The sequence below is a fragment of the Gavia stellata genome, chromosome 8 (genome assembly GCF_030936135.1).
Source record: "Gavia stellata isolate bGavSte3 chromosome 8, bGavSte3.hap2, whole genome shotgun sequence".
In the NCBI taxonomy this organism is placed as follows: Eukaryota; Metazoa; Chordata; class Aves; order Gaviiformes; family Gaviidae; genus Gavia; species Gavia stellata.
In genome coordinates, this window is record NC_082601.1 from 24,977,536 (window position 1) to 25,265,893 (window position 288,358).

At 40.3% G+C, this 288,358-nt stretch overlaps 4 protein-coding genes across 9 annotated transcripts; all 4 read right to left on the bottom strand.

Moving 5' to 3' along the window:
• Positions 1-12,997: 12,997 nt before the first annotated feature.
• On the bottom strand, positions 12,998-22,240 carry CHRNA1 (cholinergic receptor nicotinic alpha 1 subunit). Its single transcript, XM_059820169.1, has 9 exons — positions 22,003-22,240; positions 19,937-20,082; positions 19,742-19,786; positions 19,203-19,312; positions 18,771-18,966; positions 17,914-18,151; positions 16,563-16,786; positions 15,083-15,322; positions 12,998-13,129 (listed from the first exon to the last, which is right to left on the bottom strand). Exons 1-9 carry the CDS (start codon positions 22,040-22,042, stop codon positions 12,998-13,000), a joined length of 1,371 nt encoding a protein of 456 aa, XP_059676152.1. The 5' UTR covers positions 22,043-22,240.
• A 15,476-nt stretch (positions 22,241-37,716) lies between these two features.
• On the bottom strand, positions 37,717-141,885 carry CHN1 (chimerin 1). 5 transcript variants are annotated; one of them, XM_059820084.1, is made up of 13 exons: positions 141,859-141,885; positions 119,616-119,654; positions 115,422-115,477; positions 107,814-107,845; positions 106,826-106,939; positions 90,504-90,792; positions 69,684-69,761; positions 56,536-56,620; positions 44,393-44,566; positions 43,607-43,684; positions 42,328-42,465; positions 41,211-41,316; positions 37,717-38,375 (listed from the first exon to the last, which is right to left on the bottom strand). In XM_059820084.1, exons 1-13 carry the CDS (start codon positions 141,875-141,877, stop codon positions 38,204-38,206), a joined length of 1,380 nt encoding a protein of 459 aa, XP_059676067.1. In that variant the 5' UTR covers positions 141,878-141,885; the 3' UTR covers positions 37,717-38,203. The 5 variants fall into 5 exon arrangements, with proteins under 5 accessions (XP_059676067.1, XP_009818576.1, XP_059676068.1 ...); XM_009820274.2 differs by lacking the exons at positions 44,393-44,566; positions 90,504-90,792; positions 106,826-106,939; ... (2 more) ...; positions 119,616-119,654; positions 141,859-141,885 and having other exon boundaries at positions 69,684-69,957; XM_059820085.1 differs by lacking the exons at positions 42,328-42,465; positions 90,504-90,792; positions 106,826-106,939; ... (2 more) ...; positions 119,616-119,654; positions 141,859-141,885 and having other exon boundaries at positions 69,684-69,957.
• A 17,175-nt stretch (positions 141,886-159,060) lies between these two features.
• ATF2 (activating transcription factor 2) lies at positions 159,061-202,223 on the bottom strand. 2 transcript variants are annotated; one of them, XM_059820043.1, is made up of 12 exons: positions 202,171-202,223; positions 201,456-201,525; positions 198,912-199,008; positions 197,036-197,154; positions 194,870-194,998; positions 186,997-187,175; positions 186,557-186,671; positions 186,292-186,378; positions 176,595-176,744; positions 174,324-174,530; positions 168,415-168,520; positions 159,061-161,735 (listed from the first exon to the last, which is right to left on the bottom strand). In XM_059820043.1, exons 2-12 carry the CDS (start codon positions 201,501-201,503, stop codon positions 161,509-161,511), a joined length of 1,464 nt encoding a protein of 487 aa, XP_059676026.1. In that variant the 5' UTR covers positions 201,504-201,525; positions 202,171-202,223; the 3' UTR covers positions 159,061-161,508. The 2 variants fall into 2 exon arrangements, with proteins under 2 accessions (XP_059676026.1, XP_059676027.1); XM_059820044.1 differs by lacking the exons at positions 198,912-199,008; positions 202,171-202,223 and having other exon boundaries at positions 201,456-201,513.
• Positions 202,224-217,194: 14,971 nt separating this feature from the next.
• ATP5MC3 (ATP synthase membrane subunit c locus 3) lies at positions 217,195-220,752 on the bottom strand. The gene is made up of 5 exons (XM_059820414.1): positions 220,696-220,752; positions 220,540-220,617; positions 219,478-219,555; positions 218,914-219,107; positions 217,195-217,441 (listed from the first exon to the last, which is right to left on the bottom strand). The coding sequence occupies exons 2-5, from the start codon at positions 220,576-220,578 to the stop codon at positions 217,327-217,329; spliced, it is 426 nt and encodes a 141-aa protein (XP_059676397.1). The 5' UTR covers positions 220,579-220,617; positions 220,696-220,752; the 3' UTR covers positions 217,195-217,326.
• Between the last annotated feature and the right edge of the window lie 67,606 nt (positions 220,753-288,358).

Genomic DNA, 288,358 nt, shown 5'->3' on the forward strand with positions numbered 1-288,358 from the left:
AAACACAGATGCAGTTAACTCGCAGCTTAACTCCTTCCATGGTGCTCCTTAAAATGCTGATCTGTGTTCTCAGATTTTAAAAAGTTTTCTTCAAGTGATTTTAATTTTTTTTTTAAACAAAGAGAGATTCAAACTTGGATTCAGTGTACAGCTTCCTCTGCTCTTTTCCTCTTAAAAATAAGAGATTAATTGTTATGCAGCAAACTGGGAATAACATCACTTTCTAAAAATTTCCTTTGCAGCTCTTGTCTTTATTTCACCAAATTCTTTTCCAGATCTGATGTTCTCAGTGTTTCCTGAAAAAGTCAATGCAATAAACTGCTCTTTAGCACTAAAAACCCTATGAATATGACATATAAAGAAAAAAAAAGAAAATTATCTTTCAGAGGGTAAAAGTAGTCTCTGTTGCTGAGTGATCTGAAAGTAGTCAAGCAGGGAAAGGAGATGGTTTTATGTTTAAAGGCAACGTTTTAGCTACTAAGGCACTAGTCTGCCAGTCAGGAGATTTATGATCCTCTCCCAGCGCTATTACTGACTTGCTGCTAGGAGACTTTGGGCAAAGTCACTTCACCACACTATGCTCCTCTATGCACTCCAATTTTTGAGGTCTTTATTCAGACATCTCAAGGCCATTTTTGGATGTTTTGAGACCACTTTTACTCCCAGATGTTCTGGGGACAGACAACAGCAGCTATGCTTATCCAGTAATGCAGAAACATAGCATACAGCCAGCTGGAAGGAACCACTGGATCTCATCTAGTTCAGAGCAGGGCTAACCTGGTTTAAAGCAGATTGCTTGGGCCTTGTCCAGGTCAGTTTTTAGACTCTCTCCCAAGACAGAGACTCCACAATCTCTCTGGACAACCAGTTTCAGCAGTTAGCTACCCTCACCACTGAGGACCTTACTGGCAATTTTTCTAGGAAGCAGTACAATGAGCTGAGGAATGCAATTTCTTCTTAGGGCTCACTTCTGGCCCTGTTAAGTCAGGGTCCAGGAAAATTCAGAGAGAAGCCTGCTCCACACTGCCTGCTCTTCATGGCAAGAGGATTTCAGCACAGCATTCACCAAAAATATTAAAGAGAGGGAGGAAGAGGGAATCACCCCATGTCCTGAAGTTATCAAGAGAAACATGCACAAACTATTTTGGGCTCACTGAAGCTGCTAAGAGCATTTATTTTAACCTTTGTATTACTTCCCATTAAAGAATATCCTGTCGTTTCTTCAGCAGGAGATATGTACTCAAGTTCAACTCAAACAAGGACAGCCCTCATGAAAACATGCACTGGAGGACAGGAGGGCCCTTCCCATGGACTTAGTCCCAGGAAGCAGAAGGCAGGAGCTACACACATACACACACTGAGGAGATTAAAGATGAGGGGTGCTACATAAACAGCTTAAATCTTAGGAAATTTTGCTTCTGCAACATTAGTAGTTTAAGGAGTTACAAAATTACACATAACTCCAAAGTATACTTATGTGTAATTGGAACCAAATGTAGAAGAACACTAATGAGCTTACAGCAGAGTTAAGCGTTACAAAACAGACTCTCGAACTACTCCTTGCACTTCCCATTTATCTCCTTCCAGGAACAAGGAAAAGCTTTCTATTCCAAACTCCTTTGATCTCTCAGATTTAGAAGAAACTGCTCCTTCACCTCTTGCATCTCCAGCCTTAGAGACACTCTTCACTGATCTTTGTGAACCAAGTTGGACAAGGCCCAAGGACAGCTGCTCCTTCAGACCTGCGTGCCTGCAAGGCTGAAGAGCAGCTGCAGTATCTGTTGGAGCCCTGACGTTCAGGGCTATTTCCACTGAAAAAAATAATCTTTTCACAGTTCAGATTTCACTTACAACTCAGTGGTGATGGCATAGAGCTTGCAGAGAATCACAACAGAGTACTAACGTAGTAAACAGTTCATTGATTTCTTTCCCCTTCCTCCTTTTCAGATATCTAGACACGTATGCATACATGTAGCTGGTGCTACATGAGAGCATTACAGTGCTATCATACTGGTCACCACAAGCATCCAAAATATTTTAAATGAAACTGTCCACTAAAGAATGATTCTAGACAACTTTATTAAATTTAGTTTTTAATAATCCCTCTTCTGAGCTATTTGCCAACTAATAGTTCAGCAGTTACTATTCAGTAACAGGCAGATTTTCACATACGTCTTTGAAGTAAGGAGCTAAACAACAAGTAGGTGTTAACTGCACACAGAACCGACAGCTGCCTTGAAGATTTGTGGCCACTTCCAGTGTTCTCATCTTTGGTACTACCAAGATCTGTTCTACTAACTTAAAACTTAACCATCTCCCCATATAAAGAATGCTCTGCCCACCCCTACTCAAATACAGCTAGCACCATAGATTTCGAACCAAGATACTTGACAGTCCCTTTTTATAACAGATGCAACAGCCCAACTGTTAGAGTGCACCACATGGAGAAAAGGAGAAAGTGTCCGCATTAGAGCCAAGAATAAAAGAAATCAGTAGAAAGAACACAAAAGCATTTAACTACGTTTGAGTTTTGATGACACTTCATTGCTGTGAAGAAGCCACAATTAGATATGTTTACCTTGGCAAAAGCATAAACTTTAAAAAAATCCTCCCCTCTCCATTGCATCACTATTTCTCATGGCTTCTATACATAAGTCCATTATGCAGATGGAGATTCAATGTAGTTAAAAGCATAGAACATTTCTAAAGGCTACTGCATAAAGACATTTTACTAAAGTGTATATATACACCAAGAACAATACATGTGCCTCCAAAGGAAACCTATGAGTTCCTGTCCTCATGTCACATTTGTCGAACACCACCAACATACACCCTCTTCTCCCTCCAAAAAACCTTGGGGTTTATACAAGCAATAGCTGTTAGAACTCTGTGCACCATAGGTAATAGAGAGCAATACTACAGCTAGTTCCCTTCACAAAGGGATTAGCATTGCTCATGCTTCTCAGTGGCCTCTCCACTGAAGAGGGTCTGGAGGTCATCAGATGTAAAGGTCATACCTGTTGTCTCAGGTGGGAGATTTTATAGCTAATACCTTTTTCCAGATGCACGCTTGCAATTCTGACTCTACTGCATGAGTAAAAGCACTGAAAACCTGATGCAATCTTGTGATAGCTCTGGGTTTCTCAAAAAAGTTATAAAGGTCTAATAGTCTTGTAGCAATGCAGTCCCCAAAGACAGCACCTTGCTACCTGATGCCGTTCAGAGACTAATGTAATGCTGTAGAAAGTTAAAAGTTAATTTCAGTAGAAATACTAAAGCAGCAGCAGAAGTTAGGACACAGCTAGAAAGCTTCAACTGTTTTAATTCCCATTTGCTGGGGTGAGTGATCTCGAAGCAGGAGGCAGGGGAGAGGCAGCACAGGGCTGATAGGGGACTTTTGTACAGACAGAGGGAGTAGCTGTTCCTCCTCCCCTCTCTCCATTTCCAGAGATTAACCCAGATTGCTGAACCTTTCAGCAATTCAGTTTACAGCACAACCCCACGGATAACTGGGAGAGGCTGGACGAGCTGCAGCACAGGGGGAGGAACAAGTGTAGAGTAGCCACAGCCTCCAGGGTACGGCCCCTGCCCCGTTTTCGGGCAGGGCACAACCCCGCTCACACTCCAGTCAAGGCCAGCCACAGGAACTGGCGTGCCTCTCGCTTCATGTTCCTCGGAAACTTGCCTTAACCAACTATGGAAATAATCATTTTATGTACAACGTTGAGAACTACACATTTGACAGGCAGATGCTAAGGGCAACGAACATCCTGCTCAGCTTGAGATCAGAGGATGCTGAAGAGCCTAGAAGAGTGAGGCAGAAAGACACACATAATACTTGAGGAACGAAAAGCAGCACTTTCTGGAGGAACAATAACAGGGACGCAAGAGATACGATCTCGTATTTTTAGGATATTTGCTCTTGCCCTAGCAAAACAGATTTTTAAACAACATCTGTGCACAGATAAAAAGTTTTTCCTCTCCATTTGTAGCTTTCCTCTGCTCCCCCCCCACCCGATTCTCTCTCATACTCTCTTCCTGAATCTCCCTTTCTGCGCCTGTCCTCCTCTCGCATGCTCCCACTGCACAGAGGGCAGAAGTACTCTGAAACAGCTGTATTTCCTCCTCACATGCTCCTTCCCCTCGCCCGCTCCGGCAGAGGGGAAAGTACACGCCAGCTCAGCCTGCCTCATGCTTCACAGTGCTCGGAACGGCACGCTGCCAGAGCGGGTCCCTCCATGCCAGCACTGCCATCCCTCCTGCCTTCACTGAAGGCAAGGCTCCCAAGCAGGGCACGCTGGAAGTAACATGCAGAGGCCAAACGGACTCGGAGAGGGCCTCTTCTTTTTCACATGGCCTGTTGGGCTTCTGCACTGTGCTCCCAAATTGGGCTTGGGGAAGCTAATGGACAGAAGAAACAGAGGGAAAAGTAGAAAGAGAGTGAAAAAGGGTGTGAATGAGGAGCAAAACACACTGCCCATCCTCTGGGGGTCAAACCAACTGAGAACAGCTGCTTATTACAGCCCTCTCTTGGAGGAAGCGCTTCAAGAATAAAAGAGCAATTTAAAAGTACCTCATGGTGGATTCCTGAACAAGCACACCTTAGTGCCAGAGACAACTGCTGTATCACTTTTGTTTCAAACAAGAGGCCTGAGCAGGGCACACGGTAGCAACTGAAGAACACCTACTCTCAGAGAAGGGATGTAGTCCTGCACCGCAGGAGTGTTTTTTAAAAGATGAAGCACAGCCATTACAGCAGCAGAGGCAAACAAAGGGGAAGATAAGCTTAAACTTTAAGACTGTTTACTTGAGGTTTCACAACTTGACTCCTTCAAAAAGCCCCCAAGAGCCAGCTCAGAGGGCAGGGACCTGCTTGAGTTGCCTCCACCATAAAGCCTAACTACAAGGTTCACTTCAACATTTGCTGCAGTTAAAAGCACCTGAGGGGGGGAGGCTGCAACACAAACACCTGCGTGAGCGAGCGAGCATCCGTCATGGCACCCTGCTTGGGGGCCACACGGGTGGGCAGCAGTGCGCGCCACAGCCCCGGGGTGGCTGTCCCCACCCTGCCGCGCCAGCTGGGATTTCACAGCCCTGGCTGTACCACAGCAGGGATGGACACGGCTGCCACCAGCCACCTCCTCGGCAGCTCAGACCGTGCCTCCGCCCGCACTTCCAAGAGGGACTGAGGGCTGCCCCCGGAGGCCAATGCCATCCTCCATCCCGGGCACGCACCCAACCCCGGAAAAAGCGGGAAAGCGAAGGGGAAGCAGGAAGGGGTCCCGGCCCCGTGAGCACGGCTTCAGAAGGCAGGAGGAGCGCGTTCCAGCGCGAGACAGAGCAGTCTGGAAGAAAAGAGAGAAAGAGAAAACGGGCACGGAGCGAGACTCGGCTCCCGGGGCAGGGGCTGCCGCTAACGCTGCCCCGCCGCCCGTCCCGACGCTTGTACCCGCAGGGCGCTCGCCCCGCGGGGCCGGGGGTGCCGAGCCGCCCCAGCGCGGCCGCCGCCGCCGGGGCCCTGCCCGCCCCCCACAGACCCCCCCCCCCGCCGGGAGCGGGAAGCCAAGCCCCGTCCGCCTCCCCCCGGGCGCCGCCAGCCCCGCGCCCCCTTACCGCGCTCCGGGCGAGCTACGCGGCGGGAGGGGACGGCAGCTCCCGCCGGCACTCCAGCCGCTGCGGCGGCCGGGACATGTTGGGCCGGGCGGCTATTTATAGCGGCAGGAAGCGGCGCGGCGCGGCTCTGGGGCGCCGCTCCCCCGCCGCCCGCGCCGCCGCACATGCCCCGGGCCCGCAGGGCGGGGGGCGGGCGGGGGCGCTGTCAGCCGGTCCGGCAGCGGTGGGTGCGCGGGTGTCCGCCCGCCCCGTCCCCCCCATCCCGGGGCTGTCCCCCCCGGCTGGCAGGCCCGGCCCGGCCCGGCCCGGCCGGCGGAGCGAGGCTTTCCCGTGGGGTGGTCCTCCCCAGGCGGCGCGGGGGTGCTGGCGAGGGCCGTGCCGCCCGCCCGTACCTGTGGTCCTTCTGTCCCAGGTGTTCAGTGGAAGTTAAAACCAGAGTTAGGGAGATAACCACGTTACAGGGAAAGGCTTTCAGGTCCCCAAGTGCCAACGACTCGGACTATGACTATTGGTAGCTTTTCCAGGGGTCCATCCCGCTCAACCCCTCGTCGGTTCCCTGGCTACACCCGTTACCTGCATCGGCAGCTCTGCTTTCTGTAACCTCTTGGCCTCCGTTGCACCCACTGGCAGGGAGTGCCGGAGGGAAGGGGTGCCCTGCGCCCGCCCGCTCCTGCTCAGCGCTGCCCCGGCCTTCTGGGAAAGCCGCAAGCCCCAAAGGCCGCGAGGCAGGGTCTCCTCTCACCCCAGCTCCCCATGCTCTGTTTGTCCACAGAGCTCTCAACACCCTTCATTTTCCATACCTGCCTCCAACGGCCTTGACAGCAGCCGGCAGGGGAGGGGTAGTGGAGCTTGGGGAATGGCAAGGCAGCAGGCAGAGGCACACACAGTGGCGTAGAAGCGTAATTAAACAGTGGGAAAGAGGTACTTGCTTTTTCCCTTTTAAGGTTTGCAGCATGCAGAGGTGTGGGAAGGTCAATTACCCCTCTCTACATGATGCCCAAAAGGCATTTGTGCTTCTTAGCTCCATTAACTCACGCAGAGATTGCTTTGCCAGACAAGCAATAGATTCTGCTTCCTTTTCCCTCTCAGCTTGACCAAGTTTTCTAGAAACAAAACTTCTGTTAATGTTTTTTGGTCCAGCATGGAGGTCTCGAATGGACAAATGCCCAAATTATATGTAATGGAGTAGCTTAGGCAGATGGGAGCAAAGTTTGAAGGGCGAGAGCTGTGTCCCGAGTGACTCTGTGAGCCAACACATTGATCCCGCATGCTTTTGTCTCTGTAGGATTTCACGTTTTGGAGGTATTTGGACGTTTTTTTGTTTATTCCACGCATGAACATGGTCCAGCCGAGCAGCTGCATAACACTGTTGTCTAAAATATGTGAAAGTTAGGGACAGGTGTCCTGAAGAACTTAAATATGTTCTTGATTCCCTTGTAGCAACATGTCCCAGCAAGGTTAAAGACCGAGTAACCTGCATGCTGAGCTAACCTGCTACAATTTACTTTCGTCCTTTGACCAGGAGATGACCAATTGCCCAAAGACAGCATTATGGTGAGACATGCTGCCCTAAGAGCAATGGCATTACTGATTTGCCTTCAGTGTAAGGTTTCAAACCTTGCCAGGCTTTTATGTAGGTCATTTCTCTGTTTCTGTGTCATTGCATGCTTGGAGCATTACAAGATGGACACAAAAACAGGTTCAATTTTTTCTCTCTACCCTCTTCTGACCCACGCACACAACCTAGATTAGCTTGCAAGCAAAAATTATGGAGCTCACAAATGGAAAAACTGCAGGTACCCTGTGTTTACTGCCTTTACAGACCTAATGCTCCCTAAAGAGGGTCATAAATCCACATGAGGCTCCTAAGCACGGCATACTGCATTTGGGTCAATGGTTAGCTGAAAAGTCACGTAGAGGCAAACAGCTTCCTCTTGTCTGTGTACTGTGGAAATACCATGTGATGTGTTTATTCCAGGCTCCATATGGGATAAATAACAAACACTGATACAGATCTGCTCGGCTGCTAGAAGTTGGGAAGACGTGCTGTGGTGGGAGATCTGTGCTGGGATGACGGGAAACAGTGACAATTCTTGCTAGGAAGGGGAATCCACCGAGTGACCCATCATCACTGCGCTGCAGTGGCCTACAAACCCCTTTGGACTCTTGCATGCTGGTCAGTCTGGCCTGTTGCACGGTAACAACTGAAATTGTCTTGTCCTTGTTGTAGATAACCAACCTACAGCCAACGGAACTCAGCAGGGCTCTCGCAATGAGCATGGAAATGGTTGCTTGCAGGTTGGCTGTTTTCCATAGCTCTGCCAGTCTTTTATACTTTATCGGAGACTGAAGTATGATTTAGAGAACCTTTTGCAAAGCAGTGCCCGATTGCACCGCCTGTAGTTGGGATTTGATTTCCAGAAAGGGAGAAAGTACTCTGGGAGAAGCTTGAATCATGGAATCAAACAATGTAATTTCTGTGATATTGCATTATCTCATCAAGTTTGAGAGAAACATCCCCCAGCTTGGGAAGAGGTGAACACATAGAATCATAGAATGAATCAGAATGGTTTAGGTTGGAAGGGACCTTCAAGATCATCTAGTTCCAACCCCCCCTGCTATGGGCAGGGACACCTTCCACTAGACCAGGTTGCTCAAAGCCCCGTCCAACCTGGCCTTGAACACTTCCAGGGTTGGGGCATCCACAACTTCTCTGGGCAACCTGTTCCAGTGCCTCACCACCCTCACGGTGAAGAATTTCTTCCTAATATCTAATCTAAATCTACCCTCTTCCAGTTTAAAGCCATTCCCCCTTGCCCTATCACTACATGCCCTTGTAAAAAGTCCCTCTCCAGCCTTCCTGTAGGCCCCCTTCAGGTACTGGGAGGCTGCTATAAGGTTTCCCAGAGCCTTCTCTTCTCCAGGCTGAACCATAACTCTCTCAGCCTGTCCTCATAGGAGAGGTGCTCCAGCTCTCTGATGATCTTCGTGGCCCTCCTCTGGATTCGCTCCAACAGGTCCATGTCCTTCTTATGTTGGGGGCCCAGAGCTGAAGGCAGTACTCCAGGGGGGGTCTCACGTGAGTTTAGACTTTGTACCGATTTCACAATTTTTCAGGAAGAGAAAGAGGGAGGGAGGGAATTTACACCCAGGAGCGTGCCTAGGGGCCTGGAGCCTGTGCTAGTTTATCTAGCACTAGTAAACATATGAAAATGTGAGGTCTTGCGACTGGATCCAAGTACAGCAACCTTCTAAAAGTATCCAAAGTTAAAAGCATTTCTGATGTGCTAAACTATCGGTGACTTTAAAGGTGACATCTCGCATGCCAGCATACCAGAAAATAAACTTTTCAGGGAGGTAATGTATAATGTTTATGCACTTTGCAGGTCCTGTGTTACACACACTCTTTCGCCCTGCTGTCCCTACCCACTGTGGTTTGCTTCAGCTGTGGAAACAGGAACTGCTGAGTCAGCACGCTGGTGAAACTCACACTGCTTTCACACATCTCTGGGGAGACAGCTGCAGCAAGGAGGTTGGCAGCAACTTATATCCTGGAGAAAAAACGAGTACTTAAATTGTCTTACAGTTGCCTGAAACAATAATCTGATTTCTTAAAAATTCTCAAACTGAATGAAGCTTCAGGACCTGAGCACTAGTTGCAGGTGAACGAACACGTCTGGCATATGCAAGCTCATGATCAAGCATTTAGAGTTCAGTGAATGTCATTGTTCTGCTCGCTCTGTTGATCAGCTCAACTACACTTTACAAAGCCAAGATCCAGCTGGCTGAATAGACAGAATAAGGCCATCAAGTTTAGCTCATCTGCCTGGTGATGATGGAGAGCAGCAGCCTGTTCTGATTACAGACTTATGTGGAGGTGAAATTGCTCCCTTGGAGCTGGTACAAGATAATGGACTTTAAAAATTCAAATAACCCCCTCAGAAGGGTCACGTCTCCTGAACAGTGCAAGTGCCAAAGGGGAAAGAGATTTGGGAGTGACTGCATCTCTGAGAGCAAAATATCCATGGCACAGTAGAAAGTAGCTGAAGGTCAGCTAAAGAAATGGGAAGGGGGAAGTTAATTGTCAAATTGTTTTAAAATTGGAAAGAGAATCAGACTGCAGAAGGTGCAGACATTCCAGGGAGCTATTCTATTAAGGACATAAATAGGGTGTTACCAACAAACTTAAAGTGAACAAAAGCACCTTTAATACCAAGAAGATGGCAGTTAAAAGAGGGACAAATTAACTGTTCCAGGTACTATCACTATAAAAGTGTCACCTTCTCACCTAGAGGCCCCTCGTCTGCCTTCATTTAAATGAGGTCTGCTTACTTCAGCACTGCGGTGTTTGCATTTCATTATTTTTTACACTTATTAGGGAAATTTAACAATGAGTGTGAGAGGCCTGTTTCTTGTTTTGCTTATCATGAGAATTGTTAGTCGAAGCTCAGAGCTGAAATTTGCCTCTTGAAGGCAACAAAGCAGCAGAGATGCATGTGCAGGTTCCACGAGTATTATCCAGGGCCATCTCCCCGGGGGCTGTTGGTGCTACCCATGTAGGAGAGAGGAGAGCTTAGTGTTAAGATTGCAGGGAGAGACTACAGTGCTGTAAATGAGAAATCGTTAGACAATATATACTTACACATTGACAGCAAATTATCTTTGACAATGACTGAGACAGCACATTTACAACCTCCAAAGCTACTATTTTAGCAGGTGTACAGATGTGCTGACATGTTAAAAGGACAGTAGCAGATGAGAAGAAATAGTCTGTATATAGGTAAGGGTACTCTCTTTCAGTAGATGGATACTGGTAACGGGATATTAGTGGTATGCAAGAAAAATGTATCACAAAGGTGAGCTAGGAACAGAGAATAAGTAAGACTGGGACAATCTGAGTATTCAAAGCAAAGCAAAAAAAAGAAGCAGATGAACTGTCTCCTGAAGAGTCCTTATTGATGTTTGGAGGACCATCTGTTTGGAGAGTCAGAGTACAATGCCTGGATTCTGCAACCTAAGAAGGGAAGTTGTTAGCCTTTATTTTCGCCTGGTGTCACATCTTTTGAGATGCGAGTAGTTCATCAGGACTCAGAGCAACAGGAAGGCAGAAGATTTTCTGTGCCCATAAGACAGATCAAACTATCACAAATAAAATTTTTCAAATAAATAATTTCAAAACTTTTTCTGAGGAAGTGGAAGGAAAACACTGCAACGTAGTAGCTAGCTGTGTACGAAGAGAACTGGAGAAGTGAGCAGGCAGGCACACGTGTGTGCATGCACACACCCTGGCACACAAATCGGTGGAATTTGGAGGCCAAGACCCAGCTCTGCCTTGAGGAAGCTGAACAAAGATACTGTGGATGCTCACCGTGAATCTTGTTACCTGATGTTTATTTTTAATGCTAAGATTCAAGCACATGCTGCTCTAAGAGGATTGTTCTGTCAATTTTAGTGCCAATCACAGTCTCCCAAATTAAGTCCCAGGCACTGTTACGCTGCAGCTTAGCTCATCGGGAGCTGGGGAGCTGCGTCACTCCCTCCAAGGGCTGAGAACTCACGCTGAAGATAAACAGAGCTGCAGCAAGCACTCCATCTGTCAGCAGAGGTTTCACCCAGCATACATCTTCAGCAATCGTTTACAAGGTTAATGATCATCCAGGGAGGCAAAGATTACCATCACCTAAACTGTAAGAGCTGAGCAGTGTGTTACAAGTGATCGATTGCCCCAGACAAACTGTTTGCTTTGCTTAGGACTGCAGCTCACCAAAACACTGTCCAGCAAACACTACGCAATGATGGAAGTATTGCACAAGTGCCTAATTTTCCCTATAGAGCGTTTCAAATGTCTGTCATCTGCAAACATGACACATTCCTGTACAGCATTAACATAATACAAATTATTTTATTAAACTCACAGCAAATTATTTACAGCTGTTAGCAAAGTAGTCCTATTGGCTTGGACAACCAGCTGGGAAAGATGAGTAACTTGTACCACTTGCCCCACCTCTCCTTATTTATTTTTGAGAAAACCAGGCAGCACTGCTAGTATTTCCACGCTGTATTATTGAAACACACGTAGGCTTGTTGCTTATGTTGGGTATTTACTAAAACCCAAAGTTCTTTGGCCAAAAGCAGCACTACTTTGTTTTAGCCACTAGAGTGAGCTGCTGCTCAACATTTGAATAAAGGTTGGGTCATCATTTGTGTTGCTCAGAAAGGAGGTGCCCTGTCATTTTGTCATACATAAGTAAAACGGAGATCCACGCTTTCCCTAGGAATGATCTTTGTGATGCTGTGTCTGTCCTTAATGCTCATGATCTATTTCAGCAGGGCAGGGGACAGTTTTCAGGGAACAGAGAGAACGGCGTTTAAGGTGTCATACTGAGTACCCCCAAATTTGAAGCTGCCCCCACATTACTCATCACTCAAAATGGAGAGTGGAAACCAACCTTCCTGGAGCAGAGTAGGCTGAGTACAGAGATTATCCTGTGGATACCATCCTTTCCCCTCTGGCCTAAACTTTTCCCTTAGGATGCAATTGCAGAAGATAGCTGTTGACAACTGAAAATCCTGAGCATGAATACATAATGAATGTGGGGCTTCTTATGATGAGTATTAGCAGGTAAAAATAAGAGGGCAGCGATTGCAACATAGTCACTGGGATGCCTGATGGTCAGAGAGCAGTGATAAAACAGGGCAAAAAAATCCTTCTCTACAAGTCCTTTACCATGGGACTTGATAGCAAAAAATACCTGTGGGACCCAACTGGCTGAGGCTGGATCCTTCCCACAGCAAGGAACAGTCCCTCCTCTTTGCTGCATCAAGAGTTTCTACAGGTAGAGTCACATATGACAGTTAGTTAGTCATTTCAGATTTGTGCATGAAAATCAAGTGCTTAAGCATGGAGCTTGAGGTATTTCTGCTGGTTACATCTAGTGTTACAAGAAGAGTCATTTGTGACTCTGCCAATAAAAAAACCACAGAGCAGATATTGAAAACAGCTTGAACACTAGAGTTGGATACAGATTTACAGCTCAGCTACAGCTTATTACACTACTATTGATTTCGCTGGAATTGTATCTGTAGGTTACAAAGTCAGACAGTCTTATTAATACATTAGCATTTTTAATAAATGGTAAAATGGATCAAAACCTGGCTGACAGCCATTCAGTCTACCAGTAGCGCCAGTGTTTCTTTTTGGCAATGAAATGCCACTGAGCAGCAGCTCAGAAGTGCTAAGTATGGAGCCTTATGTTTTATTATCCCTGCTCTTTCCCAGCAGGGACCAATTCCTGTCTGTGAAACTTTCAGAGGCTGGCCAGGTTTTGATGGTTAAGATGCTTTCAGACGCTGACCAGGGTAGCAAATAGTTTCCAGTTGATGTTCATCCCTGCTGATTTAATTCAATAAGGCGACCAGCAAATACGGCTAATGTTCCTATAATACAAACTAGCATAAATATGCCAAGGAGAAGATGATCAACCACCATCGCAACAAACTTCCATTCTTCTGCAGCCTGGGAAAGAAACAAAGGAGATGGTAAAATCTCTGCAGAGCCATGTTTGTTACGGGCATTCTTGTAATTTACTGTCTTGAACAACAGAAAGGCTCTTCCTTAAACTCCACTATTATTATGCAAAAAATACTCATTTTCTTCTCAAAAGCAGGTCAGTGGTTCAGAAAGCCTAAGCAACCTAGAAATGCAAGTTTCAGGACTAAACTGTTTAGAAACCCTGGCAATTTGGTGAACAATTTAATTAAAAAGAAATGGTGAAAAGCTTAATTTTTAGGCAAATGCTTGCTTTTGAGAGAGAGTTTAAAACGCTGAAAGCAAAATGCTCAGTTTGATCCAAGTGGCTTTTGTTTTTCTATTGCTTTTTCATTCTCATGGGATATCTAAGCAATTTCCATTAATTAAGCTCTCGTCCCTGCTTTCCATGCCTAGTATACACTCCAAGGTCTGAGAAAACCTTCTTGGTAGCTCCCTTAGTCTTTTTTCCAGTTGTGGGGCACCGTGAACCACTTGCTCTGCGACTGCCTTTTCACTGGATGCTCTTGGTGGGAACCCAGCACCGTAAGAGAGAGCGGAGTGTGAGGTGCTAAGCGCAGCAGGGCTCAGGATTTCCACCCGGTACCTCTGGCCTTACGGAGCAACACGTACTGGCCTAAGGCATCCTCTACTTCTGCCTTAGTTGTCCCACAAGTAGAAGAGGCTGTTCTAATTTATCTAGAGGACACTGATAATCAAATCTGTTCTGAGGTGGTTCGTAAGTGAATGCAATGAAGTGGCAGCCTTCAGAAGCCACAACTTTCAGTTTATTTGGGGAACTTGACTTCTGAAATCCCCTGGAAGTGATATCAACAGCGCCCAGATGACACAAGCAGCTGGGCTCCACTTCCGAAAGGAGCACTTGCCGGTAACCTGAAGACCCTCCTTGTAAGTCTAGGAGGAAGCGAAGCCCAGAGATGCTGAAGCCATGCCAGCCCTGCTGAGGGTAACGCTTTATCTGCAGAGAGGCATAGGAGTCATGGGGAACATGAGACTACAGCCAGAGCCATCCCACATGCTCCAGGAATTTGGTCACAGGAAAAACACCGTGGTGTGAATTCTTCCCGTGAGAAGGAGGCGCCTCCTTTTCAAGGGCACGGGCCAAATTATTGTCCCAGAGAACTCTCTCTCCGTCTTCAGGCTAGCCTGGAGCTCAGCACGGAAGATCTGTGATCATTTAGACAGGTGAAGTACTGGTACTGAATTATCCATGCAAAAGCTGCGTGAGCTGTGATAACTGAAATAAAAGAGGGGGTTAATTGCATTGAATGTGCTAGAAAGAGGCAGAGCTAGGTTTTCGTGGGGAACACTGCCATATGTGACTCTACACGCATTTATCCTTCCTTTGGCTTGCAACGTGGAAAAAGTCAGTAATCAGAGTAGCTCATGACATGCTTCACTTGCAGGGACTACTTGTAGCATTCACAGGAATAAACCAAAACCTTATTGAAATTGGAATAATCATTTGTAAGTTACATTTAACACTTCCCAGATAAAAATACTAGCCTTTTGGAGTCCGGTTTGCTTCCTAGCTTTTCAAAAGCACAGGAGATTGCTTACTGCAGGGGGAAGATGCCCGAGTGGGAGACAGGAGGAATGTGTTTTAGAACTTGCTTACAGCTCTTGAAACTGCTTTGCACAGACACTCCATCTTTATGGCTTCACATACCACATTTGGAAAACCTTAGCACTGCCACTTTTTTTTCCTTTCCCTTTTTTTTTGACCAAGATTCAATTGCCATGTGCGACTATTATCTGTCGCTCCTTGTTGACTGCATCAAGGGGAGAAGACTGTCCCCTGCTAAAGCCAAAACTGAGTTTGGAGTGTTTTTCTGAGGCATGGATATTTTGCCAAAAAAAAAAAAAAAAAAAGTAGCAATTTGAAAGCAAGAAATGAATCATGCACAAAAAATGCCTTACATTACTGGCTTCTTGGTCCGATTTCATCGTTTCTGCAATGTATTTGATTCCCTCTATAGCATTTTTCACATCTGGATTTTTGGTAAGCGGGGAGTAGAAGTTGACAGGCACAGAACCTGGCTTCCCAGAAATTTCAGAAATATCAATGTCTTCTGCAAAAATACTTTTGTCTTGTTTATCCCTGGATGGTCGTTTCATTGTAGAGAAAAACATGACGTTTGGGATTGTGTCAATAAAGATCTGAAAACAAAGAGGGAGAAGACGACAGTTGCTGGTCAGGGGGGCTGTGTTACAGATGCAGCTGTGTACTGAACAAAGGCAAGCTCTCCAGTCCCAAATCACTTCCTGCGCTGGATCGGCTACAGATTCCCTCTTGGAGTATGTCACAGCCTTCGCCTTAGTCACACTGGGGTTTTTGTCAGCCTTATGCCCTGGGGCAGATGGAGTCACCCGAAGGCCTGTCGCACATTTTCTGGAAACCATTTCCCCCCCGCCGTAAGGGGGGTGCTACGTCCCAGAGCAGACCCTCATCTAATTTGGAACATATTGCTTACAAATCTGGCTTGAAGAATGGACTGCGAAGGATCTCTTTTGGCTACTTATGTTTGACTTTGCTATTACAAATGTTTGTTACACGTGCATATAAGGTTTACAATAATTTCCTTTGGAATAATGGAGGCTTGCTGCCAGAGCAATTTTAAGGGCATGCAGTGTTTGCCTGTTGAAATCTCTCTTCTGCTGGGATTGTTCATGCTGCAGAGTGAATCTGATGTAAGCTGTAGCCTTAAATGTATAATTACAATACACAGAACAATCTCCTATTCATGCCATGGTTTAATATGAAACCAGGCAGGCTTAAAAAAGGCAAGAATAACTGAATGGATTCCCTTTGGTACTGTCTCCCTGGCAAAGAACTTGTAATGACAGACATCCTATTTTTTCTACATCTCGTGGTTACCATTTAGACTAGTGTGCAAGGATCCGAAGGACAGCAGAGTAACTGTATTGATTGGAAAAGTACATAGAAGATCATGGCTTTTGTTAAACTCTCTTTTACAAAATGGGATGCTGAACGCAGGTATCCCCAATGGCCTTTCTGCTCTGCACTTACACGGGCTGGTGAACTTGGCCACTGGCAGGCAGCAGTGTTTTGCAGTCAGATGGAGAATTAGATCAGAAAATGCAATTTGAGTCCAGCTGGCCCATTTTCTTTTCCCTGTACCTTCAGCTGCCTGTGTTTTGACTCATCTGTTCCCTGCAAGACTCTACCTCAGTGGACAATTCTGTTACTTAAAGGAGCACCTTAGCAGTCTTGCTGACTTTATGCACAGCTAAGTAGTAAACACTGGCTCTTATGCCTAGAGAGATTTACCGTGATGCATTTACTTCCCCAAGTCTTGTTGACTTTTATTAGAAAACTGCCAATAAAATACGGAGTGCTCAGTGGAAACCAGGAAACATGCAAAGCCATATAGCTCACCTTCCTGACCCAGTGTGGCATGGTGTGAGTGCTTGGGGAGCGGTGGTGGGTGTTGATGACGATGACCGTGATGATGATTGAAGCAATGACAAACACCATTGTAAACAACATGTATTTGCCTATCAGAGGCACTGCACTGGAGGTGGAGGGAATCAGCTCCACAATGACCAGAAGGAATACAGTCAAAGACAGCAGGACAGAGATGCTGAGAGTCATTTTCTCACCTGCCATGCAAAAAAAAAATTAAAAATAATAATACCATTGCTGTTCCTATCATTCAGTACAGAGAGTATTTATTTGAGAAGTTAGGATGTGGATGATGGCTATTCACACATGTACATGCGTGTGCATCTGGAGTGCTATCATCTCTCCCAGCATCCAAAGCAGTAAGTAGGCTGGCCAAACCTGAGAGCCTAACAGCATCAGTGCCAGCATTAAGGTGGGAATCACCAGGTGTGACGGGGCTGAGGTATGGGTGACAGATATGGAAAGCTTACTTGCCAGGAGCACTTCATGGGCTGTGCATTTTGAATGATGAAGTATATTATATGCACCTGACTAATGCTTGCTCCACAGCCTCCGGGGGGTTCACGTGCCTTACTCTCTGGCAGGCTCATGCTGGGCTGAGTAGGCAGAAAAAAAATTACATCTGACACCAGAGGTCAGTTGCTATTTGAGATCTTCCAGTATGTGGGATGTCAAAACTGAACCACAAAACATGATTCACCCATCATTTTTTCTATCCAGTTCAACTTTCTGTAAAGTTTTCCACTGAAAAAAAAATACAATAAGTATTTCATAGAAGGGTCTTAATGAAATTAAGCAGTATGAAAAGCTGACACAAGGTAAAATGAATGAAGCAGAGGAAATGGTTGCAGGGAGGAAGAGCTGCTCAATGGGGACAAAGGAGGCCAGAAGAGTCCAGGATTACTCTTCATGTCACACGAGGTAATTTCTGTGGAACAGACAACAAGATTTCTGTTCTAACACAGTGCCGAAGGGCCTCACTCACCCCTTGTGTGCTCAGTTACTGCGTGACGTACTAACACACTACCTACCTATGGCAAAACATCAAAATCAACTAGCTAAATCTCTGTTTTGCAGAAGTTAACTAGATAGTTAAGCAGTAACTTCTATGGGAAATCAACCCAATTTATTGATATCAATACTTTTAGCTTTCAGCAGTTACCCTTTATTTGCAGAATGTTTAGAGCGGTTGTTTTGAGTGGAAATGTCCAGTGTTAGCAAGCGCTGCCCTTCAAGTTGGCTGGTGATTTAAAATACTCAGAATTTCTCAGAAACTTGTTAGAAGAGCAATTTCTAAGGCAGCAGAATGAATCAATTCACGTACCTGAATCTGTGGGTAGGTAAAAAACTAACCCGGTTAAAAAGGAGAAGAGCAGGCAGGGAATGATGACATTGACGATGAAGTAGAGAGGCAGGCGCTGCATGAGGAAGTGGTAGGTGATATCCAGGTAGGGGGTATCAGGGCAGCAAGCGTAGTAAACCCAGTGCTTCCAGCCACGGTAGTCCTTCATCACCCACTCCCCACTCTCCATGAAGTTACTCAGATCTGGACGATCACTCTCCTGACAGAAAAAAATATACAAATTCTTAATATTAGATGTTCTGAACAAAATCAAAACTTGGCAGTCACTCAGGAACAGGATTCACAATAACTCAGGCACTTCATGCATTTTTGTGAGCAAACCACCCTTATCTATGTTCTTTTGCCTTAGAATATCATCCTCTACACAGCATGCAACTAAATATTTTACAGAAACAGTCAGGGATATTTGACTAAAGAGAAAGACTGATTAAATATTTACAGATAGGAGAAGTACCTGAGAGGAGAGGGAAAGAGTCCTTGGAAATGTGAAGTCATGAGCAGTGAAAAAGCATCCTCCCCCCAAAAATGAGAAAACAAACAAAAGCAGAACAGGCAGCACCATAAGGAATGGTGTGAAACTGCTGGAGGATAGACACGTAGAAGACTGTTAGGGCCCAGCAATTATGCATATGCAGAATTTTAGAAGCCAAACCAGGAAATGTTGTGCTAGACCTACAAATAGGGCTTTTATATTTTTACAGTTAGTGCCTGCTTGTTTTTCAGTCAAAACAAGTTTATATGCCATTCTAAATCTGAGATTTCCTTAAAAACATATCCAGGTCTTTACTGCTTTTCCCAATTAAAAACTCCTTGCTTACCGGGTTAATAACAACCACGGTACCATCGTATGTCCAAGTTCCCAACTTCATACTGCAGTTCTGCTGGTCAAATGGGAAGTGCGTGACTATAATTTCACAGTAACTTTTAAAAATAGCTGGTGGTGTCCAGGTGATCAGGCCTGTGTGCTCCAGAAGGACTTTGGTGTATTTAACGATGGCAAAATCACCGTCTGCGCTGCAAAAGGAACAAGGACATTAACAGCAATATGGGCAGCACAATTAACATAGTCACAAAAGGAGTTCTCTGGCTGCGGATTGACTGGTCCCCCCAGTGTCATTGTCCCTGCTCCTGGAGAAGCTTGCTCTGAGGAATGCTATCCGCTGGCCCAGATGCCGTGGGAAAGCAGCCCCACCATAGAGGTGCCACGGGGCAGAGCTACCCCCCCTCTCCAGGCAGCTGGCACCCCTTACTTGTTGTAAAGAACAAGGTCTGGCCGCCAGATATCATCTGAGGGGATGCGGATTTTTTTCACACCACCGTAGTCATCTGGATTCCACTTGAGGTTGACGTCCGTCCATTGCTAAAGAGGAAGGATTTCAGCCACTGAGAGCCTCTCCCAGCACTTCTGGGGGTAGTCTTGGTAATTCCTAGAAACATGCACCTCCCTTGCTTTGGGACATGCAGGTAAGCATAAACATATGCTAGTGGGACCCCCAGCTAATTTTTTACATTAACTTAAATTTTGGTTTAAGAAGCTTATTAAAAAAAGAAAATAATATAAAAGATAAGGATACCAGAAGTCTACTGTTTGAAATACAATGCAAAACGCTTTTCTTAAGGCTTTCAGTGTCTAGTGCATTTTGTTCTTGAGATCCCAGAAAGAAGAAACACTCTGCTAGCTGACCCACCTGTCCAAGTTGCCCCTGAAAGTATAAGAGTCATTCATTCCTGGCTGTGTCCAGTGCATTTATTTAAATTGGATGAAATGGTTAGCAATATTTAGAGTTACCTGTTTCAGGCGTACGTTGGTTGTTACAATCTGATTTACTTCATCCTGAAAAAAAAAAAAGAAAAAGAAAGAAAAGGAGACAGTAGCAGCAAAAATCAGGATTAAGGGAGAAAAATTGTTTTCTCAGAAAAATGACACCGTTTGGCACTATCACATAACCAGCAGTTTAACATGTACCACACATTCATACCGTACCACGCTAATAAGCTGAATGAGCTGCAGACCGACGGTGACGACGACGGCGTCCCGATGGTCCTCCACTGGGCGCACCACCTTGTTGTAGTCCCTGAACAAGTCCTCAACAAGGCGAGTCTCGTGTTCGTAGCACAGGGCCAGCCCAGCTGCAGAACAGCAGGGGTGGCATCAGTGGGATGGGACAGGGGACAGGCTGCAGCACCATCAGTCTGAGGTGGGCATGAAGGACATGCTGTCAACAGCAAGCTGCTGGCGGCGGGTGGACACCGAGTCCTCTGTGTGACTCCTTTTTTCAGGTGTCCATTACGTGCATTGCAAATACCGTCAGCAGGGGTAACTACCTATCTGATCTGGAGGTCAGCTTGGGAGTAAGGCAACAACAGCCTCCAACCAGCAGATGAACAAAGCCAAATAGCCGTGATTGTGGACATCAGACCGAGCATTAGGAATCTCCTCCAGGCTCTCCCAAACCACAACTGTGCTTACATGCAATATTTGTGGACAGTTAAGCGCAGGGAATACCCATAATCAGAGATTTCTGATGTAGTCTTCTCCACCTTCAATTCCACAGACTTGCCTGTGACAGTAACACTAAAGGACAGGGCCAAGCGCAACAGTCATTGAGGTGAAAGCACCATCCAGACTCCCTGCATCCGAAGTCTAAGCAGAGCAGGAGCTCCTCTCCACGATGGGAGTTGCTCAGGTTGTGTTCATGGTGAGAGAGAAGGAAACCATTCCCCATGCAGTCTCATATTTCCCTCTCCTCAGGGAAGGTCTCAACCTGCCCTTGGAGAGCTCTGCCCGCAGACTGCTCAGCGTGACTCGGCAGCGCTACACAAAGAGCCCTTGTGAGGAGAGCATCACGAGTGAAAATGGCAGGTAGCAGCGTTTTTTCAGTGCAGCTTTAGCAGTGCGTGTGTATGGCATTGTACTCCCAAGGGGTGAGGGCTCAGATTCCCACCTCACAGACAAACCCCGTTTCCGGATCGCCTGTTGCAGAACAAGCGGCCGCGTCATGTACCCGGACTGTAGCTGCTGTAGGGGAGTAAAGCAAATGGAAGAGGGGCGTGGGGATGTTTTTGTATGCACCCCCTTTTAAAGGTAGTGAGAGGGAACAGAACAGCTGAGCCTCGCCTCAAGCATTTTTGGCAGATCCCATCCTTGCCTTTCCCTCTCTCTTTGAATCCCGGGCCATTGAAGTCAACAAGTATTTTGCTGCTGACTCCAACCTAAGCCAGGATTTCCCCTTGTTTCCTAACTGACTTTTCATCAGCTCCTTTTATGTAGTTGTGCTGAGATGCCAAGGATTCTGTCTCGGGCTTGTCCTGCCATGAGACGGTATTAAAATACTGGGATGCCATTGAGACAAGCTGTCTGCAGCAGACAAGCACTGCTCGCTTCCCCTGCCAGGAGGCTGTGCTGGGATGGGCAGGGGTCGTCTTTCAGTTTTTAAGTTATAGTCACACCATCATATCTAAGTCAAGCTCTTTGCTATGCTTTATTAATCCAATTAAAATCCTTCACATTGCTACCTTCCGGTGTGGCTTGGTAGGAAATTAGTATACTGCTTAAATTTGGTGAAAAGTTTTTAGGATCACAAAATACTTATTCTTTTAAGGGACAGTTTAAAAAGAATTATCCTGGTACAACACATGTAGCTGCAAATCAATTCTGTTCCTTGTCAGTAGTCCCAAAACTTAATATTTCTTGTAATGAATTTTTACATTTCAAGCCATGTTTACTAGATCTTTTGGCACATTTTGAAATGCATGTAGCACTAGAGTAAATGGGAGCATGGCAAAAAGATGACAGAGAGAAAAACAACTTAACACAAAAATTTCTCACTTCAAAGTATCTGGTGTCTGAAATTACAAATATCTGAGCTGTTACCAATGCACTCCAAAGCTCTCATTTAAACAATTTGGTGTGTTCATAAAACCTTATCAGCAGGACAGGCTGCTCCCAGAACATGCATTCACTGATACCAATGTATACGCAAAGCCCTGGTCCTGCACGCTCAGGAAGGAGCTGATCCGCGTTCAAGGTAATGGCTGGAACACCTTTACCTGCAGAGACGAGGAGGAGTATGAGATGGATCTTCATCATCCCGGCTCCCTCTTGCTGCAGTCATGCAAACGGAGTCACACAAACGCCTTTAAGGTCTCTTCAGAGGAGGGCTGTGCTGCCTCCTGCCAGGGTGCAGGCGAAATATAACCGCCGAGGTATTGATTTACAGCAGCTGTTTCTGGGAATGACAGCTGAGGGCCACTGTGCCGCTGGGTTGGAAATGGGAGCACGCTGCGTTTCACCAGTCAAGTATCTTCCGCCGTTTACAGAAGGTCATTTTTTCTAAGTGGCAATGCGATCTGTGACTTAATAAACAAATAAATCTATAAATGAAGATAAGAAAGGATTATCTGTACATTATCTGAACATCTCAGTGAGATCTCGGAAACTTCCCGAGCTGGAGACCCAAAGCTGTGCATCATCCTTTTTGACCAGAGCAGCTTGCCAGATTTGGGATTTTGTTTCTCTGAGGGAAAAGAGATCACAGTAATTTATTTCTGAGGTACCCTCACCGGAGTACAGACTGCGTGCTGGGATGAGGCTGCTCCCTTTGCCTCACAGATGGAGAAGTGAAAAATCTTTGAAGAAGTGAACAAATACGTTCAAGAGAGATCCATCTCCTTGAATCTACTGGGATTTGTAGAAGGTACTCAGTAGAGTTCCCCCCCTTGAAAGCTGATAACTAACCTAACTAACCTGAAGTAAGAGGGAAAACCCTCCCACAGATACCTATAGGCTTACTGAACTGTGAAAGGCAAACGGTAGGAATGTATGTTTGGTTTCTATAGCAGGGCAGGTCCAGCGGACTCCTGCAGGGCATGCTAGTGCTTTCTCATTATTGTCATAAATCACCTGGAAAAGGGGTGAGAAGTGCAGTGTTTGGTAATAATACTCAGTTATTCAGGCTAGCAAAGGAAACAACCAACGGTGAAGAATTATATATGTATATGATGAGTTCCTCTCAGCTCACTGATATCACTCAGGAACAAAATCTTGAGACAGATAGTTCTGTGAAGTGCTCAGCAGCATGAGAAAAGCAAGTCCATCAGTTCCTAGGAAAAGAGATGAAGCAAACAGGAAAGATGTCGCTATAAATCCATGGTGTCCTCTTTGCAGTTCTGGTCCAGGCTGGGAAAAGGCTCAGGAGAAAGTGACAATGACATCCATGGTACAGACTGGCTTCCGTACTTGGAACGGATAGGTAGTATGAATCTTCAGTCTGGAAGAGAAGCCAGAGAAAGAAAGGGCTTTGGTAGGGTCTGTAAAATCACAAGTGGTCTGGAGAAGGCATATTTGGATTCACTCACTGTTCCAGTGTAAAAAAAGTAGAGGGCATCGAGGGATACTTGAGTTGGCAAGCTTAAACAAGACGCTTCTCCACACAGCACAGCCATGGTGGAACTCACGCCACAGGAGTTTCTGGTTGCCAGAAGTTTGTGTGTATTCAGAAAAATCAGTTTGATAAATTCATTTCATGCTATTAAATAAAAAAAAAACCAAACCCCAAGAAGTCTGTCACAGAAGTCCCAGAGTCACAAGTGACAGGAGGCTGGGGCAGCGTCCTGGAGAAATACTGCTAAATGCTTGCCCCATTCTTGCACTTTTCCCTAGGCACCTGCTGTTTGGAGACGTTGGACTAGGTGACCTGCCACAACCACTCCTACACACTGCTCCCAACTTCCTTTTCCAGAAAACGTTCCCAACAAAAACCTTTCTTAGCTTTGCCTCTGGGTGACACCAGACGTACTTTCTATTTCTTATGGATATCCTTTGTGCTGTCTGCCAGCTGGTTTGGTGTTTCATGCTGGATGCCTTTATTATTATTTCAACTATTTTTTCTAAATCACTCCCCCTCACTCACCGCCCCCCACTAACTCAGCATTCAGCCTCTGCATTTACATTTATCCTCCAGTGAAAAGTCTCCATCCACGTAAGTCTGGCCTTGTTCCTGCCCTGTGCCTTGGCCAACAGCTCCCATTGTTGCAGCTATCTTATTTCAAACAAGCGGCTGGCTGCTTCCAACCTTTATCCTGGGCCAGGCAGCTGCCGTGCCCAGTGGAGATACAATTGCACGGAGGCATTGCGGGAATGCGGACGATGCCCCTCCGGATGCTCTCAGGATCTCTCAAAGCATTCCTGCCCACCAAAGGCAGGGCTGGCAGGTTCGCTCTGAAACAGATGGAGGAGAGTGTTACGACGCTCTTCGGCAATTATAGCTCTTGGGTAACATAAGTTTCTGTCCCCCCCAAAAAAAAGGTCTAGCTGTTTGGAATCCGCAGCAGACAGAATCCTTATGAGCCCCAGAAAGTCTGCAGCCTTCGTCTGGGTTGTTTCTCTTGCAGCTGGGCTGGGCTGAGAGCAGCCCCCTGACCCGAGAGCCAGCTCAGCCTCACTGGCTGGAAGCCAGAGCTCATGCTGGAAGAGGCAGGAGCAGGTATTGGAGAAGGCCTTTGGGGAGCGACAGCTTGGCTGCAAGGAACGTTCACTGGCAGAGACACAAGATTGTTTCCCTCCCCCCCAAAAAAATCAAGGCAACCCGAGCTGCTGCGGTTAAAAATGGACAGAGACATGAATGCCACTTGTTGTTAATGGGGGAATGTGACCATCATGACCGAGGTGAAAAAGCAAGGGGAAGGGATGAGCTATACCGAGAGCCTGAATTTGACCCATTGCTAAGAAGGGTATTTTTTTTGGCTTCAGAGTATTCAGAGGGGTTTTTTGACAAATGTTTTATTCCCACACAGAAAAATCCTTTTCCTGTCTATCTCAACTCCAAGCTTTCTGGCTTGGTTTGTGAGCCCCCACCCCAACCTCAGACAAACCCACTTCCAACTGTGCTAACCTGGCAGAGCAGATCTCATTCACATCGATTGGAAAGCAGCAGAACTCACCGCTAGCCGAGTTTAGGGCATCGCTCCTTCCATTCACGTACCAGGAACGAGTGCTGCGAGGGCTTCTGCCCGCTCCAGCCCAAAGGAACATAGCCGCGAACAAATACTGCAGCAGAGAAGTCTTTTTGGCAGGGTGATACCATACAGCCACATTACAAGTGAGCAGAATACCTAATACTTTTGACAGAGTGAGGAATACAAGATTTTCACCGAGTTCTTTGTCACAGAATCGTGTGCATAAATGCAACGCTCGACTAGAAAGAGCAGATGCTAGAGGCTCCAATGGCTGCAGGGACTGCATGCGGGAAGCAGAAGTGAAATTAATAAAAAGAAGAGAGAAAAGGTAGATATGACACCAGGGGAATTAAGGGCACAAAATCGGAAAAATAATAGCAGTGTTCCTCTGGGGTTTTTTAGCTTCCGTACGCATTTTTTAATGCCTTTTGGTATCAGAAAACCGGCATTGTTGGTGACCGTAGATTACAGCAGCACTAGATAAGAGAAGGCAGATGGTTAGACGAGTAACCTGTGAGCTTGCCGTGTGTTTGTGAGCAGATTGCCCCGGTGGCAGGCAGCACGGTGCCCGCTGGAAGCCCTCTCGCAGGAGCCGGGCGGCTCCACGCTGCTGCCACCAGATGGCAACAGGCGGCCAGAAAAGGCAGTGGGCACAGGGCGGCAGCGGGGGGGACCACCGCCCGCAGCCCCCAGCAAGAGCAGAACAGAGGGAGTAGATGTTTTCAAGCAGAAATGCATTCAAGGAATTAACGACACTCTTGAGATGCTAATGGACTGTACTTCCCCTGTTCGTTCCAGTGCCCATAAGAACATGCTAAGCATTAATAGACACATCAGTACATATTGACAGATAGGATTTAATTCTGCAAATCAAGAAATGCAAAGTTGCGGCTTTCCATACTGAGACACACCTCGGCCATCCTGCAAATATATTTTCTCCCCATGGATGTTTGTAGCAAATTGGTTTTCGGCATACCTTTTCTCTGTTTTCTATTACACAGGCCAAAGGAATTAAAAATACCAAAAACACACTCAAAAGTGGTGATCTTAACCTCCGCATTTACAGAGCTTACTTATTAGAGCATAGGCATGGTGCACATTTATCTAATCAGAAGGATGCTTCTGAAAAAAGGACTTGAGTCCGGAAAGAAAGAGAAGAGCAAGGAAAAAGTCCACAGTCAAACCACAATCACAAAATAACATAGTTCGATCAGTGGCCCAAGTGCTAACCTATTGCAGGCGAGGAGAAACACGGCTCCCCTTTAAACAGGCATCAACCCCCACGGTCCCGCTGCTCAGACAAAAATGACACTGGCAGCGGAGGCTCATTTACCCAGCCTGAGCAAGGCAGGTGAAGCAGTGAGAATGGAGACCAGCAGTAACCGAAAATAGAATCGGGTGAGATGACAGGCGTAAGCTGACCACCCACAGAGCCTCAGAGGAATTGGTAAGAAGGTTGCAGTTTCACATTGCCTTTCTGTTATGGAAACTCCAGGAAACCAGTCCTGGAGCTGAATAAAGCTGCTGACTGAAGCAGTGGTAAATACAACTCCAGCCATCATCCCTGACAAGGGTACTTCTAGGGCTCCTGCCTGAGTACTAGGGCTTATCTCTGGGACCAAGGTGAGTCACACTGGAGAGCCAAACAAGACAATGAAAGAGAACAAGTCCATTAGATGTGAGGTTTGTTCTTCCCTGCTCCTGCGGGCCACTCTGTCAGCACAACAGCCTGCGTGAGCCATGCTAGGACAGCAAAGGAACTGCTTTGCTGGTCCATCCCCTCATGAAGACTTTCCTGCACAGCAGGCCTCCTCAGATACTCTGCTTCAGTGGTCAGGAAAATCTCATTCATACTTGGATGCAGCTAGGGGACACCTGTATTTATTAAAAACTCTGCCCTTCCCCAGCAGCACAAGTCACCAGCTGGAAAATGCACTCAGTCTGGTGCAGACCACTACTACTACCTGTTCCAAACTTCGTCTACATCCACCAGGCATGAGTTTTCTCTCTGCAGATGCAGAAAAACTCCACAAAGCACAGAAGTCTGGCAGCTGATAGTAAAACTGAGCAGAGAGGGTGGCCCAGGTGTCAAAGCTGGGATCCAGGTGGGCACTGCCAGCTCTGCCACATCCTGACGATGGAGAAATCCAAGACAATGTTTAAACAAGTGTTGGGCACTCAAGTGCTCTCCTGGAAGTGTCTGCCTCTGGAGATGGCATTATATCATCACATTATATTTTGGGTACATTTTCTGATGCTGATTTGCTTTTGTAAGTATATAGCTGAGTTACTACCAGCGCAGAAAGTAGAGCCTGGCATTGCCTGACTTCTGGGAATGTGTGTATATCACACCGTACCCCTACCCCATTTCATACAGTGGCTTTCATGAGTGGGACCACAGACAGCATTTAGCCTGAAGTATACCTCTGGATGCTCACATTTACATGTTTAAATACACGTATCTGTTTTTAAATGCAGATGATTCTCCATTGGAGTAACTGCAGTGCAGTCTGTTCAAGCTTAGGTTTACATAAAAGCAAGCTGCTTGTTCAGCTCATATGAGGTCTGACAGATTTTGGCCAGTATTCCATAGTTCAGAGTTTTCCTGAAGACATGTTGAGGGGAGCTCCACTACACAGCCAATAGAAAGAACTGGCAATGTGGGAAGTACGTTTTAACACGCAAAAGCCGCTGCACTGGTTAACTGCTTCTCTTATCCAGTTCAAAGGGGGGGAAAAAAAATAAAAATCTTAACTGACACAGGCTCTTCTCTGATTGCTGGCTCATAAGGATATAATTGACTACAACCCTTTTGCAACGTCATCACTCCCAAATACAAAAGCAATTAACTCCTGGAACATGGAGACCCCACGGCACGTTCCCCACATAGCCCCGGCTATGGGTTAAGAGCACAAACATCCATATGGACATCATCTGGTTCTCCTGGAGTGCCCGTGTCGTGGCAAGAGGTGGGCATGCTAAACCATCCCACATCACACCTGCGGTAAGCGCAACTAGGATAAAGCTTTGCGATCCTGAGAACACCTCCGTAACCCTGCGAGAGCCCTGGGATATCTAGCTTTGAGGTACAGATTCTCTCATTGCTAGTATTAGCTGGATAAACATGTAGAAACAAGTTTATTTTATTTTTAATTCTGCAAGTAGGCTGAGTGGCAGAGCCCTCTCTCCCTTTGCACACAGTGCTTCCCCTCCCTAAGCCCCACTGATCCCAGAAAACACTTAAAGGGGATCTCTGCAAAGCATCCCTCTCACCTAGAGCTGCAGTGGTTGCCTTTAAAAAGTCAACATTTACCTCACTGTGCTACCTGAGCCATCACAGCGTATTAAAGCAGAAAACGCCATCCTCTACCTGGGCTGCCCATTAGCTCCCGGGGACGGATTTCTGCTCCTGCACATGACACACTTGGATTTGTTGACGTGTGCTTTACCCGGGACTGACCTCATGCCAAAATACGCACTTCTGTTGCTTATGTTGGGATCTTTGTTGGCACACAGAGAGCACTTTGATGGTAATTAGTGGAAAACACTGACTGCTGGGGTTCCTGGGGTGTAGCTCTCACCTGTCACACGAAGTTTATTTTGCCTCCTTGGCAGGCTGCAAGATCTTTGCCACATTCCTGGACAACAGGGAACGTACAAGCTTGTGTTTATAACTGATAAAACAGAAAAACAAAAACATACTCTCAACTCGAGAAACACCTTCAAAGTGATAACTAAAGTATTAAAAACCTCCCCTTTTGGGGTGTATTTTGCAGGGTGTGGTGGCTCTGGGCTCCCGCAGCAGGGGTGGGGGCTTGCAGCGGTGAGGCACGTTGGGATGGGACTGAAGGCCAAGCAGAAGTTGGGAGGTGGTTCCCACTCCTCTGACAGCCCACACTAACTTTGTACTCAGGATTGCACATGAAGCCAAATTCCAGGTTTCCCTGCTCACCAGTATGTGGGATTTGACAGGAGTTCAAAACACCACACTCGAAGACAGTTGGGGGAGTATCTTGGTAAACACACACCACAGCAAGCAGAGCGATGCAAGTGGAACACCAGCAGTGCAGGAGCAAAAGCAGCACAAGTAACAGCCACGTAAAAGCAACTGGCGTTGAAACATAGAGTTCCAGCTTAACGATTCTTAACAAAGTCTAGTTTTCAGATTAGCCTAATTGTGAAATTCACCCTCCTAGCAGACGAAGGCCAAGTCTACACTGACTTGTCACGCAGCCCTTGAGTTTGCATTTTGTTTTCAAGCAAACAGTCCGCGTTCACATGTGAAAGCTTACAGCACACCGAAGCGCTGTGCGGCCAGTGGCTTTGTGGTGCTAGCAGCCTTGCGTGTCCAGATACACATCATTCTGTACAGCGTCCAGCCAATCCACGCTGCCTCCGCTAAGAAACAAGAGAATAATCTACATGACCATTTTCCTTGGTCAGTTTTCCTGGCTACTTTACCTAATCAATTCTGATCACTTTGTATCTTTCCTTCTCTTTCTGTGCCCCCTGCACTTGCAGGTCACTGGTGATGTACGGGGATGGGTATTGGTATTGGGAGGGATGCTACACTGACCGCTGGCTCTCCAGGAAGAAAAAAATCAACATGTCACTTTTTGGTACACAGACCATCGGTGCCATCCAGCAGAGATCAGCTGAGGGACGCTGACATTTGCACTCCTAGGTTCCTCTTAGTATCTCTGAGTACATATAAGCTGACTAAAAAGAACCAAAGACATGAAGAGGGAGGTTTGGGCCATTTAAATCTTTTTATGACGCAGAGGATACAATTTCCATGTATATAGCTAATCTGTCTACTGGTGAACGTTTGCAACCTTCCATCCCAGTACAAAATTAACATACCTACTAGAAGTGGGCAGGTGTAGGGTGGGATGTCCCGCTGACACCGTGCTGGCCTCTTTCAGCCCACTGAGGGAGACAGCAATGAACGGTGCCGGTATGCCCACACCACTTCTAATCCCTGCCCACCAGCAGCAGCAGCAGTCCCTTGGGAAGCTCTCAGCCGGCACTGCTAGGTGAAGCAAAGCGTTCCATTTGTTACCTTCACCATTCAAAGCATATTTGCCTCTTCACTTGTGATACTGAAAAGAGTCTTTGACGGGAGCCCAAGGAAGCTTTAGGAAGGGGGGTTTAGCTAGGTCAAAGCTCACTGTTGAAGTTACTCGGAACAGAAAGAGACTTGGGTGTAGGTGTGCTGGCAGATTAGTTTTCTGTTCTTAGTTAACACTATTAGCAAACTGACATGATGACTTAGAAGCGAGGCTAAACCTGATATCAGACCTGCAGACAGAAAAGGGAACATTAGTGGGGGTTTTCCTCCCACCAGCACAAGAGAAGGAGAACAGCAGATCCCTCCTAATATTGGGAGAGATCTCCAACCCAAGGATGGACACAGACCACGGAACAAGCCAGCCCACGCTTTCCATGGCAGTACCTCCCAACTCCTCCTTTAGCCTCTTCCACCGCCAATATCCTCACCAGGCAACGCCAAGTTGCTTCTTTGCTGTAACGTCAGACCAACCCTTCTCGATTTACATTACGGAGAGAGAACTTCAAAGCAAGCCGTGGGCAGACCACAACTCTTCCTCCAATGAGGGGGCATGAAGGAGCTGTAGAGACTCAGCATTGCACCATATTTGAAATGATGAAGAAGGGTGAGCATCTGGATTGCTGTGCATGGATGATTTTCTTTTTTTTTTTTTTAAAGATTGAAAACCAATGTATCCACTGTATTGTAACGCATTTGGAAATGATGCCTTTTCTCTGAAAGGTAAGATTATGTGTGGGTTGGGGAACTACTTCCAGGAGAAGTTCACAGTTTTCTGCGAGGAAGTGATTTGCAAGTATCATTGCAACTCACCTAGGGAACAGCTTGTGACAGATGCTACAACTCCTCCACATGTATTTGACTCTTGGCCTCTGCTGACTTTTAATAAATGTGCTCAGCTGGGCTTTGAACCTCTTTCTTGTGAGGTATCCTGTGCTGCACCATGTCAGTGGTGTCTAACCCACCTTGTAGCAATCTCAGCATACCTGAATTCCAGTAGTTTACTGGAAGATGTCATGTGAGAGTTATTGCATGATACAAACAACACATGTCCAGCATCATGATACTGGAGAACATAAAAGGGGACAAAAGAACAAAAAGCAATTAAAGGAATCTCTCCCCTTCCCCTTTTTGAGAACAGAGTAGGTGCTGGAGATGAGCAGTGAGTAACAGCATTGTGCTGTGCTAAGTTCTTCTGGGTTTAGTGAGTGATCCTTCAAGTAAGCTTTAGGATACACCACCTTATAAATATTAATTTACAAAATGAGTGATTTTAATAGTTTGGACAATCCTATTTGCATTACTGACACAGTTAGTAATAAAGCATGAAAAAAAGACGCAAAGAGAAAAAGCTTAGCATTCAAACTTAGGCTTGAGAGCAAGAAGCAAAAATTACAGGCAACATAGTGCTTGAAAATGAATCCTGGTTGCCTGCCAAATGTATTTTTCAAAACAATGCCTAATTGCCTCAGGAAATACATTAATCAAAAGCTCCCAGAGGCCTAAGAACAGTTTGCTCCAATCCACCGAGGCAGAGTAGCAATAAAGACCTGAGTAATACAAGGAGCTACATATGTCCTTGAGACAAAATACTTACATGAGAAATAGGAAAGGATACTTAACTAAAAGCTCTTAAACAAATTCCTTGAGCTTATTGACATCACTCTTGGGAGACACCAAATAAGAAAAAATGGTACTCTGACTATGAAACCAGCAACAGACATTAGAGAAGTTCATGAATCATGCTGTCCAAACTGAGATATAGAAGGTGGCATCAAGAAGAGTATCTCTGTGGTGTGGCCCAGATCACGTAAAGAGCACATCAGGCCAGCATAAAGAAATGATCAGTCTATGCAAGAGCACTGGAGAACAGCGTAACCTGAAATGCCCATGACCAGAGGCAGAGCATGCTGAAGAACTGAAGAAGAGTTGGATCACTTGATGCGTACGTAAGGCTTCCTCCTCTCGGCACATCAGCCCAGGGTCCTCGGATTCTGTTGGAGGCAGAGCTCACAGCGCTAACCAGCCCCGCGCTGCAGAGAGGGACCCTGAGGAGGTTTGCTGGAGGTGCAATAACAAGCCCCGCACCCAGCTCCCCATGCCCTGCTCTCAGGCACATCTCCTCTGCCGTTTACTTATGCTCCTGCTCGCACGTGAGCGAAGCAGAAGGCACTCTTGCCTAATATGGTTTACTCAGCAATCGCTTCAATCCACAATGCATTTCCCAGCCCTCCTTCTCTTGCATTACATAAGCTTTCCAGGGCTGATGTGCAGTTGCTAAGCAGTAATTTTGCATGACTAAAAAAGAAATCCGTGATTGCTAGGTTCACGAAACGGTTTTTTTTCCTTATTGCAATATAATTATAGCTGTAATAAAAACATTGCGGAACAATCATCAGCATGCAAAAATTAGGTCAGGAACAGGGTGAGTATATTGTATATGCCTTTTAGAAGCCTTTACTTCTTCCTTTGCCATTGGAGGGGGAAGGGCAGGAAAAGTTTGGTATTGTGTAAAATCATAAATAACAGGTTTTACCATCCTGTCAGCTAATCTGGCATAAACAGAAGTCCGCATTCTTGTTTCAGAAGGCAGTTTGCTTCCCTCATGGCAGACCTCTCCTAAAGCCTTGTCAGAGGCTCCCTGCAGGCGGCCTCAGCACGCAGTGTTTTCCCTCTGCCCCGCAGTCTGAAATGGGAATGGCGACACATCCCTCCAGCAAGGAGCTGGAGGCAGACGTGGCCCCCATCCAGGGAAGGAGCCTTGCACCTAGGCCGTAGGTGTGGGGAGCACACGTGCTGCTCTCCCAAGGGGTGCAAGCGTCCCACACGCCATGCGTAGCAGGTCCAATGCGCCATGCGCATGCCGGGCTGCCGTGCATCGCTGTGGGTCCGCTGGGATGGAGGTCTGGACCAAGGGGCTCTGTGCCCAGCCTGCCTCCAGCTGGGACATCTTTCCCACCCAGTTGCCGAGGCCTGGCCCGGCTGATAAGAGGTCAAGTAACCCTGTGCTAAATCGCTGAGCTAATTCACTGCTGGGACATTTTCCTGAAATGGCCGCAAGATTTTTTCCCTTTTTCCCTTTTGATCCTGAAGCTCCTAATTATGCCCCCAAGCACTGTCCTAAATATCTTTTTTTCCCCGGTAGTTCTGACATATAGCTTTTACTAGACATACATTTTTAACAGCTATTCACTACCTCCATAATTTTTAATAATTTTGCCTTCCTTTATCCATGTCGAAGATTTGCTTTCCCTCATACTCTGTGCAAGTTCCTTGCCCGCTACCAACTCGTACTTCTTGCCAGTGCCCCTCATTTCTTCCTTAGAAGTCCAAGGAAGATGTTTTTCTCAGTTTAGTCCATTCTTTCCCATCTTTTTGACTGTGACCAACTGCCTTTTGATAAGATGTTGCTAGTGAGGTGGCTCCAGCGCCTGCCCAGCCCCACATTGTGCTGTAGACACGTACCCCATGGCCCTGGAGACAATAAGGTTGACTCCTGAACTAGAGATAACATGAATTTGTCATGGAAATCAATTCGCTTAGAGAACAGATCAACTTAGTAACAACCTTTACTTCTTATAGACCTATGTTATTTATTGTATTGTCATTTAACGAACACAAATAGTAAAAATACTAGCTTTCTGCATTTAATTAAAAATTTGAATAAAGGTAAAATGTGAATAAATGTTAAATCATATAATTGCTTATATGCCCGTTCAAATTATCTTCCTGGTTAGCAAAAATAAGTATCAAATTTACTGCAAAGACAACATTTATTTCTGCACTACCTGCTTTAATGGTTATCAGGAAAGATCAGTTTCATTAGCATAGTAACAAAAATGAAAACAAGATGAAAATGGAGGCTTTGCCTCCATACTTAATAGAAAATCACAATTAAATTAAAGAGACTACAAAAAATAGTGACTGGACACAGATTCAAGGGATTCAAAGTCAAGCAAGTATTTCATTGACTGTTGGGGTCCTCCATCCCACATTCCTGTCCCTAACGCAACACACAACCTGTGTATTTGACTCGGAGAGACAAGTGCCCTGCGAGGGACAGTTTTGTCCTACATCGGGTGAGTAGTGTGGCTATCAGACGCTGTCAGCCTTAACTATTTGAATATTGAGATTATTTGGTGTTAAACATATTCTGAAGTTTTATCATCAATTGGCATGCAGTTTCCTTCATATCTCATTGGAATTTGAGATGCGAGGAAAATAAAGCGTGCTTATTACGGCAAGGACTCAGCTGCCTGACCTCTAAGCTTCTGTGCCTACTAGCTGCAGTAACTCCTCACCAGGGAGCTCTCAGGGGAGGGGGTGTACAGGCATTAAGGAAAAGCTATGCTTCTTGAGCTGGGGTCTTGGGAGGTTTGTTTTGCGGGTTTTGGGTTTGGTTTGGGTTTTTTTTTTTTCCAGCTGGTCAGCAAACTGACTGCTCTTCTCTCAGCAGCAGGTCCCCATTTAGGTTTTCTCCTTTCCTGCAGGAACTTCCATGATCATAAGTCACTTGTTAAACTCGGCTGGAAAAAAGGCATCTCCAGCAGGAGACCAGCGCCTGGTAGTGGCTAACAAACCTTGTTTGCCCTGCATGCGTTGGAGAGGTTGACCATCCCCAGAGTGAATCTAGGTTTGCTGTTTTGGATGTTTTTTCTCTGACTGTGATCCAGCTTTGCACCTATCATCATTGCTTCTAAAGGCGGTCAAAAGCATCTGTAAAGCGAGGGGAGCAGCCATTACTGTCAGCAGCACCCATCTGCACCGAGACGGAGGAGCTGGATATTTCACACAAGGAAAAAAAATGTAATTATCCTAATTACTCCCATTTACTACATGCTTCCTGCTATACACTTTAGAAGTGGGACTCCAACTACCTGGTTCAGGTTTGCTTGTGCAGCAGTGAGGAACAGCAGATGCCTTTTGCTCAGGTAAGCCAAGTGCTCCGCTGGCTCACCGGGGCTGCCAAAGGACACAGGGTGCCACCACCACAGCCAGAGCGGCTGAGGCAGAGCCATGCCCTTCTCTGGCCATGCCCCCTATCAGCTACTGCCGGGAGCTTTAAGAAAAGGATGCTTTTGCCACAGCTGGCTGTGGTGGCATTAGGTGCCAGGGACAGGCACGTAACAAGTGATGCAAACACAGCAGATGCAACAGGTGGGTCAAATGTGTGCGTGCAAAACCTTGCCAGCGTTATTTAGAAAGAAACCCAATGTCCTGATGTTAGGAGCAGAACCATGAGAGAGTGCCACGCCAGGGAGCTGACTGCAGAGATAGGGCCAGCCAGAGCCAGAGCGTCCCCACGAGGTACCCTGGAAGGGAAGGCAGGGGTGATGGATGGTCTGAGGACTGGGATACACAGGGATGAGGAAATGCATCACACGCTGTCGAGGCAGCAGGGCGGAACGCAGTGTATTTAGGAGCTGGCTTGGAACAAGGTAGCGGTGAACGTATGTGGCTGCTGGAAAGTGCAAGGCAGATGTGACTGGGGAGCACATGGGCCATTGCTCTTGGGCAGGGGGGGCAGTGGTGGTGGGCAAGGCTGTGGTCAAAGACATACAGTTTTCCAGCTGTGTCAGTTCATTGGGATAGCAGCAAGTCACTTCTAGTGCTACAGGAGATTTAAAAAAACAAACAAAAAACCCAACAAAAACCCTCAAAACAGAAGGAAAAGATGATCTTTAGATTCTCTCAAAACCTCCCCCTGCTCTGCCTTCCCATCAGCCGCCAGCAGCCTCCCAGCCCAGAGCAGCACTCCCCACCTGCTTACCAGCATGCACCCCCAGCTTCACCCTTTCCTCCCTGGGATCCTTCACTCCCCACTGCCAGGAGAGCTGTAGGAGAGAGCTGCCTTCTCACCTCTCTTCTCCCGGCCAGACACATCAGGGAAGGGGTGGGATACAGTGAGGGACCTTATTGCTGCCAGGGAGGGAGCACAGCTGGTTGCAATTGCTAGGGGATTACTCCTCCTCCTCTGGAAGGTGTTGGCTGCCTGAGAGGAGGGAAAGGGTGAAACCTCCAAGCTGCCCAAGCAGTCTCACCTGGCTGCTCTCCTTTGGGGCTAGTGTCAGGGAACGTGCTCGACCAAAGCGTCTTCCTAATCCTAGCATCTCAATTTGTCTTTCTTCCCTGCAGGTCCCATGCTCACTCACTCCTTTCTCCTTTTCCCCTGTTTTTATTGCCAGCCCTTCAAGCTGAGCCTTTTGCCAGTCCTTGCCTCCCTGAGGGCAGCTACACCACTTTTCCGGAACCTGCTGTTTCGTTCTCACACCTCTTTTCTATCCCCGTTTACCCCGGTTCCTCCGCTCTGTCTTGTGCCATGGGGTTCTGCTTTCCTTGATAATTAGACATTTCCACTGTTCGTCAAAACAATTAGGCTCCAAAGCATTCCTTGAAAGTTTTGAATTGAATCAACGTGCCATTTGCCATTGATCTCCGATGTCAGTATTTTCCCATGCATAAGGCAATGAAGAACGAGAGCCAGGTGGGTGACGTGGAGACACCATTCAGTCACAAGCAATGCCGCTGCCTCGTCTGCCGCCGGCGGCTGCAGCAGTGCCACCAGAAACCCTAACAGGAGAGGGAGTGTTTCAAGTTAGGAGGATTACAGCACAGAGAATTCTAATAATGCCAAACCAAACTCACTGGAAATGCCTTTTTTTGGTCAGAAATTGTAGAAACGGAGAAATTAACACTCGGAAGGACTGCAAACCATCCCAGTGTGAAACTCCATGTGCACCTGCCCAGGGATAGCTACTCCACTGGGACGGATGTTTCTACCACGCCAGGAAGTGCTCCTGGGGACAGACCATCAACGGATGGAGTGTCTCCATCAGAGGGGCCGCAGCAAGGCTGATGACAAGTGATTTTTTACACATTGCTTTATCAGAGCGAACAGAGAATCTGTTTCTAAGTTTTGGTCATTTTCCTTTCACATGGTGTCATGGCTGAACCCCAGCAGGCAACTAAGAAACGTTTGCAGGGCAGGCCAAAGCACTTGCACCAGCGCTGAACGCTTTAAGTGCAAAGCAAGTGTTCTGTGATCTATTTGCATTTGAAATCCGGTGGTGTATCTTTCTACTCTGGGCAGCTACAGCTGTGTAATGGTAAACTGCAATTCCAGTTCTTATATAGGTAATTATAACTATATATATAAAAAATATGAAGTAATAGATGGCTTGACAGTACTTTTTTTGGTTTAACAGTTCTGAAGCATTCTTGAGAGGCATCTTGGACAACGAAGAAAGAAATTTTCAAACTAAAGAGGAACCTTTAGTTCCCACTAAAGTGGGAACCTTTGCAAAGTGTCAGGCTCCAAAGTATTTAGATCAGAATGGTCTTGTCAAAACCAGTAAAACTAACTCACTTCTTTTAAGTCAGAGGTTGTTCAGGGTTAAAGTCCCAATGCAAAGAATGAAAAAAACAGTATTTTTGAAACATGTTCATAAAGTAAAAATAAATAGCTTAATGTTAGAGTTCTAAAAGCAAAATTTAATAAATTAATATATGCATGCCAGATAAAAATACAAAATTACAATTGAAATAGCAATAATAATAAAGGAACACTGCTCAGCATTGCAGATTTCACTGCAACCACCATAAACATCATGGAGAATTACTTAAAGTAACATTTAAAGTACACATTTTGTTTCTGTTAAAAACAAATTACTATATGATGAAAAAACTGAAAGAAACCCAAGAAGAAATCAGCCCCAAAAGTGGCAGAGAATGATATGAAATGTCAATAAACTGCCAGAGGCCCCATTTCACATAAGTCGGTCTTCTTTTTAGTATCAGAAACCAATTACATAGAACATAAAAGCAAATTCACAACAGGTTTACACGGAGAAACATGCTGAATTACAATCACAAACTATCCAGAACAAAGATGCTGCACCAGTTCAGTTGTTTTCTTCATGGAATGAGTCTCACCAGAACAGGGAGAACAGGGAGCAAATCATGCAATAGCTTTAGGCTTTTTGTTTTTTGTTTTAACATGATAAACACCCAGGATTACTAGTACTGGAAAGTATGTGTTAACCTTTTTCAACATCAGCTGAATGGCACTACAGAAACGACAAAGAGTTCCTTCATTTTTATCCTGAATACATCGAAAGCTCTAGCAAATATGGAATTCAGCGACAAGAGCCATTAAATGACTTTAAAATATTCCTTCATCCATAGAACACTGTTGCTTCCTTTTTTATTACAAAACCCCCAAAATATTCAAAATAAAATGTCTTCATTTTTTATAAGCATCTCCACCACAAGTCTCTGATAACGAATGTCATTCAATGCAGCCATCGCATCCAGTTCTGGCGCTCTCATAAGTGTTGGTCCAAAAACTATGCCCAGATTCTCTGCACTCATCAGATTTTCCTTTTCATGGAGCGTTACTCTGTAAAAGAAGGACAGCGTTTTTCACATTCCTGCAGTGCCAAACTATGCCTGCATGCGCTTGAAAACCAGGGAAACTGGACAGAAATGTTTGCCTCTCCCCAAAGCCTAGGAGAGGCTGCTGTTTCCAGCAGGATACATTCGGAGGCGTTGGGTGAAACACTCAGAGGTTAGCGAGTACAAATGCTGTGCAGGTCTACAGTGAGTCAGATGTCTCTGTCCTCCTACCATGCACACAGACCGTGTTTACTTGCAGAAGGGGTTGGTACTCCGTGGCGAGGGAGGGTGCTGAGGGGTGAATTCAGACAAATCGTTAACAGTTTTGCTTTCGCTCTTTACAGCAGCACCATTCGGAGGCTGTTCCTATGGGGAGCAGACTGTGTTGGTCATTACGTTAGCAGTTCTATGGTCACTAGAGATGTGCTACTGTGCCCACCCAGGTGGGATTCTGCCCAGGTTTTTCTGGTGGGATGGCTCCACGTGGTCACACTGCTCCTCTCATGTATAGGACAGCAATGGGCGTGAAGCACATCACGTGTGAACTCCCTACAGGCTAACCGTGCTAAGCTGGATGCCTCATTCCTCTTCAAGACAAATCACGTCCTGTCGCGTGTAGTAAAAAAAAGCGAGCCATCACTTTGGGGCGGCTTTGAAACTGCCAGGGTCTCACTGTAACCTCCTTTGCACGGCAGTCTGAGCAGGTCATTAAACCTGTGCTCTGACAGGCCCACTTCCACCCTTCCCTCTTCTGGGGTCCTTAGCAGCTGCCAAAGAGCCGAGCCCCCGGCTCAGGGAAGCCTCCCGCTGCCTGGTTCCCATCCGCAGAGGAGGAGGAGGTGGGGAGGCCACGTTCTGCTGCGCCACAGGAATCCGACCTGTTCAAAGCTGTGTGCTGAGGCCCTGCGGCGGGGCAGGTTTGCGGGCCACCGCCAGAAATGCAGTTTGCCCCAGAACTGTACCTACAGGAGAGGCCACCTCTGCTGGGGCTATTGCAGAAACACGGCTGCTCGGCAAACGCCAGAAGGGTCACTGCTGCCCAACCACGGTGGTCTCCGGGGTCATGGGATGGTATTTCTTAATGTGGGCTCAGAGGCATCTTGTGCTCTCCTGCGCTGCTCTGCCTCAGCACGGAGAACGTAGGGTCCCGCATGGGGGGGCGGGAGGAGGACAGCCTGCCTGGGGTGTCCTGACACTCAGTGTGCCCATCGCTGCTGCCCACTGCGACGGATGCAGTAGACACAACACGTGCCTCGAAGCCTAAGCTTCTGCCTTGGTTTATCCTGGTGAATTGCCTCGCTCAAGGAAACAAATTTAGATTATGCAAATGTTTTGATACATACTATGGTTTAAAGAATCCATAAGGATTCTCAGAAATAATAACTAAAAGTCCAGGGACAGCAACTGAAAGCATCTGGCTAAATTGTTTATCTTTTCAACACTGTGGCATCTTGCGTTGCATGAAGAAATCCTCTGGTATATAAAAAATTTTCAAGATTTTTCTTCTTTTTTTTCCCTTCTGCCTTAATTTTTATTTTGAAACAAGTCAGACTGACGTTTCCAAGCTGCTGTGTCTTCAGTTTGTTATTATTCCAGACAAAGGAGCTGTGTCTGATTACCTGAATTCAGCAGCAAGACAACAGCCTGTCGAGCACCACAGCTCTTTTTAGCAAAGGTATTAAAAGGAAGTTTAAAAATGAGTGAATTTTGTCACCCTTCTACCTTTTTATTCACCTACACCAGAAATACAATGTGCAAAAGCAACTTGCTACCTAGAGCAGCAACAGCTACTCTTGAACAGGGTAAGAAAAAATTAACTTCACACTCCACAAGCAGTAAGGTGTGGTTTTTTTGTTCACAAGTCTCTCATCCCTGTGTCTGTTCTAAAACATCCATTAGAAATGTCATTGAAATAAATGGACAGATCAGGCAGAAACTCTGTAGCTGAATTTTGCCTGAGGCACTCAGCAGAGTCGACATATTTCTACTGGTAGAACTATAAAAGGAAAATAAAAATAAAGGAGCTTAAAATAAAGTCTTTTTCTAAGGAAAGGGAATGATTCTTATATATTGACAGTAAGTTCATGTTACTTGAGAAACTAAAATGGATACCCCGACAAGCCACATTGATTTTTTCCCTACTTTCCTGAAAGAAATAGAACCTGTGCCGTTGTACTGGATATTCATATGTCAGTCCCTAAAAATTTTTCAGCCTACTGACCAACTTCAGTCATATCTGGGGGATAAGGAGAAACCTCAGACAGAGTTTGTGCTCCTACCTTTTTGAGAAGGTGGCAGGTGGAATGAGGGGCTCCATACTGATGAGGAATGACTGGCAGACCTCACCAGACATGTGGCCGGAGGGCCAACTAACACTGTGCCTAATCGGCATCAGCTCAAGCCTAGCATGTGTTGTCTTTTTTAGGGTGGCAGGGATGACCAGGTTAGACAAAACTTAGCAGAAAATGACACCAATCTATAGCCATTAAGCTGTATTAGTTCCTTGCCCAGGGAGTGACTTATGACTCCTAGGGGTAGTAAAGGCTTTTTTTACCATAAATATTCACTGTAACCTTAAATGTAGTGCAAATTTGATCGGCAAGTGACTTTTGTGCTTCAAAACTGTGGTTTTTTGACTTATGTCCTTCAAATACTTTGTGCGTGCTTTAAGTGGGATAAAAACCAGCGTTTGGGTATTCTCTGTTGTACAGACTATCATTCCCTGCTGCAGTCCATCTCCACGATTTGGTGGGCCTCGCCCAGACTTTTCCGAAGGTCCTAACATGGTGTTTGCTAAAAATGAGTTTGGCTTAGAGTTCTCTCCAGCTAGTCCACCTACCTCTTCAGATGTGCCATGAGATACCGTAATGTTTCACAGTGTGCAGGTGGCAGCAGTTTCAGCGCCTCATGGAGAATTTCCAGCTGTTCATCCGGATCGGTGGTTTCTGAAACACAGTTCAGCTGTCACCACATGCACAGCCAGAATTCACGCACAGAAGGACAAGAACGGTGCCCTGCAGAGGGGATAGGGTCTCACAGCTCTGCTGGATTACTGATTTCCAGAAGCTACCCAAGCCTCCTAGTGGAAGATTTGCTTGTTCAAAGAGGTGCTCAGTCAGGGTGTGATTGGTTTTGGACAAAGAAAACTCCCCAAAGCAAAGAGCAATCCACCAAAAGATTCCCTGCAGCCTACTAAAATAAATTCCCCCGGCAATCCTTGCTGACTGCACTAGTTTTGCACAAATAATCTACAGGTGCAACACTGGGACAGCAGAAGGTACTGGGAACTTTGCCATCAGAGCCTTTGGCTGTGTCCATACTACTTGGAAAGAGCCTTCTCCAGAGGAGCGGTAAGCCCAGCATCCGGCCCTTGTTTTCTACCCACGGCTACCTCACACCTTTCCAGGTGTGGCTGGTGTGACTGCTACATTGCAGACATGCTTCAGGATGCTTGGGAGAGATGTTCCAGCTGGGCTTACTACCGCGCTTGCAGACTCACTGTCTGCGAGGCCAGCCTTGAAGGTGGCCTTAGGAAGGGCGCTTATCCGCTTGTAAAAACACTCAAAATGGACAGCTCTAGAAACAAATGACTTATCTTATTTCTGAACATTTTCATAAATCACCTTCCTTCTGGCAACACAAAACCAACAGTCTTTAAATGTCACTGTCAAGTACTAGGGATTCATGCAAGACATAAGAAGCAATGTAATCCATAATGCGTGATGAAAAGGAAGCATTCCTGGTGACAAAGACAAAGAAAAATGTTACCATGATCACGTACTATCACGTGGTCGTGTCGTAATGTGCAGTGCATATTTACTCCTGCAATCCTTACTAAATAGGGCATGCAGGGTAAGAGCTGATGGGGCAGCTATTAAATCACTAGGCCAGTACTGCACCAAAAGGAGAAGAAAAGGATGAGAATGAAAACTAGGAGGAAAATGCGTTATACTTACTTGCAGACTCTATAAACTTTGGGTAGGCATCATACGTGATGAGTGGAATTGGCAAATCCCTGAAGTACAGTTTAAGTGCACCAGTGATAATATTGATATCTTCATACATATTCACAGAAATATCAGCTTTTTCCCCATCTGTGTGGACAAGACACTGACATTAAAGCCTTGGAAATGTAAACAGCATCAAAAAGAAAAACAGTAGCTTGCTTAAGCAAACATTAGTAAAAGGACACAACTACAGATTTTGGCTTTTATAAGCAAAACTGAGCTACTGGGCTGTGAAGTTCATCGTTTCAGGGTGAAAAACTCAAGCATTTTCTAAAGAAACCTATCCTTTCTTTGTTTCAAATGATTACAAAAAATGCAGGGGTTTTTTTTGGAAAAAACCTGCCTGCCTGATCTATCTTGTAGAAATGTGTGGAAGTTTAGCTATTTCTGAACACACTGCATTGCCAAACAACACATCTGTCAGCACTGAATGAGAAACCAGGGGAGTCTGGGAAAAAAAGTAAAAGGAGGTAAACCAACTTAGTCCACAGCCTCCTCATTTTATAGGAGAAACATGTGTTCACCATTTAGCTACAGCACACTACCTACTCCTGACTGCAGTGGACACAGATCCAGAACTTGGCTTCTCCTGCACATCCCCGCCCTGCTAACGCTGCAGAGGAGACAGATGTTGTCTGAATAGGCCCAGTCTTCCGGAAAAACAGGAGAGAGTTTCCAGCATGGATTTTGGCCTTCATTCCTACTGGGATAGTGGGACTGCAGCTGGAAAGCCTTTAATTTTCCCACTGCCTTTTCTCAGAGAGAAGAGTTTGTTCTCACTGACCTTCTTTTAGACTATAATAATTCAAACTTTGTCTGCACTATTGTATTCATCTTATTATTTCGGAGCTTTCATCCAGAAAGATGGATTTAAGTTGCACAGCCCTCTTAAGGCACTTTACCACTTGCCCTCTATCCCTCCCCCACCCCCCTGAGCGTAGTTCTACTTGCAAACTAGGGCAGTAGTTCAGAAAGCTTTGTCCTTTCCTATGCACATCATTACTGAAGCACAGATACTGATGGAAGGAGAAAAGTAGATTTTGGTAATAAAGGCCAAAGTGAAGCTGGTAACGCTTTTCTGATGGGGAGACTCCCTTCTGCTAGCACAGCCACCGGACTCCTTCAGCCCACTGATGCAGTGGAGCATGAGACAGACAGGGGCTGGGCAGAAAAATCATGTATATTTAACGCATCAGCACAAAGTTCCAGCATGCAGGAAAGACTGTACCTCTGTCAAATGCCATTTTGACATCTTCGATAAGATCACTAAATCCTGAGACTCTGTATAGTCCTTCGGAATTAAGACCTGCAATGAACATTTTAACAAGATTAAAATTAGTCTTAATTTTACGGTTTCCTTCCACCCAGTTCTTCCCTTGCCAGGTTCTTCATTTAAGGCAGAAAAAGCAGGCATGTTTTAAAAGCCTTATCAGGCTTTTCTTTCAGAATGAAAGCTTATCCTGGCCTTTTAACCCTGACCCTTGCATTAGCCACCTTGTTATATCAGCACTAAATTATGTTTGTACAAATGATTTCAGAGCTGAAGAAACATATTAAACCAATTACGACCGAATTAAAAATAACCGAGCTTAGCATACTTGATACTCAGTCATTATTTCAGAATGAAAACAAATACCCTAATTCTAGAAAAGGATACTTGGTGTGGGCTAGGGGAACTAGCAAGAGGAAACTCATCAATACTAACTGCCTTTTTTAGCACATTCACTTAATTTTTTAATAAAAATATTACTGGAAAGATAGGTGCCAATATATAACTATAAAGCAGTAATTGTCCATTAAGCAATTTCTAGCAGAATCTATAAAAATTACAAATGGGTATGAACCATGAAATAACGCGAAGTATGATATTAGCTGTGCAGGGTAATTGGCAGTCATAAAATATCTTGTGCAAATCTGTTTTGAGCAACCATACATTCAGCAGAAACCCAGATGACCCAGATCAATCTAAACGGATTATCAGTAAAGCAATGAAAGTCCATTAACTATGCCTTACCTCGAGATTCAATTTCCCTAATGCACATGTCTACTACCATTGGTCTCTTAGTGAAGTGTGCTTTCACTAGCGTTGTAAGGTCACAGCTGTACACTTTTTTGACATGCTTCAGGTCTGGCTTGCAGTCATTTGGGACCATCTTGGAACACTGCTTGTGCACATTTAAACCACAATCTGAGAGAAAAATGAAAAGACGATTAGGCTGGCGTTTGGTGAAAAAGTGTATCCTGAGGTCAGTACTGCAGAGTACGTATGGCTCCTGCAGGATCTGACCTGATCTCGCAACTGCTACTTCTGTTGAGACCTCTTAACCAGCAAATGCACGAGGTAGGGACAGACCTGAAGTAAGACAGATTTTCTACCCAAGACATTTCTTCTATCCTAGAAGATTTAACATAAAGTGACAAACTTCCCATATGTTTTTTCGAATCAGGATCTAAGGGTCATTTATGTTCCCCACCATTATTACGTATGTTGCTAACACGATCTAAACTTTCTTCCCAAGTCGCTGCGGATTTCCCAGCACTTACAGTTTTAATGTGGTGCTGGACTGTGGCACTTAGACACCTCCTGGGGGAGGTGAAGGAAGGGACTGGGGCTCAGAAGGCTACAACCCCTCTGCAGCACACGTTGGTCAGGCAGCCCCAAGGTCTGAACCACTTCAGGGACCCCTACGCTCTTGCCAGGGGTGGCAGCCCATGCATAGTCCCGCTAGTGACAGGGCCCGTTCCCCAGCTTGGAGGGGAGCCGAAACGCAGACGCAAGGGTCACCAAGCTGGTTGGTGGTTTCTTGCTACTGAGCAGTTTGCTAAGTCACAGCGGCTGCAATTCCGATGCCGTTTCACGGAGTGTGTCTGAAACAAAGTGTTGGCAGGCATCAAAACAATTCTGTTTACTTTAAAAATTACTTAGGGAAAATTTGTTGTGTTTTTTTTTTTAAACATAACAAACAACTCCACAGCTTTATTGTAAACATACTGAGAATGAGATTTAGTTTAAGTGAAACTTGATTGAAATCAGGTTACAGAAATGCTTGTTCTGCCCAAAGCCATTCAAAAACATAATACTCAGGGTTTGTGGAAAAAAAAATCTTGGAAACCACCACCAATTATACAGTGAAAATGGGAAGAGCAACACATTCCCCTTTAAGCTAAGCACACACTGCTTAGCTTAAAGTTAGTCAACACTAGCAGGCAGCCTCCTGCACTGCCCAGGGCCCAGGGCAGCCCCCAATAACTCCATTTTCACTGCCATTCCTCATGTTTTGCAACAGAGACTGACAGGTGCTTGCAAAGAAACACCAACGAGCAAGAAAGGCAGCACTTCGCAGTCAGGGCGTTTGCCATGCTCTGACATGCACTCGGTGTACACCAAGACTCCAGTTCTGCATTTCTCTACATTGTTGCGTTGCCATACGGAGTCCCCTGGATTTCTGCAGAATTAAGGGATGTAGGCGCTTGAAGGATCAATGCCATGACGAAAATCTGTACTTTCCTCTCCCACTGCAGTACTGAGTATCTGTCTATGTAGATTCCCTTGGTATTTTATTCCTGCTGATTTTGCCAATACTGGTATTTTCATTAATGCTCCGCAGATTATTTGACTTTGTTCTTTCCAAAACAGTAAACCCCAGAATTCATTGCTAAGTTTAATTTCCACTAAGTCAGCTGCAGCCTGCTGCTAAAAGCACTTTGTTTACTTAACAGGCCTGTAAAGCAACTAGCTTTGTCACTTAAGATCCTCTGTAAAACATCCAATCTCTGGTTGCAATTAAAGTTCGGCATGTCACCTTCAATCAGGCAAAACTCGCACAGATCCCGATCCAGATGAAATGGCTGATTAAAATTCTCTTTAGCTATTTCTGTGCAGGAGCAACTCCTTTCCTTTTGAGGAGCAGTTAACATGCAGAACAGGGAGCTGTGAATGCTGAATTTCCCATCCGGTTGCAATTTTGTGTTGTGAACCCCACCTCGGGCAAAGCCATGCAATGCGACACCCAGCCGCCTGCAAACAAGCGGTATTGCCAGGGGTACTGTGGGTGCCCACCCTGGTCAGCCTCGGTCGCTTGCTTTGACCCACAGCCCTCTCCTGGTGTCGCCCCAGAAGCTGCTCGTCAGAGCCGGCTGTGCCAGAGCCCCAGGCGGTGTCAGCCTCAACCGCTGTCCCTCCAGCGGGGAGAGGTTCAGTTGGGTCACTCGGTCTCCTTCAGCGTTTGCTCAGTTGCCTCATTTGTGACAGAAAGGAAATAGTAACAGCCAAAGCACTTGCCTTCCTCTGACTGTTTATTTAAATCCCACATTTAATCAAGTGTCCTAAGACCCCTAGTTGGAAGGTGCATGACCACACAACCTCTTCACGCACGGCACCTACCCTACACGTGGTCCTGGGGTGCGGAATGAAGAAACTCTGAGCAGAGCAGCCAGGGCAGGCAAGGGGTGCTCCACCTACACTTCAAATATCTATCACCAGCGCTACATTTTGTCTGAACTTTGAGAAATCCGGTCCCTCCCTGCTTTAAATAGGGAACCCAGATTCATTACAAACATGTGACCTGAATCCCTTAGTGTCTCAGCGCTTCAGCTGCAACATGGGAAGGTGAAGCTGTTCTTGCCTCCTCTGGGTCTTGTAGAAACAAATTCATGAAATGTTTGTGGAAATACAGAGGAGAAATTACTCCTCTTCGGTGTAAGGTTTGAATACTGTGCTATTAATAAGACCAATGGCTACACTTTTAACAAGAAGACAAAATACTGAATAGGTGCTATTATGCAAGTACTATCACTTCTGCTTTCAGAATAAGGATGAAGTTGTGGAGTAAAAACAGTAATTAGAGGCAACATCTTAATGCACACACAGAAGGGAAGCAAATTAAGACCACATAGGAAATCTTAATTCTTGATCTCCTTTATTTCGAAACCCTAACTTTGCAATAGTATTTACAAATGCAAATATAATTATTATACATAGAATTCCTACAATTGCCACAAGAAGCACCTACTCCAACATGTGTGAAACAGTCTAGTACGTCTGTCAAAAATGATGTCTACAAGACTGGAATGGCAGCGTCTCGCTCATGAGGACTCACTAGTGATTTTGTGAGTGCAAGTTAGCTCCTTCACACAGATAGCAATACAGCTTGGAGTTATGTTTCTGGGAATCCAAGGATAATTAAGACCAACATATATAAAAAAATAGGAAAAACGTGCTTCCAAGTATTTTATACTTGACTTAAAACCATTATCGCATTCACTGAGATCATCCTAATTACATACAAGAAAGTTTCAATTCATTAAAATATCTAACTTGCAGAGATGTTTTCAATGTGAAAACCTTGCTTCTGAAAATAATTGTGTTATTACTAATGCCATAGATTCAAATGGGCTTTGGATCTGACCCCATTAATACCAGAATAATAATTACAAATGCAAAAGTAAATTTTCCTCCTCTCTCGTTTGTTCTTCCTTTGCATTTAATTAGACTTTATGCACCAGCCCACTGCTTAAGGGCTTACAAACACTCCTGAGAAACCCAGAAATATTTCAGATACTTAATGCTTAGAAAATGCATGAGCACTAAGTTCAATATTATTGGGCTGTGTGGTATCCTCCTAACAATCAAGGCTCTTTACCTCTTAAGTAAGCATAGGAGAGCACCTCACTTTAGCAATTCTGCATCAATACATACTTCTAGAAGATTTCAGTGAATTTGCAACAGAAAAATTGGGGTTTTTTTCCAATAAAGAAGCTGAAACTCACCAGCGCCATGCTTCCTACCAGGTGGGCCCCTCTCCTGACCTAACAATACTTTGTGAAAGGCAGCACAGACATGTCTCAGTCACCAGTCTCTGCTTCAGTTGATAACCAGAGCCACGCATGGATGAAGGATGACTATCTGTCTTGCTAACTCCAACAAGGTAAAAGGCACAGAGGCAGGAGGCCAGCCCTCTTCTCCATTGAGCATTGGGAATGTGCCAACCTTCTACTCTATAGTCAGCTTACGTGTCAGTACTAAAAGACAGGAATCATGCTGCAAATTGCATATGACTAAATAAAAATGCCCTCTGTTCTCATTAAAGATGCTTCATGAAAGCTTCAAACCCCATTATTTTAGAATCAACTAGGAAGGAACAAGAAAGCAGAGTCCTGAATCTCTCTGCATGCTGCCACGTGGTGAAGCTTTAGGACTGCTTGCCTTATTCACACACGAGCTTCATGATTTGGCTTGGTTTGTTACGACCAAGAGGATTCATTTGATTTCAAATTTAGGGTCTATTTACTTTTGGTTATATCAAAATAAATCCAGAATAGCTAAGTTGGCGTTAGCAGCTTTACTCCGGATCTAAAATAACCAGGAGCCTTATCCATTTCTTACAGAAGTTCATCAGAGCTTATTTGCTGGCTGGCTATACAAATTGGAGAGGAGCTAAAGAAAAATCCCCTTAAAGCATTGTATCTGCTGATAAATCCTATAATAATACAGGACAGATTTAGAAGATGCAGTCATGAACCCCTGCAGGTCAACAGGAAAACTTCTGCTGACTTCAGTTAATCAGAATTTCACCTTATACAGAGGTGATTTGTCAGGACTAGAATTCTAAGTCAAACATACTATTCCTTTTTACAGTGCTATCAAACTGTGGGCACCTTTCAAATATACCAAATGTGACCAAAAAAAATGCATTCATAAATTCAAGAGTTTATAGGAAGTTTGGAAATTTAGGGGGAGAAAAAAAAAAAGAGTGATTTTAGATGACAGGTTTAAAAGTCTGTGATAAGCTGCCCTGTCTTTAATAGCATATTGATCTAGGAGTTTAGGTGGGCTGTGACATTACTTCTATGAGACGTATTAAATTTAAAACCAGCTTGACAATACTTTCCTATGATACCTAGAAAAAGGTTTGATAGTATTTCAGAAACAGCTAATACTGATTTTAGTCCACTGGGCTGAAGAACAAATAACGTGTTCGTATTAATGCATGAACAGAGGCAAAAGATATATGTACATTAATACCGCCCCATGAGCGCACATTACAAATATTTGCAGAGACTAAAATATACTTAGCTGTCGCTTTTTGTTATACTGCTGATTTGATTTTAGTCAGTTTTAGATTTCCTTTGGTTTATGATTTACTGGCTAACATGGCTGCTGATCACGCTCCATAGGAATGATACCGTATGCTACATACATCACTCTAATTATATTTTTGAATTATCCCAAAGAAAATTTATGCATTTTGTCACTCTAAGGAGCAGCTTTAAGAGCCAAAAGGTAGATTTACATTATCTGCAAGAAGTTCTGAAAGACTCTTGAGAGGTTTATGGTAAGTGTGGGAGGGTGTGAAGCGCGGAGCTGGGGTGCTGGGCACTGTGCGTTGTCTTGGGCAGGTCCACTGCGGTACCTGCCAGATGGGATAACACCGCCGCCTTCGGTAAGCTGGCATACGAAGATGACAGGTTCTGCACAAGCACAAAGTATTGGCGTCATTACTTTTGCAAGGGTGAAAAGGTTAGAAAGGAATTTGCTCTCATAAATCAATCATGAGCCAGTAGCTTTCCTTTAATAATTTAATGCTCTTTTCTGTAGCAGAGAAAGCAATGTTTTCTATTCCCTCAGATGCAGTGTGTGCCAACAAGCACGTGAACGTAGCAAACCCACCGGGCCCGCGTGCTGCACTTTGTGCTTCCAAGCACAAGGCAGTGGGGTGCTATGAAGGTCTGCCCTCTTCCTCAGCAGAAGCTGTTCCAGCTTGGGTGGCAACACTGGAGCTGCTATGCTGCCTTACGTACATGCCATTTGTTAATGTGCAATGCACATCTGGAACCAACCTTGGTCCCGCCAGAGTCTTACGCCACTTTATTAAGCAGCGCCACGGCAAAAATCACTTCCGAACATGTGCGTATGCTCCCCCAAACATGCTATCATCCATACTACTATATCATGCGCTATGGGGTACATTTTTCTTTAGGAAGGTATTCCTAGAGGGCAGCTAGTTACTTGGTAACAAAATTACCTAATACTACACAAAAATCAGGGCTTATGAAATAAAAAGAAAAAAGCTCATCCAACAAGCCAATCCCCCCTTATCCCAAATCAAAAGAACGCATATGTCTGTGCCTCCAAAAACTGGTTGGAAAACACGTGTGAAACGTTCTTTCAGCAGAACATGTTTGGTGGCGATGTTTTGATTTTATGGAAGTTTTGAAAGATCACAGATCGTTTGTTCAAAAACTTCCCTGGCTTCCTGCCACGACACCTGCCTACCTCCTTGACAGCTCCCCTGATGGGCCGCTGGCTTGCTCAAGGCTTCCAGGTCTGTGTGGGCTTGGAGATAAAGCCGCTTTTAGGACTTACAGTTTCAAGAATATATAGCTCCAGAATAGCTTCCCCATGGGAACGGCTCTGAAGCAAGGCTCCGCTGCCTGATTAGCATTCCAAAATTTTGGAGCTCATTCCTCGCAGGAACACCACCAGATCCTGAGCTGGTGGAACAGCCTGTCAGGCAGCCTGCATCTCCTCCAACAGCATCACCACCTGCCTGAAGTGGGCAGGGACTGTTCTCCAAACGGTCCCCTTCCCGCAGCCCTGACCTCTGTGGCTTTGCTTTGCTCTTGTTCCCTTTTTGGGCACACTGTTAGTGGCCTACATGATCAGGGAAACCAGCAGAATCTGGGTACGCATCTCAGAAGAGCTTGGATGTGTTTTTAAGGTGCAGGTTTGGGCAGAATGAGAGCTTATCATGACCGAGGCATGCAAAATACCTTAAGAGTGGGCACCACAATGAGCACACCTTGCCTTCCCCTTTGCTGAGTTACTGTCACAAGAGCATCAGTCATTCTTCCAGGTACTAAAAGCACGAGCATTGTGCCTACACAACTAATGCCTGAGGATGGGCAGGCTCCTTTGTGGTCTCCTTCATCCTTACACACCAGTGGAACTACACAGGGCTGTCCAACACAAGCGATTTAATAGCAAGGCAAAACAAAACAGCAAAGGAAATAACGCAGTTGTATGTTTTTCACTTGCTGGAGAAGGAAACAGATGAAATGGGGAAATACAATACTTAAGCAGTAATTCAAGATACAATCCTGCTTTGAGACTGTACTTTAACTTTTCTGAAAATGAACTTCTGGCGCTTACTGTGGTCAGGGCTGGCAGCAATATTGCTTGGGCTTAGCCAGTGGCAGCTAGTTGCCCACACACTGATAGTTCAGCTGCAAGTTTATTTCTATCAGTTCTTCAGAGAAAAGTTACCTACGCCGAGGGAAAAGATAAGCAAATGCTACATGGGTGGCAGGCTGAGATAGTTCAGACAAATCTATCACAGCAGCAGAAATGCTGCTCCACGTACAGCCTCAGAGGGTGGTGCTGCCTGGTGTTAAAAGGAGCAGCCCAAAACACTATCAACAGCATCTAGTGAAATACAGTAAAAAAATTATCTTTCCTTTAAGATAAGCTAATTAATGATCTAAAACCAGCCTGTTCCAAAAAATCTTCTGATTAAATCACATAGTCATTAAGAACAACAAGCAAAAAGGTACAGAGGAAGGAGCAGATTATACAGTAACTTGAACAGTGCTGACGGGCTGGGGAAGGGGACAGGACACACGCAGCAGCTTGACAAGTCTACTAGTCTGCTTATCTACAAGTCTACTCAGACAGTGCTCTAACAGCATCATTAATGCCATGCTCCAGTCTCTGATAACACACACTATTCTCCATTAATGCTACTGGGTGTTGCATGTTTGTATCATTCATAAAATGAACTCCCTGGTGCTTACCTGCAAGTTTTATTTGGTTATTGTTATAGTTTCTTTCCTGAACACATTCTGGGCAATGGGATGAGCCCTGTGAGCACAGGGGAGCCTTACATAGGAGGAATGTAATTAAGAATATTTTTTTTTAAGTTCATGCATTGCATTTTGAGCTGGGGTAAACTCCTATGTCTTCATTAGCTTCTGCTGAGTTTCAATGTTTACACAAGCTGGTGGCATTATAATTTCAAACACTTCTTCAGTAATTTCTACTTATGGCAAAAGCCTGCAGGAAAGCATGCTGGAGATGGAGCATGCCATCAGAAAAGGCAAATTCTTTGCATACAGATGAGTCTTCATCTCACAAAAATTTTAAGGGCATGTGGCTAGGATGCAAAAATTGGAAGCACGACCCTCTGAGGCACTAGGGTAGATGTCTATTATAAGGATTCACACTAAGGAAGCAAATCTGTCTTTAAAGAAGTTGATGAAATAAAGATCACATTTCAGAGAATAGAATTTAAGAAAAAATAAATTATTCCTGTCTTGCTCTGGATATACCACCAGCAGAAGTCAGACTAAGTCTACCAATTCATTTTCTACAGGATCCAAATCCTGGACATTGCCCTAGGTCTTAATATTGAACGACATGTTTGGTGGCTTGCATTAATCTTACGTCAACCAATAACCACGGTTCAGGTGGCAAACATGGTGCCTACATTTACCTCCCATCTTTATGGAAGGGAAAAGACGTACTGCTCCTTCTTTGTCTACCATAAAACCTGAACAAGGATAAGCTAGGGAGAACCCATCTTCCAGGGGTTAATCATACATGAGTGTACCTGACAAGAGACTGAACACACTCAAGGCTGTATTTTGGTGGAGGGGGACACATTCAGTCATGCTGGACTGCACCAAAGCATGAGTCAAGGCAGTTCAAGTTGCTAAGGCACCCTCGCTGTTGCTATGGCACGTGTACTGTTACGAATGTTTGGTTCTGGTTTATTATTTTTCAAAGGATTGGCTTGTTTGTGTAACAAAAACTAATCTATCAGCCATTAGAAATAAGCTCCACTTTTTCCTCCCACTCCTCCTCCTCTTTTCTGAAATGGATGACATTTGTCTTTGTTGTCCAGTCTTGGACCGTCCCACACTTCTCTTCTTGCATATTTTTGTGCTTCTGCAGAGTAGAAGATTTAAAATGGTTGAGAGTAGCCCATACAGTAATCCATTTGTATTTGTTAAAGTTGAACACTTCTGTACAGCAAATAGAGTCCTCTTGAGATGTGCAACTGTTGGCTATAAAAAGCAAATGCTTTAAAAAGTATAAAATTACATGTGATCAGTGCAGTTTTGCTCATAGGTATTTTCAATAAAATGATTATACAGACCACAAAACAGATTTTGTGGATTTCCCTGGAGTGGCATTGAACCCCATTTGAATGCAAGTGGGCTGCCTCCTGCTAAAAGCTGTAATTTTTTTGAAGTACAAACCTACTCTGAAAAGCAATGGCCTCATGTGGCTCCTTGTTTACTGTGCCTCATTGTTTTCATATTAAAATGGCTCAGTTCAGAAGCAAAATGATCACTTTAAAGAAAAAACAAACAAAAACCACTAAGACACCCCCCCACACACTGTATCTGTGCACCTCTGACTTGCCTCCAATACGCCTAGGTCTGGCCAGCTTCTGGCTCTGATGGCTTGTACAGCCTCAGCTGACAGGAGCAGGTAGACACTGCTGCAGGTGAGGCACAGAAAGAAACCAAGAAGCTCAACTGTTTGGATGAAACAACACAGGACTAAAACAAATCAAAAAATCCAGCCAAATGAACCCTCACCAAACAAACAACATTCAAAGCCCACAACGCAGGCTAAGCCACGCTGATGAGCCAGCCCTCCTCCACTGATTTGCAAAAAGACAACACAAAACCCAAAGCAAAAAGTCCTACAGTGAATAGCTGTTTCTTACCTAGTTCCCATTTTTATTCTTGCCGATGTCCTAGACATCCCTCCAGCACAGCAGCTCCAGCTCACCTGCTGCCTGAAGACATGAACCCTTAGCTGGTCCGCACAAGGCAGACTGGGGAACGGCTGAGCCATGTCCACCTCCGTGGGGCTCTGCCTGGAGTCCCTCTCCTCTACCCAGCCACTGATTTCTATGAAATTTATGAGAATAAAATCATCCAGGAAGCCACTAGTTCTCTGTCAGCTGGCACTGAGGTTGGCTGGCGGCTAATGCTAGCCTTGCGGTGAGAGGAGGACAAGCAAGGTGGGTCACCTGCAACCCATGCCCTTGGAAAGCTGGACTCTCCTGCTCCTCAGCCCCAAGCAAGCCATGCAGGACACATTGCGGCAGTGAGACCTGCCAGGCTGAGGAAGCACCGCTCGGCAGCCTCGCCACCGCACGGCTCCTCACCGGCTCCTCCTTGCACCCCAGCTGACAACGCTGCACGATGGCAGCTCGCCTGGTTCTGCCCAACAACCCTGAGTGTGGCCCGAGAAGCCTCAGCTTCCCCCTGCCCCAGCCCCTCGCTGATGCTTCGGCAAGTGCAGTCATACAACACGGGATTTTGAACTATAAATAAGATCATCAAAATTACTGGAAGCTACCGACACTGATATGAAACCTTACACAAAATAGAAAGCTCTAATTATAGTTTCTGAACCTATGAAGTCATCTAATACACATATGTTCCTCTACACTGCAAGGAAGAAAAAAAGAAGACACGCAGTACTTATTACCGTCCCCATAAGGAGGAAAGAAAACCAGACTTTGGAAGTTTTTGTAAACTCGTAATTTAGAAAAATCTGCATAAAACCAGAAAATCAGATCTACTTTAGTTACAACAAAAAAAACAAAAAAAAGCCATACAAAATCATAAGCATTTTGGGTTTAATTCTAAAAGCAATATTATCTGTTCATTCCACAGTGCCATGCAGCATTGCGAGCCTTCATACTGTTCATTTTTATTGATTTTCTGGATCAAAGCTACTTAACATAAATCTGAAAATACTTGGTATTTCTCCTAAATGCCAAAACTGAGGAATCTACTTCACTCAAGGAAGGAAGATGGCACACTTACTGGCTTATGTGTCATCAAAAAATGAATAATCAGAAAATAATTCAAGAACAAAATCAGGCTTCCTCTTTCTCTTCTAGCACTGTACACCCTGTGCAAAATCAACAGCAGTAAAAAGTACTAACAATCTTCATTCCTTCGCGAAGGGTATGGCTGCAACTCTAAATACTTAGTAGGGTGAAAATACTGAGAAAGAAAATGCCATTTTTACACAATCATTACTTAAAACAGAGCTACACTCTGCACTCTATCCAGGATGTATTAGAAAGTCTATTGATAATGACAGAATATTGCATTCAAATAATTATGGGGGAAGGACTTTAAAATATTTCAATCACATTTGGCTATATGTTATTTTAAATTTTACATTATTTTGCAGTTCTGTGATAAAAAGCCCCCTGTGATAAAAAGCCCCCTTATTTGCTTGAGACAAGATTTCAGAAAGCTTTAGACAGAGCAGATTTTCTTAAATTAGCTTGAAAATTCAGTTTCCAGGGCAACATATGCAGGTCTTCATGCATCAACATTTCTTTGCACCATTTTTATAAATGTGGTTGCCTGCTAAAATGTCACAAAATACTTTTTCAATCCAGTAAACTATTTTGATCACTTTGATCCTTTTTGCCTTTGAAAAAAGCTGACTGTCCTTTTTTTTCAGAAGGATCATATCAATAAAACTGTCAAATTGTTTTACTTCAGAGAGGCTTTATCCCAGAAATGCCTGCAGTGACACCCATGCGTGTAATACATTTCTACCAGCACCTGAATGTTTATGTAACATTTCCGTATGCATCCCTTATTCATCATCCCTTTTCCTACTTTCTTTCAAGTTTGCAAGTAGGGGACATGACTTAGGGTCTATGGCACACAGGGAGACTGCTGGCTTATGTGTAAAATTAACCTGAATGCCTGTTTCACAGCAGCAGTGTGAAATTTGCTCATCGCCCACCTTGCACATTGAGACCCTTAGTGAGTTTCTCACACCTACCAATACGTACAAGTGTTATAAAAGAAACAAAGCTAATAACACATCTATCGATTTCTCCTCCATTCTGAAAGAGGGAAAAAAATAAATCTCTTAATTATCACCTCCCCTCAGGAAGCGCCTTAGAGGTGCCGTGCGCCACTGCAGTGATGTTAGGGAAACGGGTACCTGAAACCATCGGCAGTAGAGTGGATATGTTTCCTTCTTCGATTTTAACTCGGGTCAGATCAGACCCTCGCCACGTGGCAGTACGGCGGAGCAGGCAGCACATTAAATAGTTACAACATCAGGGCTGTCTTAGGAAAAGAAGACTGAGCGACTGTTACCTGCACATTTTACTCCCTGAGCGATGAGGCCCCACATAAAGTTGGCGCAGTACTCACACCAGTGCGGGCCCCTGAACGTGTGCACCTGGAAGACAGTAGCAGAAAGGAAAATTACAGAAAATGACCCAACTACTTCACAGACATCAATATCAATGTGTCTAAACAAGGCAGAATTCCTCTTCTTCGAAGGCACCACACGCAGTTGTTGCAAGCTTCCCTTTATTACGGCGGGAAAGGAAGAAAGAAATGTAAGAAATATTTAACTGCCAAGACTCTTGCAGACCTATGGCAAATGGGAGCTCTCCATCCTGAGCCATCCGGAGCAGCAGAACTGGGTCCTGGGGGGTCTGTTCCCAGACCACGCAGGGCAGAGGAGCAATGGCAGGTCGCAGCCCGTCTCCCGCCTCTTGGCATCCCTCTATCCGAGGACGATTTTAGCCATGAGGCAAGGCTTTTGCAGTGACCGTGCAAGGGTTCACCTCCCAATTGAAAATGTCTTCTGCTTTGCCCTCCCCTCCGTAAGGTACTGTGTGAAATGGGCTTCAAGATTTCACCTCGGGCGGAGGGAGTCCTGATAGGCAAAAATACCAGTGCTACACAGAAATACTGCAAACGCACTTAGGGGCTTTCCAGTTTAGAGTAACTCTAAAAGGAAATTATTCTCTTCAGACTAATGCTACATACTGAAAATCCAAATGAATCCAGTAAATGGAAACAAGAATCCACTGAACCAGGAAAAAATTCAAAGCTAAGTAAGAAAAAAACCAATGCTGCTTTCAGTCCCGGCTCACACGCTTGTTACAAATCCTGCAGCCACCATTAGCTGCTTCTGATTTTTTTCTGATAAAGTTCCTGCTGTAAGAAACCACAGGATTCTTTGCAGAGAAAATCATTACTTCCTTAGCCAGCATAAAAGGCTTCGAGCCTCTATTTAGAATAGACAGGCTGACAAAAAAAATCAGTAACCGCTGATGATAAAGGAATGGAATTTGCAGTGAAATGTAGTAAAAACGCTTTAGGCTTAAGTCACTCGGTTCTCCAGAGTTACTGAGCGGGTACCAAAGCAGGCAGTAGCCTCACGCACGTGCACTGCCCGGTCGGATCAGCATGGTGCAGAAGAGAGGAGCTGGTTGAAACGCTCGTGCCCGACATCCGCACAGGGCTCTGGTTATAAATAGCAAAACGTGAAGTGGCCTGACCGAGGTGGCGAGCATCCCCTGCGCCGCTGATTGAACTGGCAGCTGGATCCTGGGTGACGCTTACCTCCAACGAGGGACAAGCCAGAGCAGCACCCGGCAATTCAGACCACGTTTCAGTTTTGGCCATGGGAAGGTCTGCAGCCTCCTGGGCGCTTGCTGCCCACGAAGCAGCGGTAAGGTAGACTGCTGTATTAGTCTGGAAAGTTACTCTTGAATTCACCAAATAAATCACATGCGTGTCTGTGCTAAGCTAGGCTTATAATCGTCTCTAGCCCTACGCTGCTGAGCATTTCTGGAGGAAGTGTAATGGTGCAAAGCATCATGTTCTCCCAGCACTGGCGCAGGCTGCCTCCCCCCAGCCACGCTAGCTGCCGTCTGCACCCGCTCCCGCCCACCTTCGGAAGGTGAGATGTGCTCCACCGTCCCCCTTCTCCCTACAGCTCCAGCTGACTTCTACAAAGCAAACGATGACAAGACTGTCAGCAGCTGTAATCTCCGCTTTCTTTTTTCCTCTCGTCACAAAGAGATTTTTTCGCACCTTCCTCTCCGTTACCCACCTGCACTAACCACATCCTCTTGGCTTTCTTCCTCAGCCTTGTGGTTTTTTCCAGGTCTTTGGCAGCTTTCCCTTCCTAGAATAAGCACATTCTAATATTCTCAAGCAAAATGCTGTGCTTTAATGCCTGCAGGACTAACAGAACTTTTTTTTTTTTTTGGGGGGGGGGGGAGGGGGAAGAGCTTCATTTCAGTCACCATCTTTTTTTTTCAGTCAAAGGAACATTCCCCCCAAAATACTTATTTAAAATATTTGTCAAAATTTCTGTTGAGGAAAATTGAGGAAAAAAACCACAAAAAGACAGTTCAAAAGTTTGAGCAAAAAATAATCTTTTTTCAGAATCCTTTTCAGTTTTATAAGAGAATTCTTTTTTTTTTTTTAGTATTTCTGATTGTAAAGGAGGGGGAATTTTGTCCTGTTCCTTGAAATGCTGACATTTTAACTTCTTTCTTTAGGCAGAACAAGAACAAATTCTGACACATTAATATTTCTTGCTAAATAAAAGGAACAATGCTATCCTGTGCTTCTGTGCTTGCTGACTTCAATTAATCAAATTCACTGAACATGCCATTTGCTGAAGCGTTTCTAATGCTTTCCCCAGATTGTGGAGTCCTATCCCGGCCTCTCCAGGGCTGTCTCCAGTGCTGATACTCACCAAACCTCAGGTGCCCAATCTCTAACTGGCTGTTGTTTTAGTGGTAAACATCCCTCTTTCTTGGCATCTTGCTCCCCACCATGGTCTGCATGTTTCCACCTCCTCCTGACTCTCCCTAGGAACTCTTCTGCAGAGTCTACCACACCTCAAATCTGCCACTCCAACCTTTTGCCTCCCTTCATTTTTATTTTTATTTTAGTATTATGATTTTTTTTTTATGAGCTCAGTTTCTCTTATGTTTCTAATAACAATTATCCATCTAGATACAAAAAAAATTACCTTTCTACTACAGCCAGTTCCCTGACATTATCCTGGCTCTCAGCTCACCCCTCAGAGAAGTTTACATGACTCATCAACTTAAAAATGACAAGGACAAAACAGACTTTCCTCTTCCCTACCAACACTGCATGTATTAGTCACCTTTCACAAGATCAAGACTGATTTTGCCCTTCAGGACCATTGTCTCAGCATCAGTAGCACTCTTCTCTTATCTCATGCACCCAGGCTTCATCCAAATACTGAAATGCTTTTCCACATCATCAATTAAGAAATTAACTTCTCTGTTAGAAGATTTATCCAGAGCCCACTCAGCTTTACACTGCCGATCCAAATTACTCTTTCTTGGCCATTATTCTGATTGCAAACTCAAAAAAAATGAAAAGCTGAGGGTAGGTTTTTCTATATTCCATAATGCTCTACCTTGCTTCGTCCTTTATCTGACATGCAATAGGGAGGTTCTCTGGCAATATCAATTAAGAGGTCCAAAGGCCACAATGTCCTTACGTCCCTGATGCACACAACCTCGCAGGATCAGTTCTGAAGACTCTTTTGGGGCTTCTAAGCGGTGCTGTCCTTTCCCAGAGCTCAGTCGTGCCAGAGTGTTAATCTTCCCTCTACCATGAAGCGGAACTGGACGTCTAACCCTGTGCTGGTCTGAATACACACCATCTCTGGAAATTAAATCAGACATAGTAAGTGATGCCAGAAAATAGTGAAAAATTGGTCTTCTGAGGTCAGAACAGCCTCTAATCCTGTTTCATCCTGTAGAGTGGGACCTGGCAGCATGCTAAAAAGAAACACGTTTGCATCCCTTTGCTAGTTCAAGAGCCAGCACCTGCAAACAATACTGCATTTATTATACGACACTGCTTAATATAGCATTCTGATTTTTATGTTTAATTCCCCATTCTAAAAATCTGCCAAGCAACTTGCTTGTTTTCAAAACTAAAACATGCTTTCCAGAAAAATTTCTGAAAACACACCCAGCAGAATCCCAGAGATCCTGACTTAAATTACAAGGGGTTTCTTTCCCCTTATAAAAAGAGCATCTGCCATATGCAGATTTTACTGTCTTATAAAATGTGAAAGAGCAGGATTGCCAACTGTGGCTTTATATCTCCCAACCCTTCCATTCTCACTCCCGCCCCAGAAATCTTTTTCTCTCTCTTTCCATACGGCTTCAACTGCGAGTGGTTTTTTAAGAATGTCGAAAATGGGTGAGCGAGAGAGCAAGATAAACTGGTTTTAATCTTAATCTCTAAAATTCCGGGGGAAATATTCAATTTAAAAGAGAAATCTAGATAGCTTTAAAGGAAAATACCTGCTTCAAAAACTAGATAAAATCCTATTACTAAGCTGTCCTGCAAGTCTGAGGTAAGAGAAGAGCCTCACGTTGGGCTTACACCTAGGCATTTCTATTTTGAACTCTCCTGCAACATCAGCAAGGTATAATAAACATTTGACTACTGTGATCTTACGTAGGAGGACAGTTTTTTGTTTAGGCTTGAAAGACATTTTCTTACACACAGGGAAAAATAGCTTAACTCCTGTGATTAATAAGTGTTATAGAATTTCATTTATTTTTGTTTTGCATTTAATCAAAATATTTATTACAAAAAGAGACAAAGTTTTAAGAGAACCAAATAAAAAAAGATCCGGTGGCTCTGACAACAGATTATACCACAAGCTGTGAACTCCTCAAGCAGACCTCCCACCACTATTTCTCAAGCTCTGTAAAGGTCACTGCTGAAGTTAGTTACCCATGTATCTCGTAACTCCACTTATTTTTTACGCTTTTGGTTTTTGCTAGGCAGTTGTTCAGCTAGCCTTGATTGCTATCTGAAAACCAAGAATGAGCCAGCAGATAATTAGTATTTGTAACTGGGAGACTTACATTATATCACTTGTCAAGGCAGGGAGGAAAAGAATGAGGAAACATCAAAGTGCTGTGCAAACATGATGTGAAAGAACACGATGGATCAGCAGAGCTTTAGCAAAGCCACTTCTGGCAAGGAAGCAAAGCTGGATCTGACGAACTATGGATATGCACAATCAACACCAAACACAGAAAAAAAAAATCTTTGTGACAGTGTACAAAGAAGCCTTCCCTGTTGAGAGGCTGCTGCCATGGTCTTCCTGAACTCCCTGAGCTCCATCAGGACTACTGCTCCATACAGAGCAGCGTAGCTTCTTCCATGGCCCTCCATGCTGAACTGCTGGTGAGAATAATGGGTTTTGGAAAATCCAGGCACTACCATCTGTGTTGGGATGAAATACATCAATTTGAAAAAGGATCAGAAAAACCACTGCTGATCTACCTTCTCGGGCTACCAAAGTGCTATGCTCTGGGTAGAAACCTGGTTGGTGCTCAGGGAGGAGACCAAGCTGACCGGGGACTAAATAAATGGCACACATCCAGCATCTGTATCGCGTGGTGCTGCAAAGGTACAGTTCTGTTGGCTATACTGTCTTTCAAACAAATTCCCAAGGATGACGGCACACTGCTGATGAAAGCTGTCAGCTCAGTGGTCCTAGCTGATTTGCAATTCCATCAACTGAATTCTGCCTGTTGGGACTCTACCAAGCTTTTAATTGGATATGGGAGACATCGTAAGTCTCAATTAAAATGATGAGCTCAGCTTGTGTTATTAATGTCTGTCTTCCCTGTCACAGCTGATTTTATCAGGCACTGAGCGTACCCATGCTGGCACCCATCAGGCATGCCCGTTTCATCCATCCCTGGTCCAGGCAGGTTGCCTGGATGTGAAGGGTACAGAAGAGGTATCAGTGAGAAAGTCAATCAACTCAACTATCAGTTTGGGCAACGCTTGAATTTAATCATTGCATATATTACAATGATTAGATAGTGCCTCTAAAACAAGGGTCTCAAGCACTCCCAATATTCCAGTACATGATACTCCTCCTGTGAGACAAATATTGCTGCTGGTGAGTAATCTGAGAAGCGAAACGACTGCCATGACAACCCACAAGGCAGAGCCACATCTGCAAGGTAATTGCTTTCATGCAAAGGTGTGACAGAAATGACAGTAACTGAGAACATTGGAACATACCTTCTCCAAAACGAGAGCTGACTTTGCCCAGACCAGCCGGGGAGTTAACACGGGGAGCCCGTCTGGGACCACCCCAGTGACTTTGTCCAGCAGCTCTTGAGAGGAGGGATGCTGGCTGAACGCTGCATGGTTCAGAGCGTGGAGTATAAATAGCATCGTTATTGCCAGTGGGTACACTGACACGAATGTTGAGTGGGCAAACCTTCCTCCAGGTCCTCACCCACTCGGAGCCAGAAGCACTGTCATGTCTTGTTTACTTTCTGGTTTGCGCTGATCATGTCAGCAGAGATGGGAACAACTAGAAATTGAGGTTAGGTTGTGCTCTACGAGACCCAAAGCAAAAAACTGGAGAATAGCAGGCTGTTGGCATTTTTTTTTGCTTGTAAATTCAATGAAAATGGCCACCTTTCTTTCAGGATGGAATAGCAGATTTTCTTTAAATTGATATCTAGAAACTGGAACATTTTCCATTTTATTCTAGGCCCATCCTTAGAATGATGTAAATATAATATATGTAATGATGTAAATAGACTATAAAACCCTGAGAAATTCCTAAAGAAACACTTTTGCAATGGTGCTAAGGCTAATTTGGAGGAAGAGCTGTTGATGATGAGAGAGCATGACATGCGCTACGTGCTCCTTGTGGCAAACTCCCAGTCTTCCCCAGCAGAGAGCTTCCTAGCTTCACCACAGACATGAGCTGGTCCATTCTTGGGGCTGTCCCCATGGAAGACATAGAGGATCCACATCTGGAGACTGAAAAAAAAAACCTACTGGTGTGGTGGGAAGGCATTACAGTTTCAATAAATTAAGGATTTAGAAAAAAGGCTTTTTTTTTTTTTTAAACTGTAGCAAAGCTTGAATTCAGGGACTAGCGCTGAGAAACCAGAAAGGGTTAAATAACATTGTGCTATTTGGAATCTGCTTTGGAAATGCCTGGGCTTTTCCAAAAAAAGTAAAAGTAACATTAAATAAATACCTTAGGAGACTAAAATCCATCAATTCCTAAAAGCTTTTCTGGCCTGACCTGTCTTACAATACACTGTAAGTTTCAGAAGCAACAACATAGAGCTGATGAGGTCTTCTCAGATGTTTTGTGGAAGTTTTTCTCCAATTTTGTTCTCCAGATATTCTCCCTGCCTTTGAACATTTTTTCCCCTCAAGTACTAGGAGTCCAAAAGAAACATCAAATTTCCTGAGGTTTTCTTATCTGTGAGAACATGCAGAGACTCTCCCTGGGGACTGTGCTAGAGGCACCCAGCTCACTTTCTGAATATTCATTTGAGTGCAGTGACTCACTTAAAGATGTTTTGAAAATAGGTTCAGTGCCAGGTCTGTACCTAATAAAAAAATCAGCATCCTCTTTTCAGCAGAGCTAGACCAATTTACCCCAAATCGGCATCTGCCCCAGTTTTCAAAAGATCAGAAATAGAAACGAGTTCATGTTAGAAGTCACAGAAACATGGCTCTGCTTAATATAGTAAGAGTTTGTTATAGTTTCTGGTCTTTTCGCAGCATTTCTTCTGCACTTTCCATCTCCCCATTTCCCAGTGTTTAGACACGGCTTTGCTGAGCAGCTCTTGTTAGAGTAATAAGATTTGGCATGGAAGCAATTTGCTATGACTTTTTACACTAGCAAAGCACCTAATACAGATGCAATTACACCAGTAAAATCTGGGCCAGGGACAGGTTAGCTTATTTGTTTCAAAGAAGCAGCACAAATTTCACTGGCAGAGTAACTCTTGTTAAAATCAGCAGTCTCTCCATTAAAGTGATGCTTGAGTCTTGTCTATACTGGCAAAGCCTTTCCAGTGAAGACTGGTCCTCACCTGAGCCTTCACTTTTTGTGCACATTTAAGGCTATGTTCTACCCTCAGTTATTTCTGGAAAAGCACATTGTCTCTGCTGTGGAGCTCCCCGTTCAGCCTTTCAAGGGGGTCACCCTCAAAGAGAAAGCCAGGATGCTGCTTCAGTCGAGGAGGGAGATGAGGAATCTCAACAAACAAGACTCATCAGCATCTCTGCTGACTTGGCTTAAGCAACCGTGGAAAAACATCTCTCCTCTCTGGAAGAAGTGTTGGCTTGAAAGGGAATTATGTTCTGAATGTTCACCGATTCACCAAGCAGCCTTGCAACTGTTATTTATTACAATTAATTGACTGTGCTGTTTCAGGCATTAGTAAGATAGTGACTAAGAAACAGCATGACAGTACCAAATCCTACACAGAAAGACAGCAAAAAATAGTCTTCAGGAGACACATCTATTTTGTGAAGAGCAAGAAAGAAATGAGATGATATCCTAGGGAAAATGATGCATGGAAACACAGATTTCAGTCCAGCTCTGACAGGCACGGGCACCTTCTTGCTTCAGTGAAGCACCACAGCACTCATCTAGGCAGAAGAGTGGTTTTATGCCTTGGACTATGGGCAGTTACAAAACACCTGCAGAGTGCTCCGCCAGCTTAAGTCATCGGGAGCCAGAGGTGTCTGAAGGAATATCCACAACCAGCCAAGGGAGCTGAAAATTCCCCAGGGCCCATGAATCACACAAGCTGGAGGGGAATAAAGACCTTTAAGGTGTTTTGTCCAATTTGCCAAGTGATGGGGAGGTTACTGCACTGACTAACAAGTTTCACTACCCAGGAGATTTCTTGCTGTTAATCTCAAATTTTCCCTTTTCTCTTCCTTTTAAGCTAACATCCCATAACTCCCACCTAATGCTCCTCTTCCATGACTGCCCTCCTTGCCATTAACATTTTTCAACCATAGTTTTACTGTTTTCTCCAACCCCACACAAACAGCAGGCAAAGGAGCGAGGTCAGTGTCCAGGTCCAAAGCACAGCACCAGGTGGGGGAAAGGTGCGGAATATGTTCCATGTCAGGTAGAGATGGACTCAGGGCAGAAGGTACCTCATTAGTGTATCTTTTCTTTTTTAACAGCAAAAAACTATGGGATGTGGGGGGGAGATGGAGAGATGAGGAGATGCAGAGAGGGAAAGTCTGGAGGACTGAGCAAGGGGAATCCTGTGTGTTTAGTACCCTAACAAAAACCTGCCTCACTGGAGAGAGAAGAGATGGGGTAACCTTAAACCCAACTGGGATTCCCCTGCTGTGTAAGTCCTTTGGCCTAAAGCCCACCTCACACATCCCAACCCAGAGCTCTCCACAGTCCTCCTCTCAATAACCAACCTGGAACATTTCAATCCACATGGCACCTTGCCACAGGCCCCTTTTCCCCTCAAATTTAAGGTTCTCGCTATTGCCTGAAGCTCCTCCTTCACCTGCCTGCCCAGGAGGTGCCCAGCTGCTTCCTCCCCCTGAAATTATTGAACGGATGAGATATCAGCTGGGTAAGAAATTGTATTTTAATTTACAAGCTATCACAGTTGCTGCATTTTGGGGACAAGATAAGTAAATATGAGATTTATAAGGGACAGAAGAGAGCATTCTTATTGGTAGGGTCCAGCTGTAGAATAAATTTATGGGAATGATTAGGTATAAATCTATTCTGTCCACTTCTACGAAATGTTACAGAACTTTCCCCTATGATAAAGCTTCTTTTCGTAAGAAAATAACATCACTGGCTTCAGCTATGCTCCTTGTCAGCACTTCAAAGAGCACCCCACAGGTGTCTCAGAGCTTCCAAAAAGAAGATGCATTGGGTGGAAGGACGAACTTGATATCCATCACGCACACATGTCCATATAGATACGTGTGTACCAAAGAGCGTGGGGGGGAGATTTCTTCCCCATAATGGGTAAGAAACTGAATGAGAGGAAAAGCCTTTCTGTGAAAGAAGGTGGGGCTGAAATTTTGAGGATGGTGAAGTGACTGTCCTGATTTGGTCTGATGATTCATTTCACAAGAGATCTCATTCGGTGTGCTGGATTTCAGAAAAGCAGAGTATACAAAGGGAAAGCAAAAGAAATCAAATATGCAAATAGACGGACCCAATCAAGTTGCACTCACAGTCCTAGCTCACCTTCAAATCCCATTATTCAATTAGAGCTAAATAAAATGCTGTGTCAAACAATGTAGATCTGTTAGCTGATATATTTGAATTAATAGAAAATGAATCTTTTATACTAGATTTATAGAGGAGAACACAGAAATATTAATTGAAAACTTTTTATAAATTAGAAAAAGCCCTAATACGCTTTAAAAATAAAATATTTTTAATACCTAGCTCTCATCCTGAGGAATAGGCATTAAAAACTCAGTCAGATCTGACATTTATAAATCATCACCCCTTTCTTTACTTACGGTGATTAATTTAAAAGAATTCAGCCACTCTGTATTTGCATTTGAGATGTGCTCATGAGAGACCTGACCTCCCCAGTCAGGAGAATATTGCGGAGCTGGAGATCATTACCGTCCAGCTTTGCCTGCAGAGCTCCTTGTCACCCCGGCTAGCCAGCCTGCTCACTTCAGGCAGGAGCCGACTCACATTCCAGCAGATTTAAGTAAGATTAAAACCTTTCAAAAACCCAGCCGTGTCAGCACTCCTAGCAGAACTGTCTTTACATTCTTCTTTCAAACAACCCTTGGAGCAAAACATAGATTAACTGATTTATTCAGGAGATGTCTTGATGATTTAAGAGTTAAAAGCAGCTTTCATGTTCACCCCTTCCCTAGGCATCTGCACTCCTGTGAGGACCATCACTACACTGCTTCTCTGCCACTGTGTTCCTCTACCTGAATTTTGCTGGAGGCAGCAGAGTCTGAAGGTCCAAACTCCACGCACGTTCCCACCTACCCACCCCACAGGGACAGGAGGTGCAGGGGCAGAGGGAGAATTGAGGTCTCCTAACCTGTGGCCAACCCCTCGGGCAGTGGCTAACCCCAGCCTGCCTCCGGAGCAGCTGCTGCTGTCTTCTTCCCTTCTCCAAGACAACAGAGCTAGTTGTCGTGCAGTAATGGTTTTCCGCTTCTCCTCCCTCTGCTGGGATGTTACAGCACTTCCAGTATAAAAGGATTTCTGAGACCCCTTCATTTCTGTGACTAGCAACGTGACTGATCAAAGAAGCAGATGGGAAGGCGTTAGTGGTCCCTGTCTGTTGCCTCCTGCCCATATAACGAACAGAAGATTAGCCGCAGAGGTACAAAGCAGGGTGCGTCCTCCTTTTTGCTGGTGGAGCCTCTGGGGACAGCAGTCACTGTTGGTTAGCTGAACTATATAAATTTATTTCATTTCTGGGTTGTTTTTTCTTGTTTTGTTTCAAAATTCTACGTTCAAGACTCTGGGACTGACATTTCCTTCCTTCCCACGGGATGGCACATTTGCTGCTTGGCAGGCAACTTAGGAGACCTCTGTAGACATTTTAAATGATGACGTCTATACATGTGAGAAGAAAAATTTGACAGAGGCAACGAATGATAAAAGAGAGAAGCACATGAGCTAATGATGACCATTCATTTCACATCCGAAATGCAGTAATTACGAAGGGCTTATGGTTATTTTTTTAAAAATGGGACAGTGGCCACATTTAGAGCTCATGAATGCCAGCAGCGGGTAGGCTGGTTGCTGTACACCCCTCAAGGGGTAAGGGGTTTGTTCCCTTCTACTTCTTTATAGCAAAAATTATCTGTGTAAGGTGACTCCGTTTCACTGACTTGAGAAAAGAGTTACTTCTCGAGGTATATTTTTCTGGCAACTATATGTATAAAGGAACTACAGTGCAACTATTACAAAAAAAAAAAAAAAATCTGTGTGGAAAGTTTGTGCTGTAGCTATGACCTTGGATGAGACACACAGTTTGGTTTTGAAAAAAGACTGGAAAACTCACAGCTTCCAAACTTTCCAGAAACAGATTCTGGAAGAAAAACAAATAAACAAACCCAAACCAATGAAAATCAGATTATTGGATTATTTTCAAAACAGATGTGCTCCAGGCTGTTAAAGGAAAGCTACTAAGGAATACAGATGTGCGCAAAATTAAATACGTATTATCCTGCACACACTGTAGTACATGGAAAATCGCTATCTGCTGGCATCTGCAAGAATTATCTTCAAACTCTAAGGAACAAATAAATGTAAGTTGCAAGACATTTCAGATCTCTAGAACACCTCAGGAGCCTGTGAAAAAAATGCCCTGCATTTAACTGACAGCTAACAGGATTATTTTATACCAAGCATTCGTATTAAACACTTCATGTAACATTTTGTGCATGGTTTTCAAATTTCTGCTTTATTGAAGAACTCAAGTCAAACAAAACATCCTGATCATAAAAAGTTTCCAATTTTAGTGATTATCTGAACTCAAAAGCCAGAAGGTTGTTTAAATCGATGGATGATAGGTAAATATACATATGTGCACGCACGAGGACATTCACACATGCACATGCGTGTGATGGAAATCAAAACTGAAAATAAGAGACAATTAACGGATGCTTATATCATCAGATGCCTGTATTATATTAATGATTTCCCCTTTTCCCAAAATAAATAAAAGCAGAAGCTACGCGAGGGAAAAAACCACACATTAAAGATAAAATCTGGGCTTCAAGTAGTATGTATGAAGTTTGTACTGTCATCTACAGGAATTCAGTATAACATAGATTCACTTAGTTTTACACATAAAGACTGCCTATTATGCAATGCATTTGACTGCCAAAAGGTGAAATTACTAAATCTTTACTGGACGCTTATTACAGGCACAGACACAAAACATGCATATATTGCATTGCCATTTGTCTCTCTTACCAAAGAGCATCGTTTACTGAAAATACTTAAAACAATAATTAGAAGCTACATAGAAGACTAAGTAAATTTTATGAAAACACAAGGTAGCTGCTAATGCCAGCAGTTCCAATAGCCCCATGGTATAAGCCATGCTGCTTTCGACACACTCAATTCAGTAACACAGGAGAAAAGCCAGAAACTAAGGGAAATGCAGACCATCTGCTCAATCCAGATGCAGTAGAACATGCTTCTTACCTCCAAAGCTATTTACCAGTGACAAACTGAGGTAAGATCAGTTTAATCCTCTAATCACAGAGCTAAAAGATTTTTCGGCATCACATCATCTTAAGTAAAACTGAACTGCATTCATTTGAATTGAAAGAAAACTTGGCCGGTTTTTCTCACCTTTAGCATCTCTCTCGGTATAAAACAATTCTAAATAAAAGAGATAACCTAGATAGGACAAATATTATTGAAACAAATACACACACACACAAGCAGTCAACAACGAAATCCTCGTTCTTCTTCTGCCATGTTCTGAAGAAGTCTAATTGATTTAACCGGCAATGAGATTTAATTGAAGCATTTAAGTTCCCAGAAAGTCATAGTCTGCATGTATATTACTTCCTTGCAATACCGGACCCATTTTAAAAGAAAAACTATAGCCCCCGTGCCTTAAAAAGGAGTAAGCATCATAATTTCTTACCTTGAAGTTATGGATCTTCTCATATTTTGGAATATGTTCATTTTCCTTCAGAGTTGCTCTTCTGACAAGTGATGTCAACTGTGAATAAGCAAAGAGTTTAAGAGGTTGCCAGATTGTCACAGACGACTTCTGAGTACCCAGTTTCATCCCCAAGGCTGCTATCAGTAAGTGTTGCTGACGGCTCTCCTGCTTCGAGTTGTGCACGGCAGACCGATTCGCTCTGTGCCCTGACCAGGACTCTTTGGATGGCATTTTGGAGCTGACGGGAAGGAGGAACGGCCCCCCGCACCGGCCTGCGCCCTGTGCGTATCAGACTCGATCTGAAACACCGAGAAGGACCATTTCGGGACCCTAGACTGCTCGGAAGGGCGGCGCGGCCATGGCAGGGCACTTGCTCAGCGCGCGGCTAACCCCGCGAGGCGGGCTCCCCTCCGCTCTGGGCGCGGGGGCTCAGGCCTGCCGGCGGGCGGCCGGCGGGCCGGGCATGTGCGGCAGCCAGCGGCGGGGAGGCGCAGCCCGCAGCCTCTCCCTCCATCAGCGGCCGGCGGCGGGGTGCGGGGACGCACGCCTCGGCGCCCTCCTCCCTCCCCGGCCCCCCGCTGCCCGTTTCGGGGGGCGACGCTGCACCGCGCGGAGCGGCGCGGAGCGGCGCGGCACCGCCCCCGGGGCGGAGGCGGCCCTGCGGCCCACGGCGGCCGCAGCCAATGGAGCCCCGGCGAGGCGGGCAGCGCCGCTCCCCCTCCCCGGCTGGCTCCCGCAGGGGCACCAGCGGGAAGGCGGTCAGCCGGGGGCGAGTCACGCACCGCCACACAATGGCACCTCTTCGCCCTCTGGGGGTGCGGGGGGGGGGGGGGTCAGGGCACCCTCAGATGCGCGTAGTGAACAGCAGCCCCGTGTCTGGGGACATGACAGAAAGCGGTCCCCCCGACCTCCCCCCCTCACGGGGCTGGGCACCGGGAGGTAAGGCCCCGAGCAGTTAGTGCCACCGTTGATGCTCATCGCTCTTCCTTTAAAATTACATTTTTCAATGCCTTTCATACAAAACGAGGCTTGTCAAACTCACATCATGTATCAGCCTCTTCTAGGAGCGAGGTGAACACAAACGCTACCAAAAGTTCGCCACACCACCCCTTCCACCAAAGAGCTAAACCCTGCATTGCTGTGGTGCCTCTCATTAGGGGTTATGAACATCAACAGAAGGTGAATGACACATAGTCTTAAATCAGACTGACGCCTGCCCTTCGGACTGATGTGTCTGGTGATGAAACGTGCACAGGACAATCTGGTCCTCCCTACCCCTCGCACAAGCCAAAGGAAACACTATTTCACAGCAGCATCGTTAAAGCATTGCCAGAGGATGCAACAGAGGCAAAGTGTAACAGGCTCACAAAAGACAGGACATGCCATATCCACCCAGAGCTGCTCACCAGGGCAGCCCAGCTCGGGGAGGCTCTTCAGCTGCACGCTGACGGCCGGGAAGGGACACCACGACAGCCACTCAGCTCCTGCCCTTTTCCTTCTAGTGCTCTCCAAGCATTTGTGAACAGTTTTTGTCAGAGACTGCAAAAATGGACCTTTGGTCAGACTTACTAAGGCAGTGATTTACACTGTGGGACTGACCGCCATCCCAACATTTAGGGTGGAAGAAGACCTTCCCTTGTGCACAGCCTGCCTGTGCAGCTAGCCAGAGCGCAGCCCTCCCTTCCCTTGCCACAGGCTGCAGCACCACAACCGCTCTCCCTTCTGCAGCAAAGGTATTTTTATCCCTCATGACTCAGTAACAGCCAAAGACAGGCACAGTTTGTCGCAGTCTTCTGGGTGGAACTGGTGTGTTTTTTGCAGCTGGATCACAGTGTTACCATTCAGTTCGATCCTGCTAATACAGCTGAGAGTAATGCTCACCGGGAGCCCCTCCTCTGTTCCCTTGCATGGCCACCAGTACCTTCTCTACAGGTTTTAAAAACCTGCTGGGTTTCAGCATAGGGTCAGGTTGCGGAGATTAAGGATCAACATACTTGCTTCACCAGCCACTGATCTGCAATGCAAGTTAATAGCTAATAATCGAAACACTGGCTATGGATTTACAGGATGAAGCCGTCGGGCATTAGTGGCTCATACAGGGGCCTTAAGAGTATCTGGCTCAGTTCCCAGCTTCAATACAAACAGGAGGCTGGTTGATCCAGCCTACTGAGAGATACTTTTGCAACGGCTACCTCAATCGGCCTCTCTTGCTTCTAACCGCTCATTTCTGCTGCAGATGAATAGATGTCCCTCTCTTAAATTTTTCTGCACATCCTTCTAAGTGTAACACTCCACGGCAATAGGAGATCAAGAAAAACGAGGTGAGGAGTAAGAGATGGCCATAAGTGACCACCTCGTCTATGTGAAGTGCGAGAATAGTGGGGACTCGGGGAAGGAGGAAGCAGACAGGTTTTCAAGCTCATTCTCTCCTTTCTTTCTAGCCAAAGCCACTTTACGGTTTCATTCCCAAGGACTACATCAGGTAAAAGTCCTCATGGAACAAGGTGGACCTAAACCTGCCCCAGAGGAACCATCCTCTCCAAACAGCTTTGAGTGACAACAGGCTCAGGAAGCAAATTGTGGAGTTCTGGAAACGTAGTTTTGTTACACGCTTCCTTGGAAACCACAATTCCTCTTTTTTTTTTAAAGGGAAAAAATAAATCACTAAAACTTTATATTAGGAAATAAACTCTTTGAAAATTGAATTTGTTGGAAATAAATAACCCAGTGATTTTCAAGAGTACATTTACTATCAGAATCAATCCTTATTAGTTTTTTTATAATTCCACTTAAGAAAAGAGATAAAGCATTCTGAATTTTCCTTTCTATCGTAGGTAGAGCGCATATTTGTTTTTTGACATACTTATTCCTTAATTGTCAGCTTCCTTTTTCCTAATTCTGAAGAACTGATTTATTTTCAATTGCACTTTAGAGTCATGTTAGTAGAAACCGATCTCTGGATCCTGGAAAATGAAATCTTAAGAATGCCAATAAAAAGGTAAACAAAACTACCCAACAGGGAAAGGTCCTATCTCATGGCTGTAATTATGAAAACGCGTTATAATCTGGAAAGTAGTTATAAGATTATGAATTTTAATTCTAACATTACTTTGTGTTTCAGTAATCTAACTCAGACCGCTTATTGATTTTACATAAATCAGCTTCCCATGGTTCAGTGCAAAGCATTTTCTGCTGTTTACAAATGTAGGAATACTGGGCTCACCTACACTTACAGCCCTTTACATGTGCTATATGCACTATAGTTGTGCACACCAGAAACCTAGATTGAAAGAAAGTTAAAGCCATAAAGCTAGCAACGGAAAAATTATGAAAAATATGTATTTGTTATCTATTTCTTATATATATTTCCCCAACATAAAATAGTGTTGCAATTAAAATTCATACAACTGCTTTCAGACAACATAATTCTATAATGCATACGTTTGTTCTTCTGCCATTGCCTAACTTTGGGAGCTTGGCATTGCAAGCTAGTGCTCTTCTTAACACCGCCCTCTTCCTTTCTTTTGAAAACCAAAACAAAGAATGAAAGTTCTGTTGTACACACCTTCCTGACCACAGTTTGGGTCACCGGGCAGGTCCAGATCTTTAGCTTACCAGTACGTGAGATAATAAAGTAAGAGAGAGCAAGCCACTGTCCTAAGGTAGCGCTCACTGTTGCAGAGATGAGTCACCGTCCCTGAGAGCAAACAAATGAAGTCACAGACCTGGGGGTTCAACTCAAATCCTGCAGGAAGCTGTTCTCTCCTGACGCACGCTCCAGGCGCTCTTTGCTGTCTCTATTCCCAGCCTGCAAGCCTGCAGGTCCTGCTCTTCTTCTTACACCCTTGGCTGGCTCTTGATTCAACGCCTGCTCTCCGCCAGTGGCTCCTATACCCCCACTTGCCAGCAAAGTTTCCTCTTCATAGCCCTTTCATTTTCCAACAGTTATCTTTATAACTTGCTATGTCTGAAGTCTACCTTAATGGGGACAATTATTAGATACTGTCTGCCACACACTGGATGAAAAAGAGGTAGAAATCTGAGGAGGAAAGTCTTCTCCCTTCCCCTTTTCTAAGTAAAGTCTTGATTTTGTTTTTTTATTAATTGTTTATGACAGACATTTGCAATCATTGCATGTGTAGGGAGCAATATGCCATGCAGACCCCAGGAGGAAGGTAACTGCAGGGCTGCCTTTTTTAAATTTAATTTAAGGACATGATTTCACAGGATTGAAGTGAACTGAAAATGGAATGACTGGAAGTAATGGCTGAGCAACCTCTCAGTAGAGCACGCAACCGGAGCAGTCTCTCAGTCCTGTACATTTTAGTGACTTAAATGAGCACTAAAAAACCAAACCTTTAAACCAAGACATCTGTTTAGAGGTTCTACACTGTATATATGGACTAAAGGAAAAAAAAAACCACAAGAAAAAAAACATTGTAACCTGCTATTTCAAATGTTCTCATTTGTTCTAAAACCTCAACCATAAGAGTGGTTCAGCCGAGATCCTACCGCTATCCTTACTTCTCCCTGGAGTAGTCCTTCAGGGTCCAGGAGAAACAGCTATTTTCTTGAGCGCTATTTGCTCTCAGTGTTAGCTGGGTAATGTATGCGTATTTTCTGGTACTAATCTCACAATCAGTAAGTCTTATTATGAAGACTCCACAGAATTGATTTTAAAGTCATCCATGGCTTGCAGTAAATTCCAATTAGTCACTCTCTGAAAGACACATTATGTAAATTTAATTCAGTCACACAATTCGGTCAACATCGGACAAATTATCTTTCTAAAAAGGCGAATCGATGCATTTCCCATTTGTTGAGTAATAAACCAAAATCACTTCAGAAAAAAACCCCAACAAAACAGAAAATTCAAGAGTCAGGTTAAGCTCAACAAGTCCTAAAAAGTCCAGATTAGACTTGATCAGACCTACTAAAGCCCACGTGCATTTCCAATACGATGTAGTGTTTAGTTTCATGACCACCTGGCTCCTCTCTCAAACACGGTATCGTGTTTTCTTCAGTCTCGGGAACACACTGCAGGCTTTTTTATTCCCATATGGTATTTTCATGTTGTTATGACAAAATATGCCTTTATTGTTTCAGACTTCATATATAATATGATCCCTTCCCTCTAAGGAATGTATTTTAATAATAATATTAACCAGCAGTTATATTGCATGCATTTTTTTTAAAAAAAATCAAAGATGATGCCCTATTGTACATATCTCAAGAAACAAGATATTTGGGTTGCTATGTTGTTAGCCATTGTATATTTTGTCGTGTTCTGTTTCACTGTATAGCTAACTTAGCCAAATGTGTACGCTCAGAAAATCGCTCCTTGCCTGAACACTTCATGAGCGTATTTTATGGGCTCAGTACACTATTTTCAAAAGCTAATCAGTCAGATTGTGAAACCGAGCCCAATTTCCTCAGTGCAGTTCTCAGTGGAGGCTTGTTCCATGCTAACACAGATAGATGGTGTGAGCAGAGGCTAGGAACGCTATTCAAAGAAAAGTTCAACCTGAAAGTTGATGTTTCAGGAGCCGGATGGGAAGGACCATCATGCAGTCTCAGCCACCAGGGTAAGACTTCTCTTGCTGCCATTCCAACACAGCCACATTTACCTGGCACATGGACAGCATCAGGTTCATACAATGCTCAAAAGTATACCGCGATCCTCAGGCAATACACAACCCTGCTTTGAGTCCACAGTTACCCACAGGGGAGTTGGGGTTTAAGACATGGTTGAATGATGAAAACTTACTGCTGAGAAAAGTTCTATTTTTTATAACAAAATTTTCCAAATGGACTGGCTTCTAATTAAATCAGACCTTCCCACCCCCACCGTGAAACACTTCTTACAAAATCTAAAGAAATGGCTAGTTATATTTTTGAATTTTTATTTCTGATAAAAGTGTATGCGATTTCCACAGCTGGTAATGAAAATTTTTATATCTAGAACTTAAAAAGAATTTTTTAAAAAAATGTTTTAATTAAAATGTTAATTAAACAAATTCAGCCAAAGTGTTGGCGTGGTTTAAAGTATCATTGTTAAATTAAAAGAAATAAATAATCTAAACCAAAGTTTAAATGATGGAAAAAATGTTGTCCAATATTGCTGCTAGAAATTACTGCAAAAAAGTGAGTTCATTTGGTACTGTATTGTACAATACAATTAGAGTACATTAGCATTATTTGGGAAGATTTTGTTTGCACTGATGTGCTTCCCAGAAATACCCTGAAGTACCCTTGTTTTCATGACAAGGGAATATACTCATAAAAAAGCAGAGAGATCTCAGGGGAAGCTTTTTTCCTGTAGCTTTAGTCCTGTAACCTACCGGTCACTGTAGCTGATGTGGATCTAGGTCAGCCAGCTTATTTTGTTCCTAGTAGCATGACGGGTTGTAGATGTGCTCCTGGCAGTTACCAATATGGGCCTTTGGAAATGACAAGTTGAAACTGTGCCCTGGCATAAAGCATCCACTGTGACTATTCCTCTCTTTCAATAACTGACAAGACAAAAACAATTAACATTTGCTGGATAGTGGCACAAAAGCAAGACACTTTTCAGTGGCGAACAACACATTTCTTTTCTGAGGGAGCGGGCTATTTTGGTATATAACCATGGACTTAGCCCTGGCAAAATAAAATAAAAATCTCACAGTACCTGCAGTAATAAGTTCTGCTTTTGTTCTGGTTCTGGAGGACTTTGCTAACATTAAGCGACTTAGCTTTTAGCAAGGTCAGCAACTGGCCCGCTGTGTTCACTGAAGGAGCAGGGGTAATTCTGGGGGTTTCCTTCACTCTCTATAGGTACAAATACCACTACAGGGGTGTATGTGAGCATGTGAGAATGCGCACAGGCAGAGACGTGGATGTTGCAATCAATAATGGTGCTAAGCTGGGTTTTACAAGCAATAGCTACGACTTCATTTATGCTGTATAAATAATAATATGCTTCCTCACAGGGTCGTGTTCTGGGCGAGACGACGCAGTCCTGTTCCCCTTCCAGGGCTCCTGCCTCGTCCTGGTTTGGTCCTAAGCCGGCCGAAGCCCCAGGGCTATTCCCTACAGACACCGGTGCAGGACCTCCCCATGGCCCCAGCTGCCTCTTAAAATAACCAACTGCTCCAGCCCTTCCCTTGAAGACAGAGACTACCAGCCTGCTCGCAAGGGGCAAGATATGATTGCTTGACAAAAGCAGAGCTGCTGCCATACCAAGCTGTGTGACACTGAGGGAGGATATGCCAATCACACACCATGATAAAAGCTACCCAGAAAGCTAAGAAATGAGCTCTTTTCACTCCTAACTCTGACTGTGGCAAGGAAAGCAGTTCCCCATGACGATGAGTTCAAGCTGAGGTATCAGCCTCAGCAATTCTCTCCTTGCTGTGCAGCAGCTTGTTACCACAACCCCGTTCTTCCCTCAGGAAAATAAGCTGCATTAAAAGAGGGACAACCCCAGCCAAACTTGGTAAGTACAGAAGGGGACCAAGAGTTGGTAGAGCACAGAAGATACCACCTCCCTGCCTCAGGGGGCTGGCAACGTCACTGCTCCCCAGGCAAAGCGTGAAAGACAGTTCATGAGCAAGGAGAGAAGCATCACGAAGTCTCCAGTAAATCCTTCAGGTGAAGCCTGTCCTTTACAGCTTTGCTTTCAGTCCTTTCCATCCCTTCCACCCTTCATAGCTTTAGTGTTGGTCCGTCCTATCTTCTCCTCCTGCCAGAAGCCTGGGCCATGGAGGTGGTAGGCTAAACAGTGAGTTAAAGCAGACGCCTGTGCCCGGTACTCCTCTCCCTGGGAAAGGCAGAAGCAGAGAGACTGGGAGGACTACTCACATAGTTTAAGTTAACTATTACACCATCACACATTGCTAAATAGGGGCTAGAGAGGTCTGTCTTGCAGCTATGAGACCTATGGGAAGAGGAGCTGATGGAGCAAGGAGCTCTGCCTAACAGGGCAACCCTCACGCTGGCCAGCAACATGCAGAAGCTGCGCCTCAGCAGCTTCTCCATCTCGCTCCCATTTAGTCAGCATTTTCTATTTCAGCTAACAGCATCACGTTTTCTTCCTTTCCCTGGTCTGTGGCATGTCCCCTCGCTGGCCTGCAGGGAGCTGTGCCATTGTGACCGAGGCACGACTGACGTTCATTGCAGCGAGAGGTCACTCCAGCAAAAGCCTTTTGACTTGGGACACGTCAAGGCAGACTGTATTGCAAAAAGACCTTAAAAGTAATTTATAAATGCCACAAGACAATGCGCTCTATAGGAGTGCTGACAGTCAAAATGTAATGCAAACTGGCAGCTGCATGAATGCTACTCTTTTGGCAAATGCTCATCTTTACTAACATACTACATTTAAGTATCATAAGAGAAAACAGGCTGTTAGACTAATCTTCTGAACCTGCAAGGGACTTGTCATAGTTTATTTCTCATCTGACCCACACTGTTATATGGATTTCCTCAAATAAAAGGAAAAATAAAAATAAAAATTAAAAAAAAGAGAAGGTACATAAAAAAAAAGCTTAACCGTGCCCTCTGATGAGGAACCTTATCCGTCTCCTAGCAAGCAAATGTTGACAGTGGCCGAACTTTATGAAGTAAATAATTTACAACATTTCCTTTATGATATCCATTTAAGAATCATACTGATAGAAGCTGTTTTTACAATAAATCTCTATATCTTTCTGTAACTGAAAATGTATACACTTAGGGATAATGATAATCACGTAATCCACAAGGTCTTTCTATTATTATATTTATAAGGGTTTTTTTCATTTATTCTTCATGGAATAGGAGCTTTGGCTACTAGTATAACATGGGCAAGCAGTATGGAAATTTCTTTTTATGTCTCATTAATATTTTCTTACCTGATGTCTAATATTCATTTCACATTAGTCTTGTCTGGCAGTCTAATGCGTCTAATATTAGCCTTTTTTGTTCTACACAGTAATTCAATTTAGAGTAATTCAATGTATCTTATAATTGAAAACTGCAGCTCATTAATTTCTAAACATTCTTTGTATTTCAGACTACACCTGCTCCTTTGGCACATCCTCTATTTTGAATCCATCCACTTCTTCCTGAATAAGCTATGTTGCTATGATACATGTGCTGTCACAGTTTCTTTCTTCTACATACTTCCAGTCCGTAATCATACTTATTTAGCATAAATAAGACTAAGAGTGCAAAGTCTCCTAATCCTTCCTTGATTATCACTTGATTTAACCCCATGAATCAAGGTGAAAACAATTTTTAACCTGAAGGAATACTAGAGTTGTGACATGGACAAGCAATGTTCTTGCAAAATTTACAATGGTGGAAACCTGCTTATGGACCACCTCACTGCAGAAAAATGACAAAATGGGGTAACCCCCAGTGTCCATCAGCACTTCCTGCAGACCCTGATTACCAGTTTTCTAGGTGCATGTGTGTCCACGGGCATAGCTACACCAGCGCTGTGGGTCAAGGTCTACATTCATTTTATACAATGCAATTAGGCAGACTCAGAAAATGAGCCTATCAGCTGATCGTCCTTCAAATGAGTCTCTCATGTAGGCTCCCACTATCCTTGCATAAATTTCTATTTAAATCAGGACTGATTTGAAACCTGTAATGAATGAAACCAGAGTGGAATCAGCAGTGGAATTATAGCCTGCTCCCAAAATTATCAGTTATTATCAAATTACGTTTAGTGCCACCCATAATGTCTTCTAATCCCTGGTCACATTCTCAGAAAAGGGTGGTTTTACATTCTGTTGACCAGTGTTCCAGTTTTATCATTTCTCCTTTTCCACATATGGTTCATCTTTCCTATTTACTCCCTCTTAGTTTCCTAATTAACATTTTAAAATGCCTCTGTCATGAAAATTTTCATATAAGGGCAGGAAGCATCCCATTTCCCTAGCGGAAGCTGTAACTGTTAAAAATTCTTCCTTGAGACAGGCACTCAAGAAACCATCGTCTCAAATGGTCAAACCCAGCATCTCTGAAAGAAATTTAAATAATGTCTTGATTTGAAAACTGAATCATTTTGAATGATTCAAAATGGGGCTGGCAATGCAACTGCCCATCGTAAATTTGGGCTACGCAGATTATTTACCACAGGCATTGGCATGTGGACAGGTTATACAACTTCTGTTACACAGGGGGACTTTGGAGGTTTTTACCTTTTTTTTTCCCCCCCCCAGGAACTCTGTGGTTTCTTGCAACACAATGTTTAGTTGATATCTATTTTCAGGTGAAATACACTAGTCCTAGGTCCCAATCAGTAACTCCAAGATCTGATATTGGGGATTTCAGAGGCATATAATCTTTGGACAGAGCTCTTATTTTGAGTATAGGGCACATCAAAGCTTGAAGTCTAGGTTTGGGATATAGTTCCGTTTCTTAAATTCATTGACAACGAACAAAATTACTGGCAACGAACAAAATGTTTATCCAGCACAAGTGCTTTCTTCTTACTTGGTCACATTTTTCATCTCATCTTACATGGCAATTTTGTATTTGTACTGCCACCATCAACTAGCACTTTAAGTGACACTAGTCGTAAGATTTCTAACACTGAGGTGGTTTGAATTTTCAACAGTAAAAATAGCCCAAGAGAATTAACCCATAAGGCCCATTAAAAAAATTATCCAGTAAGCTCTCAGCATAATCGACTTGCTGAGCAGCGAGCCTGCCTTGCGAGCTCCAGTGTGCGACAAAGGTGACAGCAGCTTTCAGGCACTAGGCTGCAGTGCTGCGACAAACGCTGGCAAGGATTTGGAGGCTGGAGTGAATGAGAAGCTGTCACTTAAGAGTCTGAGCACTTCAAATTCTGTGAAAGATAGCAACACACGATACTTTTTGCAATTTTTGTGCATTGGTATTAAACACATCGTTACTCTAATCATCAGCCAATTCACAGAAATGCCTGAATCCAAATGTAATTCACTATCATATTAACTTTGGTAAATGCTTCAAGGCATTTCCAGCAATGTAAAATCTTCAACCAATAAACTATTTCATACGTGCTGTAAAGCACGGAGCTTTTAAAATATGTCACCATTACATACAAAATGGAAATTGGGAATACAGCCTTTCATATTTTCACTCTTCTCTCAGAAAGGGGAAAAGCTGCTTGCTAATAAAGTGCTAATAATCTAACTCACAAATTGGAAATCATCAAAATATTTACTAAATCACAGACACATATGACTAAGGTTTAATAGAGGACATTACACTTTGTGATACTAGCTCTAATGTTCCTTAGGCAAACTATTTCAAACTGCTTTAGCTCTAACCAAATGCAATAATAATCCCCACTATAAAGCAATGTAGTCTAAGTGCATTATAATATGAACTTCACTATTAGAAACACATCATCCTGTAGTTACCTTGGAAGTTGTATGGATGTGAGGAATATCAATACTAAGATGACGAGGATTGGAGCAACAACTGTTCATCAACTGAGAATCAGATTTTTCAGTGTGATGATTCTTACCTCGCTTAAACATTAGAACTGTAGGAACAGTGAATGCCAGAAGCAACACTGTTTCTAACTGCTGATGCCATGCAGACAAAAGGTTAAATATGGAAAAGTTTAATGTTCTAAAAGTTAATGATCAAAGGAAGACTTTGCAAAACTGTGAAGAATTGCTGTCTTCCCTGATGACTAGTGTGACAGGTTTGAAGTAATAAGAGCAAGCAGTTTATCGAGCTTAGTGACAAAACTGCTCTCCTTACTTTCTTCAAATTCAGAAAAGAAAAACATTCAGCTAGAGACTAAAACTAAGCATGAAAACTTTTACGGGAAAATATCTTTTTTCTTGTAAAAGATTAGAAGGAAAGAAACAAAGGCTAGAACAGATCAGCTTCTGCAGCATTAGCCACAGGATAAATGGTTGTTCTTTTTTTCTTTCACAGTCTAATACTTCATTTAGGCACCTCTAACTACTTCTCTTTTTGCTACCAATTCTCAAACAAGCATTTCACTCTTCATGGGTCTTAAGGGTTTGGTAACCACTTATGAATGGGCAATTATTAGCAGAGCAGATGTGCCTGCCTATCAGGGGATTCTCTAACTGAAAGGGGGGCAACACACCAGACTGCCACAGCTCCATGCCCTTTCCATCTTTGTACCAAATGACATGTATTTGTACTTGTGATCGTGTAAAGAGTGACCAATGTAAAATGCTTTCCCCACACCCATCTAAATAAGGAACGCCCCACCCGCCCTGCAAACAGTAAGGAGAAAAAGGAGCTTATCTGAATAATGATAGAGGTAAGTGGAGAAAATCCCTGGTAGTCAGACTCTTAGCACAGATTTACGCAGGCTACACAGAGTTGCAGAGGGTATAAAACACAAGACATGTTGGCTATTAGTTCATAGCCAAAGGTGCTACCAACCTCACTTCCCGCAGCTCTGGCTTTTCCTTGAGCCTCTCATGTTCAACTAGTGACCAGACCTGACCCTGCCTAGTTTATGAGATTAGACACAATCATAGCCCAAGGTGATTATCACCAGCTATACAGTGTCACGTTATAAAGTCTAAGTGAGGTAAGAAACTTGTAAATAACAAAATTATCCTTTTATAGGGCTCTTAATTCAACAGTCCAGTCTGTTTCCTGTAGAAGTGATTAGTAATAGAAAATAATTAGGAGATGCCAGATGGGAGGAGGAGTTAAAAAAAAAAGACCCAAAACTCACACAGCTAAGGAAGGAGAACAACAAATGAGGGGAGCTGCCAGATAGCAACCCACCACAGTCCCTCACCGTCCAGGAAGCTCTTTGCATAAGCAATAAACGACAGTCGCATGCCTGCTTTAGAGTCTGCTCTGAGAGACCCACCATCTCCTTTCTGTGGCCACTGCATAGATTATTCAGTTGTGAGAAGGCATAAAAAGTCAAGGGAAACCACAGTTCAAAAAAAATAAAAATAAAAATTATAATTTCCTTATATATGGCTATGAGGCTTCCCCACTATACATCTAGGCAGCCTTTTTGGAAACCTCAGGTATAAGGTTCATAGGGAAGGTAAGCAGCGGACTGCTACAGCGTGTTAGGACTGAAGCCATGACAGCTCTTTCATTGCTCATCAGGAGTTGAGCTGGACCTCTGTATTTCTGTGTCCCATCTACTAAGGTCCACCAAGATGGGAAAAATCCCTCTCCCCCTTGAAGAGCACCTAAAGAAAGCTATTCTCTTTGGCTCTTCAAGAGCTAAGGGAGATTCCTTCCTCCCTCCCTGCGATCCTTCTTGTGCTAGCCTATCCCAGTTAAAAAGGAAGGAAACTTCTGCCAGGACACATGAGAAGCTAAGGCTATACGGTATTTTTTGAAGGGCATTAAAAATGTGACCAGATCCAAATCACTAGGCATTGGAAACCCTGCAAAGGACTGCTAGTGTGGACTTCACACTGACTTACCTCACAACACTAAGAAACACAGGAGAAGAATAATAGCTTATTCATTGCTAATGGTTTCATTTTATCAGTACCAACACAATCAGTATTCTTCAGATTTCATTGCACAGCAACTGTACTGCTTTACAGCCATTTTAACAGTTATATACACTATTCATTTTACAAAGGCTCGATCCAGACACAGGACACATACTGAGGGCAATTACTCCCCACACTTTTGCTGAGGGTCTGGTCTGTGAGTCTGAGAGACCAGACCCCCTGATTTCACATGGCAGCTGCCTGTCTCAGTATAATCAGACACTGGACTTCCTGAAGACTCTGTCTTTGTGTACACATCTCACATGCCAGATCATAAAAGGGCCACACTTAGGTGAAAAAGCAGAAAGTAACATGAAAAGTCATCTCAGCGAGCAGTCAAGTGACTTGTACCCATGACACAAGGCTGAAGAGGGTTGCTGATCCTCAAGGGTGCTTACCTACAGAAGGGAGGAAACCTCTCTACAGGAGTAAGATCGTGACAGGAGGCGCTGTGCATTTGAAATGCAAACTGACCTAAGGCACTCCTCTCTGTCTGAAGTTTGTGGAGCCTTACTTGTTTTGAACATTGTAAAACTAGACCAGCAATACGCAATCAGGCTACCAACACAAGCATGTGACTTTCATTTCACATCAGTCACACACATTATTGTGTGAGCATTAACATGCTTTGGAGGCGCACACACAGAGGCAGGCAGGTGAGGTCCTGCAAGGCTAACTGGAATCAGCTGGGATGCCATTTATAACCTGCAGGAACTAAAAGAGCGTAGTGGAGCACCAACCAGAGCTGGCAAGGAGGGAAGAAGGAAGAATTTGGCCTGAGAAAAACACGAGAGTTAAGGGACAATGTTAGCACTGCAGCTGAGCTACAGGTCCAGTGAGAAGCCCTTAAAAAACAAGTCTGGCATGCCAATTTATCCTTTATAACCGCAAGATACTGACAAGAGAAAAACTAGATATTCTGTGACCTGGAGATTAAATTAGCAAAGTTTAGGCTTCATTTGGAAGCTCTGAATCTTAAAACACGATCAGTTTATATAATCATTTTAGCGTATCAATTTTACTGCCACACTGAACATAAATAAGAGCTTAGGTTACTCTTGGTGATTATGAGTAGAAAAAGCACCCTGCAGTTTGGAGAAAAGAATTTTCTTTGTGCTATTATCTGCCTGGACAGCACGTGCTATTAGCTCTCCTTTCTCGGGTCTTAATAAACATATATTTAAGTTAAAAACATATATGCTTATAAAAAAGCATCATAACCATTTGCACTCTTATTTTGAACTGTATGTGCCATATATAATGGCATATATGGCACTAGATCCCTACCACCATAAATGCTACTGCACAGAAAGGGAAGATGAAGACAACAGAGGCTGGGGCAATCTCTGCAGAGTACGTTGCTGGTATGCTGGAGCAGCTACCTGTAAAGTAGGCTTGTCTTTCATCCTGCTAGGAACTTTCTTGGTATTGACAAAATTGTCTGTGCTTTGAAGTCTCTGCTGAAAGATGGGCTAAATCCAGAAGAAATAAATAGAAGTTTTTGCCTTCCACAGAGTTATGTTTTATTTATAAATTACATTAAACTTACAGAGTGATTGTCATGGACACCCGCGCAGGGACTGGAAAGGAACATTTGTGAGAAAAGAGTTGACAATCTCCTCAAGTTAACCCATGGGATTCTTCAGTGCTCAGTCTCCTGTGTCTTTAAACGTACTTTAAGGTAAACATTTATTAGTTGTACTTTTAAAAACATTATTGCTTTGTTGCTACCCTTGTTATAGTTACAGCTTGTCTAGAGTTTTATACATTACACACCCATCTTTTCTAATAAAATTAAGTTAATTAGAGTAAATGGAAATATACAACTTCCAGCATCAAGATTTCTTCACTCTCAAAGCACACTTTCGTCCCTGATTATTAAGATCACATCTTCTTAGTTCCTACTGGTGCCAGCATTGGCATTACTGGGCACCAAACAGTGATGTTCAAAGCTGTCTTCCTCCATCACAGACCTTGCTAAGGGGGTTACGCTTCTACAACAGACTACTGTAACTTCCTCGGCTACATTGTCTGATGTCCTTTCACTGAAGATAAAATAAGCTTTGGTGAAAGAAGGTTTAAAGCAGTTCTTACTAACTGATTTGACTGAGCGGAAGTAGAAAAGTAGTAGTGTCATTAATGAAAATATCAGTGTCAGTTCAAGGTTGGAAAGTGGGACTGGCCTCTCTGCAAACACCCGCAAGTATGACCCTTGATTTTGTATGTGGAGGCTGTTATGAATCCATTAGAAATGTACAAAGATGGCAATTAACTTTGTAATCTGGATTATCTTCGGAGGCAGGCTTAAAAGCATGTTTCCTACTAAAATGACACAGATCTACATTTCCAGACCTCCTTGCACAGGGTTGCAGACAATCAGCCTTCATCATTATGGAAGAAAAAATAGTATCACCACTAAGGTCATTAAAAATGGAACAAAAGAGTGCTTTTGTTGGGTGACTGCTGCCACAAACCTTCTCTCAATTCTTTCTGTCTGTAGGAATTGAACTGAAGGTAGTACAGTCTAGAAATGGGTCTTTAATTGATTTGCAGCCACTGAAGTTTCTTGAAGAAATAGCACGTTATCACCAAAGTAAACATGAATAAATGTGATTCATATGCTATCCTAACATTAACCTCAGCATTTCATTCTGAAAGACGAGATAACTCATAAATGATTATTTCATTTTCTCATAACAAATATTAAATCTTGAAAAAATCACTCATACAACTTCTTACATTAATATCTCAAAAGCATGTCAAGCTGAAAAAAAAAAATCATGTTTTGCAGGGCTTTCAAGAAGGACTTTGATATATGTACCTAGGTATTTATTAATTTCTGAGAACTACCATTTTTTTAAGGTATTTAACTGAATCAAGTCATCTGCTCCAAGGCCATAATTACCTTTGAGAGTGGAGAATGTTCAGAGACCCATCAGTATTCAAGGCATGTGAGGAATAGTAAATCTTGTGATGCTGGGTATTATTTCCACTTCCACACTAGGCCATACAGACTGAATCCACATGGGAAGCCCTTTTTCAAATGAATCTTAGCCCTCTCTTAACACACAGACCACGATGGCTGCACAATTGAGTTCTGAACAATCTGCAGACTGTTTTGGGAACCAGCATTACCTTTTTAGCACGGCAGCTAAAAATACCTATTCAGGGCATTCGAGCATGACAAGCACTCTCTTGTTTCCAATCTCCACTCCTCCAGTTATCTCTGACTATTTATTAATTCTGTCATAGGTTATGAAAATCATAAATCATTAACTAGGAGTTTTAATTTTAAATATATACTTGTATGTGGTAAGCAGTCAAATTCCTTCTCATAATCAGTGAGGCACATGCTGCACAGTGGATTATATTCCTATGCTTTTCCTATTAAAAACTGCATCTTAAATCACACTACAATATGGTCTCTTTCAGGATTCAGTACTTAGGAGTATTGTGATTTGTGTCCTACAATACTCATCTAGCGATTGTATAATTTTTGTCTTTTCAATTTTTACAGTCTTTAAATCCTTCCCCTTTACTAAGGCTCATTTTTCATGTATTGCATATGACAAGTCACCCAATACACGCTGAATCCTTTTACTATAAATCAGCTGCTGAAAAGAGTGGGGAACAAAAAGTATTATTAGTGCATGCTGGGAGGCATTTAGCACAAATCTATGGTGCTCCCTGTTACTGCCCAACACCAAATTCAAGGCTAGGCAAAGTGCTCTTTAATATTTTATTCTCAAGTTTGGGGTGTGTTCTCTGGCTGCCCAATTTCCTCCACTTGATTTTATGTCAGAAAGTGAAACCACATTCCCACCAGCTGTTCCCCCGTCAGAGCCTGTGTGTCTCTCCTTTCCTTCTGAAGGGTTTGTCTTTCATCCACCACCCACACAGGACTGGGCAACAGTCACAGGCACAAAGCATAGATTCGGATCTGAACAGCCTCAGAGTGGGCAAATCTGGGAATGTATTTTGGCTCAGGATGATCAATGTTCAAGACCCAGACTTCTTCCTCTCTTCACGGAGGAGGAAGCATACAGTGTAGGGACAAGCTGTGTGGCTACAGTATAAAACTGATAAAGATGTATTAATTGCCAAATACCATACCCTGCAGAAATTTTCATCCTCACCATGAGGCTAATGGGCTAATGTTGTAGCACACAGATTTTGCTGTTTGGATCATAAGACGATGGTTTTTTGCTTATTGGATTTTGCACAATTTTCTTTGTGTTCTTTGTTAGAATTGTCAGTATTGATTCAGTGATATTCTTTTTATATTGGACAACAGGAATCACTCTGCCATCCCTCCCACCAAAGGGAAAGAAAAACTACTTGAGCTATTTATAAATGTCCTATAAGAAACCTTCCTTATATCACGGTTAAATGATTAATAATAAGGTAAATACATTGTTATTATTATTTGAAGTTTTCAAGTAAGTATCAATAAGAAGCAGGAGCCTGCACAAAAAGGGTAAAATGACCTTCTGAGCAGTTTAGTAGGGGGTATGTGTATTTTTCTTATTTCATTATTATTATTTTACCAAAGAAAGCTTATAAACTGGCAGAGAGATTGAGTCTTCTGTTTAAGTGGAGATGTAATCTCTCCTGTGTTCCTGCTGCTAACATGTTAACTTTTTACAGTAGGCAGGCTTTTAAAAAAGCCAGAGAAGTATTTCCTGTCATCCAGTACTCATGCTTTAAATGCAAATTATTTGTCAAACATGTATATCTCTCATTATTTCAATTTTTAAAAAAAAAAATTTAACCACCAGATGTGATTCAGTCACCTGCCTGTACAGTCCTCCAGCCAGTCAGTTATGTTGACCCCACTGAACCTGAAACAGTTCTCCCAGGCTGTCAAGGTGACAACTTTAGCGGGTGTGCAAGTAGTCGAGTCCCCCAAGCAGTGATGGAGACACTTGGGAAAGCCCTCTGAGGTGTCCTGTCCCCATCACTACATTGCACATAGCCACCACCCTGCCACAAGATATTCGGCGAGGCCACCACCGTATCTCTCCCCCTTCCCGTGCTCCCCACGTCCTGTGACTTACAGAGGAGGGAGGATTTGGCAAGCCTTAGCTGGACGCTGGGGCTTGTTCCAAATGCTCCAAATGGGATCGGGTGTTGGTCATGGGGTTGAATGCCTTATTCCCCTTGGAGATTTGCTGGGTGAAGTGACACTCAGGACTCTCTGTATCATCTTCCAGCAAAGGCCCTGAGAGGTGTAAAAGCAGCAAAGATGTCACCTCTGCACCACTCCACAGTAAAAAGGATCACATTGTGCCTTTCCCATGCAGCCACGGGTAGTAATTCCAGCTAGATAATGACTTGAAAATTAAACTGAAATCTCCACATTCAACTGTACTGTGATGTCTGTGTGCCTTACTGTGTCCACATCAAGATGGTTCCAAGGCAAATAAAGAGAAAAGGCTCAAAAGCTGGGCTTTAGTCCAGTAAACACCACTGCTGTTGAACCATGTTGCAGATGAAGCCACTTTAGTTGCTTACAACTTCCAGACAAACGGGGTGGGATGTTGCAATTATATGGCTAACTTCTCTAAAGACTTTTTCACCTAAAATTTCAATCTGTGAGAAATATTTAATAGTTCTTGAGCTGTTTCATGAAAAATGTTTCAAAACAATAGGCATACCTTGTTGATGAGTCTGACATAACACCATGTAATCTATGGAAAAACCAGCATTCTTCAATAATAATCGTTGAAATCCTTCTACTATGAAAACTTTTTCATCAATCTAAAAAATGTTGTGACAGAACGGAGTTCTGTTATCACTTGAAAGTTGTTAAATGCAGGAAGAGTTAATTTTACCAAAGAAACCCAAAGCGGTGACTTCCAGAACTCTTACAGAAGATTTTAGCCAGGCTTTGCATTATAATGAACTCTCTATGAGAACATGCAAAAAAATCCTTTTGAAACAGCACGCTGCAAGACAGTGGCTGTCAGGAATTGTAACTGATATCTCACCCCTCTACTATTGGTACCTAATAGGCAATAAATTGGATATTTGACACGGTCAGCTAGCATCAATATCCCCCCCAGTAATTCTTTTGTCAAAATTATCTGATAACAGTGAAGATTCATAACTTAAGCTAAGTTGGGCGCTTCATCTCTGATCAAATTCGGTGCAGGATGACAGACTCTGCTGGAGAGGATTTGAAGGACCAAAGCCTCTTCTCTCTGTGGAGTTTGTATGGAGCTTAGTTTCACTATATAATATTCATGTATGTTGGAAATTGTCAGTGAGGCCTTTCCTCCACCTCAAGAAAAACTGAAATCACAGACATATTTCTGATTGGAAAGACAAACAGATGATCCCAACTAAGGTTAACATTTCTTCCAAGCACTATAAGCATATTAGATACTCCTAACTTCGTTCTGAAGTTTGTGAAACAGGGAAGCATATCAGACTATTATACATGCATTAACACCTACACATATGTAAAAATACACTTCAAAAAGACTTTCATATGTCAGCTTTTCAATAAACAAAGTATTTAGCTTAACATGATGGAATTTTCTTTATGTTTTCTTTTTAAGTTTAGTCTCTGTCACACAAATGAAGTTTCAGGCAGCTGTTTTGTCTGCCTGATACATTCCCAACCTCCTTTAATATTTCTATTTTTGCCGGTTCTAAGATTTCTTTGTTGTTTGTTTTTCTTTTATAATCCAGGACACAGTCAGTTCTCAGCTGATACGGCAACTCTCTGAAGAGAGCAATCCTTCTTCATAAGTCTGGCCGAGGCCAAAAATAGCTCTGTCAGCTTCTGACAGGCTGAACTTAACCAAGTGAAATGTTTTAACATTTCATCATCTTAATGAACAGGCTTATTTATAATGTGGACAACTTTACTGTCATTTCATGCAGACCACTGAATAGATTATGGAATGCATTTGTTTAGAAAATGCTGAATATATTAAGAAATAAATTTTTTTACCAAAGGGCAGTTGTCTTAGACACTAAAAAATTTTAAGATGAAATATGCTTAGCCCGTTTGAAATAAAGGAGTGGCTTAACGGTAACATCTGTAACTGTGAAAATACCTGAAGAGAGGAACGTCACAATGATAAATAACTAACCTCCAAATCACAGAAATTTGCAATATGCAAAAATTACCATTAAAAAACCCTATAACCAGTTTACATATTACTATTAATGCAATACTGGAAATAAATATGTAGACTAAATATCTACCGATACCTTTAGCAATTTATAGTAGAATGGGAGGATTAAAAGTACAAAATAAAAAGTCTAACAGAAAAAAGAGCATGGGTTAACAATTGCTTACCCTCTTTTCTGCTACCTCATCCTCTCCTGTAGACTCTTTGCCATCATGTTCATCTCTCAGGGTTGGCATATGTTTTTTGTGTGTTGGCTCTCTGTTTAAAGTTGTATATCCTATGTGTTCATAAATTGGATTTATTGTCATCTTGGCAATGTATTCAGCTGCCTTCGTTTCAATATAAAGAGTAATCAATCCATCTGTCACCAGGTCATGGATGGACTCAAAACGTTTCTCCCCAACAAAGTGCTTTCCATCGTAGTAGAGTCTGAAGTTTCTGGTTTGACTTCCAAATCTGCCTCAATGAAATGGGAAAGTTTTTTTTTTAAAGAACAGTAAGCAGAATAAAGAAGAGTAAGCAAGCCTTTGCAAACAGTAAAAAACACTTTATCTCTCAAAGCTGTGACTATGCTCTGTGCTTGGTCCAGACGAGAATGAAAAACTCAACTACTACTTAGCACAGATAGGAAGGAGAGATCAACAACAACTGCAGATAGATAGCCAAAACAGTGACTGTCCCAGAAGGAGCTGTTTGTTCTCGTATTCTTTTAGCCCCTCCATTATCCCGTGGAAAAACTGAAAATTACTTCACACTTTTTATGGCTTTTTTTAGTACTTTACTACTGCATCGCTGTAGTCAATTTGCTTGGCTCTGATATGAAGAGTTCTCATAATAGAGTCCTCTATTACAGTTGATCAATACGGAGTTTTGATGCTGTCTCAGACCTCTGCGCCCCTGCTTGCTTGCAGGAAGAGGCCATTCAGGGTTCAGCTGAGCTTCAGTGCCAACAATTACACTGAAGCAGAACTGCTGCCAGAACTGGAGCAGCACAGGACAAAATGGCACAAGGGCAAGCATTCTTTATTCCTGGCCAAAGGCCAAGGACTAACTCTTCAAGCTTTGTACAAAAGTCCTTCTGTATTATGCTTGTTAAGTCCTGAGCTTCAAGCAAATCTTTGTAATATACAGGATATATAATGCATAAGCTATCTGACGCTAGCAATTCTGCAGTCGGGGTGGAATAGGATTTTGATACAGGCTCTTAGCAACGATAAAAGTACCAATTTTACCTGAATATTAGCATATTTTCAAAAACCGTATTTCGAACCTGCAACAATTTTCTGCCTGAAAGCAATCTAAACGTGTGAAAACACACCAGTGTTTGCACTTGGCAACAACCAACGCATTTCCTGTGGAGAAGATGGAGGCAAGAAGCTGCTTTCACAGCTCACTCCTGTGTTAAGCCTTGGTCAGACAGCAGCAAGAGTGGCTGCTCAGGGTATTCGGCCCCCTTATGAGGTCAGATCTGCCAAATAAATATTACAAACTAAATTTGAAAGGATGGATTGCTTTCATTTTACAATCAAATGCTTCATAGGAGATGTTAAGGAACAAAGTAAACACTGGTGCTTTGCTGAAGTGGCCCCTTTTCAATGGGGCCTTGCCAAACAGGGGAAAGCATAATTTTAGACCTTGCCTCCGGTGAAATATTGCACTCTTCTTGCAAAAATGGGCAAAAACATTTGTTCCGTGATGTATATTTTTTTTCTTGTGTTCTAAATCAAAATGCCAAATCTCCTCATCCCTCTACCAATAATCTGACAGTGACTGTAACTTCAGGAGCTGCTATTTTTACACAATGCTCAAACATGAGGGGGCCCTCAGGAATCCACGTCCTGCCAGTAAGAAAACAGGACACAATGTGTAGGAACTACCTGGGCATTTTACTGGAAATGAACTGGTACTTCTATGCACATTTTTATGCTACACAAACTGAAAGTTCACTGAATCAAACTGAAAAGCAAGAAATTACAAAATGACAGAAAGAAATACATTTTTACCCAATGTTAATTTCATCACATGATGCAATTCTGAGTCAACACAAGTCATTCAGAAAGTATGATTCAGATAATGTCCTAAATTACATCAGAAGGAGTAGCAACATGTTCAGGCTCATTCTTCAAAGCATCTTTCTACTCCATAGTGTGTGGCAAACAAGCTTTGACCATGAGACGTACTCCTTGCATACTCTCCACTGACAGAGAAGTCAACATGAGCCAAGAGTGCTCAGCACTTTGCAGTGCCAAAGTGAGCAACCTTCACTGTCTTCTGCTCAGGTCAGTGGCAATAATGCACATGGAGCACATACAAGCACTATGATGTTAAAATTTGACAGGAGAACCGAGTAAGTTTGAAGGTGAAGAATAATGGACCTTAAATGACAATATGCAATAGAATTATTTTTTTTAAGAGATGTAGCAGGTGAACTGCTGCTCTAATCAGTAACATATGCTCTGCCAGTACTTATAGCACAGTTTTAAACAAGCTGAAGGTCACTTATTGCTCTTAGCTTTCTAGAAGAGAAAGTATTACACTAATCTTATCAAGAGAAGATAAGGCACAGAAAAGCTTCTAAGGGCCTATTACTAAGTACACATGGTGTCTTGATTTTCGTAACATCCTTCAGAGTCTAAAACAAAGTTCTGAAGAACAAGATGGCCAAATGCAGAGAACGAACAAAAGTTCTTAAAGGATTAATCCTCTTCCCATCAGGGTCAGTAGGTGCATGGCACTACCCCAGCTATGTTTTACTGAGCAGCCCCTACGCTGTACATCTGTTCAAACTGCTGCACATAAAGCATGTCTTCGAGAGATACTATAAGGAATAGGATTCCAAACAGTACATAATCTTTATCCCACTGCTCCTGACCCACATTTCAGCACATGAGCATCTCATAGACAACGTTCCACAGTTTTAATTCCTTAACAGCACCCCAAGCCTAAACTCATCTCTCTTGTAAACCTCACAAGTAGACTGAAACTTTCTCCTGTACAGATCCACACTTCAATTTCTTTTGACATGTGTGACCTTCTAAAGGTACATTCAACTTTCTTGGTCTAAAATACATTACGATAATTTAACAATTACCACTTAAAGAAAGGTATTTAGACAAAAAAATTACTCTGCATCAGTGTCATAACCACTTGGAAAAGGTGCTTGCATATCAGCTGCAAGAGGTGAACACTGAATGGTTTGCCTTTATCTAATTTCCCATTGTTCCAAATCAAACTTTTTTCTCTCTATTAATTTCTTACTGGATATGTTGTGGGGAAATGTATCATTTTTCAAATAGAATCCTACTAGCAACAAGGAGGAAAAAAAGAAAAAAACAAATCCCCACAAATCAATGAAACACCAATCTCTTACAACGACTATACCATCAATACCGTGTCTCAGAATCCTGTTTCATTTCTTTTGAACTCATTTAAATTTCTTTCTGACCACACAATGATACTATTTTGATCAAATTACAATATAAATGCAAACATACATGTCCAATTGCAAATGATCGATTAAAATGTAATCTTCTGTCCCTTCAGTCTTAAAACTGTGCTTTGAATTTTTCCATTAGCAAGAATATTTCCTTATGTTTACTTGCTATAACGTTACTGCAGCCTGGTTAATTATACATCACCGTGGTAACTAAGTAGAGCCAAGATTTGATATTTCAACTTCCTCATGGTCTCTTCCTAAAGGCAAGCACTAGTACCAGCTGGTTTTTGTTTAAGAAATAGAAAGCAGGACATAGATAATGTACGTTTTCTTCTGGTTTAAACAGGGGACATTAGATGTTTTTCCAAGAAAAAGAAATAGACCTCTGACACGTCAAACAATCTCATTGTGTCCATTGTGCATTTGTTTGCAAGCAGCAGGACTACAGATAAAAGACTTTTTTTGTTCCAAGTTGTCTGAAAAGCAATCACTCTGTCTAGTCCCTTTGGTTGCCAGAGTGGATAACAACATGGGAAAACCTATTAAATGCTAGAGCAAATGTGGCTAGTAATAAGAGACTGAGGATTTGAATTAGGTATCGTAGCATGAGAGAGACAGGCTTCAGACTCAGCCACCTACTCTGTATGCAGCATTCACTGATGAAACAAAAGGAAGAAGTGAAGGACCAAGAGCCCATGCACACTTTCTTACCATCTAAGAAGATGGATTTTACAGTCCACATCCAGAATTGTACAGTAGCCATTCACCTCTTTCACAGGCTATTTTATGACGAGAAGAGTATCTAGACAAAGGCATTATTTAAAATGTGTAGCTGCAACTAAACCACAAAGTTAACACCCCTCAGGGCTACTCATGTCCTCATTAGTTTCAAGCATCTTCATACACTGAGCTGGGGAATCTTAAGTTCTGTACGTGAGCCTAAAGGTCACTTGGACTTAATCTTCCCTTGGAAAAAAAAGTGTCTTAACGTGCTTTGTGGCCAGAAGGTAGAAGTCTCACTTAAAATTAGGTGTCAGAATTTAAGCTCTAACTTCTGAAAACTCTCAACAAACAGTTAAGACTAGAGTCTTGACACTCCATAAAAAGCCACGGAAATATAAGCAATCTTGCAATCAGAAATGTCCCCTAATCATGCTGTACTCATGTGAAAGAAAACAAATTATTCCACAGATCCTCTTTTGGCCCATTTCCTTGTCAAAGAAACATAAGTCTTGCATGCAGACAAAGCCTATTCTACACAGTTATCCCTGAAGGTCTCCAACTCATGAGAGAAGCTAATTTTGGGGTTTTTTTTAATTATTTATTGGCAACAACATTTCTGAGGATGGTCAGGGAATTGTGGAACTTGCCATGTTCCCAGAGTACCTGCCTGACCAATAGCATCATCTCCAAAACCTTAGCAGTAGTTTACAAGAACACAATACACATAAATGAAATCAAATGCATTAGGGATTGAAAGTAAAGGTGCATTTTGTACAAGTGGAGACAAAAAATTCTCATTGCCTGATATGGCTGAGAAAGGTGGCAGAGTACAGTCACTATAGAGAGTTTTCCTGTGCCATTTGGAAGGGCCAGCATTGGCTGCCTGGCTGACTGTTGCTTGATGAACGTTAATTAACTATAAAGTTATCCCTAAAACCTGATCAAACCCACGTGCTGGCTGAGAGCATAACAGTTTAGTTTAGCATGGAAAAAGCGTGGCATCCTTCAGAATATAAAACAAATCCCAGAGCTGGAACTGGAATCTATCTACCCCACGCCAATGCAGACACAACCTTCAACTCACTCGGTGTAATCGGGATCAAGTAAAAAAATTCGGAGCTGGTGCTGTATCATTGACAACAACCTCCCAGCAGTTTCTCTCAATTGAGACTGAAGACTGTTTACCTGCATCACTGCCCAGACTTCTTGTCCAAGAGAGAAACAATATTGTGCAAATAGCATGCTGCCAACAGCAGGCAGTGAGGACCAGAGCAATGGCACTTTCCTGTGGATCATGGCCACTGTCAGGGACAACACAAGTGAGAGAGAGACAACTTCTCTAGGGCATCAGCAGTAGGTAACAGCTGCTGAAAACAATGAAGACTGAAGGTGTTATCAGCCCTTGGTACCTATGATGGTGCGTTTCACAAATCAATCTAACAAAATAGTAAGAAAAGTCTTCTTTTGTCTCAATGTCTTATTTGACTTTTAAGAGCTATTAACAGCTGATTTTCACTATCTCAGACTCTGAACAAATGTCAGCTGATCACGGACCATGTATGCTATTAATATGTAGTAAAATCACTTAACACTTAAGATCACTCTTAACGTGATCAGTGATAGAACATTTGAAAATAATCTGTTTGGTTCTGAAAAGAAGCTCTTGTACAGATGTATTACCTCTTCTTAGTACTGTGCTTGCGTGCCCTATTCCATTTCAACTTGGTATAAGTCCTTGGAATTGATTTGATGATTGAATCAGAATCAATACCAATGTTTTGGGCAATGTTTTACCGCTTTTCTACCTCCATGCTTCCTGGGAAAAGACTCACTGTGGTTAGTGATTAAGACATATTTGAAGCCTATATACACATGGCAAAGTAGTAAAAGCCTGGTATCTTCTCTTTAAATGAAAGCACTATTTGGAAACCTATGTCAACATGCCTGGAATAAACACCTTCTGGAAATGTTATTAGCAGGAATGTTAGTAACCTTCACAGTTTCATATTAAGCAAATAGTTATGTTTCTTTACCAAAAATTTTGAAGAAATATTCTCCAAGAGTTAATTTTACAGTGTGACTTTGTGCTACTGAGAGCTTTCCTATTACTTTAAAGCAGAATTGTGTTTTAATTCTTCTAAGCTAAGGTATCAACCCTCACCAGTGTCTGCTCAGCAAACTTTAGAATGTGAGTGCAAATTTTACTCTGCCTATGTATAACATTTTCATTTTAGGTCATATACGATGTTGTTTTTCTGGTAAAATTAGAAGTAGAACATCATCAGATCTGTAACAGAAATTCCACCGCAATTATGCGTACTATGGAGATAGAACTGCCATAGCACAATGCTCAAACACGTTCCTTTTTGTTTCACTTACAGCAGCTTTTCCTACAAGGGTTTAAGTTACTCATGATGGTCACATTTCTTTTTTGCTTCTACAGGTTTTCTCACACTAAAAGCAACTTGCTCTTAATTTATCTTACTAAGACAATATGCATACTTCAATTCAGTATATCAAGGAAACCTGAGTGGAAGACATCAAGTGAAAACCCAAAGAAATGTCCTTATCATAAAAAAACTTTGCAAGTGCAAAAAGAGGTTTTGGAGAGCAGAGTGGAGAAACATTGTTTTTGTTGTTGTCGTGGTTTGGTTTGGTTTTTTAATGTATACTCTAGAGATTGTTGTTCAAGGTCTCAAAGTTTATATTTAAAAAAAAAAAGGAGAAATATTTTTAAAATTTCCCTTAGATTAAAAATAACTACCCTAAGATTTCCATTCCAGAGAGATTTTGTCAAATCTGATTTGCTTTAAGCCACTGTTAATCCCAACCATACAATGCAGGTTTACTTAACTTACTTAAAGCTATTACACAATTTGCTACTTACTTGTTTTCTCAATGTATTCTACCTCTGATCCTCTAGTAATCACTCACCACTTTTTTTGCGAACAGTGGGATTCACCAATATACTCATCCTGCTCTCTAAAATGTTTTTTCCTCAAAGCTGCATACCTTAACAATAAACAAGAATAATAATGCAAAATGAAATGGTTCCTGCATATGCAAGATGCACTGTTAGAATGTTTGGGGCTACTAACAGTTCATCAGTAAAGATCGATAGCTTTTCTATTATTATATTCTGTTTTTCTAGAATACAATTTCTTCCTTCATGCAAGTGTAGCAGTGGGTGGGGCAGATGTCAATTTATTACTGAAACTGTTACTGTTCATTTACTCATCTCAAGTTATAAAAAAAAAAAAAAAGAGCTTGATTCTCTTCCTAGCACCTATTAAATCAGAAGGAACTATACTTAACTCAGCTGAGCTACATCAAGTATAGAAGAGGGAGAAGGAAGAGAAAAACTGGGTCAGATAACATTTATTGCTGTCAGTGGTTTTAGTGTTTGAATAATTCATAAATGTTTTGATGAAAAAAGTTATGAAATTAAACAACAAAATGAGGCTATTGTGTGTTATTTTGAAAACATATTTATAAAGCATCCATAGTATCTACAGCTAAAGGACTACTTTGCTTATTGATGAAGCATGGGAAAAAAGTTTCTCCAAGCACAAAAATTTATAAATACGTATTTCAAAAGCATACAAAAGAAGAGGCCAACCTAAAGGACTAACTTGAAGATATATTTCTAACTAGCATTTTCTAAAAGCAATAGAACAAAAAGGCATTCCAGTAGAACCTGCAGAAGACAGAAAAGATATGTATCCTTTTGACAGAGGAGGGAACAGTGAAGAAGAGAGCGCAATGTATGCTATGTACACATTGACACAAATTAATTATCAACTGATTGCATTATCATTTGACTTTTTACTACTTCAACTCCAAAAGTGCCTAGAAGCTTCAAACCAGGCAGACATTATACACCATACAAATAGCACAGTACAACACAGATTTCTGCTCAGTAGCTGTGACTGGGGGTAGTCTGAGAGATGGGGTACAACTTTCAGTTTGTCTGGGCCATTTTTAAGAGATCCTAGACTTTTGTACTGAAGAGGCATGTGAGACAATATGGGAAAGAAAATATCCTCTCTAATGGAGAAATGAGGCATGGAAAACTTAAAAGCCTCGAGCCAAGTCATATCTGAAGCCAAGAAGTGAGCCCAGATCTTCTGAGCTCCACCACAGTGCCTCACCACAAGCCCAATGCCTCTACTGTGCACCAGATTACAGCAGATCTTTGTGGTGCAGCAGGAGCTATAGTCAGAGGTGAAGGACACAGCATAAAATGAACATAAGCTATATGCACTAAGCACAGACAGCTCTTGGACAAGTTACCAAAAAGTTCACAACACCTCCAAGGCAGAGAATATTCCTCTGAGAAGTGCTGAACTTACATGAGCAGGAGAAAGACTGCAGCAAACTGAATTGCCAAAGATAAATTAGACACTCTAGCCAAAAGAAAACAGAGCTGACAACAACAACAGATGGGAAGAGGAGGGATGGAGAACAGGAACACAGCAAGAAGACATGAACCATAAGGAAAAAAGCATTCTAGTCTGTGGGAGGGCCTAGGTAGCCAGTTAATTACTCATTAAGGTTAGTAGCTATTTATTATTATTCTAAATACTTAAGCGAAGCCATCTCAGTAGTGCCCAGGTGCACTTACATAAGGCAGATAACATGCAGGACAGCTATGCTGTTTAATGGTACCTGAACCTTCCATGTTATTGACAAAGTAACAGAGTATATTATGTAGTATGAAATTTTATATAGGAAAAGAAACTACTTTTACACAGAAGGTTATTTAAATAGAGGTCCAATTGTTTTACTTTAGAGCAGAAAAGCCAACAAAATTTATCAGCACACTTTTCCCTGGGGCTAGCACTAGCTCATGTGATGTACCCAGCCAACAGAATGATACCTTAAATTTAGCAGAATTTAAGCCTTCATAAAAGAAATATTTGGCTCTTCACATGAAGAAAAAGAAAAAGCCCAGCATATTAGCTGTCATACCTGTTGTGTTAGCCTATTAAAATAGCTTTAAGCATGGACTGTTTCTTTCATCTAAAAGAAGCCACAGATACCTGAGCAGCCCATTTTTGAAACTTCCCTGAATTCTGTGGCTATGGAAGTGTGACAGACTAAGCCTGGGGGAGAAGGAAGAGTCCGTCCCTGAGAGCTTCAGCCAGCCACAGAGGAAGGAGCACTCTTTCGCCATCTCATGCAGAATAAAGAAAACTGATCAAAGTGGGTCAGGCTGAACCATATTTATCCCATAGATGGTAGGTTTGATCACATTTTGGAGCAATTCTATTCAACCTAGCTAAGCTTAAAAGTTGGTGTGTGTGCATGTGTGTGTATACACATATGTATATACAGCTTCCCAGGTTTTTTAGCTAGCGATCAAGGAATATTGTGTAAATATTTTAGAAAGGTTTCTAGAAACTGAATTCAGCCCTTGCTACTGCCAGTCACTGCATTTGAAAATCAGGTAAAAAAAATACACAGATAGAAAGATATGCAAAGTTCAGTCTTTAAAATGGCCTTTATCTTTTTTTCCTACCAACCAGCTTGATGTCAGAATACCATTATCACAGTAAAGTGAAGGCATGCAGTCAGCTACTGTTTTGCTGGGCTCCCTCTAACTACATATAGATCAGCTGTGGATTCAGGATAAATTAAGGCCAAATTTTTATATGTTCATAATTAAAAAAACCATAATTCAGCTATTACTACATAAAAAGTTGTTTCAGACAGCTCATCTTTCCCCAATTCCTCTCCCATGTCCCAGCCTGTACAACGAGGCTTTCCAGCAGAATGCAGATGCACAGTTTCAACCTCTGAATTCAAGAAGCCTTTTGCAGATGTTGAATTTTACATGCATAAGTAATCCCAGTGCAATCAATGTATGTTCTGGAAGAGCACTGCACATGTGTCCCAAAAGAGCGCACCGAAAATGAACAGCATTCGGCTACCAAAGCAATTGTCCTCTGAAATTAAAAAGGTTCACTTGCAGCGTTATGCTCTAACAGCCTACCAATTATGTCTCCTTTTAAAATATCAGTGGCTAGTTTCTGAACACAATTTCATAATTTAGGGAGAGAGAACATATGTATCAGTTTCTTGCAGAATACATGTGGTTGGTCGACTAAATTAAGGATTACTAATTTTTGACATTTATTTTGCCTCAAGAATTCTCTCCTGATGTCACATAATCTTGAATGTGCCCTAACCCCCAAACATAAAGAAAACATGACTCATAATCATGGATAACATTATTACTTTTTTTTTTTTTAATCATGCTGCAGAACCTTATTTTGATTCATTCTCAGTATCACAACAATAGAATTTGCAGGAAGGGAAACCATGGTAACCAACTAAACGTGCTACAGCAGATATCTGCTCAAAAGAACATGCAGTACCATCTCACTTCAACGCCTACCACTAGTACAATCTCTACCCATTTCCTCTTTATCCTCATCCTAATTATCAAACAAGCTCTCAGCCACAAAAGGCTACATCGTGAACCGTGTCTTATTGTTACTGTCATTTGCTATAGGTCCTAGCATTAAGCACTGTACTACTCTTTTGCCAAATTTAAAAGCAGATCTAATGCCTCCAGGAATTAATTAGGAATTTTCAGTTCCTTTCATCTGTTTGGAACATCTAATTAACATTACGATATATTTTATATATTTTTTCTTGTCACATAGACTTGCTGATATGTATGGACACATATATACCTACAAGAATTTTCTCTTGTTCGTAATTTTTTTAAACCTCAGGGTTGCAAAAAATTTTCAGTGGCATTCTCTGATTAATTAATTAGTAAACATTGGTGAATTCTGCTGTGCTCTTTCTTTTTTTAAATAAGCTATGAGAAACCACATCCATGATTAAGTACAGACATTAAATATAGTAGAGTGCTGATTTGCTGCTCTCATTTGTGTTTATGCTTCATTCTCTTATATCTGGTGTCTGAACTGATACAATTTCACAGGCCTTCTTAGGCTCTGAACATCAATTTTATTTGAAGGACAGCTCTGAATATTTAACCAAACACACACTTAAAACAACATTTAAATTACCATTTTCTTTCTTCCCTAAGAACATACTTCTAACTCTGTAACAAATTCTGATAAATTTGTTTTCTGAAAACAAAACCTCTTTTGTTTAAAATTTAGAGTTAAAAGGTAGTCTGTCTTAAAAAAAAGTCATGATGCAAATTAATTGCACAATAATGGACGAAAGTAGACAAAAATACGTCATCAGAAGATGAACAAAATGCAGCTTATTATATAAGTGGAAAGCAGATTTTACAGTAACTCACTGACAACCTTAATAACTGAATAGTTTTTTTGGGTAAGAATCACTTTTTCTACCTTATTAAAGAAGAAATATTCAAAATCTTCACTTTGAACTCAGTTAACTATTCCATAGCATTGCACTAGGAATATTCGACTGCCTTGGTTAAGCCTCCAAAAGCTATTATTTGTCCTGTCCTACATTTGGTCATTTAATCAGTGCTAGGCTATGTCTGTAGCTATTGCAGCTCAGGAACAAGATCTTTAGATTTACTAAAGCTAGTTCTATAAAAGCCTCAGAGCCTAATGCTTCACAGTGGTCAAAAATTCGTTTAGAAAGGTTTAGAGAACAAAGAAAGAAAACTCCATGGCCCACTTCATCCTGAACAGGATGTGCAGTCTTGATCCCCTCCAAAAGATCATCACAGAGTAAGAGAAAGGCACAGAAAAAGATGACAGAGATGATGAGGTGTATGGAACAGCTTCACTACAAAACCTGAGTGTATAGACTAGGACTCATTGATCTGTAAAAAGAACAATAAGGGGGACGTGAGTGGCATGGAAAAGCTAAATGGAGATTAATTTTTCACTGTTTCTCATAATACTGGGGAGCATCAAATAAAATTGTGAAATGGAATCTTCAGAAAAAGAGATGCTGCTTCCCGTGAAACCTAGTTAAGGCACGGAACTCATGCTACAGTTGCAGACAGCAAAGTCTACAAGGATTCAAAAATGTGCTCAGAAAGCCACTAGAAAAAAATTAAAAATCTTTCCATCAAAAGCCTGAAAAAAATAGCAAAGATAACAATTCTGCTCAGAAGTCCCTGAACAGCAAATTTTCAGAGGCTGGGAGAGCACACCAGAGAACTACTGCTACGTGTTCATCTTGTTCTTACACTTTTCTTTCAGTGTCTGCTGTTAATAGCTACAGAAGAGTGGGTACTGGACTGGACTATGAACTAGTCCTTTGATCTGATCTAGTATGTTCATAGTCAGGGAACTTGCTAATACAATAACAGAGATATCTAACTGGGGAGAAACTCTTTGCAAACAATTACCCAGATGTCTCCCCAGATCTGCCCATTTTATAATGACTTAAGGCATCCCTTAGAGTAACTTAAAAAGAAGTGAGATGCAGGAGAGCTGCATTAGGAATAGAACAGTCCATAAAAGAACCTTCATGCACCAACTGCATTTGCATTCTGTGCATTTTGGCTGTAGCTCAGCGTGATTGTCCAATCTGTTCCAGATTTCACAAAAACGTGTTTTTACAACTGTGAATTCTGTCTGCCTACAAAGGAGTTATGATTTGTGGTGTTAACAGTTTATTCTTTATCTTCTAGAAAGATTAAGTTGTTTAACAAGTGGAAATCTTCAGTGCAGAGCAAAGACAATCTGAGCATCTGTGGAAGATGCCCACTATAAGTACAGTCTAGAAGGGAATGAACAATGAGGATAGAGACAGAAAAAGAGAGAATGTGGTTGGTTTTCCCCTGTAATACAGCCCTCTGTCAGGTGATCTTCTTTAATAATTCCAGAACAAGATAAATACTCACTTTACAAAGTTGAGCTAGGGTTCATTAATCTCTATCAGATTTGCGGCACAGAGGATAATGTATTCACAAATACAATGTTTGGACAGTCATAGTAAGAATTCTGAGTTCTACCTTTATCTCTCACCTAGCTTTCCTTGTAGCCAAAGGGTTTTTTTAGCATTCTTTCTAACTTCCTATTTAACTATGTTAGAAACTTTACCAACACAGCAGATACCTGATGTTGAAGTCAATTAAATAAACTGTAATATAAAATAAATAAATCAAACAACAAACACCAGGATATCTTCCTTTTTGAATTCTGAGGATGCAGAGGACGCGGTGCCTTCACGTAATTTAGTAAAACCAAACCAAAATATTAGACAAAACAAAACTACAATTGGAACTAAATTCAAAACGACTTCACCAATGGCTGGTATGAATGTATCACAGAGATTTTAGACATCAGCTACGATAGCTGGTGGAATCAAATGTAGCATTCAAATTGTTCCATGATGATTTGAAGAGTTGGCTGGTTTGGGTCCTCAGGACAAAACGCGAAAAGCTTTTTTTTTTTTTTCCATTGCAGATATGAAGACTGGAAATATTTCATTACACAGACATCATAACTTGCCACAGAAAGGGTTACGGTCCTGTTTCACTAAACTGCTCGTCACGACTGGATGCACTGGGTTTTTCAGGATTCCCAAGCATGCTGACACAAATGCAGGAAGAAGGCATCTGCCAGAGCTGGGTGTGCTGAGCCGTCTGCATTACTGAATTGCCTGCCCCCCAGCAGAAGAAACAACCAGTAACTACAAGCCAGGAAACAACCTCGTCTCAGTCTCAACAGTAGTTGATCCTACCAAATGTTTCCACAAGACATTTAGGTCTCGATGAACTGGGATTTTATGATGCAAGCACACTTCATAGGTAGTTTCCAATTTGTCTTAATCACAATTGACAGACTGTCAAAGACAGACAAGTCAGGCAACAAACATACAGAATGAGAGATAGATTGAGCAGATACACAGAAATACAGAGGGAACCAAGTATTTATGTCAAGTCAATGGGTACTCAAGCATCTAAATTTTACTCAACATTTTCCACTCGTTTTGCAAAGCATGTCTGAAAAACAATCAGAAAACATGGATATTCCATTTTACGGTTTGTCATTATGTTATTTATTGCAGGATTAGAGCACCTCTTCAGCATTGCTGAGTTAACTTTGGAAAATGCTGTGAAACCTGTTCTGTGTCTGTTTCTTTACACAAAACTAACAGCTGACCAAGTTTGCTTTCCTCCCACACCTTCTAAAGGGTAAAACAAAGCTAAAGAAGGAAAAGCAAAAATCATACAGAAGTGATCTTAAAATTAACATGACTGTTTGAATGACAGAGTGGCATTTAAGCCTAGTATGAAAAGATCACACAGCTAGAAAAGGAAGGGTGAAATCAGAGACCCTGAAGTCAATCAAAGTCTTCCATCGAACTTGGAAAGGTTTTGCCCATACATGCCACCCTACTGACAAGCTCCATTTCTGGCCATGGAGATGACATTCTGAAATTCCTAGTGGGATTATCTAAGCTGCAGACAGAGCTACCTTTGCTGTCTGGCAGTGTAGTGACACAAACATAAATGACGGTCTCAAAAAATGCTATAAATTACAGGTAAAATTACATAAACTCATCACAGCAATCACAGCAAACTTCTCACAGGCAGGATGAACAAGACAGATCACAGAAATTACCTAGTCTTTAAGACATGCCACAAAGTCAGCAACACACTCAGTGGGAATATTGGCCAATGGGTATATTCCACATATATACTTCCAGGGAGAGGAAAAATGGAAACTGAGCAAAAGTCTGCCTCCAGTCAATGGAAGCAGACTCCTGCTACACTTCCTAGTAGAAAGAAAAAGAAATGCTAGTGCTAAAATTCCCACGTGTGGAAGACATAGTGCTGCAGTTCACAGAGAACTTTCAAAGGTATGAGAGCAAAGATCCTCATTCATATACTTCAAGGTCCAAGAGCAAGACAACAGAGCATTACTTGCTGTGGGATGGAAAGCAGCCACCTAGACCACCGCCCTTAATGTACAAGTCATCCAGCTAGCGCTTAAACATAACAAAATGGCTGCAACATGCTGCAGTTCCAGATTCTGAGGTGTTTTGCCAAATGCTGAATTTCTTCAAAACAAATCAACCATAACAGCTTTGCTATCATTTGAAACGGTTTCCCAAAGTGATCACCAACAACTATCCATTCTCTTTTCTATTGGGTATAAAAATAGATTTTATTGCTTTCAAAGAAGTTTTCCAGTTTGAAAGAGATACCATCAAACCTAGAAAAGATCCATCTTTTGACTTGCTGGACTGGAGGAGCATTTGTAAAACAAGCTATATCAATACAGCCTGCAAGATGCTCAGCAGCTTCATCATTCACAGCCTAGAGGCCCTGTGTCTTCTGGACCATCAGGAGCAAGAGGCAGGAGTTCTTTGTCTTCAAGCCAGGTGTTAAGACAACTGTTTTCTTTTTAGCTTTAAATGAATATTGCAAGAGCAGAAGTAAATGAAATAGAGTATTAGACCCTAATAAGCAACACCACTGTTAATGCAAACCAGTGTAAATGTCAATAATGTTTCTATCTGGAATCTTATTACTACAGAAACAAGTATCTCAGTAAAACATACCTTTTTTCCCCCCCAAAAAAGAAAACTAATTCATTACAACCTATTATTTGATGATATTCTTATTTTAATCATAATCTTATTTTACCCATACAAAACTTTCAGTAACCGCATCTTCTCCTTCAATGTTTTTCTGTCCCACTTAGAATAAAGACATTGCTAATAATCACCATCTCCCTTGTGAGTACTTAGGTGTACAGCCCAGGCCAAAATAACCTCCATTACCTTAAAAGTAATTAAACTATTTAAAACCTGCAACTATTTAAGTTATTTTTTATTTCAGTTTTTATTTCAGTTTTTTATTTATATGTGATCCACTTGCCAGAATTTTGCAGATCGAGGAAACAGATCTGCAAACATTGTTAGCTAACAGGTGTTTAAACAAAAAACCCTCCTGATTTACTGGCCATCCCACAGAAGGACTACAGAGAATTAATTACTTTTCAACAAGAGCTAGCTTGCTAGTAAGTAACCCACACAGTAGACTAGTCATGTGAACTCATAAGATGCCTTTTATTTCTTGACTGCCTTCTCCCAATGTCTATATGGAATCACATCTGTAACATAGTGGGAGAAGAGCAAAATGAAGCACCACCAGCAAAAACACAATTGCTATTATCCTGATGGTGCAAACAGTAAGGAATGCTAGCCCTTCAGAAAGGGTTAGAGAAGGTTAAAGATACTAAATCTGTAACTAGGGTAAAAAAGTACCAGTTCATTAAATGCTGATCATAATGTTTAAAAAAAATTAAAACAATCACAAGGAAGTTTAAGCGCTAAGGTCAACAACACAGTACAATCTTTTGAATATTTTATAAATTTAAAAATGAAATATTAATTACCAACCTTAATGCCAAAGTGTAGGTTCCAGGTTGCCGTTGGCTTTCACGAATGAGATAGCTTCCCTCTGCAACACTTAATAACTGGTCAGATTCCTCCCTTGAGATCATCCCATGGAATCTAAGAAACAAAGACTTTTTGTAACACACACCTTTTCACTTTTAAATCACCTTTTCCTCTTCTTTTAAAAAACACCAACCACACTAATTAAAAAAGAAACAAACATAAAAATTGCAGGAATCTACAGCTTAAATTAATCTCCCTTTCTGCCTGCATTTGAAGTCATGTTAAGTGGTTTAGAAAAGCTTCTGTGAAACAGTATCTATGAAACAAGTATATTGCTTTTTAAATCTGCATCTATCAATTTAATATGTAGAAATAAATCCATCTTCTCCTGCTGGCTTCACACGTTTTGTGCCAGTGGCATGCAATCCAGCATTTTGCAGCATTCAGGGATATTATGGCAATTTGCTAAAATCTTGGGGATTGCATAAAATCTCAGTAATTACTGGTGTAGTAACCTAGCAATACTACACATCTTTTACCAAAATAAACAGAAACAAGATCTGCTTTGTTTCCCCACACTAAATCTAACCATCTTTGCCTTAGCAGTCTGAAATAGAAGACACACATATACTGTACACTTATATTGCATTTGTGATCCAAATCTTTTTTTTCCTGCATACAAACATCATTTGCAAAAGCCAACTGGAGATGGGGGTAGAAAGAGACAACCCTTGAAAGTACAGAAACGTATGTTTTTCTCATTTAATGTAGCACTCAATGATATCCATATCCATCAGAAAATGTAGCTGTAATCTTAGGTAGACAAAAGTGATGGTACTGCAATAATAATCTGATGATGAGCAAGACACACTGCTGTAAAACACACAGAAGAAACAATGGGCCCAGAGCAAACACTCACAACCTTTTCTGTAACTATTATCAACCAACACGTCTGGATAAACCACTTTCAGAGATGTATGTTACTTACTCTCTTCCATAATATTTGGGTCTGTTCTCTACCTAGAAGAAACAACAGAAAATGTAATGTTTCATAACAAGTGAACCCATACAGTAAGCATACTGTCCGTAATATAGTATTAAAAAGAGAAAATATTATAATGCGAAAGTACAGACAGAAATCATCTACCATCCCAGGATTTTCCCTGTGGGTAGAATACAAGGAAACCAAAGGTAGACCTTTAGGGAACATTGCATTTATGAATAGCTTAAAACGGAGTGAGAAAGAATGAGCCACTTGGATCACGTCATCGTCAGGGCTCTGCTAATACAAACTAATGGGATTAAGTATTGTTTGTACAAACTGCCAAAAGGCGAAACAAAAGATTCATTTCATGGGTGTAAGTGTACTATATTCTTAAGTGCACTAATACAGTGAAAAATCTATAAAACTCTTAAATTTTCAAGTTATCTTCCATCATAAAGCTGTTGGTGCCACTGCTGCGAGAAATTAAGCCACTACCATATCCTTTCAGAGTGAGGGCAAGTGGTAGATTAAACGATCATTAGCAAGTGCCTAAATCCTGCAGTCCTTGATATCACTAAACTGTGTGATCTGTAGTATCACCTAAAAGACCTCAACAACAGGTATGCATGTGTTACGCGGTGTAACACAAGCCCATCAGTGCTCTAGAGACCACACAATGTAAATGCACACAACATGCAAGAGTGTCAGAACACAATTTGCCTGCTAATTATTTCAGATGAAGTAACTCATCTGCAATTGTCCAGGAAGTTTATAGACAAGTGAGAAACTGCAGACCTCCCAGAAATCAACTCAATAATCTAAACCACCAGATTATCCCTCCTTGCTAAATTTAAAGGAGGAAACTCTTTGGGGAGTAAAATTCAACAATTATACAAAAGTATAAAACAATCCAGCTATAATACAACACAAAATTCTCACAGTTAACTGCCACTTCAGTTACTTTTCCCCCCATCTTCTCAGAAAAAAAGCCTATCAAAATTAGCACTTCTTTCCAGTTATCTCAGTGGAGTACAAATAAAGATTTCAGATGTCCAAACTAACAAAAAATACATCCTAGTGTACAGTCTAATAACAACTTTTCCACATTGCCAGCAAATAAAATCATCACTTTTGAAAAATCATTCCATCACTAGAAAGATTTATAATGTTCTAAAAGATTTCCTTTTCCTACATAACAGCAAACAAGAATTGACCACTGTGATAACTGTTTTCAAAGGGCCTGAAAAGACTGGATCATTTCAAAAAAGAAAAAGTGTTACATATTTTTTGTTACATGTAGGCTATTTCTTCAATAGGAAGACAGCAACATGAATGGACAGAAAGTGAAAACATTTTATTGTTGTTATTATATAAACTTGCAACAATTCCTAACTAAAACCCTCAAGACAAGGCACTAGCCTCAGGCAGTTGGTAAAAAAAGAATCCTGTTGTGAATAAGATTTTGTTGTCTGTTTATTGAGATTTTATGTTTATCTCAGTTAATACGGTGAATTTATATAATAGAACTGGAAAATTTATACAGGCAAAAGCATTCCATTTCAGAAATTGATTAGTAATGTGACAGGGCATCTTCAGAGTACTTGCAAATCTTAAGACAAATCATAATATTATACTGTGTGTGCAAACATTTGAAAACGTGAACTGGCAGATGACTGGAGCAAAACATCAGAGAAAAGCTCTGCTGGACTTCCAGGCAATTGCAGCTGGGTTTGCAGTTCATTGTGGTGGATGATGAGTTAAAGAGGAAAATAACCACTTAACCACTTCTGTTAACATTGAGTCTCTACTGATCGGTTTTGCCAACTCACAAAAACTTCAGTATAAATGTTGATGTGTAACACTGTTGGTTTGTATAAGACTCTGTGCAACTGAAACCCCAATTCACCGATTTTTATTGCCTGGGTTATGGTGTTTTGGGGTTTTTTTCGTAACTTTTAAAATTTATTATAATATTAGGGGAGTTTTCCATCTAGATTGATTATATATATTTAGCCTCTAAGACAACTCTACCAGAACTCAGCAGGTGCCTTCTAATTCACTCAGAATTAGCTGGGCTACATACACACTTAGTGCAGTCCATGTGAACTTACTAAAACACACAGATTACCCGTAAACTAGATTTACTGTGTAAGACAGTAAACACTGTTCTCCAGCTTTCTGTAATGCTCCCTACAAGTATCGTGACACCAACTTTATTCATAGCAACCTAGGCATAAAAGGCAATGTAGCATTTGTTCTTACTTTAGATATCCTTAGCTGCGCCAGAACTAGAAGCAGCATGCAGCTTTCTTGGTCTTTTGTGTCTGTCTGGACTTCACAAAGTTCCTGCCAGACTGTATTTCTACAAATTACAGTTGCAGGCACTCACATATCCTCCAGTTACACATGAGCACTGAAAACCAATACAGTTCAGTTCAGAAGCTTCATTAGCCTAACTTTCACACTCAGTCAACCGTAAGTTAAGGATACAAAACCAAAACATCTATCTGGACTGAACGAAAACCCACCTAAGAAAGGAAATACGTTTTTAAATAAAATCAAAGCAGTAGCAAGAAAACGGTCATTTTAACCAAAGCTGTTAGCTGAAAATACAGTGTAATTATCCCCTGCAGAGTTTCTTTCTGATTTGACAGTATTGTTGGACCAAAGCATCGTTGAGCATGAGTAAAGGTAGCCTTAGCTGCTTCATTTTCTCTGTATCCAGCAAAGATCAGCTGAATGCTAAGTCTTCTGATTTCTCAGGACTCTTTATTTATGGGAAAATTTTCCCGTTGCTGTTTGTTTAGCCTATGTTCGGCACAGTTTTAAAAATTGCTTCTAACTTAGAAACAATCAAACAAAAAAAGATAATTGTGATATATTTGTTTTCAATCTGCTTATTTGTATAGCACTGATGCAGAGGCCACAGGAAAGATTCAGGTGTCACTATGATACCTGCAGGAAACACAAAGGTCAGTGAGATATCCACCATTGCTTTGTTTCTGATTTTTTCAAACTGAGGTGTGAAGCTAATGAAACCAAGTTTACGAACAGATAAAAAGGGCAGAGACTTGGCAAGTGCCTTACAGCAGCCGTTCCTTTGGAAAAGAGCTTAGTTACCATGAATATTGGGAAGTCATTCTAGGTGAATATCATACAGATAAAGCCATCTTTGAGAACAGCTCTAACAAGGATGTACATTATATATGCCCAGTCTATGCTATGTTTCTTGACTACTCACAGAGGCAATTTTCACAAGATGACACAGAGATGCTGTTTAACAGGCTTGTTAACTACTAGCACTGGATTAGGATGAAGCCTCATAATAGGATGGAAAAGGCCAGTGATTTTAATTATCTCCACAATTTATCTGTTTGATATTTTTTCATACATAGTTATTTAAAATTTATCATGGAGTGCCTTCATATAGCACTCAAGGATGTTCTAAATATGCCTGCATACGCACGTGCACAGATGTGTATATAAAGGATTACATGCACAACAAATACAAATTCCAGGGAGGTAATACAATATTAATTGGACAAACAACATTACAATTTGGATGTAAGCCTCATGCAGAAGTCAAACATCCTTAGAACATTATGGAATCATCAACTTTACAAGTGAACATCATACAGTGTTAAAAGCTTTGACTCTGTTGCACCTTCACAATAAAAAATCCCAAATGAATGCAATGCTCTTTTTACCTCAGTGTAACTCCACTGTGTGCTGCTTTAATATAAAACTGGTGTAACAGAGCAGAAACTCAAATTCTCTGTATTTGAGAAGCATTTCATGTCAAATAGGTCATTCTGTTGAATACACCTCTCAGTATCAGCACTTGTACAACACGTGCCTTTGCACCTTAAATCAAGGGTTCGTTTTTTTATGCTGTGATTTCCAATTATTCTTTAACAAGTGCTTTTTCCCCTAATCATTACTCTTTCTTATGTCAACAAGTGGAATACAATAAGGCAAGAGGAACAATTTATGTGCTAATACCATACCAAATTACATGTTGTTCCCTCCCACTGACCTCTCGGATGTTCTCTGGACCAAAATCCTCTTCCTAATATTTATGAATTTGTTTATACAGTCAAATAATTCAACCACTTAGGAAAAGATTCTGCTCCCCACTGACTCACACATGGCTAATAGAAACCCAGCTGAGAAAAGTGCAGATCACAAAGCTCAACACTAGCAGGAGAGGCTGAGACCAGAAAGAAAGATTAAACACGTTACTGCTCGCTGAATATATTTTCACTTCAAATCTGGCTCAGCTGCATAAATTGTTCAATACTTATAATGAAAACCAGTTATCTGCATGATAACGAATTAATGCAGAAGTAGGAAAATGCACACTGATAATGTATTCTTTCAATTTTACCTTTATTAGGTAAAAATAAGCTGCAAAGAGCTTTTTCTTTGTAAATGGATTCTTTAATGAGAAAATGTGTATTTAATATGTTCTGTTCTACAGCTCAATACCTGCAACTGACAGATTTCTTCATAGCTCTATTTTATTTAGTTCAATTCTCACTAGTTTCTAAAAACTGCAGATTTTATTTCTCAGTTTCTACAACAATGTTCACGGTGCAGACACAAGTTTACTCCTCATTTCAGGGGCTGGGATGAAGCTATTTTAAAACACAGAATTTCTTTCTTCTTTTTTTGTTCCCTCTGGCACAGGGAAAGTTATACATTTACTTAAAGTTTGTCATATGTTAGAATCTTGTTTTGTAATAAATTCATAGAAATATGATATTATAGACACTAATGTGCTGCATTTCTTTCTTCAGTGATGACAGGACTTAGCAGAGTGTTTTGATTGCTTGTGGCACTTTCACCAATCCCCCATTGACTCTAACAGACTACCTGTTCATAGAATTAGACCAGGAGGACCCCCTCTGTGTAGGGTTGCAGTAACACCCAGATACCCTCCAAAGCACTTGGATGATTAGTTCATGCAGGACACCACTCACCCACAGCATATTATCCTCCCTGAAACTGTCCAACTTTTCAATTTGCCATCTGTATAATAGCTAATAAAATTTTATAATTAACAGTATTAAAATTCAGTGATAACAAGGATGAGAAAATTATAGTGGTCAGTGTGATTCACATTTGAAGAAGCTTTACACAGATGCTTTTGTATTTGGCTGGCAAGAGTAGGTCTCTTGTTTGATTCTAAAAAGGCAGCAATCTATATCTGATCAATAGCTGAAGGATTTCCAGCACTCCGGAGGCAAGAGACATTTTTAATTTTCGGATACTGTATACACATTTATATCTCTGCTTATTTGACTGGATAGGCTAATAGTATTCTAAGAAATACCATGAAGAACTTAGTATAAAATTTGCTTGTGACTTCTCATCACCTAGGTCAAAAAGACCCCAAAGAACTCTGCAGTCCAACTAGCATGGGACAGAATGCCAACAGACCTTATTGACTATGCTGGACCTCTTTATCAGTTTACAGTTTCTCCCTGACTACAGGGTACGAATGCATTGTTCAGTCAACATGCAAAACAATTACAATCGTTATGTTATCTGCTGTAAGATTTCCTTAACTGTGCTGGTACTTTCTCACTCCTTACACTTCCATTGGGGGGGTGGGGTGGGGTGTCTGTTTGTTGGGTCTTTTTTAAAGAAACCAAAAGGTATATAGAAAACTGAGGGTCTCAAAGCATCTAATTGAAGAAACTGAAGAATTGTTGCTCATCACCACAAGAGCCAGGCAACTTTATAAGCACACACTATAAGAAAGTCTGTCATTACATGAGTAAACCATAGCAGGGCTCTGAGATAAGACTCAGCAGGTAAAAGACTACAGTGATTGTACAGGCATAGTGTCAGCACCTCAATGAACTGTGTCAGAAGGCTACCAAAAATCCCTTGTACATTTCACAACATACATATATACATATACCTACACACATACTAGCACTTCTTCCGATAGTGAAATACTTTTGAGGAGAGGAAGAAAAAAATCAACTATTCAACAGCACTTAACAACAGTAAACACAATCCATTGGAGGCGGGGAGTAAAATACTTCATCCTATCCAGGCGAGCACTCTGTACACTCTGTACAATCACAAACCTGTATTATAAGACTAAGCTCCTACAAGACTTCAGATGTTTTGTATATTAATGTAATGAAAAACCCTACAATAGAAAACACACAAAATAGAAGAGAACCTAATAATGTTGCAATGGGAATAAAAAATTGGAAAACCTCCCATTTTTTCACAGCTCAGATCTTATGTTCTACAGATCTCTCCTTCAAATCTCCATCCCACCTTATTTGATATACATAAGATATCTGCACAACAACCTTAAGAAGAATACCGCTGCTTGGACCCTCATTAATGGTAGAAACACTGGTTAAAAACAAAACTTTTTGCTACAATGCTTCTTGTAAAATTCATGTATTGTTCTTTCCTATAGCTATGTCTTGTTTAAGTGCAATCACCTATAGCTATACCTTTTATAAAAATATAGATCTATCAAATTAACAAAGGAAAACAAGAGTGCTTCCACTAAATGCAATATTTCACTTCTGTTAAATCTCTATATTTTTATCTTAAAAATTGACAGACTACTTCATAGAATCATAATTGGGCGTTTGAAAAGACGACAGAGAAACGCCTTTAATGCTGTAAAGTAATCCCCCTTGTGATCTAGACTGTAAACTATTACTGGTCCTGACAGTGCTATGTCCCTCTGTATTTAATACTACGTCAGTGACTAACATATTTCAAAGATTAATTTCCTTTCTCTTGGCACATGATAAAAATGCTTAAATTTTATCGCAGCAATGTAATAACTTTCAGTGGTTATTCAGTAAGTGCTGTGCAGTAATACTGCCTAACAAGTCAAGCCTAACATTTCAGCATTTTTTAAATTGAAATTAATGTTTCCCAGGTTCCTAACTGAAGCTGCAAGAGAGATGCAGTTATGAGTAATATCTTGGTGGCATGGATGTTTGTTATCAGTTAAACCCTCCAGCACCACAGCTCTGGAGAGGTGGTGCTCTGCTGGACGGCAGCTCAGGACACACTAGAAATCTGGGGTCTGCCTCAACAACTGACCCGACGAGCAGGTGCTTTTGTATCACTGTTACCAATGGGATCCTGTTGTCACTGTCTGGATCCTTAAAATCTGCAGCTCTGCATAGCTTAGCTACTAGTATTAATGAGTCTTAAGTACCACAACTCAAATAACAGCACGAGGGGAGGTTTCAGTCATCCCTCTGTTGATTTATTGCACACATCCAGTAGCGATGTGTGTACAAACAGGTGCCTAGTTTGCCTGTACAGCTCTGCTCTTGCTTCTGTGAATTTCTGACCCAGAAAGGAGGAGAAAAGGCATGTTTCCATGTATCTAAGAATCAAAAACCAGTAAATGATTCTCAGGTATACACATCATACTCAAAATGCTTTTTAATTTGATTTTTAGATTAAATGGATTTCCAGGTACCAGTGTTCCCAAGGCTACTTACTGTAATCACAGCACCAAGTGTCCCAAGGAACTGCTGTTTGGGTTGGACATCATTAAGTATAGACTTGGAATTTCTGGACTCTATAAAACTGAACCTTTATGATACCCACCTCACAAGTGCAGGTTATCCTTCTAGGATGGGGAGCTTCCTGTTGCAACTGATACACTGGGAGAAGGTAGAAGTTAAATTCCAGTTAATACAGAATCATTGTATAAATTAGGCATTTTAACATTAAATATTGCTGGTTAGATAAAGAAGACTTTCTGCAAAATTTAACACAAAGATACGTATATCAAGGTCTCAAAAATTACTTACAAGTGGTCAGAAAAAAGAATGTTGCTAGCCAAAATGGGATTATTCATTATCTTTACAATTAATTGATTAAGTACTAGGGAGTAACTAGGTGAGACCAGTCAAGTTTCCATCAAGCAGATCAGAAAAGGAAACATGATAAACGCAAATTAAATTTTATTATATGTCAAGTCAGGCTGCTGGCAGACTTTCTTCAGTAAGCAGATGGAGTCCCATCCTGCTACGCTGGGCACACACTCAGTCACCTGAAATATGTCAAGACTTTACAAGAATCATTCAGAAGTTTGCAGAATCAAATCCTCTGCTTTTGCCACTGCTCAGTGATGACATTTCTGAACAAAGAGAAAAAAGGCCTTTGCATTTGCAGATCTAAAGACATCAGGAGTTGAGTAGCAAAGTAAAACAGTTAAGGCCCAACTTATGACATACATTTACTAGTATCTTCCCTCCCCCTTTTTTTTCTTCTTTTTTTTAAATGAGCCTCATCAAGCAAGAATAAATCTTAGGAGCCAGTTGTAAATTTATTGGTACTAATGTGCAGACTTATACCAAAGGAGTGACTTTCAACTTCTATACCAAAAAGAGTTTGGTTTGGCAAGGCACCTTCAAAATGAGGCTGTCAACACTAAGCTAGTATTTGAATAGTACTTTAGAATTGATAAAACAGACATTTGGAATCTTTTAAAATTAAATTATGTTTCAATCATTAGTACTAACACCAAGGTCTAATAACATGTGCTGTCACCTTCTTCAGGTAATAAGACCATACATTTGTTTAACCAATAAGATTTGACTTCATTACACTTCTCATTTGATCATGAGTCTTTTCCACTGACAAATGCTGTATTTATGTGCTAAGTTACATGGGAATGGAGAAAATGGCAAGATGCCTGATGATATGGCAATCATAAGATAAACTGGAAAAATTCACTCCCTTTGTTCCACACAGAAAACCTAATGTTTTTTCCTGATGTTACTAAAATCAACCCTTACCATTTTGTATTGGTATTACAAAAATTATTTTTGCAAGTGATGAAGAACAGCACACTAGTATATAAAACAGTAATTTTCTTTTCAAGCTTAGCATGACCATTTATTTTGCCAGCACACAGATTCCCTAGCTTCTATTGTAAAAGCTGTATTTGATGGCACCTGGTCTTGTCCATATCTAATTCTGAGAACTGTCGAGTCAAGTTCAAAGGAAAAAAAAAAATAAAAATCACAGAGCAAACATAGATTTCTCCGAATTTCACAGAAAAGCAGTGGAGACTCACAATCAGCATGCTCCACAGAAACTGGCTAAAAACTGAGAACCGTTTGCCACCTTACTTCAAGCCAGACTGAAAAGATTTTCTGGAAGGAAATTCCTCTTCTCCAAAGGCAGTACCTTTCTACTCTTCCAGTCAGAAGCACAGCAGGTAGACTAGTTAAGTTACAAAATAGGATGCCTATTCCTCCTCCTATAATTGATGTATGCAATTCAAACTGTTCAACACCAGTTTTCTTGTTGTAATTATTGCCAAGAAAGTCAAACAAGACATTCCTCTTCATCCATCACGAGACAGAAATATAATCAAACCTCATGACTCTGCGCTTAATTCTGAACCATGGGAAGGGATCACAACGGCAAACCATGATGGTGTAGTGGGTGCACATATATTTGCACGCACCCAGGCCTTCAACTCCTGGCAAGCTGCCAACGAAGATTTGGTATTAGAGAGGTTGGACTCCCCTGTTATAGATTATGGCATGGAATAAACTGAACAAAGAGGCAGTGTTCCCTGAGTTCACAGAAGGTACAGAGCTATGATTCACTGTTATTGCTTACAACTGGGAGCAAAACACACAGATCTCGGTAACAAGTATTGCAATCATGACTAATGATGTTTAATACCAAGGAGCAAAGTGTCTCAGTTTTATCTTTTAGCCCTCCACTGCAAAAAAAAAGCTTGTTTAAACCATTCTGCGTGCAACATCTTTAATATTAAAGTGGCTGACTTGGCATATGACAAGCTACTGGCATAATAAATGATGATTCAAAAGGCACAGACAGGCTTTGCCACCAGATTCACAAACAGACCACGGTCCCAGCCATCTCAATTACATGACAGCAATTGCATATGTTGGCAATTATTATAAACTGTTCAAAGTCATCCATCTAAAGAAAAGACTGAAGAGGGACAAATTAAAAGTCTTCAGCCTTTTTTTTAGACTTCTTGCCTTTCTATTTTCTTCAATTAACATAACTGTATTTTAAGAGACCCTGACATTCCTAGACTGTTAAGATGTATGCAGTTTTGCCATAATTTTTACTACAAATTTCACAATATCTATTTAGTTACAGCCTCAGCTCTTTGAAATTTCTTATGAGACATGTCCTCATTTGCAGAAGTAATCTAATGCTCATATTGCATAGATGATCTTGACTATGTAACTCATAATCACTTTAACAACTCAAAAATGGGAAACCAAATCCAAACAAAAAGGCTGATTTACGAGTTTTAAGGCCTAACAGTGATTTTTGAATGCGTCAGGTTGGCAATGGCAGGGACAGAACAGAAACAACTGACCTCTGTGAGCCATTAAGAGAGTACTGGTCTAGGTAACAGAAAAGCTGTTTTTCTAGTGCTCATTTATTTCTACTATATGTACTTTAGCTGACAAAAATACTTTAATCTGCTCTCTTACACGTACTCTCTTTCTAACCCTGGTTTTCACCAAGCTTTTAAGACCAACCCAAAATCTCCGATTATAAAGAATCTCCCACTGCAGGATGGAAACCTTTTTGAAATAACTACATTTTCTCAGGTGCTAAATCTCCCCAACCTTTAGAAAGTAACATTTTCATCATGTGAAATGTTGCTTGAGCAAATCCCTTTAGCCAGCCTGAAGACACCAAGCCTTGGGAATATATACAAAAGAAAATGCAAATGTAGGTTTGACATCCCTAAACTGTTAAGTGTGTTAAACACACAAACATTCTGCTTTCAAAATCTGCTTTTAACAGAAGACTCTTCTTTCTTGCTATGGTTCCTCAAGTCTCAAAACATCTCGCACCTTAGCTTTTCTATCTACAAAGAACTAAGATTTAGAGGTGAGACACTCTGGGATGCTATGATGCTTTGCTACAGTGCCATTTGTCTCATGTGTTCTCTTCAATCTCCCTGAACCTCCATCAGCGCTTCCAAACATTCCTTTACCTGGAATTTTTTAGTATGTAAAAATCTAAGGGGTTTTGTTTGGCTGGTTGTTGTGGTTTTGGTTTTTTGGGGTTTTGGTTTTTGTGGTTTTTGGTTTTTTTGTTTTTTTAAATTAGGAATGAAAACCAGCAAGTTGTGAAACTCCCAAGGGAGTGGCGCTGTGATCTCAGGGCAACGTGCCCAGACTACTGCCCTGCAGACCTGACTAAAGCAGCCTGCAAGGCCAGCTTCCTCTAAGCTAGGGCACGCACATCGAAGAGCTGCAGAGCCCAGGCAGGCAGACTGGTAGGAAACCAGTCCCTTCTAGTGAGGGTTTCAAAAAACCTGCTTGTGATTTGTCATGCCTGGCCAAACAAATGCTCTCATTTTACTACATCAGCAAATTCTGGGGGAAAACTATTTATTTTGAGTTTTTCTTACCAGCTCAAGTCTCATCTCTAGTGATGCAAGGTATTAGAGCACAGGAACCCTAAAAGTTTGCGAGTGGTACCAACTTTAAGGCATGAATGGAGTTTACAGAAGCCAGTCTAGGCAGCCAAACCAATGTAAGACCCACGCAGGAGTGGGACCACTTATGTTGGTAAGGTGCAGAGCATCTACTCCTTCAAATAATCTGTATTCACTTGTCCTCAAGGATAAACAACTGCACCTATCTCTAAATAGTAATGAACCCCTTGATGCTTCTTAAACTCACATTCTGATGAAAAGAAAAATTAGTCTTTTAAAGCACCCAACTGAAACTTTTTCAGGTCTGACTTGGGAAAAAAAATAAAATCTGTTGAGATACTTACAGTAAGATTTCCAAACAGGTGGCCTGTATTCATCAGTATCTGAAAGAAAAACAACAAATCTTAATGTTGTATTGGAAACATTTTAACACAGAAATAACACTGCAGAAGCACTTGCAGATTTATTAAGATAAATATTGCACCTAGGTTCTAAAATTATTTTTTACTATCAGAGTATAGAACAACCTGTTAAAAGTCCCCCTCTTTACTTCAACTGAAAATATGAAAAGGTATTTTCTTTAGCCAGCTAGAATAAAAACTATAGAAATACATTTGCAAAATGGCAAACATGCAGATCAGAAGCCAAATACTGTGGGTGGGAAGGGGAATGCGTATTATTTTACTACATATATATCCGTAAATTCCCTTTTAAATTACACCAGAAAGATTTTTTAATCTCAAGTTATACTTCAATAAATTAGTTTTCATCCAACTTATTCCTGCCATTAGCTTTTTCCTCTTCTGGACAGCAATTAACAACTCCTAAAATAAAATCAGAGTACGTAAGTACTATGAAATATTTTGGGAAAAAGGCGGGGGGGTGGAGGGTGTGTGGTGTTCATATTGAGTACAAGCTCTACTTGGAAGCAGTCAGTACGTATGAAAAGTACCAGCATATTTCTAATCCCAAATTTTAATTCACAAATTAAACAAAAAACAGACCAAACCAAAAAACCCCAGTGTTTTCTAAATTCTGTCACCCTTATGACTTGTTGACAACTGATCTGACATTTTGAGCTCAGGGCTCTGTTGCAAACTTCATCTCTGATCCACTGTTTTACCACTCTGACCAGCTTCAGTTCTGATGCTACAAGATACTGAGGCTTTCTGCAAGATGCTGTGCTTATCTGCCTTGGAGCTGGTGGGAGTTAGCACTCACTACACCACAGGGTCACAAGGTGAGACAACCACGCAGCCAGGCAGGCAGCCTTGCTGTTTGAAGCCTCTTCTCACTGCAGCATTCATTTCTGAGCTCTGTTTGCAATTGTCTGCTCACTGGAACTACCTGCTGCATCCAACAAAACCCTAATTTCTAGGTTTTATTATAAGGTTATGTGAAGATCAAGCAATCTGGGAACATGTTGCTTGAATTTTGGCCTGAGTGGCATCCGCTTGAGAGTCTCTTAAGGGCTCCAAAAAGGCCTGAAGCTGGGAAAGGATTTTGTTTTGCCTCCCCTTAGGATAAGCAATCTGCCTTCTTCAGATGCTTGCCTTAGTCCATCACTCCCTCCTAGAGTCATGTCAAAATATCTCTAAATTAGAGCTTAGTAAATCGAGATATTTTCCAGTTTAATTGGCACAGACTTGCCCAGACCTTCCCCAGACCCACCCAGCATGCTCTCTGCCCTGCCTGAGCTACCATTTTGCTCAATTTTTTACCCTGTATTTTAGTGCTACGCATGAAGAGAGTGCAGTCCTTACGGACTACCTCGGTGGTAGTGGGTTTTATAAATACAATCATTATGACTTTATTATGAAGGCAGCACTTATCTCCCGGAATATGACAATTTTTGATCTTTGGACAGTCCTGCAGACATGCTACCGCGTCCTGGGGATTGGCCAGAGCAAACTGCACAGAGACCTTCAGTGGCCCGTGCTATATAGTACAGCAGTGAAAGAAAACCAGCAGCAACAGATGCAGCCATGGTTATTCATTCCTACTTTGATACCTTTAATTAAGGCAGTGCAAGCCGATTCATTCCAGAAGCATTGTAACGTGATCCCTTAGCACTGCAATGTCACATGGAAAAAGGGCAAAACTTGTAAGTAAAAATAATGGGTTTAGTCCCAGAAGACAATTCTTACCCCACTAACTGAATTTTCTTTTGCTATAGTCTTTTTTTGGCAATATATGCACCAGTTGGATGTACAAATAAATAATTTAAAGGAAAACATGCACTGTATTTGTAAAATATGAGCTGACTGTTATGAAAATACAAATATCTTGGCAGTCTAACCTACACTTGCTCACACTCAAGCTATATAATTGTTACAACTAAGGGCAGCATGATTATAAAACTGAAAAGCAACAATATTTGTGCCAAACAAAAAACCCCAAACCTTGTTAAAGTCAGGCAAGAACAGCAATAACTTTCATACAACAAACATTTAACATTCAGAAATTGGAAGGAATGATTTATGTTATGCAGCTGTGCAGAAGGATTTTGTTAGAAAATCTGTCGGTGGGTTTTACTGCCTTTACAGTGTGAGAATACCCTCCGGCCATCCCACATGAGGTAATGAAAAAACAAAAGGTCATTTCTATTGTGATTAAAAAAAAAAAGTTATCTGATATAAAATACTGTAGCAGCAATTACAGTGCAGTAACAATGGTGAAGCAGAGGGTCTGCAGTGTTTGTTTCTGTGCAAGAATGTTTCTATTACTAAAACCACCCCACTACACAAAGATAAAATAGAATAAGCATAAACATCAGACCTGTCTGTTAGTTACCCATTTTTAAAGATTAATAAATATATAGTCCCATTTAACACATCATCAGTATTTTGAAATGTGTTATAAGAAAAAGGGCTTGATTTTCAGAAAGTGCAGGCTTCCACATATGGCATCTCCAATTAGGCATCCAAAGTACCCGAAAAGCACTTTAAGGCATGATAAAAACCCACAGAAAATGCTGAACCCAAAATACATTTTCTCACTAGCACTGCACCACTTTCTAATTAACGCAATAAACTCTACACTATCAGTTCTCAGATTTTTCTACAGCTCCCATCAGCACAGTATCTCAGCTCTGCTAAGTGTTTTCATGATAAAATAAAATCATTTTTTACAAGCTGTGCATCATGTTTTATCTTAACTATATTTTCTGCCTTAAGTGAGATGCAATTCAGCTTAAAGCTGTTCTTCTCTAAAGGTCTAGAACACTACAGAAAACATAAATGCATAAACTGATGCTACCAGCTCTGTCCAGATGTGATCTTACCAGCATTGGCAAGACTTTTGCCAGCATGAGGGCACTCTCCTCAGCAAGGACATTTCAGATCAGGCACACTGTCCATGTACATAAACTGCAATTTCAAACTGAGACCACTTTCAAGCTGACAGATGCTGGTGCTGAATAATCTTCCTAGCCTTTAAAAGTGAAAACGTTTGATCATTTTCCATTATCCCAAGCAATGACAGTTTTTTTAGTTCTTCAGAATTTTGCTCTGATTAGAAGGGTATATGTATAAGATTTTATTTTTACATAATATAATGGAATGTCTTCAAATTCTCTACCCTGAATCCATACTGATATCTAATCATTTTCCAGCCTGGGCTAGATCAGAAAAGAAACAGCTGTCTGTCCAAAATCTGTACTTTCAAGCTCCTAAATAAACCTGTCATAGTATAAATATATATGTATGTGTAAAGAAAAGAGTAAGTATATCTTAAACCGATGCATCACTTGAAATCCCACTGAGACCCAAAGCTATATGCAAGGTTAAGGCGTGGGTGGGGGGACAATGCTGCAGGACACATGAAATTACATTTACAGTCTTTTACCCTGTAGAATCAGTTTTTGCTCTTGAACCCATAGCAAAATCAAACTCGTCTTTGAAGCAAGCATCTTATCACAGACCCATACAGCTGGCACCTTTAATTCAGACATGGACCTACATTTCTTAGTACCCTACATGACAGGTTGTGTGTCTCTCTGCTTCTCCAAGGGCAAGGGTTTGCCAGCCCATCTCTCTGTCTCTCCAATGGACAAGGACAGGAGTGATCCCTAACTATTTCTTAAACAATTCTCGGCACTTTCTTGCCATCATCTTCTTTCCTCCCAAACACACTCTTCTCCTCTCTTTTCCAGGACTTTGCCTTCCCCCAGCCTTAGCAATCTTTATCTGCACACAAAAGCTCTCCCCTCATCCTTGAGCAACACTTTGGTTTGCTCCCCACTGCTGCCCTGCTAGGACTCACCTATCCAGCCCACTTTATCTGCTCAGCATCTCATTCTCAAGCCATCTCATCTCTACTCAAGGCTTCCTTGAAATTTGTCTAAACACAGAGAAAACAGAGGCAGAAAAGCCCAGAACAGCACAACAGGCAGGTTCTGGCAACAGCCCCTTCACAGGCAGAAATGTCACGGTGGGGCAGGAGCGTTGCTTTCCAGGCCCAGCGTGCCCTCCTTTAAGCATACAAATGAATGAAAGAAAAAGGAAACTATGCATCTTGGGTGTGAACCATCTGCAACTAAGAAGTGAAAAGCACAGAGTGATTGTCACAAATACACGCTTGCACAGAAAAGGGCTTCTGCCAATAGAAAACTGTACATCCATTTTAGAGAAGTTCATATGCAGACACAAACGCTAGGAAAGCATCTTGGATTTTTCCATAAACACAAATGTGACTAATTGTGACATTACAACGTAGCATTTCCCTTTGTTATTTTCCTTCTTTCTTACCCATTTCCATTTTATCCCTTATATAAATCTGGACAACTGTAGTACTTTCAGAGTGTACATTTTAACTGCAGATATGAAAACTGTTAATGTTGCCTCAAACTGTTTAGACTGCTTGTCTCTGTGTATTCCTTTTATAGAAAGGATAAAAATGTTTACCTCTGCTTGAAATGTTTTTTTCCTCTCTCCCCACTGAAGATCAGCCAGCTCTAGGGTAGAACAGCAGCAGCTTAACTATGCATGGTAACCCCATAAAGCAATTTAGGACTTACTGTGAGGTTTCCTGTAGACAATTAATTTCATTTATTTTTCTTTTACTTTATGTCATTCCCTGCAGCATGGAGATCTGTAACATCATACTGGAGATTAGTTTAATGCTGTCAGGGAGGAAATAATCAGTTATCAGCTGACACAGCAGCTCTTGCCCCAAACTTTGATTTTATTTGGCAATCTCCCTATTGAACACAGGTGAGGCCTCAGGTGGTGAACCTCACGGAAGAGGCCAGTTCTTAGCCATGTGGACCAAACATCAACATGATCAGGAGAAGAAAATTGAATTTCATGTTTTCTGAACCAATCTATGACCAAGGAATGGCATAAGTCACAAGTATAAAAAGAAAGTAAAGTATAAAAAGAAAGTATAAAACATTCTTCTGTAAGCTATGGCCTAGGCACTAACCAGTAAGTGTTAACATGTGTTTTAAGATGTGCATCTTGCTTTGTTTGGCAGCAGCATGTGTCAAAATTTAACTCCTGGATTGATGCATAACCAGCAGACGTGGCCATTTGCTGACCCATACATCAGACTCTTTTTTGTGCCCAGAAAACAACTTTTCTAGAAAATTCCTCCTCAGCCTCAAGATCTTGCTTGTTAGCACCTTCTCTTTGCCCAAAGGATGCACATAAAAACACTCAACTTACAGAAATAAAGCCGTAATTTATTTGCTAGTGAGATTCTCAAGCCACAAAAACAGCACAGTTGAACAGAAAATGTCACTTCATCTCTGTTTTTCAGAGTACAAGTGCCAAAAGCATTTCAGAAACTAAGCTTAAGCCATCACGAAACATTTTAAGCAGCAGCCAAGCAGGCCCTAGCAGTTAGGGCTTTTATGCACTCCAACAAAAATAAAACTCAAACAGCATTAAGGTAATTAAAGGATGAATACAGCCACTGCCCTAGTCAGCGGTAGTAAAACAGATGGACTACAATACTGTGGTTTCAGGGTAAATAGGAGAAGCTGATTGCTGGCTGTGGCAGCACCCAGCAGCGCTGGAAGTGTTTTGCAGAAGTCCCCGCACTCCCAGCGGCAGGAGGAGGGGAAGGTGATGGCGGGTGGCTCCTGGAGAGGGGGCAGCAGGGAGGAGGGTGCAGAGAACGGCCAAAATATTCCAGTCTATTGCATGAGTACTGAAGAAGGAAAGGCACACACCAAAGGTTCTTTGTCACTCCTATATGAGACCTTCGAATCCACTTCTTTTTTCCACAAAGCCTCTGTCCACCTCTCTGCTACGCCTCCACTGTCAGCAGCTGGTAAGTTAAATGACGGTCTGTAATGGGGTGGCAGGCGGAAGCAGTCTTGATGCAAAGAGCAAGAAGCACCATGGGTCCTGCAGAAAACAACCCACCCCTCCCTGGCAAGCAGGGTACCGCGCACACTGCCACCAAAGGCTGCAGAGATGTTAATTTCAGCCAGTGCTCGGTAAACAAGAGAGAAAGCCGTGGTCAACCTTTCTTGCCTTGCATGAAATGTTTTCTTAGGAACAAACACTTCTTCAGCATTCAGTTCCTCCACATGAATATAAAAAGGGAAACGATCCTCTGGCTCAGTCTTGTCCTGTTTTCACCTTTCCATAGCACAGGGTTAACAAATTATTTCTGACCAAAACACCTCACATGGGCTTACACCATGCTTTTTAAGAGCTCTCAGGCAACATTTTCGTATATTCCCTTTCTCTTAAATAAAAAACATTATATTGTTATTTTACAAAAAATGTTGGGGTTTAAAAGTGACTGAATAAATAATGTTAATCCAAAAGTAATGTTGCTCTATTAGTCCCTAAAACAAAGGCACTAATGACAAGAACCTGATGGCACACATGGCCTAGGCCCATGTAGAAAACATGGGGGGTTTCACAACTAGGGCATCACAGAATTTCCTTTGTTTATGGGAAGATCCCCGCAGGGCTGAAAACACCCCAGGCAGTGAGCACCACGTTTTCTCCCAATTCCTGAGTATACAATACACTGTACGACACTCAGCAACAATGACTGATACTTCTAGACTGTTACTGAGACTTTTATACTACTTTAATGTTATCCTTGGCACACGATTTCCTTTGAATTAAGAAAAAAGCCTTGAAAACTTTTAGACATGTCAAGGCTCTTCCTCAGGCAGGCAGACACCATTACGGTAAGGAGCTTCGGTGCAAAAGCTTCCAAATAAACCACCATCTATTTTCTCCACCTTCTCCAGATGGAGCAAAGATGCCCGACAGGTGTCCACTTTAACGTGCAGGCAGATGTGACAGCTTGGCACGCGTCCTGGCTGCGTGCAGACAGCTAACCCTCCCAGCAGAGGATCCCCTGTTCTGAGCCCGCTGTGCTGCTGACACAACCCGTTCTGCTGGGGAGCTGGAGTGGGGCAGCTGTTCAGTGTTAAACTAAAGCTGATCACAGAGACAAATGGCCTCTAGGTCGAAAGAGGAGCTATCGCCAGCCTACGCAGTTCACCTCCTGCCAGGGGACAGCAACTGGCAAGCAGAGGTTACAGGTAGCCAGCTCAACTGCACCCAGCTGTTTCCAGGCCAGCCCTGGAGAAGCTGGCACGCAAGTTAAGTCACTCCACCACTAAAACCATCCGTCTACAGGGACATGCCCAAGCCTGTGGGCAGAAGGCATGGTCACTAGCGACAACTTCCCTTACGCAAAGTTTTACTCCATTGCCTTTACCTTTGGTGCAGGTTGCAATACTCCGCAATGCCCATAAAACCCCATGCACCTAAGGAGCTTTGGACTTCCAAATTAAACTGTATTTGAGTTATTTAAGCAAGAAAATGAAAACAGCTGAATGTATTTTCTTCACATTTTCCAAAGGCATTCCCATCTGGGAGGGGAACAAGAGTACAATCCAATCCAAGGAAAAGGTACAAACCAGCGAACACAGGCACTTACAACGAAAGCATCCCTTTGGCTGCAGGATGGCACTACATCACACACAATGTGCCCCAGGAATTTTTTTAATGGGACAAAACTTATTTTTCTCTGCTCTTTCGTCCTCACATAGTTTTGCTTATACCACTCCAAACAAGTACATCTAGGTTTTTAATTATTACTGGAGTAAAAATGATTAAGAGAATGCTGGTGTGAACAATGCCCCAGAAAGCTACAAGGGCTACTGCCATTTCTCTGATGTGACCAAGTGGAAGGCAAGAAAGCACTCTCAGCGAAAGTGAAAGGGCTTAAGGAAGGGCGTGCTCTGAATAATTGCATCAGTCTTGAGGGGGAGAGAGAAAAAAGATCACACTACCATCCTGGTTTCTACAAACATCTGGTCTGGCACCAATAAATTCTGTGGGAATGCTTCTAATGGGTTTGAATGAGAGACCCACCAAAAGCAGCTAGAGGTCAATGCCTTTTATCAGCAGGTCTGCTATTACTGCCTCTTTATGAATGATGGGAAAATTTTAATGAGTAATGTTTTGCCTATCACAGGCACTGCTGCTGTCAAATGAACTCATGTTCTAAGTGATTAAACCAGGTTGCAAATGATCTGTTTCTAGATTTTCATTTAACCAAAGCAAGGGAAGCAAGTACTCATTTTTCTTCCTCTTTGCCAGATAAATAGTGGCGTCTGACTACACAAATGATGACAAGCAAAAATTTTAAAAATCCTATATAACAAAAAAATTAAAATGAATTTTTTATTTTAAGCTGGAATTTTCACATGTGCAATGATAACTAGCAAAACACAGCTGTTGCCCTCTTTCTCTTGACTGTAGTTTAATGGAGGGGTAGGAAATACCCCTACCATGAAAGCACAATTAGCTTACTGTTAAAGCAAATTTTAAAAACTTCTAAAATTATTTCTTAGTGTTGTTGCAAGTATAAAAATTTAGACCTCAGAGAGGTAAAAAGATGACAAGTGCCACCTTGTGGGCATTTAACAAAGACAGAGTTTAATGTTGCTTTCTGTTTCCAGTGGGGTATCTCACCCTCCAGACAACAGTCTGCAGCCAATTTTCAGCATTTCTGGGAACACCATCTTCGCTTCTAGAGAAAAGACAAACACAATGGAAACCGCTACCTGACAAGGCTCTATGGGTTAGCTGTAGGTACAACAACAGAGTCAGGCTACCAGCTGCCTGTAACCCTCTGATTTATCTTGCTACAGGATTTATGAGAGCTCTACAGACTCACAGGTATCCTGAAATATCTGGTTTACACAGTAAACAAGTTCCAACTGAAAATGTTGTCAAAAATCAATGCCGCTTTAATTTATCTATTTCAAAGAAAAACTCATTGCGGCAAAACTGACTGTGGCAAAACTGACTGTGGCTGGCTGCAGCCCCGAAGTGCTGGATCAACAAGTTTGGCAGTTTCCCATCCTCCCTAAGGGTTATTTGAAAGGTCTTTTGCAAACTAATTTTGCAAGTTCAAAATTGACAGAAATATGCCTTCATTAGATGAATTGCATCTTTTAGATTTGACAGATAATTTGTCCAAGTATCTTCTATATCAGTACAGTAAAATCTTGGAGCAATTCAGAGTAACATCAGGTAACACAAGCTTGAACACTGTAATCAAACTTCCCTGGTTTAAATCCAGACTGGTTTTCACTGGAGACACTGTTTTGATCACGGTCAGTGAAGTTTGCTTGGAAGCCAGGAGAAATACCTGTTGAGGCTATTACTCTTACACTGCTCTCATTCCAACCATGGCAAGGGATAATGTAGGAGAAAACATTTACCCTTCAACATTTCCTTTCCTATTTTTTGTTTCCATAAATCCTTCTTTGTCTCCTATTTTAAAAGTCTGCCTGCACAGAGACAGAGCTCATTTCCCATCACTTGTTTTACTTCTTCCAAACATTTATAATACCAACAAGGGCACATCAGTTTTATCGTAACTTCAAGTCAGTGACAACTGTTATAGCAACAGGCTGAAGACATTCACAAAAATATGTTTTTGTCTTGATTTCTCTAACATATCCAACAGGGGATATTGATAGGAGCTTGATTACGCAAATATTCTAAGCAGTCACCCAAGTAATGAAAAAGAACAATATGATATGGTATAAAAGTGTCTTCTAGCTGTAAATTAATCCCCTTCCCTGAATAAGAAGTCTGTCCACTCAAGGTTAAGCAGAAAAGACCCTAAATAAAGGATGAGCTTCCAGGCACTTTTGAAATACAATCCCTCCATCCATTGCATAATGCCCTAATTTGCTGAATGGGGAGGCATGTTTTATCACTGTTCACTTGGTTGCTTTGAATATTTTTTTCCCCACACACAGCACTGAGATAATGAACATACATTCACTTTCCTGCTCTGAAATCCACTTTTAAATAGAGCATTATGGTTTTACCAAAAGCTGAACCACAACAAAAGAGCACAACACTGACCCTATCTCCCTATTCATTGGCAAAAATCTGCTGAGAACTTATCCTCCCTTGTCTTTTAGACTAAGATAGCTGCTGTGCATTCATTAGCCTCCTGGGGGAAAAACAAAACAAAACCAAACCACCCATTAGCAGCCCAGGCAAAAATCAGAGTCACCCAGAGAAAATTAAGAGCAGATCTGATTTCTGACTGCTGTTATAACTGGCCTCAAGACAGACTCACATGTTCCAAAACACGTCTCTCTCTAACTGTGTCAGATGGTCTAATAGATGCTGTTGCCTCTCCTTCCCCAAACTTGACCCATTTAAATTCTTAGACCATCAGAGTTATAACAAATCTATTACGACTGTTATTACAAACAGATTTTTCATTTTCTAAAACAGTCGTCAGTAACACACACCATTGCTCATGCAAAAATATGGCTTGTATTTACGTCCTTATTTCCAGAACAGATGCAATACATCAACACTCATGGTTGGAAGGAGGAGGACAGACTACCAAGTAAAGTACCCTTGCCTGGAAGCATGATCGTTTTTTATAGTGTCATGAAAGAAACTCCTAAAAACCATTATTGGCAGGGTCAGAGAAAGGGAAATGGACACAATGTGGTGGGATGCCTTTTCTTGAATTGGAATTAAGTTTTTACTCCAAAAGTCATTCTCCAGTTGCTGTGAGCTTTTCCCCAATCTGAAAGCTGCAAGTGTGATTCCTTACCTCTTCCTGTTCTCATATAAAACATCCAAGAGGCCTCCAATGGCACCAAGTAGGATGCTCCAGATAGAAAAGCTGAAAACTTCACATTCCTTTCTGGCAATTCCATGGCTCAGTATTATAACAGCAATCAAAGAAATACAGCAAAATGTATTTACCCACCAGCCTCTCCCTCTTTATAGCATTGAATCAAGCTCTTTCAGAACTCTTTTCCTCCTTGGCAGGTTCATCTGCTGCCCTTGGCAGGAAACAGAGAAAGGAGAGAGAGCAGGCGTGAGGTCCAGTCTGTGGAGAAGCTGTGCTCCAGGTCCACTCCTGCACCACCCAGCACATTGTGGGGCTGGAGCAACAGCGAAACAATCATCTTGAAGGTGGTTTAGCAGCTCTGCAAGCACTGAGAGGTTTTCTGCATGGGGCCCCCATTTGTCCTCAGTTCTCTCTTTGTTTAGGAGAATGAAAGTAGAGCACAGGAGCTGGGAATGGGCTCCTGGAAGTAGAGCTGAATACAAAGGTTTGTCATGACCCAGCCGGAATGGGAGAACTGGCCGGAAAGCTCAATATGACCGATGAAAGATAACCTCCAAGTCCTTTTCTCAGTAACTCCATACATTTTTTTCCCCTCCAGGAGATGAATTCAGATGGTTTCCTTGTCTCTGTTTTGAAGTTCTTTCTCCTTTTTTCCACTAATTAGAAGAAAGACAAATTGGTCCGCAAATAATGGAAACTTGGGTTTATTACCTCTCACTTTATCATGGCACCATGTTAAACAGGAGGTTTTCAACAATTATTAGTGGCATTTCTGGGATACTGATGCATCCTTACTGGAACTGAGATCCCACAGGAATGTCCACAAGTGAAAAGCAGATTTTGTCCTACAGAACGAGACATCTAAACAGAAAAAAGGAACAGTTGCTGGCAAGAGAAGCAGAGGCCCACGTAGATGAGATCATCCTACAGATCAAAGATCAGTATCTCTATTCCCAAGTCTTGCCAACCCAATAATCCCCCAGCCAGCATTGCTTCTCTGGGTTAACAGCTCTTTTGGTGTCTTCAGTTCCACTTTGACTTTATAAAAAGAATCCTATAGTGGCAATTGGCAGCACAGGAAAACACGTACAGACAGACACACAGAGAGCTATAGAATGTGACAGATCAAAAATACAGTTTGTAGTTTAAAAATGGTCCTGGTCTACCTACATGTGTAGATGGGAAGTGCCGGGAGGCAGAATGCTGCAAGCAATGGCCAGAGATTGTGATACACAGGATTTCCATACAGAAATAAGGGCAAATGCTAATACAGCTCTGAGACACAGCAAGCTGTGTCTTCCACAGCTGCTCTTGCGCAGCAATGGGAGAAGGAAGATGCCTTCTAAAAAAGGCAGAGTTTTTACATTTAAGAGTCATGACTAACAGCAGGGCTACCCCATCAACAAAGCATTTAAGAAGCAGAAAAAAGCTCTTCCTGCTTCTCACAGACCTTTCTACTAAGTGGAAAAAAAATGCCAACAAGCTTAGCAGCTGAGATAGCCAGTGTGAGCTCTCCCTCAGACAGAGCAGTCTGCAACTCTCTCATGTCAGAGGGTGCTTGGAGGCATCCCCCTGAGTTACTGTCCCAGGAGTGCAGCATACTTTGTCCTGCCCCGGGGCTCGCCATGCTTCAGGGTGGCAGTGACACTGGGACTACGTTTTACCTCCTGCAAATTCTGAACCGGCAGAAGAGCAAGTTAGGACAAAACAATCATCTTGCTTTGGTCTAATGCAGTCGGAGGTGGATCGGGGTGGAAGGTATCTTCTTAAACAGCACAGCTGCAATAAAAGCTAAGGAATAAGAGATGTTGCACTGAGTTACAGATGAGCTTGCTGCTCTGCCACCAAGGAGAGGCAGGCAAGGATGCTGGGAGGGACCTGTGACCACAGCTTGCTTTGACACCACATGGAAGTGGGCAGATAAGCAGTGCAGCCAGGAGCTCCCCGAGAACCACAATAAAGCAACAGCACAGCTATATGCACATGAGCTCACTATTGGAAATGCCGCAATTAGTTTCCTCTCTTTCTTCTGGTTTTTTTTGGGTTGGTAACTTTCCTTTACATACTTGCAAATATTTACCTTGTTATACTACAATTGTTATTTCTCAATAAAAAGTACCTGATGCAATTTCTTTACCATGTAAATTTTGGCATTGGAATAATATGCAATACAAAGTTTCTGAATGTTTTCTCACCAGAAAGAACAATCACTATTTTATTTTGAAATACTTCTCTGCTTCTGTTAAACCAGTGAAGATTTTTTCAACACTTTCACGTCCCATTTATAAATACACTCTTTGGAAAACCTGAAAACGAAATCAGTAAAATTAATTGCTGTGTCAAAATCATGCTTCCTTTATTGGAAGAATATACCCATGTGTGCATGTTCAGCCCGTAAGGCAGAGGTGAGGAAGAGCTACATCCTGTTTAGGTTTGTTTTGGGTTTTTTTTTGTTTTTAATGAAAAATGATCCAAGATTGCACTGAAGCACTGTGTCCAGATTCATATGGAAACTATAAAGCACAGATGAAAAAGTATGGAAGACTGGCCCTACCAAATAATTATCAGCAACTTTTATAGTCTGCTCTGGATTGTATATGTATCAGATACTAATTCAGCATTGAGGAGACTGACTTGTACCCTGCCAGTGTGAGAGCAAGGAACAGTTAGGTACCGCACTAAAGCACCGGATTTATTTTTCAGAACTGTACATTTTTCACAGTCCCCCTTTTACTTCGCACAAGGAGTAATTCCATACCTCCTTCTCCATTGCTGCAGCAATGGAGACTTGCTGCTAAGACAAAGACTTTGCTACATGATGCTCTATTGTACTTGCTATATAATTTAAATGGTTGCAGTTGTGGCTCCGCTAGCCATAGTAGCGCGCCATCATGCAGTGGGCAACAAAACGATTTCAGTATTTAGGAAACAGTGTTTTACCTTTACTTTTGGAGTAGGAATTTCCCACAAGCAAGCCACCCCAGGACATTCAGTTTCTGATCAAGGTCAGAAACTATGTTTTTATTTCAGCTTCTTAAATGGCAAGGCTACCTATAAGCAGCTGCTCTTGCAACAAAGGAAGCAGGAAGGAGAGAGAGATGGGGCGCATGAGTGCAGCGGAGGGGGAACCACCACCTCCCATCAGCACCAGGAACATCCATCCCTAACCACGTGATGTATTCAACAGAGCCAGATCCTGCCACCTGCACCATAGATGGATGTGACAGTGGGCTTCCTCACAGAGATGACCGAGACCAGAAGTACAGTTACCTGCTCACCACGAGCAGAAAGGTCGAGCTTGTAACTTCAACAGTGGTTCACAATCAGAGAATGCAGTTTTCCTAATGCATTCTCCCAGGGATCTAAGTTTTGGTCATGTGAAAAAACAGACTACATTGTCACATCCTATCAGCATTAACCAAAAGTTTAATCAAAAGCTAACTAGTCCTGACAGTCTCTCCATAACGCTTATTACAGAACTGCTAACAAAGTCACAAAAATAAATTTGGGGGTAAATGTATCAAAATATATCATGGAAATCAGACTCCCACAGGAGTAAATAGGATTTTACAAGCATATTTTCCAGTAACTATGAAATCACTTCAGAAATGTCACCTCTTCCATTCAGACAGAAGATGAACAAATATTTTGAGTGCTGGAAATGTCAGATGTCAATCAGCTCTTTCACATTTACAGAGGCTGTTGCAGACACAGCAAATACTCCTGGCTTCACAGCTGGGTGTGATCAACCCTCCTCCCCCTGACTAGAACCGACATTGACCCACTACTCCACCGTACAGCTAAACCCTTGGGAATAGCATGGAGAGCTGCAGGAACTCTTCCCAGCATCTTCTTGGGTCTGGCCAGCAAGGGTGCTTGAGGCCCAGATGACACGCAATTACAAAGTCCTAGCAGTATTGTTAAATGCTTTAGAAGACCAAATATTTCCGTGACTTTAAACGACACTTTTCCTTGCTTCAAGACAGACTCAAAAAAGCAAAATCTAGAGGGTTTTTAATTTTCTGCCATCATTTATGAAGATATACAAGGCAGATACAATCCACCCCCCCTGAAATGATGACCAAGCCACTTGTATGATTTTATGAGGGAGCAGGAAGCACCTCATATTCTGTTGATAACTACAAAACTGCCCTTGGGCCAGGTCATGGGTCAGTTTTGTTTTGTTTCATCTGAAGACATGTTCCTGCAGAACTGTAAGATCTCAGTCCACAAGGTGGAGCAGCTAAATAGCCTGAGATGCAGATCCTAAGCCCCAAGTTCAGCAAAAGGAAAGTCATCTAACAATGCACAATTGACTATTAGACGGCACAGAGCAGTTACCTATGCCTGCGCCCTTGGAGGATCCTGATTAATGTGCTTTTATTTGGCATAAATAACATAGTCTTCCAAAAGGCTTGCTTTGAGTTTACTGATTAAAGTAGTATTTAGCTCATAACTATGGTACTGCCATTATATGTAAACACATTCTTTTCTTGACACTGAGACATGCTTTCTATCACATGGAAATCTTTCAATATATCTAAAAAATCAGTTAAGAACTCTTGGAGACAGTTAGTAGGAGAATAAAGTCCCCAAACCCAAAAAGGCAGAAGGGATCAGCTGAGTCCAAAACAAATAGAAGAAAACCCAGATTTACACCTGAAACATCATCAGTCCTTGGCTGACACAAAGTGTGCATCAGCAAAACATGGGAACTCTTCCTCCTCTTCCTTGGATCCTGAGTGTATTCCACTTCAATACAGTCAGATCAGATTCTGTGCTATGCAAACTGTCTCCACTTCCTAGCGGATCACTTGATGCCAAGGAGGAAAGGGATGTGTTTGTTCAATGGTATGCCCGAGCTGATCATATTGCAAGACAATCTCTTTGGAGAAAATTCCAAAACCTCATCTTAATTCATTACTTCTGCATACAATTGGACCTGACCTTTCCAGCTTCAGCAACAATCCTCAAACCTCTAATTTCTTAAGATTCTTATACAATACTCACAATTAATAGAAAACAATTTTATACCAGACACTGCATGAAGCACACTTCTAAGTGCTAAGTTGAGGAGACATGACTGAAATTTTTTCATTCTCATTTATAAGTGTTAGCATCACTTCTTTGATATTTTGATCAACTGGTACCAATTTACTAGTTAATAGATCCATCTTCTTTTCCGAGTTCCTACGCAGGTTTCCCTTTCAATTTTTTCATGAGATTGCATTGCCAGGAAAACCTTTTCAAGGTTGCTCTCCTTATTTGCTTCATTAGGTTCTATAAATTAGGTAAGGTTAGCACAACACCTAGGAGAAAATAATCTTATGATTCTCAGTGCTTGGACACTTTCCCTCCCAGATAAATGACTGGGAGTCGGAAGATTGAGTTTCTCTCTAACATGGTTTCCATTTTTAACAAATTGCCTTCATTTTTAAATCTTGTTAAAAAAACGCCAAACATTGTACTAATGTCCCTAAATTGTTTTGTCTAATTAAACTGTTCGAAGTTTCTATTGTGACTAGATGTTGAATTGCTTAAATCTTTAAAATTAGCCTGTGTCAGTCTGTACTGAATGAAGCCCAAGCATTTTAAGCAAGGGCTAAACACTTCAAGAGCATCTACTGTAACCGGGTTAAAAAGATCACTTTGAATTCCCTGCTTTACTGGTGAAAAAGATCTAGCTTAGGCAGTGCAAAGTGGGGTATGTATTCACTTTGAAAACTGCTTCAAGAGCATAAGATGAGCAATGAAGTTCTTTACGCATTTTTTTGGCCTAGAAGCACCAGTGATGGGTACCATTCCTATAACACTCCACATTTTAGTTCCCTGTAGCAGCAAAAGCCCTACTATAAATGCCCCAATTCCATGAGCAAACTTCTATTACCTACTTCAATTAAGGAACAGATTCAAAGAACACTTTTCTGGCACAAACTGACTCTTTAGTTAAGGGGCTCTGCCAGTAAACTTTTACCATCACAGCTAGCCACAAGTTTTAAGCGTTGTTCAGGGCCACGTGTAAAAATTCAGAGGAGAACAACCTGAATTGTAGGTGATCTGTTTACCTCCTGTTCTTAGAAGGCTCTGCACATAAGACAAGAAATAAGCAGATTAATTTTTGAGTATTTCCTATCCTGCAGAGAACCCACAGGCATTACCTGTTGTAAGACATTTTTTAGAGGAACATTTACTTTCTATGTTCCTGTGACTAAGCTAACCTAAGCAAAGAAAACATTTATTTAGGGAACAATGAATTGATTTGATTTCTCTACAATATCTTTAAGATTGTCACATTAGAAAACATGTGCTTGTACCTACTTTCTGAAGCAGCCTCAAGACAGTAAGTATGGTTTGCGTGGAGAACAGTAATCACAGATGCGTAGAACTTAAAATAGTAATCTGTTAATTAGCATTTCAAATTTCAGAAGGTTTGCCTCATACCCATAACAGTAGATAGATTAATAGAAAATTACTTCTGTGCATTACGACACCAGAGCTCACAGCTGTGGAAGGGAAATCTGTTAAGTGCGCAAATTGATATTTGCGTGCTCTTTCAACAATGTATGGACACCTGAAATGGAGGTATAATTGGCTTCTTTGTCCCTACCCTTCCTGACTGTGGCAATGTATTGCTTGTTTCTTTTCATCTCATATTTTCCTTATAAATTTCTCTAAAAACTGCCCTTGTTCATCATCTCCTTAAATACCCATGTCTGTCATGCTGACTACTGCTCTGTCTCTAATCCCATTCATCTGCAGCCGCTCATCAGAGTACAGGCACTTCAAAGATTAAAAGAGAATTGCTTCACTTCTCATTTCTTAACCACCAATATTCAGGAGGGTGAGTTTTCATCCATTGACAGGCTCTGAGCAAGAAGGCATGAACATGAATAACTAATGACAAATATGTCCATGAAGATCTCTCCTGGCCGTTTTGAAATGTCTTCCTTTGTTGATGAGCAAACAAATGAACAGAAGGGGAATTCATAAAACATAAGCGCAACTTATAAGCACTACAACATAACTTAAAACTATTTTTCTTTCAAAGTATGATGCTGACTTTCTTTAAACACTTCTCAGGACATTCAAAGACACAAGCAAACAGCAGTAGCAATGGGATAACTTAACACTTCCCCTCTTTTTTCCCCTCTACATTGTTTGTTATCTTTCCCACACTTGAGTCATCCAAGTGGAATGACAGCACACACCTCAGCTGCATCACTGCTAGATCTCACAGCTTAGGGTATTAACAGATGGGCTCTAGGAAGTCTAGCCACAGAAACATAACTGATTGCTCTTCCTGCCTCTATGAAGCTACTACCCCTCGCAGGGATTCAGCAGAGCAGTACTGGTGGGTATCCTTTAGCTGCTTCCCCACTAAACCAGGCAAGTGGCTTCGGCCCAGCTCCACGAAGGCTGGGCATGAAGCCACTGGACTTTGTGCTGAAACGGCAGAGGACACTGGCTTATACACCATTCCAGCTGCAGCAGCAGGCAGAAAGAAATGGTTAGAGAGAAAAAAGAGGCTACATCTGCAATCACCACAACCATGAATCTGCTGTAGGATGAAAAACAGCACTAGAATTGGACATCTGCTCAAGTTCCAGACATTTATACACACCGGATGTGAAAGTCTGCACTGTTTTGTGGACAAAGACATTTTTAAAATCCCTGCCAACTCTTGGTAGGCAATTCACAAATATGGATATCAAATTCATTGCATGTATTATTTGCCACAAACAACAGGATCAGGCAGCATTTTTTTTTTTTTTTCACTTCTCAGATATATTGACTGTCTTCCAGTCTTCTGTTGATGTGGTCCTAGCACAGGATCTACTTTCCTTTGTTAGAGCAAACCTGCACTCTAAGTGCTTGACCATTAGAACATAAACTCAATGTACTGGTGAAACCCTACTTCTACCAGTATCACAAAAAGCCGTATCACATACGGGTGACCACCTATGGTCACAACAGGCCATTTCTGCCACAGTAACTTTGTGTAACTATGAACCCTGTTGAGATAACACTTTTGCCTGAAGTAGCCAACACGGTTGATAGGTAACAGAGGTGTGTTTTCAGCCAACAGCTTCCATGCTCTCCCATCTCCGATTGCTTCCAGCAGAGGCTGCTCTTCCTCTCCATCTCTGGGGAGCAGCTGACCTCCTCTCCCTCATAACCCACACCACACACAGACTCATCAGCTGTACCACTGCACTATGGGAACATGGGCAGCTCCCTACCACCTTCCATAAAGCCAAGAGTCAGTACAGAATACCTTGGAAGGTCATGACTGGGAGAATACAACAAGATGACGAAAAGAATTTTAAAATAACTAAGACTGAGAGGGTGAAGAGTCTAAACGTTTTCCTCCTTTGTGCTTTGATGTTGCATCATAACCTGGACAACAATCTGTGACGGCAAAGGAATAAGAAGTCAGGAGACACATATAGCCCAAGGGTAACAGCCTTTTTCTGTAGCAGAAAAATGCTGTTGATACACCAGAAGCTCTTTTCTCCAACCAAATTTCCAAAGAGTCTCAAGCTGCCACCTCAAAGGTGCAAACTGCAGTCAGTGCTCCAGCTATGTGGTGCCGCTCTGAGGACAGTGGCAAAGGACAATCTCCAACAGGAACAGGAAACTCCCAACCGCTCTGCCAAGTAGAAAAAATAAGGCAGACCTTCAAACTCCCTGATAACCGCATGTCTGTTTTAATCCAGAATCCACAACAATGTCACCCTGCTGTCTAGTCCTGTCCCTTCTTAGTACAGTCTTTGGACTATGCACCAAAATAGCCATAAAACAGTATCGAGAGCATGGAGAAAGCATGTTCTGACATTTACCATCCCTCTCCTCTCTCTTGCTGTACTCACATACATATACACATTAATTGAAAGGGACTCTGCAAACTTGGTGGATTTCCCCCCCCCCCCGGCTAACATGGCAATTTATGTCAAGATATACACACTTTGTAGCACATCATATTAGAAACAGCCCTAGAACGTGTGAAATTTGGTTCAGTGTGATATATCATTATGGGTTAGAAAAAAATATGAAATATTGAGCCTAGAATTTATGCGAATGAGCAGAACCAAAGCAGGCACCTCCCTCAGAACCTGTTTGCTCAGGACAGTTTTACTGGTGTAAGACAGGTATGAAATTAAAATAGTACAATTATGGCTGCTTAATCCCTCAAAACAGATGCATTAATTCAGGCACATTTATTCTGCCTTTCCCCAGATTTGCTGATGTTGCTTTGGTAGGGGCTTACATTGAAACAAAGTTAAAAACACTGTTTCCTGAGCCATATTTTTAATGAGTTACTATGGGTCAGCTGTGGTGCAGTAACTGAAAATCTGACTACCACAGGCAGCCAAAATCCAAGATAAAGGCTGAACGCTGTTCTTGAAGTTCAAAGGAAGCATGTTGTGCTCTGTCTTTGTTACATGCTAAAAGACAAAGTGTGGCAAGCTACCTCAGCTCAGAGGACACACAGCAACACAGTAAGCTGTGTTAACTCAACTGTAAGTTAATCACAACCTCATCTGGAAACATATTGCACATTTTCTGCATTTACACAACTCACACTCTTGCATTCATAGTTTAAGATGTACTCTAAAGCTTTTACATTTATGAAAGGCACCACATTCATTTGTTGACACACATTACCCTTATTTGTTGCATTGTTTCATTGTCACTTTGTGTTTTATTAAAAGGGTGAAATCTTGAGGTTTTATGCTTGGCAAGATATTGTTTAAAATCTACACACAGCAGGGTAGCCCACTGTATCTTCTCTTTGCTCATTATCTTTTACATGTATCAAAGTCATTTACTCTAACAACAGACGTGATAGCACGCAAAACCATCTAATTCAATTTACTTTGTAATGCAAATTTGTATTAATAGAAAAATGTCATTAAGTAGATAAAAAAGAATCACGTGAGCGTAAAAAAACACAGGTACCTGACTTAGGAATGCCACTTTATTTAAAAGCTGAAATTAAAATATTCTTAATTTTTGCAGCCAAAGATTGTAATGACACATTAACTCCTCACCATGGAAAAAGCGTGTGTTTTCAATAGCCTAAAAACTTGATTTTTGGTTAGGGACCACTCCAATATTTACGTTGAGTGCCTGTGTAACAACCTACACCTTTTCTAAACAAGCTGCAGTTACAATGATGCAATGTAATATGCACAGTAGGCTATTTTACAAAAGCCAATGTGCCGTTTGAACACTCTCATGTTCACTTGTGCTTGTAAGTTAAAGAGCTTGATGGCCACCCTGCAACTGACAACGTGCAGGGCCCCCATACCTGCACTGACTCTTCCAGGAGTCCAAGGGCACACATGAACTCAGTAACAAGATCAGGCCTATAATGATGGAGACGGTTTACTCCACTGTGAACTATGATTTACCACGTTTCACATCCTGAAAAACTCAGGCAGGAAATATAAATGTAAGTGACAGCACTGTAGCTAAATCCAATACCACATAGATTTTATCTACGGAGAACTATCTTGCAACATGTGCTAAACTTGTTTTTAGACAGGGCTTAATATGTCACAATAATATAACAGGTGTCAAATTTTAAGAAAACCCATGAAACCATTTTTATCCTTCTAAGAGATTGCACCAGCCCAAGAATCATGAGATGAATGAAAGCAAGTCATTTGTTTACACAGGAAGTAAAATCCACGGTCTAAACACTACAAATAGACTTCATATCATCACTTAAACCTATTGAGTAGAAATCACTTCTGGTGCGCGAGCTTCTTACGAGAAAGAGTATCCCGATTATCCTGTTAACTCTGTACTGATGTTAGTCATGCTAATTTCTGCTTTCCTTTGCATTGTTGCATTTACCTAATGTTGCTAGAAGCAGTTTGCAGCTTCCCCCCCCCCCCCCCCGGTACAATTAAGCATATTAAGCATAAGCAAGCTTAATAACCTTACTTAAGAGAACCCACATGCTCAGCAGTTAAAACTACAGTTTTCACGTGCTGGCTCCTACCACGCTGTCTCAGGCTGTGAAGCCAACCACAGCAACGCTCACAGCCTCCCGAAAGCGTCCTTTCATCAACCTGTGCTATTAAACGCAACTACAGAAACGCATCTGACCGTTACGGGCAATAAGCCCCGCACCCCGACGCTCCCAGGAGAGCGGGGGTCCCTGTCAGCCAGCCCGTGGCTTGGCCGCGCAGCTCCTCAGGCGACCGGGGGGCTTGCTGAGGCACCCTAACTTTTATTTGCCTATCACGCCCCACAGCCGGCTCGCAGCCCGAGCCCACGCCGCGACCGGCACCGGGGGCTGCCCCCGGGGCGCGCTATTCTCCACAGCCAGCCCCGGGCGCGGCGCGGGGCGGTGCGGCGGGGCCCGGCCTGCGGCAGCCCTGCGGGCCGGCGCCCACGCCCAGGCGCTGCCGTGCGGCAGACAATGGGGGCCGGCAGCCCCGCGCCCGCCGGGCTGAGGCGGCGGTTACTCACCGAACAAGGTCAGAGCCATCGCGGCGGCGGCGGCGGCGGGGCGGGCCCGGGGGGCGGCGGGGGCTGGCCGGGCGGCGCGGGGCTGGCATTGGCGCGGCAGCTCTCGCATCAGCGGCGGGGCGCGCCTGCAACACAAGTTGGGCGCGGGGCTGTCAGGGCGCCCCGCGGCACCGGCAGCCGCTGCCACTTGCTGCCGCGGGGCGGGGCGGAGCGGAGCGGGGCGGCTGCAGCCCGCGGCGAAGGGGAGGGGAGGGAAGAGAAAGGAGGGGAGGGCAGGGCCGGGCCCGCCGAGGAGGGGACGGCGGGGGACGCGCGGCAGCGGCGGGGAGCTCCCCGCTCCCGCCCCCCCGCCCGCGCTCACGCTCACGCTGCCGCTGCGGCCCGCCGCCTCGGGGAGCCATCTTGCGCCGCCACACGACGCAGCTTCCTCCCGCCGCAGCCGGCGGGCCGGTTCCCATGGCAACGCGGCCAGCCCGCCGGGGCACAAAGGGAAGCGTCGTCCCCTCACGCGGGGCGGCCGGCCGGGCTGCCCCGGCCGTGGGAGGGGACGGCGGCCCTGGCCCCCATTCCCTCACGCTTCCGTGAGCGCCCGGCCCCGCCCGGCTAGTCCCTCGGGCACCCGCCGGGGCCGATTCGGACGACGCCTCTTAGTTGAGGAGATTCTCTGTGGAAACCGGCCTCAGGGTACCGGGCTGCCCCGGCCCGGAGAGGGCTGCCCGGCGGGGAGCGGCCCGGCAGGGTCGGCCTGTGCCCCTTCAGGCTTGGCAGGGCTGCGCCTGCCTGGTACAGGAGAAGAACCAACGGTCTTGAGAGAAACAGGACTTTTTAAAACGAGATTAATATTTCCACTGAAATGCCAGCAAGCATGAAGAGAGCAAAACTGTGGAATTCCCCTCAACGTGTTTTGGTGTGAGAAATTTCCGCCAGCCCAGCTGCTGTCATTTTTTGCTGCCCAGGACTGTAAATTTCAGAGCTAAAAGCATTTAACGGAAAAGACAGCATCGTGCCTGGTGTAATTCATTTATACAGTTTGCATTTTTAAACTGAAAACAGATATTTAAAACAGAGCTTAGTTAGTACTCAGCAGATCTTCCCCCAGCATACATAGGATAATTGGACTCACCTCGTTTAGCGAGACAGTACTTTCTCACTTGCAAGTATTACTTCGCCTCTCAGATGCAAGCTGTGTGTGCCGAGAATTCAAACCTAGCCTGAGCACAATCGACGCAAATTGTTTACTCAAATTTAATCCATTACAGCTGTGCAAATCCACAACCTTCAGTGGAGGCTTTGGAGACATCAGCCAGGGAAAGCAGATTGTGCAGGTGTTTTTATGAGCATCATAAAGCCTGTCCCACCTTTGCGTGGGGCACTGTGGTGGCTACCGCAGCAGGTGTGCAGTGGGAGGCATGCGTTCAAGACGAGGTTTTTGCCACAGGGAAGTCTGAAGGAGGAAGCGCATGTACGTAGGCTGCATCTACAGCCACTGCTACCAGTAGTTCCAGTTGTGCGAATGCAGCTCAGGGTCAGCAGGTACATAAAATACGTTTTCTTTCAACAAGGCAGCTAAAACATAAAGGTTTGTCTGAAAAATGGGTGTTTTATGTAGGTAGCTGTACACGGGTTTTCATACTCTGAATTCTACCTCATCTTTTTGTAGAAACAAAAGGAAAAGATTGTATGGGAAAGTTTTCAATATCTTTAAATCTTGTTTAATACAACAAGAAAAACATGGGCTTTTGTTATGTCTGTCAAGTATTTCAAAACATAGGTTTTTATGTTGATATATTTTGCTTAGTGTGCAAAGTTAAAAAAAGTAAACATTTTATCCCAGAGCAATCATTTCCTTCATTTTATTCCTTCCCAAATGAATTCTAGCATGATGGACCTGATTTCACAAAACATTTTCATTTTGCATGTATGAAGTGCAAAAGTGTATTGAGCAGCTGGACTACTGAGAAATAATATTTTAATTGCAGGGCTAAAAGAAGGTTAAAAATAGGTGAAAAATGGTTTGGAAAAAAGCAACACAAAAAAATCTTTGCCATTCTGCCTACATGATTTGACCTTTGTGTGCACAGAGTGTTTTGCTTTGTTTTTTGGAAATAAGTTGGATCTTCATACAGATTTTTTTTCTCTTACATTTCCTGGAATTAAATCCCAAGCTTTCACTCCAACTTCCTTCAATTAAATAGCCAGTTTTTACTCTTCCACTACTCCAAAATCTTTATTGCTATCTACTGAACTGCCTGTTTACATTAGAAATGTTTTCCTGTCCAGAGAGAGTAACACTATTTTTCATAATAGGCATTATCAATACTAGAGTTGTTAAGATCAGTCTGAGTAATTTGATTAGTCATTTCAATTGTCTGATAATGCCTTTGCTATTAATGCAGTTACGGCTAAAACCTAGGGGAAGTGTGTTGGTCATTTCACAGTTAGTTACTAGAGTCATATTTTACTGTGCTGGGAAGAGTTCTGCAGCTGATCTGAGTTTTCAAAGCAAATTGAGCTCAATCTTTATTTCTGATTAGATTGTTTGCCTGATCTGGGAGGATGTTTTGGCCTGGGGTCCAGCAGCCTGCAGAGAACAGCAGCAGCTTTGGGAAGGACTTCACAGGCAGGCTCATACCCAGAGCTCTCAACTGGCCCTCAGAGGTGTTGGCACAAGAAAGGTGCTGGGGGTAGCAAGGAGAGTGTACCATCTTATTGGATGGCAACTCTGGCTTTTACAAAGGCTGATAGCTTTAACACAGCAGGAAGAAATCAAAGGTGCAAATCAGAAAAAAAATTAGCCCCAAGTTCACTAGGTGAAGGTCCCTTCCCCCACACCCTGCTTTTTGAACAGACCTGAAATCCTATGGTGATTTCTGTTTAACAACAACGTTATCTTAAAATTACATAATGCCTTATCAGGCCAGCACATCTTAGTGCACCAGCAATAACAATGATTTAACTACAACTCTGGAAATTTCGTTAGAAGAGAGCTGGAGCTTACCGAGCACTAACCCTCTGTCGCCTTGCACAGGGGCGAGGGGAGGAAACACGGATGCTCCGGAGCAGCTAGCACAAAGCTCCAGCCTGGCCCTGTTCAGCCAGAGGGGCTGTTCCTTTGGAGAGACCCCAGCTCGTACGTTTGCTCTTTTGCAGGGGAGAGCAGAAAAGATGACCCCATTTTGCATGACCTTGATTTAAATGGCAGCAAGGATGAGTTTGGTGTCTTATTCCTCTGGACTTTTAGCCCTTGAAAAGCCCTCCTTTTCAAAATCAGTTTGTTAGAATCATATTCTGTAGAAAAAACACTATTATACTTGCCACTTGGGAATATATGGGGGTGTATTTACAAAGCGTACCTCAAGAATAAAGTCTCCAGAAGAGAAAAATATACATAACATGCTATTTTCTGGCCTGCTTGTTGTCCTTCAGCAAGTTTCTTGCCTCGCCTCCCAAGCCTCAAGGCTCTTTACATACTGCCTTCAGGTACCACTGCTTCATTCTTAACGTAAAATTTCACTACTGGGATTTGGGGTTGGTTCCCAGTGCTTAGGGTTTTTCTTATTTTGGCCTCTCTCCTTTTGCCCCCTCGCTCTTGGTGCTGAGCACTGTGGGAGCAATGGCCCATTTTCCACAGTGGCCTTTCTTTGATCCATCACCTTGTCTGAGGGTCTGGTACAAAATTGCTTCTAATTACCAGACATTTATTCTTCAAACCTTAACTAATTCACTAATCATATAGTGATAAATGAGATTTTAAAATTAATCACTGACATTTTTAAAGACTTACACACAACTGTAGAGAAAGGTTCCCAGGTAGTAAATATAATGTTGTGTGAAGAAAAAAACCCCATAAATTAAAGCTGTCCTGTATTAACAGGAAGCAGTAAAAGTGAAGACACGGTGAGATGTTACCTGATGAATAGTGGTAGCACCTTATCACAGTTAGTGTCTTCCTACAATAGACCCCCTTGACAGCAGGAAAACAGCACTGTAGAAGCCTTGTCATGTGCAAAATTTAATTTAGCTTCTAATCTGTAATTGCTGGGAGTTTGGGGGGGCGGGGGGAGTGGCGGCCAAGGGCTGCCTTACTGAGCAGGTTCGGAGTGCACATTATTTGCAACGGAACATTTACTCCCTGGAAAATGGCAAGGCAGATTTCTACCACTTGGTTCAGTAAGATAAATTCAATTGTTCTATCTAATTTAAAAGTCATCAATAAAAAGTTTGAAGACTGAGTACCAAGCTTGCTAGTTAAAATTAATGTTTATATAGATGACAGCTATTTGAATATAACATCAAGCCTATCACCAAACCCAGAATTGTCATTGCACATTACCAGCATTTTGGATAATCTTTCTCCCTTTGATGAGAGAAATGGCATTTGAGCCTAGCTTTGGGATGCTGTTGTTGTTCATTATTAATGGCAAAGTCATTTAAACACAATTATTACCCAACACTGTGCATGCATAGAGGGAGACAGAATCCCTGCATCAAGTAACAGCAGTTATGAGCAACCTTTGCAAACCAGACATAATCAGTGTTTTACTAGGATGTATGCTAGTCTGTAGATCTTGGTGGTAATTAATATTTTCTTTTCTATACTTTTCTTTTCTCTACAGGGTACAGACTAGCAAAGTAGCACTTACTAGAAGGAACTTGTGTGTTGAATTTGATGATCATTGCCAAAGAATGTGAGCTACATGTAACATATCCACCGTACCTTCTGTTTTAAATCACAACTATCACATTATAAACTCACATTTGGCATCCTATCCTGATCATAGGAATTGCGCTATATCCTATAACAACTTAGAGCAGTTTAGTACACATTAGGTGATGTACATCAATGGAATGAAAAATGGGCTTAGCATGCCTGCTTTTGGCTCTCCGGGTCATGAAAAAATGTTTAACAGGCATAGGTGACAATGACAACCTTTAGAGCTAGAGTTTTTTCTGGTTACGCTAGAAAGGAATTCAACAAGATCTAAGGGGAAGCAGTACAGGAGCACAATCTTAATTTTAAAATTGAACTAAAGCTGTTTGCTTAACGTCTAAACAACTTGCTGTGTTTAGACTGATGTTAGGAGACATTATGGCATTTTTGAATGAAACTGCATCAAAAGAAAAAAGTTCACTCTTGCCTATGCTTCCTGAGCAAAATCCTTTCCAAAATAATTCTTAAGGACTTTTACATTATGGTTCCCCCTTCATTGGATTTCCAAGACTTGTGCATGAATGTGATGAGAATTACATCATGAACAGGTCGTACGGATAGGATATAGTAGATGCTATCTATGTATCTTGGCAAAATCATATGATCTTAATCTTTGATGTAATTTCCGTTAAAAAGAAAACCTGCACCTGAATTACTCTTCAGAGCTAGCTTTTCCCATGCAACAGATAAAACCAGCAGCACTTTCCAAGACCATCCGCTGTTGCCCCCCTCAGTAACATCTCTGCTCTAACACTGCTGATGTAAGCAGGCTGGAGAACGGAAAATGCTGGGCTAGGTACATCTGAAGTACACCTTCTTCTCCTCTGAATTAGGTGGCTACTTTCAGGTTCAGGTTCTCTGACAGGTATCCTGCCCTGTCTTTCACGTCAAGAACTACCTCATTCCTATTTTCTTCTAAGCTTTCACCTTTACCTTATTGTTTATTTAATAAACATTGACGAACTCCTCTAATACTTTCAAACACAAATTTAGAGGTACTTCCAGCACTACAGTTGTGCCGAGGAAGGACTGTTCTTCCTGTCTCCCATATGTCTAAGGATGGAGGCTGGAAAAGGATTAGAAAATGAAGTGTGCTGTATGGAAAGGGAAAATCTGGAGCTACCCAAATTTCTTTTATAATCACTATCACATAAATTGCTAGATTTGACCAAACCTAAGTGAGACTTACCTTCCATTAGGGTGTGACCTTCCTGAGGGTGCAAGCACACAAGCAAGGTGCTGATCACCCTAATACTCACTGTGGACTATGGCCGCTCAGCGTGTTGGTGTTTATGCTGACGCTCGGAGCTTTCCTTTTGCAAGAGGTTCCAGGTGATGTTTAGAGTGAGCAATATCAAAATAGGTGAGTGACTAAACTATTTATAACTGCAAAAGGGCATTTTTATTTGCAGCTGGTCTGAATATACTTTAACACCAGATTTTTATGAGCTTTCTTATTGCTCGTGTGCACACTTACTAGCATGTGCCATCAGCACAGTGAGATCGGTTATTAATAAAATTATTACAATATTAGGAAATTTCAAAATTGCTTGCATTTTTGCTCAGATGTAAGAGCTACATAGTCTAAGTTACATTTTTAAGAGTCTTGTGTATGAAACACAATATGTTTTTGATTGCCTGTTTTATTAAGTGAATTGAACAGGCTAATTAAAGAAATTCCAGGAAGTTTCTGCTTTCTGTCTCCTAGGGACAAGCCTTAAGTGTCAAAGGAGATAATACTGATGGCTATAAAACACCCAAGTGTGTTTATACTGGCTGTAAAATGCAGCTTATAGCTTCTACTTAACTTTCATAATATTTCCTTTTTATACCATGCTTAGAAATACATATTAAGGCATTAGTTGAAGTAGTGCTTGTGTATATTTGAAAAAAATTTGGGAATTACAAGTAAAAAAACAGAAGGCAAGCCATTGGCAAAATAGTCTTAGGAATAAACTGTTATGAGTACAATTTCATCTATGAACACTAAAAACTAAGAACAAACTAGCCAGCAGAAAAAATCTGCAAGATCCTTCTAGTTCTGACTTTCAAAATATCTTTAACCCTGAGCAGATGATCTCCTACTTGAAGCCATAAGCTATGTCATAGAATTGGTGGTGGTTCTTCATGCAATCACTTGAGACTTCCAGATCCACTGGATCCACCTCTAGATCCACCGGATGATTTTGAAGAATTGCTAAAGAAATTAAAACTCCTCATAAGCAACCCAAACCTGCAATTCTGAAGTGCTATACAGAACCTACACGCTCTTAGTGCAATTATTTGATTTTCTAATATCAGACCCCTTAAAGTGATTTCTACATTCTTAGAGAAGCCAACGTATGTGTTACTGAAGCTATTCAAAAAGAATGTTTTTAATGAGGGTATTAGTTATCCCATGCAACTTGCTTCTCAGACAGAGTTGCATCTTCTAGGATACTTAGAGTTCTTTGAAAAAATGTTAAAGTTTTAGTGCACATGAAACATTTAAGGGTATTTTAAAGCTCAATAATGTGCTTTAATAAGGGTGTATAGGCCCTGGTAAGGTAAACTGCATGAAATTTGAAGTTGAATTTTATGTGGTAGTTTAGAAAATGGACTATATGAATAAGAAATGAACTTTGGAAATGTTCTGAGAATTTCCTGCAGTATAGACATAGGCAATCTGGTTATCACGTATCTTTGTAGAATGACCTTTAATGACAGGAAGATGCTTCTAAGTCCAAATCTCAAAGTGTTGACATAGCAGAAGCATTGGATAACTAATTTGCAGTTCAACGAACCTCTATGAGGAGTGTCTTTTCTTCCACCAGGAAGACTTTTGAAGGAGACTATAAAACGTTCCAAACTGACCAAGCAAGCACATGCATTAGTGGTACCTTTTGGCTTTACTGCACTTGCCACAGCTAACTCTGCAAGCAGGCGGGTAATGGCAGCAGGGCACAAAAAGCAGCATAGAACTACGTTGGAAATATTTTTCAAGACCAGCATTAGCTCTTCAGGATTGCAGAGAGATGACATTAACCAAAGCAACTTCAAAGAGCTGAAGGAGATTAAAGTTTTTCCTCTTAATGATTCTAAAGTGTTATTGAAGGGATCAATAGCTTTTCCTTTTAAACAAGCTGTTTAAATCAAGTATTCCTGAAGAGGAGATAAACCAATCCTGGAAATAATAATGGGATTTAATTAGGATTTGAGATTTTTCACTATTCATTAATTGATCTGCCAGTCTCACAATAGTTTTAGTGAACTGTAAGTTTACAGCAATAAGATTCCTTATGAAAGGACAAAACTATCTGATCCCTTCTGAGCATTTTTATCTGTGCCAAAACACATAAATTATTATGTGGTCCTCACAGAGAGAAATTTCACATTTCTGTACCTGATGTCACTGTTTTTTCTCGGGGGGAAGGGAGAAAAAAGTGTTATTTCCCCTGTCTTCAGTAATAAAGTAACTACATCCCATGGTTGTGCACATTTTGCTTATTGTTAACCAAGACACGTGGAAAGCCCCCCAACAAAGCAAAATTAAATTAGCACATATCCAGGTCCTAAATTGGCAATGCCAGAGACAATTACTGATACTTGGCGACTTTTCAGCTGTGCATGCAGCAGTTTTATTTTAAACAAAATCGGAGATCACACAACTGATCTTGCAATCTGATTTGCACATCACCACACCAGCCTCAGATCTGGAATTCAACCTCATGTATTCGGTTGTAAACTCACGTGATCCCCAGCCAAACGGATATATATAAAACTAATTCCTGGTTTAGTCCTTCCAAAATTCAGTTCCTAGTGGTTTTCGACACACAGTAGAAACATGATACCAATGCTTTCAGCCTGTGCAAATACAATGACTTCAGAATTCAGAGTTTATCTGCGGCAACAAGTCACTGATAAGGGGTGCAGTTTCCAAAGAGCTTTTTTTTTTTTTATTAAACCCCACTAAGTCAAGGAAATATGTGTTGAAAAGATGCAACTAAGCAAAGCCCTTGGGCAAGCACTGTACTGTAGTGCATGAGCAGGGGGCCCCAGGCCCTCACCATTTCAGTGTGGGTTGCAGCAACGTTTCAACTGCCAATTTGCTGCTTGTTCTTAGAAAATGGCTTCTTTGGTCCACCAAGGGAAAACTGCTCTCCTTTCTGCTCCCAGATGGACATATTTTTAAGATGAATGTGTCTTAAGCTGTTTTAAGGGAACGTGGCACAAAGAAATCCAATTACTTTATTCTCTGAGAGTGTCAAAATCAGAAGTATTAATCCAGATTATCATGTTATACAGCATTAAAATTAATTTCCTTTTTATAGCATATAATAATTACCCATATAAAGACAAAAAACATTAAAATTAACATTGCCTGTGCTCTGTCCAGTTCTTCAAAGGAATTAAAAACATTGTGTAGGCACTATATACTGATTCACTTAAATTTGTTTTAGCTTGATAGCTTCAGAAAACATAGATGCAAAGTTCAGATGGATCATTACTAATCAGATTGCTGTCACTATTCTTCCCCCTTTATATCAAGGTTTGGTCGCGTGGCCATTTGCTCTTAAGATTTCTTTTCTTTCCTGTTCGCACAACAGAACACCTTCCTTCTGCCTGTGAAGAATCATATCCTCTTCAAAGCATCCCTGCTGCTCTGAAAACTTGAGAGTGAAGGGCAGATGCAGCCACAACACCCGCAAGATGACAGTTGTTACTCACAGAAAGCCACTATTCTAGCTTTAAGACATTGTCCCAGATCTAGGGATTTCCTCATGTATTTTTAGCTAGGACAAACAAGCCAGATTTCTTGATGCTTTTCAGACTGCATTTGCCAACACTCCCCAAACTCTTCCTGTTCTGTCTACCGAAACGTGCTTCCATGATGATTTACTCCCACCTAAACCAGTGCTGCTCTAGTCCTGTTCCTGCTCCTTCTTTGCAGCTGCACTGGCTGTTGCCTGATGCCATGGCCTAGGGAAATAGCCAGCAGCTTCCTAGAGGGCCAGATGAGTGCACAAGTGCCAGTGCTGGCATCACAGCAAGGGCAGTGAGCCCACAGCAGCATGACTTCTCAAATGCCCCTCTTGGTGAGCTGTGCTGTGAGTGCCCTTGTTAATCAGGCTCTTTAGTCTGCTGCAGTTTACTTCAAATATCATACAAAACATGAATCAAAATTAAGGATTTCTTTATCCATTCATGAACTCCTTCACAGCCCATCAAACTGATGTCATGACATCTTCATTGGCTTCTACAATAACATCAGCAGAGCAGATTAGATTTCTGCACCAGACTGCAGAATACATCTCAGAGAGCCTTGGTCTAGTTACAGCCCTGGTGACCGCTGCTGCGAGCATCTTGCAATGGAACGGGGTAACACAGACCAGCAGATAGAGAAATTCAAATAGCATGGAGAAAGCAGGACCATAAAGAGCAACAACCAAACCCCTATCACAATGAAGTGCAGAACCATAGAAAGATGAAACACTGTGGAGCTCTCTTCAGTCAGCTCTCTTTCTGAAGCGAGAGTATCTCCATCAGTGGGCTCTAATCACATGCAGAGTGTGACTGCTGTCTCCTGTCCCCAGTTTACAGTGATGAATGCATTTAAATATAATTACGGGGGGGTGTTATTATTTGTTCTTGCCATACAAGCAAAGTCTGTTATTCAACTCTAGAAGCCAGTTTATGGCAGTTACTTTTTCAGGAGTCTATTCTAGAGGCCAAATTTTAATTTTGATATTTTTGAAAAACTTATATTCTTCTCTAAGGAGTTAAGCAGGCAAATTGTGCTATGAAGAGGCTTGTACCATTCCCTGTAGTTCATCAGAAGAGCAGAGGGAATGGTTTCCCCTTATCTCTTTGGAGAATGATGAACCAGAGGGAAAAGCCTCCTACCAGAAGAGAGACGGATGAATAGTCAGTGAAGCAGAGGTCGTTTTCAGCTTCTCTTCATGCAGCACTGGCCAAATTAACATTTTTGTATTTTATTATCAAGTAACAGTAAGGCAAAGCCTGCCAAGTCTGTTTGAAAGTTTATTCAACCTTTAGCAGCGGAAAACTCCACTACCTGCCCGAGACTGGCAGGAGGGGAAGGGAGGGAGTTCTCAAGCAGTCAGGCAGTAGGCAGCACGGCATCCCAGCCACTGCATGCGCAGCCCTGGGGAAGCTGTACCTTTCCCAAAGCCCCCCTGTCTTCCTCTCTCAAGAGCTTAATGTGCTGGAAAATGTAGAATATCAGGAAAAAAAAAATTAAAAATTTATGACAATATAAAGAATGTATTTGCTCAAAATATTTAGCAGTTACCACTAGATGGCATTTTGTTCCTGAGAAATTAGAAACTCCCAGGTTTCAAATTACTTGTTACAGACAGCAGGAAACAGTAGGAAATGCAATTACTTACCTCATTCGGTTAATAATTTATTATCCATTGTCTTGTATATGCAAGACATCACTAACACAAGACTCTCTGTCTTGCAAATTTATAAATCCTCTTTATGGAAGTACAGCTTGTGACTCTTCTCTTCAGCCCTCTGCTCAGTAGGTAGAGGTTTAAGCTGTAGTCAGCACTTACCAAAAATCTTTTCCACATTTTTAAATGAAAGACAAATGTGGGCCAGTTCACTGACTTTGAGCATGCCATGGAAATCTGCCAGAAATGCCTTGCTCCAGTAACTGTACACAGTATTTCCTGTGTTATTTTTGGATAAACACTTAATACAGATTGCAGTACAAAAAATAATTCCCATTCAGGAATACAGCAGTAACAATTTGATTATTATGAAAAAAAAATTCATATATTCACTTATTAGTATTATACTTTGCATCAATTCATTTTAATTTCAGCTTCTACAAGCTCAGATGTAAAAGATGACATTTCCATTCTTAATCTTTGCAGGCTACAATGTGTCGTACCCAGAGGTGCAACGAAGTTCTACTGGGCACATCCTGGGGTGACATGTTGGTAGCTTGTTCAACATCCATAAGCCTCTCAATATCTGATTAAAACCAAGCAAGATGATTTCCCTTACGCTGCAGCAAAACAGGAGACTGCGAAGTGAACTATTAACTTTTTCCTTAAAAGACACTAGAGTATATAGTTAACTCTTACTTACAAAGAGTCAAAACACCTTCAACAAATGTGCTTAGTTTAATTTTGCATCTATGCAAATATACATAATATTATGAGGATGTTTTTTCATTAGATCATCATAAGTACTGCTGCTCTGGGCATATAGCAGCCTGTTTAACAGTTAATCCCAGCAAAATTCAGCAATCAGAATATTGACATAACTTCATTTCCCACTGAAATTCTGAAAGAAAAAAAAAATATCAAAAAAAACCAGAATGGAACCCAAAAGATATTCCAAGTATGCTCTTTGAAAAACAATTAAGTTTTTTGTGTAGTATAAAACTGCAACCAATATGCTTCAGAAATACTTCACTTTCAAGCATTTTTTAATATATACTCAGTGTATCTAAAGTATAGGACTCACACCAAGGTCTCTTGCTATTAACAGGTCTTCAGCTCCACTGGCTGTGGCAGTGGTAATTGCTGCTAGCTGCAGACAAGGGGCAGAATGCCTGTTGGTAGATCAGACAAATTATCAAAATCTTTCAGGGTGGAGGCTTATGGCAGCATTCAGATAACCCATAAACACTAGTATCATAGATTTCTGAGCACTTGAAGAGTAAAATTGAGAAAATATTCAGGAAAAAAGCTTCCCTGCCTAGACTAAGCTACTTGTAAGTCTCTAGGTATGACTGACTTCTGATGAGTAACTTTGGGCCTCAGAAAGAAATGCAATATTGAGTTAGAAGAAAAGAAGAGGGCTAATCGCTGGATCATGATGCACAGAAAGTCTGTGCATCACTCACATTTTCCTTGACTAAATTATGTTTACTGACAGAAGCATTGATGGTGATTAGCAGCTGGCTAAATCACATCCTGCTCTCATACTTGCTTGGGAAAGCCTCATTATAGAAGGAATCTAACTTCACTAGGATAAAATTAATCTTCACCTCTTCATAGAACAGGCACAAGTTTCTTTGAAATTGTCATTGTAGGAAAGCTGCTTTGGTTTAAGCCAAATATTTCAAAAAATGGTGTACTGCAAAATTTTATGTGGCTTTCTTTTGGTTTAGTAAGTATACACACACCCTTTTTTTTTTTTTTAAATTTAACTTAATACTATTCTCCAGCAACATGATCTGGACTGAAATAAATCAATAGACATGTCAAAACAAAACTTTGCACTTTTTAAAAGTTTGTGTTTCTAACAGTCTAACTCTGCCAAAGTGGTGACATTTTCTTAGGTAGACAAGCCCCACAAGATTTTACGCATCCTAACGAACAAGTCTGGGTGCCCGATGTATTATAAAGGGCAGTTATGTTAAGTGGAGGGGGTGTGCCCTTATCTGATAGGTGAAAACAACAACAAAAAATCTAAACTAGATGTGAAATTACAACAGCAGGTAAAGATCATGCATTGCTTTCCTGAAACAAAATGACTTTGCCAGACCTTTGGAGCAAGGAGAAGGCCAGAGTTTATGACGAACTGGTGCTTACAATTTAAAGAGACCGTAAAAGGGAAGCATCCCAAGGAAGCCAATGCTGTGCCATATGATGGGCGGAAGTGACAAATTCTGTGACTATGCTGACAACTCAGAAATGGCATTCCAGTTGTGTGGTGAGTGGAAAAAGAACTCAAAAATCTATGGCCAGCAACCTTCTTACACAGCATTCAAGAGCGAGCTGCATAATTTATAGAAGAAAAAAGAATTATGTCCTATTAGAATCAGAGCTCTAAAAAGTTTGGGTAAACTGTTAGAGACAGCATAAACAAATCTTTTCTATATTCATACATATGTGAAAGTCATAAATTATAACCTTACTAGCTTGAGATTCATAAAATATTCAACAAAATGATCAAGTGTTCAAAGTGTTCCTCTCATCCAGTGAAATATATAGCATCTGTTCAGCATTTACAAGGATTATCTAGTTTTGGCAAAAATCATTAGCCCTTTAAATCAATTCTGCTGAAAGGGAGGACAGAAAGCAAGAAAACTGAAATATTAGCCTTTTGCTTGTTTTGAAATCATAACCATGCTGACTATAAAGTTTGCTGGCATTTTATAGACAACTGCAATGACTGTACTATATGTTGTATCGCCTTTAAGAGTATCTTTCTCAACACACAGTCATGAATAACAGGATGTTTATACTACTCACCTCATGTGAGATCAAAACATTCCTAACATCACTGTAAACATTTTGAAGAAATAGATCATCACAGAATGCATCTTCATGTCAGTGAGCATGTCAGAGAAAAGGGCTGGCATAATTGAGCAGTGAAACACAGCACCTTCTTGTTCAGAGGGAAGACTTGGCAAATGGTGTGGACGTTTTTGCCTCCATTTCATTTTCTTAATTTATTCAGAAAGGCAATTTATTTTGCTGCTAAAGCAAAGGGCTTAGCCTCTCTTTACTTGTCTCCCTTTTCCCCTGATTAGAATCCTAGATGTAGGACATGGATGTAATTTCCCATTTTATTTTTAAACATAAACAAATCAGTATGCATTTTGAAATCATTCAGTTTCTAAAATGCATCAGTCCAGTGATGATCAAGGACAGTATTTTTGCCTTCTGTAATGGTCTAGAATAAGTAATTCAGCTGAAGGGAAGGAAATGCTATTTATGTACCATGCCAATACTAGCTTGCAGCGAAACAAGAGCAGGGACTTTTTAAGCAGTGGGGGGAAAAAAAAAAAAAAAAAGAGCTTAACTTTTTTCTTACAGGTAGCTAAACACACCCATCAGACTTGCATTCATTGCATTCAATCCACCTGGGGACAGATGGTATTAAATGGAATTGTAATAGCTCGTGTTTGACGTATTAAGCTAGCCCTGGGTGGGAGTTAGGCGAGGAAAAACCTGGTTACCTGCAATTCTGTTCCTCTGAAGGTATCTATGTGACAGCGTGCTCGTTCCTGCAGCTCATCATCTCAGTCTAGCACTGATAGATCTCCCTAAACTACAGAGTACTATCCTTGAAGCTCCGTAATTGTAAGCTGGAGTATCACCAGGCCCTGATGTCCAAAGTGGTTACAAATACTGCCCGCTCCCTACTCTGTTTCTGCTATTGGTATTAAAAACAAACAAACAAAAGTTCCTGGAAGCATGACTCCTTTTCTTTGCTTCAAGCTGTTCTGTACCTCTTATGCTTGTTACCATTTCCAATCAGTCTATGCAGCTTAAGCTATTGTGTCTTTACCTATGGATTAAAAATAATAAATATACTTGCATAATGATTTCACAACACTTTGCTGATCAAGTATTCTTTCCCAGATTAAATTCTGTTATAAGCAGTTTATTTAAAAGTTTAAAAACCTTCTCTCTGCTCCCTCCTCTTCCCCAAAAACAAATAGGAAAAAAGTGCTTGGAACAACATGCATCATCATCATAAAAGTGGTAATAGAAAAGGTATAGAGACTTTGATCAAGGTGTCAAATAAAATAATAATTACACAAATTGGATCAAGTTTGTGTGTCTTGTTTTTCTATTGACAGCCATGTAATTGGATTATAACTAACTCCACACCTAGGAAGTAAGAAACTCTTTTTGAAGATAGTTGCACTTTGCAGAATTATGAAGCTATCAGCATACAACCTGTGCTCATTAGTTGTGCAGAGCATGTAATAAATTTTTTTGCCACACTAAAAGTTCCATACTGGAGATTCAGGACATCCTTCCAGACCTAAATATGCATTCTGTAACACATCTAATTTTAGGAAGATGTCAATATCAAGATTTTGTAAGCTTCTTATGACTTTTTTAGGTGAAGACGACCAGATATACAGCATGCAGAAATTCCTTTCCTGACTACTAACATCTTGAAATGAAAGTTTGCTATAAAGAGTTGACACAACCAAGGAAGAAGCAATACGCAAAAAGATGACATTCCACATAGGAACATTTTCAGGGGCTCATCACACAAAGAAAAATCTTTTGAAAAGGACAAAAGTGAAGAACAAGAAAGATCATTATGTTAAATTCTATGAAGAAAAAAAGGAAAAAAATCATATTAAAACGTAAAATTAAAAGGACAGGAGACTTACTATTAAAGACTATAAAACTTTGAAAACCCCAATTATTTCATGGTAGTGTCATCTGGACCTACCCTACACAGTCTTATACAAGACACAGGTTAAATAAATCATATCCGTATTACTGTTGATACTATGGTTAAAAATAAATGTAAAGACTGCTGTAAGCCAATCTTACACTCACTGTTCTGCAATGTAAATGAGTGCAGTTCAAATTACTTCTCTACAGAGGGAAGCAACAGGCAGCATATAAATGCAAACAACCTTCATTAGACACATTGTCATGAGTATATTAATCATGTCAAGAAGCATTGCTGAAGTTTCCTTCAGTGCAATTTAACATACCTTACTTTATTAGGATGCACTTAATTTCACTATGTTTTCTCCTCATTATCATTTATGATGACCAATTAAAGTGTTTGTGTCTGTCTCTAAGCAAATTACTTCTGTAATTCTGGTAGCTGAAATCACTGCTCATCCAACACTTCTGTCATTCCGTTCCATCAGTGTAATATCTCTCTTTGCCCAGCCTCTATTAGCATTTTAAAGAGAAAGAGCTTACTTGGATTGGATAGTTAGGTATAAAACTGCATCTTTTTACAGTGTAGACAATAAAAAGTGGATTAGTTCCCTCCCCAGTTGCCCTGTTATACAGCTTTCGTGATTTTTTTTGTATATGCTTAGAGTGACAAGCGTAACTCACAGTCAGAAAAAGAACATAGCGAAGCAACAGAGGCCTTGGGCATTATTCTCATCTTGGGCTCAAAGTTGTATGCAGTTTAATTTCCTTTGGTCAACACGTGCAGTACATGCAAGTACACAGCAACTTTACTTTTTTTCCCCCCCTCCAAATCAGACTTCTGTCGAGAGCTTTTCAAACGATGATTTAACAGGACATGCCATGCCATAATCATGTTTCCAACATTCATAAATAAGCCCAAACCATTTTTAATATTCTAAAAATCAAATGTGAGGCCATGATCTTTCCTCAACCTTTCACAACAAAATCGTGAGCAGTTCATCTGACTATAGCTGTTATTTCCTAGCTTCATGTGCATTAAGATAAGATATCTGAAAGTTAGCTGGAAATTCTGATTACACACACCACTTTTGCTGTAGAACTCAGGGCAACCAGAAAAGGCTGAGCAACATCTGGAATCACCAAGCTATGTTTATGAACTCCTTTATCTGCAGATTACCTTGGACTCCTGGAACTAACAATACAAGGCTGATTCCTCAGAAGCTGCTGGAACTCAACTGCAGAGCAACGGAAATTGGCTTATTTTCTAAGGAAACATGTATGTTCTTATTTACGTAGCATTACTTTGACATTATAGTAATGACTTCCAGAAAAATGCTGATAATTGCAAGGGTGAAGAAATAAGTCTGAAGACAGTGCTGCCTTTTAGAACAATTATAATTTCATTAAAATAGGAACATAACTTAAAGATAGATTTTATTCTCTTTGATGATTTACTCATGCAAACTGCACATAAAAGAAAACAGTACAGTTTGTGAAACATGTCAAATGTAAAGACCCAAAATGCTAAGTACAGAAGTAGTGTGACGTATGTCTCAAAACGGAATCCATGGTAGTATGACTAATAACTTTTCTCTATTTGCTGAACACAGATTTTAATGGTTCTTTTTCCAGCCCCACTGTTGAATTCATTAACTGTTTACACGTCTCCTATACACTTACGTAGACTTATTTTACAAGCGTGACAGTTCTATTATAAAAAACCTCCACTTATATAAATATGATTTAAAAGCCTTTGTGTTTAGGAGAGCAAATTATAGTATAATCAATGAGGCCTTATCTAATCCACCAAAACTACAATGAAAAGTGACTGTATAGCTTTCTTGCAGAATTCACATTTTGTGCCTTTGCAATTAATTTCCTTCTCACAAGAGGTCCATTGTATTTCACCATCCTGGAAATGTTCAGTAACTGTTAACAGCTTTTCACCTTGAAATTGGAAAAGTAAGACTTTTAAACACATGAGGTTATCAACTCAACTGTCTTAGTTTTAAAATACAAAATATTTAGAATCCCTATTATATTTTCATGCTTAAAGCCCTGCAATGATACATATATAACTTAGATACTTCTTTGTCCAGTTTTCATTATAGTATGGTTGTATATATATTGTAGAAATTATGATTTTCCTGTGGATCAATTACATTTTTAGATTTAAAACTGAATCAAATAGAAACTTGATGGCACTGACACTTAAAACACATAGTATAGTGTGGAGAAGGAAGAGCAAATGAACTACACAACCCATTATAAATGCATTAAATCTTTGTTATATACATAATGGAATCCTGCTTTACTGCCAGTTGCTACTATGCATCTGTTTTTGCTATTATACAAAGTTTTCCAACCTGAAAGCACACATCTACTTTTTTTAAACAACTTAATCTATTGTAAAATATTGTACTGTATTTTGAACATGAGTACAGAATCAAAATAGATAATGGCACATTTAAAAAACTCAGTATCCTACAGATGATTGGATAATGAGAAAAAGTGTACCTACAATCATCTCATCAGAAACAAACTACATCATGGAATGTTAGTTATCCAAGTTCGCACAGTAAATAACATTTTAAAACTGCAATCACCTATCAGCCAGCATCACATTGAAGGCATCTTTAAACATTCAAGCAAAAGACTGCTGGCATTAACTACTGAACCATTCTCACGCACACACCACACACACCACATTATAATTACATTGTTTCCAAGATACGGTAGATACTGATTTTTTTTTTTCCACAAGAAAGGTATCAAAATTTTTGCTACTAAAAGATGACAGTGCTTACACAAGAATTAAGTACAAGTTAGCTTGCAAATACAAGACAATGACAAAAAAAAGTCTTGAGTTGTCTAAAGAAGGATTTTAGGCTTTTCTGGCATCCAAAACCATGAGTAAACTCCTTAGTCTGTGACTCAAAAATCCACAAAATATCAACCTACTTTGGAATACTAAGTATTCCATATTTGATAACCCTGTATTTTTACAATACGCTTACTGGTTTCAGCCTAGCAACAAAGGGTAGTTATAGGTATCTATTCTGACTGGAGAAATAAAGCTCTCCTCCCCTCAGAATGAGAGTGTTGGAGGGGGAAAAAAAAACCACCTGACGTCAATTTAAAATTAAAAGAAAATCAAATCTATTTAGTAATGATCCTCATCTAGGATAGGTATGTGCATAAGGGTACTGTATCTCATATGCTGTACTGGCCCTATTAAACAAATTAAAAACCCCAACAGTTAAAAAGCCAACCAAAATGCTATACATAAACCAACCCAAACTTTTTTCTCCCAATGTTCTTCCTCTCATAATGTGCAAAACAACAAAAAGGCAAAAAGACTAAAAGCAAATTTACTGTTACTATCTTTCTCTTGCCTAGTGCTTTATGACCTTGCTAACATTACAAAGTCAATAGGGACTATGCAGAACTTTGGTATAAAAATGTCACATAATATTACTATCACAGTCTGGGGGATGACCTTTAGTAATTCACCCCAATGTTTGTTGAAATAATACCAAATTAAAAATGAAATAAACCACATTATACTGTACACACACTTTACACATTAAGCACAAAAAATAACTAGTAAAACTAATACTTAAAAAAAAAGTCTTTTGCAAAGAGACTAGAACTGGTGTTCTGTTTCATCTTCACCTGCCAATCGTTAAAGCCAAATTTAAGTTGGATTTTTAAAAATGAATAATTTTAAGCTACAATTTCTCCTAGATGGAGACTGGTCTGTTGTTGATTTCCCTTTAAAGTCACAAATGTGTATCTAGAAACTGATGCAATGCAAGTTTTTAATCAACTTCCTGAAGGCTGCGACTGGGAGGGAGGCGCCATGACTATTTGGGAAAGCACCGGCTCTGTGCTCTGGTCCGCCATCTGGGTGAGAACGGAGGTGGCCACCGCTTCTGCCTTGGAAGTTGAGCTGACACCGTTGGAAGTGCTGACAGAACTGTGCTGAATAGCTTCCGTGTGTGGACTGCTTGGCACCGATATGTCTTCCGAACTGTCATCTTTATCTGCAGCTGAAGAAGGAAAATGAATTTATTTTTTTTCCACAGAATGCATGCCACCACTTCCCAGGTAACAGCAATAATCCCCTAAATAATTAAAATTCATGGTGTAACGCAGCACAAATTGCAAAACCACCTTATTTTCATTTTTTAGCGAGAATACTACTTTGTAAGCAAAAAATATGGACTGCAGTATGGAATATGCAGGAAACAAGAACATTTTCACATCTTCAAAGTCATGATTAAAATTCTCTGATTTCCTGCCTAGTAAATGATGAATGCTCATGTCAATAAGCAATATTTATAGATTAAAAATGCTACCAGATCTCTTGTTGCTATATGAATTGGCTTTAGATTTTTAACATATGCTATTTACTGCATTTGCTTAGTGATCAAATGAGAATAATTCTATGTTCAGTAATTAGTACTTGTGATCATGAATGTGATACCTGAAAAAATATTATTTTTATCACTACATTAATTGGACAATACTTCCACAAGTTTTCAACCCACAATCTTTTAACAGAGTAAAATTCAGTAACTTCTTTAGTATACAATTTAAAATTGTCAAAACTGATTTTAAAAATACCTTCAAGAATACTTCAGGTGTTCTCCACAAAACTGAACTGATTAGCCACACAGTTGCATCATTTTTTCTCATGACAGAAGGTAAACAGATTAAAAAACAACTCTCATTGTGCAAAACTAGAATTTACAAAATGAGCGTGATTTAAAATGTCTTTCCTGCACAGACATCCTAGTCATGCTAAAATCATCCTTTTTTTCCAGAGTTGCAAACGTTAGCCAAGGCATTAGGCAAACACTGTCAAGCAAAAAGCTGAGTTAAAGACTAAAAAAACAAAAAAGAAAATAAGCTTACCATTTTTCACTCAAAATAAAAAGTATGAAGACCAAAGTTAATTATAACTTTTTTGTATCACTTTGCGCTGCTTAGTGTTTTCAAGTATTTTTCACCATAGCTTTATATGCTGACTTAAAGCCAGTATATACAGATGGAATACTGGAAGTCCCTTTTAAAATACTACTAACTACTGTATAATGTAACAATACAGAAAGATACACGCAAACATAGCCAGAAGAAGCATGAACTATTGCTTGTGACATAGCAATGGAACAAAGCTTGATTTTCTCTAGACTTGTCTGCACAATCCCTTTCAGATTTGCTTGAGATTGGCCTACAAATTCAAAAGTTACCCAGGGGAAGAGAAGGGATGTGAAAGGATGACACTAAAACTAAAAGACCACCACCACTGTGGTATCATAGCCTTGTTTCCATAGAAAACCAGGCTAATAGCAGCAACTAAAAGGAACACTAAGCATGAACAATGATGAAATGAAGTTTATGATGTACTGAGGTTTATACGACGTAGTTGCTATGGGTAAGAAAATTTACTAAATTAGCAAGTCAAGTCCCCAACATAAAGATCTTTGAGCAACGCCATGCATACTAAGAACACACTCCTCTTCAAAGCCTGAAAACAACAGTTCTATTATCAACCACTTCTGAAAAGAACGGTAAGGTCAAAAAGGATGGGTAAGCAAGCAAAACTGCTGTATTTCTTTCTAAGAAATACTGCCTACACAAACAAGGTAGCAATTTCTCTTACACCTCTACTACAAGAGCATGGACATAATCGTTTGAAAGTATCATAACGTTCCTGTCCCTGAGGCCAACCATTTTACAAATACTGCATTTTTTCAAAAACAGATCTTTCAAGCATTAAGGGAGATAGAGACAGACAATATTGAGCTAGGTCTACTGACAATTAGCACATATCCTAAGGTTACATGGCAACTCTACACAGCAAGAGAAGAAAATTAAAATACTTCTGAAAGACGTTTGTGATCCTTAGTAGGATTTGCCCACTCAAGAAGAGAAAGAACATGAATGAATGTCAAGTCACTTAACACTAACACTATTCAACTGGATTTCATCTTTGCTACACCTTTATCAAGACCTACAAGATCTCATGTAAAAAACAAATAAGAAGGAACACATGCAAACTTTGTTAAGAACAGAAACTCCAGTGCCACTTCCTGAAAAATACTGAATTACTAATTATGAGAGTAGCATATTCTTCCCCTCAGACAGAATGAAATGGCAGCAAGTGGGACATGTATTGAATACAGTCTCCCTGCTGTAACACCTGCTCCCCCTCTTCAGAGCGTTGTTATTCTCCTATGAATCTCAATCTTCCTATTACGCCTCTTTTGCTGATCCCCTATTTCTTTGTTGGCTAAGTCCTCCTTATCCTCAAGAAAAAGGGTTAGTTTTAAATGCTACAAGCCAGAGATAGAGAGGAAGTAAAGTAGATCATTGTCTTTCAGCTAGAGAAGGAAGGTCTTCTGTTTTTCTGTATCCCTTAACATACACATTAACTCAACTCAAAGAAATGTCTGTAATAATATCACAGTGGTAAAGAACATGAGAAAGGCTTGATTTTCTGATTTTGATGGGCTCAGGAAGACTGTACATGCAATGGAAGAAACAGTTATGAGAATACTTATGATCACCAATGTACGATACAAGTCTTCGTATCATTGAGCAGATGAACAAACATACTGTGAAGAGACAAAAGCACATGATTCAGGTATTTTCAGATGCCGGAGGCTAGACGGGGGAGCATACAGCAGACAGGTAATTATATAAGATACAGACCTAACACTAGTTTATGGTAATAAATTTGACTGGAAGTGTAAATCCTTGCAATAACTACACAGTGATATTTAGAAATGAGGTGCCAACCTGAAGAATAGCTACTTAGATTTCCTTCAAAATCCTTCCTTATGTAGCCCTAACTTTAGTTATAGCAGCCAAAAACTGAATACAGAACTCCATTTGAAGAATTAAAACCAAACAAGAAAATCTACTCAATGAATATAGAAGATACTTAAAGTCACTTCCTTACAAAGGTGACTTGTTTTCTTAAGCCTGAAGACTGGGAATAAAGACCAAAGGCTTTTAGAAGAACACAGGAAAGTCACACTTCAATTCCGACAGATTTTTTTTCTTTTTTCTTAGTTGACCAGAGAATTGCCAGGCACAGGACTGCAGTTTCAAGAGTGCAACTGATACATACCAGAATCATAATGTAGCTAACAATGTAGAAAAAAGTCTAGGCATTTTAGCTTTCTAATGGCTCCCCCAGCTTTGCCTCAAACCAAGCAAAATGCACGGTCCAAATTAGAAATTAATCTACAGAAGTAATGTCTGCTGTATACTAGAAGGCTGAAAATGTACAAACCTACACCACATGAACTTTGCTGAAGGCTACATAGCTCCTAGACAGGCTGCGTCAAGAGAAGGAGCGAGCCATTTCGGTAATGGAACACAACGTGGGCTAGACTGGGCTACAGAAACGATGTAAAAAATACTGAACAAAGCACAGAGGAGACTTTTGAGGATGCACTAAGATGTACCCTTTTAGAGTCATCAAGCATTACTGTTATTTGCTTCTTAGCATTGCTTACCAATAGCTTTCAGTAAGGTAAGCAAACAAAGAGAGATTTCAGACTTCAGATGAAAAAAACCCACCAAAACCAAAATGGGAGCGAGTATGCAAGTATTGACATGTGATCCAGAACTCCCTTCAGTCCCCTGAAAATCACTAGAAAGGAAGCCTCATGGTAATTCTCATCAGCCCATCCATGGACTATAGAGGGACTCAAGCCTAGAAATGCTCATTTCCAGCAAGCTGGCATTTGTGAGTATCTGAGTATCCCCTGCAGTCACTGAAGGACTGTCGCCTGTCTGGAACAGGCTGTAGGAACATAGTGGTTTGAGTGGTTCAAATTATTCAAGGCCTGAAACTGGTTAGTCACCTTCTACCATTTCTTTAAAACTAACTAGAGAAAGAAACAAACCCCCCCATTTAATACCACCTACATTGCAACCTCTATTTATCTTCCTTTATATCCAGTTTTGTACAAACGTGGTTTGTTTTTTTTTTTTTTGTTTGTTTGTTTTGTTTTACACAACGCTAATTTTCACAACACTTTCTTGGAAGTTTTCACCTTCTTCCTGCTCGAAGTCCAGAAAAAACTTGAGAAAAATACAGGAGTATTGCAGGAGACTTTTAGAAATAATCTGGTACAGAAGAGCTAAAATGAAAAATAAATGAACAGCATTTCCCTCCCCCCCCCCCCAAGATGCATTCAGAACCAATAGCATCCTTCTCTGGGAAACAAAAAAAGTTTAAACTGGCTGAAAACTCAAACATTGCACCAGGAATTCATCCATACTGCCTCAAAGTGCAATACCCATTTTTCTGCTTTCTCTGTCCTAATGACACCACCTTTTGAAGCAGGCACAAGACTTTTTAAATAAGGAAAATATAATCCCAAGAACAATCTTAGAAGAAGAAAGTGGTGTCTGCACTGTCATGCTTTTCACTTGGCCTGAGACAAAAACGTGCATGGGAAATCCAAAAGATCTTAAAAGATATGTAAAAGTGCCAAAAATACCCTGAAAAGCAATAGATTATTTGTGCCTATTTAAGTGCATCATACATGAAACCCCGTTAAATAGTGGACTTAGCCATTCTAACACGGTTTGCATAGTATAAAATAGCACTGTCTCAGCAGTGCACAATATTCAGCACTGCAGGAGCTCTGTAATCTGATGTCTTCAATTTATTCCACAGAGACAGATTGTTAAATCACTCAGTATGTTTTTGAAGCAATTCAACTTAGATTACTTGATGAACATAATATGTTTATTTAAAAATACCTTCTATGAACACCATTTTCATGAACGTATTAACTGAAACCATTTTTTCCTCTCATAAATTATACCGCAGGTAAGTAACTCAGCCAACATGCCTTCCTAACAATATTCACACAGAGATAATGTGACAAAATCCCTTCAGAGGGATGGCATTACAACTACCATTCGCACTGAACTTTGACTTTCAAGAGACTTTTCAAGAAACTAGGCGAGCTATGATTCCAATCTCCTTGCTTACTATTGTTTTATTTTTTTCTAAAATGTAAGTTTTTTCCACTGAGTAGTATTTTAGTTCTTATTCATTTTGTATTCTTTAGTAAATTAGGAACGGTACAGTTCTTTTCTGAGGGCAGAAAATAAGCATTACTAAACAGGCCCTTCATTAATTCTTCAACGAAGAAATCCTTAGCATGTAATTAGTTTATCAGTTTAAGACTTATGTTTAAGTATTTTTCATGCCAATTCAGGAACACGCATTCTCAAAACATCAAAATTCAAGAAACCTACAGGGGTTTTTTTTTTTGTTTTTTTGTTTTTTTTTTTTTTTTGTTTGTTTTTTTTTTAAAAAAAAAAAAACCTTGCATGCATAATATTATCCCCTAGTAGCTTCTGTATGAAATTATGTTGTTCTGTCAGATGGGAGCCATAATGGCCTCATCCCTGCAGCAATCATTGTTAATATAAATCCCAAACATATTTCTATACTGTTCCAATTTACTCCAAGACGCTATTTTCCGTCTTGTCAAAATGACTGGAGATCAAAGGACCAAGATTTATAAGCTCAAAACTGACAAAATCAGTATTCTAAATATATATATGGCAATAGAGAGTTGCTAAATCTCCTGAATCTTTTAAATTAAAAAATATTGCCCATTCTGATGAAATTGCTTACAATGACTACAAGTAAAGATGGTGGCCATTAAGTTTTATCACAAGCACCTGAGGATCTGTTTGCATGCAATACAAAATGTTCCTTTATTCTCCTGAATTACTGACACTGGCAAATTAAAATGAAGTGGCTACATATGGCAGAAACAATCTTCACATTTACAAATATCCTGAAATATCACTAAATCATAAAAACGAAAGCTGTGGGTTATATATTATCAATGTTGCCTAATGCATTCCCAGCTCAGTTATTTGTAACAAATTTGTGTACAATGGACAAAATTGGCCATTTATTCTACAGCAGCAGCAGCTGGTTCTGGCACTGTGTATCATATCCAAAAATGAAGTTACAAGTCAGGAAAGCATAATTAACCTTTAAAATGCTGGAAGAATGAAAAATCAGATGAGCACCTTTAAGTAAAAATATCTATTAGAAAAAAAATGCTACTGAAACTCTCAGTATTCCCTTCAGTATTAGAACTGCTTTTTAAAATACCCTGTTTATAGAAAAGTAGTTGCTTAATGTGGAAATCAAAACAATCTAGAAGACATTGTACAGTAGGAGCCATGAACCTGCATCTGATTATTTTAAGGGCTTGACTGATCCTGGATGTTATGGTAAATGAGGACAGCTGTTATATTACCTCTACTGAAATCTCATTACGATGAAGAAAAAACAACCCACAAGGACCTTTCACTGTACTAGCCTAAGATAAAGTATAAAAAATGGTTTATCATGTGCTCTTAATACTTAAATTATATTTCCAAAGCAGGTGTAGTAACCAATAGTCCTTAAATGCTAATTATCATATGCATTTATTAAACCAACATAAACCCTTCAATGTTATGCAACACTTCAACTGAACAAACTTAAAAATATATTTCTAAATATCACATATTTATTCCTGTCTTCCAATAACCTTTGAGATTTTTTTTTTTTTTTAAATCTTTAATGTAATTTTAGAACTGCACTCTCAATTTTAATGTTCATTCAGTTCACTTTGGCAGTATTTCATGGATGCAGCCTGAGGCTATAGGTAATGGAACATTACTCACTATGATAGCCAGATTTCTTCTGCATGGCGGTTACAGGGCAATCTTTATGAGCCAGAAGAAGCTGTTTCAGCTGTGCCACTTCATTTCTCAGCAGGGTGACTTCATTCTAAAGGAGAGGAAAGTTATGTACTTTACCAGGCTCAAACTACACACATTTTGAAGGTAAGTATTAAGTTTTATAGGATTTTCAGTTGTTCATTTAGGGGCAGATAAAATACAAGAAATTTCCATTTGGTATATATTACAAAAATATATACAATTCTTTTATCTCGGAATACTTAAATATTAGCTGAAACTTGACTAACTTTATTTAATGATTTTCTTAAACTAGGAAATGCTTTTTTGGAAAATACAACATATGTTTTTCAGTTTGCAGATGCAGAGTCTACATATAGTCTCATTCATATGATCCAGCTACCGTAAGACTCTTCCACAAGGTTGTGTGATGAATTCTAATCAGAGCAAACCTACATTTAACTACCCACATTTTAACAGATGCCACAGCCAACATTAAAAAAATGGTTAAAAAAAAAAATCAGCCAATGCAGAATGATTTTTGGTGACTATATTTGTACTTGGACTTTGAAAAAGAAAATCTCATGTAATGCAAAACAATTTAGTAAATGTCTGTTGATTTCCATATTAATTTTCTCTTTGGCAACCATACATAAACATGTTGTATGAAGGAATAATTGATAATAATGACACAATCCTAAAATGTCAGCTTATGTCACTAAAGTGGAGTGTAATCTAGGAGACAGCACTTGCAGAATCTAGTGACTGGGTTCATTTCCAGGCTGTGCCTTTCCACTATTGGGTGACCTTGAGCAAGGTCATTTTACTTCTTTGTGCTTCAAGTTCCCCATTTGTAAAATGGAGGGCAGTGATACTTACCTTCCCTGTAAAGCAGTTTGATATCTACAGATGAGAAGTGCTACATAAGTGCATTATATATGACAATCCAAATTAAGAACGGTATGGTGTTTTGATAGATCCATTTTCACTTAAAATAGTAGAAAAATGTTTATGTAACTACAGAATCAAGTTATCTGTAATGCTTTGTGATACATGTATCTTGACACAATATATGCTTTTCATGGGTTAATTTCTTTTAAATAGAAATCCTTTCCATTGATACTTGAAGTTAGTTAAACTGTAAGAACCATGGCACATTAGCATAGTATACCACACATGACATAGTTGTTTGGTAAATGCATATGTTTATGCATTTGAGAGCAAGTTAAAGAAAAAACACAGGAAAATTGGATTGCAAATAAAATTATGTGGGGAAAAAACCAAGAGAAAGACAATCTAGTTACTTGCAAGCTAGAAATAAGGCAATGCAGTCAGAGAAGAGATTAATTATAACTAAAAGGATTCCAAAATAAGGAAAACAATTTTTAAAGAACAGAATTTATTAGGTTTAATTACACTAAGTAACATAGTTTATAACTACTGCAACTAAAATACCAGATTTTTAAAAGAAAAGGTCCTCTGTGTCCTCTCTCTCCATTTAAGAGACAAAAAATTTCAAGCCTTTATGCCTGCAAAATCCTCTTAAACTATTAAGGACTACTTTTCTATTCAGCCATTTTATTGTGCCAAATATCCCTCTTAGAAACTTTGTATTTAGAACAAAAACAAGAGCTGAAGCAAAGCCAACATCTGACTTCACGGATGTTTCTAATGAAAGAAAAATGTGATTGCAAACAAAAAAAAGGTTATAATGAAAAAAAACCAACCAAAAACCCCACAAAATCTCTACTAGCTGGCATTACATGTCCTGAAATCTTGGGCTGTTAAGAAATCACACTACTTCTGCATCCAGCTCTCAGTCTCCTCTTAGTTCACCATGTTATTTACTGAGGAGCCACAAATCTGGATGCCAAGCAGGCAGCTGCACAAAATTGACATAGTTGAGAGAAAAAGAAAGTGCTGATGTAGTTTTGAGACATTTCTTGATAATCTACAGAAGCAGCAATGTCCAAGAATATGAAACATACTTCCGTTAGTTTAAAGGAACGTTGGCAAAATAAGTGATCAAATCAGGAAAAGGTTTTCAGAAATTTTCTACCTTCATCTCCCACATTTTAAGGAAGAATTTCATACACAAACAGCATATATGAGTATGAAGTCACTGTTCATCAGTGTTAGTAAAACAAATGTTTATGAAAAAATTTTGAAAAGGCAATTTACAGATTAATGTCAGTTGTATTATAAATACTAAGAATTTTGCTAACAGAAATAGAAAAAGCAAATATATTTTCTTACATTAAAGCAGATTTGAAAAAAATGGAACAGCATTCCTATACTAAAAAAGTTGAGGTATTCTCATTGAATACATAGCTAGCATTGTTAATAACATGAGCACTGTTTGCAAACAGTGCCATATGCAATGCACAAATAATTCCTGAAAGTAGAATAAATTACTTCTGCTAGACACGTGGTACGTGGAATGTCACAGAAAGGCAATTCATGGTTGCCATTTACCTATTACCAGTGAGAACCACTTCTGACTGGTAATAAAGTGGGGTTGTTAGAACCAGCTCCTATACACATTGTAGTTTTCTTATAGTGTATGACAATAGAAAGTCTTTCCATCTCATTCGAAATATGTTAACATGTGGTGGTCTTTATGGAAAACAGGCTAACAAGAAGAAACACATGGAATAAACACTTCAACCGTTGGCATGAAGAAAGATTATTTCGAGTTTTCGCACTGGAAAGTCCTCCTCGTTAATGAGATATCAAGTCAAGTGTAGGCATCAACATTTTTTAAAATAAGCATGAAATATACCTCACATGCTGTCTAGAAAGATTTTTATGTTCCCACATTTCAAAATGTGCTAACATTAGAAAGCAGGTTTCTGGAGGAAAGCATATCTATTTTTACCTGCATTCCATTTTCAAAAGATACTTGTATTCTTACGAAGGTATACCATGTAGTATACAGTATGTTCCTCTATATCTGCCTATTTCTCCCTGGATCCAAAATGCGTATGTAATAGTGGGACATTAATCCTTACATTAATCCACCTAAACGTTAATCTTTACTCAGCAAAGTGTGGGACAGTATTTGTGAGGTATTATTTACCAAAACTATAATCAGAGACAGGTAGATGCAACTTATGGGGACAGGGGATTGTCTGTAGCTGAGTTAAACACCACTCTTCCTGTTTCTTTTTGGATAACTTCAACAAGATATCCCTGTATGGATAAGGACCTTTACTTACAGGCATTTCTTTCATAGTTTAGCCTTCCTAAAGCAGCATTAATACCAACTGCCACTGACTGCTGATCCTTTAAGACCTACAATGACCCCGTGAGGAAGACAGGCCATTCTTCTACTAATACTTTGCCGTCTAAGATTATTAAAGCAACAGGGACCAAATAAAGACCGTATAATGAACTTTGGCATCTGATCCTGCAATATGATTGCGTGGCCACCGGGGACACACTGTCAATGCTTCCTCAACAGCCCTGCAGTATTGCGCAAGGCACAGAGGCAACACAACGTGGTACATAAAATTTAAGATCAATAAACAAGTCAACATATTAGTAGAAAACACAGTCCACAAAAATCAAACAGTAAATAAAAGGTTGGAAGCATGAAAAAAACCTTACATAGCAGAGCCTATAACAAAGACAGCCAACCTAACTTAAATGTTATTGGCATGATGTAATAGACGGAAATTTTCCCTTCAGCAAAAATTTGGAAAAAATGCTTAAAAAGGAAATTAAATTAAAACATTTAAAAGAAGAAAGTAGGCAGAAGTTAATCTACAGAAAGCTGAAAACTACGGAACAAAATATACATCAACCAAGTAAACCTCTTTAAAATCTGTATGTACTGTTCGAGAGTCCCAGTCTTAAAAGCCTTGACATTGACATTAGAAGCTTTGACATAGATATTACAAGAAAGACACTAACTGCATTGAAAGAAGTCAGAATTGTTACGTGAAGCAATGCAATGCAGTCATTTTGATATTAACCTACTTTTGGGAATGTGACATCTCGGTAAATTCAGCTAGGCAGGTCATTTAGATATTAAACAAAATATGAACTACTAAACCCTAACACTCAGTCTATAAAACTGTACTAAGGCAAAACTCCAAACTTATTAAATTTACTATTAAATATAAAGTAAGTAAGCATGGGTCATTACTGCCCACTATGCTGATCAGCTGTGTTAGCCTGTCAAGTGAAGAATTACTATGGAAATACAGAATTGATTAATGTTTTCACATAAAGTACAGTTTAATTATTTCTCTGACATTCAATTTTCTTTACAAGTCATTCTGTTCTTCACAGTTAACGGTTTTGCTTTTGGCAGACCGTAAGAAAATTCTTCTTCTTGAATTCACTATTACAGAGTTAACTCTTTGAAATCTGGAAATCCTTTGGTTATGGTACTTACATCATTTTCGGTTATAAAAATTGGTATGTATAAGTTAAAGGCAGTTCACATAATACCAAAAATTACTTTCACTAAGAAAAGTGAAATATAGACCATCTTTTTTGTTCTTTGTTTTTCTTCCTGTAGATCTGCCTTCACTTGTTTCGATTATTTAACCTATAGTGCTACAAACCATTTTGTAATTAATGGATTTACAATGAGGACTGTGACTCTATTAAAGGAATGTGTCTAAAGACTGTCAACAGGTATGAGAAGACGATATATTTGCAAGAAATTTAACTAATGCTGGTGCACAGTTTCGTAATTCTTGGAACACAGTAAATGATTTCACACTGCGTGCTTAGGTAGGAATTTCTTACATTTTGCAGTCTGGGATGCTGAGTATTTTTAAAGACATGAACACAACTGATACACTGTCATTTCGATTACATGACAAAAAGTAATCTCAACATGCCCTACTTTCCTGTTGTTCAAGCTGGGACATTATCAAACAGCATGAAAGAGGAGTTTTAATAGGAAGGAAAAGATCTGTGAATTTGCTCAGTGAACAGCTCTGATGAAAGAACAAGAATTGAAACGAAATTTCAAGTATCAAAATACTTTCCATTGCATTTTCTAAATGAATGGTTCATGTAGGAAATGACATCATTTTTCCTTTCTGTAATTCTCAAAATAAAGCTTTTATACTTTTTATTTTGAAACAATACTTTGTGCCAATTCTCATGTGCTGCTGGAAAACATTAAGAAAGTATGCTTTAACATTTAATAGTAGTTTAAACAAAAGGGTCATAGATAGTTCTACAGGGGGAAAGTGTGTCCACATGACAACTTTCCAACAACCGACAACCTCAGATGAGGTGGAAAAATGACTGGCAACATACACTAGACTACCCTCTTACAGTATACTTCCCTCACTATAGGATTTACACACACTGGGAGGGCAGTGTGGTGAAATTTGCACTGCCACTGCCTGTGCTGTACCTGTTCTGTGGACAAAAGAGGCCTTCAGTTTCCAGTGATGTCAATCTGGCACCTTTCACGAGCACTACATTCACTTTAAAGGAAAAAAAGTGAAGTTAAAAAGAACCAAAGGAAATCAAACCAAACCTTATTTAAATAACTCAGGCTGTGATACAAATTACTAAGAGCAAGAAGATGTTTTTAAGGTAAGGCTATTACTTTGCTAATAAGCCTTTACTCCAACATATCTTGTCATCCTTGTTTAGTATCACAGTCTGAAAGTTATTTAAAATGGACAAAGGACAAAAGGGCATGATCCTAAAGTTCACACATCTTGAAATCTGAGTATTCTCTTACATTCTTATTTTACTGGTATATGCAATTAATGCCAAATTTTCAATTCTGACCTGAGCCACCAGTTACAAAACCATTTCTATTTCAGATTTCATGCAAAGTTTAAGTCCCATTGATCCAGGATCACTGTCTAAGAATCAAAAAACTTACGCATTTTTACTTGAAATAAAAAGTATACCTGTAACTGGCCATTTAGTGAGCTCAGGTCCTCAGCTTTTTTCTCCAATGACTGCACCCAGACTTTCCGCTTCTGTCGGCATCTGGAAGCAGCAGCCCGGTTTCGCTCCAGGAACTTTCTTCTTTTCTCATCAGGGTCTTCATTGGCAGCTCTTCTTCGCCGACCACCTGTATTTGGTGTTTGTGGTGTAGGCTGAGCTGGTGATGCCTGAAAACAGTAACAAGTATTAAAGTTATCAGTGTAATACTATTAATAACTTAAGCTACAGCACTAGTATGAGTACACGTCACATCTTGAGAAAAACATTCACAACATTTCTAAATATATTCAGGTTATACACATTTATTTTGTGGAAAGCTATGTCATTTAACTCTACAGCTACATTTTAAAATATTTTACTGTATTTACACTCCTCACCATGTTACATTAACATGTAATATTTTAATCATGGCTTTAGCTTTGGTTTAAAATTGCACTAAAAGAAGCCACTCACTTCAAAGAGTTAAATTTATATGACATTTATATTTGGCAACTGAATAAAGTCTGGAAGCAATACTTCTTTAGATGGACTCTCAGACATTCTTTTACTGATTCTGATAACACAAATATTTACAAAAGGTAAACTTTACTCTTTCACCCAAAATAGCCTTTAAAAGTTACATTCAGCAGGAAATAAATTTTCTACTTTTGACCCTTCCCACAAACCTAGTCACAACTGAAATACTACACAATTGTTTACACCCAATATGTAGAAGCTGTTTGACAAATGCTGTCAATACTGATACTCACTGATCCCTAGATCTCCAGACAGCAATTTCCTACTTGTTGATGTGTTCCCCACCACTGCATACCAATTTCCCTTATATCCACCCACATATTATGACAGGAACAAAATATTTCAGTATTTTAAATTATACATTATACTCCTTTCACAGCTGTATACAGACCCTAGGCAAAGATCTAATGAATTATGATAACAATATAATGGATCTTAAAATCCTTTCAAGGGATAGGATAAACAGAATATAACTGTCTCTGTGACGTATTCACCAGTGCACCTGCACATTCAGCCTAGCACAGTAAGAAAGTTTTATTTTTAATTTAAAAACTGCGAACACTTACCAGTTGGCCTATCAATTTGGCATAAATTCTAGATAGCTAATAATAAAAAAACCCTGGGAACTCAAATCAGCCTTTTAGGAATGAAACACTTGTAATTCTTTTTTTTTTTTTTTTAAATCCTAATTATAAAGTAACCACAAAATAACCAAACAGCAAGCTTTTCATTTTGAAAATTTTGCTATCTAGTATTATGAAAATACTCTTTAAAAAACTTAAGGCTGCTGTTCTCCCATACTACCTTAAGAAGGAGATCATTTTTTACTGGGTAACTTTTCTCCTCTTTTTGCTCCAAACATATTTGTTTTGATACATTATTTGATCACTGGCCAGTCTAAGAATCTGAGGGCTTTCACTGCTGATGCAGGTCCTTCTGGGCCAAGCATGTAGCTTTTATAAAATTGGTATTATGCTATGAATTCTGAAAATACTCTTAGAGAATTTTAAAAGCATTTTGCAAACACATCCCAACAAGTTTTTTGAAGTAGAACAGCAGCAATCCTCCAGGATTCACCCATGGAAGTATCTCTTTCCTCCAGCAGCACTCCCACTTCCAGTTTGACTCAAGAGTTCTTGTCTTTTATTCCCTTGTTCTCATCTATCATCCCAAAGGGACAGCACACCATTCCTAAACTCAGAGCCCCTCTTTCAGTACCTGGAATTACACAGTACACTTAATCACATAGCTGAGACTTTCTTTGTGGCAGCTCAGTAGAGACCCTTCAAGCAAATTAACGTAAGCATGATACCCGATGCAGTTAAAATTCTTAAGTGTTTATAATCTAAAACATTAAACATGCAATACAAATTAAAAATAAAAGCACTTATTTTTTTCAAATATACGTTAACCAGTTGTACAATTTTCAGTTACCACAGAATTTCCTGTTAACGCACTGCAGTAAGTAGGAGGACTTAGTTCTAAATTTGAGCAGGTAGATAAGACCTATTTTGAAATTATCATGGATAATACATTTTAGAAGCATTTAAGAACATGTAAGAACTATAAACATTTTACTGCTACAGAACTATTTACTTCAAGAGGAGTCTGTAGCTCATGTTAACCTCTATTTTACAAATCAAGAGTAAAGTAAAAAGATTTTTTTGCATAACAATGAAGGGGGCAGAAAGCACATGTCCATTCTGTTGTCATACCGGTGTTTCAGTTGTTGAAGTTGCAGGTTGTTGTAGTGATTGTGGTCGTGGTTCCTCTGACTGAGTCCTAACCAACCCACTTGGATGTCCCTTGGCAGTATCTCCATTTGTTACCTGAGGGTGCTGCTGGGTCAAGGCTGCTTTCAATCTCTGCAACCAGGAAAAAAAGAAAGAAGAGAAAAAAGGAAATATTTTATTATGCTAACTTCAAGAGTTATTAACGGTTTATATTAGTAGTTCTCTTTTGGAAACAGGAGCTCCAAGTCTAAAATAGCTGTTTCTTTTTACAGGCTTTCAACAGTGATCTAGGCATATACCTACTAATAGGTAACAATTTCTTGCAAGCATGACAATAGCAATGAGGCTTTACATAGCATCTCAGAAAGAGAAGGATGGTAAGCTGTATAGAGAAGTAAACAGAAAACCTCCTTCGTGATGAACTGTGCCCACAAAGGGATGTCTGGAAGGCCATGAACAAACAGTTGCTGAGGTTGGTATTACATAAGGCACAGATCAGAAAGAAAACAACCACACGAGGGAAAATAGGTAAAAAACAGAACACAAACTTCTTTCCATTTTAAAAATTCTGGTGCTCTCTATCCATTTTTAAAGAGTTCGTTATGACGCCACTTTTTCATGGTCTTTACAAATACTCACCTCTACAATCGTTCCTATGAGTAATTATTATATGAAAGCCAAGGTCTTTGCTGAAACATCTCAGTAATGCACAAAATAATAACAAGCTTCAGGTTCTGTGTAAAGATTAGCTTTTATTTATATAGAAATATGCAAGGTAACTGTTAGGGCATGCTATTTTACATTAAAAAATTGCCAAAATGTTTGAAGTTTTTTCTTTATTGTATACAGCCGCTACAAAGAACAGTGACTTCAAATTTCAGCTGTATATAATACATTCAAGAGTTACTGACAACTTGATAAGAGTATTTTACAGCATTTTATTGACTATCTTTTGAAAATTATTCTCACTCAACTGTTGGTGGAATCTATTAAAACTATAAGAGATAACATATTCTATTTACAACAAATTCTTAATCTTAAGTGATAAAAGATCATACTAACTTTCAGTAGATACAACTGCTTGTAATTCCAGATTCTTTCTTCAAGTTTCATTAATGTTGTGTAATTTATCATGAAATTTTCTGTGTTACTCAAGAATTAACCTTACTAGACAAATGGTATTAAAGAATGTTTTTCTACTGAGCACTGGATTTTTAAAGACTCTAATACAAGTTTAAGAAAAGATTAACGACTTAATACATGACAGTTTATGAAAACTCCGATAACTCGTATTATCATATTTTGGAATATGAACAAAGTATTGCCGAAGTACTAATATTAATAGAATGTCTTAAAAATGCTGGAGCTAGGCTGCATTTGGCCAGCTCAAAATAAGCAGGCAACTTTGCACCTATGAATGTAGACATCCTCTATAAACTGTAATACCCAATGTCTCTCAATAATTAGGTCATTGGGATATAGGGACAGCTCTTTCCTATCTTCTATGACGATAGGCTTTCCTGGATGCTATTTTACAATTAGGACAACAGACTGCAGATTACCTCTGTCAGGACTGCAAAAAATCTTCAGGTCTGCAATACAGCAAGTTATATCAACTATCAAATCCATATAGTTGGCTGTAGCATCTAACCACCACCAGTAGATATCCCATTTGAGGACTACAAAGAGAACCGAGCAACTCCAACATCCCTCTGGCTGACTTTTACAGAATATTTAGCCAGTGACTTCTGTCGTAAGTCTCTTTCGCAGTGACTGCTCTAGATTGAACGTAACGGCACACATTACTCCAAATAGGGGCTGTTAAAGTGTACATAAAAATTCAGTGTTAACGAAGTTCTGTTCCCCACCTCATTTTTGTATCAACTTTGTAAGTTACCCGGAATGAAGAAGGTGCTTTCAGAAAAGGACACAAGACACATTTACCCAGTGCTCAGCTCTAACAAGAAGAATTTAGAATAGCTGTAGGCCTTAGGGCAGAATGACAAAATTTTTTAAGATAACATGCCTGTAATTCTTAGCATATGTACAGTACTCTGAAAATGCTAAGCCCTTCAGTAGTTGTTTTAACTCTGTCTTTACAGCATGAAAACAAACTCAAGAATCAATTTCTACCTTCCTAATTCACCTCGGAAAAACAAGCTAACCAAAAAATTTCAATCCCTGTCTCCAGCTAAACAAGCGCAGAAAGACTTAAGTGTTTTCTAATTGCCTGACTAAAATTAGTAAAATCAAACTCTATGCTCCAATGACAACAATTGAAAGGTTGATAAGATGATTTCCATACCACCCTCCTTTAAATTGTAACTAATCCGGGTCATTGAATGGTAAACTTTTCTACACTACCACCAGGACAACCAGGAAGACACATCACTTCAACAATTTTTTTTTAAAAAGTGATTTGAAAGAAAGTAGCAAGTATTTAATGGTAATATGACAATTTTATCCAATATCCTTTCCATAAGTTATTAACATCTGATTTTTCACAATGTATTTTCATTTATTATCTGAATTACTTGAGAAGTATTTCTTGTATCATAACTTGCTGTTTAGCAGTATGTGACAAACGTTCAGGAGTCAAAAATCAAGACAGTAGTGACAGGACAAATTAGTTGTAACAAATTAGTTACAATGTGTCTATTTTAACTGCTGCTGAGGTTTTAAAGGGTATGCTCTCTTTTATTTCAAGCCATCATTCTAGGAGATTTTTAAAAGTTACTGTCTCAAAAATTACTCAACCAAGACATAGTAACTTACTGTATATACACTCCTCTTCCACTGCCATGAGAAGTAAAAATGATTAGATTTCATCCAACTCAAGTGTCTGAATATGTAAATTCAGTGATGACAAGCTAACTTCTAATTTTCATGGCAGTGGAGCATAAACATTTATACAGTAAGTATGTGTATGGCCAGAGTGTCCAATCTACTCTGCTTATGATTGCATGAGCAAATCTTGATGTAAGCATTCTCCACAAAAACACTCCTAAACAGTAGCCTATGAACTCCTAGAAATGCTTTGTAGCATTTGCTTAAAGTCAGTTACTTAAAGTTTCACTACCGTATCCATTTCATTAGTGAAAGAGAGCCCAAGTTCAGAAGATCTGGCAGATGAAACAAAACTAACTGGGGTTTGTTTCATTTTTTTAATGTGCACATAAGTAACTTATTGTCTAACTCCATTCTTTCTACTTCTGCATTTCTGTGTTAAAAAGTATTTGCAAAGTTAACATAAAAAGAAAGTAAGTTTGTGCTATTAAATTTGTATATTTTACATTTAATTTGAAAAGGGCAGTAGAAAGTGAAGGAAATAGCACAATCCTATTTACATTATAAAAGAACTACATCAGGCACAGTGTATGTGCCAACAGTCAAACCTTCCCTATTGTAATGCTAACATTTAAAGATTATAATTTTGTAAATTTGTAAGTAAATAAACTCCTTTTGAAAATTACATTGTTAAATGTAATGTACTATGGAAACAGAAAAGAATTGTTTTGAGTTTTTGTATTAAAATACAAAAAATAGGATTTAATACAAAAAAGTATTTACTACTTTAAAAGTCAAAATTCAATTATGATTAAAATTATGCACAAATGGAGAAATATTGTGAAAATCTGAGGAATAGCTACAGATTTTCACAAGATATCCAGTTCATGTATTTAAAAGGTTTCATATTTTAGAAGGCAATGCTGGAGTAAAATACCATATGGATGTTGTGCTTCATGTGAGTAGTGAGATAGCTACCCCAAATATGATGAGAATCTCAGTTTTATAAATCAAGTATATTGAAACAAATATTAGAATAAATGTATATAAGCATTATTATGTGGGGAAACCTGATGACAACCAAGGTTTGTTTGATATTATTTGGTTATTAGAGACAAACTAAAAGTGGTATTTTCAAATAGCTTAATAGCTTTTAAAGTCTTTATTAGCAAGGTTTTATTGTTCACGTATATCCTTGAAAACAAATCCTCAATACATCTGTCAAAATTTGGTAGGACTAGATCATTCCGTCAAGAGCTCACAGAAACAAGATAATATTCTCCAGAAACAATTTGTGAAAAACTCAGATCCATATTTCATATCTGCCACAAAAGCTCATCAGAGTAATAACCCTCCTTCTCCTGGGTGTTATCCTACCATCTGCTGCTCTATTACTTATCTTTATTTTGCAACTAATTAACAGCATAATCTTCTAAATTCAGCAAGTTAATTATCATTATTGTGGTCTTTGCAGCATCATCAGTCCTTATGAAGTCTTGTCTCTCCACCCCCAGAGAACATATGAAAATGAAGTAGGTTGTGAGAGGGTCTGTTTCTTTGGAGTAGGCTCATTAGGTGTTTGCTGATTAGCTCGGCATGCAGAGAGACAGGTCAGAAGAATTCTGCTGAACACAAGGTCCCATGCCGGGCTCCAGCAAGTTAATGTCAGTTTCTGAACATTTGCCAAGCTGCCCTCTGTCACTTCTCAGTAGAAACCTCCTGCAGAAAGCCACTGGTTGCCCACTGTGTGCAAAGTATTTCTCCGATTGTGACAAAAGGTTTTATGTGGGTAGCAGGAGACTGAGGGAAACATTCAGTGTTAAAGCAGCTTTTAAGTTCTTCAGAAACTTCTGCAATCCATGCAGAAGCATCTGAACATTAAGTTTGCACCCACAAGCTGTACGCTCAAAAAAAGGATGTTTTACAACTAGGAGTAGCTCATGGCTCATATTTCATATACAGAATGCATACAATTACAGATCTTCTCACAAAGAGATCAGAAGCAATCCTGTAATATTTAGAATCATGCATCCTTATCTTAGTAAAGAAGTATTTTTGTTTTGTGTTTGTTTTTTTTTTTTTAAACACAGCTATTGCATCTACTTCTAAGCCTCTCTAAAATACCACAAAACTGACTTATGCATTTGATTTTACTTAAGTATGTGGAAGTTAGTTTCTTTAGCTTAACAACGAAAATGGAGTCACGTCAGAAAAACTAACAATTTTTATTAGGTGTGCACAGAAATCTGAAACTCATTTTCACTCCTATTGAATGTCATTCTCAGTATAAGATACAAGGATATTTTCAAAAGAATAGCAGTAAAAGACAGCTTGTGTCTGAATAAAATCTCTAGTCATATTTCACTCCAGTTCTACAAGCAATAGGAGAAAAAGGATCCAAGAATGTTCAAAACTATAGTAACAGTGCCTTTCACAGGTGTGAATGAAACAGCTATGTTCACTACAATAACTTCAGTATTGCACAATGAAATTAAAATGCTATCTAATTTCACGTAATTAACCCATAGCACTGAAACACATACACTGAAACACTATATGTTTCAGTGCTGAAGTAGACACACTCTTCCACTAAATTTCAGCTGTTTCAGTCGAGAGCTTCTTGCAATAATATCACCAATCACAAGGATCTGGCTCCCTGCATAGCCAATTTTTTAATTTTTGTCTCTCATGTTTGGGTTTTGGTTTTTTTTTCTTTTTTTTGTTTATGACTTTTTTTTTTTTCCTCCCAGTCATTATTCCTTGCAGTTGGTATATATTTTTTCTGTCTGCTATTTTTCTCAATGAACCTGTTCTCACATGCAACTGACCCTCTGTGGAACTCATGTGATCATTTAGTGTCAGGCAACTTTAATGGTAACCAGAGAAAAGAGCATTTCAGCAAAGAACAGAGTTCTAGAAGTGACATCTCAGTAACTTGCTTCATATTAATAACCAAAACTGCCATGCTGAAGGAGTTTCGACACTTCAGACTGAAAACTTTATCAAATGTAGAAATAAATATACAGTTCTGATTATTATGCATTAGGCTTGGACACTCTAATCTAAAAACACTTTCAAATGCCGTAAGAGTATGCCCATTTATGAACTGAAAAAAAAGTCTCCAAAAGCTGTCCACAGTGGGGAAAAAATACCCAGCAAATATATTAGTTCCCTTATCTTTAAAGGGTTTTAAGACTTCTAGGATAGCTGAAGGAAAATTTTAATTGTGTTATAGGAAGGCATCCTTTGCCTATTACCAGAGACGTCTTCTGACGGTTATTTTAAGCTTTAGCTTTTAGAAATCAAAGTGTCAGTTTGTTTTACTAAAGTTCATTTGTGATTTTATATAAAATAATATATGATGCTCTGTGTACAATTTGGTATATACAACTCAGAAGGAAAGAAGAGGTATACATCCAAATAGAAGAAAAGTGTGTTTTTCCCACATTAATAAAAATATAGAAATTAAGTTCCCCCAAACCATATTTAAATAATTAAACTCCACAGCATTAGGAAATAATGGCACTACAATCTCTAACTTGATTTTTATCAAAGTAGTTCCCACCTTCACTTAAAAAAAAAAAAGCACGTCTACACAACAGTAGCCTTTTGTAAACAGTTAAGAGAGAAATGAATGATTGAGAAGAGGAATGAAATCGGAGCACAAAGTGCTTTTCTTATTATAAAACTCTAAAATACATTAGTTCCTTGAAATGTCATGCAAGAAATTAACTGCAGAAAGCAGTAAAGAAAGGCACAAAGCACAAACGAAGGGAAGCGCCTGGTTCCTGCCTTGGTTTGTGCGAGGTATTTAATCCAAAACATAAGGAGTTGTGCCTTCTACACAGGACAGATCTATATCTGATAACAATTCAGCAGTTTGGGGATATTGCATCTTAAAGTGACAAAGTTACTGCAAACAGTTCTTCAAGAATTTTACTCAGTCTCTGAAGTAGGTAGATCTATGTCAATTAAGAATACCCTGAAATAGTATTGACGTACATACGATAGTAGAAAATGCAGAATACTGTATTAGGAAAGTATGGTCTTTAAATAAAAGGAAGATTCAAACGATCATAGCCAAGAGCATGTATTACAAACTCCTTTGGAGATATGAAAAAACACGTTAACTTTCCAAATTTTGCATCCCATATACTACCAAATCTACTTTAATATCTGAGTAATAGTTGCAATGTTAGGAAACTCCAGCATGTTTTTTATATTTGCTACATATTCTATTTCTACATTTTATAATGCAATATGAAAAAATCTGTGAGACTGCAAGGTCCATCTATAAAGAACAACAAAAAAATTCTCCAAATAATAAATTGCAAATAAAATAAAGCAACAGCCAAGAAAATTCCAAAGATCTATATAAATCCTGACTCCTGGGCCCTGATGTTGAGAAGGGAGCATCACAGCTTTGCCCCTTCATCCAGCTTTCTGTCCAAAGGAGACTAAGAATACTAGGCTGACAGACTTCACCCCAACATGAAGCAGAAATGCGGCTATGGTAGGCAAAAGGACACAGGAAGTGTTCCCAGTGTTCTGCTAATTTTAACATACCAATAAATCCACAAATTGCACTGTACTATTGATAGATGAAACATATACTGTGATGAAACACATGCTGTTCACTTATTAAATTTAATTCAGTGTAATAGCTTATATTTCAAATTTAAATGTGAACTATTAATAAAATAAACAAACAAGTAGCTGTAAAACTAAATATTAAGTCTTCTGTTGGCTTACCCAGGAACACAAGTGAAAAATAAACCTGATTACCATACCTTTGTAGAATTTAGTAGGCAGCAAGCAAAATTATTTTCAAGAGATACATGAAAAAGAAAGGATTAGGCATCACAAAAAGACTTAGATTTTAAAAATTAAATGGAACTTTACAGTTAATAAACCATCACATATCTGCCAACAATGCATCACATGGCATAGTGAGTTAGTCTTCCAGTTGGAAGCTTTTCTAAATAAACATTAAGTTTCTCATTAAATTGCTTTTACTTTAGGAGTGATAAGAAATTAAGTTTTTTATTTTTGCGAATAGGCACTATATAAAAGTAAATGAGCATAAGAAGTATACATAATTCTGATAATCTTGAATTCTGTTCATGCTTTATATTAAGCAACAAGGAAAGAAGAAATACTGCAAATACCCTTTTTACAGTCTCACTTAAAAAAATAGATAAGCAATCACTAAAGTGCATATATTAGCTAAATTCTAACGAGAAGACTAATGAGACTGTTAAATTTTAAGTCGAATGATCTTTGTTTTTCTTTGCATCTGAGTGATTGCTTCTTCCAACGTGAGATCAAAGTCTTCACCACATACATGTATTTCCTTCCCCCCGTTAAAGCTTTGTAAGAGCAAATCACTCAGTAGTATGCTTAAAAACATGATTTCTTGGCCATCTAAAAAAATCGTTTGGAACCAATTCCTCATGGATTTCACAAAGCAGAATTCAGTGCATGAGTCTCCTGACTCTAAGGAATGTGGAATTTCTGAGAAAACAGTTCTTGTTTTCACTTTCTTACATTCTTCTCTCCTGGATTCAAGTTAAATTCATCTCATCAGAGCTGGTTACATTTAAATATTTCCTCAGGTATTAAAAGATTCCTTTTCCCATTCCTAGGAGGACAAGGATGCACAGAAAGAGACCTTCCTTTTGGTCCCTCTCTACACTATTTTAAAAGGCATTGTGTTCAACAGAGGAGGAAAATGAAGGAAGACCTGACAGCATTAGGAAAAGTCAGTGCACTGGTGACCAGCTCACCACAACAGTTTCAGTTCTTGGTGAATATGGTCTTGTGTGCCCACTATACTGGAATCCCATTACTCCAGACAGCAGAATAATTAGCTTTCCCAGACTCATTGTTTTTCATATTGTGGTTTCAGGAGAGAAAATGGGTAAGGAAAGAAAGCCCACAGGTTTAGGTCAAGAGAAATGATATATCAAAGGATGTTAAGGACATCCTCCCACTTATCTATATTGATGTACAAAAATATATTTTATCTAGCAGGTATTCCTGATTCCTTTTTGACACAAAGTAAGAGTCAGAAGAGCAACACTACTTCACAAGACAGACACTGTTTACAGATGCATCTTGTAAATACATAAATGGGTTAATTATTGTTTAATAATAGATTTTCTATTGCTTTAGAACAGTTGGAACAAACAAAGACAGCAAAAACAGAGAAGCAACTACCTAATGTTGCAGAAAATTTTTCAAGAAATTGATTAATTCAAACTACCACCATAACTGGATCAATAATATTTAAAAAAACCACAAAATAAATTTTGTTCTGCTTGTTTTACTCATGATTTTCCCAAATAATTCCCAAAAACTGCCAACACAACAGAAACAACCTCCACACAAAACAATTTCTTAAATATGTCAGTAACACATACCTAATTACAAAAATCTTGCCAAATGGACTATATTCCATTGAGATTCTGAAAACATTGTTAAGAAAAGTTTTCTTTCCCCATTTTTTTTTAAGAAATATCACATCCTTTGGGAAGAAACATATTCTGCTTCTCTGAAGGCGATGTTCACTCTTAACATGCTATTAATTTTGTTTTTCTTCCAATTCACATTTCCTATCCTCCAACACAAGGAGCAAGGAGTTTAGTTAAAAAGCTAGTTCATTTAAAAAGAATGATTGAAAATAAGATAAAAATTACTATTAACAACAGAATCAACACAGGCTAGAATTTGAAATAACTGTAAAATAAACGCAGCTGTTATTTTTCTGGTGTTATTAAATTTGTACTTGCAGAATTTAGACTAACAGAAGAAAACTAAAGCTGTTTTAAAAAGCAATAGAATTAATTTCTCAAGTTATTCTTCTTGAGGAATAACGGAGTTTTTCACTTACCAGTTTAGCCTCAGACTGCACTGGCTGTGGGGAGGAAGGCCCTGGGATTCCTGGGATACTAGGCACCATGGTGACAGGTCTAACAAGCTGACCAGATAAAGTATAAAAATGAAGAAAACCTGAGTATGTTATCATTATAGACAGCACATGACAGCACTACCCTCTGAAGCCAAAACAGCTATCAAGCTGCTTAAAACTAAGTTCTATGCTGCACTTATGCAAATCTGCTCCACTTTCAAATTAATATAGCATCATGCTTACTTACTGGAACTGCAGCAGGGACATGCACATTAGAATTTGTGATAGATGCAGGAATAGCAACAGGCATGGTTTGTCCATTAGGAAGATGTAACAGCAGAGGAAAAGGACCTGGAACTGGACTGAAAAAGGAATGAACTATATAAAAGAAAACTTATTCAGAGAAGAGAACAAGTTTACACATTATTTTAAATTGCTTTGTTGGTTTACAGTTATAATGTAATATTTATTTGGAGATCAAAAATATGAACTTAGTGATGTGGAGAACATGGAATTATATTTCACATGTAGTGAAAGCTGTATGTTTCATATGTAGTAAAGCACCACATTACACCAAAGCATCTCAAATTTGTACATTAACTGCAGAAACAGTAACTGAAAGTAAACAAGACAAAAATATTTTCAAATTCTGTAAGAAAACATTTTACTAAGATTTACGTAACTTACACTATTGGTCTGTTAGAGGATGGAGCCTGGGTAATAACAGTACTTGACGTTGGTGATGGTATTGCCTGCTGAATAATAACACTTGAGTCAGAACTCGTAAGTAGTACATTAGGAACCTGTAGAGATGCTGGACGAACTATTGTTGATGTAGGCTGTGCGGTCTGCTGCAGTGATGCTTCCTGAGGAAAAACAAAGATTAATCAGTTTGTAAAATCCAATTATAGACCATTCATTCTGACTGTTAAATGAACACAGTTTGATGGAACAAATCAAAATTTCTATAACATTATGCAAGTAGAATCAGTTATACAATTAAAAACATGAATCATTTGGATGAATTATTTAAACCATCAAAGTGAAATTGTTCCAACAACAGTGATTTTAGTTGTATGACAAACCTTGGCTCAATTTATGCTAAAGCCACTATTACTTATAATTCAGTTTTGATCAGGTATTAAGGTTTTTTTTGCCAAGAAACCCATGGCATTATCAGCACTATCATGTCTACCCACACTTTGAATAAGGAAAACATTTTACAGTGTCCTTATGTACATTTCAGTTTCAGTCCATTGTTCCAGATTTAAATAAGAGAAACAACAGTTTCATGGTTCAGTAAAAAGGAAAAAAAAAACACAAAAAACTTTTTTTTTAAGCCTTTATCCCTTACCCATGTACTTCTCTTAACCAGAGTGCTATGAAGTTAAAAATACTTGGAGTGTTACATTCACAGCTTTGCAAAATATATGCATATCCTGATGCAGAAGAAATTATTTGAGCACAGAAATTAATTATTTGCATGTAAATAGTAGACAGAATTGACTATAGTTCTTAGCTTAGCAATCAGGTAAAGTACATTATCAATTAGAATGTATTGCCTACATTTGCTGTTTCAAAATCTAGAAATGCCTTATTGAAACCAATGCCTTCCTCCTCAGGAAACTGTTGATATTGTCAGACTTCAGATTTATCTTCAGACAGGATTTTTCCAAGTTATTTATTCTTTTGACACTAGCTACTGCAATCAATGGCACACAAAACTACACTCTTAAGACCAGCAGACTTTAGTTGCTCCACTGTTAAACCGTAATTCAAAGAGAACATCTCATACCTGTGTCATATAGGCTACATTGATTGCCATTTGCTCTGAATTAAGCTTAAGTTCTTAAAATTCATCCACAAAGCTTTAATTACTACAGTCTTATCTGTCTTGCAATGGATGTATAAAAAGAAAAACAATCTGTAAGAGGTGCGTGCTCTTCTAAGCACTTCATAGAACGTTAAGTGGGCTGGCAAACTGTGGGCTTTGAAAAGAAAGGACTTTAGATTATGAAATTTTCTCCCTTCAAAAGCTCAGATTTGTCATCAGGGTTCATTACTTCATTCAGACTTTTCCCCAAGGGACCTAAAAGACTGTTTACAGTGAATGAGAGTTTTTGGAGAATAACAGTGAGCTGTAGTGAGGAAAGCAAGAATTTTTTCTTTAGTATCCATCTGGTGTATTTATAAATGTTATAATATTTGTACACGGTACCTAGAATTACAGATCAGCATTCCATCAAAAGAAGAAAACATCCAGTATGGAATTGCAGAAACAAAAAAATTAGGAAGGGTTGACTAATGCATATTCTTAAGACAGGATTAAACACTCCTTTGGCAAATAAGGAATTTGGTATAACAGCTATACAGATCTTATTCAGCGAGAAGAACCACAGGGAAAACATAAAGGAGACTGAACTGCTTGACTGTGGGAAATTAGAGGAAGGCATAAGGTGAGAATACTTGCCCAGATAATCTTTTGGCAATGGTCAATTCAGAAATTAATATTGTGTCATTCTCCACTGGTTTCAGCTTCACCATTTCCTCCCTGTTTTTTGCCACTATTACCTGTCTCATTACTGTGAGCAAGGAGCCACTGGAGAGTCCATTCCCATTGTAGGGATCTGACACAGGAACACCCATGTTTGCCCCTAACAGCCAACAGAGGTGTAAGAGCTCTTTTTCTTTTTCTTCCTTTCACCTGAAACGTCTTTGTACATGGCAACCCCATATATATAAAAGTATATGTATAAATATAAATTTAGATATATGAACACCACAGAATAAATAGCTATGGCAAAGTAACTCTAATTTACATAAAAAAGGGGAAAACAACAGTCGGCTAACAGCAGCCATGGAGCCATGTATATAGCTTTAATATAAAAACGTAAACTAACCAAATATTCACATATTCTCAACAATAGTAATGTGGTAACAGCCCCTTCTGCACAGGTTTGTGCAAGTGGCTTCTGTAAGTACCTGTGTGTGTGGATGGGGAAATAGCTACCAAAATACAGAACGCCAAGAAGAGAAGTGCTGAGAGGCAGTGTGTGAAAGTCTCCCAAGAATGGATAAGCTCCAGAGAAAACCAGCCTTGTTGAATTTGCAACAATTCATCAACTCAGAACACCAGCTGAATCTCTATGCTAGCATGAACCTGCTGTACAATTCAGACAACATCCAAAACCACGGTGGCTACTATATGCGAACAAAGACTACAGGATTACATATACACGATGAAAGAATGGGCCCCTTGAAGGACTTTCATAGAATCATAGAACCGTTGGAGTTGGGAGCAACCTTTAAAGACCATCTAGTCCAACCCCTTCTGTCATGGGCAGGGACACCTTTCACTAGATCAGGTTGCTCAGAGCCCCATCCAACCTGACCTTGAACATTTTCTGAACACCTACCTAGAAGTCACTGGCGTGGCATGTCAGTACAACCTTCCACCTCTGAGCAAGCAGCTGGGATTGGCCTCCCAACTGCAGCTGCAACCAGGTAACTATGTATGAGTGAGCAAGTAAGTTTTGGCACTCTGAATACTTATCACCTATTAATAACAACAGCTTAATTAATGGGTGTTCTAATAAATACTAACTGTAAAACTGGGTCTCTCCCTGGCTTGATCCCCTACTAGGAAAAAGGCTATTTGCAACTTTTAGACAAAGGGCTCTATGGAAACCAGATTTCAGCAACAGTCAGAAGAGTAATGTATAAAATTCTGACATGAATCTATAAAATTCTGAAGATGGAAACCTCACATGCACACAATTATTTCTGTATGTTATTAAAGACAGCATTTGTGCTTTGTTTAAAAGATCAGAAATGATCCTCAACCATTACAGGAATAACACATTCACTAAGGAGTGTGTTTATACAGTTGACAACAAAGTATTTTCAACTTCCTCTTTACTTGTTACACTAACTTGCTCTATGCTGCACTCTGAAAAATGCATGCATGTACTAGTTACTGCAACAACATGGCAATAACACAAACTGCAGACTTAAGTATGGCTCTGAAGGAAACTAGTGTTTTATTAGCATATAAAAACAAACCCAAAGGTACACCAGTCTGACAGAAGATACTAGTTGCTCAAAGCATTGCACTAATAAAGTCTAAATTTTGTCTGAAAAAAATAGTTTATAAATATATTCTGCTAACGAACAAGAAAAAGAGATTAATTTGCAGTCATGAGATTAAGCCGAAGAGATCTTATCCTTACCCACCTTTCCAAGAAAGAAGTTTAAGCCTATTCAAAGATATTAGCAACTTACTGAAAAAACCTCTCCAACCCTTTTATTCTTGAAACTAAATCCCAATGAACTGGAAAATATTTTACAGAAAACGATAGTTACTTTATTTAAGAAGTGTTTTCAGAGATGCGTATTTGCAAATATTTTGCATCTAAAAGCAAATATCATGCAATAACTTCCTAATGCTACCAATGAAAACAGAGTTCTTTATACAGAAATGTACGTGGCCAGAGCTAATACCGTAATTGATTATTACTGTAATAATTATTTTAAAACCAATTTTTTTAAGTTAGGCAATTAGCTATCTGACAACAACTAAGCAACTTTCAAAACTCTGTTGAGTGTCATCCTTTAAAGTACTGTTAATAAGCAACTATAATGAGTTTGAAAGCTCTCAAAGAATACATTAGGTTTCATTTGCTTATTATTTTAAAGCTAAAAGGCTTTATATACTTCTAATGACATCTTGGTCTATTCAAAGCAGAATATCAACTCTTATTGAAGCCTAATAGAACACAGGGAACTCTCAGAAAACTAGGAAAAGAATTAAGCATAATTTTTTAAGTTGCTAAGAAATTCCCTTGACAACTACAAGGAAAATTAGAACTGTCTTGCACATACATTAACAGGCTGTAATAATTTAAGGGTACTAAAATATATTCAGCCAATGAAATGGTTACAGCGGCATATATATTTTAAAACCAGCTATGCCCTGAGAAAAACCTTCCCTCCTTCAATACATCTATAGAAGGAGAATATAAAAATCTAACTGAGAAAACAGCAACACTCTGCTCACATTTCTCAACTTCTGCAGGCCACATTCAGCAGCAGCACACTCCAAGCAGCACCCTCATCCTTGCTCAGCTTGTCTCTACAATCAGACATCAGAACAGCATTGAGCAGCAGCAGCTTTTCACTTCAGCACTGTTACAGTGACAACACTGAAATTACATCACGAATGAGACAAGTTTATAAGTACTGCCAAGCATTGAGATATAATTTTCACTTGTAATGATGCTAATGAGATACTGAAACACTACTGTATAAAGATATTGATACTATCTTCTGCCAAAATTAGAGTACTTAGAAAAAATATTTGCAGGGAAAAAACTAAACTAACCTCTGAAATAAAGAAGAAATTAAATAAAGAAGACTTAGGAATTGGACTATGATTTGCTTAATCTAAGCGGCTCTTCACATGTATTCCTTTAAACTACTTATACTATTTTTGAGATGACATGATTGCCTTGATCACCTATGATTACCCATCCTTGCTAACTAATAAAACTCAGTGAAGCCTTGTAAAGACAAATCTGAATTGAAACTCTTACTAAATTTCTGTCACACACTTAAGGCTCTTCCCACACTGGTGCCTGTTGGCAGGATAAGAGAAGGGATCCAAGCTGAAACCAGAGAGGTTCAGGCTGGATCCAAAGAAAAACACTTTCACCACAAGGACAGCCTGGCACTGGAACAGGTTGCACTGAGAGGTTGTGCAGCCTCCCTCCTCAGAGGTTTCAAGACCAGACTGTGTGAAGCCCTGAGTGACCTGGTCTGATCTCTGCTTTGAGGAGGATCTCTGCTTCCTCCTGCTTTGAGGAGGAAGTTGGACCAGGAACTTCCTGTGATCCCTGAATCACCCTGCAATCCTAAAAAGTCCTGCTGATTTTTGGGAATAAGGTAGCTAAGTCCCTCAAATGCAGACTGCCCACTGAAGATGCACATAGAAAAAAGACTGACAAGAGCAACCATATCGCTTTATTATGTTCTGCTCCTAATATTTTTATTTATTGAGATAGGAATAGAAATAATTAATTCATTAATTATGAACTATTATTCATAGCAACAAAGGATGAGGAAAAGGCTGAAGTACTTAATGCCTTCTCTGCCTCAGTCGTTAATGGTAAGACCAGTTGCTCTCTGGGTATTACCCAGGCCCCTGTGATGGAAGATAGGGACGGGGAGCAGAATGAAGCCCCCACAATCCAAGGGGAAATGGTTAGCGACCTGCAACACCACTTAGACATCCACAAGACTATGGGACCAGATGGGATCCACCCAAGGATACTGAGGGAGCTGGCAGAAGTGCTCACCAAGCCACTTTCCGTCACCTACCAGCAGTCCTGGCTAACCGGTGAAGTCCCAGCAGACTGGAGGTTAGCAAATGTCATACCCACCTACAAGGGCCGGAAGGAGGATCCAGGGAACTACAGGACTGTCAATCTGACCTCAGTGCCAGGGAAGATTATGGAGCAGATCATCTTGAGTTCCATCACGCAGCATGTACAGAACAACCAGGTAATCAGGCCCCAGTCAGCATGGCTTTATGAGAGTCAGGTCCTGCCTGACTAACCTGATCTCCCTCTACGACAAGGTGACCTGATTAGTGGACAACGGAAAGGCTGTGGATGTAGTCTACCTAGACTTTAGTTTTGACATCGTTTCCCATAGCATTCTCCTGGAGAAACCGACTGCTCATGGCTTGGAAGGGTGCACTCTTTGCTGGGTAAAAAACTGGCTGGACGGCCGAGCCCAAAGTGTTGTGGTGAATGGAGTTAAATCCAGTTGGCAGTCGGTCACAAGCGGTGTTCCCCAGGGCTCAGTACTGGGGCCAGTCTTGTTTAATATCTCTATCAATGATCTGGATGAAGGGATTGAGTGCACCTTCAGTAAGTTTGCAGACAACACCAAGTTGGGCGAGTGTGTTGATCTGCTTGATGGTAGGAAGGCTCTTCAGAGGAATCTGGACAGGCTGGATCGATGGGCTAATTGTATGAAGTTTAACAAGGCCAAGTGCCAAATCCTACACTTGGGTCACTAGAACCCCATGCAATGCTAGAGGCTTGGGTACAAGTGGCTGGAAAGCTGCCTGGCAGAAAATGACCTAGGGGTGTTGATCGACAGCCGGCTGAATATGAGCCAGCAGTGTGCCCAGGTGGCCAAGAAGGCCAACAGCATCCTGGCCTGTACCAGAAACAGTGTGGCCAGCAGAAGTAGGGAGGTGATCGTGCCACTGTACTTGGCACTGGTGAGGCTGCACCTCAAACACTGTGTTCAGTTTTGGGCCTCTCACATTGAGGTGCTGGAGCGTGTCCAGAGAAGGGTGACGAAGCTGGTGAGGGGTCTGGAGCACAAGTCTTATGAGGAGCGGCTGAGGGAACTGGGGTTGTTCAGTCTGGAGAAGAGGAGGCTGAGGGGAGACCTTATTGCTCTCTACAACTACCTGAAAGGGGGTTGCAGATAGGTGAGTGCTGGTCTCTTCTCCCAAGTGACAAGTGATAGAACAAGAGGAAATGGCTGCAAGTTGTGCCAGGAAAGGTTTAGACTGGATATTAGGAAAAATTTCTTCACTGAAAGGGTTGTCAGGCATTGAAATGGGCTGCCCAGGGCAGTGGTTGAGTAACCATCCCTGGAGGTATTCAGAAGACGTGTGGATGAGGTGCTTAGGGACATGGTTTAGTGGTGGACCTAGCAGTGGTAGGTTAATGGTTGGACTTGATGATCTCAAAGGTCTTTTGCAACCTAAACAATGCTATGATTTCACTGATTTTTGCTCTTCAGGAGAACTCCACATGATGAAAACACTGCAAGCCACGTATCAAAGTTATCATTACTATTAAACATTTGTTCCTTCTTTAGAGCAATAGTTCTAAAACTGATCTGACTGCAACATCCTCTAGTCACAGACAATACCTCAGTCTTCTATGAGTATTCAAAGTAAACACTAAGCAAAGGCCTGAGATCACCACTTTTAAACATACTGTTATAGTCTAAAGAGTATAAAATTTGAAATACAATTATTTGGTGCTTAGCTTTCAAAGACAGCCCATTCAGCCCTGTACATTTTTGTAGAACATTCCCTGCTGTTTTACAAAACAATTTATGGTAAAACATAGGATAAACATAAAAATGTACACATGAAGAGTCTCAAACTGTTGACATTATTTACAAAAAAAAAAAAACAACAAAGAAACTGAACTTTCTTTGCTTTTTCATGAATGCTAATGCATAAAAGAAAATAAAGAGCCGCTTAAGCCTTTTCTAACATAGCATGAATATTAAATTTGATTTCCTTTCCGGCTTTACTGGATGGCCAGTGTGTGGCAAAGAAATAATTGCAGTGAGCAAAGCTAACTAGTGAACTGAACACACTAAGTATATATCCACAGGAATATGGTAAACAAAAGTTCTTTTCCTTTCAACCAGCTAAGTAGTGTGGCTATCATCATGTACAATGAACTTACAGATCATTTGAAGATTCAAAAAATTAATTCCAAAAAGAAAGAAAAAGGGTTCTGACCTTTTCATCATTGGTAGTAGACTCTGGATGAGGTAAAGGACTATCTTGATGAGTTGTCTCTACAACAGAGGGTTCTTCAATTTTATTTCTTATAATTGGTGTTGCAAGAGGAGACAGATCTAGAGGCATCTAAAAGCAACAGTGTAAAACAAAATTACTCAATCTCTAAAAAATTAAAATAGGCAAGAAAATGTAAACAACTAAAGAGAAACATCAGCCTTGTAACAACAGAGAGGTGCTGATGTTTGGAAGATCTTGATGCAGATGCATTACCAGTCAAGGCTATTCTTTCAGCATCTGTATGAATACCAATCTTCAGCAACACTTTCTTTTTCAACACCAATGTCACAATAAGTATTTTCTTCTTGAGAATTAAAAACACTCTTAAAAGTTTTTCTTTCCCAAGAGTCCCAGGAAAACTGTAGCTGAGGAAAGACTGTGCTACACTTAAAAATTACAGTTAAAGGAAGGTATTATCCTTCTATGAATTATTGTATCACATGCCACAAAGCACAAAATCCTAACTACATTTCCAAATTAATAAAGCTACTGTGGACAATTCATTTCAAAACTTATTGCAGCAAATAATTATTGAAAAAGTAAGTTCTATAATACTACACAGATATAACCACCAGGACATCTGAAATGCCGCAAAGAAATTAAGTTACAAAAATACTTAAAGCAAGACTATAGATTTGAAAGCCTATAGTCCTATCTAGACTGCTATCTAAATCTTTTGAAAGAAACTTCCCCCACAGCTCATTTTCTATTTATGTTCTTCCGGATGCTTTTTTTCAGTTCAGCAGGGAAGACTTAGAAGTGGAATCTCTTTTCATACCACATCTGAATATGAAATACTACAGAAAAAACCTAAACTATCAACCCCCTAGAAAGTGTGCTACCATGGTAAATTTTTCTACCCCTTGCCATAATCGTTTATGTATATTAATCAACCAGAGATATGTCCAGACTGTGTTTCTTCTCATTACACAGAGGGCAGCTTGGAAAATTAATATCAATTAAAGAAATTGTTAAAATGCTTAAAATATTTTGCAATACCTATAACCGTCTCCAAGGTAGTGGTGAATTACACAGGAAATATGGTATTAGTAAATCCAGAATCAGTATTACCATAGGTAGTGTTTTAAGAACAGTTAGCGTACACCAATTAAAAAAATTTAAAAAATCATGCAGTTGCAGTAACAAAGCAAGGGTGAGGCTTTGACAGAAATGGAAAATAATCCATCCTATTCACAAGTACCTACTAAAATCTTTACTGAAACAAAGAAAATGCAGACACTGATTCTGCAAAATCTGTATGTATGAGTATAAAAAGATATTTTTTATCACTGCCTATGAAAGTCAACCAGGTCATCAATCAAAGGCAAAATTATTCAAAGGGAACATTGAACATTTTTCATTTGCAAAAGTGTTTAAATGTTTGGGCCCCTAACCAGTTATGACTGGGAAGTACTAAAAGGAACAGAAGAAACCACATTTAAATGTATGGGAAGTTCCTCATAAAAACAGGAAGTTGCTAAAAAGAGACAGTCCAAATTTTTCTTGTATTTCAATCTGTACATTAAAAAAGTAGATGTTTAGGTTGTGATCAATAATTTCTAGGCAAAAGTGATTTCAACACATAGTGAATATAATTATAAGCAAATTATTGACACTTCTTTAAATTTAGTCAGTATTTAACTCTCATTATCAATACTAATGATTCTTAGAATAACATCAGTATTTTAAAACAGTATTTTAAAATAATCAGTGTTCACATACTATTCTTTTCACATGGGTTTCTTGCAAATGTTTTTCTTTCTGTAAAAACTCTTTACTTTTCAGACTTACTTTTTGCTTATTCAGGGCCTAATGAAATTTCAATTAAAGCTAATGATTAAGTATCTAGTCCATACGTTGAAGAATGAAGACAAAGTCAATGTGTCCCATTGTCCATGCTAACTATGTAAAACTAATCAGGTAAACTAATCTTCAGAAGAGTAATCTTATATTTGTACTCTTTCCACACAACATATATAAGCAGCTGGCAAAGGATTATTGGCATAGTTTAGAAGGCAATATATAAATTCAAAGTTTGCTTTTTTTAATGGAATTTCTGATATGAAAAAAGTAGAAGCTCTGAGAATAAAAAGTTTTTGAACATACTTTCTTAATGTCATCTTCAGAAGCCTTTTTAAACTCATTTTCAAAAGGACTTGCTAATTCATTGAATAAGCCCACTTCTTCACAGTTCTTCAAGAATCGAGTTGGTGTTGGTGTCTGATCTGAAATGAACAATTTTGTTTTTAATTTTATTTTAAAATACCATTTATGAACCTACTTATAGTAATTATTTTTCAGAATAAAGGCAAACAGAAAGAGATGACGTGGTTAAGAACTCTATATGCCTTGCAAACAGGCTCCTTTCTGCCTTGCAGGCAGGCCAACCAGAAGGCATACTCCACCTGCTGGAGACAAGCAACTGAAGTTTGCAAACCAGTAAGCCCCTTACAGTTTTGGGAGGGTATCAAAGCATTTCTTCTGTCTATGTCCAGAAACCAGAGGGAGCTATTCTCAAGTGCCTAATCTAGCATAGCAGATCACTTCAGTGAGCAAGGAGGCTCTATTTTCAAATAAAGATAAGGCCTACGTGAAGGCTTTAATAAAAAATAAAAAATTAAAAAAAAAAGGAGAGAAAAGCACACAGCTCACAGACAGTTTGCTTCTTTCTTCTCATATTGTGAGAACAGTAGCGATTACTTTCAAGTGCGTGGAACTTCTAAAAGGAAGTAAAGCGTGGTATTGTACACAAGATCGTATTGACTCCTATGATGCTTGTACAGTCAAGCTGGAATCGTAAGACTTCTGGTACCTGGGTGACTACTACTGCATGAAGCAGTTTCAAAAAAAGTCTTTCTATTAAGTTTTTGTTACTATGTAAATTCCCCTTATTTCACTATTATTATCAGGTAAAAATAAAACACATTTGCCACAAAGTTACCTGCATTTAAAATATTGTAGAGTGGTATTATGTGCACCTTACCAACGTAAGCTGGTGTTTACAACTAACAGTTCATACACTGGAATGTGGCTGCGAAGAGACAGACACTGCCATCGTTTCATTCTCAAACACCCGATTATTTGGTCCCCTTTCTTACGGTATAATTGCTGAGGATCACGTTTAGAATTTTAAAACTTGTAACTGCTGGTTTAAGAGTAACAATTTTTTTTGTCTGCTTATCGTAACAAATTAGCCACTTACAAGGAGAAAAAAAATTCTAAAAATGTCTGAAAGCCTTTGTGAAGTTCATTTAGGCTGTTCTACCACTGAAAAAAAGCAGTCTGACTATAACTTTAGAATAATTAGCATGTGCTATCTTCATTCAAGAACTTTAAAATTTATAATGCAATCAATCATCTATTGATGATTACTTCTGACCCTGGACAAACAAAGTTGGTTACAACTGACCAAGGGTCTACCATGAATTCAGATTTAGAAATACAGTAACAGTATTTTGAATCTAAGCTAAAATTAAGAAAAAAATAATTCTTTTTTTCTCTACTATCCCATTTAAAGAATAGTAATTACCAATTCATTCTTCTAATATCACCATAGTATGTAAAAAACACTACATATTTTAAAATTTAAGAGACAAGTAATATCAATGAATCATTAAAACTTAAATACAGCTTAGTCTAGTTACAGATCCTGTTACACATAGCCTTTATTAGAGTGTGTTCTTACTGAATGTTTATTACATGATTTAATCAATTATTAAAGTACTGATAATTGAAAAATATTCAGATTATATATCAGATCCAAATAAAAGTTACTTATGGAGAATAATATTGGCTTCAAATTCTGACAAAAGCTAACTATATATTAAAATATTGCCTAAGCATACACCACAGAGAACCAGAGCGAAGAAAATGTTTCATATCCTCGTAACATAAGTCTATGCATTATGTACAGAAAATAAATAAAATGTATGCCCATTACAGCAGAAAAGTGAATAAACTAGTTATAAAAGTATATACTAACCAGCCACAATGACACTATCATTACGAGCCGGACCAAATTTCAGTGTCATCTCATGTTTATGTTTATGGACAGCCAAATGATCCTCATTGGTAAAACGCTGCAGCAAAAAGTTTTAAGAAATAGTTGTAATTTTGAGTGTGAATAAAATAAATGCAACTCTACAGAAAGTATTTTTTACAACACGTAAAACTATCATTACTACATTAACAGACAACCCTCTTCAGCAGATATATCTTGCTCCTTGGTCAACACTACCAAACAGAAATACTATAAAACTCAAATGATGTTCATAGTAACTAAATAGTAATGATATCAGGGAAATGGTAGTATAAGTACCTGCATTCATCAAAAGTCCAAGATAAAATTTCAGAGTGCTGCAGACTTCATCAACCGTTAGCGAACAGCCATTTGCTATACTAATGGATCTTGACAATACTTGGTAACTGATTACCACTATTTGATTTCTGTATTGTGTGTATTACCACAACAATGAGAATTGATCTGTAATCACAAACACAGACTTCACTGTATTTAATAGCGTAAAAATAAAATAAAGTATAGCTCCTGCCCCTGACCATTTACTATATAAGAGGCAGACAGAATGGGAAACACTGGAACAATGTCAGACAACTGAAAAGCTGTGAATGAACTAAACTTATCAGCATTTTAAAAATCTCTCAAGTTTTCATAAGTATGCCAGTTTTGTGCATACTTCCCCTCAGATCTGGGGTATATTCTATAAAAAAAAGCAGTAAGCAGACAAACTAGGTGCTGTAAAATAGATATTCTTACTTTTACTAACTTGAAATTTGCTATGCATCCGTAATTGTGAGTAAAGTTAGTGTTTCAATTGAGATAATCTAAGAAAATGTTTCCCAAAATGCAGGTTTCTAAAAAGAACAGATCTTACAAAGTATTCAGTTTCTTACTTTTCCTTGTGAACATTTGAGTCCCAAATTATGTTTCTGATTATTCCTCAATAATTTAAGTCACTCCACATATATCGTGTAATAGATAGACACCAAGTGTCATCTCTCAGAAAACTACAGAAAGCTTAGCTGACCTCAGAATACAGTCATCCAGAATATTTCTGTGAGAAAGGACATGTATGTGTGGAACTGAGAGGGAAATTAAAGATGCAGGATCACTGAAAGACAGGGTGATACAGGCCAGGCACTTTTTTTGTTAGAACTCTGTCGCCAAGGGTTCCAAACGCCCAGCTCTCCATAACTCCTGTGCCTTATCTCTAGATACAGCATACGCCAGAAACTTTGGTGTTCTATCACACTAAGAGACTTAAGTACATCTTTCTGTCCCCACTACATGATGGACAGGCTCTTTCAGAGGGAATAGAATCTCCAGTTCCTGACTCCCCCTCTCCATTCTATAGTAGGAGCTGGCATCTGGAGAAGCCTTGCCCATTTTCAGGGACCATGAACTTCTCTCTTTTCCTTCAGTGGAATCAAAGATTTCTGTAGCCCCATGATGCACCTGCTATGACATTTAGTTGCCGAAACACTTCTGACAGAGCTTACATCAAAACGAGATTCAAATAGGATGGGGACAAACATGTTCCTTAGGAGAAGGCAGTCCTCTTCTGTTACTTTTGATGTCTCTGAACATATTAGACATAACAAGAAATCTTAGTCCTTTCCCGTTTTAAATACAGAAGGCTCCATTAATATAACATTAATGCTGTCATTCATCATAAAAACTAAGTTTTCAGAATAAAAATGAAAATATTTAGAACTCAGAATCCAAATAAATCCAAGTGCACTAATATAATGAAAAAATACAGCTTGTTTAAGAAATCAATTCTATATAAAGGCAGCAGAGATAATGTAATGAAAAATTCAGCTTGTTTAAGAAATTGATTCTATATAAAAAGGATGCAGGGACGTCCATCTCATGAAGCAGATAATGCAAATTCATTTATTTTAAGGTTACTAAATTAAAGTGTCAAGACCACTTCCTTTTAAGCAACCATCTGCTAAAACACTCAATATTTTTACTTTTCTGCTCACATCCAGCTCTATATCTACTAATGCTATTAATAGAATACATCAAAGCTACAATAGGAATTGAAGTATATTTTGTGGCATGCATACTGTTAGCATCTTCCTATATACAAAAATATACATAAATAAAAATTATGCCATTACATATTTGCAGTCACCATAGCTGTTAAGATTAGCGACAAGCGAGCTTCAGTAACATTGAAATACTCTGAAAAATACAGGTTACCTGATACAAATTAGGATGCTTCTTATTTATTTTTTTAATGAAAGCTAATAAAGCAGGGCTAACAAATTAAATTGTTTTCAGCTTAGAAAGGGTAATTTCATTAGTTTTTTTCTTCTATGGATAGCATTTTCTGAATAAACACAAGAAATGCTAGAAATTCTTGCTCTCACCTACTTTTCAGCAAAGCACAGGTACTTTCTACCAATTATCACAAATCCCCTTTTCTGCAATCCCTAGAAATACATTTCAGTGTTTTATTTTTATTTGATCAATGTTAATAACTTCAAGTCAGACCATTACCTGGCCACATCCAGGGGCAGTGCATAAAAAGGGTTTGTCATCACTCATATTCCACAGGTCGTTGTGCTACCTGTATTAAAATGAGAATGGAACAAATTTTACAAATACTGCAACAAATTATCAATACATCAACATCCACAGGATATTTTAATATTCCATGGGCAAGAATTTCTGCCTTCTGACTACACTGAGACTCTAAATATCCGGGATTCAAGTAGAGTCTGGATTCCAAGCTCTGCCAGATGGGTACACAAAACGCAATAGAGACGTAGTAGTTTTTGAACATACATCTCAATCAGAAAGGCAAGTATTCGTATGTAACATGACTAATTGCAAAAAGTATCTGAAAACATAGTAAGACAACTTGTTACTGAAATAAAAATACATGGTAATAATGATCCAATTCCCACATTTAAAAAAAGAACAAAGCAGCAGACAATACTGAGCAGTCAAGGATACAGTGCCAACAGATGAGAAACAGTGGTCATTTCCTTAGTCTTTTCACAATCTTTAAAGCTCATCTTTAAAGATAAGTTGGCAAATAGCCCTTTATGTAAACTGTTACAAATTTAACTATAAAAACATGTACTTCAGTAATGTTTCGGCTATACAACTATATTACTAACAGGCTAAAAAATATTTAAGAATTAAGTAATAGATATTAATTGTATTCGGCGCTGTTTTACGTACTCACCACACATACTAATACACATACCTGCCAGATTTCACATATAAACCTGTTTCATAGGGCAAACTATCATATCCTCCTTTTCATGGCAATGAACTGTAATTGCAAGAAGATATTGATTACTATGCATGTTAAACATGTAATAATAAACCATTTTGTAAAGATAAATGATGTAATGCCCACTATTCACCCATGAAACACAACAGTTTTTCAAAGAAATGGTTTACTTCAATACATTCTCTAATTAGTTATGCCTTCTTTCAGACAGAAAGAGATGCTTCTACTCTTTCATCCTGCAAGCACAGAACAAATATCACAAGGTAGCATCGCTCCGCTTCAGGAAGAGAAAGAGGGACACAGACAGGATTGAGCCAACCCGTGCTGGACAATGCATAAAACTAGTACGTGGATGCTGTGACATCAATGACCAAAAAAAAGTTCTGGTACAATGAACACATAAAATAAAGATATTGTTGTCACATCACTAAACCCAATAGTGATGAGTAACTAATCTCAACACTAAAGTTAGCTCATTTTAAGGTCAAATAACAGGGCGGGCAAGGGATTGAATGTACCAAATTAGCTAATTAGCCAGGAGATGACAAGCACTCTCAACCCAACTGTGGCTTTACCCTGGAAGAAATACATTCATCTTTAAATATGAGTATTTGTATGGAGATCTACCAATGTTAGTTCTGAACACTGGTTAGCTTGATGAAGCAAATATAGTTGAATAAAGATGTCTTAATGATTAAAGATCATAAGCAGAATAAATCCATCTCTCCCCCAACAGGCTGGTCATGAACAGTTGCAAGGCTTCTGAAACTGTCTTACTGTCCTAAGAATGTATACTTCTGGTACTAGACACAAGACAGATCAAGTAAGCTTAAGCAAATAATTTAAGACTTAATACCTCAGAGATCTGTAGGGAACACCTCAGAGATCTGTAGGGAACACCTCAGAGATCTGTAGGGAACACATTACCTGATCCTTTTGCCTGTGCCTGTACAGTAAGAAAACTACTGTGCAGACTTTTTGGATATTACTTCAAAGAGAAGGAGATCCCAGTGTCCTTGGTCATGGGCACCAAATAGCATAAAAGCAAAACATGGAGTGGAGGAGATTCCAAAGTGTCGCTTCTAAATATATACATTCAACAGAATGAGGATACTGAGCTCAGATCACAAGCCAAGAAGAGATGAATGGCTGCCAGAAACTTTAGACTCTTTGGCACTGAAAACTCAGGGAAACATTTAGGTCCCAAAGAAAGGATGCCAAAGCATATCAGGGATGGACATTGTTGTGCTGTTCTTTGCAAAGAACTTATAACCTGCATCAAGTTTCCGAAAGGATGAAGTATTTCTTGAATTGTTCAAACTATGAACTCAGTACTGTCACCAATAAAAAGTATTAACAAGGTTACGGGCAAGTTTGAATACTCATGACTAAGGCTTCGGGGTAAAAAATAAGGCCCTTACCAATGAAGCTTTAGGATTACATCTTTACATTATCTGGAACTTCAACAGACACTTAAAAGCTATCCCATGAGCTTATTATCCTTGTTCAGGTATGCAACAGTCAGATTTTTTCAAACGCAGGTTCAAAACTAAGAGAGTCAGTCTCCTTTAGATCTGAAAAGGAATTTGCTTTGTTAAATCTTCATCATGAGGCACAATATAGTTATACATGGCTACAATATGCACATATGGATATATATTATAAACAGAAGAGTTATATCCGTATCAGAAATGTCTGAAGGTATAAGAAACAATTCTGTTTTTTTTTTAATCCAAAGGATGAAGATTAACAAAAGTGCATTTAGAGCATTTTTCTACTGTGTTATTATAGTGGGTTGTCAGCCTTTGACAAGTGCGTAGTATCAGCCATAAAATCTACTCCATCTGCACTGTTAGTATTTTTCTTAGGTCATAAGCTGTAAAGATCAGGTTTTTTAAGTCTGCTCATTTTCTCTTTTAAAGGAATATTACCAAAACACGTATTTGCATATGAAGTTGTTATCGGTTCCATATTTTGGTTTGTAAAGCCTGTGAATTTTGAATGCCTGATTCATAAACTAAAAAAAAAAAAAAAAAAAAAATCAATCCTTGTGAAAGTGTCATCCTCCTGGCAAACTTACTGGAAAAAAGTTGGAGGTAAATTAATTGCCTGATCTTTGTAATATTATTTGACTGCAGGCCACAAGAAATTTTGTGAGGTAATGCTTTGTAAAGGGATTCCAGCTAACATCTGAGGAAAAAGAAAAAAGGTATCTTGAAGCACTAAAATTTTTGCACTTAAAAGAGAAAAGAAGTACACTCACGCATTCTCAGCAAGACCTTGGACATTATAAATCTAAACAGAAACTGGATCTCATAGGATGGGAAAACGAAGGGCTCATGTTCGTTAGTGTAGCCAAATTGCTAAGGATTGTATTTACCTATTACAAAGACAAATGCAAAGCTGCACCTAGAATGAAATAACTCCATGCAACAGTGCAGGCTGAGGGCCAAGTGGCTGTCAAGCAGCTTTGGGGCAGAACCTGTAACTGCTGGTGGACAACAAACTGAACACAATTCAGCATCACGTTGCTCGCAGCATTGAAAGCTAACAGGCTACTGGGCTGAATTAGCAAGCACATAGCAACCAGATTATTCTCCTTTATCCAGCACTCATGAGGCTACAGCTGGAGTGCTGTGTCTAGTGTTGAGCCCCCCAAGACAGATGACAAACTGAAGAGAAACCAGCAAGGGCCCCACCAAAACAGTCAGGAGGCTAGACTTTTCCACACAAGAGGAGTATCAAGAAGCAAAGTTTGTTCAGCATGGAGAAGAAAGGCTAAGGAAGGATCTACTTGCTGTCTTACTACAGAGAAGACAGATCCAGATTCTGGGTAGCGTACAACAAAAGGATGAGATGCAACATTCACAAGCCACACCAAGAAAGTTAAGAGGAAGTACAAGGGGAGGGGGGAAGAGTAAAATAAAAAAATAAAATCACACAGTGAGGGCAGCTGAACACTGGAACACGTTGCCCAGTGGGGCTATGGAATCTCCATCTTTGGGAGATACTCAGAATTTGAGTGGATGAAATACTGAGTAATCCAAGATAACTCTGAAATTTGAAGTATACCATAAAGATGTCATAGCTAGAAGCAGAGGTGAACAACAGCAAAAGACAATCCAAACTTGGGTAATGTTCTGATAGCTTTAGAAGACTTAGCGTGGTTAACTTTGCAGCCTAACAACTGAAACTGTTGCTGCTAGGGAAAACAAACAAACACACACCATCCTTTTGCCTCCTCTTTTCCTTCTGGATTGTTTGTTGTCCGACAGGAATAAAAAGACTAACACACAGAGGGCAAATTTTCAGAAAAGAAGTTTGTGATTGCCACTCGCATTTCAAAAGGCTACTGGAGACTGACTGCTCTAAGAGAGAATATCACAGTAAGAGAGAAGCATTTAGAAAATACTCTTCCCCCGAAAACCAAAAGAGCAACTTAAACGCCATCTTGACAAAAATGTTACTCACCCAACCAAATGAGAAATAAAGTATGTAAACTGCTAACCCAATCACTAAAGGTGAATTATAGCCACCTTGGATTGTTACCCAGGCAACAGCAAACACCTTGCCCCATAGAAAAAAGATGGTTCCTGAAGCAATCTGATCTGAATGTGAAATCCAGCCTTAACTTATCTCTTCAGATAAACCGAACAGTTCAGTGAAATGATTCTTATTACAGTCCACTGAACTGCAACTTTATTCTTTAAGCCTTCCAACCCTAAATTCCTTTCAGTAGCATAAAGAAACCCATACATAGAATTCTTTTGAGTTACACTGCAAAATAGGATCAGAGCTGAACATGGGAAAACCATGAAATAGTCTTGGCAGTATAATCAACTTTGGTACTTAAATCAGAAAGTAATCCCACTTTTTTTGGTGTTTGCTCCATACTTTCAACACAAAGGTAAAATACTTTCACATCACGCCTATTTAAAATGTCATAAGCCTCTTATCACTTTTGGAAAGCAAACAGTACAGTAAAATATATAAGTAAGTATATATACATGCTTAAGATATATATAATATAGAGAAATAAAAACAGGTTTGCAAGCAATTTACTAGTATTTAGTACAGTGTGCTTATTTAAAAAATAAAGATGTTTCTATAAAACGTTACACTAATGTTTATCTAAATGTGCTACACAAATAGCTTCAACAATTATTTGTATATTTTTGGAAGATTTTAATTAAACATCTTAGGTACACTTTCTAGAAACTATTACTACACACTCTGAGGCTTGCTTCTGAAATACCTTCCTGTAGGCAATTTGTAAAAGAACAGAATCATACACTGACTTAAGCAATGTCTTGTTGGCTTATTTTACTGGTAAATGTTCTTCTGTTTTCTCTTAATTCCCTACATACAGGAGCATGGAAAACACAATTGACACCTCCTTTCAAAATTTTTTTCTATTAAACATGCAAATAGCTGTTTAAAAATGTATACATATTGATAATCCTTGCTAAAACCTCTCCAAATTTGCTGAGAAAAAAAAAATCATTCTTCACACATACTTAGTAAGGATTCATCAGACATGTAGCTAAAGCCTCTGAACACTTTACCTGTATAAAGCATGCTGTATGCCAAAAGACCTCTTACTCATGGGCTGTGCAGTCTTACCCTGTAATTACTTATTCTAAGCACTGTAGCAATACAGAGACTGCCCTCCTGTAACGTCAGGGCTGACACAAACAGCATGGAAGAAAATGGCCTGAACTGAAAACAGAAAAGACAGACAACATACCAAAAAACCAAAAAAAAAGAAAACCTTAACCTTTTCAATGTCAGCATTCCTCCACTGGCCAGCAAGCAAGAGATGGACATTCTCGTAAGTGTGTCACCTGCCCAAACTGGACAGTCCATAGAGGACAGTCTGACAGCCATAGTAGTAGTGATTTATCTATTACGGCTTATATGTGATGCAAACCCAAGTTTTACAGCTAGACTGACCACTCGCATGTGGCTCCAACTCAAGAAACATCTGTACATTCTCATTTGAAAAAAACAAAAGTTGGACAAAAACTGTATTCGGCCATTGAGACAAATCATAATTATAGTAGTCCTTCAGCATCAAGTCTCCCCTAGGTCTATACATTACAAAGTGCTTAAGTTACAGTATCAGTGATGTATTTTCCTACGGATGTTTGCATTTCCTCAAGACCAATCATGTCTATTCAACATTTCCTTCTATTCTTTACATTTGATCTGGGATTGTGCCCCTTTTTACTGCAAGATACAAACCCTTACTGTATACAGAATTATTAACTCTTAGTAAGCTTTTCTGTAGATCTCATCATAGCATATAATTGCTTTAGGTAGTATAAGATTTTTAAGACTTTACTTTAAAGCTTCATTTTATAGTAGGAAACTGAAGCATAAAAGGGCAAGGTCAAAATTTTTCAGTCTTTATCAACTTTACAAGTTCTACTTGAGGTGCATACTTTTTCAAAGTAAAGTAGGTGGAATATATTTGCCACAGTAAAGAATAACATTCTCTTAATGGTTACCTGAAGAGATGAATTTAGTGTTTTGCTTGGCTCTATTAAGAATTTTACCAGACATGCTTCTTCAGATGGAGAGCTATTTTTGTTTTCCAAATTTAAACACTTCAAAATTAAAAGAGATGGCTTTCTCATGCAACCAAACAAATCAACACAAATCAAAATGAACAGGGCACATTTTATACTTTCAATACTTGCATACAGTATTGCACAGCATAAATTTTAATCACCTCCCACATTTGAGCCTACCTGTATTTCCACAGTTTTCTATAGAAGCAGACTTGCAAGTTTTGCTTTCAGTAAAAATCAGAAGTTAGTATGTAGAATACACCACTTAATAAGAAGTAACATAAATAAAATCAAAATTTGTATTTTAAAGGAAAAATCATTGCTCCACTTACCTGGAGGGACTGGAACTGCTGTTTTTTCAGTTTCCTATAAAACAAAACAAGAAAGGTGAAGCAAAAGTGGTGTAATTAATACTTGACCATTACAGACCACTTCCAAAAGTGTTCTGACTGACTGTATTTGTGTAATGCTGTAAAATTTAGCATTCCTAAAAAGTAAAACTGAACAATGAAGAGAATGGAGGAGAAAAGATTTGAAAAATAAAAACATTCCTCCTCATAAAGAAAGTGGGATCACCTGACAGTAGCTCAGAAGATTCTGCAAAAAAACTATAAGCCATAGTCCAGAATATTTAAACGTTGTAAACCTCTAAAACTGGTGAACAGGAAAACAGGAGCTCCTTCACACTTCACTACTTATAGAATAGTTATGCTATGTCCCAGAAGACACATCATCTGTTTCAGAGAGTTCTGAGTAAGAATAAGGAAGAATGTAATGCCTGTAGCATAATGCTCAGACTTCTTTGTTTAAAGAAGTCAAATGTTGGGCACTTTTTGCTGATGTTACTAGTTAACTGCTTGTAACTGATGTCTAAAGTTAAATCCATACTTTCCATGGTTTGTCTAAGATTCTATAAAGGGGAGAACATCTGGACAAGAAGAAAAGGTACAAGAAGTGAGGACAATTGACTTAAGTTCAAATAAGAACAATAAAGCCAGTTGGACAGACAGTCACATGTACAGAAACAAAGCAATTAAGTTACTTCAGTTTTGCTGAAGGAGCAGGCTTTTCGCATATGAAGGTGCATTTCAGGTAAACGGAGGGCACTAATGGAATAAAGAAAGGTCCTCAGGCCTAACGCTTCCTGTTGGCTGAATATGGCAGCTACTAAGTCAACCCCCCTGACTTAAGTAATTTTCAGAGATGCCTTGATCCTTCTTTGACTTACTGGAAATTCATACTGTGTGAATACAGCTCTTGTAGATATGTGAAAGGCCAATGAACCTCAGAGAAGAAATATACAGGGGTTAATATTCCACCAATCTTTTCACAATTTGCTTAGAGAGATATTAGGACTTACCTTCCCCAGCTCACTTATCTAGGTTTGAACGTCTTAGTGTTTCCCACCAACCTAACAAACATTAGAAATCCAATCTCCTTTTGCTACATTACTTTCAACAAAGTAAAAAAAAAGCTTAACAAAAAGTTACTTCATTTTTACATTTTTTTCAGATTGCATCCCTGAAGTATAAAATTGAATAAAATAATTAAGAATTTAATTTTAAAAAAATCTTTAAATATATCATAAATATTCCACTACAGGACTCCCATTGCTCATTAAAATAGAATGATCTTTTTCTTTTCTGTAAGCAATAATATAAATGACGATTGGCATTTAACTAGAAAGAGAAACATACTATATTGCTTGGAATAACTTACTGAAGAGAAGGTCCTATCTGAACTGAAGCTAATGAAAAAGTTCTAAGGCTGAACTGAACCTGACACAGGACAAAGTTGGAAACAGTATAGCATAAACTTGAAAAAATATTTATTGCATAATTATTAAATATTGACTCATATTTCTATCACTAACTATATCCAGTGCCTCCTTAGAGTGCACATTATTGATATGAAACAAATGCAGTTAAGTTATGCAGGAGGACAATGATAACTTGAAATCTATTCATTATTCCAAAAAAGAAGTTAATAGTACTGAATCATGTTTGCTCCTTTGAAAATTGTTAATGCATTATTTTTATACATAAATTCACAATTATTTTAAGAAACCATAAAAAAAAATTGATATTAGAAATAACATATAAACTTTTAAAGTTAGTAAAGCTTCTCGGAGCTAAAACTGTGCATTTGTAAGTTTAAACTAATTAATAGTGGAAGGAAAAAAAAGAATAGCTGATGACAGAAAAGGAATTTTAGGCACTAGGTACACTCAAAATTTACTTAAACATGATTTAAAAGAATACTATATTTCAGGCTGTGCAACACTTTGCCACAAAACAGAAGTAGCATGAAAACCAAAATTATTTATAAAATTATGTATGATCAAATGTAGACCTGAAAGCACCTTATGTTAGATGCTGCACAGTCTAGAAGTTTCTGGAAAAAGACATACCAAACATGTTCATACTTCTAGAATTCAAATCGGGATAGAAACATCAACTATGCTGTGAAGATCAAAGGTTCAACTAGTTAATTAAGTATTAGCATGCAATATCAGTATGAAAACATAAACTGATAATGGATTTTAAAAAAGCTGCTTCACTCCATGTACACTTTAACGTTTTTTTCTTATTTCACATTTCTTTTGATGCATTATACAACAAGCAGTACCTGACAAAGTTATTTTGTTTTTTAATAAGACAACTTTCCAGTTTTGATTCTGGAATGCAGAATTATAAACACTATGAGAATTCAAGTGAATGCCTAACTTGACTGTAGTTTGTCCCGCTGAAATTATGCCTGCAACTGGCTGTCCATGAATAGACAGTAACTTATGTTTCAGTGGAAGGGTGAAGGAATCCTGTCTAGAACACTTACAGAAGACTAGGACCACAAGGAAGGGTCCTCCTCATCCCATCAGCTAGTGCTGAATTTAGCACCTAACATAGACCTAGCAGTATTATGACCTTAACATCAGGAACATTTGTTTTTAATAACTCTATCCAGCTTTATACTCAGCAAGAACTTGGGACATGACATTCACTGCCATGAGTAGAATATGACAAGAAGAAAACAAAAATATTATTTTAAAAGGCAGAAAAGAAAATACACTTGGCCATATTCAGGGTCACTATTTGGAAAGTAGCGGAAGATTCAGAATTTCCAGCTTCATTAGAATTTCTGATTCTAGTGCACGGAAACAGGTGACAGTATCACTATTTGAAGATAAACATCTCTGGGAGAAAGCAACATAATGAAAAGCAAATGAATGTCACAGAGCGCATGGATGGGACATGGAAACATACTCATGGATCTCACTCCAAGAATAGGGATGCAAAAAGACTGTAGAATGAATAAGACTGCAGAAGCAACATGGCAGCACACATATCCCCTAACATCAAACATCAAGTTGCATTGTGGCACAAAACATTTGTGCCTAAAACATCGTGCAGCCGTCATTGCTTGCGAGTCTGTGATGTGTTTTTTTTCACGTGAAAGCTTCAGAGACCTTTCATTAAGGCAACTCGAGAGGCATAACGCATAATAACAGGCAAAGTCAATGGGGCAACCGGTCCAGAAGGTCCACGGCCAGACGCCGGGCAGGCCAACACCCCCGCCTGGTGCGGAAAGGCTGTTCTTACCCTCCCCCCCAACACACCCCCCACACCGCACCCCCCTCGGCACCCTCCGCACCAGCACCGGCTGCGGACCAAGATCTCCCTTCAGAGAAGATGGATGCAGGGAGAGGCCTCCTCGGAGCTGAGGCGGAAAGGCCGGGCCTGGCTGCCCCCTTCCTCCCGCCCCTCTCCCGCCTTTCACCCCCCGCCACGGGCCAGGCCCGGGGCAGGTACCGGCGAGCCCCCGCGGGGCAGCCCGCTTCCGGATGCGGGGCGCGGGGAGCTGCAGCCCCCTTCGCCCGCTCGCCTCCCCGCCGCGCTCCCTCGCGGGGCCCGCCAGGATTCCTACCTCCGGGCGGGTAACGGTCTCCGCGGCGCCGGCCGGGCCGCCCCGCCCCGGCTCTAGGGGCGGCGGGAGCCGCAGGCCGCGGTGGGGGAGGGGGCTGCCGTGGAGAGGAGCGGCGGCGCCATGTTACTGCCTCCCGGGTATCCCCCGCCTACTGCCGAGCGGGGCCGCTCCTTTCCCGGCGCCCCCGGTGCGCTCGCCCTCCCGGGCGCTGCCGCAGCGCGGAGGGAGGAGCCGCCGCCGCCGGCGGGCCGCGCCGCGCTCGTGTTTACAAACTCACCCCGGGAACGCGGGACGAACCGCACATTAAAGGCCGGGTCCCCCACAGGCTTCCGTCACTTCTCGCGATAGCTCAGCTGACATCTCCGCGGGCAGCGGGGCGGGGCAGGTCACGTGGCGAGGAAGGGCGGGGAGGAGGACGGCGCGCGCCGCTGATTGGGCGCTGTCGGCGGGGCGGCTGCGGACGGTGTGGCCGGAAGCGCCAAGTGCCTGGGTGTGGCCGAACGGGGCCGCGACACGCCCGTAGCTAAGCAGGCGCTGCTCGGTCCGCGCAGGGATGGGCGACCGAGGCGCTGCCTCCCCTGTGACCAGCGTACGGTCCTAACGGCAGCTCTCACCTCTCGGCCAGCGAGGAGCTTCGTTAGTCGCGTTAAACTGCTACCAGTGTTCAGAGCGGTAAACCCCCCACCCGCCTCTGCCAGCGGCCGCATCTGGACAACACATCTGCCACGAGAGCCAAGCCAAACTCTGTCCCTGCACGATCGCGCAGGTTGGGTCAAGCTGCTGGTGATGGAGGATCTGTGCAGCCATGCTGGGTGGGAGCACCCATCCTCTGCTGCTGGTTCTGCAGGAGGGCTCGCAGCTGCTACTAGGGGAAGGCAGCAGAAAGCAGGTAGAGACTAAACCACTGCAAGGCTTTGCTCAGTGACGGCGCTTGATGTGCTTCTCAGATGGCAGTTTTGGAATAATCAGCCCTGTACCGGCTGTATTTCTTGGGTTTCCCAGTCTCCCTACACACCACATCTCTTACGGCAGGAACTGGGTGCATGCCTCAAGTCATACTTACGCTAAACATTCACCTTATTTAACACTGTATCAAAAATGCTGCAGCACTGTACAAGGAAGGGAAACATCTTTACCTAAATTTAACACAGAAGTAATTAGCATTTTGCATGAGTTAAAAAATATCATAATCATATATGGCAACACAGTTTAGCTAGTATGTGCTCTGAATCACAGATAAAGTTTTAATTCTGTGTCTGTGTATTATTTGTCTTGTTCCGAGACTCATCCAAGAGTATGAGACTATAAATAACAAAAAACCCTTCTAAAATAGAAGTATTACTTCCAGTACATTACATTATGTCTAAGTTTCCCTGAACTTGCAAAAGACAACATAGTATGTTTCATTTCTTGTAAATTGTTTGGGTGGGCACTGTACAGCACTTTTGCAAAGCTCTGAGGTAAGGTGGGATAAAAAGCATTGCATAAAAGTAGTTTACTTAGAGGTGGAATTATTCTTTACTGTAAGCATGTTGTGAAGGGCTCAAACGTGAGATAGTGCAAAGAGAAGAGAGGAACAGAGATCTTACTTCCTCCTTCATAGAGCAACTAAGAGCTGTATTAGAAACAAGTATTTTTCAGTGGTTTAGATCTACCATCACATGGCAGTGTCAGTCCTGAACAGAGAACTGAACTGCAAGTTCTTTGCCTTTCCTCAGTCTGAAATTGGTGCAAAAAACATAATCAGAGGGAAAGCATCAGGATGGAAAGGATGAATCACTTTTACCTGCAGCAATAATTTAAGAACATAATTGGCAAGATAAACACTTCCTTCATTATACATTAGGATAACACTGTTGTATACATCACTATCACAGGTGGAATGATGGTGGATCTACTGGGACCGCAGGCAGAGTAGTTATTCAGCGACGATGAAGATCTCTGCTCCAGCTGGCTCCATCTTCAACACCGAAACACGAACACAGTCTTTGGATCTGGAGAATCTCCAGCATGAATCTTCCTGAGCTGACAAGTCTCGAAGGTCAGCACGGGCCATGTATGAAAAACTGACAGAGGTTTCAGGGAAGTGAAGCCTACAGTATCACATCATGGAACTTTGCATCTGGTTTCTCTGAGCTATGAAAAAGATTTCTTGATGAAAACTCTTACGCAGAAGATCAAGAGTCCTTTTATATAGCTTGCTGCTGCCTGATCACTGCAAAGAATTATTTTTAAAAACCCCAACAACGTTTAATCTTTTACACAACTGTAGTTGTTCCTTTTGTGGGCATTTTAGGAAAACAGAGAGAATTTTTTGTAAGACCACTCAAATTGACTGAGCTGTTGAAGTGCTCAAGTAACCACTAAAACAAAGCTCTGTTTTTCAAGAGCAGTGAAAACAGAGCAATAGAGAAAGGGAGTCAATGTGCCCTGTGATCATTCAGATGTGAAAATCTGGCCATCACTCATAAGCCCCTTATTGTCTATAAGGAAGGTAATCCCCTGCATCAAGGTTTTGAAAGACCTTGATTAGTCTTTATCTGCGACACCAAGATCCAATTCTTTCAAGACTGGCATAACCTAACAGCAATTTTGCTTGGGTTTGGCCCATGTTCACCAGTCTAAGAGTGAGTCAAAAGGTAACAAGCTTGGGGAGATGCTACTACTAAAATAGACAGGCTTTACATCTACATACAGGGTCACCTGAGATGCCCGCTGCCTTTCAGACAAGGCTGATCATGGGGAAAAGGGTACACGTTGACAGGGTGAACCACATGGGAAAAGATGGGATGTAAATCCAGAAATCGTTATTCAAGGCTGATTCAAGTAGCTCATGGTGACTCAGGTGGCTTTCTTCTTGAGCTTATGGAGAAATAGCTTAGCCAGAACTTCTCTCTACACCAAACACACAATCATAACTCAGCAGAACCATTTTATAGGTAAACAAATGGATAAGTGTGATTAACAGAGCTGGAAGCTAGACTTGACCAAGACAAGTTTGAAGATCCTTGTTTAGCCAAATCCCAGTGGTATGGAAATCTGAAGCTTGAATTAAGCTAGTCCACTAGACTAGTCCACGATACTAGGACATACGGATTACCACCTCAGATGCCTGCACAGATGAATGTTAATCAGTACAATACAAAACTAAAAAGAAATAAAATAGAAATCAAATTTGGTAATGTTCCATTTTGCTTTTTTTGAATTGAAATATAGTTACTGGTTTTGGTCAAAACTTTTGAAATCTTGGAATTTCCTGGAAGGTAGAAATACTCTCCTTTTATTAGGGGGGAGAATGGATTGAGAGCAGCCCTGACGAGGACGACTTGGGGGTGTTGGTTGATAAGAAGCTCAACATGTGCCAGCAATGTGCACTTGCAGCCCAGAAAGCCAACAGTATCCCGGGCTGCATCAAAAGAAGTGTGAGCAGCAGGTCAAGGGAGGTGATTCTGCTACTCTAATCCGCTCTCCTGAGACCCCACCTGGAGTACTGTGTTCAGCTCTGGGCCCCCAACATAAGAAGGACATGGACCTGTTGGAGCGAGTCCAGAGGAGGGCCACAAAGATCATCAGATTGCTGGAGCACCTCTCCTATGAGGACAGGCTGAGAGAGTTGGGGTTCAGCCTGGAGAAGAGAAGGCTCTGGGGAAACCTTACAGCAGCCTTCCAGTACCTGAAGGGGGCCTACAGGAAAGCTGGAGAGGGACTTTTTACAAGGGCATGTAGTGATAGGGCAAGGGGTAACAGCTTTAAACTGGAAGAGGGTAGATTTAGATTAGATATAAGGCAGAAATTCCTCACCATGAGGGTGGTAAGGCACTGGAACAGGTTGCCCAGAGAAGCTGTGGATGCCCCAACCCTGGAAGTGTTCAAGGCCAGGTTGGAGGGAGCTTTGAGCAGCCTGGACTAGTGGAAGGTGTCCCTGCCCATGGCAGGGGGGTTGGAACTAGATGATCTTTAAGGTCCTTTCCAACCCAAACCATTCTATGATCTCTATAGTACTGAAAGAATAGAACAAAGTTCATCACCCACCAGAAGGATCACAGTACACAGATGAGCTTTAGCTTAGAATTCTAGTAATCATTATCTGCCTTCCATTCAGGGCAAATGCATTGTATGCCACCTCTGTAACAGAATAGCTTACAAGAACAGATAGTAAAGTTCATGAAAAACCCCAGTGCGAGATGGGGTTTACCTCCTACGTCTCCCTCACCCCGCAAAAAATCCAGTTCCAGACCAGTCATATAAGGCATTACTAATACTGTGCTAGAGCTGAATATTTAAAGATGCTGTGTATTCTACGCTCCTAAACCTCAGATATATGAAAGGGTTTACATGGCAACTTTTAACCCTTTTTAGAAGACGACCATTTTCTTCTAAGAACATATGGGGACAATAGCTTCTCATGCTAGGTCCAAGTTAGACTACATGAACACTGATTTGGTATTTCAGTTTAGATGAAAACAAAGGTCTTACCTGCACCTTGCACTGATCTGAGAGCTGCTAGTCATTTCTCCATTTCCCTAGGGATAGGCAGCTTATAGTAGTTTCCTAGATTTAATTTTGTAATTACCCATTTAACAGTAAGACGAGAGTTCGTAACAAGCTTGCTCACGTTCTTAAGAAGTTCAGCTCATATTTGTTGAATGATCAGATCTATTATTCAATATTCTGAGTAAAGTTTGAGATGCTATCAACCCCCCCACCAGATTAGTATATAGTAGCACAGAATACGTTGCTGTAAGTGTAGACAACACTGTAAATACATTTAGACTGTTAAAAGACAGATACTGCAAGAAGGAAAGCTTGATACTGCAGGTATTTTGTTATTAAAAATGCTTTGATCCTACTGCTCTTAAAAGAATTTGGGAGATAATGCAAGGCTGACTTTACAAAATTAGGAAGCTGGAAGTTGTCCCTTATAATTAGGTGATACCAAGAATGCAGTACCTAAGTGTATAATATCAATGTGCTGCAATTAAATGCCTTGGACCAATCTAAAGTGGTAGGTAGTTTAGTTCAACTGGGACACTGCTCAGAATCAAGTGGAAAATTTTTACCATGGTGATCAAAATTTATAGTGTAACTGAAAACTGATGCAAAGAGAACTTTCCTATCACTGTTCATGGATTTGCGCTTAGCTCCTTCTATCAAGAGGTGACAGAACACCTTATGTGCCAACTAGCCTGTGAAAAAGAACGAACTGTACACAGAAACAGCTCTGGCTAATTTTGAAATGAGTGAAGGAACAAGGCCAGCAATATAGCCTTTCACATTTAATCCATGTATCCTTTTATCTTTCAAAGATATGCCACATTAATTTTAACAAACAAGTGACAATCCTATATATATTAATAAATAAAATGTTTGACTTTAAGTCATTGTTTGAAGGGTCCTGTATGATATGACATTATCATGAGGAATGCATGGTGACTGAATGACAAGATGCTGTCTTCCAGATATCCTAGTGAGCAGGATAATAAATGCAGGCAACAGGTTGACAGTTAAAGTTGTTATCTTTAATGAAATGACTTTGGAAATAGCATCAATTTCCATGACACCAACATTTTGGGAGTCCCATAAAATGCACAGTTACATTCCAATGCCAGTATTACAGGCAGATCTCCTTTCACATGGCAAATAGGATCAAGAAAGCAACCATCAGACAGAAGAGACCCATAGCTTCAGACAGGGCGAATCCCAGGATAGCATATGAGAACAGCTGCTGCTTCAGAGAAGGATTTCTAAAAGAAAACGAAGGTGTAAGACCTTTTTATCTTCACAATTAAGATGTTTTTCATACAGTTTAACGCATCTGACAGATTCAGAACCTCATACTTCCTTACCACAGATTCCATAACAGAAAATGCCAATAAATCCAAGCAGAAGTAATTTTTAGTATGGATTTCACTGAAGACACATGACTTGGCAATTAAAACTAGATTCAGGTTATGAAGATTGTATATGGCTTTTCCAAATGAGCAGTTTTTGTGACTACATTCATAGGTGCTTTTGAATTTGAATTCTCTACATTCTCCCATGCAGGAACTATCAACACTATGCTTTATAAAATTTATTTCACATCCTTGCAATATAGTTTGCGTGTGGATGTGGCATTGTGGGATGTAGCTTGATGGACATGGTGCTGTGTGGTGTTGGGTGGGTTGGTTTTTGGTGTGTTGTGCTTTGTTGTTGTTGTGTGGTGGTTGGCTTGCGTGGGTTGTTTGTGGTTTGTTTTTTGGTTTTTTTTTTTTTTTTGTTTTTTGTTTTTTCAGGTTGGACTTGATGATCTTACAGGTCTTTTCCAACCGTAGTGATTCTGTGATTCTGTGATTCTAATGTTAGAGAAGTTTGTGTATAACATTTTAAGTAGCTCTCGGACAAATACAGGAACAGAGACCACCTAGAGCAAAAAAAGAAATACACAGCATCTCATTGCAAAAACGCAATGAATTATCCCTCCAAGAAGATGTGTGGGAGAGAAAAACAACCTTCAACATAACACTATGAAGTAATGTTCTACAGTCTCTTATTGGCATGTTCATGTTAAATTCAAAAAAGGAGACATTAGTTTTGTACCGAAAACACATATGTTTCTTCAAGTGGAAAGTGAGCTTCCTTGTCTTCAACAGGGCTTAAAAATCTTTAAAAAAGACGTAACTAAGTCTTAACTGGTTGAAAGAGGGATGAAGAACATGAAACCTTCAGTAAAGTTTTTTTATGCCTGTATCAGTTCCACTCTTCCATGATACCATGTGAACCATTGCTACTACAGGGACATTGTAAACTTCTCTGGGAGAAGCTCATCCCTACTATAAAATCGACACCAGTTTTCACACACTTTCTCTTTAGGACTTCTCCTCCCCTCTCACATTGGAAAAGATCCAGGCTAGATTTTTAAATTCAGTTCTGGAACTGAATGCTGAAACATTGGACTTCAATGACTGAAACGCTGACCAAGTCTGATGAACTCATTCCTTTCACATCTTTTCGCCAGGTAGACTGTACAAAGGTCTGCATTTAACAATACAGCCACCCTGATGAATATACTACAGTTTCAAATTATTCTATTTAGCCATGTTTATGATTAATAGCAATTATTAACAGAACTTATTACAGTGCCATCATCCTTACTACAACTTAGCTTATCTGGGTGTGTTGTCTCAAGATACATCTGCATGCAATTCAAGATTTTTGTAAGAGAGAGATTGATTACCTGGCATAACCAATGATTAGACTACCGAAGACTGTTCCAATACCAGCACCAGAACCAGCCACACCTACTGTGGCAGCACCAGCACCAATAAATTTGGCAGCAGTGTCAATGTCCCTGCTGATAGCACTAGTCTGGAATTCTCTAAGTGCTAGTCGGGAGACAGTATTTTGGGCCCCATTAAGTGTTGAGTTGCCCTAAGAAAACAAAACATGAAAAAGCATTATATTCAGACACAGACCATTTTCTATGACAACTTTGATAGTGTTATTCTGTATTTTTAAAACTTGTGTTAGATCCAATGTCTAGTTCCTCTTCCAAGTGATGAGACTATAACCAAGAGTTAAAAACTTCAGAATGTTACCTGTTCCACCTGAAAGCAATCAACTTTAAATGGGAAAGACTTCTCAGGGGAAACAGCAAGACAGCAACAAGTATTATTAGGTGTTTGACTTAAAGCAAGTTTCACACGATAGATACTTGAGTTAGTACAAGTGAACTCTAGGTTGAGGACGTTTAGGCTCACCAGGTAATTTAGGAAGATACAGAATTTTGTTTATAAGGTACCTCTCCATTCTTGACCTCTGGCCTAGACAACACAGATGCCGAAATTGGTCTGTACAAGACTCTTGATCCAGCACGGATCTGCAAGAGGAGGAAAAAAGCTATAAATAAAAGAAACATTTGATCACAGCTGCTCCCATGCAATAGTCTGTAAGATTATAAGGCTATTATCTACTAAGCCATTTGTCTTACTTGAAAGACAGCAATCCTTGTATAGCTGTATATACAATAATACTGATGCAAACACTGCCATGCAATTTGATAGCACCATTTTCGGGAGACATTATTGCAAATAGCTACATCATTCAATGAACCTGCACATGCATTATACTGACAGAAAATGTAGCAAAACAGCAACAAAAAAGCCAGATAGACCAGCAGGCAGTGATGTACATTTTGAAACGAAAAAATAAACCCCATAAAAATTAATTCCAAAGTTGTTAAATGCACAGACATAACCCAGACTTTTAAATCTAGCAAGGCATAAATGAATGAATCCTCTTTCACAAGCGGCCTGCATGTGTCCTTGGGCTTCCAACAGTATAAGGTCATATCGGCTCTTGCACAAAGCTCTTCCTGCAGGGGAAACCTATGCCTGCACCATGCAAAACGAAACGTTCTGCGGCCTAGAGAGAACATTTTGAAGTAGGACAGTCCCTTGTCTCTACAAGGGCAAAAAAACCCGGCCTTGCATGGAACAAGCAACAGGCTGGAGTTTGACCTACAGCAAGGAGCTGAGCGCACCAGGCCCATCCGCTTTTCGCTGCGCTGCCCTCCCCCTTCACTGCTCGTGTGGGAAGGCCCCTCACCTTGGCAAAGGGCCCTGGCCCACGCCAGGGAGGCGGGAAGGAGAACCCCGTCCTGCCGCAGCTCGCCTCCCCCCCCTCCCCTTCCCACTCGGGCGGACAGCCCTCGGTACGGGCTCGTCCTAGAAGCCTGCCGCGGGGCTCAGAGGCCCGCCCGAGCCCCGGGCGCCCCGGGACTGCCGCCGGCCCCGCTGCAGCCCGGGACGCGGCCGGCGAGGAGGCCCGGGCACCCCCCGCGGGCCCGGGCGCCCCCACTCACCAGGGAGGGCGAGGTGACGAGCTTGGCGCAGGCGAACATCTTAGCGGGCGGCGTCCCGGGGGCCACAATCCGGTGTCTCTGCGGAGAGAGGGAGAGGGTGAGGGGGCCGCGGCGGCGGACGGCGATGCGGGCGGATGGCGCGGCGCCGCCACTCACCCTCTCCGGCTGCCGCACCTCAGAGCCGACAGGCTGGCACGTCTCTGCGCAGGCGCGGGCGAGCCGGCGGCGAGCGCCCGGATGCAGCTCGGCGGAAGGGGGCGGCACACGGCGCCAAGGTCACTTTGTACCGACTCTATTGGCAGCGGCGGGCGGCGCACAGCGCGCGGGGCGGCGCCCCGCCCCGCCCCGCCCCGCGTCGCGTCGGCTGCGCCCGTGTCGCCGCGGGACCGTAGTCGCGGGGCGGGGCGGGGCGAGCGCTGTAGGCGGAGGGGATGAGGCTGCGGTGGCGCGCTGTGGCGCTCGCCGGGAGAGCGGCCGCTGGCCTGGCAGTTAGGACCGCTGATGTGACCCTTACGGCCCTCAGCCAGAGCTGCGCACCACGCAGGAGACCCCGCCCGGCGGCCTCGCTGCCGCCGTAACCCCGCGTTTGGGGGCGGCGCGGGCTGGCACCCTGAGGGCCTGCGGAGGGGAGCGGGGTGGGTGAGGTCGCTTCGCCCCGGCAGGGCCGCCGTTCGCGGTGTGGAGAAAGCCTCTTACGGGGGTTGATTTAAAGAGCTGCGGCGTGTTCCGCTGAGGGGAAGGAGGCGTGACGCCACCGGAGCGCGTAATTGGCGGGGAGTAGCCGGCGCGGGGAGGCCTCCCCAGGCTGGTGAAGCAAGGCGGAGCGAACCCCGGTGTGCCGGGACGTTAGTGCCTCCCTGCAGCTGCTGCTCTGGCAGGGTGCGGGACGTTCACAAACGGCAGAAACGTAGAAACTTCGCCCCAACGCCTCGGGTCCCACCAGGGCAAGATTCACAGACAGAAAAAGGGGGCGCGTCCGAGAAGCCATGAATTGTTCAAAAAGTCCCTACTACTACTTAATTGGTCACTTCTGCGTGATGAGCAGGTTCACGCCCAAGTAATGAAAAAATCCTTTTTAGTCAAGCTTAATCAAAATAAGATTATCATTACTGAACTGAGCATGTGTTCCCGAGATTCCCGCTTTAATCACCTACATGTTCTTTGATGTTTTTCACTTGATACGGCGGATCATTATTTTAATGGTCATTTACCACTGTTAGTACTATTGGTGCCAACTAGGAAAAATGCAGAAAAATCCACGTTTTGGTAAAAGACTGGGACACATATTTTAAGTTGTTGCAAAATTTGTATTTGGTATAATCTGTGCCATAAAAATAAGTTTAAATTCTAAAATAGTCTGTGTGCTACAAACTGTCTCTGATGGGACGAGTAGGAGGTTATGTACATTATCTTTAGGGATGGGAACATAGCGCAGTCTCTTAGGAGTTAGCTGCTGGCCTCCTGCAAACTTACATGGACTATTGATGTTGCTGTCACTGATTAAACCGCAGGTGCCATACAGCTGAGACATACTCCATGTCAGCAACTTGAGCACCCACCAACAAACATGATCAATAGGCACTTTCAACAGCTGCATGCTAATGTTAACAATAACGTTGCTTTTATAACCTACAATGCAATGTCTTCTGATCCTTAGGTACAGTGGAGTTGTACACAGTTATAGGTCCTAAGGTGAGAAACAACGGTACAGTTTGAATTTCCCAGCTTTCTGCTCCCTGCCTCAAATCCAACAGCAAGCTTGGCTTGGTTCTGGGGTCCTTCTTACTAATAGAGCAGCAAGAAGAGAGTCTATGAAGGCCAGCAAAAGAAGTTACAGGTTGCTTTTTTTGTTTGTTTTATTTTCTTTTTTTCCTTTTCACATCTTACACCCATTGTTTGGGAACTGAGGTGAACGGGCAGATCTGCAGTGCATGTCGAGTGGTTCTTCCATAGACAAATGCTAAGTAAGAAATAAGTATCAATGGCAAAAACCTTTAATGGTTAGGCAGAACTTTTCACTTGAAAAAAATTCTCAAGCTACATGCTATTGTGGTAACAAATACTTCCAGCACCATGAATAAAACCATAAAGCAAATGTGGATGCTGTACTGGTGGAATGACTTAAATGTTACATGTTGCTGTACACTAACATACAAAGCACACCATTTGTGAAGTCACGTACTGCCCTTAAGTGTAGCAACGAGCAGGCCATGTGCAACAAAGAATTTCGCTTGTTCGTGGAAGGAAGCACAGCGGTTAGAAACCTGTTTTCTTCTTGGGAGCCTAGTGGTGTGGACTTCCAGGCATGAAACGCATCTTCCCACAGCTCTCCTGAATGGAGAAGAAAGTGGATGTTACACTCCTGTATATGCACAGCGCAAAGTCACATGGATTCAAAAAAGTGTTAGATGGAAACCTTTTCTTTCACAAAGAAAGTGCACTATTCTGTCATGATTCCCACCCTGCAATGTTTTGCAAAAAAAATGCATTCACAAGCTGTTTGAACAACGTCAAAACCACCATTAAACACTTGTTTGTTGTTGCTTTTAAGGCATAACAGCTGATATTATATTTTACATGCAATGCAGCTGTTGCTTTCAGGAGGAGTTAGAAGAGCAGTTACTGATCTCTGGGGACCACGTTCAGTTTAACTCAAGGAGATCTTCATAAAAAAAGACTTCTGTTAATCTCACACTGTTCCCTATCTGGTTGACCTGCTGCTAGGTCCCCAAGAAAGTACATCAGTGCATTGAAGGGCAGTGTGATTTCTAATTGCTCACCACATCTCTGAAAGTCTATTCTACTGGGAATTTTATCTTAAACTCCCAAAATCTCTTACAATAGATACCCAGTTTTCAAACTGTTTCTCCCAGACAGGACCAGTTATGCATGCGGGCAGTAGCTAAGGCTGCCAGAGGAGGTTTCCTCCCCATTTTGCCTCTGGCAAAGAAGGTACAGTGGAGCTGTTTGAGCCGTACATGATGCCTAGAGAGCTGCTCCACTTCTCTCCCACAGCTCCATGCTGCCAAGCCAAGTTTCTGTCAGGGCAGTAAGAACAGCAAGTACCCACTAGCTGTGGTTCACTAGCGTGGCCTTCTCCTTTCCCAGAAAGGAAAGAGAAAGATCATGCCAGATTTCCCGAGCCTTCTGAAGACTTCCCCTGAAACCATAAAGATTCTCCCAGTCATTTTGTCCTTATTTTTAGAAAAGCAACAGTCTATTTCATTTTGACTGCCAAGCAGCTCATTTCCTAGGTAAACCATGTAATGGATCAGTCCTACAGTGACATGCAGTTTCACTTTGCAACCCTGAAATGAATTGGTATCTACACATATCGGACTCCAATTGTCACAACACATGAGTATCAGCAGAACAGACATTGCATACAAATGGCGTTTTTCCGGTGACTTCTTAAAAAGATTTAGCGAGCCCTTATACCTGTTCAGTTTTCCATCCAGAAATCAGATAACAAGGAGGCTGGGCACAGTACTGTAAGCTGGCGTGTCTGCCTGGTGGATATGGGTTGGTTTGCCTCCAGGTACAGTTGAATTTTGGCAATTGCAGATTGGTTCAATTGAACAAGTAAAATCCTGTAGAATGTTGAATAAATATGTCCAGAGTGCTTTGCACCAAAGGGTCTGTCAAAATTCAACATTTATTATTAATAACTTATAAAAGATTGATGTCTGTTCTGTATTTGCTGAAGGAGAAATCTTGGCTAGTCAGGAGAAATCCCATTGTCCAAAGCCTAAATAAAAAGTTGTTCTAGATCGAAACCTATTCCTTCAGGTTAAATTTTATCTCCCAGCAGAGGATTATTACCTCAAAGCATGTCACACACTCACACTAGTCTTTTTTTTTAAAGTCTGTTTTTGAAGAGGAGATATGTCTGGAAAACCAATATATTCCAATAACCCTTAATTGTTGGAAGAGCCCCAAAGGATGAAATCGGATCAAAGGCCTCCTGAGATTGTCCTAATGTTTGTGAAATGTTTTAAAACGTAAAGTGGTTTTATTACCTCAGGGTTAGCTCTCTAGAACTTCCAGATTTATGATGTACTTTGCAGGGCATTGATTGATATTGATTTATAAAGTCAGGGTTTTTCAGTGTTTTTCACAGCCTGGGCCATGTTTCAGTCCAGAGAGTTTCTTGCACTCCTGCCTCTTCCATTCACAAATGTGTGGTTGAATCTTCCCATTCAGAACTGCACAGGTCCTCTCAGACAACTGGAGCAATGGCTTGTGGAAAGAAGGTATATAGAGCAGAATTAATACGCTTCGGATTATTTAAACCAATTTAGCTCCGGGAACAAAGAGTGAAACCATTATTAGCTGGCTCTGCTTTAAGTAGAAATTCTCTCAGTAACACACTCTTAATACCTGTTTGCCTTATTGATTATTAGTAGTTGGCAAATGTTGACATAAGTAATGTTAGGAGTTTTAATTGCTGAGTTGGTTGGATTGGAAGTGATGCTTTATAGAAAAGCAGATGATAAAAGTTTTTTCTCATCATTGTAAACTTCTCCTTTACAGGGAAAAGGGAGAATCTGTTTCTTGAGTGATCTTTGTCCCCCAGAGTACTTACTCAAGCTGTTTTTTGCTAAAATTAGTTTTCTTTTAGTCTCAACAGCTCCTTTTAGTAGAGAGCTGAAGGCAATTAACAAAGTAGGGCTAATTTAGGCTGTAGAGCATTCTGCTCGACAGTCCATTGATTATTTTAACACTTGAGTCCTGGAAATGGATGACATTAACCACAAACATCATACCATGTTCATACTTAACAAGATTCTGAAAGTATGCTAATGCTATTGAGGCTATTGATGCAACTTGAATTGAAAATCATGATAATCCTTATCATGTCATTTTTGGGTCTGTAAGATCTGCTTTAAATGGCAGAATGATTGTATACATAGGGTCTACTACTACCCTAGCCATTATACATCTAAAGGGCATGTTGTCAAGAGGAAAACCATTCTGCTACAGTAGAAATTCAGCATGGAAAAGAGGTGTTCTCATCTTCATCCTAGCTACTGGATTCTGATGGAAGGTGAGATTGCGGCTGCGAGGCAGCCTTGCCAGAAAAGACTGGTAGAGCTGCTCTCACTCTGGATAACAAGCCCTATTGTCCAGCATTCAGGTTCTGCTGGTTAGCTTCAGGATGCTGTACAACAGTGTAAATATGTAAAAATACAACCATGCTTTTGTAAAACCCAGCATGTTACAAGGTGGAAGATGATTCTGTATTTTTTAAAAAAATTTTGAAGTTTTTAAATTTTTATATGTCAGCAAAAATTATACTTTGTCTCAAAAATTCTGATTCCATATTTTAATGTAATATATATTTGTATTTGCAATATGACTCAAAGCAAAAAGAAATGTTAGGTTCGTGAATAGTGTCACTTTATGCTCCACATCTGTTACACCGTGTGTGTCAGGATCACTACCTTCAGGGTGAGCTTTCATGTATCTAAAAATCATTGTTATGTTTATACTCAGTATTTTCTGGAAATGGATTTTTGAGGAAAAGCAGTAACAAAACAATTCACTGATGTTTGAGCAAAGTGATTATTACAAATACACAGAAAATTCAGAACCTTTGGAATGAAAGTACCTCTTCAGTATTACTTTAGAATTCCCTTAACTAAGGTGTCTGAACTCAGATGACTCATGTATTTCCCAAGGCTGGTTCAGGCTTCCTCTTTGCCATGGTGCAAAAAACAGCTGATACCTGAAATGGTCAGTCAGTTGCCTGGATAACACACACATAGATTTCTAGTTTACAGAGTATCACTGGATTAAATGAAAATAAATTCAGCAATGCTTTTTATTCCTACCAATAGTATTAAACCCCTTTTTAACAGAAAGTTCAGCTCTAAGTTCACACCAGAACACATCAGCAACCCAGGTACACCACCTTTCATATGACACACAATTTCTGATAAAACACAGATCCAGAGAACACCAAAGACAGACAAGACTTTGGCCATATTAGAGCCAGTGTTTCCAAAAGTATCCATACATTTTCATTGTTGAAGTTGGAGAAACACAAAATGGAGGGATGTTTTGTTAGCGGGCGCTTCTGAAAGTACAGGCTTTTTGTGCAGGGGGAATTGCAATACCAGATTCCTAGTTTTTAAACAATAGTACCTAAGCTAGTTTAGTTAGATTTTTTTGGTCTTCCTGTTTCTCCAAATCATGCAAATGATCCTAGGCAAGTCTTTTTGGGCAATGTATTTTGACTGTTCACAATCTGAAAAGAGAAATAGGAAAGGTAGCTGTCCGGTGCTCAAAAACCATAGGAATAACTAATTCCTATTTGGAGATTAAATTAGTGTTTTGGATAACTGATCTGTTATGGCTATTTGTGCCATGTAAAGAGCAAAAGCAGAGTACACATGTATCTGCCAGGATTGTGGCAAAAGGATTTCTTCTTCCTCCACCCTCTCTGCAGAGAGCATAGTTCCAGTTTATAATCCCTGGTGGGAGGGGAGATGGGACTATAGCCCATTAATACATGCAAGATTCATTTGCTTAATTGTAAAAGACATACCTTCCAACTATGAGTTTAAATTCTCATATGCTTGCAAATTGCTTTGGGATCACTGCCTGAAAGGCGCTATATAAATGAAGAATATTCATTATCGTCCGAAAGCTCTTCAGTCTGAACCACTTTGCAGAAAGCCTGTGGAATCATTTTGACTCTGGTGCACAGCTTCTGCCCTCTAGGACCTGGTGCCAGTCTGAATCTGGAAAAAAAGTTGTTCTAATTCAGCTGACTACTGTCATGCTTTGCGTGGCTCAGATGAGCTGTTTTTAAATTACTATAATTAATTTTGCTCATAGTTACAAAAGAGATCGTATATTCTTATATTCCATACCTAAAGTACAGAAACTCTGGACAGCCTGCTGTTTCTAAATTCTTGGAAAGGACTCTGTCCCTAATATTCAGACTTGATGAACATACTGGTTCTCTGGCATGCCTGCATTCACTCCCATCTGTCGTGCTGGCGTTGTTCCCACTCGGAATCATCTATGCCAATTTCAACAGGGCATAGGTGCTAACCAAACATGGTTTTAGAGGGACAGCTTTCATAACACAGCAAGTGCCATCTCTTTTGCCAGGAGATCCTGCTGTTTGCAAATAATTCCAGCTTAAGGCCACATGCTTCATTACATGGGATCACATCTGTAGAGGCTTGTGGGCATTATAAAAAAATCAACAAATGTCTACTGTATTTCTCTTTCAGTTTGGCTCAGTGATTGGAATTTTGCATGTGGAGAATGAATGCTCTGCACCTTGTTAACAGGAGAGAGCCATAGGCTGTTTTATGCTCTGAGCAGTCTTAACAGGTTTCTGCATCAAAGCTGGGGCAACAAGCTGCAGAAGTTTACCAGAGCAGCGCTGCTTTTTCAGGTGGCCCTTGAGTGCTTTGTGTCTATGGTATATTCTGAGGAGAGAATGATAGAGCATTGCCTTCTTGCACCACAGCTTTTTTTCTTTCCAGATTCTGAACAGATTTGTGTATAAGGCATATTCTGCCCCCACCCAGTTGTAAAGTGGTGTATATGTACAGCAAAATTAATACTGCTTATTAAACTTAATATTCTATATAATGCTCTATATAAGATACATAAATATTATAATAATATATTGTATATATAGCATAAGTATCATATTAATATATTATAGCTTCACTTGACTCCTGTTTTGCCCCACTGAACAGCTTGCTTGTGTTAGCAGAATTACTCTGTACTATATGAGGCTAGAAATGGCTTAGGAAAGAGCAAAACCTGTTCATGAGCCTCACCTGGATAGCCAACTATGCTCAGGTTTAAAGTATAATTTTGTAATTAAGCAAAAGAGTATTTTGCCCAGAATATTTCTCCAAAAAGTATATTTGGAATAAAATAAGATTCAGGGCAGATAATTTCCAGTCATACATTTGCAGTCACAATTACTGGCTTTTAGATATTTCACCGTCCAGCCAGGATCTCTGGAGAAGACACCAAAAAACGCAAACTCCTCAACACCCGTACTGTTTTTTATAGTAGCATGCTTGCAGAATAGCACTAGGAAAGACCACGCTCACATGTCCTAACAGAAATGTGTTTTTGCAAATCATGAGAGATATTTTCAGTTGTTTTCTTTGCTAGCAAAGCACCTAAGGCTGTTTTTAATTATATTTCACATGTCCCTGAAAGAATATTGAATTTAAGAATGTGAAGAAGAGTCAAATTTTTAAAGGTCCTAGCATTTTCAAGGATGCAGAGTGACAAGTAGACACGTGAATAGATTGGAAAATTCTTTTGAGAATCAAGGTCTAAAATTACCAAACATTTGTACTGACTGTATATTTCAGAGTAGTAATGTGTACATTTCTGTACATTCTGTACATTTTTCTGTACATTTTTTCCCTTCCCCTGGCTCCTAAAAGTACTTCCTCATAATAATTGTGTTCCTTGGAAATTACTTGTCCCTCAGGGAGTGGGAGCAGAGTGGCAGAAGAACTGTATGTTATTAGTGCCATGGAATGGAAAACCTCAGGGCAGATGCTTGAGGGACCAGGGGTTTTCCAACCCAATAGCTCTTGAGGGGGTGAAAAGAAGGTTCTACTCCAGTGCAGTCAGACCAGAAGCTGCCTCATGTGGGGGCTGTTGCGGTTTTGAGTGAGCTGTATTTTGATTTTTCCTTACCAGTCACAGCAGCAGAGTTATAAGATCTGGCTGCCTGGTAAGAGTCTCAGCTGCGAGATGTTGCAGTCAGCAGCCAATCCATTATCTCTTTATCCAAACCTCAAATCTTTCCCATAAAACATGAAGTCAGCTGTGGTACTCTTATCAGGGAGCACCAAACAGCAGCATAGCCAGGGCAGGCAGTGGAGTAGTTGTAAAAGGTGACCTGTGTTTGTTTAGGCAGCTTGGAAGCTTTGGATCATTGAAACGGCTATCTCAAGAACACCAATAATTAAAGATACATACGCTAGCTAATTTGAAAAAGCCATAGCTAGATTGTGTTTTTAATGCCTCTAAAATGACTAATAGTGTGTATAAATAGTGACATCCAGTGTTCAGTTAGATCAACCACAGGTCCGTGTTCCGTAAGGTCATTCAATTAAAAGATTTATTACAGACCCTATTTAAAATGCCTGTGTAAAGATAGCAGGCTAATTTGAATATTAACTACCTGCCAACTTCAACACACCTCCACAATAAAAATTTCCTTCCTGACTTGTTGGGGAACAAGAATGGTGTGGCTCTTGTATAATGCTTTAACTTTCTTTTTTATGACAGCAAGTGTCTGATTATTCCCAGGTGTTCTTCATTTCTTCTTTCTCTACTCCTGTTGCTATGAATGTGGCCATTAGGGTAGCAGTCATAAAGGATGTGTTCACCACTTCCTTCTCTCTCTGTCTCTTAACATAGCCACAAGTCCACCATCTTCTATCCGCATTAATTCCCTGAGGTATCCACACAGTATTTGTGTTGACTGCCTTAATTTTGATCTTCTCTAATCATTCCCTGCCAGATGGCAGTTAAAGTTTAATGGTCCCTGTAAAAATAGTTCCCTTTCTTCTTTTAATCAGTCACGTGTGTTTGCTTAGCTAACTGTTAGATGTTCAGAAAGCATGAAGGGACCACCAACACAATTACTTCAAAATACACATCCGTATTGTGAATTCAATGTTATGTAAAATAAAGGGTTATAGGGTAGGCAAGATTCCTGGAAATTATCATGGGCTACACAACCTTAACTTTTCTGTGTTACTTTAGGTATATTAGGAAGATAAAAGTAATAATTTGTGACATTTTATATAATCAAATGTAGATTATTTTTAGTATCTTCTAGGCTCAAATGTTTGTGTATGCTATGCTGGAATGTGTATGAGTATTACGCTTTTAGGGATTAATTGAGCAATACACTTAAGCAGATGCTTAATTTTAAGCGCATGTGTATGGCTAACGATGGCTAATACAGCCTTGAGCAAGGTACTTTGTCATATGCTTAATGTTAGGGTCCTAGGTAGTTCCACTGAAGTTATTTACCTTCTTGCTTGTTTACGACTACATATTGACAGCTAATGACAGAGAACCTAAAATTGTCCGGTATGTGTTTACTTGATTGAAGCTTATTAGAGGTTTGAGGCTTTTGCTGAATCAAGAATTTAATTCAATTGCATATTCATGCTATGCCCAAGTAGCAAATCACTTTAGAGGCAAATGGTTTAAGCCATATCAGACACCTATGGAGTGAACAGGTACTATTGTGTACCATTGAGGAATATGGAGAGCTTGGGAAAGTGATAGGCTAGAAGTCTAATCCAGCTCACAGTGCTGTCAGAGAAAAGATTGCTGTGGAATTAAATGGAGGCTGGATCAGGCCCTGAATGCCTTGCCTAGAGCAATACAGGAAATATATAGCAGAGTCACTAACAGAACCCAGATCTCCTGACTCAAATTAGACGACTTTTGTATCCAACATCTGCGTACACTGCAACTGGATGTGTCATTGCAGCCTGCGCAGGCTAGATTCTAGATTAAAGCTCGCGTGAGAATGCCTATGCATACTGCAGGCATCACACCCACCTACACATCCCAGTAAGATGAGACTAGCAGAAGTGCAGACCATCCTACATCATTCTCCTGGTGGAAGACTGGGCAAATAGGGATCCTTGTACCTTCTGCCAAAGCATGTTTTAACAACCATCTCCAAAACAAGTTATCAGATACGACAAAGTATGCACTGCAACTGTACTCTCTGCCCCATTTTTTTGTTTTAAATGGCAGTGGTGGAACTCAATTGTATGGAACTTCTGATCACCTTAGTGCTTTTTTGATTTTGCCATGAATGCCTGGGAGTTGGACAATAAAGGGAGTTGCTTCAGGTCCAATTTTCCCATTATGCCTTAATTAGTGATAAGCAATTTGGTTCTAAAATAACAGAAATAGCTATGATATTTAGCTTAAGATTTTGATCTGAAAGGAAAATGTTTTGTGCTTGATCTAGGTATTTTTTCTCAGTTCCTTTTTACACACAGCTTTTTTGGGTAAGATCTAGGCCAGAGAGCAGAGACGTAGATGGGATTGTTTGTATTATGATAATAACCAGATGACCTCATTGAGATCAGGGCCTCAGAGTACTGGATGCTGGGAAAAATGTAATAAAAGCCAATCTCTGCCCAAAGGAACATGAAGTCTAAATACACAAGCTATTTTGTAAATCTGGGACACAGAGGTTGATTTGCCCAGTGTCAGGCTGTGGCAGTTGCTAGTGACTCACTCTTGATCTCTTGTGCCTTAGCCAATGGCCTTAACCCCAGCAGCATCCTTCTTCTCTATTTATATTTAATTAAAATGGCAGCAGAGACCAGCTTTGCTAAATTTCCATATGTCTGAGCTGTAAAATCTGTCAGCTGTTGAAAAGTGGACATACCTTTATTTTTCTCTCCACGAGTTTCCTCTCCTGTTGCCATTTCAGAGGAACATGCACTGGTTCCTTCCCTGCTTGGCTAAAGATTGCAGACATATAAACGATCAAAATAGAGCTTGCTGGGCTGATGATGGCTAATAGCAGGTGTCGAAGTGAAGGCGTTCCCCTATGGACACAAGCCATCACGGCTGGGCTGATGCCCAGTTCATAGGAGGGAACATGAATCTTTCAAATGGAAAGGGAGATAAATTGCATCTAAACACTCTAATGATGATAATGTAGAGAGACAGATGTGATGATCCCTCCATACACTCTTTACTTCTATTATATTACCACATTATATACTATTGACTAATATAAGCCAGATGCAAAACCAGAATGTTGTTTGCGTTTATCCTCTGGACTTCTCCAGATTTGTGCACCTTATAGATAGAAATATTTTTCACTGGCAAACTGACACAAAGGTAATTTTTATAAGCTCATATGAAGAGTGCATTGGAAAACACTCCCTGGCATTTGTTTCAGCTGCGCTACTTTTGTAAAAACACTGGCACTATAAAAATTGAGACAAATGCAGCTCAGAAATCCTGATTCTGGGCAAGGAATTTTGCTTCCTTGCCCCTAGTGTGGCCTCTCGCACCTTTGCAAAGAGGGTGCCATGCAAAGACTTGTAATTCAGAAGTGGTTTGGATCTGCTTTACATAAATGTAAATGACATAATGATTTCACAAGGTGAAAGGCAGCAGAGGAGGAGGTGCAGAGCACCGCCAAGTGAGTGTAAGCGTGGAGAATATGTAAGAACCACACAGAACATTTATACACCTGATATAGTATATACCAGTTGTTAAGGCAGAAAGCCAAAGGTAATGAGCACTGTGAGAAATATGAGAGCTCCTTTTTGGCCCAGGTTCTTGCCTGTAATTGAAGCGCTATCCCCTACTGATCCTTCAGGTGCTATCGGAATGATTTTATCCAGGCTTCAAGGGAGAACCAATCCCTAAAGAGCGGAGGAAACTTTCTTTACATTATAGCTCTGTGCTAGAAGCAAGCTATGGACATGACTCATGAGTATTCTTAATAGTTTTCAAAGAAAGTGAAATTCCTAAGTGAGGTTTTGATTTTAATTTAGAAAGTGATTTTTATGTGTTCTGCAAGATGAATAGGAAACCATATGTATGTTTACGTATTTATGTTATTAGAACCTATCATGAAAGGTATATTAAAATGTCTTTATTGCATTTATTAGAATTTATATTTAAAAATATTTCTATACAGTATTGGAAAAAATAAGGCCAATAATAGCCATCCAGGAATATTCTCCATCAGTCTGTACTCTCCCTCAATTTTAACAATAGGCTATTTCTTTTTCTTTAACCAGCTTCTAGTGTATTCACAGACAAGGAGTAGTTGTAAGACATTCTAATCTTATTCCTGAATCATAGATTTTAGCTTTTTTTATCCTTGTGAGCTCCTTCTCACGTACAATACTGAATTTCAAGGAGTTGGTGGCTACTCTGTGATGCTGAAAAATTCATTCTATTTCTCTGTCAGTTTCCAGCCTTGAAATCTTTTTTAAAGGATAACCTGTACTTGAGAAAATAGTCAGACTGAGAAATCAAAGACTAACTAACTTGGCAATCTCATTAAAGTGCACATAGTAGTCACTTAGCTTTCCTCGCTTACCACATTTTGTCTTCCTTTGTATGTTTGTACTTCAGTTACAAAGTGTTTGGGACCAACATTTGCTTTTACTTTCAGCGGGGGACCTGGAACAATTGTGTGCTGTCTAAATAACCAAATCTATTTTTTAATATATTCATTTTATGGTGTAGGTATGAGGCATCTGAGTTCAGAAGCATCCTTCAGAAATGTCCACTTAGGAAAAACATTCCAAAGCTTTTAAAGATAAGGTGGTAATCCTGGGAAGCACTGAATGTATAATTGACAAATCAGAAAGATAAGCAAAATAATTATTGACGCTGCTGTGGAGAACATGCAGATTTATAGATAACTATAATGCAAAAATAGTTTGCGGATTGTTCTATTTAATTTTTTTTTTTTTCCTGGGAGTTCAGTGATGTACTATGATGAAAGGGAGGAACCGTTAATTTAATTTGAAACTGGAAATTAAAAACAATGGACTTTACTGCACATTGGAAACAATGGAAACCCCCGTGATTCATTGAAAACCAGACTGGCCGAAGCACTACACTTGATTGCACACCTGCAAGGATGAGGCAAACTGCTGTCTCTATTTGTGACTGCTGACACTGGTCTGGGAAGACACATATTTAATAGGTAACATTAAATGCACTCTTTCTTTTACAGGACAGTGCATATAGTTGCTAGTCAAATTATGGGAAGGACTTCCTTTGGCTGTCCGTAACTACTTAAGGACATCATATAATTAATTTCTCTGTTTATCAGTAATGATTCTTTGAATTATACAAAAACAAGTACACTGGTAGAATTAAAAAAAAAAAAAACAAACCAAAATAAAACTAAAAAAAACAAGAAAAACGAGATAATACTAAATTATATTTCAACTGCTAGTGAAAGTAGACTAACAAGTCTAATACCAAAGAATCTTCCATGCTACCTACTATCTTTTTAACGTTGTGGTAACAGTAAGAAATAGTTTTATCAGAAGGACATTTGCATTTGGTTTTCATGCAGATGGCTTTTCCGAGAAACAGAAACCCAAATTATAGTATTAGCTGAGAGAAATACAGCAAAGCAAATCCATCTTTCTCAGAAGAAACAATGTTAAAGAAAAATGAGTAGCTGTATAAAGTATCACTGCTTCTATCAGAGTTCGTAAGTGGAAGTTACACTGGTATATTAAACTGGCAGCTTACCTCCTTTGATTGTACTGTATCCACCTAACTCAGGAGGAAAGCATAAGAACATTTAATAACTGCTTTTGCACCTGTTAGTTATCCTTATATTACGCTTTGCATTTTTAATGCTTAGCAGAAGCTGTTGGTGTTTAAAAATCGTCACCAAATGTATCCATGCAGCGTGGAAAAAGCTGAAGTCATTAAACTGCATGTCATACAACAGAATCATCTTGCATTTAATTACTAGATTTCTAAAGCAATTACTAAATTGGGCCCAGGTGCCCACCTAGAGGGAAGCCAAGTTTTTCCTTCCATTTTGAGAAATTAGCCTCCATTGTTTTCTCCACGGAGAAGGTGTGTGCAGCAAAAGTGCTGCTTGGCTTAGGTGGCCACCAGCATGTAGGATGCCGTGCAGGATGTCTGAGCGCAGGCAGGCACGGCGCCTGTAGGAAGACCTGTCATGACGGAGCAGGTACAGGTGCTGGCTTCACCTGCCCCGCAGGCTGTGGGAAGGACACGACAAGCTAGCCCTTCTGCAGGAGTTAGAACAGAGCCAGTCTTCCCTTTTTGGTTGCATATAACTATTGGTTTCTTTACAGAGGAGTCTGTGTCCTTGAATTTTTCCCGTAGTTCTCCTATGTGTTCCCATGACCACTTGACACAAAAAGTTGTAGTTTTTAACATCAAACAGGCATTTAGTAAATGCCAGAAATAACAGAACGCTAAAGTTTGGAAGCAAGTGAGCAGCAGTCATAACAAAGGTGTGTTAAAAAAATTGGCTCATCTAATTTAAAATAGTAAAATGACCAAGTTCCAGGGCTGAATTATTCCCAGAACTAACACCATTACTTCACTCAGGAAGCATTACTCAGTGGGATTATAGCTGGAACATCTTCAATCTTAAGGATTCATCTTCAGAAACATCATTCTTGGAGTGCAAAATATCCTGTACCTCCCAGTCCTAGAATAGGGTTCTGTTAGTAACTAACATCACAAACTTCAATTTGCTTGTGAGTCATTTTGCTGTTCAGGAACTGTGTAAAATGTTAATTTTACGTCAATAGGAGTCCAAGGAATTCATCTTTCATTGGAGTGTGAGATTTCCCTACACATTCTTCAAAGTCCTGTCTCCAGTATTAAAATACTTCACTTTTTTGTCCACAGGAGAAAACTCTGTGCAGTTACTTACGGCCTCCCCGTAAGATGTGATAAGGTATCTTCCGAGATAAGAGATAAGGTGGTCTGCTACCATGAAGTGGACTGTTTAGTGTGGTGAGGAAAAGAAGTTGGTTTTATTTATCCATTTACAAAAAATATGCAGAAGAGTGACACTAATTCAGGTGTGCAAAGCTGCATGACATGAAGAGCTTTGGGCAGCTTTTTCCCCTGGTGTCTTAGACACACTGTGGAAATTTCTTGCCTGGTGAGATAAACTAATGGATAGACAACAATACAAACTCTACCTAACAGGAACTGCAGTAAAGCAGTGTCTTAGTCCAGAGTGTGATAGAGGAAACATCATGTTCATAGCATTCTATCTTTCTTTCTATTACACAAGAAATCAGATTGAGCAAGATTGTGCTAAATTCCACTCATAAATACTGTGTAGAAAACTGGCAGTCTTCAAGCTTTTATTATTTTACTTTAAAACTGATACAGGGGGTGGTGGTCTTGAATTATTGTTGATAAACATTTTCTCCTGGAAAAACATGTGAAGTAACTTTCATTATACTAAAAGTTTAACCTCAGTTAAACTTAATGTTTCTTTAATGTCTGGCATTCTTCTGTGATTGTGAAAATGTGGTGCTTCCTTGGAGGATCACTGCCCACATGGAATTTGTGCTGGAATTAGGTTAAAGTAGCTCTTTCTTACAAGAGAAAAAAATCAAGAAACTGGAACTGTGCTATAGCTTTCATTGTATTCCTCTCAAAAATACTGTCACTGATGCTGTTGGTGTTTTTGTGCTGGACTACCAATGTAAGAATTACGAGTCATTGGAAAGTCTTTCTGTATTTGTCAGAAAACTGTATTTTAATGTTAGTAGCTCAGATCACTAATCTAAGCCTGGCTCCTTATCTACCTGCATGCAACCGTGCAGTCAGCACTCCTATTACCGTGTCACTGCTTCCAAGTGTATCCTTGACAGATCACAGTCATAAACATCTCTTGAGGTGAAAGTAATTTAGTCATGTAGATCTCTGTATTATTTCAGTCCAAAAAGTTCAGCTTAAATAGAGACTATCAACTGAGTTGGAAGGTTTTTGTGATATGCACTGATGTGAGACCAACAAACCTATTTCACTTAGGTGCCTTAAGTAGACTCAGATCTTTAGTTTTAGCTGTGCTGTTACATTGTCCTGAAAGCTCCCTTATCCATAAAAAACAAAGTAAGTGTGGAAACACATTTTCTTGCAACCTAAAGGCATTTGACTGTTGGTATTTATCTTCTTCCATTTAGAGAATAATGACTTTAGAGAATAATGTGTCTGAATGATCAAAACTTACATTGCAATGTGCTGTCCTGCATGTGTCAAGGTATAAGCTGTGGGCTAAACACTAAATTCAGGCTCAGATTCTTCCTTCAGATGCACATGTGCAACTTCTATAGCAGTCAATGGAAGGTGCCTACACATAAAATAATATGGCATTGCATCCATTTGCCTTGGCTGGGAATTTTAGTTCAGAGAATTGTCAACATACTGTAATTCAGTGCTTTAGCTCTTTACCATATTCATATTATGAAAATAAGATGATCTTTCACTCACGTGGTGTTAAACAAAGATTTGGTGGGAGTTGTGGAGTGGTCTTGGGTGGGACAACATATGAAGGCTATGCACATATATCTCCTGAGTAAGCTGTTTATTGTTTATTGTTTCACTTATGGTACCCCTGAACAATTTCTGTTGAGAACAGAGTATTGGCCATACATTCAAAGACTTTTGGGCAGAATCCCTCCTGAATGCTACTTAGCATTCTGATTTTGATCTAATGGTTGCTTCAAAGTAAGTATTTTTACATGAGGGAGTATGGGTCTTTATGAAAAGAAATACATGACATTGCAGTAGCTAGGCCATACTGAACAAGTGAGATGAAACAGAGCTCAGTTTTACACAAAAATTGTGGATATTAGCTAATTTACACATACAAATTTGGAATATTTTAATTTGTATTATAAAACAGTTATAAATGCATGTTGATTGTGATTTTATTTTTATCTTTCACTACCAGCAGAGGGAGCACCAGTGATTAAGCTGCACAAACCTTGGAGGTTTTCTACGCTGATACACTCCACATCCTCCATCAGCCAAAATCTGTGTGCAAACACCCAGACAAAACTTCTAGTGCTGTCAGCAGGAACTGAGGAAAAATATTTGAGGGTAGGACTGATCCTTGAATGCATTCAAATAGTCATATTTTCTTCAAAATAAAACTCTTGTCTACTCCCTAATTAAATGAGTAGCATCATATTTACAGCTTTGTGAAAAATACATGGCACACATGAGTGGTATTTGGAATAAGATCTCAGACCTGACTACACAGACCATGGCCATCACATCTTGTAAGCTGAAGGCATGCTCCAAAGATGTTTAGCAAACTCCATTTTTTATTTTGCAACTTAAACCGCAGTTCTGTGGGAAAACACATTTCAAATATGAAAACTGTAGTTACTCAAAACTTAAAATTTTGAAAGATTTTGGAATGCTTTTCAAAGTTACCATTTGTTGCAACTGACTTTCAGACAGTGTTTAAAAGTGTCAGGATTATTAAAACAGTCCTCAACAGATATTTTAGCATTTGCATTCAACCCTCTCAAATCTAGCAGAAAAATGGAACTTCACAGCTGTTGAAAAAACGTGTAAGAGAAGATTGGATATAAAGCAGTATAGCTCACTTCCAAAGCTCTAGATTTGCTTTAAAACTTGTGCTGGGGGAAAGCAGTATAGAGAACCTCTGTTAAACAAACTGAGTTCTAATATGCCAGCAAACATGTTAGGTGGCTATGTGACATTTTACCCATTTCAGTAATCATCTTTACCAAATATGAACACCTATATTGTTGTCACTTCATATAAAGTAGTATAAAGCTGCACAAAAGACCTTATGTTAGCTTGGATTTAGGCTTATTCTCCCATAGTTTCTCACAACAGCAAAAGCACTTAATTTGAGAGTTAAGCCAACATATATACCCAACGAACATCACCCTAATAAAGACATTTTAGACCTGGTGAAGAGGCTGTGCACATGAAACCTTTTTTCCTTCAACACTGTCAGCCCCTCTAATGGAAGATACTTTCTCTCGCTACAACCTTATGTGCTTATGAACACAGCCAAAGCAAACCGAGCAGCTCAGTTCCTGCCCAGGATCATCTCAGTTCAGTTCATCTCAAAGACAGCCATCTAAAACTGAAAATCTAACTATGATCATCAGCCTGACTTTTATTACATTATTTCTAATGAATGTAAAGCAGTGGTAAAATTGGGGAAAATGACAGTTATGGAGACTTCATATTACAGGCAGAGAAAAGACTGAGAGTTTTGCTAGTGACCTTGCATGAAAAGAAGTGAGGGATCTCAGAGTCTCTGTGGGTTACCTATCACTATGGTATCACACATCCAACTGTTGGAGAAAGTGCCTAAGGAAGCATTACTGCAAGATAGTCTCAGCCTACATAACCTGCTAAGGGTCCAGTTAAAATGCCTGGCGTTTGCAAGGTGGACACATACTATCTGAAGCATTCACAGCATTGTATAAGTAAATTATACTTAGTCATCAAAACCCATTTCATGTATCCACTCTCTGTTTGCTTACATATCACTGTCACTCCTGTAGTATTTACTTAGTGATTGCTGTCAAGAATAAGACAAAATTAAATCTTCTTACCTTACTGACACACCACTCTTCAGTACCCAGATCAGCATGGTCCTCCCAGTTACTTATTTGGTTGAGGACTGGCATCGATCAAAGATTTTTTTAGTACCTGCAAAGAAAGCACTCAAACTTTCCTATCTTTCCTGACCAAAAGTTTCTTTGATAAAGGTCAATGTTACTGTGTCCAAACAGCTTATTCAGTGTGCTGTACAGCCATATGGGCTAAGCAAAAGTCATAAGGCTTTATTTTGTTAAACAAATATCATTTTAGCCAGCTTTGAAGAAAGGGCAGAGGATGGATTACCAGTGTAACTGGATCATGTCTTCTGTTTACCACCCTTACAATACCTTCTAATTCTTAGGCTAATTAATTAAATGTTCACACTTTTTCAAAAAGAAATTCCTGAAAACAGCAGTGTGGCTTGGTTTGCAGCATGTGATATTATTAATTCATATGCATTCGTATTCATCATTCATATTCAAAATCGCTGTCATTAATTTTTGTCATTGGATGTTTTGAAAGGGAATTTTGAGCGTACTTCCACTGTATATTTAACACATTCAATTTTTCCATTTTGCTATATCTGATTCCTTTTGAAAATTATTTACCATTTTTATAATTTACCAGAATTATTTACCATGTAGGAAAAGAGCTAACAATTTCAGAATTCAGTAGGCTGAGTGGCTCACTATTGTAACTCAGTAACTTAAATGCTGAGTATTTCTCTTTCAGGTAGCTCTAGTCACTGGACATTAATGAATTACATGATATTTACTAATGTAACTAAAACGGGTCTGAGTTGTTGGAGCCATAAGCTATTTTTTCTGCATGCTGAGAAGGTGACTATTTATCTTAAAAAATTTATTGCTCTACAATGTTGCTTTCTGGTCACTGGGTGTGTCGCTACTTAGTTAAATCAGAAACATTTTTTGCCACTAATCCTGGATAGTTAAAGTTTCTACATGCTTTAAGGGCATACATATTCACAAGTAACATGTTTGTTTACTTTTCTATAGCTTAATTTGCTCAAGTATAGCGAAATCTGCTACAATGTTTTCATTGAAAATGACAAATATGCAATGATACTGTAGCTTGTCTGCTTTTGGTTGTGATCGATCCATAAGTGTATGTGCCATTTAACAACCAATAAAATATGACAGGCATATACAATTCTGTCTGAGCAGGAAAGGAAATTTTATTGCTCAGGTTTTACTCACACATGCCCTACATAAAGTTGTACAGTCAGATCAGTATTTTATTGTTACTTACCATATGTGTTACACCCCTTAGGCATGAAAGAGCAAGTTAGACAGAAAGCATTAACCTTATCATCAGCAGAAGAAATTACTTCAAATAAGTTTATATTCCTTTCTTTAGGAACAAAACAAGAAAAACTGGAAACAAATCTACATATCTCATAGGTCTCAGCCAGAGAAGAAAGGAGCCAATCTTACAATCTTAGATTTATCAGCTTTTTTCTTAAACACCATATCTCGTCTTACATGCTGAAATACTTTGTGATGCACAACTGCAGACCACTGAAATCAATAAGTAAACTGCTGTCTGCTATCTCCATACCCACTGTATCCCCCCAAAACTCCCAGTATTCAGGGTCTTCTTGGCCTAACACAGAGAAAACATTCATAATCTTTTGTGGCTATGTGCATAAATTCATGCATAAATTTATCAGAATCACCAGGTACATTGTGCAGGGGTAGGTCGGTGGTGAACAGTGAACTCAGCAGGATACATCTGCACTCTGTTCACACTTTTTGTGTTCCTTGTACAGCACAGTGGGAGAGAGCAAAAGGAGAGGTGATGATTTTGAGGCATTTCTGCAGATAGAGAAGGATTTCAAAACAAATTCCACTGACTTGTTGTCTTGGAATACACAGATTATATTTCTTTAATACACAGATTATATTTCTTTAATACACGTATGAACCAGAATTTATTTTCACTGATGTACTGCCGGCATTTATCTCCACCAGTTGAAGTACGTTAACAGCCTGCAATGCATTAGAAGGGCAGGATATGAACCTACACAGGATATGAATTTATAAATGCTAAAGGAGTATAGTAGTAGCAACATGTAAATCAAAGTTCATAAAACCAGGAAATATCTTACTTTAGATCAGCTGATACAAAGTAGCAACATATTTATTGTTTAGGTGAAACAACAAGTACTTTTGTGGGACCAGACTGAGGGACTGAATGATCAATAGGCAATGCCCTGACAAGGATTAATACATGATAGAAGGGAGGGAGAGAAAATGAGCTGTATTTCAGATTCCAGCATGCAACACACCACAAACGCTGAGGAAGGCCTCTGAAAGCCAAGTAAGGAAGCTTGTCAGCTTTTCTGTTTCTTTGGGCACTTTATCTATCAAGGCAAACTGAAAAAAGAAGAGCCACAATACCTTCATTTAAAATGTTCCAGGTAGCTGTCTGAGATATTTTTAAGCAACATTGGCTGAAATAACAGAGGAATGAAGAAATAGCACCAAGAATCTTTAAGATGTTTATCCTGGATAAAGTTGCTAATCTCAAGCTTCAGATAAACTAATACAGTGCTCACCCAAGCAAAACTTCAGTACAAGTTCCTTAGAAAGTGGGGAAAAGTTTTATTTTCTCTGCAATCACATATTCCCACAGAAATAATGTATTTGTATGTGTAGTTACTGCTTGATGGATTTATGGCTGACTATAGATGTCTGAAGATTACAGAACTATTGCCTTGAATTTAGCCATATTAGTTGATAATATTTTTCCTGATTCCTTTTTTTTTTTTTTTAATCAAAGTGATTTCAGATTTCTGAGCAACTACCCATAATAGGAAACAATCCATTTGAAAGACTGGAGAGTGTAAGTAGAAGGTGTTAATTATAGCTAAATGCCCAATCCCCCTCCCCGCCTCTGGGCTAAACGGTACAGTTTTAGGTTGCTTTCATTTTAGTAACCATTTGATCTTTCCCAGGAGAGGATTTTGTACTATTTCTTTTAATCTTCTCTGCATGCAGTTCAAAACTGGCTCACTGCACTCAATTTTAAGTTAGTGTTTGCGTTTATGAGCAAAAGATTGCAGGATCTACAATAAAACAAATAGAAATCTTTATAAATATCAGTTAAAGAAAATCGTGTGAAGTAAAGTTAGATACATATGATTGAATGATGCTGTCACTCCCTCTGCTCACTATGATCTGTGGGAAAAATATAATTTAGAAACCTTAGACCTTTGTAAAGTACAATAAGCTTTTACCATAATGCCTTTTCAACTAGTGAACAATCTAGCAAGTAATTTTAAAAATATGTTGAAAATAAAACAGATTGATGTTTCACTCTATGCATATGAGGATCTTCAGCGACTAGAACCAATTAACCAGACAGAACAAAGTTAAACAAACATGTAAATCTTTGCAGGGTGGACATTCTGTGGAGTAAATCATGCAACACTTCCACTGTCATCAGATAACGTGCACTGTGCTAACTTCCCCTGAGCCAGATTTTGGCACTAGCATCAGTGCCAGATAGGCATATCTTGTAGCTCTTAACTTCTATGGATCAAAAGTCTCCAGAAATCAAAACGGCTCCATTGAATCAAACTAGATGGGACTTAAGTTAAAGTGGAAAGAGGTCATGCAGTCAGCTAAGAAGTTGCAAAATGTGTTTACACACCTCAAAATATTGCTCCAGATCTCATTCCTTTTGTAAGCATGTCTATAAACACAAAAAACTTATTTCCCACATCCATTGTTAATAAAGTTCCAAAGAGACATTCATTTCCCAACTTCCTTCTAGCATTGCAATAGCAAAATACGCTGCTGGTGTTAGTCATAGCCATGTCCACAGTCTGGGTTCAGACAAAGTGACAAATCAGCTGTAAGACACAAATGCACAAAGGAGAAGTTGCAGCAGTATCCTAATCATGCTTACAACAGAAAAATACACTGCCAGAAGCATTGAATAAATATTTGACAAACGAAGGAAAAATCAAGATATAAGGAACATAAAAAATAACAAAAAAGAAGAAATGAGAAATCTAGCACAATATGTACTGGTCTGGACCCCACAGAATATGGATTTCTATGCACTAATATACTAAAACCAGAGTTAGCAACCTTATTTGGACTGGCTCTACTTTTAAAACCTAGTGAGGCAAATTTATACTCAGGCCCCATTAAAACTGACTAATTTCAGAGCTGTTGAATTTGGGAGCATTGTATTATATAACTGGAAGCAGAAGTTAATGTACTGAGTGTTGAGTTTCACTAAGATGAAATATTAATTCATGTTTATTCCGAATGTTGATTGTTTTAATACCCTGAATTTAAATACTGAAGATTAGATATAATGGGTTGTTTCCATATGTCACAATTAACCAGGTGCTCTTTTAACTGTAAATTCTGCAAGCATTTTTTTTCTTACCTAGCAATTCAAGCAAATGATTTAAAATTAAACCATTTTTCCAGCACCTGTAAAAACGTGCAAATGATAGAACTGGCAGTATGATGATTGCTTTACAGATAAGCATTTTCTTCATCATCTTCAAGGACATCCAGATTTACGATCTAATCACTCAGCCCTTTAACAGGATGCATTTGAGTTTGATTAAAAAAGAAAACAAATAGCAGTGCAGATTTATTAATGAAATCTGGGTGACCTTTTCACATATGGAACTCTCTCAAAATAGTGAGTTTAAAATCAAGTACAACCTCTTTAGCCACTTCAGCTTTCCCTGTCCCAGTATGCAGCATGTTTTTGGTGTGCTTTTTCACATTGGCAAGTGCAAATTTTGGAAAGCCATCTCCCCCTTCCCCCTCCTTGAACTTTAATTGCTTAACCTACATCCTAATTCAAGTTGCTCATAAACCTTAGCCTTTGTTGTAGGTCCGACAGCTGCATTATGTCAGTAGCAAGTAAAACCTTCACAAAGTTCCGGAATGCTGCAAGACATTTTATAGGTGCTGCAATAAAAGGCAAATTGAATTTACAAAAATGCATTTGTCACTGATTAAAAACTTACAAAGTTAATTGGAAACACTGTGTAGGTGTTGCCACACAACTAGAGGTGTAACTGGTGGTTTTAATTCAGTTGGAGCACGGAGGAGAGTAGCCGTTCATGTAAGGCCAGCAATCTTATTCATTTTTTTTCCCCCTTGAACAAACAGGCTGTATTTACTGGAAGACTTGCATGAATGGTCAATATTTAGCAGCATTAAAACGTTAGCCAAGGGGTAGTGACCACTTCCAGGCTCAGTTTTCAAGGCTGTATCAAAGTAAAGTTTGCAAGTATGAGTCAGTGCCCATTAGTAACTGCAGCATCCCTTGGGAAAGTTTTCCAGGCCTTTTCTCTCCCCCCTTGTTTTATGCTGGCAAAGTTGACACTACTGGAACAATCATTGCAAGTGAGGAGGGGAGAGGGAGGTAACCCACAGCCCAGGCAATCAGCACCCTCCCCCTGGAGCTGAGTGAATTATCTCCACATAATCCACTTAACCTTTGCCATAGTGGGACCTGGGAAGCTGAAGGTATTTTTAAACTTGAGTCTTTTAATTGCCAGTTTATAGTGTCACTAGTCCAGCTCAGCTGGAAAGAGGATGATTGGAAAATAGTTCCATGAGGCAATAGCTTTTCACCTCGGCTAGGAGTCCTAATTATTATTAGTTTTGTGGCTCACTGTCTTCTATGTCTGTGGAGACGGTGATCTACAGTGAATCCACAGGTGATGGAGTTTCTTTAACATAATATTACTCCTGGTTAATACAGCTAAAATGTCATAGATGTCCAACTACTTACAATCTTAAACTCAGGTAACATAGATATATTGTCATTAATTGTCAATATGCAGAAAAATCCAAACTATCACAAAATATTGTGGGAAAAGCTCTGTAACAGCAAGGTTGAGTAATATGAGAAAACTGCTTTGCAATTTCTACTCTTAGCAATCTCCACTTGCTAAAATAATTTATTAAAATCCCACCTAATCCCCTTATCAGACTTTAAAGGAAAAACAAAAAAATGCCTTAAGCAAATGCTGAAGGATGCTTGTTGTTAGCTTTCCAAAGGCAAGCTATGGAAAATTCAATTAGAAAGTGATTAGTTCGGTAGACTGCAGTAGGCTGTGAGAGCCTTCTGATATATTTTTTGGCATGGCTGCTTAAAATTGAAACAGATTAGTGCTTACCTATTTTATTGATGAATATTCCACTGTGCTGGACTGTGGGTATGTCCACATTTCAGTGATCATCAAAGCAAGCAAGCAACCTTGTATATTATATAGTCTTAACAGAGATACTAAGAAATGGAAACTGCACCTTTTCCTTGAGCTAGAATTTCAAAAGAGATAGGCATTAACAAAGTTTGGCTTCTCTGGAAATCTAAATCTTAGAGTCCCTGAATTGTACAGGTCCATCTTGTCCCTTTAAGATCTCTGGGTAAAAACGGGATACCAATACCTTATACAAATACTCAGGTAATCCTCAGCCCTATAGTTTTTACTCCTCATTCTCTTCACGATTTTAAGTTTCCCACTCACTGGTAGAGATGAAGGGAGCACATGAATGTCTTGCCTTGTTGGTTGCATTCATGCAAGAATGTGGCAGTCCACTGCAGACCTACGCTGTCAGTTATTTTTCAGCAACACAGATAATCACAGTCCCTCACACTTACACTCTATATACCAATCCAAAAAACCCTAACAGTACACACTCCCAAAGAAATTCTGAAGAAGAATTACTAATTCAGCCATCTCCTTGGTTAACATTCTTAGGTGCGTACACCAAAAGAAAACCTCCCTATGTGATACCTTAGCTTCAGTACAGAAAGCAAATTATTCTGGGAAATTGATGCCAAAACGGAGTTACTGTTTCTCACCACAGACTCTTTGTCATTTCCTTGATCTTTTATTAATGATAAGGAAGCAAACAGCAGTAGTAATGATTCAGCAACAGCAGCAAGGATGATGCAAATATTCTATTCCTACTCCTGCTATTCAACAATTCAGCATTATATGATGGAAACACCATATTATGTTATTTTTCAATAGCAATCTTTGAAAAGAAACACAGACTAAAGAAGGAAAAACAAACAAAAAAAGGGATTTCCAACCCTAAATGCATACTTTTATCCAGGCCTACTGAGCAAGAAGGAGCATTTATTCCACTTTGTTGGGTATCCCTTCTCACCTTCATGTGTTCATGGCTCATGCTCTTCTTTTCAGAGAACTTTAAAAAAAATGAGAGAGAGAAAATGGACCGTGGAAGACTGTAGTCACATCTGTGACTTAGCCAGGTCCTCCATCTGGGTTGTTCTGGGCTAGAATTTCAGCAGATTTTTACGGAAGTTCATTCTTCTTGGCCCACATACCAAGGTGACCAAATATATGTGGTGGAGAAGGAATAAATGGGATTAAATAAAAGGGAAAGTGTTTGGGTTATTTTACTAATTTTTCTGATACTTCTGTCGTTAAGACTTTAATGGAATGATTAGCATTAATATGACATTTAGCAATTAAGGGATAGGCAGAAAGAGGGGCTTACTGACCTTGGCGCAAAACCAAAGGAGCCGCCAGCACAGCAGCCGTGCCTTGGTACCGTTCTCTTCTCAGGACAGGCCCCGAGTGCAAAACAAATTAAACAAAAGCCTGTATTTATGTTGGAGGCTATGGCATCGTGAAAATATGGGCATTATCGATAGGTGCGAGTCTCAAGTACCTTCCCCTTGTTCACGCTACTGGAGAGCGGTAAGGCCCGGGCCTGGCCCCGGCCCGCTCCCCCAGCCCGCCTGCAGGCCAGGCCCCGGCCCGCTCCCCCAGCCCGCCTGCAGGCCAGGCCCCGGCCCGCTCCCCCAGCCCGCCTGCAGGCCAGGCCCCGGCCCGCTCCCCCAGCCCGCCTGCAGGCCTGGCCCCGGCCTGCTCCCCCAGCCCGCCTGCAGGCCAGGCCCCGGCTCGGGCTCCGCACCACACAGGCCGCGGCCCGCTCCAGCCACCGCTGCTGGGGCGCGTGCGTGCCGGCCTAACGGCCCCAGTCTTAACCGAGGGTTTTGCACTGGTTCACAAACGAGTACTGATTAAAAGTTAATTAGGGGCTACAATTCTGTTTTAAAAATAAAAAATAGAGAGGCATTTCCTCTTGAGTGTTACAGTCTCCCTTGAGACAATACGTACTCCCCTTAAAGTCTCAAACAGCCTCACGAGTGGGGGATGTTGATCTTCCAAGAGCAATAGGTAAAATGTGGTGGCATCGGCATCGGTGAGGGTTTTGCCGTGGCTTTCAGCTTTTCATCTTCCCTGAACAATTGTGAGCATATAAAATAGATTACCTTCATACTTCCTCTTGTAAAAACGGGCACAGAGACAGAGAGAGAGAGAGAGAGAGAAAGAAAACACTTTCAGAGCTTTACTATTAGCTGCTGAAGTCGTATTTTTATACGCCTGGAAAAAAGTTTATTTTATATACATTCTCCTTTATCAGTTTAACTTCTCTCGCAGCTGATGAGATGGATCTTTCACGAAGTCACGATAAGGAGGTTATGATTTTGGTCATATTTTTCCCCACAGAGGAAAAACACCTCTCACTTCCAGCCCAAGGATTGTAATTCCAGATCAAAGATAAAGCAAAAGAGCAGAAATGAAGCCTCTGTGAAAGAGCACCCTGTCCCTCTCCTTCCCGTAAGAGGCTGCAGCTGACCAAACCGCAGACAGGCAGCTCCTAAAATGGTACGTGTGCATTATACCGTAAACTAAATTGGAAGTTACATACCCGTACGCCCACCGCTTTCATTTCCGCCGTGTAGGAGTGTGCATTGCTGCCTTTCTGAGCAAAATTTTTTGACTTTGATATGATCGAAAATACCACACTGGTGTAGTACACTGCTGAACAATTTAGCCAATTTGATTCATTCAGTCATTCTCATGAATATGAGGCACGGTATTACTGCTATTAATTTAATAACTTTATTCAAAGGCTGTAAAATCCTTATCACTGATGTCTGATCTCAGGTTGGGGAAAAAAAATCACCCATTTCTTGCATGAAGCTTGTAGTAAAGTCAGGTTGCCAAAAGAGGCCTACATTCTGCAAGATGCCATGGACATGCACTCAAACAGTTTTGATTAATGAACCTATGTCATGAACTGCCATCCCCTTTATATTCCCACCACCACTATAATTATTACAATTCATATGCTTCTTTTATGTTTGTGAATATATGCATGCTGTGTTTGCTCGTCTAGCTAGGCACAGCGTGTCATATGCTGAGTATTTCTCTTGGGAGGGAAATTGTCAAGTACAGAAAAAGTTCACGGCATAATTAAGAAATGAAGTATTTTTTCCATCTCATGATATATTCCTTGTATACCTCCTTCTCCACTGGAAGATATTCTTGTAGTGGTGGAGATGCACAGAAATTGTGATTGCATTTCAACAACTAAGGGCAAATATCATAGATTCACATATTGATTTAATTTGCAGGAAGGTGGTTTTTTCATATAAATATTTACTTGGGTATAAGGACTAATAGGAAAACGAAACAAAGGGAATAATGAAGAGCTGTGGGTAATGCACCAGTTGTTAGAAGGATGGAGAACTATGTCTTGGAAAGTAGGGGCTATGAAGATTTGGAAGTCATGGCTGAAATGCTGCTGGAAAAGATGTCTCAGAATGATGAAGAAAGACCTAATGCAATTCTTCAAGATGTAGATGGAAATACTGAGAAAAATGTGGAGGATAGTAATAATAGTGATACTCATGGCATCAGGTCTATTTCTGAGTTTCAGTGTGGGATGTACGTACCCTTTGAAAGTATGCTGACATATCAGAAAACCTCTGAGAAAATAAAACCTGAAAAGTGGGAACCTACCTTTCCATAGAAATTTGGAATAAGCTCAATCTATTTAGTTCATCCACAGTTAATTAAGAGATAGTTTGATCATGGTCCGTAATTATCTACAGATGAAGATGCTTGATACTTATAAAACAGTTAAGCTAGTGACACAAGCATAGGAAGATCTAATGACTGGAAAAAAGACAGTGAAGCATGGAGTGAGAAAAAAGTGCAAAGGGTACTTAAACACTGGAACTACTTCCACATGGCAGATTCATCTTCATCTGAAGATTTTATATCAAGCCTAATGTCAGTCTGAAGAAACAGGCTACCTCGCCAAGAACTTAGAGGCTTGATGCATGGATCATGATGTGAATTTCTACTGCCTCTTTTATCCAGGAGGCCAGGTGATAACAGATCACTGCAGGGTTGATGGAGGATTAATAGCAGCTTGTGATCATTGCTGATAACAGTGAGCTCCTAGAGAATGAGTTGGTGATTGTCTATCCATACCAAGATTAAAAAAGAGATTTTGAGGATGTTTATTGGCTTGTCTGAATGAACTGTTGGTCAGTTATAGACCATAAAGCTTCCTTTTGAATCAGAAAACAAGGCATATGCTAATCTGTTTTTAATGTCAGCGTGAAAGTCTATTGGCAGGAGTCAATATCCATAAAGTACACCATATTACCTAGACCACTAAAAAAAAAACAAACAAAAAACCCTACTTACTTACCTTAGAATTCTTACCTCCAAGCTGATTCTCTTGTTTGGCCAGAGTTTCTTCAGAGTCTTCATCTGTGAAAGCTGCTTCAGTACACTGAGCTCTTAATAAATGGAAACAAAATGAAGAACATCCATTCTGGAAGGAAAGTGCACATTATTAATGTATTTTTATGTTGATTAGAGCTCAGGGCTGCATTCCGTGAGCAGTCATTTCCTTGGAGAACAGGATTGTCAGTGAAACTTATGTTTCTATCCTGGGTCAGACCAAAGGTTCACCCATCCTACTGGTCTGTCCCTGACAGTTGTTTTGCAGCAGATGCCTGGCATGCATAGTGTGATTTGTCATGTGGTATGTCCATGGAGATTGCATCTGGGTTGTTGTATTTCCTAGTTAGCAGTGGATTTATACTTTGCAAAATTGTCACTGTTCTGTGTCTGATCATCCTGTTGTACTTCCTTGAATTTTTCTTAGTTCTCCTGTAACTTTCTATTATACTCTGACCAGAACAATAAGCTGTATCTGAGATATGGGCACATCAGAGGTCTAATCAGTTCAGTGTTTTCTTTGAAAGTTCTTTCCAAATTATTCTTGGCAGTGTTTGCTTTATGAAAACTGAGGAATACCAAGTTCATAGTTTTATAAAGCAACCCAATCCGAGATCTCTTTCTTGAGCAGCAGTAGCTTGCTTAGAGCTGATTTCTCCATACACTTTTTATCATGTTATTTTGCCCTTATTGACATGAATTTCAGCTACTATTTTATTGCCCAGACAGTTATTATGAAAATCGTAGGCAATTTCAACTTACGGTTTTACATTTGACTACCCTCGATAATTTTCTGTTGTCAAACTTTGTCCTTTGATAATATACATCCTTATTCCAGATTAGTGTTTAATTGAAAAAAGAGAGAAAAGGAAATATCTTTTTATATATATATATATACACGCAAAATCAGAAATGTACACATTTAGACACCATTTCATCTACCACTTTTCCTCTTTTAATTTCTGTCAGATTTTTGCTGGTTTGTATTAAAAGAAAGTTTCAATCTGTGGGGAAAATTAGTGACAGATTACAAATATTTCTTTAATCACAAATTCTGAGTACTTGTAACACTATTTCTAAGATATATGCTATCTGGCTAACAAATCTTATATTTTATTGGCTGTCTCATTTTGTTCTCTTTCATATTTCACATTTATGATATGTTCAGACATACCCCTGTTTTGTTAAGTAGGAATCTGTGTAGTCTTTGATGTAAGACATAATTTATTTGACAAGGAAATATAAGATCGTGCCCTGAATCTGCATTTAATTGATGCATTGAGAATTTTTAGCATTGCAACAAGACAGATTCCCATCTAACATGTCACGGAAGGAGCATTCTCTTAATCTGTTCTCCTGTGAATTAAAATACATGTATATATATTTTGAGGAATGATTTAAAAAAAAATTATTGAAGGTAGTTAGCAGGGTTTTCGTACACATCTGACATTCAACTTCTAAGTGTGATTGATGCTATTATCTGTTCATAACGGTATTTTTATATCTATGAGAAGTGAGTGCTCCATTCTGACAAGTCTTCAGTAAATAGCACTAACATTGCAAAAGATGACTAGCTCTTGGTAGTGCATTAAGGCTGGATATAAATACAAACCTTTTTCATCAATGCAAACTTGATGTGAGTGTGTGCTTGTAACTAAACTTTCTGCCACTTAATCATCAATCAGCTCCATTTAAAAATTATTAATTTATAATTGCATTATTCTTCCACATGATTTTACATAGGACAGTATAGCACACCAAGAGCTTTCAGAGATTTCAGTAAAGTGCGGTATGCTTCAACTTGCCATCTTACAGTCTTCTGCTTGTTACTATTTCTGTTTATTATCTTCACAGATCTTCCAGCTATCACTTAAACTTATAGGATTCCCTCAATCTGAGACAACTACCTTTTAACATTTATTTATTAACTCCAGTGCAATCCCTTGCTACTGGTAGTTCTTGTGACATTTTTACATGGAACACAAGGACAGATTTTTTGGTTACCTTCTTTTCTGCCAGGATTTCTGCCTCTTAAGTAATGTATTACAAAGCTATTTTAGAGCTGTATGGATGCTGGCAAGTAACCAGGCCTCTGAACAGCACATTTACAGTATGCCTTTGTCTACTTTTTCCTCTTAGCAAAATGAAATTCTAAGCATGGCTATTAAATGAATACTAGTATTTTGCCTAAACTTCTGCTCTCATAGATGTCAATACAAATGTTGCCATCAACTTTAGTGGCACCAGGATTTGGCCAAAATATCAAAACATAATTGTTGGCAAAGAACTCAGTCCTCCACCACTGAAATGAATGGTAATTTTGCCATTCATGTCAGTAGAGAGTGGATTGAAGTCTAACATCTTTAAGTTGATGCCCCCTCTGTTTCACAGAAACAATAAAACAAGATTATAAACAAGGTATGCCATTTTGCTTTTTTTCACATCATTGTAACTTCAGAAAACTCCACAAAGCAGCCTATAGATATTCCAGTGTCAGTAAAGTTAAAATAAGAGATCCTGAAACCTATTTTTCCCCAAAGTATCAAGATACATGTGTGTTTACATATATATTAGTTTAGGAGTACTTTAAAATAATTTATCAGGAGAGAAATAATAAATTAATTTCATTTGCGCAATTCAGGTGGTTGACCTCATACTTTTGCTTTTTGGATTTGATTAATTTTCTGCTACTAATAGTGAAACAAAGCCTTTTTTCATGTTTTTATAGTTTTACAGATGTTTTTCCATTTAAAAAATTAGAAATCAGCTAGGCACTGGAATTTGATTTTGAGAAAGGACTAAGAAATCGCCAAGCAACTGCTGGTTTTTTTATACAATAGTGAATGTAAGCAAATAGATCCTCAGAAATACAAGAAAACATGATAGTTAAATTATAAGAGATTGCTGTCTTCATGCATTAAATATCTTCTTTTTGGTGTCTCTATGTAGAGGTTGATCAAAAAAAAAGGAAGACTAACAATTCAGATGTTTACAAAATTTGTTTAGAAAATTCTAGTCACTGAAGGTTCAGATTTTTGTGTTTATACTTTACATTAGGCAAGAGGGTATCACGGTTATGACAGCAATAGAATTAGAAAAGAGAGGGCATAAGCAGCAATTATTATTCAAATATTTCACAGATTGTTGACTTTTGATTTCTTTCTCCTCCAATTCAGCTAAAGACTCTTTCTTTCCTTCATGATTTTCATGTGACACTTGTAATCTGTAGTTGCTTCCCTCATACTTTATTCTGTCTTTATTATCACTGGTTGAATTAGGTAAATTTGATTTTTCCTAGGTAATCCTATGGATCATCATGTGATCCAGAATGCTCTCCTTTTCCCCTTCAATCCCCATTCAGGTTCTGCAGCAGGATGGGTGGTTGGATGACTGTTTATCTATTCCTTGGACTGGAACCAGAAGACACCTACCCATGAAACCCATTGGTTCACAGGGAATTCTTGATTACAGCTATCTTTTTTTTCAGGCCCTTTAGCAACGTAATGAAATAAAGCATACCTTCCCTATGCCTCTGATGCTGATAGGTTGTCCCAGTAATATGAATTTGTAGTACATGTATAATCTATTTCTTCTTTGCATGCCCTATGGGAACTCTCCCCTCCCACCAGCAAACTGTACTTTCTTCCTTCCACTTCACTCAGCCAGAATTAACCAGGGAAGTGCTACTGGCCTATGCAAACTGCTCTTTCTTGACATTGTACTAGTTCAGTCTTTTGGTGGTTTGGGATTTTTTTTTGTTTTGTTTCTTTTTTTTTTTCTCCTTTCTCCCCACCCCGCACCCCAAGAGTGCCATTTTAGCTGCTTTATAGAAGAGCAAGTTTTGTGTCCAGTGCTTTGCCATAATTATGAACGTGAACCAACAAAACCCAAAACAGCAGTGATGGCATTCCTCAGAGAGTGCACCATAACAACTGTGGTCTGTAACAGAGAACAGATATGGCCACATCAGTGGCATTACAGCAGTGGAGAACCATCATCGATAGTCAACATCAGAAGGTCCTTACTGGCTAGCTAAATCCTAAAGTCAAAGGAAGGGGCAGATAACATTTATTTGTTAGTGAGACAAATGGCAACAAACTCTTCCAATATCCCTTCACAGAACAAAGGTAATCTGTGTTACAACCAGTATCAAGACTGCACTTATAAAAACTTCCTGAAAAGCAAATTTTATGTTTTCATGACATCTTACAGATGTCATGGGACCAGACTAGTGGCCCAGAAAACCTGTCATTTTTTGCCTGAACAAGGATTGCAAAAATCAGACTGCAAATTTTGAAATCAAAATAAAAATAAAGGTGAGGTAATATACAGCAATGGCCTCCTTCAGCTGTAACAACCTCTCTCGGTCTTACCTTGCCTGCAAATTTGTGCAATGAAATAATCGACATTTTTTCATCATTATGTCTTTATATCTTTCATAAGAGAACCACTCTCCTTGTTATATTTATTCACTGCTGTAAAAAAAAAAAAGATAATGTCCCTTACTTCACAAAACAATGCCTTTTTTAAAGCTTTCATTTTAGAGCTACTGTTAGGCCATGATGAATTGCTGAATGGTTGATTTCCTGACACTTTTTCTTACTAACCTTTCCTGACAGCTTCTGGATTGCTCTACCTGGTAATTTGCACTATAATAATGGCTACAGTGAGATGTCTCCTAACTATTTCCTTTATTTTTAACAAGATTCTTAACACCCTCTGTAGGTGACAAAATGCAATTACAGACATGAAGTGTCCCCCTGAGGATGGCTGTTCACAGATGCCACCAGTACTTTAGTAGTGCAACTGTTAAATGAAACGAAAACAAAGAATCAGATTCTCTAAACATCCAGTTCGAATAAAAATTTAATTAAAAGTTATGAAGGCATTTTATTGATTAACAATCTTAGTAATTAAATAGTGTAGTTGACATTTTTTTTTGGTTGGATTTGTTCTTCCGTGGAGATCTCTAATTGTTGTATGGCTTTACATTTATTGATAACTCTGTTTGATGAATACAGATGCCACCTTTTATGGTAGTCGTTGACAGAGTAATCATATTGTGAGAAACACCAGGCTTATGTAGTAGCAGCTGTTGCAGTTATACATGCTGATATCCATTGGGAAAATGTGTTTGCTGCTATCATGGGTACACAATAAATGGAAGGTGCAATAAAGCACAAGCTAACATTTTGAAAATCCTTACAACTCTAGGAACTTTATTGCAGATTACAAGCACTTTGATCTCTGTCCAGTACTTAAGTCTTAATTATCAGACTAATTGCACAGACTATGTTCATTTTCAGTGGTAATCCTTTTGTGATTAGCTTCTGTGTTCAATAACTGACTTATCCTTTAATTAAAAGGACTATTAACCTTAAGGCTGCTGCTGCGGCTTGGGATTAAACCTATACAGAGTTAATATTTAATATCATTCTAAAAGCCTTTGGTGAATGGTATAGAATGAAAATATAGTGATTCCGTCCTTTACCGTAACTTGCTTTAAGAGATAGCTTCATTATAGATCAGTATAATGTATTTTACTTTGACATACTACTAGCGTAAATCCATTAAGGACATACAAGAATATGTATGCACTTTGAGCCTTTTTCTCATTTGCAGGTAGGACATACTCGCATTGGATATTTCCCAAGTCTTTCTATACAGTCATGATCAGTGGATGATCTGCAACTCACAAAAAAAGAAGAAACACAAGACCGAGCATTTAAGGTACTGCTTTTTCCCAACATTAAAATATTTTTGTATTAAAGGACTGGGCAGTTCAATTTTTGCTTATCTGCTGGTGAGAAATTTATTTAGGAAAAGGAAAATGCTATGTGAAATGATGTGCTATGAAGGAAAAGGTTCTGCAGTTTTGCTCAGGGCCACTGTAATCCAACTGAAAGACTACAGAGCAAATCCAGAGTCATCAATGCCCAAGTGTGTAGACTCTGCCAAAAAGCCAGATGCTGCTATGGGAAGCATTATGTATCTTTTCTCTTTTGGCATCTGGGTCCTGCTATGAGCAGCCATGCCTAATGTCTGTCTGTGACTTAAGGTTCTACTGCTGCATTAGTAACAACTTTTTTTTGGTAAAATATATACATTAAAAGTCCCTTCTACTCCCTCCCCCCCCCACCATTTAGTCATTCACATTGCTTCAAAAGCAAGCCAGCTGCAAAGTCCTAAAATCTACTCTCCTCAATAGCCTCATTGACTCATGTGGTGGTGTGGTATCTGTTGCTAACTCCATATACATTTTTCTCTTTCTTCTGATTGTGGTGAAGGAACCTGATCAAACTAGACTTCTTAGAGACAATCTTTTTCACTGAAATTGTTTATTTTCTATACAGTTGAATCCGGGTTAAGACTTAACTATTGGTTGCTTGCTGTTAATGAAAGCTAGTAAATATTAAACAGCTGCTCAAACAACTTACAAATTGAAGAGAAAAATTTATTATCTCATACCTATATTTAAGGCAGTGACAATACCCCTATAATTTCATTGGGATTATCATCTCATTTTCAAAGAAAAAAAAAATGCACTTCTTTTTATGTGCACCATTCTAGGAATTAGTAAAAAGATGCATTGCCTTTGTACAGGAGTTTCCTCCGGTATGTTACTTGTCTTGTATTACTCAAATGATATATATAGCGGGGGTGACCCAGCCACACTCTTTCCTGAATGGAGTGGACATAAAAGCAGCATTGTATTTGAAATCAATAGAAGTGACTTGTGGCCTGTGATGGGAGCGTCTGGCTCCAGAATTATTATCTGGTGTTAAGTGCTGACAATGCAATAGGATCTTTACAAGACATAAGTACAGTGAGGGATCTCCAAAAGTCTAATGCTAGCCTTGGAAGAGAGTCTCCTCAGGCTGCCTGTCCAGGGCGTGATGGGAAGAGACTCACACCCACACTTTTCTGAAGACAGAAGAAGAGCACAAACTGAAGCATTTCCTGTCAGATAGCAAATGAAAGGCTGAAGTGCTCTGCATTAAAATTTCCACATGTGCTATTCTAAGCACTTTAACCAACAGCAAATTTGGCTGAGTTAAAAAAGCTGGGAGTGGACCAGGGATTTGGACACATTTTCTGAAAATTACTGACTTTTGTATATTGGGGGATTTGGGGATTACCTTTAACTACGGTACTTCAACAATTCTTGGTAATTCCCTGTTTGGTTTTACTAGTCTTGTTTGCAGTAAGACTGTTGATACTTGTTGTTTGCATAGTCATAGTTAGCTAATTTTTAGCTGCCTGCTAAAAAAATAATTGAGAACTCAAGGGGAATTGAGACTCCTGGAGTAGTCACTTAATAGTTTGAGAAACAGGACCTGAATATGGAGGAGACCTTTCCCTTTTCACTGACTGCCGAGTAAGATGAGCCTGCCTACATTAAAGCTGGTGTCTCTCCAAAAATCCCTTGCTCTGTCCCTCCCTGTATATGCCAATTAATTTGAGCAGCTGCATGGAGCCACTTCCCAGGGAGGTGCCAACCCAGGCAGGGAGCCTATAGATTTCTTTTGCTATCCGCAGGGAGATCTAGAAGCAGTAGGAAAACCATGACGTGGCACAATGGTATGAAGGCCGTCACCTAGTCTGTAGTTTTAGTCACGTTTGACATTAATGTGCTCCAGTAATTCAATTAGGGTAAAAGAATCATGGCTAGAAATGAGAACATCCGCTTCACTGAGAGGCAGTCATAGATACTATTACGGTTATAAAATGCTGCCAAAGCTACCTGCTACTGGAATTGCCAAACCACAAGAGCAAAGAGATCTAGTATAGCCTCCAGCTGTGCACATACAGATAAAGTACCAGAACGCCTGCAGTCAGAGAAACAGATGCTGTTCTGCCATCTTTTTCTGATGATAAAGACGTAGAGCACCAGGCTATCCAGTACAGCTCATTCAATCTCGCTAACACCACATGCATGATCCACAAGAGTGGTGGGAACACAGGGCAAAAGAATGCTACAGGGAATTCTGACAAAGCAAATGAGGATGATCCTAAATCATTATTCCCCTTAAAGTCACGATGATTATTGAAGGACATGCCTTATTACTACACTGTGACCTTCCCAGGGCAATGTTTTTTCCCCCTATGTATTTGATTGCGACCCCACTTCCTCCCTCAATCTGGGTCTCAAGGTAATAAAAACTATTATGTTCTTGAGCATAAAGGAAAAGTCTTTTCTTCCAGAAACATTTACGTGTTCGTGAATGATAAAAAGCCGACATTCTCAGCAGGTATAAGACGACCACCACAAGAAAACGTTGCAATGTTATTGAGAAAACTCGAATCTCCTTTTTCACCTACAGTTGTCACAACACTGTGCCAATACCTGCTGCACCTGAGTGGCTCCTGGAATGACCCACTGCAGTCTAATTCTCACCTCATCTATTTCATAGTTCTGATAATGCACAGAAAACAATTTTGTAAACAGAAAACAGCATCCAGTTATGTTTTTCTTGTTTTTTTGTTTGGTATTTTGGGGGCAGTGGTGGTGATAGGAATAGAAGCCAGACGAGGTCTGATGGCTTGGCAGATCACCTAAGTAACACAACTCAAAATATCCTTTTCATTCCCATCATAGCCAGAGTGTGATTACACAAGTATTCATTTCTATGTGATCTTCCATATCTCTTACTTAGCTGACATCCATTTAACTATTTCACTCACTCTACAGGACTATCCTAGTAAATCAGCATGCATAGTTATGTTTCCAAGACCCAAGTTCAGTATGGTACTAAGACCATGCTTAATCTTAAGCATGAGTGTGAATCTACTAAATAAGCTTTGCTACAGGCCTAATAATTTTACTGAGTCAAGACTAATATCTCAGAAATATCAATGCATTTCAAATGATAGTACAAGAACCCTATATTCTTATGAGAACTTTAAAACCAGCATGAAATACAGTTACAGCATGTCAGTGCTTACTATAACTGTAAAACTGAATAAGGGAATTAAAATGAGTGGAGAGGTTGTTATGTGGAAGTAATTACTGAAATTCAGCCCAGAAAATATGACTAAGCTCCGTGTTTAAAATAGGAGATATTTGTAGCAAGTGTGCTATTTATCTATTGAAGTTGGTAAATCCTGGCTTTTTAATAGCTTTAACTCCATGTTTTAATAGATGGTAATCAGACATTTTCATCTGGATGCTCCCACACTGAGAGAAGCTCCTGGGCAAATAGGAGCTTTTGTTCCTGACTGAATTCCGATTGCTGATTTTAGATGGCTGGGATGCGGCCTTCTCGTCTGCACCAGAGCAGACATAGTAGCCTATCATGTTGTTCCCAGTCCTGCCAGCTCTTTGCTAATTTGTACAGTGATAAGCACCTATTACCATCGCTCCCAGTAATCTTGTCATTTCATGATGTCATCTGCGCAAGTCAGAAGAGAAAAGGTCAGTGGTACGATGATGTACTGTATATAAAATGAGCCGTTAAAATAAGAAAAATGGCTAGACATTTAAATGCCCAAGCTCACCAAGGCATAGTAATAGCTATCCTGACCATCTCAGGATATATTTATTATGTGATTCCCATCATAAGCAAATAACATCCCCCCGGACTGTGTTTTCCCACAGTGGGGCAGTGTGTACTGCACAAGGGAGCCTAGCTATGCCCAGACAGACCAGTGGGAGCCTGGGTAAACATACCTTTAATGACAGCCACTATGCATATTTACTGAATCTTTGGAGTATCCATTGTTCTGCCTTTTAATTTCTCTAGTGTCTATACTACAGAAATACATATTTAAATATGGTGTATAGATTTTTACCACCTTCTATGTAAAAGAAAGAGAATAACCAAAAGTAGTGTAACAAAACCTTTGGGTGCCAGAAATGAAACAGGAAATAAAGTCAAAATTCAGACAAAACACAATGTTATAAAAACTTTTGAAATCAAGTTACTATGTTTATACATAATGGGAGGGAATAAGGGAGGGGAGGGAGAAAACAGAGACAAGGAGCTGCTCTGAGAGACTCCCACTAGGTAATCAGTGCTGTGTTATTGCTCAGCCTGCAGACAGACCTTGCACATAAGCACTACTTGAGGAGCCCTCCATTGCTCATGTGTTGCTCTGTTATCAGTGAAAGCAAAGCTGGAGAAAAAATGATGGCAGGTGCTCATTTCAGGAGGTAACCAGCTGCAGGACTTCTGCTGAAAGCGGAAAGCCAGGGACTGAAGTAGGCAAGCTGAAAGGTTGCTGTGTCCTTGGCTGCAGGGACAAGATCCACAGCTTGGCAGATCACAAAAATCATATGCAGAACAAGATAAACACCTCTTTGTCAGATCTTACACATTGTTTAGGAACAGAGAGCTCAAGAATTTTCTAATATTACCGGCTACTTTTCCTTATCCTTTTCTTCAGCCTCCCTCTTTAGAATTATGACTCATGTCCTTTCAGCTACCTTCAGAGCGCATCACCCTGCTCCACTTAGCCTGCAGCTCTTTCAAACTGACAGAACCAGCAGGATTTGGTATGCTTAGCATATACAGCTATATTATCAGCATTTTAAATCTGTGATAGTCACAGTACTTTGTAGATTTCCACTACTACTGCTTACAAAACTAGTGAAGAGATAAGGAGAGTATGGGATTTAATTGGCCTCAAGTAAATGTTGGACTCACTGATTCATTGCTACATTTTTATGAGATGCTTTTGCTGAAGTTATGAAGTGAAAGAGTGAAAAGAACAGTGCTGTTCTACATCAGAACTGACGGGTGACCAGCAATATGCCATGGATAAGGGTGATGCTTGCTCTCATGGCTAATGGTGGCACAGTAAGGCAGCAAATAGTACTGTCTGAAGACCGTATTCTATTGCTTTCCTTATTTATCAGTGATCTCTGACCACAGGTGAGCACTGGGGTGATAAAATGCACAGGTGACTAAATTATTCAGCTTCGTAAAGACTAGGGAAGGCTGTGAGGTTGAGAGGAACCTAACTAAACTGAATAAGAGATGCACAACAGTAGCTGAAATTCAGCACTGACCAACGGGAAGCAGAAAAGAGTACCCTGGGCTTCTCATCATTTAACTCCCGTCACTTAGAAGAAGGGCTTGGGCATTATCAGTGTGAATGCACTACTGAGAAGCTGACACAGCGTGAGAAAAGCTAAGGGACTTCCCCCAGGAGGGCTTTTTGTCACATGTTCCTCTGAAACTGTAGGTTTTGGTATCTCCTACAAGTTGGGTATTAAATGCAGCAACCAGTTCCTTTCAGCAACGTGATCCCTATATTCCTCAAGTTAAATATAGCCAGTTTCATACCACTGTTTGTATTGCACATCTATAATTCAATGTTTTCTTTTTAAAATGTGGGGAAGTCATGTGATTTTTATGAAGACTACACCACCAGTCTATTTGTATTGTATTTTTAGAGACATGGTATTGATTGAAAGAGAATTGGCTAACCTGAGATGTAAACAATGACTGGCATTGGCCTTAACCCATGTGGTTAATATCACTGATTTGTCATGCTGAGTGATGTGAAAAGAGGAACGATTGGTTGCTGATTATTGAACAGCTCAACACAGGGCACATTTGGCATGTCAGATGAGAGGCTATTCTAATGAGCTAGAGCTGCTGCCAATTACTTAAGAGCCAGTGCCTCCTCTACAAGCTATTTTGTAGATCTTCACAATGTTTAACTAAATTCCAGCTCACTAACAGATTGCAAATAAGATGGTTAGATTCAAGAAGCTGTGCATATATATTCCTTTAACATCGTCTCACATGCACCTGCCTGCGAATGGAGCCCTTCATTCTCTGGTGATGACTAATTAATATATAGCACAGCAGTCAGTTTAAGAAATGTTATGTTCTTTGTATAGGCTGACAGACTCGTGTCATTAAAACATCCCCTTGTACTTTTTATTTATTTACTGGATTCAGGAATGAAAATTGTATCAGCCTTGAAAATTGTTAGAAGCATTAACTCTGGGAAAAGACATCTCTGATTGCGTGTGGCCCATTATCATGACAATGTTTTCTTTCAGGTCAAAGCTGTAGGCATTAGAGAAAGTATGACAACCAGTAAGGTATAAATATTACATCCTTGATAGTATCTCAGTACTGAGTATGACGATCATAAATATCTGTAGTTCAGTATCAGGCAAAACTCCCGTTTTGTTTTTTACCCAGATGCGAAATCAAATTCCTCTTTTTCCAGCAGCGTAGACAGTATCCATGCCTAGCTCTTCTGTAGACTTGTCTTAGAACAAAAAGTACTCTGACCAGGCCCATTCAGCTACTCAACTCCCTCTGCTTAGAGCGTACATAAGGATGTCTTATTTTGTGATGCAAACACATGATCTGAAAGACTGGGACTAACAACATTACTCTCACATATTTTTAGTTGCTGCTGATCAGGAATTATTTTAACTGTCAATTAACAACTAGCCCACACATTTCCATTTCAAATATGATGAAGTCATTTAAAGCTATACACAAGTTAATCCAGACTTTCTAGAGCATCTAGTCTGCTCATGTGAACATGGGACCCTTTGAGATAACAGCCTACAGTATGTGCACAGATAATGATAAGAGAAAGTGTTTTCCAGTTTCCTATGCAGTTTGTTAGGTCAAAACAGGAGCTTATGTTAGTTACCAAGGTACATGTAAATAATGTTAAAAAAGCAAAATCACATGGTGATGTCTTTTCACCAGAAAAGGTTAATGAGAAAATATAAATAATTAACCTTATATTGAAGTGGGGACACTTACCTCTTCTAAAAATGAGGCTATGAATTTTGTTTAAAATAGATATTTGAAGTTTTGACTATTTATTTAAATCTGGGGTTAACAGAATCAGGATACTTGTGCTGGAAACTCTAGAAGTTCCTTTCTTTGTAGTTTTACTATGCTATCTAGAAAGTCATAACAAAAAAAAGTCTTTGTTTAATTTGAGACATTTTTTATCTGAAATTCTTCTTATAGCAGCTATATTATTTTAACTTAAAAGGGTCTTTATAAAACCTAACTTTAAATTGAATATTGAATAAATGTGAGCTTTTGTGAGCCTGACGGGTCTAAATAGGTTCTGTGACCATGAAATTAAGGGTACTTCAGTATTGTTTCTGTTCTGGGCACGTGTGCAAAAGAACATGCTATGTGCTAACCTGCACAAAAATAGATATTGACTGCCTCCCTCCTTTGATCAAAGCAAACATGTATTACAACTGAAAACTTGAGTTAAACCTCACTGCAAATGCAAGTTATTTTTATGTGCACTAACACCATAATTTATGGGTATTAAAATTAATCATTTTCTTCTACTTTTCCTCTAGACACATAGGATATGAAAGTCTCTTTAGAAAAAATGTGTTTGTAATCATTTGTTTGGGTTTCTGTGGTTGAAGCACCTTTATATTTTTCCTGATGAAATATTTGCTGCCTCCAATCACCTGGGGAACATTACCTTGATGAAGCCACTGAAATATGCTCCATCAGTCTCAAAGGGTTTTCCTAGCCTACTTTTCACCCTCTTCTTGCCAATTAAGCTGCCACATTATGTATGATAGTGAGGGTAACTTGTTTTTTCTGAGTGTTGTTCTGAATTGGTGAAGATGACAGAAGCATACTGGTCTAGTGAATAATTAGAGTGGTTCTTAAAGTCCCAAACCCTGCCACATAGTAACTATTTTGAACCTCAGCTCCTGTCTTCCAGCAGGCTATATGCATTTGTGCCAGGAAAACCTACTGTGGTATTCTGCACTGCGTGTCTATATTTTATGCTAAAAATCTACCAGATAAAATAACTAGAGAGATGATTTTGAAAAATATAAAACATTTGAAGAAAATAGATATGTAACACAGGGCTTACTTCTACCGAGTAAAATACAACATTGCTCTAGGACCACATGTTAGTTATACTGTATTTGGCAAATATCTATAGGCAATCCTTCAAGTTTTGAATTTGCATACATCAGTTCATAAACATGGTAAAAAAGCAATTCTTCTCAGTGCTTTAAAACCAAAAAAGTGCTATTCTAATAATCCTAAAGCAGTAGCCCTCACTGCACTCAATGAGAGTTTTATACCTGATGGCAATTATTTATTTATTATTTTAGAAAATAACCAGCCCAGAATTTCTGTACAGTTTTGTCACTGCGCAACCTCAGAACAAACAGTAACCACAGAGTGGAGCAGGATTTAGTAGTTTCCTGCAGTGACCAATATTTATGGGTCTAAACCAGCCTTTCCAAAAGGGAGACAAATATCTTAAATGTTCAGGCTTAATCCACTGCCCAAGACATTTAACAAAAGGGCTTAAAGGGGAAATTACTGATACTGGGTGAAGTTTTTAGTGAAAGAACAGAGATACTTCAGCTAGGGTAGCTTTCCTCACATAGTTATTAACAGATTTTACTGCAGAGGTGATCACCAGAAAGAAAGGAGAAAATGGTACAGTAATGAAGGGCTGAGTAGTGACCTTTTCTCCCTCCTTCCCCTCATCTTTCAAGTTGGGGCAATGATGCATCTTGTGACCAGGTTCCTTAATTGAGCTCTAATTCTCTACAGAGTGCATGAACTAGAAGATTTGCAACATAGAACAAACTTCTAAAACCAAAAGAAATAAGATTAACCTTCTAGGAAGTACTCAAGTGGCTTCTAGTCCTCTTTTTATTTTAAAGTGTAGTCACACAAATGTGTAACTTCCTCCAACCTCACCCTATTCCTTGTTAAACTCTTCCTTAACCTCAACTCAAGGTGAGTTGTTTTGGAACTGTCAATTGTTCTCAATTTACACAGTTCTGGCATAATAGGATCCCTTATACTGAGAGGGACACTGGGCTCTCATCTCAAATATAAGTAAATATCTGTAATTTAATGGAGTTGTTCCTCTGAAGCATGTGCAGCCTGTGATTTGTTAGCCAAGAGGCAGGCCCCACATGCTAAGGTAGAGAACTAGAGGTTCCACTTGTCTTATGCCCTGGGTCACCTTGATCTTCTAGCTACAGGAAAATATCTTCTTCTCAACTCTACTAGAAATAGTGCTATTCGTTACTTGCAAAAATGGCTGGAAAGGGGAGACCAGATGTCTCATTTCACAAATGGAGAGATGCTGGGCAGTTGACAGCAGAACTACAACTTAGACCACAGTCTATGCCTGTTTCAGGCTACTGAGGGCTGCACTGACTCACCCAGCCCCAAATAGGTAGGTAAAAAGATCCTCCCAGCCTTAAGGGTATAGCATACCTTATGTTTTAGTGACTTTTCTCTTTCCCCTAGAACAAGAAAATTTTTCAACTCAGCATCCTTCTCATAAGGACATGTCAGTATTGGTTTCTGTGTGGGAGTTCACCTTCTCTACCTAGGATTTCAGCTGACAATTTTGTTTTTATTTGTTTCCCTCCCTCTTACTTCATACAATTTGAAAAAATTAGGGTGGCAACAATACAAAAACTGAGTGCAGGCAAAAAAACCCCAAAACAGCCAATCCACATCAAAGTTTGTATACTGGTTCTTTAAGATATTCCAAAATGGCATAGTAAGGGCATCAGCAAGCAGGTAACTTGGATATAATGTTTATTTTAGAGTTAGTGATAAATCACTGTGAGATAATAATGGGAGCATATGTCTCCAACAGCTTTTCAGAAAAGGTGTTCTATTCTAGATGTAAACTAGTGGACCAAAGAGATAGTGAAGATTTATTTCCTCTTTCCTGGCAGAAATAGATTTCTTTCCTTAGCATATTAATGATGATACATTAAAAATGTTTACAAAATACCATCACTTGAAATTATGAAATGAATGTAATTGAATCGCCTACAACCCCTTAGGGCTGTGAACACCAGCTTAAGCATTAGTGAGACAGATTGCAAGCCAGGATTCTAGTTGTTTCTCTCATGCTGGGGAGAAATGGAAATAGTATTGCAACCGAGAGCCGTACCACTACATGAAACGTAATGCTGGAATATGGCAGAGAGGAAAATTCCCAGCAATAGCTAGCATCAGCTTGAAATCCTGCCCATGTGAACAGCACTGCCAGTTTGTATCTCTGACCAAGGTTATCCAGGAGAACATTTACTATTATCCATTTGCTAGACAGCTTACTTGAGACTTGCTATGGTTAGGCTGAAAATGGCCTTGTATGAAAAAAAATATAAATAGGGGGTAGACCTAAAAGGGATCTTAGATTGAAAAAGAAGTTTTCCTAAGGAGTGTCATCATCATCTTGGCAGACAGTTGTCCTCAGGACAGAACCAAGCTTTTCCAGCAAGGCTGCCTGACCAGACTAAAGTGTGTATGCATTTGCAGATTCTGGAGTCACCACTCTCTCATGGCTCCTCTGGGTGCTCATAGTCACCAGTGTCTGACCCAGCTTCTCTACAGGCTGGTATTCTGTTGGGTGACTGGTTCCCTCATTCAAAATTACCTTTCTCTGTGCTAGAATATAAGGAGATCCTCTATCCACTGCTTGTCAGATATGATTGCTTGTTAGCCATGGCTATAAATAATGCAAAAAGTGCTCTGATCAACAAAGAATGGAAGGTGGAAAGAAAGTCAGCAGATGAGATGGGAATGGGGTTGAATGTTTTCAAAACAGGATTTAACTATTAAGACTTGTTAATAAGTCAACTCTACCACCCACAAAACAAAATCCTCCCATCTGCTTTACTCTACAGCTTTGAGGAAGAGTATGCTCATCCATGTTAAAAACTCCTACTAGCCTTGGCAGAGCAAGTCACCTCCAGTGGCCCTCTTGGGTTTAAGCTTCCAGCATTTCCAGACCTGCCCGGACCCAGACAGCATAAGCCCCTTCCGTTTTGTAGATGATGTTGAATGGGAAGGTGAGAGCATCCTTCTGACTTCACGACAGCTTGGCACTCCGGACTTTTAACTGTTGCAGTCCCCCTCAGATCTAGAAGCTTGAGCAAGACCACCTGCCTCACTTTCAGTCTGGGCGTCTGTCAACTGTAGTCTCAGAAGCTGAAAATCCATGGAAATCAGGAGAGAGAAACTGTTTGTACATGATGTATCTATTTCTGCACACATTAGAGAAAGTGTCTCATTGACTGCACCAGATTTTTCTTCTGCATCCTATAGTATTTGATGTTTTAATCAGAGAAACATCTGGCACAAACAGTCCCTGTGCTGCTTAATTTGTTAGATAGGATTACTTCTGTCCTTTTTCTTTCAGTTCTCCCTTGAGCATCTATTATTGGCCACTGTCAGAGATAGGTTAGTGAATTTGACAGTCATTCATTTGGCAGTTCCCGTATTTTTATTTTCCTCCTGCTCCCGCCCAGAGTGTTTTGGAGAATATCACTACAGAGAAAAGCTGTGAAACATTGTTTGAGTTAATTTTAAAATTAAGAAAAGAATTTTAAACTTCTCTGTAGGTATGTATTCATACAAACATGCCCTATGCCAAGACTGTCATCATCATCTTGATGATGATCATCAGAACTGTACTGTAGACAATGTTCAGAGAACATTTACTACAAAGCCTGAATTCAATTTTCTAAACATATGTTGAAGAGAATGGTCTCACAATTAAGACAGTTGCATATGGCATATTCCATCTCAGTTTGATGGTTGTCTCAGCAACAGTGCAAGTGTTGAGTAACTCATTGAAGAAAAAATTTTCCACAAGAAAACACAAATTGCTGATCATACGTTCTCATTTTTTCCAGTTTGGGAACCATGCAGATTCCAAATGTGTTAGGCATACATGCAGTTGGAGTCAAAAGATCTGTAAAAAGATGGGCAGGACATGCCAGGAACAGGAAGCCCCAAGTTTAAATTTGAGGGGGGGTTTGTGATGTGTTTGTTGTGTTCTTCTCACTAAGTCACTTAGTGCTTTCTTTGTACTTTCATGTATAAATTGGTGAAGATAAAGCTTGTGAACCTGTCCTTTGCAGCTTAAATAACTGACGCTTTAAACACAGAGTCTCAGTTTTTCCAAAGGTTTGCTTAGAGAAAAGTGCTCCGCATTTCCGAAGAAGAATGTTTCATAAGTGTCCAAAGTTAACTGAAATTTAATCTCTCTTTTTCAGCTTGCCTATCTGCATGTACAGTATAAAGGCAATTTCCAAGCTGAATACATTAATGACAACAAGTTGTAACTCTGTAAAACCACTATGGCAACAATTCCTTCATTAAGCATTTGTCCCAGTTCTTGGGAAACACCCATCCAGTGGGATTGAAGTTCTATGTAAAAAATTATGTAAGATAATGTAATGAAAGATTCTGTTACATAGGGCATGTCCCAGAAGGGTCAGATTTGAATATGAATGAATTATCAGTAATAAGTTCTAGTGCTATGAAACCCCTATGGCAATGATACCTTACTCAGTTCAGGAGGTGAACATCAAGCAGACTGGCATGGACCCACACAGTAAACAGAATAAAAGCAAGAATAAAAGCACACTGAAAAGTTATCTTGGTTTTTAGGAACCATCCATCCAGTGAAATTTGGGGTTCCTGTAAAAGGTATGTAAGAAAATGTAATCAAATGTAATGTAATGGGTGATTCTATTACATGGTACAGGCTGAAAAATGGTCAAATTTACAGTACATCGTCAACTTCCAATTTCATACACTAACTTCAGGTATATACGAACAGCTAAGTACTGCAGGCAAACACTCTAAACATGAAGGGTATAGATACCTGCATAGGAGTTTCACCATGTACAATAGCCTTTTCTATGCCCAGTGCTCATTAAGCAGGAAACGTCTTCCTGCGCATTTGAGAAGAGGTTGCAGGTACCCTTTCCTCTCCAGGCTGCAGGGGCTGTGCCCCTGGGCTGCCTTGTCTCTGGGAAGGTATCAGCCACAGACACCAATGAAATGGGCATCTTGGTGTTCAACATCGTGCTTTGTCCAAGCCCGGATTCTAAGCTAGGTCTCCCTGGATATTTAACTGTCTCCCAAGCATTGTCTGCTCGTGTCTTCACCAGGCACTACCTAATTCCTGTTCGCACAGACTGAAGTGTAGAAGCAACCAGAGAATTGCAATTAAAGGAAGGATGTACGTGTGACAAATTGAACAGCCATCTCCTCCTAGCTGATGAAGAGGTGGGCCTATTATAACTAAACACCACACCTAAAATCCCACCTTCTCAACTCAGAGCTTTCTACCCCCATAACCAGAGGGGGTTTTTATGAGTTTGTGACAACTACTGAGATGCAGATGATGCATGACAGATTCTACATCCACCTGGACAGCATAGTTCCCATCTGAAATTATACTCATTATTGTAAAGCAGAACATCCAAACGGGAGTATTGAATTTCATATGAACAATTGCATACCGAGTCAGTATTACAGTTTCTGTATTAGACATGCTACTGTGGAAAGCCTGAAGACAAAAGATGAATATTTCACCAGGCCAAGTCCACAGTCAATCAGTGGATCTGAAATGCTCTCCCAGAACCCACATCTCCAGTGTCTTACCTTATGCTGCTCCTCTTGGATTCACAAGAAGTCCTTCCAGCACGTATCAGAGGGTTGATGTATCTCAGTGGTGAAGTCCAGAATATAGTTGCTTTGGGCTACTTACCACCACCTTGCTGAAACATTACACTTAATTAAAGGCTGCCTCAAAACCTGGAGCTCTCCTTTTTACTGAGAGCGCCAATTGTCATACTGAGAGCAATCCCAAAGGGTTCTTTTCAATTAGCATGGACACTTGCCACAGCACTCCAAAAGGGGTGGCTTTCGCTTAATAATGAATGCTTCAGCCTACAGCTAGTGAAAACAGAGCTAGATTAACAGTAGTATTTAAAAGATTTCTCATGTAAACAGCAAAACTATGGGGTAAGGGAGTCACTTTGCTGCTTTATCAATTCAGTGTTCCCCTTTAATCATTGTTCAAAATCCATCTTACTTTTCTGTACCTTTGTGGATTGCAGGAGCACTACATACTGTTAGCAATGGCATTACCTGTATTTTCTATGTTACAGCAATAGTATCTCATCCTCTGATATTCTCCTAAAAGACATATTAGGGTGAGTAAATTTCTGTTATTTACACAGCTAACCTCAGTGTGACTATAGGAAACTAAAAGGAATAGAAAAGAGTATCAGATTACTAGTAGAGGTTAAAAAAACAAAAACCCAACCTTTACCAGCCTTAATCCTTAGTAATTAAAGCATTTTCAGACTCTACCAGATGTGTTCGAAACACTTAAAAGCACTTACCAGATATCTGAGAAGTGCACATTCTCTCTTCTGCAAACTCAGCACTACAGAAACTAAGCAGGAAAAACTCAGCATTACACTTCCTAATCACTGTTTTCTTACTTTAGTAGGAGGGACAGTCACCTCACTAGCTTCTCTTATATGACCCTTTTGGGCTACTATTACCCATTTGGCCTTATTTCAAGGAATAAATTAAGGTGCTGAGTCTTAATTCAGGTGGCAGCTCTTAAAGTATAATTAAGAGGGTTCCTCCCAAGCCCAGGTTGTCCCTCCATTTCCATGGAACTACTGCAAAACCTCAATGCATCAGGTTTCAGAGAACGATCTCAAATAACCATGTTTGCGACCTGTACAAAGGCATGTGACAAACTTAGTACAGGTCCTGAGTCTTAATCACACTAAAACCAGAGATTCATATGCAGGTCCTAGTCTTCCTGCTCTACCCTGATAAGATAATCTAACTGACTGGGCCAGGAGAAAGCCACAATGTTATGACCTCTGAGACAGGGCTGTAGAAACACTTTGTCTTACACAGACTGGGAAAAAGTTATTAATTTGGCTGCTCCAACATGGAAAGAGATCCTCTTGCAGCAACACAAATCAAGATGGTTTCAGAACAAACAGCTCTTTGTTTCTGGGTTTCTCAGGCTCTTTTGAGGGAAGTCAGGAACCCACTCAGGGCACCAGCACCTGGCCATGCACTTCACTCAGGTGACTAGTTTCCTACAATTTGTGTTTCCCTGGCCATAATGATTCACCTTTGGCAGCTGTAGAGTTTCAGGACTTAACCCTAAAACCCTATGAAATATCTAGGGTAGCTCAGTTCAACGTAGGCTGTCTCTTGTTGGAAGTCTCTCCCTTTCCATCTCCATACAACAGGACATGTTCGACCATCTCTTGTCCCCTCCAAGAAAGGCCAGTGGGGAGGTCTGGTCTAGGGCTCTGTGCAGCTTGGCTTCTCTGAGTCTCCTCTGTTCTGCTTGGAAAGTCATGCTGCTTTGTGCATTGGAGTACCAGAAGTTAGACATGGCCTCTACCAAATGAGATGTGGAACCACCAGACAATAGTTATCCCCTTCTGAGTATCAAAATATGATGTTTGGAGTAGAATAACAGCAGTAGAAAATGCTGAAAGCAGTTCATCTTAGAATAACCTTATCATAGTAGTTAGGTGCTTTCCTGGGAAATGTTTAATTCCTGCATGCCAACAAGGGAACCTAACTTAATCTCAAGCAAGAACTTTGTATCTACTGGTTTATAGGATTAACAAAAAAGAGGAGCTTAAAATGAAACACATGGCCAGCCAGAAGTGTCAGAGTACTTAAAGGCAACCTGCAAAGTGTTTCAGTTCACCTGGAAAAGCTATTTTAAGAAATAGAATAATTTACAAGAGCACAAAAAAGTACCCTATCTGGAGGGAGTGACATGAATTACAGTTATGGCATATCTATGTCAAACTTTGAAGACTCCATACAGAGGATGTCTGTAAAGAGGCGGTGTATTTTCTGAACCCTTGGATATATATCTTTGATCAGAGTTGTATTTTTTTCATTTTGTGTTCCAACGCTCCTCTGAGGCTACTCATGTACCAGACTGGCTTGAAGTGTTACATCTGTTCCTTCATTATGCTCTGCTCAGGTCTTTAAATACCTGGAGCAAACCCCAGACTCGAGATTTACCTGCTATTTTAATATAGCTGAACTATCTCTTCTCTACTTGGCAGTCAGTGTTATTGCACAGGCTGTATTGTTGAAGATCATAAATTTTTCTTTGTGCCCAATAAATGCACTCTTTCAATAGGTTAATGCTTGTATCCTGCAATTATTTCAAACAGGTGGGTGCTCTGACACTTACCATTAGCCAGTCCACCACACACAAATGTATTGATGAAGTCAAAGATGCACTTCTGACTTGTGCAAATCAATGTATCAGTTCTCCAAGGGTTTTTACAGTGTAATGAGCAGGAAATATATATACCATCGCTAAGTTTCTCTCTCTTCAGGGAGCAACTGAGTGCACTTACAGAAGAGCTGATGTACTGATTCGCAGTAAAGTGAAATGACATCTCCAAATAAAATTTTAATCTTAAGTATATATGTAAAGTTTTGAGGAAGACTGATGGGCAAACTTGCAAAGTTTGCAGAATTAGAGCACTTAATATACATCTATGAAGCTACTGTGCAATTGTACCCTTTATTATGAGTTTCCCAAAGTTAACTAGAGCTTGACCCGCTTTTAGACCCCCCTCAAGGAAGCCAAAAGATGCCACAGGAAGTGTTTTTGATGAGGAATTAGTAGTTTCTGTTCCCACTAAGCTGGAGCCAAACACATTCCTCAGTGTGTTCTTGGGCTTTTTGCTTTTGGAGTGATATTCTCAAACTCTGTACCAGTGGCTGATCTTTAATTTACCATGCTTTGCATTCAGTCTTGGAGTTGCAGCTCTGTGTTCACAGTGTCAAGCAACAGTCACGCATTTTCTGTTAGTCTGACATCATTTACAAAAATGAACAAATCAGTTCTCTGCACACAGTCATGAAATCAAAGCTTGCTGAAGGCTGGCATTGTAAATATATTGCATTCAAATTTACAGTTAAGATTGAAGATCTCTTTTTCACATGAGATTTGTTGAGCCACTCTCCACTGGATCTTTCATTAAATATTTAGAGAATAATACACCTTATCTCCAGTCAGTGGTGTAATTTGCCACCTTCAGTAAATTTTCATGTGTCATCCCTGATAAAGCGGCAGATAAAGGGCTTTAATAAGATGCAGTTAGGATTCTGGGTCAGTGCAAACCAGTGTTGACCCCAGGGGAGGTCATGAAGAGTATCTGAGATTAGCTAAGGTTTAGGTAGTATGGCAAAAATTACACAGAGAAAAAAAAAATCCTTTAAAAACTTTTGTTTACAGTGAACCAGCTTACCTGAAATAGATGACAAAAAGTATACTGTGATCAATCCCTACAGTTTTTACTATATTCTCATAGTTATATTCTGCTCATAATGACAGGACGGGGATTCAATAACTCTCTTTTTTGTCTGGATCTCAAAGTGCATACACCAAATATGCTTGTTTGGCTCTGACGTGTCTCTGAACCAAAGATAACCAAACCAGACGTTTTTATAAAGTCTTTTGATACCTGAACACTTACACAAGCTTTATGTAAAAATATAACTGAACACTGTCACCAGCTGACCCATTTCTCGTTGCCTACTCTATTCAGGGGGCAAAACTCCTTCTGAGAGGCACAAAAGGAACCTAGGAATTCTTAATCTCAAAATTCAATGTGTAATCTACTGGCATAGCGTATGTCATATATTTTAATAGCCAGTGTACATGGATATACGTGTACAACTGTAAGCAGATAATGAGTTTACTCTTTTAATGAAGCAAGTCTTGGCTACTAATCTGAAGGCCCTGGGTTCAAACCCTACTGATGACCTAACTTAAATTGTTGTTTTATTAAGTAAAGACTTAAATGTGATTGATATAATTTAAGCTATTTAATCCTCCATTATAGCATTATTAAGATTCATCCATCTGTTCTATAATCAAAGATGTTAATAAAGTTATGAAGCTAATAGTGTAACAAGTTTTTTTGCTAATCCCAAATTGTTGGGATAGTTCTCATCTGGGAGCAGTGAGGGACACAGCAGGAGGAACAGTCCATCTCTATTAGGAGCGATTAGTATAACTTTAAGCTATAATTGCTTGGATACATTCACACAGGAGACTGCTACCCAGCCATTAAATATCCTTAAGAGGACAATCTTTTTTATCAAAAGGTCCAGCAGTTTTTCTGACAGTTGAGAAGTTTATCTCCACCAAGTGCCTGAAGGGCAACTCATGCATACAAAGGGCTTCAGATGGACAGCAGCTTTTTTTTTTTCAGTGGCTGACAATTACAAAAAAAAAAAAAGGATGATATATCGTCTTTCTAAGCTTGTTCCTCTAAGGGGATACCCAGCAGTTAAGCGGCATGAGGGTTTTACTTAGCTGAAGGCACCTTGTGCAGCCTACTATCTCCATAGTTGCTGTGGAGAATCAAGAACTTCTCTGAATGTTTGGCATTGCCACTTCTTCAAATGAGCTAGGAAGAAACTGATGGAAAACACAGAAAATCTCAGGGGAATGTCTTCCACCCTGGAGCCTGAAAATGACAATGTGCAAGAGCCATTCTTAGGCACCAGGAACAGGATCTGGCAGCTCATGGGTATCTACCAATTAAAAACAGCAAAACAGTGATACTTCATCCTTCCTAATGGCAATGCATTCTCCTTCTCCAGTGCTGGTGTACTCTCTTCCTCAATCATTTCATACTTGCGGATGGTTTGCCCAAGCATTCATGAAAAATACACTGAGGTCTAGAACTCAGGAAAGCCCTCTTCTCTTGGCAAAGGTATGCAAATAGAAGATCCAAAAGGTGAAACTGATACCTCAAGAACTGCATTTGTGAGGCTGCGAGTCTGCAGAAAGTTAATATCAGCATGTGCAGATGGAAAAGTTTTGACAATCTTTTCTGGATACTGAGTTTAGCGGTCAGTTTTGATTTCTGATAGGAGCTGAAGGGGCACCCAAGGAAAAGGTGCTACTGCAATTTAGTCAAATTGTTAGATGAAGAAAACATCCCTGGAGAGGGCTTTGAAGCCAGGTCTCTGATACCACAAATAATCATGTCATTGTAACCGATCCACCTTAAAATCACACATATTCACCACACTCTGCTTCCTTTTGGCAGAATGTTATTTAAAACGCAGGTTTCTGGTGAGTTGGATGGTCCTTCTTCTAATTTTCCTTTTGAATTGTAGATTGGCCTGAAATTTGTCTTCTTCTATTTGGCATCAATTTTTAAATGGAATCTTCTTTCTCTCAGTTTTTATGTCTGCTATATACAAAACCAGTATCATATATCCTCCTCAGCTTTATTATTACTAGGCTAAACAAGCCTTGTACACCTGGGCATACCTATGTTCTGAAATACAATAATGTACAGAAACCTAGAGGGAGCCCCAAATGTTTACCTCCTTAGCAGATCTATTGTGTTAGTGGCTTGGAGTTGTACATGCTGGCTGATTAAAGGGCGACTTTCACTTCAGCTGATGCTTCTGATGAAATTCCAGATTACAGGCAGAGTTCTTTTTAAGATTGCATTTAGTTTTGTTAAATTTCAAACTTTTTTTCCCTAAGTTCTGCCTATATAATATTCCACACCTGTTCCAAACCATCACTGCCTTCCAAATTTGTGTCAGCTGCAGAGTTCATTAACACACTGTTTTGTGTCAAGGTAAAAATGAAAACATTTTTTCAACTCTTTATATTCGATCAGCCTTTGAACCAGTACTCTCTTTCCAATAACTTTCCTGTTCAGCACAGCTAAATATCTACTGTTTAGCCCGTTTCTTGCTCACCTGATTCTTTTGCCAATGCTAACATTTACATGAGACACCTTACCAAAACCTTAACCAAACTGCTAGTTCAATACATGTTACTCACAGTCCCATGTTTGATTTTTGAGTCTTTTTACATTTAGGGTTCTCAATTTTTCTTAAGACTATATTCTACTTCTTGTGCATTAGCAGCTGGAACTGGAGGAGAGTGAAAGGAAAACAAAAGCATGCTCATCTGAAAAAAAAAAAAAGGAGAAGAAAAAGAAAGTTTCAAAATTCTGAAAGTTTTTAGAACTTAACTGAAATACAAATGCTCAAAGTAGAACTGTAGGAATAAGGATAACAACAAAGATAAGAAATGAAGACATGTAAAATACAAATATTAAATATAGAGTCACCTAGAAACTCCTCTGGTGTCTTTCCAAGCTTGCTGCCCTCTGGCAGCTTAAAAAATCTGTTCACATCCTTATAGTCTTTATTCACTTTCAACTTTTTATTCAATTTTCCTGAGAAAGAACTGAACAGAAACCAATCCAGGACTACAGTTATTTTTGGCATCTTATTTACTCAATAGTGAGATAACTTTCAAAGATAAAAGATCTATTTTAGTTTTCCTTCTGAATAGTAAGCTTTGTGGGTTTTTTCCTACTTACCTCCTTTTGTTTGCAAAAGCTGCATCCGTTACTGCCCCAAAGAAGGTTTATCTTGTGAGCAAAGAGTCAACATTCATGTTTTTACCTACAAAGGGAAATAAAGGGGAATTTTTTTCTATCCCTTTCCACCAACTGTAGAATCAGCAAATGGACCTCACTTTATTTTATCACAAAATCAAATACATTTAGAATTCTATACTTACATTAGTTTACATTTTAAGTCACTCTGGTAACTGTTTTTGTATATTTGAAGAGCATCTCTATGTTGCAAAGTTCCTGATACAACCGTTAAAACAAAGCCTCTCTATTTGTAAGCAAGTAAAACCAGATGATTGCAACATAAGCAAAATGTCAGCCTCTTTCTCCTGCCCCACAAAAAATAGCAAGTGCTCAGATCTGCATATGCGCCAAAGAAACAAACATGCATGGATTGAAGTGAATACAATATAAAGAATAATATGACACGTAGTTCAGATTTAACAAAGATGCTGCTGTGGTACAGTGTTGTCTCTACCACTTTGACTGCTATAGAAAAAAGCCCACTTGTTTAAGAGAAAAAGGTGGTATACACCAGAAAACTGCAAAGCCTTCCTGCTCCTCCTTTGCAAGCAGGTGGTTATGTTGTTTTTTCAGCAAAAACAAGATTTGTAATGCACTACATTGGGTCCAACTGAATCACTTTATCTCCTAGTAGAAATAGCCTGATAGGGGAGTGTACCCTGCGTTCTGGATCACCATTGCTAAAGCTTTCCTGTCTTACCTATTTGCCTCATTGTAAAAAATCATGAAATGTCAAGTCTTTTCTGGATCTCTGTGCACTGAGTTAGTCTGGATTAGAGACTTAATCCAGAAGATAAGTAGTCTCATCACTACTCTGTTTAGACAGTGTGAGATCGAGGCCTTTTGTTTCAACCCTCCCATAAAACACGGAAATAAATGGAGCAGTTTATTCCGCAAAGGTCCTTGAACCCCCAGAACTTTCTGCATGTTCCCCAGGGTAAGCATCATACCTACTCCCTGCCGTGATGTTCCAGAAGTTGTTGTGTCCTTCAGCCCTAAAGATTTGGGCTGAGCTGGAGCACTTAAGGCTCACAGTCCTTTTCATGTTTGTGAGTCAGTTGAGGTGGCAACTTAATATCTGCTCTAAAAAGCCAACTGGTCAGCTATAATGCCTATATATTGATAAACCAGGGTACTGTGGCCTCCTAAAGACAAAATCACACTCTTAACAGTGATCAGGAATATTTGATTAGTTGTAAACTTGAGGTTCACAAAACAGTTAATGGTAGATATTGGTAGTATTAAACCTATTTTCATCTCTTTATTTCATCTTTCAGCAGAAAGACTTCCCATTGCAGTGCATTACAATATGGGAAATAAAAATAATTTCTCTATCAAGACAGCTGCATAAATATGTCAGAGTCACTCTGAACAGGAAAAATTGCTAATCAGCTCACATTATATAAACTAAATATTGGACCAAAACACAACTCTTTTTGCAGAGTTCTCACTTTATTTCACAAAAGAGATTAACTGGATTCAAGGCGGGCTTGCAGACAGGCTATTGTAAATTGGACCAGAAATCATCAGCCACCTACAGTCTGAATTTGACCCCATTATATTAAACAAAGAGCCCTGAGAAATAATTGAGCTGGGAGCTGCACAACAGCCTAAACCCCCGCTGGCTGACAGTGTCCAGCAGAGAACAAATGAACCCGCTATTAATGGTAGTCAACAGCTTCTTCAGAGGACTGAACTTATCAACCGCTAAAGGAAAAACACTATTCTGCCTGGTCCTTAAACAACCAACATGATGTAGAAAACTGGCCAAATTCTCAGCTACTGCAGATTGTTACAGCTCTCCTGAAATCAAAAGATCAATGAGAATTCAGATCAAGTTCTTGTCAACTTCTCCTTGCCAAACTGAGCCTGTAAAAAGAGTAAGGAACAAGCTCCAACATTGTTCAACGCATAGGATCCTGCTTACTGTCTTCATGTAGGCATAATAGATGGCATGATCTCTCGGCAGTCTGGGCGCAAAGACAGAGTCCTCAGAAGCACCGATGCACAATTATCATATGTTATCATGCACGCGGGTTGACTGAACAGGTGTGCTCCTCCCCAGGTCAACATGGTAAGTCTCTAATGTGCCAATAGCTCATCAGAAAACACTGTCACAGGCTCTGAATTTGGTCCTTCCCCAGTGACGGCAGCTGTCTGAGCGATGGAGGCAGGATCAGGTTTTTTCACTTTTGCATTTTTAACACAGTGGAGCATTAGGTAGCTTTTGCTCTAGAATAAATTGTGTGGATCCAGTGTTGTGTGTTTTGCAGGCATAATAAGGAGTACTGTGAATCTACAAACATAAAAGTGTTGATGGCTTTCTGGCAGTGGTCACTGCTATCAGCTATGGCTGGTGACATTCATGCTGCAAGTTAAGGGAATAAAAACAAGCTTCCTACCTAAATTAGTTGGGATACAAAGCCCAGCTGCTATGCAGAGAAGAGAGAATTAAATAAACCATGCCCCACTTAAACTCCCCAGCACACCGTGATTTCTTTCTCAGTGTGGGACCTTTCAAAAAGATGCTTCCATTCTTTTGCAGAAGTCAAAAGAGCAGGTAATTAAACCAGAATCTGAAGGGGCTGCCCCATGCCAGGCCTGACCCTGCTGCTCCTGTGGTGCTCAGGCAGCTGCCCCTGGGGCAGGACGGATGCAGATCCTGCGCGGCACAGCTCTCTGCTGAGCTGCTGGCTCAGGAGGGGGCAAACGCATCTGTCTAGTCAGATGCCATGGAGGGGGGAAGGTCTTCCTTTCCCACCCAGAGCAGTTTCAAGCTTCACTCATTCCTCCACAGGGCCTTGAGCTGTAGGGCTTGTCCTCAGCAGGGTTTATACTGGGGAAGTGGGTGGGCAGCACAGAAATCTTAGCTGATCTGTAAAAAGAGCATGTACATGATGGGAGAGTCTTGCATTTTGCAAGAAACTCTTTTTGTATTTAAAGTTTAACGGTGAAAATTTTTTCCTTGACAAATTGATCAGCTAAGGTCTTCTCAGGTTCTTCCAAATGCCCTTCTGAGTACAGGAACTTGCGATGTAGCTCTGAATTTCAGCAGTCTGACGCAGAGACAGTATATCATCTGCAGCATGCACGTAGGGTACGCTGATAATTCTGGTACCACATAGCAGGTCAGTCTGATTAGGACTCTTTTGCCATACACTGTGTTTTGTCTTTTTTCTGCAACTGATCAGGGAATCTCAGAATTAATTAAATCTCTTGATGTACTTAGACAGCTTATAGAATAAGTGGTAAGATATTAGAGACAATGAACTTGTTCATTTGATTTCATCTCTGTAACCTGAGCTCCAATTTAATGCTGTATCTTCTACCCTCTTGAAGATTAATTACTGCACCAGTTAGCAAGTCATCTCACCTTCTTTCATTTGTGAAGAGTGTAAGTCAGTAGAAATGTAACTCGGGTATTACTCGGGCTTTGTACATGACCGGTGAAAATTCAGTTAAAGATTTAACAGTTAAATATATTTAGCACTACAACACTCTTTTGTAAAAACCATCTCTAGGGCCAACTCAAGCATGGTCATGTTACAGGTGAAGGAATACAACTAACATTTAATTTCTGCCGTCAGTTGTCTCAGTATAGACACAAGCACCTCAGTATAGACACAGACACCCTCACCCCCAGCTCCCAGTATCGGAGCAGTTTTCTGGATTTGCATTTGTGTTAGGGAACAGATGTTAATTCTTTAGTTTTTTTTTTTTTTTTTTTTTTTAACATATCAGGGCATTATAGGAATTACGATCTTAATGTTGTCTGGAGCATCGCAGAACTGATTTTGCAATTACAGCACGCGAGTCTCTCCTGGCTCTGCAGTGGTCTGATGACACAGTGGAAGGTGCATGAGCAGCTCTGAGCTGCAGGGTACCAAAGCATCCTGTTTGCAGATACCTCTGCTCTGGACCCTTCATCCGTCTAAATAAGGTGAGGTACACAGAGAACTTAATGAGACACCATGTTCTGGTAGCTCTGCCATGAGGAGGCTCCAGCGCAAGGCAACCAGCTGGCAGCAGGTTCACACTTGTGCCAGAAACACAATTCTGGCAGTGAAAGAAAGCACAACAACTGGAAAATATAACAAGATAGAGACATAGGAGAGTAAAGCGGTATAGACACAGTCTTCAGCTTAAGAATGACACATTCAAGGGGCTTTAGGTTGCTACTTCAACTTCTTTGAAGAGTTAGTGGCCAGAAGAATATTAATTTTAATTTCTCAGACACTGAGCCAAGCATATTTTCCTGTCAAAATGGAATCAATTAATTCCTATCCATTTTCAGAAGTCCATAATAGGTGCAAATCTATCCTTAAACACAGCTGAGGTTTTAGATAGTCTTGGAGTATAGCTAGCTTTGTAGACAACCACTCCTTGTAATCTTGATGCTTATCACAATTACACATAATACAAAAAACCCCCTCCAAAACTGTGCTTCCTTATGTGCTGATATCTGCCCCAGCCCTGCCAGGCACTTGTTTTGCCAATGAAACACCTGCCCATCCCTACAATCACTGTAGGTCTGAGCATTACTGATAATATTGTCATTGCTTCTTGCAGTGCCCTCTAACCTTGTTGTCCTGCAAAACGGCACCAACATTCCTATCCTCGGTATTTGAAGTATGGTACTTAACATAGTCTTTTCACAACACAGACACCAGTGATTCTTTCCTAGGAGCCCTTGTCCCAGGAAGGCCAAAGGTGGCTTCCCTATTTATGCTCTTAGGGTTAATGGATTTTTCCAATGGATTTTTCCCCCAGGATCCAATCTCTGCTCCTAAAGGACTGCTTACAGCATCATCAAGAACCCATAGCAGTTGCCTCCAGGAATACTCTGAAGACTAGTATTTGTTTTCTTAAGTTTCTTTCAGGTTCCTTCAGTTATACACCCCAGAAATGCATCCAAGTGTAAGCATCGCTGTCTGCTTTAGCAGGGCACCAGGTTGCCTGTTACAGACAACATGCAACAAGTCTTGCATTAATTCAGACGTCCATCCCTTATCTTGACATCTGAAAATGGCACCTTCTGGCAGCTTCCCCTTTGGTATTGTCTTTCTTTTAAGGATGATGTATAGTGGCAATTTTGCTTTATCTGCTAAGACCACCAGCAAAGTGGCAATCCTGTTTTTTCATTGGCAGTATTTTTGATAAGTGATTTGGGCTTTTTTATTGCACGGTAATATGATGTCTGAAAAACCCAATGCATGTCTACAGAAAAAAAGGGATATTTGATTTGTGTTGCCTGTGTGCATTAGTAAACATTTGTGAGTTTTATATATTGCTGCATAGTGTTGAAATTCTACTATTTTTTCATACAGTTAAAACAGACTTTATCCCAGTGTTGTTTCACATCTAACATCTTGAGCCTCAATATTACATCATTTATACATGCCAAAAAAAATGCTGGGTTTGACTTTCCATCCAGCAAGATCTGTGGCTGTGAAGAAATTTTTAATTGTGGTGGGAAGCCTGAAAGTACTCCCTTCTAAAACTGACATGAAATTTTTGTTAGACATTTCCCAATCTGAATAACCCATTCTGAATTTCACTATTAGTAGAATCATATTTTTCTTCTTTCTATAAATCCTATAGAAAGACACAATCATGACTCTACTAAGAAGTTTTCATATTTCTCATACCATGACATATAAGGTTTCCAAAACTTCTTCAAAAGGCAGGAATCTACTACTTAAAGCATTCACTAGCAATGGTAATTGAGATGTTTTAGAGACTAGGGAGAAAATTACATATCTATTTTATAACATAAACTATATTATATATAAGCTAGGAGTAAGCAAGCAGTAGAAAGAGTTCTTTCTGTCCTCAGCTTTGAAGGAGCCAGTGGCTCAGAGCAGCTGCTTTCGCTGCTTTTGTTTGTCATCTTGAAGAGGAGAGGCAGGACAGGGGCAGCTCTCAGAGCTTCCCCTCCCTGGGGTAAGTGGTAGAGGCTAATTAGGCAACATCACTAGTGAATGGCTATAACTGGAGTAGCTAAGGAAGATGCCTATCATTACTTACCATCTTAATAATACACCTTCTTATTTAATCTTTTCTAACATCTACCCATTACTGTAAATCTATGCTTTTAAATGAAAAAAAAATCCAGTAACATTAAATCTCATCTAATGATGAAACTGATAAAACATTTGATTTTCCCAATACTGACATCCTTAAAACTGGGGTACAAGGCTTCTCCCTCAGTCTCCAGCATCCTGGTGTATTCCTTCACAGTGCTAAGACATGATGAGACTAACAAGTCTTCCCCCTTGAATGATATAGCCCAGTCTAGGAGCTGGAAACACGGGAATCTGTGTGGAAGAGCTCTGGTGACCAAAATAGCTCATGAACGCTTTCTAGTGTGAACAAATTAGTGGGGAAAGTGCAGGAGTCTGTAGCTTGTTGGAATTACAGGGGTTTGTAGCTCTTAATCTTGTACCACGTGAGGATCATTCAGCTGCCTTGCTTTCCTTTCTGCTACGACACAAAAGGCGACACTAAACACATGCAGTAGAAGAGTGGGGTTGTACTGTGCTCTGTGAAGCTTTGTGGACATGGCAATCCCTCTTGCAATAAACAGCCTTGCTGGACACACCTGAAGGGGGTTATGAGAGCAAGGTGCGTAGCAGTAGATAAGTTAATTAAATATGTCTGTCTGCACACCTGCCTGTGGGTTTCCTGGGATGCATGCCTAGTAACACATGGTGGGAGAGATGCTGCTCTGGCCTGCGGCACAGGGACATGAGTGATTTGGAGCAGACCACAGACGTGTCCTTGCAGTGCTAAAGCACCTCCTGGCTGCCTTGGGGTCTGCACCAGGACACCACAGGCTTTCACTGGTGACAACCCACCGTCCCCTCGTTTCTTCTGCCTTCTTCATTGTACATTTACCTGTTGTAAATGCAAGGTAGCTCCAGGTACCGTACCCATCAGATGAAGATGACGAGTAAATGACCTTTCTTAATGGAAGAGTGCCAACAAAACCACAGGTACTGACAGTGTTACCCAGCCCACGTCTCTTGTTAGTCTGTCTACCCTGTTGCTGATGCAAACAGAGCAAAAGCAGTTTTAACACTTAGGGTATGCTGAAAAAGTCATCACAAAAGTGTTACAAAAAGGTTTTTCCTCATCAGTCATCAGAGAGGACCTTTGGATTTTAAATTTCTAAAGAATGGGGAATTGTCTTTCTGAATTTATGTGTAATGATAAATGCTAATCTACAGACACTGATAAGTTTTAGCTTTTGATAAAAGAAGCTTTTACCTCCCATCACCACACTGTGTTATGCCACATAATCTCCCTCTAGTCTGCAGTGTCCCCCTTGAGCTGAGGCAGAGAAGGTGATTTTAACTCTTCCTTTTCCTAAGGGGGGGTGGGGGGTGGAAAACAAACCACAAAACCCCCACAGTCCAGCACTACATCCTTGCCCCTCCCCAGCTTGACAGCTCCTTTGCTTCTTGCTTTGGTGCAAGGCTAACTAATGATATTTTCCTCCCCAGGCTAAAAGGATTGATACAGTCTCATCCAGGGGTCTTGTCTGCTCTTTCTTACATCAACACAAAGAAGGAAACAGTAGTTACAGGGGCCAAAGTAGAAATCCGTGTTTAGTCACCATATTAAGTTGTCTATGTTTCTTTGTCCATGGCTTCATCCTTCAGGCCCATTATTCCCTAGGCATTTTTCAGAGCTTACCTCTCTGAGGTTGTTCTACCAGATGTCTTCTTACAGTGTCTTTCACTTGAATTTGTGACCCAAAAGACACTACTTACAGTCTTGACCTATTTCTTCAGACCAGTAAGAGTGATTCTGCCAGAAAAATAATCTTGATAATTTTTTTCTTTATCTTCCTGGCTTTTCAGTCCAGTAAAAAATTAAAAAATCTGAAATGTCTGAATTTTCCACAAAATGGTAATTCTGGCTCCCCACTGACACTCTAAATGAGCATTAAGACTCACCTTCCTATCAGCAAAGCGGCTTCTGATTTTCCTGCTTAAATGTGTAATTTTGTGTCACTTACAAGCTGATAATAATCAGAAGATACCTGCATTAGGCATGAGCATACCTACCTTTTTGGGAAGTTCATATTTTGATATGGATCTGAACTTTGTACCTGAGGCCCGCAGCTAGCGGATGTGAGCAGGTTTTGGAAAACGAAGCTGCACCGTGATGATGAACATCAAATTAGATTATCCTGGAAATTGTAGCAGAGATGACTTCAGCTCATTTAGAGACATGAGGTTCTCAAGTATAGACAAAAGCCAATGCTAGAGGAAGTCATCCAGCCCTGCTAGAGCTGAGTAAAGGCAGGGTGCCTGTTGGGGTCCCAGCCCTGGAGCTGAGGTCATTGGAAAAGCTGATTTTACTGATGATGTTACACCCCTGCCAGCCTACACGCCTGACATAGAGGTGAGGTGGTAGACAAGCCGCCTAGTATGGTAAAAGCAGAGGCTAGTAGAGAGATGCAGAGGCGATACTGCAAAAGCTGCGAACAGCAGATGACGTGAGCTGGGTGGGAGCCCCATCCCACCCCAGCAGACACATAAGGCACCACTCTGAAAAGCTGGAGCCGTGCTACAGGATACACCCTGCAAATGGTTGGTCTGTCCAGTCCTGCAGGCAATAAGCCCATTTCCCAACATGTTTCAGGCTCAAATTCATCCGTATGTTGGAGAAAGCGCTTGCCAGTTGCAGTGGAGGCTTTGCCGTCAGGACTGCAGTAACGCTTGCAGGAGAGCACTGGACTAGTATAGGGGAAGGCTCCAGGACTCCACCTTAGAGTGGCAATGCTGTATGCATGTGATATGTCTTTAGGTAATTATGTTTGAGAACCATTTGTATTTTAATAAGAGAACGGCTACACAAGTTGGCACAATGGGAGCTTTGCCTGATGTCGGAGTGACTAAAGGTCCTCAGAGCGTATGGTGTGCTTTGCCCCTCTGCCAAAGCTCAGGGGAATTAAACTGCTCGGCACAGTTAACAGGTACAGTTGTGAAAGCTTTCGGGCGCCTTTTTTCCTGCGAACAAATATGCCTCCCCCCGCTTCCACTTAGGTAATGCAGCGCATGGTTGTTTTTATTATGGTTCTGTCACTTCACACAGTCCAGTTTTATTTCAATAATAAAAATATAGAAATATAATTAGCATCTTTGTTTTAAGGCACTGAGTTTTTAAATTACCACATGTGACAACTGTTATGGCAGTGAAATCGTTAAAATCATGTAAATGCTTAAACCATGTAGGCCTGGGAGATTATAGTTTCATTAGAGAAAAGGCTATAAAGTTAGACCTAGGTAATTACCTTTCCCATTAATGCTCGAAAATTCTTTGCTCCACTGAGAAGTGATTGTGGTGCATCATGCCTTCTGTGCTTTTACATTCAAACTGCAGGAGCCTTTATTTCATCAGCACAAACTGCAAGGAAACAGCGGCAGCCTTCCAGGTGTACTTTGCAAATTGGGGTTTAAATGTGGAACACATCAAATTAAAATTCAATATTAATTATTTTGTCTTGCTAGGAGCCTGAGTAGTTTAAAGCAGCAAGGGTAATTGTCTAACTCATTGTATGCGTCTACAGCGAACTTAATCATTATGTCAGCTTCCTAATAAAAGGTTATTATAGAAACAAAGATCCCAATTTTACATATGGTAGGCAAGGGAGAATTCGAAGAGCTAGTCTCCAAGGTAGACTTGAGGTTCTTGACAAATGATGCCCATGCTGTGATCAGATACTTAACAAGAAATCTCGTTATTAACTAGGCCTGTACAGATAATTAGCACTTGAGCTTCAAATTTTAAATCTGGCTTGAGATGTATAATTTATCAAAAGCCCTAGCTCGCTGTCAAAGTCCTATAATAAGGCAGCGTTATTGATGAATTGAGATTAAGAGCAGATTGAAGAGAAAATTAGGCCACTGGTTAGTCTGAAAGGTCTGATTTCAATATTTGCAGTACTAATTTGGTATTATTTTTGGTAAATGGATGTGGTCCCCAAGTGCTGCACAGTGTAAAAGAATAAACTGTACATCATTATTCTAACAAAAAAAGTATTGTTTACTGTATGCCAAATTTTGCAGCACTAGCAGTCTGGTTAATAAGCTTCTTTACAGGATAAGTGTACCTGGGTTTATTGCATTAATTTATTATAACACATAGAGAATGCCAGGCATTTATTCAGGGCTAGAAAATGTAGCTTCTTTACATTAAAAATTATATTACATTAGACTAATGATGATCAAGTATGCCAATCCCTAATCGAGCTGTTTCATTTATATTGTTGAATTGTCTTTCAAGCATTCTTTACACTGGAATGCAGATAAGTACCATTTTGTATATTCAAGCTATATAAGGGGAGCAATCTTTTTTTAATGATCACTGGTAGTTCTTCATTGCAAGTGGTTCCAAGAAAAAAAATGAAAGAACTGTATGCAATCTATCTACAGTGAACTGCAGCTGCAAAGGTGTTAGATACACATTCATGACCCTTAGTGTGCTAAATCTTATTGATACACATAATAAAATGACATTTAGGGCAATATATGGTTTCTAGAATTTTGTTAGGTAAAACGTAAGGTTGGGACAAATTCTTCGTGTTTTTTCAGGGTTTGTTTCTTAGCCCAAGCACGCAGATCGTATCAAAAAGGCACTGTGCTTTACCGTATGTCCTGTCAAATACACATCAAATGCAACCGTGTAGCATTGTATATATCTTATATTTCACATCCATATCCTCCAGCAAAATAATAATGTCAGCCGCTGCCTGTTTCCAGGAAACTTTGCGCTGACAATCCCTTGTAACCCGTTACTGGCAGCAGCTCCTTTCCTCTCAGGTTCCAGCTGTCCAGCGGGGTATGCCAAGTCACAGCAGGACCTGAGGAGTGTTTGTATTCAACTGTGGCACCGAGCTTTATGGAGATTTGCCTTGTATATTGTGCACTTGCAGACAAGCGGGATTTCCAGGACCCAGCGGGAGCTCCCCGGTGTTTATGCTGAGGTGGTTAGCTAGTTGGCAAATTGCTTTGGGCCAGAAACGTGTGACAGAGGAAAATGTATTGCATTAGCTTTTCTATCAATAACATCTTAACGCTGACTTATAACACAATTGCTTTCATGCTGATCCGGCCTCCTAATTTTAATTTTAGGATTGATTGACTTTTGCAATCAGGCGTCTTTGGCGATACCGGAAAGAAAAGCCTTTTCTTCCTTCCTTAGAAATAATATGCTGTTAAAAATATAAGCAACAAAATATAAAAAACTTCAACCCCTCTAATAAGCCATTGACTAATACACATTTATGCTGATTTGGAAAACATCTAATCCTTTTGGTATACACGTTATTATAATTTTAAGAAGACTTAAAATAATTCATTCTCTTAGATTTTACTCTGCTGTACGTAGTGGAGTAGCATTTTGCAGGACCACTTGAGTCTTGGAGGAGTTTTAGTAGATTTGTAAGAGATCCATAACAGGAGGGTACTGCAGTTCTCAGCAGGCAGAAACGCTAACGCATACTTTTGTGGGGGTTTTCATTCAGTCACTTCCAAGTATTACTCACATATTATGGACTGATTCTGATCTTGTTCGTGCTAAACGTACTTCTGCTGTGCATTAGTGCAATTTGAGATCAGGAGACACTCCTGGTTGAATTAAGACTTACATCAGCGTAAGAGGCAAACCTGAGGAGCTTTAAGGGTCATTTAAGTTAAAAGTAATCAATAAGGTACACTTTAACTTTATTTAGAAAAATAATTTAGGAAGTATTTTATATCTTTAAATGACATTTTCAAGTATACTCAAAGCTAAAAAATATTTAGATATTT

Bases quoted from the DNA above. Each gene is read 5' to 3' on its own strand.
- CHRNA1 (XM_059820169.1), bottom strand. From the start codon at position 22,042: ATGATGAAGATCCATCTCATACTCCTCCTCGTCTCTGCAG. The intron at 16,787-17,913 runs GTACGTGAATTG...TTTGCATGGCAG, and splicing joins TTACCTACCCACAGATTCAG to GTGAGAAAATGACTCTCAGC. The intron at 13,130-15,082 runs GTAAGGCATTTT...TTTCTTTCCCAG, and splicing joins CGGACCAAGAAGCCAGTAAT to GCTGCAGAAGAATGGAAGTT.
- ATF2 (XM_059820043.1), bottom strand. From the start codon at position 201,503: ATGAGTGATGACAAACCCTTTTTATGCACTGCCCCTGGATGTGGCCAG. The intron at 186,379-186,556 runs GTAAGTAAGCAT...TTATCTGGTCAG, and splicing joins ATGTCCCTGCTGCAGTTCCA to CTTGTTAGACCTGTCACCAT. The intron at 168,521-174,323 runs GTATACTTTTTA...CCTCTCCTTTAG, and splicing joins CACTAAATGGCCAGTTACAG to AATGAAGTCACCCTGCTGAG.
- CHN1 (XM_059820084.1), bottom strand. The intron at 115,478-119,615 runs GTAAGTATCTCA...ACCTTCTCCCAG, and splicing joins ACCTGTTTGGAAATCTTACT to TGTATCAGTTGCAACAGGAA. The intron at 90,793-106,825 runs GTTGGTAATTAA...TCATTGAGGCAG, and splicing joins ACCTACACTTTGGCATTAAG to ATTTGGAAGTCAAACCAGAA.
- ATP5MC3 (XM_059820414.1), bottom strand. From the start codon at position 220,578: ATGTTCGCCTGCGCCAAGCTCGTCACCTCGCCCTCCCTG. The intron at 219,556-220,539 runs GTGAGTGGGGGC...CTCCTCTTGCAG, and splicing joins TCGTCACCTCGCCCTCCCTG to ATCCGTGCTGGATCAAGAGT. The intron at 217,442-218,913 runs GTAATCAATCTC...GTTTTCTTTTAG, and splicing joins CTAATCATTGGTTATGCCAG to AAATCCTTCTCTGAAGCAGC.